The following is a 280012-nucleotide window of genomic DNA, read 5'->3' on the forward strand; positions in this document are numbered from 1 at the left end:
ATACCCCTCCACTGTACATACCCAAAAGATCTTTATTATGCATTGTTTCTTTCCTTCTACTAATTGTGGGTTTAGTTTCTTATTATTTCCTGAGTTGCAGGTTGCTTATTTGAGATCTTTCTACTTTTTTGATGTGAACATAGATTGTTATAACCTTCTTTGTCAGTGCTGCTTTGCACTATCCTAATGTTTTTATATGTTGTGTCACTACTTGCATTTGTTTAAAAGAAATTTTAAATTTCCTCTTTGATTTCTTCCTTCACTCATTGGTTGTTCAAAAGTAAGTTTAATTTCCATGCATTTGTACAGTTCCCAAAGTTTTTCTTGTTATTTACTTCTAGCTTTGCTGAGATTGGAAAAGATACTCAATATAAATTCAACTTTTTTTTTCTGGCACTGGGATTTGAACTCGGCTTTGCACTTGCTAAGGAGGCACTTTACCGCTTAAACCACATCTCCAGTCCTTTTTGCTCTGGTTGTTTTGGAGATAGGGGCTCACTCTTTGCTCTGGCTGGCCTAGAACCACAATTCTCCTAATATCAGTCTCTCATAGCTGGTATGACAGGAACACACCATTGCACCCTGCTATTGTATGAGATGGGGGTCTCATGAACTTTTTGCCTGGTGTTCACCTCAAACTGTGATCCTCCCGATCTTTTCCTCTCAAGTAGTTAGGATGACTGGCATGAGCCACTGGTGCAAAGTCTAATTTTTATTTTAAAAAATTCGTTGAAAGCTGGGACTGTAGCTCAGTGGTAGAGTACTTACTTAGCATGTGCAAGGCCTTAGGTTCAATCCCCCAAACCAGAAAAAAATATTGCTGCTGTTGTTACTTCTTTTGTGGTCTATCATATTATCTGCCCTGGTGAATGTTCCATGCACCACTAAGGAAAATTTATATTTGGCATCTGTTGTACAGAATTTTCTGTAGATGTCTGTAAGATCCATTTGGTCTGGCACACCATTTAACTCTGTTGCTTCTTTGTTGATTTTCTATCTGGGTGATAGGTTCATTTCCTGAGAGTAGAGTGTTGAAATTTCCTTCTACATTGCTTTGGAGTCTATCTCTTCCTCTAAGTCAATTAATACATGCTTCATCTATTTGAGTGTTCCAATGTTAGGTGGATATATTGAGAATTATTATTTCCTCTTGCTGAATTAATCCCTTTATTATTAAAAAATAGCATTTTGTCTCTTACTGCTTTTGATTTGAAGTCTATTTTATCTGTAATATAGCTATTCCTTCTTTTGGATTCCATTCACATGTAATATCTTATCTTATCCCTTCCCTTTCTCTCTTTGTGTACATAGCGGTGAAGTGGGTTTCTTGTAAGACACATACAGTTGGATCTTGCTTTGTAATCTATTCAGTCCCTCTGTCCTTTAATTACAAGTTTTCATTCATTTATACTAGAGGTAATTATTGATAGATCTTACAAAAGGTTAGAAGGAGGAAGGAAAAGATAGACCACACAAACACTTGAAAAGAAAGTGGGTGACTATATTCATAATAGGTTAATTAATATTGGAAAATAAAGAAAAAAGAAGGGCATAGTACAATAACAAAGAGGTAATTCACCAAGAAGACATTACCATCCTCAATGTTAGTGCACCTAATAACAGAGTCTCAGAGGTCCACCACTATGTCTTGTTTGGGTCCCTAGACCAGGCCCTAAAATAAGGGTTGAGTGAAGCCATTTTTGAAGGTGATTTCAGGAAGCCCTGGGAAAGAAGAGAGACAAGGAGGGGGACCAGTGAGTGCAAGTGTGCTGTAGCAGGTTTCCAGTGGAAGAATGAAGTCAGTCCCACTGGGGACCAACAGGAGGTGGCATAAAAGAAAGGTCAGAGTGCTTCTAGGAAAGACAGGAAAGTGGAGCAGCTCTAAGCCTACTTCATGGACCTAGAGAAAGCACCAAACCCCTTGCAAGCAGGCTGAGAATTCCATGGCCTCTGGAGTTGCAGAAGGCTCATTTCTACACTGATATTTGGAAAAAGTAACAACTAGGAAATGGCATTGAACACATTAAAAATGCTATCATATTAAATGATATAATAGACATCACTTATATACTGCTTGAAGTCCCAGCATCCTCAAATATAGTTCTAATTTTGGCAGGTATCTTTTTGGTGGTACACATTTTCAAGTCACCTGAATGTAGGATCCTCTGCCTTCCCTTCTTTTGTCCATACGCAATCAGATGTTTTGTGGAGTGATAGTTGATATATAAATGGCGTCCAGTTTTCTTTTCTTGTTGTTGTTGTTGATATTTAATTGAGGCTTCCCTATCAGTTGTTTGAGCAGAAGAATCACTTGGAGGGATTTTCCAACATTCTAATGGCCAGGCACTTACAAGTCCATGTGGAGTAGAATCTACTTGATTATGACCTGTACATTTATTTTTTCTGTTTTTAGGCATTTTCATACACACCTTTGATTAAGAACCACTAACTTTACTTCAATCAAAATATTATTTATTTAATTTTATGAATAGAATGAACTATTTTGTCAACAGGATGAACTCTATCTAAAGGAAAGAAGAGAAGTTAGTATGAGGAGTTAGTGAAAGGAAATACAGTGAATTACTACCTATATCTTTCAGGAATCTGGGCCTGTTAACCTAGTGATTAGGATTCTCTGGCATTGCTGAGGTTATTGATTTATTTTCCAGGGAGCTGATAAAGCAAAACAACTTGCTGGTGCATGTTTTATAACTTAGACTCAGCTACAGCATCCTTTTATAACATTCAGACTTCTGTGAATTTTTTTTGTTTTGTTTTATTTTTCTTACTGCATATTTTTCTTGTACATTCTTAGTACATATTTTTACTCCAAAAGAATATCATAATGAAACCCATTATTTTGTATAGTCAACATATACCAACAAATTTTTTTAAAAAAAGAACCACTAATTCTAACCAATGCAATGTGTGTATTTTTCAAATTGCTAGTCATTGAAAAAAAACTACTTTTATAGTTTGGACATTTATGGAAATAATTTGATGAGAAACATTGGGATTAGCTATTTTAATTTTTTCAATGTAAATTATGACATATAATTTTGCAGAAGATGGATTACATCAAGGCCAGGCTTCTAGAAAATTACTATCCTTATGCTCTGCAAATTCACCTTCTTCAACAGCCACATCACTTCCTGCTTATCAGCAGTCAGAGTACATATCATGTGTCAGTTACCTCTGCTTTTACATCATTGTAAAAATTCGAATCACTTTATTATCATAAAATAAAGAATTTACCCCACAGCACTCTTAATCACAACTCATTAAGTCAAACCAAACAGAAGTTTGGGGTCAAACCTCATCACTGTCCACATGTGAATTTCCCAGTTCCCAGCAGATGGCAGCATGAAAACGGAAAAATGTGCTTCTTCCCAGGCAGGCTACAGGATTGCTAGAGATGAAATACTATAAACCTTGGACAGAAGAGAAACCACACAAATAGTTAACTTAGAAAACAATACTATAAAAATTTCACCTCTTTCTCTGTAACATTTGGAAAGAGAAAAAGGCCAATTGCAAAGACTAAGCCCACAGACAGAACACAGGTTTGACCCTGCCGTGTTTTTCTGCTCTAGACTTCCCATTTTCTAGTCAGGTTCCTAAAGAGCCTTGGATAAAAGCCTAAAAGAGCCCTTCCTCCTAGGGCTCCCACTTTCTTCTCTTCCTTTTAGGACCTTTTGGACTCTGAATCTTTTCTCCACTTCTGAATCCAGTTCACCTCTCTATTAGCCTCTGGCCCCAGTTACAAGTCTCCCCTCATCCTTTCCCCTCTAGGCAGAAGTAGGAATTGTGTTCAGGCCTTGCACACTGGAAGCTTCCCTACCTTTTTGCCCAGGGAACCCATCTTCAAATAAACCTTTCTTCCCACAGTCGATATGGAGGTCTTTTGTCATAACTCTTGCGCTTGCTAAAATTTGTGTTAAGTGTGTACTTCATTTATTCCCTGGTAAGGAAAGGGTGGGAAGAGGAAAACCTACCTTGCCACTTGATTGTGTCAAAACACAAGGGGATTCATTGATGAAGTGCTCACTTGGCTTCATTCTGGACTTAAGGGATAGCTGGGAGGGGAACTGGTGGAAAGCATGGCCATGAATGTTCAGAGTGGTGAGGATGCAGCACAGGTGGCAGTATGGTCTATTTTAGTAAGGTGGCTGCTACTGCACCATGACCTGCAGGAAATTTTTTTTAATAAACAGGGAGATCACATTAGTCCATTTTTTATTTTTTGCTACAAAAATAGGTTTACTTTATAAAGAAAAGAGTTTTGGCCAGGTATGGTGGCTCAAGGCTGTGATCCTACTTACTTGAGAGGTGGAGATTAGGCAGATCATGGTTCAAGGCCAGCACAGACAAAAAGTTCATGAGACTCCCATCTCAACCAATAGCTGGATGTGGTGACACATGCCTGATCTCAGCTATATGGGGGAAGAACAAGTAAGAGGATCATGGTCCAAGCCTGCCTGGGTATAAAGTGAGACCTTATCTCAAAAAAGGGCTGGCAGGGTGAGTCAGCTACTACAGTGCCTGCCTAGCAAGCGTGAGGCCTGACTTCAAACCCCAGTACCACCACCCCCACCACGTGCCCCACAAAAGAAAAATGTTTGGCATCTGCTTGGCTCTGGTGAGTGTTTCATGGAAAATGGCATTGCAGTGGTGACAGCATGTTCAGAAGAGATCACTGGGTGGGAGAGGATCCACTTTAAAAAAAATTTAACAGCCTACTCTTAATGAGAACTAGCCTGATCTTGTGAGAATTTCATTAATCTTTTCTGAGGATTATATCCTTTATGCCCTAATATCCCCTCTTACTAGATCCACCTCTTAAAACAACAAAGTTCCACTGGGACCAAGATGCTAGCACATGAACCTCTGGGGAACACACTCAAGACCTATGCAAGTGAAACCCTAGTAAGGAAAATGTGATAAAAGGTGAGTTTATCTATCCCTCTGTCTGTCTGACTATCATTTCTCAATATAGGTCCATTTATATAATTGCACCTGAAGCTCTCTTTACCTCTTGGAATTGTCATGTATGAAAAACAATTCATTCAATAAATGCTTTTATGTAAAGTAAAGTGGGTTTCTGTGAGTCTGTAAAATAGAAATTCAATTAAAATAATCACTACATTTTGTCATGTATATTCTATAATGTAATTATAACTTATAGGGTCCATAGTAATTTTGTGTCAATCTTGTCTCCTATATTAGATAACTAGTTCTTAATGCCTAGTATGAATTTTAAATGTCTAAATTAAATATTATACCTATACTATATATGTATATACATACATATATATTCTTAGTAAATTTTCACAAACAAATCACACTTGTGCAATAGCCTAAAATTCAAGAAACAGAATATGAAGGAAGGGCAAGATGACTGAATAGAGGCAACTCACACTCAAATGTTCTTCCAAGGGTGGAACCCAAACAACAGATGTGTAGCTGCATCTTGAGGTGAGTGACCATGGGAGAGTGCTCGAACTCTACAGCAGAGGGCTGGAGACCTGGTGAAGTCTGGAGACTTGCCATAACAGTAGCTGGAGAAACAGAGCACCCACTGCCTTGCCCCATGGGTGGAGAAGGGTTTCTCGCCTTAGTGGAGGTAAAGGTGAAAGAGAGCGAGTCTTAGCAAGCTGTTTAGGTGTAAAAGCCATCACCATGCAGGCACACAGCCTAAATAGATAAGAGACCTAAAATGTACCCAGCAGTCTGCCTTAGAGAAGTTCTCTGCCTATCCCAGTGAGCTCTCAGTTCACCACAGCCTGGAAGCCATCCTGATAAAGGTCCCACGGTCTGAGTTTTACTGCTCTGGGGGTCAGAAATCTCTGCAAATTATAATCTCTGGAACCCCCATGGACATTACACTGTGCTGCCTCAGTAGGCAGCTGCCTCACAAGACAGTCTCAGCTTGGGATGTGACTGACACAAACCCACGGAGAGTTCTATGTTTTGGGGAACATGGGCTGTGACATGGAGGGGAGAAAAGAGTACTTCCCTGTAGAATCAGAGGATCTTAATTTCTAAGTCCAAGGAATGAAATTAGGGTAGGGCTTTGGGCTGGTGCCAGGACTGATGATGCCAGCATTGTGGGCAACAGATCACACTGTTCCTGTTGCCCCATTCCAGCACAGAACTTTGTGGTTCTATTGCAAACTCCCTTTACTCAGAGGTGCCTGGGGACCTGTTGTGGCTCCAGTCTTTGCCCCATCCTTAAGGTGCATAGCCTAAGAAGCTTCAGAGGGAATCTAACACATTGTTACAAAAGAGTAATGCTAGACGCATCAGAAAACCCAATTTCAAGACATTCTATAGAACCCTAGTCACAAAAACAGCATGGTATTGGCAGAAAGACACATATGCAAGTGGAACAGAATAGAAGACACATAAAATACATGCATCTTCAGCCAAGCAATTCTTGACAAAGGTGGCAAAAACATGCATTGGAGACAGGAAAGCCTCTTCTATAAGTGATTCTGAGAAAATTTGATGTCTACATGTAGAACTTTGTGTCTCTCGCTCTGTATAAAAAATCAACTCAAAATGGATCAAAAACTTAATATAAGATTCAAAATTCCAAAACTACTAGAGGAAAACATGAGGGAAACAGTTCAAGTTATTGGCATAGGTTATGGTCTCCTGGATTGGACTTCAAAAGCCCAGGAAACAAAAGCAAGAAATGACAAACAGGCCCACATCCAATTGAAAAGCTTCTGCACAGCAAAGGAAATAATCAATGGGGTGAAGAGACAGCCCTCAGAATGGAAGAAAATCTTTGCCAGCTATCCATCTGACAGAGGATTAATATCAAGAATATATGAAGAGCTGAAAGAAAAACTTTAAGAACAATGCAAACCCTTGTAAATCGATTAAAAGAGTGAGCAACTGATATGGATAGATACATCTCATAAGAAGAAATACACGTGGTGAATCGCAGATGAAAGAATGCTCAATACCAAAACTACAATAAGATCGCACCCCACCCCAGCTAGAATTGGCTATTATCAAATGAACAAAAAATAGTGAATGGAACTGGAGAATGACAAGTATTGCATGTTATCCTCATATGTGGAAAAAAAAAATACCTGAATGTAGAAGAGGGGTGGTTAGAGATTGGAAAGTTGTCTGAGGGGAGGAGAAAAAAGGGAGTGGCAAAAGAAGGTAGAAGGGAGGGTGGAAATGATCAATGCATGGTATATGCAAGTCTGGAAATGTCACAGTGAACTCCATTGATGTATTCAATTAATATGTGTTAATAATTATAATAAAAAAGAACAAGAAAAGAAACAAGCCGGGTGCTGGTGGCTCACACCTGTAATCCTAGCTACTCAGGAGGCAGAGATCAGGAGGATTGTGGTTCAATGCAGCCACAAGGCAAATAATTTGTGAGACTAGAGATTTCAGGTCAAATCCTGGCTGAATTTATTCTTAGTGAGGATTCTCTTTCTGGTGTGTAGACAGCCTTCTCACTGTGCCCTCAAGTGGTCTTTCATCTGTGCACATGGAGCAAGAGTGATTTGTGTGTGGTTGTGTGTGTGTGTGTGTGTGTGTATCTGCATGAGAGAGAGAGAAATAGAGAGAGACTCATTCAAATTTAGTTACTTCCATAAATATTTTATCTCCAAATATATTTACATTGGATATTGACTTTTCAACATAGGAATAGGGGGTAAATAATTCAGTTCAATCTGTTATAGGTAGTCTTTAATTTGCAGTTTTTACAAATCATCTTATAAAATATTCCAAAACATGTCTTTAATAACCACAGGCATGCAGTTCTCTTGGATATATATCTAATAGTGGGTTTTCTGGGTTATAGGGACCCCATATGTTAGCTGTAGTACATACTGCAAAAAGGTTTCCTGGTAGTTGCATTCCTCCCAGGAGAACAAGGGTCACTCCACATGGCTGTCAATACTTGATATTTCCAACATGACTTGTGTCATTGATTTTTTCTTGTGACTGCATAATACCTTGATTAGTTTACTTTGAGCAAATATTGACATACAGCAATGCATTCCCTAAAATGGGTCACTGAATGGCAAAAACAGGACCAGTGGTAGTTGGTTGATAATGTAAGAGCCAGGACACCCTAATCTATCGCCATGATCACAGGCTGGGAGACCAGGTCTAGACTATTCTCCAGCCTCAGGAAACTTCTTCTGTTTTGATACTCAAGTCTCTGGACAGAAATCACATTGTGTTGACTCCTGCAGTGGACCTCCTGATACTCAGATGTAATTAGTTGGCCAAAACTCCAGGAGCCATTTCACTTCTAGGACTGGAGAAGCAAAGTCTGCAGGAAACTCTGGCCTGGGGATGGATCTTAAAGGGAGGAGCTACACTCTTCACAGCAATGGATGGGAGACACTTGCCCCCAAAGTTTTACCTCTCAACCCAGAGTCTTTTTCTGCCCTCACTTTGCACTTGTATTTTCTTGATGTCCTCCTCCTTCCCACACGTTGACATCCTCCCTCTGCTCTAAAAACAGTTCTCATTGCTCTGTTGATATTCTAGTATCCAAGATGCTGTCCTGTTCTCCTCATCTGTCTATATGGATTTGTACTCATAAAGATATTATTAGTTTACTGTCTTTTTAGAAGGCTTTGGTCAGATAATAAAAGTTGCCTTGACCCCCTTTATTTCACAAAAAGTAAAAATTGCTTTTAAAAAAATGAACACTTTAAAACATTTATACATTTGATAGCTACATTGTATCCCATTGTGTGAATACTCAATACATTTGTAACCATTTATTACTCTTAGTCATTCAGACTCTTTCAGATATTTCAGATATTTTAGTATTGTTAACTTCACTAAGGTGAACATCAGATTCATACATCTTTGGGCTCACGCAGAATCATTCTTAGAGAACAGTGTTTTCAAATAAAGGTTTATTGTTTCTCAAGTATGGCAAAGCTAACAGACCAGATGAGTGACTGCCATTGAAAGGATAGTTTGTTCTTCACAGATTCCAAGTTAAGAGGGTTTCTTCAGTTTATGTGTGGAGGAACACACACAAGAAAGAACTGAAATATTCAGGAGGTAGTGAGAGAGCAAGTGAGCAAGAGTTGTAGTTTCTATAGCAAGAAAGAGAAGCGGAAGGACAATCAGGTATGGAACTGGCTAGTTTGAATGATTTCAGTGGAATATGGGAGGTAGGAACTGTTCCATCTGGTACCTGGCCCTAAAATGATTAGGGCAGGGGGTTAGTGGTCCTGACTGTGAGAGTCTGATAATGGAACTGGTTTGAGTTGTAGGTCCTAGACTGGTGAGTTTGCGTTTGAAAGGAATGCTCCCAGGTGAGTGGTTTTTTATCTCTAGGAATAATGAAACCCATTATTCCATGGTCAGTGAGTATTTAGATGTCAAAGATTCTGAACAGAAAGAACAAAGTCCATGGTTAATATAAGTGACCAGGGCAAAATAGATGCACCTTTTAAGGGTTAGGATAGATTTTACCAAATTGGCCCACCGGAAGCATGTCTTTTCCTACACTCTTGCAAATACTTGTCACTACTATCAAAAGAGCACTGTAAAAATCTTTGTTAATTGAATAGGTGGAATTTGAGTATAAAGTCTGAATTTGCATGCTGTACTGTGCATACTATTGATCTGTAAAAGTGTTGTTTTGACTGGGTCCAGTGGCACACACCTGTCATCGAACTACTTGGGAGGCTGATGGAGGAGTATTACTTGAGCTCAGAAGTTCGAGGCCAGTTTGGGCAATAGAATAAGGCCTTTGCTAAAAAATCAGCACATGAGCTGTAATACATATATACATGGAGTGCTGCAAGGAAACTCCCTGTGTAGCACCTCAAAAAAGCAAAAATGTCCTTTTTTTCTCTTATAAAATCAGAATACAGGAAGGTGGAACAGGTCCTACCTCGGGGTCGGGGTTAGTACCTAGGGGTTTGGTGCCGGTAGGAGGGGGGAGGAAGTGGGGAAAGGGTGTGTGAGGGTGGATATAGTGCAAATAGTGTATAGATATGTATGTAAATGGAAAAATGACATCTGTAGAAACTATTCCAGGAATGGGGGCGGGATAGGGGAGAAAGGAGAATGGTAGAAGGGGTAAACTCAAATATGACATATTTGATATATTGTAAGAACTTTTGTAAATGCCATAATGTACCCCCATCCAGCACAACAATAAAAAATCAGCTCATGAAGCATTCTAGATATTTCATCACCCCATTACCTTCCATTGTGAAAACAGCCAACAAAATAGATGATGGTATCAGGGTGAAACTTTTTGCACTTTAACTTTTTAGAGAAGCATATGTCATTTACTTTTGCTCAGTATTTTTTTTTGAAAATAAAAAAATCAATAATTTATAATATCACTTGGTGGGCAACTCCTTTTTCTTTGAGCTTGTTTGACAAAAATATCTTTGCTAGAGTCTGCACATTTTCTTATGTAAATTCAGAATCACTTGATGAAGTCCTTACTGTCCCTACTCCAGACCATACAAAAGTATGACCACATTTTGATTATGATTACATGTAATTTGTGAATAATTGATATTTTTACAATAGTGGATCTTCTTCCCCATGTCACTGCATTGATTTACCACAAATAAGGCTCTGCATTTTTCATATAAGCTCATAAATTAATTTGTTGTTAGTATAAACGAATTTATTAAGTAACATGTATAATTTTTAAGTCTAACATTAATGGAAACTTTTCCTGTTATGTTTGCTAAATAATTACTTTGATAAACCTGAAAACTTTGCTTTTTTTTTTATGCATCCATTGCTCTTTATTTATTTATTTACTTCGGTGTTACATTGTGTCTTTATTTTTATTTTTTCTTTTATTCATATGTGCATACAATGTTTGGGTCATTTCTTCCCCCTTCCGACCGCCCCCTTCCTCTCCCTCCCTGCCTCTTCGCTGTGCTAGACTGAAAAGCCAAGCTTTCCCACGTAGAGGACTTAATCATGTTTGATGTCTTAACAGTCTCAATGAGTGCTTAGGAGTGTATGTTTCAGAGTAGCCCAGATGGTCCCTCCAAATAGCTTGCCTACTTCTGCCAGATTCTATTTTGGTCTGGAATCATCATGGCTTGGTGATCAAACCCTTGTCCTCTCTTCACCCTTCCATTCCAATGGGCTTCCCCATGAGGGACCCTAGTCTGTCATGTACCGCTTCTCCTATCTTGTCATTTCCACTCCCCTCAATTCTCTTCATCTGTTAATGTCCAGTATGGTCAGCAGATGTCACAGGTAGTTTGGTTCATTAACACAACACACTGGTAATTCACAGAGTGGAAAATCCCAAAAACATCTGTTTATAGAAGGCTACTGTATTCACTCTGGACTTTATAATATAATCTGTAGTTTGAATTTGCTGAGCTCTTTCCAGATTACAATCCAGTCTAAATTTTCTGTGTCTAAATTTTTGCATGTCTTTTTTTGGGTGAGGATCTTAATGGGGTTTAAATTCAAGGTCTTGTCCTTGTTAGGTAGAAGCTCTACCACTTGAGCAATGCTTTCAGTCCTTTTTTTTTTTGCTTTAGTTATTTTCAGATAGGGTCTTGCATTTTGCCTGGGTCTGACCTCATGCCTTGATCCTCTTACTTAGAACCTCCCTCATAGCTGGGACCACAAGTGCATGCTTCCACACCAAGGTTGTTTTGTTGAGATGGGGAGCTCATAAACTTTTTGCATTGGCTCCTAGAACTGTAATCCTCCTGATCTCTATTTCTCAAGTATCTGGAATTACAGATGTTTGCATCTGTGCCCAGAATAAAATTTGTATGTCTTTATGAATCATCCTAATTGACCTTCTGTGGGTTAAGGCCAGGAGTGCATCGGGGATGGGTACAGGAGTAGATGGTGGATGAGTCTACACGTTGTCCCTCTCCATTCCATCATTCTTGCATGTTACCCTCCCTTCTAGCTGATTGAACCAACACCCATGATGACACTAGAAGCCATAAGTTAAAGAAGGCAAAGCCACCATAGTCTAGATCGGGCTCTAGATCTACAATATAAGAGCCAAACCTGGGCTATTGTTGATTCATGAAAATAATATTTTATCAAGACACTTTCAGCTCTTCACTATGGCTGCTTTTACTACAACAGCAGAGTTGAGTAGTTACCCTATAGAGACTGAATGACCTGCAAAAGTTTTGCTCCCACTTTGTTCTATATCCCTGGATTACCATCAGGGTGTTGGTTCAATCAGCTAGAAGGGAGGGTAACATGCAAGAATGATGGAATGGAGAGTCAACCTTGTTGACTTGAATAATACCCTCGTCTTTAATAAATAAAAATAAGTCATCAAAATTCTGGGCCCTTTTGCCCCATAGTTGGCCCTCCTCTCACCAATATGCTCTTATTCAACAGGTCTAATGAGATTGTCTGATGTGGATGAGCTGAGTGCCAGGAGTTTGTGCTCCTCAGAATAACTACTTTTGTCTATGGGGAGTGCAGCTCTAGCTTCTGGAACTCACTCACAGGTCAGAGTATCTCTTAGAGACTGACTTAGTGGGTCTTAGTACCAGTTTAACCTCATGGTGACTGATCTCCTAATTACAACACAGCTTCAAGAATCTGGGAAGTTATAAACATAACACAGTTTCTGTCTGAAGGTCTGAATGTCAGCAGGAGAAGTTCCCTGAAACTCAAGGAAATGACTTTAGTGATGATGGCCCTGAACAAACCCAGTGTCTGTACCCTACCTGACATTTTTGATGGTAGCAAGATCAGCACTGTGATCATCAACTGTTCCCTGTTGAACAGTGTGTTCAACTTGCACACACTGTTGTAAACCAGATGTGTGACTACTGATACCATGATTTCCTTTTCATTTTTGCCATCATATTAGTTTTTGAAAATAGAGGCACACATTTTATATGCTTTCCTGTAATTTATTCAATTAATATACATTTTTAATTTGTGAGAATGATATAAAAGCTCCTTTTTGAATGAATATGCTAAAATAAAGAGTTAATGCATTTAAAGAAAAGCACTAATAATACAGATGGTATGCTGATATGGTGCAAATATTTAAAAGCCTCTTAAATGAATAATGTTTATGTGGAAATAGGCAGGGAGCATTGCAAGGAGAAGCAAGTATGGCTTGATAACCCTGGGTGTATTTGAGGACTGATTAAGGGAGACTTTAAAGGCAAAAAGAGGAGGATTATATAAGCTGTTTTGAAACAGTAATCTGTGGTCATCAAGATTATTAACAGAAGTTCCAAAGGTTGATAGCAAGGGTGGCACCAGTCCAAGATTGAACAGATAGTTGCTAGGCTGGCATCCTCATAGAAGTATTCTTTGCATAAGTTTGTGGTGGCCTTTGTGAGAAGTTGTGGTTTTGCTAGAGTCTTTTGTTATCAGGAAAAAACGCATGATATCCATTCTCTTACAACCTGTCACCTTTATTTATTTTATTTTTGTTAAGGCTTAAATAAGTGACCGTATTTCAATTCTGGAAAGTTTCACAGTGAAAAGTAATGTTACATTAATGAAAAAACAATAAGGTTTCCAGAAGCTTCATTGGAAGATGCCATACAATTCTGGATTCATAAATTATGGAGCTACAGTGAGTGGTATGTGAGAGATCACCTATCCAGAGCCACTTCCCTTTACCCCTGTTCCAGAAAGGATACCCAATGTCACCCAGTGGATTCCCAAACCTCTGTATTTTCAGAGCAGTGTTCTCCACTTGATTTGTCCCCAGTCTAGTAGGCAAAGCTGAGTGAATGGCCAGTAGGACAAGACTCGTTTTTATTCATGGCCTGGTCTAGTGTGTGTACTGCATTTGTCTGTCAAGTAAACTAATGGATGTGGAGAGGTTTGGGTGGGCTAATGTAGAGCTCCAAGAAACACCTTGTCCTCCAAGTCCTATTCAACTTCTTAATACTTAATGACAATTCTTAGGGTCTTATTCTCCAGGTTATAGAGTTACATTCAGGAAACCTTAGGGAGTCTCCAAGTGAAAAGCAAAAATCCCAGTCAACTGACTCTGAAACAGAGAGATGTGTCAGCTACAGCTTACAGTGCCAGCTACAGGGATATTAGATGTGTTAAGGAGCCATGCTATCCAATATAAGGCTTGGAAGACCCCAGCTTAACCCAGAGTCAGATGACTCTGACTTTCTGCAGAGTCATCATGAGCAGGAATGACATTAAAGGCTGCAGCCAGGTGCAGGCAAGTTCTGGGCGTGGCCACTTCTGTTTGCAGAATTGGCTGGTGGCACAGTAGTCCTGTGAATCAACAGTGGATAAGAAAATATTTCATTTCTACCTTTTATGTTTTGCTAAGGAAGCACAGTATAATTTTCACAGGCTGAGTACCAGGGCTGTGTGCCAAGTTTCAAAGGTCAGCTAACTAAGGGAGAGGCAGGATAGTGGTGTGTGAGTGTGTGTGTGTGTGTGTGTGTGTGTGTATTGTTCTAAGTAACCATTAACAGCCTTATTGTCTAATCTGGAGGCCCACCTAGATCATCCCATGTGTTTAAAGATAGGGAGGCTTTTGATTAGAGTGCTCTTTAAGACCCACATTTCCTTCCTGGATAAAAGCAAGGGAAGAGCCCCAGCCCAAGTCTGTCTATAAGAGCAGATCATCTCTGGGATTGATTCTAATTATGTTCCAAAATCCTCATCCTCAGTATAGGGTTTCACAGCTTGTCACAGTGACTGGCATGAGTGCTAATGAGTATCTTTTGGAAACCTGGGATTTCAGAGGTTTCATTTCAGCCTAAACTTGTGATCTTGGGCAGGAACCCATGAGTTTCATTGGGATTGTCATGTGCTTTATGGGTGCTGGTGGCCCAGTCCTTCTTGATATCAATATTGCTCTGATCTGGATAGGGGCAGCTTGCCAAGTGACCTTGGAAAAGAAAACACATCTCCCTGGGTTCCTGCCTTCTGCTCTGATCTTTCCTGACTTTTTACTTTTCCCCTTCTTATTTTGGGCCAATGACCTAATGATGCAATTCTGTAAAAATCAATGCATTTTGCCCTGTGACAAGGCTTCCAGTTAGAACATCATCCTGGTGTAATAAGCAAGTGAAGGGGCTGCCAATCACTGTACAGTAGAGATCCAAAGCCCAAGTTCTGATCCTGACATTGAGATTGAACTGCTTTGTGATGTTTGGTATCCCCTACTCAGGTCTGGGACTGAGTTTTCTCTGGATAAGAAGAAAAGCATTGGGTTGGCTTTCTATATTAGTCTACTTAGGCTACTATAGCAATATATCAGAGAATGGGTGGATTACATGACAGAAATTTATTTTTCTTATGTTTCTGGAGGCTGGAAGTCCAAGATTAAGGTGCCAGCAAGGTTGGTTTTCTTTCAGGGCTTCTTCCTTGGCTTCCCCCTTTTTTTGCCTCTACTCATGATAGGCCATCTAAGGACACAGGTCCTTGGTGTTTCTCTGTATATCCAAATTTCCTCTTATAGGGACACAAATTATATTGGATTGGGGTCTACAATAATCTTATAACCTATTTTAAAAGTCCTACTCTCCAAAAAAAATCACATTATGAAGTATTAGGGGTTAGAATTTAACATATTAATTCTAGTGAATACACAATTCAACCCATAACAAAATATAGAGATTTGACTGAAGAGCTTTTGTCTTACTTTGTCTTATTTTGGGTTTTCCAAAAGCAGACCTGATACAAGGATTTGAGTGCAGGTAGTTATTTTGGGAGAGGCAGAGAAAAGTAGTGGGAATAAAATTGAGAGGTAAAGAAGGGAATGCAGATGGCTATGGTTAATTATGCAGCTACTTATTAGTATGGGCCACCAGAGATTAACATTGGGAGAAGACATAGGGAAAAGAACCCCTGTTTCAAACTTAATCCATCAATTGGTGAGGAAAGTGAGATATTTATACACTGACTCTAGTTTGGTCACTGACTGAGAGCTACTCCAGGAAATGGGAGGATTTTGAATCCATTGAATTATGGCCTGCCATGCAGAGAATGGCTTTTCTCCACTTCAGGAAATCCCTGGCGAGGAGGTGCTTCTGGCAGTTGGGAGTCATCTAAAAGTAAGGAAGGGTAGCATAGGAAAAGTTTGGGACTCTTAGAACATATAAGACTTAATGTTTCAGGTTGAACATTTGTCTCTTTCTCTGAGCCTTCACTGTCAATTGCAAATGTTTGTAGGTTATTCCCACCCTGGCCCAGGGAAAACTAAAACTACCCCCATCTCAGCCCAGGGACCACCAATGCCAAATTGATTATTTGTGGCTGGAAATCACCAGGTTCTTCCCTTCCCATGGGAAAGAGGAAGATGATCCTTCTGCTTCTGCCTCATACCTGACCCTTCATGGCATTTCATATAACTTTTTCCTTTCACCTTTAAGACACTTTTATTATCACCCTCACTATGTCTCCATGTCTTGCCTGGATGTATCCATGTGAAACATAAATTTCTATTATATTTGAGGGAGGACACATTTTTGGGTACTATCCCTGACAAATACAGGTATTGCAAATAACTCAGTCAGCAACATAGAGGCATTGTCAGTTTGATCTCTAGCTCCTTGACTGAGTAGGTGTGAAAACGCTCATGCTGTCTCTTTCACAGAATTCAGAACAAAAACAGTGTCAGTGGCTGCCATTCTCCTGGTGCCATACAAACTTATTACTCTTCCTATCACTGCTGATAAACAGAAAATCCACCAACAACAGGTATTGGGGAGGATGTGGGGAAAAAAGAACCCTTATACACTACTGGTGGGAGTGCAAGTTAGTGAAACCACTCTGGAAAACAATATGGAGGGTTCTTTAAAAACTAAACATAGATCTGCCATATGAGCCAGCAATCCCACACCTAGGGATATACCAAAAGGAATGTGACTCAGGTTACTCCATGGACACCTGCACACCCAAGTTTTTTGAAGCACTATTTACAATAGCCAAGTTATGGAAACAACCAAGATACCCCACTACTGATGAATGGATTATGAAAATGTGGTATTTATACACAATGGAATTTTACTCAGCCATGAAGAAGAATGAAATCTTGTCATTTGCAAGTAAATGGATGGAACTGGAAAATATCATCTTAAGCGAAGTTAGCCAGTCTCAGAAGGCCAAAAACTGCTATTCTCCTTCATATGTGGACTTTAGACCTAAAACAAATGCAATAATATTATTGGACATGGGTCACATGCTAAGGGGAGAACACATACATGAGGAATAGGGAAAGGTAGGAAACCCAAAACCTGAAAGTGTTTGATGTGTCCACTGTAGAGGAGTTAATACAGTAACCTTAAAACAAAAGTGGTCACTATCGGAAGGTGAACAGGAAATAGTGAGGAAGTCTGGTAGAGATGAATCAGTTTGGATTGTAATACACATGTGCATGGAAGCAATGCTAGGAATCTCTCTGTATAGCTATCCTTATGCCAAACTATCAAAAATGCTATGTCTTTCTTACTATTGCTTATGTCTTCTCTTCAACAAAATTGGAGAAGAGGGCAGAACAAGTTCTGCCTGGAAGTGAGAGGGGTGAGAGGGAAAGGGATGGAGCTGGAGGCAGGGGGAGAATTGGCCCATATGAATAAATTTAAAAAATAAAAATGAAAAATAAGAAGTTTTGTCTGCTCCTCATATGTTCCTCTTACGTAATACATGAGCCTTGGCCAGTACATCTGCCACACTGACCCACCAGTATGCATTACAGCTTTATTCTGAACACTGATGTCATGTGCTAAGAACACTGAGCATAGGGTTTAGCACACAGTAAGCCCTTAAGAAATATTTGGCAAATGAATGTATGTGTGGAAATGGTAGATAATGCAAATCAATAAAAATACAATATTAAGGTCAAGACATGGCTGTTGTAATACTAATTAGATATAAACCTTCTAGAATTTTTCCTGTCCAAACGAAGATATAAATACGTATATTATTAAGTTGGATATTATGTATAACTACTTAAAATTCTTATTTTTAAGTTATATTTAATATAATCATACCTTTTTAAGTATAAAATTCTTTGGTTTTACTATATTAAAAAGATATATAGACATGTTTTTTATATACTAAAAACAACATGGCTATCTAATTCCAGAACATTTTTATCACTCCATAGAAAATTTCATTACTCATTTCCCCATATTCTCCTTTCCCTTGACCTTAGTGGCCACTAATCTATTCTTTGTCTCTATGGCATTGCTTATTCTGGAAATTTTATGTAAATATAATCACACAACCTGTGGCCTTTTTGCTTGGCTTCTTTCATTTATCATGTTTTCAAGTATCATCTACAGATGGAATATTGTTCTTATGGTTCATAGTACTCCATAGTGTGGATACACAACCTTTTATTTATTCCTTCATTAGTTGATAGACATTATGTTTCCATTTTTGCTGTTATGAATAATATTGCTATTTTTGGACAAGTGTTTGTATGGCCCATGTTTGCATTTCACCTGTGAATATTCCTAGGCCCAGAATTGCTGGGCTATCTGGAAACTCTATGTTTAGCTTTTACAGAAACTGTCAAACTGTCTCCAAAAGCAGCCATACAGTTTTATAACATGTATGTATTTTCCCTGTTCACCATAGTGGTGTCTGTATTGTCAGTCAATACATTGAAATGCCCATCACTACATTGAATAAATATGCAATACTTGCTTAGGAGATTGTTCCAGAGTGTATTTAAATAATTCCCTACTGTAAGACATTTAATGATCCTATAAAGGAAAATTTTATCATCTTCCTTGTGTCCCCAACAGTTTGTAAATCACACTTTCCCAGGTGCACCCAGTGCACTGTATCTCCCTAATTTGGTGCTTTCACAAGCATTGCAACCTCCCTCCTATCTGAATTGTCTATTGCATGGGGAAATCCTTGAGAAAAGGGGTCACATGTTGAATTCATCTTTGTATCCTTAACACCTGCAAAGGGCCAGACATTTTGGTAAACGTCTGAAAAATGACTGGATAAATAAATAGATGGATGGATAGATAGATGGACAGATGAATGCATGGAGTTCATTTACTATAAGAATGTCTGTCTCCGAATTTTTCCTCTGAAAGATAGAAAGTTCCCCGACAGAAGGCTGGGCCACTTGGCAGGAATACTGCAAAGCTAATGTAGGTATTAGAAAGGAGACAGGGATGAAATTTAAGATTGCTTCCAAATGTGAGAGGCAGAAACTCTAGGAAATTTCAGCAAGGAAAGCTAGGAGATTGTCCTAATCCCCCAGCTGAACAGTTTTGGGGTATGATTTGCTCTAAATTTTCTCAGCTTGTTGTAAGGGCCCCAGATCAAAGTTTTGCCCTGTCTAAAGATGTCTGACGGTTCTGCCTGCCTTTGGTAAACTCACACCATGCAAATGTTAGAGAATTATATAGAGAAACCTATAAGAAGGTGTTAGAACAGTTTGTGGCCATCTGTAATCCAAGTGTAGAGTCCAGGCTACTCAGATAAAAAAGACAAACTCTGGGTGGGTGAATGTTCAGTTAAAACAGGGTAAACTCTGGGTAGGTGTGACCTGGCTATCTCATGGGAAAACCTTTGGAAGAGGGAGAGGTTTTCTTTAATTTTAAATTATGCAATACGGCTGCATGGGTGGATTCATGAGTAGATCTGACACACTGGGGTGGGACCAGTGCATCCTCTTTGCTACAAATCCAGACCAGAGACCACACTGATTCCAAGCCTCTGTCCTTCCATGATGTGGTTCTGTGCTCTCATCCCGGTGTCTCTCACTTCTTGCATAGTGTGGGGTGAGTCCTTCTGAAATACAAATACAAGAGGGCACATTTTGAAATACTTATTCTGGGTAGAAGTGGGTGGAGTTGTGTACAGGGCAAAGCCATGACAGGTCCAGATCTGTTGTGGTGCTAACTCTCTAAACTTGGATTTAAAGTAGCCCAGCCAAGACAGCTCCGGGAGTGGACATGACAAGACTGGGAGGAGAATAACCATCCTAGACCCAGCAGCATATACCAGCCAGGGGAGGACAACGAGCTAACTACAAAGCTCACACGTGAACAATTAAGAGTGCTTTTCTCCTTGATTATTAGTACAGATCTTACCAGATCATAGAAACCAGCCTCTCAGAATATTAACAACAACTCAGGAGCCACAGTGTGGTTCTAAATCCCAGCTCAGCACTTCCAAGCTGTATGTCCTCAGACAAAATACTTCACGTTGCTGTGCCTTGGTTAACTCATCTCTAAAATAGGAATTGCAATCAAACCTACTTCACTGAGCTATAACGAGGATGAAATGGGTTGTTTCTAAAGTGCTGGTTTACAGGAGGTGTGAGAAATGGGTGGGTAAATAAATTGGGTTGATTTAAAATGCATGTTATTAATAGAAAATTCAAGGTATGATCAGGCCAGCAAAATCAGGAGTCCTTGGCTGCTGAAAAGATAATTTGTTATTCATGGTTCTGAGTGACTTGACATTGGGGAGTGGTATGGAAGCACCAGGATCAGTCAGAAGGCTCAGGAGCAGGGGGGGAGGCCCTATGAATGAGGGCCTCAATTTGGGGTTTCTTCTGGAGGATGAGGGGAAACAGTAAGCAGGTGTAGGTTTGGTTCAAATAATTTCAAAGGACTTGTGGGCACAAAGCTGAGGTAGGGGACTGATGACTGCACCTAGGTGATTAAGGCAGATGAATATTGGCCCAAAGTATGGATAAAGGATGTGAATTCTGGATTTGTTGGACTACTGAGAGTGACAGTTACCCCAAGATCTCATATGTCAAAGCATCAGATGCAGAATTTAAGTTCTTGGTTAAACAGGGATATAGCATTAGATCTCAATGTGTATGTGAATGTGTGTGTGTGTGTATCTGTACAAGATATAAATATCTGTGCCATTTTATTACCTGAGAAATTGAGACTGAGAGGGACATGCACTCTATGAAGGTCACCTGGAAAGTTATTCTCTGGTCTATGAAACCTTAATCCAGAGCCAGTGCTCAGCCATCAGTGCATCAATAGGTCAGCTTCCTTCTGGATTTTGTTTTCTCTCAGGAGTGTGACACTGTGAGAGGCCTGGAACTGAGTATGAGGCAAAGTAAGAAAGCATACAAAATTGGAGTGGAGCATTGGTTTACTTTTTGCTACCCCAGCAATGCAACCCAATTTCCATCTTTAGGACTCTATACAGGTTGCTCCAAATCCTATCTGCTCATCTGTTAAGTGGGCATCTTAGCAAGGCTTATTGGAGTAATAACTTAAAGGAATTGGAATTCCTACGTGGCACAGAGCAAGTGCTCACTATGTGCATGTTGCATGAAATGTAAGTGCTAACTACTGCTGGAAGCACTTTTGTTTAGGTCTCCCACTATATCTAACCACCCTTTTTAACCTGAGAAATCTGGCTTCTACCCACTTCATCTAGGTAGAATGTCATCCCTGAGCTAATAAAGGGCACACCTCATGATTGCTTGACACACTTTACCCTTTTACTGTGATGAAGCAGTCAGCCCTATTGCCAGCTCTTCCTCCTGTTCTCTCTGGGCTTCCATGGTGCTGTGTCTTTCTGCCACCACTCTGGCGAGTGTTCTCAGTCTCAGCTGTAGTTGTCCCTGTGTTTTATTCTCAGCTCTTTCTCATCTTTCATACTGGTGCCTGCATTGAAGTCATACTGAACCATGATGTGCACATGAACATTGAGGTGGATGACTCTATTTATGCCCTCACCAACCTCCTTCCAGTTTGGGGCACCTTTGTTCTTTTCTATCTGCTTGCCAAATCATCTTACTGATTTCCAACTGCACCTCGCTAACAGGGAGTCAGCATCACAGGACTGCTCTTCACCTTTCTTCTTTCTGGTCAACACCAGGGCATCCTTCAAGATTCCTCATACCGATCTCCATATTTTTTCTACTAATTATAAAAAGTGGTCTACATCAAGTACCTAAAACTTGAAATTCACAAAGGAAAAAAAAGAAGCAATGTGCAATGTCACCATCCATGGGCACCCTAATGTATAAATTTACAAGGAAATTCATCTCAGTGATTTGGTAAAAATTAGTAACAAGAACAACTAAAAGAAGCCAGCATGGGATTTGTTCATAAAACACGAGACCCAGTGTGGGTTTGTAATCTGGCTTTCTATACAGTTTCCAGTGTTATTAGTGATTCTTTTCTACATAAACATGTTCTTAGAATTATTATGGGTTATGCTCTGGTAATTTAATAATCTCAAAGTGAAAAAATGCTGCTGAGTCAAAACATAATTTGAGCATCATAGGACAATGTCATCTGAAGTTCATCTTTGTGTTATTTGTAATCATTTGCAATGACAACAGCAAAAAATGATCTAACTGTCCACACTTACATACAGTATGTGACAGAGATATTGTATGTAAACTTGTTTCCTTAAAGAGTTTCCAATTTTATTGACTAGTCTTCTATTAGACCAAATCTGGAATTGTTTTATCTTTTCTTGCCATACACTGTGAGAGAGGCATTGACATATTGCCTGCATCCAAAGTGGGGAAATTGGAAGGTTAAGAGGACAGAAATCATGTCTTGTGAAGGATGCTCTGACAAATTGAGGCTACTTAGGCCTGAGAATGGAAGACATCAGATGTTGCCATACCCAAGTGTGAAAATCCATCCACCTCAGGAAGGAGGGTCAGGTTGGCTCATTCTGGTTCACGGCAGGTAGAAACAGGACAGGTGAGGATGCTGCAGATAAATGAGGAACAAGTGTCTGCTCCACAAGAATGTATACAATGTGACAGACAGGAACCTGACATCTAGTCTCTGTCCACTCTTGGTGACCTAGCTCAGAAACAGCAGAAGGACATTCTAGAAACTTACTATATCTGTTACCCAAGAACTGTTCCTGATGTTTATTTGTCTACTAAGTAAAAGCCAATCTCTTAAACTGTAATTTGAGGCCTCCCTGAAATGCCCCTGTTCATTGAGGATTATCTTCTACACTCCAGCTGATGGGATTCATAGGCCACTTACCCTTCGCATTTCAGACCCCATGTTTTGCTGTCTCTGAGCCTCTGAATTTTCTCTTATTCCTGCTTCACCTCCACCCTATCCTGGTTCCTTCTTCCTTTATTCAGCCCTTCCCCCCCACTGCAATTCCCAGTTCCCCCATGTTGGCAGCATTCAGAAGGCCTCAACCCCTCCTCTGACACCTGTAACAACTTGCTGGTACCTCTCACAGGTCACAATCTCTCTCTTTTTATGATGAGGTCAAGTGTTTTTTTGTGATTACTCCCTGTGAAATGAACCTTCCTAAGAATAGGGACCACCTCTTTTTCATCTTCTCATGTAGCATACCGCTCAGTACCAGGATCTTCATGGGTAAGCATTTTTGCAGTGACTCTTGAATGGGTGCTTTTCTATCTCCAATTCAATTTAGTCCTTCCAACAGAGCTCTGAGTTAAGAGTGGTTCTTCTCAGCTTTATTTTACAGGAGAAAAACTGAAAAACTAGAAAGTTGAGGTGACTTATTCAAGGTCACATGCCTAGAAAGTGGCAAAAGCCACCTGGAAGCCAGGCTAAACTTTCTCCTCTGATATGACCTTATTTCCTCTCCATGGCCAGCAGGGCACCTGTCCTTGCCACCTGTGGTAGACACTGTGCATGGCAAAGTCCAGGGAAGTATGTGAGCTTACAAGGATTTGCACAGCCTGTGAATGTTTTCCTGGGAGTCCTTTTTGCCAAGCCCCTCTTGGATCCTTGAGGTTTTCTGTACCACAACCTAAAGAACCATGGAGTTATGTGAAGAACACCACCTCTTATCCTCCTTTGTAAGTCCATGCAGTTTGACTTGACATCTTTCAGATGGGGTGTTCCTCTCAGAGTGGCAGGAAGGAGTCAAGGCAAACTTCTGATTGACTATATGTTGTTCTAGAATTCTCAAGAGTATGCTAGAACCATGAAATCTTCCAGAACGGTCATAGATTTCTACAGCCCTTTATTCAGCACAGATTTATTGGGCACCTGTTGTGGATCGGGCATATTCTAGGTTCTGAGAATCCATTAGTGAGCCAAACTAAGGTTTTTACCTTCATGGAGCTGCTAATCTAGAGAGGGAGAGAGATAATAAAAAAAAACATGCAAACCAATTCATGACTTATAAAGTATGTCAGAATATATTAAGTGCTTTGCAAATTTGCAGCTGCTCATGTGAGGGAAATGAGAGATATGATATTATCTGTTCTAATCTGTCTTGAACCTAGGGATGGCTGAAGAGAGAGGGAGGGGAGGATGTGTGTAGGTGTGAAATATAATTGGCTGTTGTCTTTGCAAGTCTCCCTCCCAAGTGTGTCTAGACTCAGTTTCCTCTCCTACGTCCTGGGGATAATGATGCCTGCCCTTTGGGTCCATCAAGATCTGAGAATGTTGCTTAAAATATACTTGCAAATGGAGGCATTACATAGCATGGGTCTTCCAGGCTTTGTTACCTTGGGCAGGTTCTCTAAACTCTATGCCTTGGTTTTCTTACCCATAAAATGAGGATCGAAATAGAATCCATGCTCAGGACTGATCTGAGGCTTAATTGCATACATACAGAAAATGTAAATCACTTACTGTCATGCTGGGAGTGATTTACAGAAAAGGTAAATCACTTACTGTCATGCAAGTATTACCAATTCTAATCTATCTTGCATCTTTGAGACATCAAGATAGCTAACAGTGATTGCTAGGCTACACAGATCATCGAATCTTAGCAGGACAGAGCTCCAGGGCCAATAGAGAAGGCACTCACCTCAACTGGACCTGACAGATTGGGGTTCAGATCAGGAAAAGAATTCATCCCAGGCCCTTAGCAAATAATAGCTGAGGCTGGAGTAGAATACAGTTCTGAGGTTGCTCACAGAGATGCCATACTGACCTTCAGAGACCAACTTTCTGTCATTGGGAAATGTCCTGGTTGGTAACAGTCTCCTGAGACCTAGAACATGTTTGTCTAGTGGAGATGCACAGTCACACTGAAATCAACTATATATAGGTAGGGAGGGCATGCCTGTGACCTGAGAGCACTGGGAATGGCATCTCCTAGGACAGGTGAGCATCTGAGCGCTTCTTCTCCTTGATCTAGGGCATCTCAAAGGCTCTGAGAAAAGGAGACATACCAAGTCCTTCTCACTCTACATAGTCTGGGAGAATCCAGATACTCTCTAGGGCTTCTACCAGGAACCCCAGAGACACTTGTAACCTCTTACATGTTTTCAAGTCTGGTGATGGTAGCTCCCTTTATAGGATCAAGACTCCCTATTGCCTGTGATGACTCTTCCAGCTTCCATTTGGTGGAATCTTAGGAGTCTTTTCTCCCTTCTCAGGTGCTCCTAAGATACAGTGGCAGGGCAGATAGTCAATGACCTCCTAACCAACGAAAGGAGAAAGTTGCTGTCACATTTTCTGAAGACTGCCTCTACCTAAATATTTATACTCCTGCTGACTTGAGAAATAACAGCAGGCTTCCAGTAGGTCTCCTAATGAAGGATCTCCTAGTGCACACTGAAGGGGATGAAGGCAGATGAGGGCAGAGGCATCAAGAGTCATGACTGATGCAAGGTCACAGAGTTTCCTTTCACCTTAGGAAGTGCAAGTTTTCATTAACTCATTTTCTCCCAGTGAGACTAGGGGTCTGGGTGAGACGGCTATACATCTGGAATATACATTGTCAGTTTTCAAGTTCTTCATAATAATAGGACAAAAATGACTACCCTTAGTTACAAGATTATGTGAATCTGATCCTCAGAGCAGCTAACAAAAAATTTCCAATAAAGTTAGTGCTGGAAGGAAGCTGAGAGAAAATAGAGAAAGCCTTTGCTGATAGAGAAGCTATGCTGAAATGGGGGGAGGGAGGGCACACCAGAAGGTGACAGGACAACTCATTGGGTCCCCAGATTTTCAGACCTGAGCTTGTTAACAAGGACTAGAAAATGAAGTACATGAATTATCATTATATTCATACCACCTGTGAAAACATTCATTGTCAAGTGAAAACATTTACTGTCCCATGACAACGTTTGGAAGGTGAGGTGTGGACAGTTGCACAAGTGTTTACCTTGACCTTTGACAACAACGTGGCATATTATTGTACCTTGTTTCCTTTCCTAATTGTCTTTGGCACTGGGCTGATGACCCAGTAACTCAACATTTTTAATGTAAAAAGGTCAGAAGTAAGGCAGGCTGAATGTTACAGGCTAGAGGGTTGTGGAGGGCTTCTGTAAAAGGATGTGATTCCTGGAGTAGAGGAGGACACAGTGTCAGTATAGGGCCAGTCTTATAAGAACATCCTGGCAGGGAAGCCTGTCATGGGGAGGAGGTGGTGAATTTGGGACTAGCATTTGGTCATACACACATTCTGTAAGAAACAAGTATGTGTGAACAAACAATCACTCACTCACTCTCTCATTTGTTCATTCTCCTGTTGGATATTCAGTGCCCCCTACATATAGTCATACTTGGGGCCGGGGAAAATAGGAGCACAGTCCTCCCTTCGGCACCTTGGCCTCTGGGCCAAGAAACATGGTAACTTCTTTAGCATGTCACTGCCCACTAGTCCTTTGGTTCACTCTTCACTTGGAGATGACCTTGATTCAGACTTTCCTTGGAGGTGGCAGACATTACAGGGGAGGAGAAGCTGGGGCTCTGGGAGTTAGCATGCAGAAGATTTTCCAACTGTGGACGTAGGTTGTAGAACGACAGGGCTAGGTTTAAATCTTGGGTTTCCCACTGACTGCTGAGAGACTTGGGTAATTTCTTGACTTGTCAGCCTCTGCTTCCTGAAATGGGAAAAACCACCTGTGAGTATTAGTGAAGATTGTCAGGGTTTTCCCCAGTCCTGGGTGAGCACACAAAGCCACAGTGATGACACTCTCAACAGCCACACGAGGAACCTCCTGCTCTCACAGCTGCCCACTAGGCTGTGGCTTTGGTTGTGGCTGTAGGGTGGGAAGCTTGGCACATGCTTAACACCTACCTCGTGGATATGTTATCATTTGTGTTTTGCTTAAAACAGTTCTTGTTTGTGCTATGTGGTCTCTTATTTTAGCAATGGTATGCATCATTAATATTTTATCCATTCATGTTTCTTTGTTGAAATGTGAGCTCTTTAAATTCAAGAACTATAAATTATGAATTGCTGTGTTCACTCTGATTCTCAAGTCTAACCATAGTTCCTGGCACATAAGTTCTCAGATAATGTTGCTCTAATGACTGAAGACTTCCTGAAGGTGATGGATGTGAACTGGGTTTTCAGAGTGGGGAAGAAACAATTTAGGTAAGCAGCAGAGACACAGTGGAGGGACATTAGGAAGCAGCACCTGGGGGCATGTGTGCTTCTTAAGATATACACTCACACACTGGGAATTATAATTCACCACTGAAGAGTTCACTGAAACACAAGGGCTATCCATGCTTATGTACAGCTGGTTGAATGGTCCAGGAATGAAGATGGGTTTTGCTCTTCTGATGATGATGTTCTCAGCCTGAAGAACCCCAAGAGGACATGGCACATGAGTATAGGGAGAAAAGCAGGGACTGTTGACTGGATGACTTGCTAGGATCATCTGGAAGAGTTGGGGCAGAGAGAAAGTTTGCAACCTTCTTGGGTACTGATAACCTCATTGAGTTGAGGCCAGAATAAGGAGACCACACTAGAGAACTTCTGAGGTCTTTCTCAATCCAACTTTCTGTAACTTTTTTTTGCTGTGTCCTCCTTGTCAGATGATGGTGTGGATCCATGGAGGTGGACTGGTGGTGGGTGGGGCATCAACCTATGATGGACTGGCCTTTACTGCCCATGAAAACGTGGTGATGGTGACCATCCAGTACTGCCTGGGCATCTGGGGATTCTTCAGGTAAGCTGTTGGGCTCTCCTCTCTTTTAGCTCATTTATCCATCTGTTTTTGACTGATGTAACAGAACACCCAATGCTGGGATAAGGAAACAAACTTATTTAACTCAATCTTTGGGAGGCTGATAGTCCACGACTAGATAATTTCATGAGATTGACATCTGGTGAGGGTTCTTGACTGGAATACAACATGGTGGAGGAACATAAATTGAATCTGGGCATGCTGAACACATCTCATGGTGAGATGATAAGACATAGGGGCAGGAAGGGAGGGAGTTCATCTTGCTTTTTAAATAACAACTTTCTCTTGGGAACTAGCAGGGTCCCATGAGCAATAAGCAGAATCCTTCTGAGGACAGCAATGACCTTTTTCACCCTTATACTTGACCTCACTTTTCATACATTCTATCACTACTTAATACTGCCACACTAAGGACCAAGGTTCCAGTACAAGGACCCTGGGGGTTAAACCACATCCGAGCCTTAGTATCTACCATATCAAAGACTATAGGACCTAAAAATAGTGACAAGTTACCTCATAGGCATCTCTACTAAGTCCCTTCATAATGCATCCCATCTCTTCATCATTGGACTACATCTACCTCCTCATTCTACAGCCATACTTGTCTACTTCCTTGAGTTTTTTTCACTTGCTGTTCCCTCTACCTGGTTTGTCTACCCTACCTCTGAAACTCCTATTCATCCTGCATGGCCCAGTCCTCTTGTTTTGTCTCTGAAACACTTCTTTTTACCCTTGATGCCCACCACACTGGATTTCACTATGCAGCACAGCAGTCGAATGTTGCACATCTCCTCATGGGAATGTAAGGAAAGGCAGTGGTACATGGGGAACTCACCAAGTGTTTACACGGGCAGGTTTTCAGTTAACCATCAGTGACCTCCACAAGCTCTAGCCCAGCCTCCTGTGGTCTCACAGCAGCAGCCCCCCTGGCTTCCTTCTCCCATCCCTGGCCATATCTCCCATCACTGCAGCTCTTTCTCTTCTCTTCCCTGTCTCTTTCCTTCCCTATCCTCATGGCTCTGCATGTTTACCTCTCGCTCTCCACTAATGCCCTGAGTAACTCCAGCAACATATTTGTAGCATCTTGTTTGTAGTCTCACTTGTTCTTTTACCAGCATACCCCCTCCACCAGGTGCCATCTTAAGCTATACCCTTTTGTCTCCATGATTGTCTACAGTGCACTTCTCACTTTACAGGGACAGACTTAGTCCTTGATGCAGGTAATCCACCCTAAGAACACCATCCTCTGTTCCCCGTAAGGCCCCCTGGGCAACTGCTGACAGCTCCATTCTACTAGTTATTCAGGAGAAAGGTCTTGTGGGCAGCTTGGACACCTGTTTTTCTCACAGCCCACATCCCAGAAGGCAATAAATCCTTACTGCTTCACCTTTATTATATGCCCAGGAACCAAGTTCTTCACATTTACTCTTCCCATCCACCTAATAAAAGCTCTGAGTCTCTGGCCTGGATTATAGTTATAACCACTTACTTTTCTAAACCCAATATTTTAATATTGCAGCTGCTCCACAAGTAGCCAGTGTGCTTTCTGAGACACAGACTTGGGCATGTGTGCCTCTCCAGAGGACCCCAAGTTACATATAATGACATAAAAGGTTTTGCTAAGTCCCTCAGAACTACTTTTCCAGTATCCTCATACTAGCTGCACTCACACTTTTTTTCCTATGGTCCTGGGCCTTTATACCTCTGCTTCACCTCACTTGAATTCCCTTCTTAGCATATTTACAAAACCCATGTGCTCATGTTTTTCATGCCTCTGTCCAATGCCACTGCCTCAAAGGCCTTCCCCTGATCTTGAGATCTGAAACACTACCCCATGGCCCACACCTACTCTTTCTTTAGCTGATTGTTGTTCTATATCAGCTGACACTATAGAGCTGTCTGTAGTAAGCACTGTGAGTTGAGTGCAGTAAGAGAGTTTGCCTGTTTTGTTTCTAGATGTGCTCTAACTCTTTTTTGATCAGTGTTGGATGCACAGTGGATCCTCAGTTCATAGTTGCTGGAAGAATGAAAGTAGAGCCCAACATAGGTCAATACTGTAGGAATGGGATCAGAGAGAGACCCCTTTTTCAGGATGATGCAGAGCCCAGCCTAAGTCTGGAAGTCTCACCAATAGCTTCAGCCCACCTGTGGTATTGAAACTCTTGCCAAGACAACTCTGTTTCACCCCCACCCTGTTCTCTTATAGCACAGGGGATGGACACAGCAGGAAAACTGGGGAACTGGGGTCACTTGGACCAGGTGGCTACACTGCATTGGGCACAGGACAACACTTTCAACTTTGGAGGAAACCCAGGCTCTGTGACCATCTTTGGAGAATCAGCAGGAAGCTAAAGTGTCTCTGTTCTTGTAAGTGTTTCTAAGACCAGGCCCCATCTGGTTGTTGATGTGACCTCTTTGAAATCAGCCAATCCAGTTAGATGTGGGCTGTGAGAAAAAAAAAGGAGTCCAGACTGCTCACAGGGCCTTTGTGCTGAATATTAGGGAATATGGAGCTAAGAGTAACTGTGAAGAAGGCTTTAATGGAAAGGAAGAGAGTCTTTGTTGGCTAGTAGGCTTCAAGGACTCTGTTTATTCATGTAAGCAGTTTTTCTTACAAGACCTAGGCTCAGGGTTGACTCTACTCACTGCACAGCATCAGGTGGTAAAAAGCCAAGGCCCAAACTCTCCTTAGCTCCTAGGAAGCACAGAGCTCAGTTTTATGTTCTAGAGCATCAGTGACAGTTCACTCCTCACTTGGATGAGTTTTCATCCCCTTTCCTAATCATTTTACTATTAGACTCAACTTGCATCTCATGGGATTAAGTGTTGGGTATAGAATACAAATAGGAAGAGGCAAAGATATAAGGAGGATAGGTGTAATTATTTAGCTCCAAGGCAGATCCACATGCAGAAGAGACTCCAGTATCTAGAGCAGGGAGGGGACTTTCTCTGAGGTGACCTGAGGCTATCCATAGCAATAGTCTCTGGGAGTGAAGGAGGAGGTGGGCTAGGGAGGTAGGTTATAATGAGGGATGAAAAGTGGAATGGGATTGGATGGTATGGGGGATGTGGACTGCAGACACAGCCTGAAGGTGTGAATCATCTTGCTGGTATAGAAGTGGGGCTGGGTGGATACCAAAGGTAACTATGGAAGGTGCTGGGGCCACAAGTAACCCTCAAGCTACCTCAGTTGAGTAGAGAATCAGCCTTATTAATATATTTTTCAAATATACATCCTTGAATTCTCAGAGGAAAATATTCATAGATTTTTTGAAGTAGAGAAAAAAGAAAAATACATATAAACCCACAGGAAAAATGTCATCCAAAATCCCACTACCCAGATAGAGTCATTGCATATATTTTGACATGTATTTCTCTAGTCTTTGCCCACAATTTTAGCTATTGCTCATCTATATGTCTCATCACCTATCTATCTTTATGTCTCCTTTCACCCTCTCTCTGTCTCTCTGTCATCTATTTCTGTGGGGTTCTTGTTACAAAGAGAAATGTGTAAAATGGCATAAGTATTTCCCTAAACATGAAACATTGTACTATAACATTATCTTTTATAATTACACTGTATTCCATGGTAAAAATGAAAAAAATGTTTATTTGTCCAATCTCCTGCTATTAGAACCTTGGGTTATCTCCAATTTTTATTATTATAAACGGCATGATAACTTTAGTTATCTTTGTGTAATTCCATGAGCATTTATGTTATTCTTATTTTGTGCTGCTAATTATTGAAATCTGGGTTTCAATTGGGGTTGCCTGCAAACACTCTACCTCTAGACAGCAACTCCAAGTGGTTTTTTCATGAAAATTTTTTGTAAGATAAATTGTGAGTAATGGAAATGCTTACACTGAATTTGTAGCTAAGAATTGCCAAGTTGTCTTCTTTTTTGGGAGGAAGGGGTTAAATGATATATAACTTATGTATTCATTTTATATATTATATATTTTAAATATCCATGAACATTTGAATAGTTTCCATTTTTTGACTGTTACAAAAGCAATGCTACGCATCATTACACATGTCTTTTGGTAGATACTGCCAGCTTCAAAGTCCTACCAATTTATAAAACTCTCAGCATGTATGAGAATTCTAGTTATTCCATGTTCTCCTTAATAGTTTTCTCTCCTTCTGTTTTTTTTCCTGTGCTGGGATATGCCTAGCAAGGCAGATGATCTACCACTTGAGTCATGCCATAGTCCTTTTTATGCCAAGCTCTCTTCTAATACTTTTGTTTACCACAATGGGCACTTGCCATTCCCTTCTTGTTCTGTCCCTACTTTTGAGCTATGACGCCATCTTCCTGATATTTTCTTGAGGATGCCTGGACCAGGTGGAGCCTAGGATGTAGACTGGGATGGATGAGAATCTGTCATGTCCACAGATCACCAGAGTCTCATAGAAGAGCAGGTGGAGAGAGTCTTAATGATTGAGAGAGTCACTGACCCCTCCTGTGAGCATCAATTCTCCTCTCCTATCCCCTGCCAGGTGTTATCTCCTCTGGCCAAGAACCTCTTCCACAGGACCATTTCTGAGAATGGTGTAGTCCTGACTCCTAGTCTATTTGGGAAGAATGTCAGACCCTTGGCTGAGGTAAGTCTCATCTGGATGGCTCTGGTATCCTTTCCTATGTTCTCCTGGAATCCTCAGGGGTCTTTCCTCCTGTGGGATTCAGCTGAGATGCTCAAGGAATCCCTGCTATTTAGACATCTTGAGGTTCAGCACAGTTGAGTGTGTGGGAGACATAATAGCCTATGAGCATGTCACATGTATTAAGTCTCCTTCTACAATAAGTGCAATCATCACCCATGATTGTGAGTGGGGAAACGGAGGCTTAATGGTTAGGAGTGTAGGCAGTGGTTTTTAAAGCAGACAGTGGGATTCCACATTCCTTGCTTTTCACCCTCACTCTCCAGGGACTCTCTTTAGACAGTCCACTTTGACAATGTTGTGCTCATTTTCAACATTATAAGAAATAACCATAAGAAGTTATGTAACTAGTTCATATCTAAATTCCAACTCATGATAGAGGCTCAGAGCCTACACTTGCTGGTATAGGGTGTTTTTGGTTTTCTCCAATTCTCTTTAGAAACTAAGCTTATAAGGAAATCCCCCATTCCTTGTCTACACTGAAGGAGAGAACAGGCTGTGTTCCTGACCTCTGCTATTGCCTGTGTCTATGCAGCACATTGCAATCACTGCTGGGTGTAAAACCACCATGTTGGTGGTCATGGTTCACTGCCTGTGCCAGAAGACAGATCAGGAGCTTTTGGAGACCACACTGCAGTTGGTAGGTGTGCTCATTCTTATGGCCCAAACCTTGCCTTGTGTAGTTGACTCCATACTTTATTCATTCAGCTGTCCTCTGGCCCCAGACCAACTACCTGTGGTAGTTTCTCACCTCTCAGGAACAGTGTCAGTCTCCTGTTTCCAGTTTGGAGTTCTAATTTTCCTTTTTTATTGTCAAATATCTCAAATATTAAAAATTTCAATGCAACGAAAATTTGAATAATAATCTTTCTGTTTTTCTCAAAATGTAATATTTTATCATTCCTGTTTTCAGATGCATTTTAACCAATTAAATAGTCCCTATGCCCAGAAGTAACTACCATTGTGAATTTTGAGGATGGGGATATTAATACTAAAGTTTCTAAAGAAAGGCATCACGTTACATTGGTTGATTTAGAAACTAAGTTATAACACAGTAGTTTCTGAATTCTTAGATTTTATGAAACTACTTCATTTGGGATTTAAGAATAGCCATGTCACTATCCATTCATAAATCTACAATCCATCCATCCATCCATCTATCCATCATGTGTCTATCTATCCAGCCATTTATCCAATTCATTGAAATCCTTTCATCAATTTTGTATCAATCCATCCATAAAATTTTAGTCCTCTGTTCACAATCTGTTCTGAATCCATGAGTCATCCACACTACATCTATCTTCACCCAGGACTCCAAAAGCAATGATCCATTTACTATCTATCTGCTAGATTGATACTTTTTTCCATGTATTCATCCAACTCAACATAAGTAAATATATTGATCAACTCCATCCTTTCATCTATCCATCACCCATCCATCCATCCATCCATTTGTCTATTCATCCATCCATGCACCCATGAATCCATTCCTCTATCTATGCATGCATCCATCTATGCAAAGTATATGGACGAGAGGTGTCAGGAGATGTGAGATTCTGTCATAAATACAATCTGGAATTTAATTGCCTCTTATAATATATGGGTCTATTAACACATGAGCTTTCTTTAAATTGCTTTTATACAAAAAAATTTTAAGGTTGCTTTCCTTCTGTTTTTTTCCCATACAAATATAAGGTTCTAAGTTAAAAGATTTTATGAGTAACATATATATGTATATATATATGTGTATATATATATGTATATATATATATGTATATATATATGTGTATATATATATGTATATATATATATGTATATATATATGTGTATATATATATGATATTATGGTTTTAAATATAAAAAATAAAAAAATACTTTTAGGTAAAGAAAGGGTGATGACAAGTTCCCCCAGAGGGTACATATTAAGTTGTCACAAAGGTATAGATGCCTATGTAAGTTGATTAAGTTAACTAAAATCTAAGAGTTACATTAGAGTTTTTGTAATGTCAATTACAAAATGTATTGATTTTAAACTAAAACTTAATTTTCTAGGCTCATAACAACAAGGCTGTCTTTAAAATATTGTATTTTCTTGATAATGTTTACAAAAAATTGTCTTAAAATGGTTTTTGTTTTATCAAGATAACTGTCAGGAATTTTGGTACAATAGGTTAACCCATGAATTTGTCAAGACAACAAGAGTTTATTAAAGAAAAACAAGAGGCAGCTGAGCACAGGGAGTACTGCTGCACTAATATGAGGGTTAAAACAGATTTACTTAGGTAAAGCCAAAATACACTCTCCAAATAGGATAAAAACAAACTCAAAAATGACCACTACACTGAAAGTCAAGACCTCCAGTTTTTATTGGAATCAAAAGAGTGGAGGTGTTAGTCCTACTCCTTCTACATGTCGGACAGAGGGAATTTTTGGCCTGAGATGACCAGATTGGGCCTGTTATTTTAGGGGAGCTCCATTAACTACAGGTTGGTGGGATCCTGCTGTATGTCATAAACCATGTGTTAATATCAACAATCTGGGATGTGATCCCTTATCAACATCTGAGCCATAATTCTTGGCCACTGTGTTTCCTAACTCCATACTTAGTCCCCATAAATATTTACCTGTGTTCTCTGGTGATTTTTGTTTGGATTTTAACTACTAAAGTAACTGAGTCATGTTCATTTAAGAGTTGGTTTATGTTGGGGTTAACAATAAGGACAGCCATGTTAGGACTGGAACCCTGCTCCCTTGCAGATGGCTTACCTTTTTCTTTCTGGATAGATGCCAAGGACAGTTGGCCTCTATAAGTTGGTCACTAAGTTGTAGTGACCTAACTACAACTTATCTTTCTTGGTTGCCCAACAACAATATCCCTTAGTGACCTTCCTGGTACCTTTCCACTAGCCTCCTATATCTAGCCTAAGCCTGTGTATGGCAATGGGCTCTAGCTGTCTTGCTGGGGCCTCCCTCCACAGGAATCCTGCCTAAACAATACACCCTGTACTTGTGTTTGAGCCATCTCTATGCCTCTTTCTTGCCTCTTATTTTCTAATAGTTTATATAAAACTTCCTAGATGACCTCATGGTTAAACAACTGTTGTCTTGGGTGATTCTAATATGATTGGTACCTATATGTGTCTGTGACTGGGCTATTTGGATTTATTAAAACTGTTCTTTCCCCCTACAACTGATAAAAATCTAAGGTTTTACTTTAAGAACAACAACTAAACTAATATGTATATATAACCTCTATAGAGCTGTGGTGCTGTTGCTGGATCCTATATATTAAATATATTTATGTTTTTCAAATATATCAAGCCTTCTAATCACAAAATTTAGATAAACTTGGTAACAAAGGGTTAGTGGTACTGATATACTGTTCTGTTAGTTTCTAAATTGTCCATTAGAATTTTAACCGTGAATCTTAAGTTTTTGTTATTACAGTTCTGATCCTTCTGGGGTATTTACAATCAAGCCCATAAAAATGACTCTAATAAGTACTTATGTGTCAACCAAGTGAGCTTTTTAGACATCTGCTTTTGTGAGATTTTGTTTTGTATTGTCCTTGTCTAGAAGCCCACTGCCTAAGAGCCACTCCTTCTAAGCTTCTTTGTTGCTTAAATTTGGCCAAAAGGGTCTATTTGGCACTGAATCCTACCTGATCTGCTCATTATTCCCCCCTCCCACATGGGACCAAGACCAAACAAACAAACAAAATCCAGGACAGAGCAAATCTTGACAATGACCAATCAAGAAAGATCATCAGTCTATGGTCATACCACCCTGAATATGCCCAATCTCATCTGACCTCAGAAGCTAAGCAGGGTCAGGCCTGGTTAGTCCATGGATCGAAGACAGACCTTCAGAAGAGATTGCTTAGAGACAGTTTGGAGACAAAGGGGGAATTCCATCAAAACTCAAATGGAGTCACTCGTATCAGACCTCTCAAAAATAACCAAAGCAGAGAGGATTGAGGAAATGGTTCTTATACATGTGTGGTTATCTGGAATTAAAGCCCTTCCAGACACAAACTCATATTTTTAGACAGGGTCTTCTACTTAAATAGAGACAAAATAACTATTTTTACTGACTCTAAACATGTCCTTTGATACTTAAAGATGGGGGTTTTAACTATTTAAAAAAGTGCATTTTCTTGGACATATATACTGATAATATATTGTTTCCGTGTTAACAATAAAACTCAGTTAAAAACAGCACAAAAGACATTGTCTGGATAAAAAACCCCATTGGAGAGGCTGTTTTTTTGTTATCTTGTCTACTCACACAGCAGTCAAAGTAGCAGAGATTGCTCCTTGGATCCACCACAGTTGAGTCAAGACAGCTTCTCCTGAGTGGGAGTGCATACCTGATCCAGCTTCACCATGCAGGGTCACCCTCCAGAACCTGAGTGCCCTCCCCTGGCAGAATGCCACTTCTCAGGAAACAACAGGGGACCAAGAACAATGGGACAACAGCCCTGCTCTATTCATTCCGGAAGCTGACTAGTTTATGCACTGCAGAAGCTTGAGGAGTCAACTCTCCAAAAGGACAAACAGGTTGATTTTCACACCAGTTATCTCACTGTAATGCATTGTCACCCTTTGTCTGTATCTGTTGTGTAGCTCTCACCCTAGTCTTTGCCATAGGCTTGGCAGAAGCAGCCCCTACTGATTTCATGGTGAAAGGTTTTTATTTGCTCTCTTCTATCTCTTTTGAGCAGGATGCATAATTACTATTTATTGTTACTGATCTGGTTTAACAAAAGATAAAATACACAGCCCTCCTTCACAAGGGGAAAGCTGCCCCTAACTGCACCCATGACACTTGTAACCCTGTAAATTTCACTGTACTTAAGCATCTGATTAAACACAGGGAAAAGTATTTAGTATAAAAATAGATAAAAAGAGTCTTGAACCTGAGAGTCTGATACACCTCAAATTAGTAACTGTTACCCATGAGAGTTCCTCATACCAAGTTTTTCACTCCTTTAATAAGGAGATAAGGAGTAAAATTTCCATCTCTGCCAAAGCTAAAAACTTGTTCCTCTCGCTGGCTGAGTCTATAGCCCAGACACTAAGTGTCATTTCATGCTGTGTTTGTGGGGAAACCAACAGGGAAGACCACTGGGCTTAGAAAAAGATGACAAATGGCCTCCTGAGTAAATCATCCAGTACTATGTTCCTGTCACCTGGGCAAAAGATGCTCCAGGGGCTATTGCACCCCCATATATATGCTGAACTGCATCATTAGGCTACAGAGTATTGTTAAAATTATAACTAATAAAACTTCAAGAGCCCTCAATTGCTGGCAAAACAAAGCACTAAGATGCACAATGCCATTTATCAGAACTGCTTGGCTTTAGACTATTTGCTTGCCTCTGAGGGAAGAGTTTGTGAAAAATTTAACCTAAAAAACTGCTGTTTACAGATTAATGATTTTAAAAAGGGTTATAAAGGAGATCACAAACAAAATAAGAAAGCTTGCCCATGTCCCCATCCAGACTTGGAGAGGATGGGATCCCAATGACCTGTTTGGAGGATTTTCTGCTTTAGGTGGATTGAAAACTCAGATGAAGGCAATGGGCCTAATCCTAGAAACATGCTTAATATTGCCCTGCCTCGTTCCCCTGGTGATGCAGTCTATCAAGACTATTATAAAGGCCATTATAAAAAGGAAAATGGCTGCACATGTAATAATGTTATAAAAATAAGAACCCTGATATCAAGATGATGCTCTTTGACCCTAGGTGGGTCCAAAATCAAAGGGGGGAATAATGTAGCAGGGAGGAGGGTCAGAAGAAAACAGATTAGGACTGAGTCCTGAGAAAGGAGCAGGGAGGTAGGGATGACATAGCAGACAGATCAAACCTGAAAAATCTGAACATGAGGAAGTTCATGTAGCACTGAGGAGGGGAAAAGTCACATAGCATTAGGGTAAAGTAGCCAATAAAATTAAATATAACCATATGGATTAGACCTTGCTTTTTGCCTCTGTAACCTGCTTGCAAGGGTATATATAGTGAGACCCCTTTGTTCTCTGGGCTCAGCCTTTGGACATGAGTCTGCTGAGTCTGTGCTGGCACAATAAAATGTTGCTTCCTGCTTATTGCCTCAGAGTCCCATATCTCAGCTAGCAACCTCCCGCAACAACTTCTGTCATTTTAAGGTTACTATATTAACTCCTCTACAATGGACACATCAAACACTGTCAAGTTTTGGATTTCCTACCTTTCCCTATTCCTCATGTATATGTTCTCCCCTTAGGGTGTGATCCATGTTCAATAATATTATTGCCTTTGTTTTAGGTCTAAAGTCAGCATATAAAGGAGAACAGGATTTTTTGGCCTTCTGAGCCTGGCTAATTTTGCTTAAGATGATGTTCTCCAGTTCTACCCATTTACTTGCAAATGATAAGATTTCATTCTTCTTCATGAGTGAGTAAAATTCCATTGTGTATAAATATCACATCTTCTTAATCCATTTGTCAGTGGTGGGGCATCTTGGTTGTTTCCATAAAGTGGCTAATGTGAATAATGCTACAATAAACATGGGTGTGCAGATGTCTCTAGAGTAACCTGAGTTGCATTCTTTTGGGTATACCCCTAGGAGTGGGATTGCTGGATCATATGGCAGATCTATGTTTAATTTTTTTAAGAAGCCTCCATATTGTTTTCCAGAGTGATTGTACTCGCTTGCATTCCCAACAGCAGTGCAATGATGGTTCCTTTTTCCCCACATACTCGCCAATATTTGTTGTTGTTGTTGTTTTTGATGATAGCTATTCTAACAGGGATGAAGTGGAATCTTAGTGTGGTTTTGATTTGCATTTCCTTCATGGCCAGAGATGGTGAGCATTTTTTCATGTGTTTTTTGGCAATTTGGATTTCTTCTTTTGAGCAAGTTCTGTTTAGTTCAGTTGCCCATTTCTTTATTGGTTCATTGATTTTGGAGGAATTTAGTATCTTAAGTTCCCTGTATAATCTGGTTATCAGTCCTTTGTCTGATGTATAGCTGGCAAATATTTTCTCCCACTCTGTAGGTGGTCTCTTCAGTTTAGAGACCATTTCTTTGGTTGTGCAGAAACTTTTTAATTTCATGTAGTTCCAATTTTCCAACCTTTCTTGTAGTTGCTGAGCTGCTGGGGTTTTATTGAGGAAGTCCTTGTCTATACCTATTAGTTTCAGAGTATTCCCTGCTCTTTTCTGTACTAGCTTCAGAGTTTCGGATCTGATATTAAGGTCCTTGATCATTTTGAGTTGATACTAGTACAGAGTGATAAACATGAATCTAGTTTCTCCTTTTCTACAGTCAGATTACCACTTTCCCCAGCAACATTTGTTGATGAGGCTATCTATTTTCCATCATATGTTTTGGCAACTTTGTCAAAAATATGGTGGGCCTAGCTGTGTGGATTCATATCCGGGTCCTCTATTCTGTTCCACTGGTCTTCATGTCTGTTTTTCTGCCAGTACCATGCTGTTTTTATTGCTATTGCTCTGTAATATAGTGTGAAGTCGGGTATTGTGATACTTCCAGCATTGCTCTTTTTACTGAGTATTGCCTTGGCTACTCGTGGTGTCTTGTATTTCTCTTGTATTTCCAAATGAACTTTAGGGTAGATTTTTCAATCTCTGTGATTAATGTCATTGGAATTTTGATGGGAATTGCATTTAACATGTAGATTGCTTTTGGTAGTATAGCCATTTTTACTATGTTGATTCTACCAATCCATGAGCACAGAAGATCTTTCCACCTTTTGTAGTGTTCCTCTATCTCTTCTTCAAAGGTTTGTAGTTCTTCTTGTAGAGGTCATTCACACCCTTTGTTAAGTTTACTCCTAGGTATTTGATTTTTTTGAGGCTATTGTAAATGGAATTGTTTCCATATATTCTTTCTCAATTTGTTCATTGTTGGTGTATAGAAAAGCTAATGATTTTTGTAAGTTGATTTTGTAATCTGCCACATTGCTGAAGCTGTTTACGTTATCCAGGAGTTTTTGGGTTGTTTTGTGTCTTTGAGGTAATATGATCATATTGTCTGCAAATAGGGATATTTTGACTGTTTCTTTACCTATTTATATTCCTTTTAATTCTTCTTCTTGCCTTATTGCTCTGAGTAGGAATTCCAGGACTATGTTGAATAGGAGTGGAGAGAGTGGATACCCTTGCTTCGCTACTGATTTTAGGGGAAATGGTTTCAGTTTTTCTCCATTAAGCATTATGTTGGCTATAGGTTTGTCATAGACAGCCTTTATAATGTTGAGGTACATTCCTTCTATTCCTAGTTTTCTTAGACCTTTTATCATGAAGTTGTGTTGGATCTTATCAAGGCTTTTTCTGCATCTATTAGGATGATCAAGTGGTTTTTGTTTTTGCTTCTATTAATGTGCTTTATTACATTTATAGATTTGCATATGTTGAACCACCGTGCATCCCTGGGATGAAGCTGACTTGGTTGTAGTAAATTTTCTTTCTGATATGTTGTTGGAATCAGTTTGTCATTATTTTATTGAGGATTTTTGCATCAATGTTCATTAAGGAGATTGGCCTATAGTTCTCCTTCTTGGAGGTGTCTTTGTCTGGTTTTGGGATGAATGTAATACTGGCTTCATAGTATAAGTTTAAGCAGTATCCCTTCCCTTTCTATTTTGTGGAAAAGTTTAAGGAGATTTGGTATTAGTTCTTCTTTAAAGGTCTGATAGAATTCAGCAGAAAATCCATCAGGTCCTGGACTTTTCTCTTTTGGGAGACTATTTCTGCTTCAATTTCATTTCATGGTATAGATCTATTTAGTTGGTTAATAACCTCTTGGTTCAATTTTGGATGGTCATAAGTATCTAGAAATTTGTTCATTTCTTCAATAATTTTCAAATTTTCGGAATATAGATTCTCAAAGTAGTCTCTGATGATTCCCTCAATTTCCAAGGTGTTTGTTGTTACCTCCACTTTTGCATTTCTGATTTTACTGATTTGAGTTTTTTTCTCTCCTCTTTTTAGTCAGATTTGCCAGGGGTCTGTCAATCTTGTTTATTTTTTCAAAGAACCTGTTTTTTGTTTCATTGATTCTTTGTATTTTTTTTTTTGGTCTCTATTTCATTAATTTTGGCCCTTATTTTTACAATTTCTCTCCTTCTGCTTGTTTTGGGTTTTGGTTGTTCTTATTTTTCTAGGAGTTTGAGATGTAACAGTAGGTAATTTACTGGAGATCTTTCCATATTTTTAATATATGTGCTCATGGCTATAAACTTTCCTCTTAGGGCTGCCTTTGCTGTGTCCATATGTTCTGGTAGGTAGTGCTTTCATTTTCATTAACTTTTAGGGACATTTTAATTTCCTCTTTTATTTCATTGATGACCCACTGATTGTTGAGCAATGTGTTGTTCAGCTTCCAATTGTTTGTATATTTTCTGCTGTTGTTTTTGTTGTTGAGTTCTAGTTTTAATGCATTGTGATCAGATAGAATGCAGGGGGTTATTTCTATTTTCTTATATTTGCTGAGGCTTACTTCAGATATGATCTATTTTGAAGAAAGTTCTGTGGGCTGCTGTGAAGAATCTGTATTGTGTGGATGTTGGATGAAATAATCTATAGACCTCAGCTAGGTCCATTTGATCTATAGTGTGATTTAGTTCTAGAATTTCTTTATGGATTTTTTGTTCAGATGACTTATGTATTGGTGATAAGAGGTATTAAGTTCTCCTATTGCCACTGTATTGGAGTCTGTATGTGTTTTTAAGTCCTTTAAAGTATGTTTTACGTAATTGGGTACACTGAGATTGCATGCATATAGGTTGAAAATTGTTATTTCTTTTTGGTGTATTTCTCCTTTTATTAGTATGGAGTGCCCTTCTTTATCTTGTTTGGTCAATGTAAGTTTGAAGCTACTTTGTCTGAGATAATTATTGCTACTCCTGCCTGTTTTGATGGGCCATTGGCTTGGGAAATTTTCTTCTAGCCATTCATTCTAAGCCAGTGTTTGTTTCTGTCAATGTGGTGGGTCTCCTATAAACAACAGATTGTTGGATCTTCCTTTTTAATCCAGTTTGCCAGTGTCTTTTGATGGGGGAATTGAGTCACTGAATTAACGTTCAGTGTTAATATTGATAGGTATGTGGTGATTCCTGTCATTTAGATGTTTTTGTTGTTTAAGGGTTTGATTGTGTACAGCTGAATCAATGTTCCTCTCTGATACCTTGTCTTTTCTTCTCCTGTGGTTTGAGATTACCTGTCCTCTTGTGGTTTTGTTTGCTTTCATTTTCTGAGTTCAGAATTCCTTGAAGAATCTTCTGTGGTGGTGGCTTTGTGGTCATATATTGTTTTAGTTTCTGCTTATCATGAAAGACTTTTATTGCTTCATCTATTTTGAATGATAGTTTTGTTGGGTAGAGTATCGTAGGGTTGAAGTAATTTTCATTCAGTGCCTGGAATACCTCACTCCATGCCCTTCTTGCTTTTAAGGTTTCTGTTGAGAAATCTGCTGTGATTCTGATGGGCTTACCTTTATATGTTAATTGTTTTTTTCTCTCTTACAGCCTTCAAAATTTTTTCTCTGTTCTCTGTGCTTGTTGTTTTAATGATAATATGCCGTAAGAAAGTTTTTCTTTGGTCAAATCTTTTTGGTGTCCTGGAGGCTTCCTGTACCTGAATGGGCATAATGATCTCTAGATTTGGGAAATTTTCTGTTATTTTATTGCATATATTATGAATCCCTTTTGCTTGGACCTCTTCTCCTTCTTCAGTGCCCATGATTCTCAGGTTTGGTCTTTTGATGGAGTCAGTGATTTCTTGCTCCTAGGTCTTGAGTTATTTGACTAACAGTGCTTCAGTTTTTCCTTTAATTTCTATTTTATTTTTGAGTTCTGAGATTCTCTCTTCTGCTTGTTCTAGTCTGCTGGACTGGCCTTCCACTGTGCTTTGTGTTTCTGTTTCATTCTCTTTTCTGAGGTTTTCCATGTCATGGGTCACTTCCTCTTTAATACTGTCTATTGTCATCTTAAAATCATTTATCTCTCTATTTATGGTGCTTTCTGTTTCACTTTGGTGTTTATTTAGGGTTCCTATGATTTCATTTATTTGTTTCTGTGTCTTCTCATACTCTTCATTTTTGGTGTCTTGAAATTTCTTGAGTACATCTTGTATGTTTTGATTAACCATGTCTAGATCATCTTCATGAAATTCTCATGAGAGAGGGATGAAAAGATGACAATAGTAAAGTTGATAGTATAGAAAGAGGAAGAAAAAATGATAATAGGAATAAAAATAAAAGTAGAAAGCCCACAATAACAAAAAATAAAAGAAATCAATGGGTAAAAATGAACAAACAAATAAAACTAAACAACAACAACAAAAAAACAGAAAAAGGAAAAACACCAGGTTCAGGTATAATAAAATTTCAGTCTTAGTTTAAAGACTGGAGTTACTCTACTGGCATCCAGTCCTGGTACTGGCATATAAGCAGAAGCTCTGACATGCTCTCACCAGGTGGTTGGCTTGTGAGAAGTGTTTTGTTCTTCTGTCTACCATTTGAATTGAAATTGTGAGGTGAGATAGCTTTGCCAGATCACGCAGGGTGGTCCAGGATATTGATTTCCTCAGCTGATAGCTGTGTTACTTTTCAGCTGCAGCTGCTTGGTCAGCTCCTCCCCCAGCAAGGTGTGGCAGTTTAAGTTTGAAATCTGCCATCAGGTTCAGGAGATCATCTCTGTAGTCCACTACAGATATCCTGCTTTGGAGGTGTTTTTTTGCTGTGCTTGTTTACTGTGCTTACTTATTTGCCCTGCCCCGTTTCTCTGGGGTAGGGTCAGTGTTCCATTAGCCCCCTGCCCCCTGTTAGTGTGTTATGATGGTTCACTGTTTGTTTTTCAATTTTGCATGGCAGTTTGACTTTGGGTGCTGTTCACTGGTTCAGGAAATGAGCTCTCTGCATTACCTCCCTTGATTCAGGGAGTGGTTTATTGCCCACCCACTCTCAGCCTTCCTGCCTTTCCAATGTTTTTTTACTGATAGTTCACACTGAGATTAGCTCCTCGCCCCACTCCCTTCTCTGCTGTACTTTCAGCATTCCTGCCCCCTCTGCTGTTGTGCTAGAAAACAGTTCACTATTTGTTATTCAGGTCTTTTTTTGGGGGGGGTGTCAGTCTGCCCAGGGGCTGTGCTGGTTTATCCTGGGGATGGCTGGGAAATTTCACATAACATGTTATGCTCACCTGTTTGGTCTGTAGAATGTCTCACAGGCAGGTTTGGAGCCAGCAGTGGTGGCTGCAATGGTGGTGCAGCCCTCAAGATTTCTCAGTGTAACGTGTTGTGGGAAAGCTTTCCACAGGCTAGGGGTTCAGGGTGTTGAAGGTTTGATTGTGGCTGGTGCTTTATTTGTGCCAAGTGTGGCTTCAGTGTCTCAGCAAGGTTTTGGAGTTGGAGCTCAGGCTCTCTGCTTCCGTACCATAATTGCCATCTTGGATCTCTCAAATCTTTTATTTTAATGTCATTTTCTTTCATCTTTCACCTTTTTCCCCAAAAACATACCCAATACATTTGCCAAAAATCTTAATTTTTATTAAATGTTTAAGACTTTAAATAAAATTATTTTTTCCAATTTTATAAAGAAATTTTAATCTTATAATTTAATTAGGACCGGAAGAAAACAATGTCATTTCTTTAGATGACTGTTTATAAAAACACATATTAGTTGACTCAAATATTTTAAGGGTAGGATCTGAATTATAATTTCAGTAGAATGAAATCCATTAAGATCACTTGTACATATATTTAAGCAGTTTTATATAGCTCCCTTTAAAACTAATCTTTATTTTAATCCTAAATACTTAAAAGTTACTTCCTGAATATCTGTATTTGTCAACCTTGGATATCACATTAGCTTTATAACAGCAGTTTAAGAACTATTTAAGGTGTTTACACACACACACACACACAAATAAATAAGTTTTATAAATTAGGCACATAAGATGAGCTGGAATTCCAGAAAGCAAATTAAGTTGTGTCCAATGCTGTTTTAGAACTCATTTTGTTAGAAGCTAATCTTGGTGGCTGGAGCAAAAGTAAATCTCCAACAAAACTGTTGTTTCAACCTTTACAATCTTAGCTTCTATTAAAGTCAATCACAAATGCAAGACTAATAGACATACACACCAATATACATAAAAACAACTAAGTGCACTCATAGAAAAACCTTTTAAACCATAGAATTTTCCTTAATGTGCCAATGAGACAGACGCAGAGCAGCAATGAGATAAGCTCAGGGCCTTTAATTTTTATGCAAATCACAGAATGTCTCTAAAATCTCCTGTTTTAATATGCACCATCCCTTCCCTGCTAAAGACCAAAATAGAATCCAATTTTCCCTGTTAGACAAACTGCAGAAATTCAAAATCAGTTTAAAAGTATACAAGTGGCTCAAAATACCAAAGTTACAATCATATTCTTTAAAGGCCCAATTTTGAGGCATCATTAACTGTACCCAGGTATTCAACCATGATAAACCAGTGTCAGTGTTTTTGATGTGTGTGAAGCATAGGCCGAGATAGCAGGGGATGTGGGGGCCTTGCCTGGGAGAGAGCCTATATGTTAAATGATAAATACCTGTGCCTGGGCCCACGTGGCGGGTCATGTGGTGGTGCAGGTTAGCATTATTGTGCTTACTGGAGTTGTGTCTCATGGGCTTCTTGGCAGACAGTGGAACACTCATCTCTCCTTCACAAGGGAACACCTAAACCTGAGTGTACCCTTGGCAATTGTAATCCTGTAAATTTTACTGTACTTATGCCCTCAGATTGGGAGCAGGGACTTATGGTCAGCATAAAGATAAATGGAAAGGGGTACAATCTCAGGACCCTACTGCACCTCAAGTTAGTGACTATCAACCATGAGAATTCCTCTCACCAAGTCTTTCATTCCTTTTATGAGGAAATGAAAATTAAGTTTCCTATATTTGACAAGACCAAAAACTTGTTCCTCTCACTAGCTGAGTCTATAATCCAGACACTGAATGTTAGTACATGCTATGTTTGTGGAGGAACCAACATGGGAAAATACTGACCACAGGAAGTAAGGAAGCTAGATCCATGGGTACCCCTTAATGAGACCACCTTTCCCAACCACAGAAAGTGTCTTGCTCCTAAAAACTTCTATCATCAGGAATTACTGTATCTCCTGTCCAAAAGGCCAGTTCTCTACCCTGGTAGGGGATTTAACTTGTTTAGGACAGAAGTTTTACAATGACACTGCTCAAGAGACACAATGGTGGGAAGCTCCAAACCAAACAGAACCTAAGGCTCACCCACTGGCCAACTTTTCTAATCTCTGGGAAGCTTGGAAGAATCTTACCACAAACATAGATTGGTGGGCACCCAGGGGACTGTATTGGATCTGTGGGAAGCAAGCTTATATGGTGTACCTAGCAGCTGGTTTGCGTCTTGTGTGCTATGCTCAATCAGGCCATCCTTCTTCTCCCTTCATATATGGGAGTCCCATATATGAAGACAAATTAAGTAGACAAAGCAGGTGCTTTACAATTTGGCAATTGGAAAGGTAATGAATGGCTTCCCAAGTGAATCGTCCGGTACTATGGTCCTGACAGTTGGCAGAAGATGGGTCCTGGGATTATTGCACCCCTGTATATATAGCTTAACTGCATCATCAGGCTGCAGGCTGTTGTTGAAATTATAACTAACGAAACCAGAAGAGCTCTCAATTACCTGGCAAAACAAAGCGCTAAGATGTGCAACATCATCTATCAAAACTGCTTGGCCTTAGACTTTTTTCTTGCATCTGAGGGAGGAGTTTGTGGAAAATGTAATCTAAGCAACTGCTGCTTACAGATTGATGGTGAAGGGAAGGTCATAGAAGAAATCACAGACAGAATGAGAAAGCTTGCTCATGTCCCTGTCTGGACTTGGAGAGGATGGATCCCAATGACCTGTTTGGAGGATGGTTCTCTGCCTTGGGCGGATTCAAAACCCTCCAAGGGGCAATGACCTTGTCCTGGGAGCATGTTTAATATTGCCCTGCCTGGTTCCCCTGGTATTGCAGTCTATCAGGACCATTATGGAGGCCACTATAGAAAGGAAAACAGCCACACATTTAATGATGTGTGAATACAAACCACTAGATCAAGATGATGCTCTTTGACCCTAGGTGAGTCTGAGCATCAAAGAGGGGAATAATGTAGCAGGAAAGAGGACCAGAAGAGAAACAGACAAGGCTCATGTTCTGATAAGGTAGCAGGGAGGGAGGGATGGCACAGCAGAGAGATAAGTCCTAAGGAATCCAAATGTAGAGAAGGTCACATAGCACTGGGAGTGGGGTGAGGAGAAAGTCATGTAGTACTATAGAATTGCATGTAACCATATATGGGTTAGATCTTGCTTTTTGCTTCTGTAACCTGCTTGCAAGTGTATATAAGGTAAGAACCCTTTGTTCTTGGGGCTCTGCCTTTGGACATGAGTTCACTGAGTCTGTGCCAGCACAATAAAATATTACTTCCTGATGAATTGCGTCAGTGTTCCATATCTCAATTCGATTCCCATAACAGTAGAATGAATTAGCTGCTCAAACATTGACGTTAGAGAAGGGGCCCCTTATAAAAAAAAAAAACTCAAATGCCTATTGAATCCATAGCAGAATCCAAGAAGGAGGTTGGTTGTTACCTTTTAGTTAATGCAATAACCTGAAATACTAAGGTCCTAATTTTAAACACATGGGGGCTTTTGTAGGAGATAAAGAAAAACTTAGACAGCAAATTGAAATTTCCTCTCTGGTCCCTCCAGCCTGTGTATACATGAGTCCGAGAGCGTGGATCCATAATGCCAACCATGTGGTGTCTTGACCAGGAAAGCAAATGGGCCAGCCCACTATTACTGGAAAAAATGTTCCTGAAGATTACCTCAGTTCTTGGGTCCAGCAGAAGAATTCATGCAAGACGCAAAGATTCAGTGAAAGTAACAGTAAAGTTTATTAGGAAAGGAATATGTTTTCAACAGACTGAAAGCGGGTTGTCTCTAGAGTGAGAACAATGGGATGGGGAGAGGGGAGAAAAGAGAGAGAAGCATTTCCTGTTCCCCATGCAGAAAATGGGGGCAAAGACTCAAAATGATGGTCCCCTCTCCTAATTTTATACTGGAGAGCTGGGGGAACACATGGTCAAAGATAATGGGTCTGGGTGGCTGAGATGACTGACAAACAGGGAAGGGTCACCCTCCCAAATCACACCCAATCCCACCGACATCCAACCCAAGTCACACCAAGTCAACTGGTGTGCTTTAGAACTTCCCTTTCATTACTTTCTACCTATCCAAGGATCATAGTAGCTTCTTAATAATTACAGGGGTGGCCAGTGCTGCAGGGCACAAGTTTGCCATCTGGTCCAGGCAGAGAGGGTGGTCAGAACTGCCCATGAGGCCTTGGGTTCCAGCTGTGGTAGCTGCTGCCTCTTTCCTGTGGCTGCCATGTGTCTGCACCCTTCCTCCTCCTTCTCCCTTCTCTCTGCTCGGTTTCTAATTCCTGGACCCAGGCCTGTGCCCTGAGTATATGGTCCTTCCTATCAGCACCAGCCTGGGAGCATCAGCTTGGAGGCTAGGAGGCTTGAGGCACCTGCACGGGCCCCATCAGCCACAGCAGCAGGATGGACCGAGGTGTGCCCAAGAACCAGCCCTCCCCCTCAGCACAGCTTCAAGAGCCCTGCCTCTCCAGCCTATAAAGCCTAGCCAGCTAGTGGAGTCTGCCTCTGCTGCTGTAAGCTAAAGGCACCAGGAAGCTACAGGCACTGGCTCTGGCAGCCAATGCTAAGATGTCATTATTTTTTACACTAGAATACGAGTTTTAAATATATACTTGAGATAGGAAGAACTTAATGGGACTAATTAATGCTGTCCATCATAATTATTATCTTAAATGCGATATACAATGAAAATTGTTTTGTCAAATTGCTAAGTATGTTAAAAGCATTCTAACAATAATTGTTCTAAGTGTTTGTCATCTACAGTTTGGATCCTTCTCTAAGACATTTACAATCAAACTCCCAGAAAACATTTATAATAAGTATATATTTCTCAAACAGTTGTCTACTTAAATATTTGGTATAACTGGTTTTGTTTTGTATTTTCCTTAGAAAACTTTAACTGTTCTCTGTTGATATTTTGCAAGATGCAACATAAGCAGCATGTTTTTTAAAAATTCCCCATTACCTACAGAGAAAAAACTAGACTTACTTATTGCCAAGAGGCTAAAAAGAATGGGTCTTTAAGTATGGATATTTTGAATAGGCAATTTAATTAGAGGTTTTATTCTTAGCAATTAAATCTATTCCATCATGATACTTTGATTATTAATTATTTTTATCATTATTTTTGTTTTTCTTATTTGTTTTTTGCAAGGGGAAACATTAACTCTAATGCTGGAGATTAATGAAACTTTATTCTCTATAGCTCAGTATAGTATGTCAGATTCTAAACTTGTTTAAGGTCCTTTCCAAACTGTGGATCGGTAAATGGCTGAGTTCTGTAAGATTTGGGTTCCTGGCTTTCTAGATAACAAAGTCCCTTTATGAGGCATCCCAGGGTCTGATTATAAATACTTGGAATAAACTGGACAACAAAAAGCCCCACAAAGTTTAAAGTTTTACTGGTTTTTGCTCTAGCCCTAGAAATCCTACATTTAGATAAGCCTTTAAAAAAGACAGGACATTATATTCAAAGAGGGAAAAGTTTTGCAGACTGTGACTAATTCTCCAAAACTATCAAATGATGCCACATCCACGAAAACTAACAAAACCTTTTAAATCTGACCTCAGTTTGCTTCAGTTGTTTGGTCTTTTCATTAGACTGACTAGCTCATATGGACACCATTCTCTTAGGGGGAGATGTCTTTTATTCCTATAACAGATTGCTATTTTCAGCCTGTAAATTGCCTGTAACATGTTTTTGTGTTCCATTTGAAAGCCACTTTGGAGAGACCAGGTGGTCACAGAAAATGCAGCCATCATGATGAAGCCATCGTGTGTACAGTACCATCTTGTCACTCCCTAGGGACAGGAAATTCATGGGTGATGCCATCTTGTTAACCTGTAGGAAAATTATAACTCACTTGTGGTTAAAATTCTCTAAGTTAATGTAGTTTTTACACATGTTGTTTTTAATACATTAATCTGTTAAAGATTGGAAAAAATAGGGTATCTGTGTTAAAGATCTGTTAAAAACTACTTAGGAATCTAGCTGACTAATCTACTAAAGATAATAACAAAAATGTATTTGTTTAAGAGTGCACTCTGAATTAATGTGATTGTTTTGTGCATCATTATGTCTTTTCTGTGTATGTATTTCTCTGTCTCCTACATATGTACTTATGGCCACTGAATTTTTGAGCTCAGATGCGTGCTTATATTTTATATTCTTTGGCATTCCTAGGTAAAAATAATATCTCTGTGTGCGTGTTTGTGTGTTTAGATGTCTTTAGGATGGTTTTTAAGCTACTTCAACAAAGTTAATGTACACACTGTCACAAAAGTTATTTAAAGTTCTAATCCCAACTAGGCCTAAATATCCTCTGCTTTAGGACTAAAAGAAAATGTATGGACAATAATCTGTTTCATTGTATCATGAGTATAATTTACATTTAACTCTCTTATAATGAGGTTTATTAAACCATGTGTTCTAATAGATTGCTATTATGAAAAAAAGAGAGACAGTTCAATTTAATTTTCTTCCTAAGTCTTTTAAGGTAGAAGGTTGCCAAGAGTTTTATTAAAAACTGTTATCTAAACGTGGGTCTTTACAAAAGTTGTTTCAAGATACAAATTAAGGTCTTAAAAATTTTAAGTTTGCTTAGAGAGTTTTCTAAAGTCAAAATTTAAGGTACTAATGTGTATTTAAAAATGGGTTTCTATTTTATCAAAATAACTGCCAGGACCTTTTGGTGCTATAGGCCGATAGCAAATATTACCAAAACTAAACAAAAGTTCACCCTCCAGATGGGATAATAAAACCTTAAGTTTTTAGGAGTCTACTAAAAGGTGATCAATCCCACAACACTAAATTATGTGCATCCTTAACTCTCAATGACCATGCCTGTTATTTTTGGGCTCTAAGGGCTATGTGTAGGTAATGACAACCCTGCTGTGTGCCCCAAGCTATTTTGTCAGTTAACATCAGCAGTCTAGGATGTGATTTCTTATGCTTACTCCCTTATCTCTGTTTCTGTATCTAATTATTCGAGACATTAATCTTGTTGGTTTATACTTGTTCTTGCATTCTTCTCAAGTTTGCAAGCTGACTACCACCCCATGGCCTGCTGTGAAAACTGACTATGAGTGATGGGTTTATATCAGCCAAGCTTACCTTGGTGCAAATTGGATTCGGTGGTTAATTCTGTACTGTTTACAGAAGTTCATATTAAGGTGTTTCCCTTTTAACACTCATCAGGTTGTTTTCCTTTATAGGGAAACTTTTCATTTTACATGTTGATTTTGGTATCAGCCTCGTTGTCCAGTATATAATAGTACTGATGTTTTAATAGTTGGGTTGGCATTCAAGATCAGCATCCCATTTAGGAACCCTCATGCAGGGGTAGAAGAGATTAGCTCTTTGGAACAGTAGGAGGTCAGGGACCCTGCGGCTTATTTCACAGAGATGTCTGCCAAGGGCCTTTCAGCTTATTTCACAAAGATGTCTGCCAAGGGCCTTTAAGACAAGCCTGGACTAGAGGACCTGCAATCAAGACTTTGAAGACATAAGAGGGATGCCTTGAGGATCTTGGAATTGATTTCACTCTCTACCAAAGGGCAACATTCCTTCTTCCCTCCCCTCCATCTCTCTCAATGTCTCTGTTTTTCCACCAGCCAGCATAGGAAATTCCATTCAGGAGCCCTCAGGCAGGAGTGGAGAGACTGACTGTTGGAAGAATGGTTCTCTCTTAAAGGGTTAAAATTCCTCTTCCCTCTCTCTCTGCACAGGACCACATGGGGAAAGATACTTTGGTCCTGCTAACCAAAATTTAGATGACAAACTCTCTACATACCCCATTTAAGATTGTTGACTATTCTTTGCATCCTGCCCAAATTAGCCTCTTGCCAGATGCAAAAACCCTAAGGCATTTTTCTAGTAATACTGAGGAAACTAAGTTTAAGTAAAAATTCTTTTAAATGGTCCTAATACTGCTAGTGCCTTATATGTGTATCTAAGTGTTATAAATCATTTATAGAGTTAAAAATGTATACATGTAAACAGCTCTAGTCCTTTTATCTAAGGTAAATTCTATCTAATAAGGTCATTGACATTTCTGCTGTTTATGACAAATGCAAAAATTTCTGCCATTTAGGCTTGACACCTGTTTGTCAGATAAACATTTGTTTACCTGACATTGGCTAGATAAACATTGTTTTATATCTATATCTATCTATATATATAGATAGATATATATATGAGGTTTATACAACTAAACATTAAAACAGGAGCTATTTGAACTTACTGACACTGCCTTCTTCTAACCATTGGAAAATTTAGGGTTTTTAATTGTCAGTACTTTATTGACAGTACTGATGATCACTACACTGTGATGCTGCTACTTAGTCCTTTATATATTAGGTGTCTTTGTGTTTTTCAAGTATATAAGCCTTTTAAAATAGAATTATAAAAAGACACTCTATCATGTTGCTGTCTTAGCTCTTTTTACAAGTTTTTGCATATGTTCCAAATTGTAATAAGAGAGGTTTAGTAGTGCTATACTATTATATTGATTGCTAAACTATTAACCATGGTTACTTTAAATTTTGTCATTACAGTTCTGATCTTTCCGGAGCATTTACAGGTAGGCCCATGAAAAATGATTCTGACAAGTGTTTATCTATTGATCAGAACAGGTATTTTTAAGTACTGGGATTGTCTTATATGTTCCTTGTAAAAACTTTATAACTGTTGTCTGCTGACACTTTACAGCAATTTAAAGATGTTGGTATATCTCCTACAGGACAGTAAATTAGATTTAATTAAGCCTAGCCTAAGATCTATTTTTTTTTTTAGTGAGAATATGTTCATTTTTTTGTTGTTTTTTTTTTTTTTATTGTTTTATTATTCATATGTGCATACAACGCTTAGGTCATTTCTCCCCCATGCCCCCACTCCCTCCCTTACCACCCACTCTGCCCCCTCCCTCTCCCCCCCACCCCCTCGATACCCAGCAGAAACTATTTTGCCCTTATCTCTAATTTTGTTGAAGAGAGAGTATAAGCAATAATAGGAAGGAACAAGGGTTTTTGCTAGTTGAGCTAAGGATAGTTATACAGGGAGTTGACTCACATTAATTTCCTGTGTGTGTGTGTTACCTTCTAGGTTAATTCTTTTTGATCTCACCTTTTCTCTAGTTCCTAGTCCCCTTTTCCTATTGGCCTCAGTTGCTTTTAAGATCTATTTTTAAATAGTCTTTGTTGCTTAATTTGGCCAGAAAGGTCACATTGGCACTGACTTCTGATCTGTCTGATGGGTTACTCCCCCTCTTTTGTGGGACAAAATCTGACTTTTTTGGAAGAAGCTATGACTTTCTGGAGAAGCTACTCCTGCTCCAACAGACAAAACTGCCAAACTGGCAGAATCTTTAGAGACAACTGTTCAGAGAAATAGTTTAAATGTCTGCTACCCTTGAGTGGTCAGAGTCCCCCAACTTCTTAGTGGCATTCAGTCACTTTTTTGTGTAGTTCCATAGGTCTACACAAATGAAGGGACTGCTCCAGATCCTGATGAAGTCAATTATGGCAGTCCTCTAAAAGTAACCAAAGCCAAGAGAATTTTTTTTAAAAGGGCCTCTTATGCATGTGCTCTAATAGTTATAACTTCTAGTCTTCTGGCAGAAGGAAAACTCATGACTTTTGCCAAGGCCTTCTGTTTGAGCAAAGGCATAACTTTCTTTTTTTTTTATTTTTTATTTTTTTTCATTTTTCTTTTATTATTCATATGTGCATACAAGGCTTGGTTCATTTCTCCCCCTTGCCCCCACCCCCTCCCTTACCACCCACTCTGCCCCCTCCCTCTCCCCCCCTCAATACCCAGCAGAAACTATTTTGCCCTTATTTCTAATTTTGTTGTAGAGAGAGTATAAGCAATAATAGGAAGGAACAAGGGTTTTTTCTGGTTGAGATAAGGATAGCTATACAGGGCATTGACTCACATTGATTTCCTGTGTGTGGGTGTTACCTTTCAATGGCATCTACTTCTGCTTAGGGACACTGTGAGTCTTCTTTCTGTACAGAACTGACACATTGATGTTTACCCTCTAATTGGACTGGCACCTGCCCCTTGGTACACATGGATTCTAATGTAGATAAACAATCAGTCCTTAACTGCCCACTAAAGTGGTAGCCCAAACAGAGGGCCATCTAAGAATTATCCTTTATCCTTCCTGCTACACCTGGCAGAGCTCCTTCTGATGCTCCTATGATTGTAAATGTTTAGGTCATGCCTTCTAAATCAGATTTATCTCTACCAGGATAAAAAAGTCTTTAGAACCCAAATCATTAAGCAACAGGGCTATCAATTTTTACAGATGAATGAGATCTCCATGAGCAATCCATATTTCCATGAGGAACCTTGACTGTGTGTGTGTACTGGACAATAATTCAGGCACATTTTTCCAAATGAGCCCTAAGGGAAGGAAATAGGAGAGACAATTTCCCCCTGTATGTAGGGTCTGATGCCCCTTGTCAGCTCAAAGCAGGTACTGAGGATGGCCTGTCCCCTTTGAGCATTCCCAAATAAAGAATTATTGGAATATTGTCTCTCAGGGGGAATTTGAGGTAGGATAAAATTAGAGAAAGTTCAGGACCCATAAAAAAATATTACATGTTAGATGAACCATGCTTTGACACAGGAACCACCCTCTTCTGGCCAGGAACCACCCATGCCCTTCTCTACTCATTGATTATTGGATGGGAATCACTTTGTTCTACACTTACCATAGGTTATCATAGGTTTTAAAAGTACCTGAAGAGCAGAAACATGTTCTCTCAGCTTCTGGCTTCTACCTGGGTCCTATCATTCTTCCCTTTGTATTTCTCTTCCCTAACTTTTAATAAACTCCATTTACACCCACATGTCTTTCCATGGATTCTTCCTGGTGGGATACAGAGAATTTGAAAGTTTTCTGATCACAGACTGCACCAGTACCATTAACATAGCTACCTATCACCATAGTTGCTGCTTACAGTGACCTGGACATGACCTGTTTCCTCTCTGGGTCTTGACATGTCTGTGATGGGACAAGAATCCCATCACTCAAAACCAAGACATAAGAGAGTGAACTATTAGTAAAGTTTAGACAGATTTTGAGACTTAGAATTAGGTAGGAAAAACCAGAAGAGAAGCAGCCTCAAACCTTGGCCACATTTCATTTAGATTCCCAACTAATTTTATGTTTTTAACCCCTGGACTCCATGAGTCATTTGGGAGGCTGAGAAAACTAACAGGACTTCTCTCCCTTTCCCTTGTTCCTCATCCATCTTTGCTTCTGTTGTCCTCACCTGGGTGGCCAGTCTGGAAGAGGAGACAAGAACAGACTATGCAGTAGGAGAGATAAAAGAAACCTTCCCCATGATATAGAAAAAGTGGAAGGGTGCAGAGTGAGACAAAATATTTCCTGCCTTCATACAGGAAATGGGATCAAAAACTCAAAAGGGTGGTACCCAACTCCTAGCTTTAAATTGGAGAGCTTGGGAAATAAACGTGGTAAAAAATAATGGGTCTGGAGACTGAGATGGCTGCTAAAACAGAGAGAAGTCCATCTTGGCCCACCCAAATCACAGACAATAGGTGTGTGTTAGAATTTCCTTTTGCTAGACATGATTATTCTCCAACCATCCAAATATCCTTGCAGCTTATTAACATCTCAAAGAGGAGAGCAGATACACGTAGCTCCTCTGTGTGTCCCAGTTCTTGTAACTCAGTATCTACAAGGAGATGGGAGGGGGCCAGCTGCTCTGGCTCTCTTTGTTCCAGTGTCAGAGTCTGGCCCTATAAATATTATGAACATATAGTTTCCCTGCCTCCTAATATGTCTATCCTGCCTCAACAGGGCTCCAATTTCTAATCACCTTCTCCCTCTCTGAATAGTCTCACCAGAAGCCAGTGTCCATCCATCCTGTGAGCCTGAAGGACCTAAGAGAGGTCAGTAGAAATGCTTAGGTGGGCACTTGGATAGGCCAGAGATGGAGGAAATCCCAAAAAAGAGAGGTTATAGATCTCCTTCAAGTTAATCAAGTGCTTAGCACACCCACAAAGTGGCTTTGTCAAAAACATTTCAATGTTTTTCAATGCTTTATGGTTGCATAGGTTTTGTCTGCTCCTCAGATTTTCTTCTTATATGGTGCATGAGCCTAGGCCAGGGCATCTACCACACTGAACCTGGGGACCTACTACTATGAATTACAGAGTTATTCTAAGCAATGATGTTATGTGCACAAAACACTGTGCACAGAGTTTGCCACAAAGTAAGCTCCTGAGAAACATTTGGCAAATGAATGTATGTGTGGATGTAGGCAGAAAATGCAAATAAATAAAAACACAATGGTATAGTCACGACATGAGTGTTGTAATACTTATTAGATATAAACCTTCTAGAATTTTTCCTGTTCAAATGAAAATATAAATATATTATTAAATTGGATCATATTATGTATAACTACTTAAAATCTTTACTTTATTAAGCTTTATATAATCATAACTTCAGTGTACAATTCTTTAGTTTTTAGTACGTAAAAATATGTATAGAAGTCTTTTTAATGTACTAAAAACATTATGACTGTATAATTCACTCCCTAAAGAAATGTCACTAATCATTTCCCCTTATTTGCTTTTCCCATGGCCATAGCAACCAAAAATCTATATTTTATTTCTATAGATTTGCCAGTTCTGGAAATTTTATATAAATACAATCATACAGCCCATGACTTTTGTGCCTGTCTTCTTCCATTTATCATGTTTTCAAGTTTCATCTACACTGTGGCATGTTGTTCACATGGCTTCATAGTACTCCATAGTGTGGATATACAAACTCATATTTATTCATTCATTAGTTGGAGGACATTCTGTTTCCACTTTTGCTTTTATGAATAACACTGGTATTTGTGTATAAGTATTTGTATGGCCCATGTTTGCATTCTTCTTGGGAATATTCCTAGGACCAGAATTGCTGGGTTATCTGGGAACTCCATGTTTACCTTTTAAAGAAACTATCAAACTGTCTCTAAAAGCAGACATAACAGTTTGATAATGTGTATTTCCCCCCCTTGCAATAGATGGTGTCTGTATTCTCAGTTAATACATAGAGATGCTCATCACTACCTTGAGTGAATATGCAATACTTGCTTAGGCAGTTGTTCCAGAGTGTATTTAAATAATTCCCTACAGTAGGACATTCAATGATCCTATGAAAGAAAATTTTAGCATCTTCCTTTTGTCCCCAGCACTTTCCCAGGTGCGCCCCATTCACTATATTCCCCTAATTTGGTCTTTTTCAAGCATTGCAACCCCCTTTCTATCTGCCTTGTCTTCTGCATGGAGTGTTCCTTGAGAAGAAGCCACATCTTGAGTTCATCTTTGTGTTTGTAATACCTAGCTAGGGCCAGACATTTCTAATGAACATCTGAAAAATGAATGGATAAATAAATGAATGAATGGATAGATGGACAGATGAATGGATGATTAGAGTCAGGATTTTGGAGAGATGGAGTTCATTTACTGCAAGAATGTTCTATCTCCAAATTCTTGCTTTGAAAGGTAGGAAGTTCCCTGGCAGAAGTCTGAGCCAGTTGGCAGGAATACTGCACAGCTAATTTAGGTATTAGAAAGGAGAAAGGGATGAAATTTAAGATTGCTTCCAAATGTGCAAGCCAGAAAGTCTAGGAAATACCAGCTATGAAAGCTAAGAGATGTGTCCTAATCCACCAGCTGAGCAGCTTTGGGGATGTGAGTTGCTCTAAAATTTTCCAACAAGTTGTGAGGACCCCAGATCAAAGTTGTGCCCTATCTAAAGGTGTCTACTTGCTCTGCCTGCCTTTGATAAGCTCATGCTGCAGATGTTGGAGACTTATAGGGGGAAACCTGTAAGAAGTTCTTGGACCAGTTTGCAGCCATCTGCAATCCAAGTGCAGAGTCCAGGATTGTCAGACAAAAAAGGACAAACTTTGCGTAAGTGAGTGTTCAGATAAAACAGGGTAAACTCTGTGTGGGCATGGCTTGGCTATCTCATGGGAAAGCCTTTGGAGGAGGGAGAGGTTTTCTTTCATTTTGGACTATGCAATAAGGCTGGGTAGGTGGATTCATGAGTAGGTCTCATGCACTAGGGTGGGACCAGTGCATCCCTTTTGTTACAAACCCAGACCAGAGACCACATTGGTCCCAAGCCTCTGTCCTTCTATGATGTGGTTCTGTGCTCTCATCCTGGTGTCTCTCACAGTTTGCACAGCTTGGGGTGAGTCCTTCTATCAGGGGGCACATTTTGAAATACTTGTCCTGGGTGGAGTTGTGTACAGGGCAAAACCATGACAGGTTCAGATCTGTTGTGGTGCCAACTCTCTAAACTTGGATTTGGCTTTAAAGGAGCTCAGCCAAGCCAGCCCTGGGAGTGGACATGCCAAGACTAGGGAAGGATAAATACTTTGAGCCCCAGCAGCACATAACAGCCAGGGGAGGGGAAGGAGCTTAACACAGGATTTACACATGAGCAATCAAGGGAGCTTTTCTCCTTATGATTAGTTCATATCTGGCCAGATCATGGAAAGCAGCTTACCAGAATATGGAAAGAACAGTTGAGGACCCCATAGTGTGGTTCTAACTGCCAGATCAGCACTTCCAAATTGTGTGTCCTCAGACAATGTATTTGACTTTGCTGTGCCTTGGTTAACCTATCTCAAAAACAGGAATTACAGTCATACCTACTTCATTAAGTAGTGAGGATGAAATGGGCTGTTTCTAAAGTGCTTAACATGGTGGTTGGCTTAAAGGAGGCGTGAGAAATGGGTGGGTTAATAAATGGTGTTGTTTTAAAATTCAAGCTATTAATAGAAAATTTGAGGTACTGTTGGGCCAAAATATTTGGAGCCCTTGCGTGCTGAAGAGATAGTTTGTTATTCATGGTTCTGATTGAATCAACACTTGGGGCGTGGTATTGAAATATCAGGATCAGTCAGGAGGCACAGGGGCAAAGGGGTAGAGAGACTGTGATAAAGAAGCTCTGTTTGGGGTTTCTTCTGGAGGAAGAGGTGAAACCATAAGCATATGTAAGAATGTTTGGAATAATTTCAAAGGACTTTTGGTACAATGCTGTGGTAGTTGTCTGGTGTCTGCATTGAGGTGATTAATGCAGGAGAATATTGGCCCAAGGTATGGATAAAAGCTGTGAATTCTGGATTTTTTGGACTACTGAAAACGACAGTTGCCCCATGGCCTCACATGTCAAATCATCAGATGCAGAAATTTAGTTCTTTGTTAAACAGGGCTATAGCATTGGGACTCCATGTATAACTGTACCATTTTATCAGTTTAGAAATTGAGATTCAAAAAGACATGTACTCTCCCAAGGTCACCTGGAAAGTCATTCTCTGGTTTATGACACCTTAATCCATAGTCAGTGCCCAGCCATCAGTGCCTTGACAGCTAAGGTCCCTTCTGGCTTTTGTTTTCTCTCAGGCCATGTGACAGTGTGAGAGATCTGGAACTGAATGTAAGGCAGAGTAAGAAAATACGCAAAGTTGGAGTGGAACCTTACTTTAATCTTCTTTACCCCAGTAATGCCATCTTAAGAGTCTATACAGGTTGCTCCAAATCCTGTTTGTTAAATAGGCATATTAATGCTATCTAGCAAGGCTTATTGGAGTAATAATTTAAAGGAATTGGAGTTCACATCTGGCAAGTTCTGTTTTTTGAGAATTCATTAGTGAACCAAACTAAGATTTTCCTGCCTTCTTGAAGCTGCTATTTTAAAAGAAGGAGAGATAATAAGAACACATGCAAACTAATACATGAATTATATAATATGTCAGTATATTTTAAGTGCATATAAGTATGCTCATGTGAGGGAAATGAGAAGTATGATGCTATCTGTTCTCCTGTCTTGAACCTTGGGGTGACTGAGGAGAGAGGTGAGGGAGGATGTGTATAGGAGAGAAGTACAATAGGGTGTTGATTTTCTAAGTTCTTCCCCCACCAAGTGTATCTAGCTACCTAGTTACAAGCTGGTGTGTCCCAGTCTCCATGGCCCTCTAGGTTCAAAAGTCCAAAGTCTCCACAAGGTCTCACGTCCACCTCCAGGGCATTTTAGATACCTACAAATGATAGCTCAAACAGTATTCACCTCCTTAGCAAGGCACTTCTGAGATTTCCAGGATTCTACTTCAAGTTTCCTTAAAAAAATAATATTCATTGTTTTCACTTCATGACTCCAGGTGTAAAACATACATATTACCAAAAAGTTAGGGAGTAGAGAAAAACAAAAATAAGAAAATTAAAATAGTGTACAATGCAAGTGTAGCAAGGAGGAGGGGATGGTATAGTAGAGAGATAAAGCCTAAAGAATCTGAACGTTAGGAAGATTGTAAAACACTGAGGATGAAGGTAGGCAATGAAATTACAGGTAACCATATATGGGTGAAATTTTGCTTCTTGCTTCCGTAACCTGCTTGCAAAGGTAGGTAAGGCAAGACCCCTTTGTTCTCAGGGCTCAGACTTTGGATGTGAATTCACTGAGCCACTGCTGGCATACTAATAAATACTCCTTCCTGAAAAGATTTGGTGTCCATTTCCTTGATTAAATATCTTAGAACATTTTTGGGCACTCGTCCTGGATTTGGAGAAGGTGTTTTCACCTCCTTGTCACAGGGACTCAGCATCCCTAGCTTATTGGGAAAGTACCCCAAAAGCACCCCACCAGGCACCAGTGGACCTGTTGGTCTGATGGAGGAACTTGCTTCTTCCAGTACACTGGAGAGGAAGTCTTGATTACACAAAGGAAACTGGAGAAGGCTCAGGAACCAGTTGGGAGCACTGCCCTTCAGACTGTTAAGAACCTGGGTTCAAATAATAGGCTTGTATTTAGGAGGCAGAAGGGGAGACTGATCACCTCTAAGAGACACCTGCATAGCCCTAGTTGGGGATAAAACCATGTCTTTCAGTTTCAGGGAGTGGGGCAGAAATGTATGTGAATGTGTGTGTGTGAGTCTGACACATGGCCTGGCTACTAAGCAAGTGTGGAGTCCCAATCCATGGGTCCATGGGAACTCCTATGGTATAGGGTGAGCCCTAACAGGGCCTTCAGTCTGGGGTTTATACAGACTCACTATGGCTAAGAGGCACTTAAATCTCCCACAAGGGACACTGCCAGAGATGGACAAAGCAAATTAGGACCTCGTGTAGTTGCAGTTCCTGGCCGGGCAATGGCATCCAGGTCACCAATAAGGTTCGCAGATTACCCCTACCTCTCCGTGTCTGTCTTGACATCAGGTAATGGGAGGAAATGGATAAAAAACATCAGAGTAATGGCACCCACTTGGAGTGTATGCTTAAAAACTTTAGAAAAGGATTTAATGGAGACTACAGAGTCAAGTTAACTCCTAACAAGCTTAAGGGCATCTGTGAATTAGATTGGCTTATTTTGGTGTTGGGTGGCTCCTGGTAGGGTCACTAGACAAGACTATAGTCAATTACATTTATAGGGTAATTGTCGAAAAGCCAGATCAGTTTCCCTACATTGATTGCTGGCAGGATACAGTTCTCAGCTGGCCTGCATTGCTGAGGCCCTGTCTAAAAGGATTATGGTGGCTACAACTTCTAAGAGTAGGGAGAAACCAAAGGAGCCTGTCCATGGCAAGAAACCTGAGGAAACATCCCACCTATGTGCCGCTTTACCCACCTCTGCCACTGGCACCCAGTTCCACACCTTCACCTTCAACATTGGATGGGGAAGCTTGGGAGATGGCCACACCTGTAAAATCTAGCCTGAAAGCCTCCATGGTCTCAACTATCCTGACTTCCCCAAGTCCTGTGGACTTCATGCCCACCCTAAGGGCTGCCTTGTTCCCATGTCCCTTTGTGAGGGCTGTTTGTTTAACCTCTCTGTCAGCTTTCTGTTTTCCTCAAGCAATTATTATATTTTCTTTTTGGTGTCCTTGACAATGTATAATTGTCACCCATTTAGGGGCCTGTACAGTGTCTGGCAGTTAGAGAAATTTTTTTTCCATATTTGATACTTTCTTCTCCCAAGTTAATGATGCCCCTCTCCTTATGTACAGCCCATGAACATGAATGGTTGGTTGTAAAGGCATATTTAGATGTTTACCCTCACTCCTGTAGTGAGGTGGAGTGCCAGGGTAAGGGCAATGAGTTTAGCCTTTTGTGTAGAAATTTCAACCAGCAACAGGTGGGGAAGAAAGGATTTAGATATACAGCAGAGTCAGAGGGTAGGGACATTTGGAAGCAGCACTTAGGGGATGTGTGTGCTTCTTAAGGTAAACACTCAAACACTGAGAATTAAAATTCACCACTGAAGAGTTCACTGAAATATAAGGGATATGTTCAACCAGCTTATATTCAGATGGTTGAATGGTCTAGGAATGAAGATGGTGAGTGTTGAGTAGTACATGACATTCGTGGGTTTTGCTTTTCTGATGATGATATTAGCTTGAAGAACCCCAAGGGCACATGGCACTTGAGTGTGGAGAGAAAAGCAGGGAATGTTGACTGGATGACATGCTGGGACCAGCTGGAAGAGCTAGCGCAGAAAGAAGCTGCTATTTGTAACCATGCTAGGCACTGGTGGCCTCCCTGAGTCAGTGCCGGAATGAGGTCCACACTCGCTAACTTCTGAGGTCCTTCCCAATCCAACTTTCTGTAACATTTTTGTTGTGTCCTCCTTGTCAGGTACTGGTGTGGATCCATGGAAGTGGGTGGGGCATCAACCTACAATCGACTGGCCCTCTCTGCCCATTGAATCATGGCAGTGGTGACCACTCAGTACCACCTGGGCATCTGTGAATTCTTCAGGTAAGCTGTTGGACTCTCCTCTCTTTTAGCCCCTCTAGCCATCTTTTTTTCTGCTGATATAACAAAAGACCAAATGGTGGACAATTATAAGGAAATAAACTTATTTAACTCAGTCTTTGGGAGGCTGAAAGTACAAAAGTATGTATTTTCATGAGATTGGAATCTGGTAATGTTCCTTTACTTGAATACAATGAACATAAATGGAATCTGTGCATACTAAGCACATTACCTGGTAAGACAATAAGTCATATGTGGGGATAAGGAAGGAGTTAGTCTTGCTTTTTATATAACAACTTTCTCTTGGGAACTAGCAGGGTCCCATGAGCAATAAGTCAAGTCCTTCTGAGGACAGCAATGACATAATTACCCTTCTACTTCACCTTACTTTTCATATATTCTATCACTATCCTGCCACATTAGGGAGCAAGGTTACAGTACATGAACACTTGGGGTCAAACCACATCCAAACCTTAGTATCTGCCAAATTAAAGATGCTGGGCTTGGGTCTAGTGACAGATTCCCTCATGGGCACCTCTGCTAAGTTCCTTCATAATGCATCCAATCCCTTCATCATTGAACCCCATCTACCTCCTCACATCACAACTATACTTGTCCACTTCTTCAGCACTTTTGCATGTGCTGTTCCCTCTATCTGGAATGTCTACTCGACCTGTGATATTCCTATTTATCCTGCAAAGTCCAGCCCTCTTGTCTTGTCTCTGAAACCGTTGTCTCCTTTTTACCTGTGCTGCCTAGCACACTGCATTCTACTATAATGGCAGCCACCATGCAGCACATCTCCTCATGGGAAAGGAAGGAAGGGCAGTGCCATGTGGGGAGCTCAGCAAGCACTTTCACAGGCTTGCTTTCAGCTGACCATGCCATCAGGTTGTTCTCATAGAGACCATCAGTAACCTCTACCACCCTAGCCCAACCTCCTGTGACCTCACTGCAACAGCCCCTCTGGTTTCCTTCTCCGATCCCTGGCCATCTCTCCCCTCACTGCTGCTCCTTCTCACCCCTTCCCTATTCCTTCTCCTCCCCATCCTCATGGCTCTGCATGTTTACCTCTCCTTCTCCACTAGTGCCCTGAGTGACTCCAGCAGCATATACATAGCAATTTGTTTGTAGTGTCATCTGTCCTTTGACCACCATGCACCCCCATCAAGTTGCATCTTAAGCTACACCCTTTTGTCTCCGTGGTTGTCTGCAGTGCACCTTTCACTTTACAGGAACAGACTTACCCCTCGGTGCAGGTAATCCACCCTAAGAACACCATCCTCTTTTCCCCATAATGCCCTCTGGGCAACTGCTGGCAGCTCCATTCTACTGGTTATTCAGGGCAAAGGCCTTGTAGCACCTGTTTTTCTCACAGCCCACATCCAGTCAAGGAATAAATCCTTATGGCTTCACCTTTAAAATATGCTCAGGAACCAAGTTCTTCACATCTTCTCTTCCCATCCACCTAATCAAAGCCCTGAGTCTCTTAACTGGATTATAGTTATGACCACTTACTTTTCTAAACTTGCTATTGTAATACTGTAGCTGCTCCACAAAGAAGCCACTGTGCTCTCTGAGACATAGACATGTGTCCTCTCCAGAGGATCCCATGTTAAGTACAATGACATAAAAGTCTTCATTAAGGCTCTTAGCACTGTTCTTCCTGTATCTTCACACTCGCTGCACTCACAGTGTGGGTTCTATGGCTTTTACACCTGCTGCTTCTCCTCACCTGGATTCCCTTCTTAGGATATTTACAAGACATATGTGCTTATGTTTTTTCATGCTTCTGCCCAATGCCCTTGCCTCAAAGGTCTTCCCTGGTCATGAGATCTGAAACAATACTGCATAGTCCTTGCTCTTTCTTCAGCTGATTGGGGTTCTCCCCTAGATGACACTATAGATCTTTCTGTTTATGGTCAGCAATGTGAGCTTAGTGCAGTAAAAGATTTTGCCTGTTTTGTTCTCAGATATGCTCTAACTCTTCTTCAACAAGGGTAGGATACACAGTAGTTCCTTAATACACAGTTCTGGAAGAATGAAAGTAGAGCCCTACATAGAATGAGAGGCAGGGGGAGAGCCCTTTTTCAGGATGCAGTGCCCACCCTTATTCTGGAAGGCTCAGCCAGAGCCCCCAGCCCACCTGTGATCCCGAGAGTCTTGCTATGACAGCTCTGTCCCAATCCCACCCTTATTCTCTTGCAGCACAGGGCATGAACACAGCTGGGAGAACCAGGGTCAATTGGCACAGGTGGCTGTACTGCATTGGGTTCAGGACCACATTGCCAACTTTGGGGGGGAACCCAGGCTCTGTGACCATCTTTACAGAGTCAGCAGTAAGTGAAAGCATCTGTATTATTGTAAGTTTTCTTACACCAGGCCCCACCTGGTTGTTGACGGGACCTCTTTGAAACCAGCCAATCCAATTAGATGTGAGCTGTGAGAAAAAGAGGAGTCCAGGCTGTTCACAGGGCTTTTGTCCTGAGCATCAGGGAGTATGGAGCTAAGAGCAGCTGTTCAGAAGGTTTTCTGCTGGCTAGTGGTCTTCAAGGACTCCTGTCCATATAAACAGTTTTCCTAAAGGGTTTGGATTCAGGGTTGACTCTACTCACTGCACAGCCTCAGATGATGGAGAGCTAATACCCAAACTCTCTTTTGCCCCTAGGATGCTCAGAGCTCAGCTTTATGTCCTGGGGAAGAAGTGACAATCCTCTTCTCCTTACTTGGATGAATTCTCTTCCTCTTTCCTAATCATTTTAATATTAGGACTCAACTTATATCTCATGAGACTGAGTGTTGGGTATAGACTACACAATAGGGAAGACACAAAGATATAAGGGAGAATAGGTGTCATAATTTGGCTCCAAGGGAGATCTACATGTTGAGGAGATGCAAGCACTGAGAGTAGGATGGGCTTCCTCTGAGGTAGCCTATGGCTGTCCATGGCAAAGAGGGAGGGCAGTAGTCTCTGAAACTGAAGGAAGAGGTGGGGTGGGGGGTTGGTGAGAATGGGAAATGAAAACTGGAATGGGGTGGAATGGGACAGGGGAGGTGGGCTACAGACACAGCCTGGAGGCATAAATCATCTTGCTGGTGTGGAGTTGGGACTGGTAGTGGAGAGGAGAAACTGAGGGTTTTTATGAGAGGCTCAAGTGCAATACAGTTGAGCTGAGAATTAGCTCTATTACTGTATTTTTCATTGAAATTTCAGAGGAAAATATTTGTAGTTTGTTTGAAGTACAGAAAATGATAAATATAGGTAAACCCACAGGAAATCCACTATCCAGATATAGTCACTGTGTAGATTTTGGTATGTATTTCTCTAGTCTTTGCCCACAGTTTCAGCCATCACTCATCTGTGAATGTATCTGTCACCTATCTACCTTTATCTCTCCATTCTCATTCTCTCTCTCTCTCTCTCTCTTTCTCTCTCTCTCTCATCTATTTCTGTGGAGTTTTGGTACAAAGAGTACTGTGTAGTATGGCATAAGTATTTCCCTAAACATGAAAGTACTCCATGGTAAGAATGAAAAAAAATTGTCTAATCTCCTGATATTAGAACTTTTGGTTATTTCCAATTTTTATTATTCTAAATAGCCTGGTAATTTTAGGTATCTTTATGTTACTTTTTTTGTGCTGGTGAGTATTGAAATCTGGGTCTTGGGGTTGCCTGCAAACTCTCTACCACTAAGCTATAGCACCAAGTGGTTTCTTTTTTTCATGATAATTTTTCATAACATAAATTGTGAGTAATGGAAATGCTGAAACTGAATTTGTAGCTAGGAATTGCCAAGCTTTCCTCCTTTTGGGGAGGAGGGGGGTAAATGTTCTAAAATGTATTTATTCATTTTATATATTATCCATTTTAGATATGCATGGCATTTGAATAGTTTTCATTTTTCAACTGTTACAAAAATGATGCTATGCATCATTATGCATGTCTTGTGGTAGATATTCTCAGGTTCAAAGTCTTACTAATTTATCAAAATTCTCAGCATGTATGAGAATTCTAGTTGTTCCATGTTCTCCCTAATATTTTTTTCTGTCTTTTTTTTTATGAGGGGGTTTGAACTCATGGCCTTGACCTTGCTAGGCAGATGATCTACCACTTGAGCTACACCTAAGTCCTTTTTTGCCAAGTTCTTCACAGACCCCAGCATGTTCTTCAGCTTGCCCATACCATTCCAAACCAAGATGGCCATGATCCAGCCAAAGACATTGAAAATATCCATACCCCTTCCCCCGGGCCTCCAACTTTCCCTTCCTTTTGGCCTTCTTGGTCATGGATATCCCTCCTGATCTATAGTGACTCACCCCTGACTCTACTGGTTAACAACTAATGCCCAACTAGTGTTGGGCACTTTCCATTCCCTGCTTGTTCTGTCCCTGCTTCTGAGCTATGGCTCCATCTTCCTGACATTTTTTGAGGAGGCCTGGCCCAGGTGGAGCCTGGGATGTAGACAGGGATGGATGAGAATCTGTCATGTCCACAGATCACCAGAATCCCATAGAAGACCAGATGGAGAGACTTAATGATCGAGTGAGTCACTGACCCCTCCTGTGAGCATCATCTCTCCTCCTCTTCTTTGCCCTGCCAGGTGTTATCTCCTCTGGCCAAGAACCTCTTCCACAGGACCATTTCTGAGAGTGGTGTAGCCCTGATCTCTTTTTGAAGTACATCAGACCCTTGGCTGAGGTAGGTCTCACCCTGGATGGATCTGTTACACTTTACTCTGCTCTCCTGGAATCCTCAGGGTCTTTCTTCCTGTGGGATTCAGCTGAGGTGCTCAAGGAATCCCTGAGGTGAGAATGGCTGAGCAGAAAGGGCATTTTCAGAGCTCACATTCAATTCACATTCCACACTTCCTGAACTTTTTTATGCATCATGTTTTTCAGGCTTCTTGAAATTCAGTGCAGGTTAGTCTGTGGGGAGACATGGTAGCCTCCTACGCACATCACATGTATTAATCTCCTATATCCATGTCTGTTGATGAGGAAATAGAGGCTAAATGGCCAGTTGTGGAGGCAGTGGTTTTTAAACCAGATAGTGAGGTTCCACATTCTTTTCTTTTTACTCTCACTCTGCAGGGACTCTCTTGAGACAGTCCACTTTGACAATATTGTGCTCATTTCCAACATTACAAGAAATAACCACAAGAAATTATGTAGCTAGTTCATATTGCAATACCAACTAGTAACAGAGGCTCAGACACTATGCTTGCTAGTCTAGGTTTTTTTTGTTTTTTTGTGGCTTTCCCCTATTCCCTTTAGAAACTAAGCTTGGAAGAGAACCTCCTCTCCCCTATCTACACTGAAGGAGGGAATAGGCACTGCTCCTGACCTTTGCTGTTGCCTGTGTCTCTGTAGCACATCGCAATTACTTCTGGGTATAATGGTTTGGCAGCCATGGTTCACTGCCTGCACCAGAAGACAGATCAAGAGCTCTTGGAGACCACACTGCAGTTGGTAGGTGTGCTCATTCTTATGGACCAAACCTTGCCTTGTGTAGTTGGCTCCATACTTTATTCATTCAGCTGTCCTCTGGCCCCAGGCCAACTATCTGGGATAGTTTCTCATTTCTCAGGGAAGTGTCAGTCTCCCAGTCTCTATTTGAAATTCTATTCTTGCTTTTTTATTGTCAAATAGCTCAATATCAACATTCAACAATATGATTAAAAACTGAATAACAATCCTTCAGCTCTTTCAAAACTTAATATTTTAACATTGTTGTTTTCAAATGTATTTTAAGGAATTAAACAGTCCATAGTCCAAGTATTTGGAGGATGGGGATATTAAGCAAAAAGTTTTAAAGAAAGGTATCACAAGTTACATTAGTTGATTTAAATACTAAGTTAAAACACAGTAGTTTTTGAATTTTCTAGACTTTCTGAGACTGCTTCAGTTGGAATTTATCCATTCATTCATCAACAATCCATCTATCCATCCACCAGTCATCCAATTCATTGAAATACTTTCATCACCCTCGTACCAAACCATCCATAAAATTTCGCTCACCTGTTCACAATCCATTGCACATACTCAAGTCATCCAGACTATATCTATCTTCAATCTTTCGCCCAGTACTCCAAAACAATGATTCATTTACTGTCTGTTTGCTAGATTTATACTTTTATGCATGTATTTATCCAACTCAACAATGGTAAATGTTTTGATCAACTCCATCCTTCCATTCATCCATTCTGTCTTCTCATGCATCTATTCCTATATCTATTTCTGCATCCATCCTTGCTAAGTATATGGAGGAGAGGTGACACAGACATAAATTGAATATTGTCCCTGCTCAAAAAGAACTATCCAAGGAGAAGCATAACCACATACTTAAGCAGTTAAATGTGGAGGGAGTACGGAGCAGAAACATATTCATTACAACCAGCAGGGGTCTGCTTCTCAGGAAAGGTGAACTTGGAGGATTATGGATGGTCATGACAGTCTGCCATCACAAAGAAACTCAGCAGGACAAATAACCAGTGAAAAGAGAATCCAGGGTCACTGGCTTTGAGGAAGCAAGTGTTAATGTAAGCTCATGAGTTGCCTGAGTCCCTGGCATCTCAGTATGGGTTTTGGATACTGGCACATACTCTGGACTCCAAGGGCAGACTCCTAGCACTATATTCTGCCTGTACATCCACAGGTTGATTCAATGTGGCCTTTGGTTTGGGGTTGGTCATCCATCCATTCTCTATGTCAGAGAATTAAGACGTAGATGTTTCCCCACCTCCTTTGGTTTTTTGAACTTTTTAAAATTTGTGATCCTCCTAACTCAGCCATCCTTTGTCCTGGTGATGGATGGGTCAGAGGTGCTTGGCCACTATGGGTTCTTATTCTCTTAAACTTTTAAAAGAATTAAAAGTGAGGTACACTGGCAGAGTTATGAAGTTTTTATTTGCACAAACCAAAAGTAAAGGCTGCTTGGAGAGTCAAGCAGTGGGACCCAGAAGCTGGTAGTCGGCTGAAATGCATTGGGTCTCTCCTTTTATTGCTCTTTCAGTGCTCCCTTTGTTCCCCCTCCCTCCAAAGTTCACTGGTCCCTAGAGTACATATTCAGAGATTCTGCTTCTTGGTTGGTTTTGTCACTTTCATTCTCAGTGTGTTTTGCTGTAGGTAGGGACTTTTGAGAAAACCCACCAGCTCTCTCTTACCGCCAGCTTGTAGGCTGGTGCTCTGTGGTTTCTCCTGCTGCAGCTCTAGCTACACAGAAGTTCAGCTAATCAGGCTGTCAGCAAGGCTGTTAGCTCAACCTTGCAGCAATGTCTTTACAGGGTGGATGGTATTATTGACCCTGGGCCAGGGTCTGCAAAACCAGCAGTACTATTCTCTTTCACTGGGATTACAGGTTTGTGCGCCACCATGCTCAGCTCACAGTAATATTCTAATATCAGAGAAAAGCAAATATTTCAGCCATTTTCCATGTGTTCCACAAGGACCCAGTTTATGTAGGAGTACTTGTGGATTTTGAGAAAACTCATAGAACTTAAGATCACTGGACATCCTTCTGTAATTTTCTGAGATCTTATGAAAGTGCTGTCTTTTTACACACACACACACACACACACACACACACACACACAAATACAGCTGTGGCTGCTGAGTCCACAGCACACAAAGGAGGGATCACTAGTGGTAGCTTCTAGCATTTTCCTTTTAGAAGCACACATTCCTTATTGCTCCTTTTGTACTTATAAAGTGTAATTGAAAGAACTGTGCAGCTGATGTTCTAAAAGAATCTTGGTAACAAGGTTTAGAATGTGAGACAATGTTCCATTCTAAGAAAGAACTCTGGGTAGTAGATTTTGAGAGTACTTTCAAGCATTTTCATTAGAGAAACACATATACCTTACTATTTGTTGTACACCTATCAAGGTCAGACCTATTAGCTATAATGTAGCATTGCAATCACTGCAATCTTGCAGAACTCACTGCAAAGAAAAGTGGGGATTTCAATAGCGTATAAAAGTTAGGTTTTTCTCATGCAAGATGAGAAAACTCATTTCAAGTTTCCTTAAATAGAAAAATGAAAGAGTTGTAACAGAATCTCCAGGAAATTGAAAAGTTCAGGATCAGATGCCTTAGGGTGTGACTAGATCCAGGTGCTCTGATATATTATTGAGAATTTCCCTTTGCCTATCCCTCATATTTCAACTCTTTGTTATTGACTTCCCTCTGAAGCTGGTTGGTCCCTATGGAAGTAAAACAAAACAGTGCTTTTACACTTATATCCTATCTGCTTATACAATGTTTGTCCCAGAACTTTCAGCAATAGTTTTGGGGTAAACTCTGTTGGACTGAACTGGCATGTATCCATCCTTGAACTAATTTCTATGTTCAGGGACATGGAGACCCCATGTTCATATAGATGCTTGAACTCATGAAGTGGGTGTGAAGAAGAGAGGGAGGGGAGGTGCCTTTCTGATGGTGCATCCCACCTGCAGTCCCATCTCCTGAAGTTGCCACAAGAGTCACCTTGTTTTCACCATTCTTCCAGAGGAAAATTGAGGTACTGCTGCCAGGGTTAACAAGTAGGGAGAAAGGATTAATTGGAGGGAGGCACAAAAAGAAGACGTGCTCTCCAGAGGTCCAGTGTCTTGATTCTGGGTCTATGGTCTCTCCCCTTGCTGGTACTTGTCTTTCCTTCATCCCACTCCACCCTATGCTCATTTCCAGTAGACACATGACATGGACAAGCATGTCCATGGACCCAGCCAAAGAGAAATCAAATTGGAGAATCTAATATCTCAGGGGCACAACTAAGGATCTGCTTTTATACCAGGGAATTTTTTTTTACACATGTTTTTGTGTTTGTCTTCACAGGAACTTTTAAAGTTTGATTTGTGTGAAGACTCTGGAAAGGTAAGTACCTTTGCTTTCTGGACTACAGGTATTGAGTCTTAACAGTGTAAAACTTCAATTTACTATGAATGAAGGAATTCTCTTTTGTGGAATCAAAGTCATCCTTTGTGTGTATATTGCTGAGAACCAGAGAGGGGAAGTAACTTTCAAGGTAACACAGTCAAGAAAACCACTTCTAACTCCCAGTCACCAACTTGGCATTCCTTGGAACCAGCTATCCCCTTCTTTCATACATTTCTTCCTCCTTAAATGACTCTGTGGGAGGAGACTGAAATAGAATCTTCCACTCTCATGACACAGAAATAACTGACTAAGGGGCTCAGGAGCCTTCACTGAGGAGGATAGATCTCCCTGGGAGGCCCCAGGATTAGTTATCTGTGCTGACACAGAGCCTTAGTCTCAGTCCTGAGAAATTCATCCTTCCAAGTGCACAGAGGAAACTCCCAATGCACCCACTCAACAGTTCCCAGGGTCTGGTGACACGAGCTGTGCAGCATCTTACAGTCCTGTCCTCTCTGCTCCCTCCCATTGAATTCTAGCACTTCCCTTAAATGTCTCATGAGTTTAAAATGGAACACTTTCAGCCTTTCAGGAAAGTTTAAAGAAGCACTGACCATGTGCGAAGATGTGAATAGGGAGTGAAATAGATGAGATTCCCTGCCCTCCTGGAGACTTCCATTCCCATGGGGTGGGGGGTACGGTAGTGCAGCAGAAAATAAATTAGTGTATCATCATGGTCAGAATTTAGGTAAAAGGGCAAGTGAGAGATAGTGGCAAAGTTGGCCAATAGTGTGAATATAACCCTCAGGGTCAGAGTGTAACCAATCAACTAGGCTGGAATCCCTTCACTCTACTAGGATAGGAATTATGGGTAAAGAGGGAGAAATTTTCCAGTGCTGGCAGTATGAGGCCCTTAAGTGTTTAAGTATTTGACACCTAGGAGCTAGGCTGGCAGACTCTGAATCTAGAACAACAAAACTTGAGAAGACAGGGCCTATTCTTCCAGACCTTAGAAGCCAGTGGCTTATGGCTCTGGGCAATCACTTTGGAGACTTAGTCTCTGATGGCTACACCAGCAATCCTAGCACTTGACAGCTTTTTTGTTGTAATCTTTGGCTTCTACAGAAGCCAGTAGTGGCAGCAGACAATGAAAAACAGCAGTAGGTGGTACCTTCTAGTCTTACAGTTCTCGTGTAGGTCTTGGGTATTGGGACCCTAGTCCTATAGCGAAAAGTGTTACAGGATGGGCCTGTTGGGCTCTGCAGCCCTTGACAGCAGCAACTGCTATACTTCTTAGGCTTAGACAGTCTGAGACCCTTGGTTCTTTAAACTTTGCTGCTTTCAAACTCATGCAGTGACCAGGGCCCATAGTTTCTCCTCTCTGGCTCTTAACAGCCTTTTATCTTTCTTTGGCCTCAGTTCTCTGCCCTCTCTCATCTTTTTTCTACTTCTCCTGTCCCTGATTATCTCTGCTGCTTCTGTTCCCCATTGTTTTTGTACTGACCACTCTTTGAAAGTCTTCAGCTGCCTCTTATTGCTACTTTCACTGTGGCTTCCATTGATGTTCCCATCTCTGCCTCTACCACTGCCTTCACTCTGCTATTGCTTAGCTGCTGCTTCCACTGCCCGCATCTCCCCTCTTAATGTGACCAGCTTAGCCTGATTTACTAATGATGAAGATTAAAAGCAGGCAAGGAAAGACCAGCACAGGATAGTGCTTATTTAAAAGGCAGCCTGCTTATTTAAACAGAAAGGGGGTATGGGAAGGGTGTCTTTACTGATCATGGCGGACCTTCATGAAAATGAAGGACTGTGTTTGCTCCAAACACAGATGTTCCTCAAGCAAATGAAGGACTGTTTTTGCGCCAATCATAAGCCTTCCTTCTGAGTCACCAGAGGGAAGTGCTCTCCCTCTGGCCTGAATGGAAATAACTGCAGAGTCATCTAGAATTTAGTGAGGTGTGTAAAGGCAAAAGGTCCAGTGCAAGCTGTTTGAACAGACATATGGGGGCCAGTACTTTCAAGAGTCCAAGTTATGCTTTAACAGCAAGTAACTGTGGCTGCTGTGTACTTTCCTCAAGGTGTTTGTGGAGTGTTCAACATAGCCAGTGCTGGCATGAGGGCATTCTGACTGGCTCCTGGGCTCATAGTCCTATTTTCAAGGCAGTCAGGCACCAAGTAAAGGCCTAAAAGCTATCAATTATATTCAAATCACTCCATCCCCCAATATCTTGGCTTCATTAAAGGATAAATAAACATTGAAAGTGATACCAGAAAGACCAATTGTGATGTCACACAGGTTAAGTTTGTCAGGTTCTTGTCCAGGGTTGGTTGAAGAATGACAAGCCTGGCCAACAAGTGAGTAGCAAGCAAGAGAAAGTTTATAAAGGTACAGAAAGACAGAGGACCTTCCCAGATATGGTCAGAAAGATTGAGCCATTGCAACTGCGACATCTAGGGATTCTTATCTAGTTCTTTGGGTAAAGTTTACCAGTTCTGGGGAACAGCTTTTTGATAGGTTAGTCCTAGTTTTGTTTCTTACAAGGTCTTGACTCATTTTTCCCTCTCCCTCTGAGGATGTTTGTCAAACATTAACTGCTCTTACTCCCCTCTTGCCTCAGGGCCCATAACCTGGTATTATACTTAGGGGGAGTGCTGTCTGGGACCACATCCTGCTGTCTTTGCTCTCTTTCCCTACTTCTGTTTTCTGTTGACTTCAGCCATTTGCTTCTTTCTAGCCTCCAGCCCTGACTGCCTAAGGTCAAGTTATCTTACAATAGCAAGAGAGGTACTTATAATAAAGGCTTATCATTAATGTTAACAGTATTTAGAAATGCTTTATCATTGTAGCTCGAGAGGTGGAAAACCTGCCTAGCAAATGTGAAACCGTGAGTTTAAGCCCAAGTACCACCAATAAATAAATAAATAAATAAATAAATCCTACCCCAGTGCCTTATGGAAATTCGGGTCTCTGTAATCTGTCAAGGGATGGCTTGATGAGTAGATGTCATCTGAGTTAAGCTTTGGTAGGAGGAAAAATTGGGTTAATGCTGTTCCTGGCTATTTGAAGTGGAGGCAGTGAGGAAGGACCAGGGTTATGGCTGAAGTGGTAGTTCAGGTGGGAGGAGTGTTGATCACTTGAAAAGACTTGAATTGTGATTAAATGGAAGGTTTTGAGGAGAATTTGAACCAAGAAGTGACATGATGAATTTATAATTATCTCTGCAATGAGGAAATAGATTCCAGGGAAGGGTCAGGGAAGGTGCAGAGATAACAGCCTGGAGACCACTGTGTGTCATTAATATGGGCAATGGATCCTGGTGTTGTGGAAATATTGTCAGATAAGAAGCCAGGTGACACTTGGAGAAGTGGAGAACTCAGATTTTATTTTATGCCAGTGGTTCCAGAGGAGTTCATGCTCATAACCTGGGCCTGGAACAAAGAGTTCACAGGATACTTAAGGGGCAGTACAGGGCATCAGGTTATAAGGAATGTGTTGGGTTAATAAGTGAGCTAGTGATAAGCTGGAGACCTAAGGTTGTTTAGATAAGAACAGAAGGGGAGATTGCTTTGGAAAGTTTATTTACAAGAGGAGCCAAAGGAAGGTGGGAATGGGTGATTATCTCTCATGGTGTCCTTTGTCTCGCCACTGAACTTTTTTTAATAGCTTTAATTGGCAATTTCCCATGTCCTGTGGCCTTGGCTGATATAATCTTCTTGTTCATTTCCCCCTCTTCATGCTTTTCCTACTTGTGGATAAGCATCGATACTAAATTTCAGGAATTCCATACAGCTCCTCCTGTCCCAAAGGCCTATATTGCGTTACCAAGAGCTGCAACTTTATTGCCTCCATTCACAAGCTAATGAAGTGAGTTATAGTGTTAAGAATGCAAGGACCATTTATATTTTATTTTTATTATTATTATTTTTTATTTATTTACTTTATTTTTTTAATTTTCAATCCTCTCTCTGTCTCTCTAATGCCTTTTCAGCTTACGGTTGATTAGTACACTGTCTCTCCCTGTTTATATCTTTGAAACTTTTTTTGTTTTTCTTTGTTTTGTTTTTTCCTACTTGTTTATATGTCTTTCCCTTTTCCTTTAACTTCTTTGCTTTCCATCTCCTCTCACTCTTCCATTCTAAATATCACCAGTGCTATTATTACAAGCCAGAAAATACTCAATTGTACACAGTACAGGGACAATAACAACACCAAGGGCAATGATGGGAAAACAGAAAAAACAGGGAAACCAGTTTCCCCAAAGCAAAAAATTAGTACAGGAACCAGAGGGAAATGGAGAAAACAGACATTCAGATCCAGACTCCAACAAAATGAAGATAAACTATGCCAAAGAACCCAATGAAGCCCACAAGAATAATATAAAAGAAGAAATACTACAGGTACTCAATGAGAATTTTATAGAGATGATATTGGATATGGTCAACCAAAATGTACAGGAGACACTCAAGAAATTCCAAGACAACAAAAATAGAGAATTTGAAAAAAAGAAGAAGAAATAAAGGAAACCAAAAAAGCACTGTATAAACACCAAAGTGAAACAAAGAACATGATTAATAATGAGATAAATGAAAAGTGGATCAAGAAATTGTGGTATCTATACACAATGGAATTTTATGCAGCCATAAAGAAGAACGAAATGTTATCATTCGCTGGTAAATGGATGGAATTGGAGAACATCATTCTGAGTGAGGTTAGCCTGGCCCAAAAGACCAAAAATCGTATGTTCTCCCTCATATGTGGACATTAGATCAAGGGCAAACACGACAAGGGGATTGGACTTTGATCACAAGATTAAAGCGAGAGCACACAAGGGAGATATGAGGATAGGTAAGACACCTAAAAAAATAGATAGCATTTGTTGCCTCAATGCAGAGAAACTAAAGCAGATATCTTAAAAGCAAAGGTTAGATCAAGAAGAATTAACCTAGAAGGTAACACACATGCACAGGAAATTGTGAGTCAACTCCCTGTATAGCTATCCTTATCTCAACTAGCAAAAATCCTTGTTCCTTCCTATTATTGCTTATACTCTCTCTACAACAAAATTAGAGATAAGGGCAAAATAACTTCTGCCAGGTATTGAGGGTGTGGAGGGGAGAGGGAGGGGGTGGGGTGGGTGGTAATGGAGGGGTTGGGGGCATGGGGGAGAAATGACCCAAGCGTTGTATGCACATATGAATAATAAAAAAAAAAGAATGCAAGGACCAAATACCAGTGCCAGTAGGAGCATGAAAAGAGGGCTAGACAAGGGGAGTAGCATGAGGTCCAATTCCAGATGCTGCTCCATCAGTTCCAGGAATTCGCTAATTCCTGCCTCCTATGTGTGACTTGGTCTTGCAGTTCTGAGGCATATCTCTGACTATTCCAAAATGATTCACACAAAAACAACATTCTTCATTTAGGAAAAGGCAGAGCCCTCCCTTCTCAGCAGTGAGTAAGTCCAAACCTGTCCAATTCTGGAGGACCACTGATAGTGTCATGCACATTCTGGTTGAGGAGGCTCACTAGGGTCACTATATAATGGAGGGGGCCTAAGGACAGGCAGAGCCAACAATCACCTGCCAATGGTGGGTTCACAAGATTAAGGAGGCGGTGAGTTGCATTGAGTTTGGATTCCAAGTTAAGGTTCCCTGTCCTGGAAGGAAGCCTTAATGGGGGTCATGGTGGTGGCAGATCAATGTCTTTAATAGGCTCATATCCACCTCGGTAATCACCTCTGGATGACCTTTCTAGATCTGTGGCTCTCCCCTTAGTAAACCAATATGGGGATGGGGTGGACAGGTAGGATGCCCAGACATAACAAGGTTTATTTCCTCCTCCTGTCACTTTGTTGTTCCATGCCTTTAAGGGGTCTCCATCTTTCTGCCAGCAAACCATCTGCCCTATAGTGCCTTTGTTCTTGCAGGACCCTGCCAAGCATCCCAGTTTTCTCTTATAGTAAATTGTCTCTCTTTAGGTGCATTCAGAAATTGATATGCTGCATGTGGGTGACAGGTATTGATAACAAGTGAAGGCATATCACAGTTTTCCCTGTTAGGAAAGCAGTTTTTATGCAAGCTGAGCAGTCATCCAAGCCTCTAGATAGAACAACCTTAAAAAGTAGTAGAGTCAGAAGGCAAAAACACATCAGAGACCTCATGCCTGAGACTGGGGTCTGGGCTACATATAGCACCAAACAGCAGTAAGGCCGCCTACTATGAGGAGATAACAGAAGGCCAGCAGTAATTTCTGGCCTACATTCTAATCCTGGGAAGCAGTGACAGCCAGTCCTAGTGCAAACAGTATTGCAACAATGCTATTCAGCAGGATAGGGTATGGGTGGCAGAAAAGGGGATACATTTATGTCCTGGTGGGCAAATACTCAGGCTTCTACCATGCACTCACCAACCAGCTTCTGGGAGGTGGCTGGATCAGGGTTGGAGCTCTCTGGCAATGGCGTGCATGCTGGAATCTTAATGTGAGGGGGTTAGTTGAATCACGGACAGCCTGCCAGTCACTGGACTCTGTGAGGGTGGCTGCCTTTTTTATCCAGGAGTGATGAATCCAGGGAGTGATACCTCAACTTTAACAGCCATGGGAGTTGCTAGTATTACTAGATGGGGACCCATTCAACTGGGATGGAGTGGTTCCTTTTTCCAATCTTTTACCCATACCATATTCCCGGGTTGGTAGCCCAGTTACCCATGGGAATTGGGCTCCTTTCTAAGACTTACTGGGAAATGTGGTGTAGGGTTTTTCCTAAGGCCTGGAGATGTTGGGACATGTCTAGATTCCCAATTTGCCTGAGGTCCCCTCTGAGCCTGTTTATTATGGGAGGGGGTCTGCCATAGAGAATCTCAAAAAGTGACTAGCCAGAGGGTCTAAGGGTACAGCGTGCCCTAAGCAGGGCTAATAGTAGCATGTCTGTCTAGGGAGATTGTGATTCTTGGCAGAGTTTAGCTAAGGCAATTTTGAGGGTTTGATTCGTATGCTCTACTTTCCCCTAACTCTGAGGCTTGTACTCTGTATGGAGCTTCCATTATATTTTTTTAAATTTAACCAAGCCCTGGACTATTTCTGCCATGAAGGCTGGTCCATTATCTGATCTGATAGAAAGGGGAAGCCCATATCTGGGGATAGTTTCTCTTAAATGGGCCTTTACTACCTCTTATGCTTTCTGTGTGTGTGAGGGATAAGCCTCAACCCACCCTGAGTAAGTGCAGACAAGAACCAAGAGGTACCAGTATCCTTGACAGGGCTTGACCTCTGAAGTCCACTCCCAGGTCTTCAAAAGGCATGGTGCTTATTATTTGTATCCCAGGGCTTGGCTTAGGCCTTTGACTGACATTGTTTTGTGCACATGTGATGCATCTAGCACTTACTTGGGCACATAGGGTGGGGACCTTGGGAATGAAATAGTATCTGTTCAATAGTTTTTCCAGGGCCATTTTCCCCAAGTGTGTAAGCTTGTGTTGTTGTTTTACCAGAGGGGCTGCCATAGCACTGGGGACAAAGTGTCTCTGGTCAGGCAACTTCTACCAGCCATGGTTGACCTCTTAGAATTCATATTCCAGACCCACCAACCCACTTGGGATGACTGCTGACAGATCCTCCTGACATTTTTCAACACAGAAGAGCAGCGATGAATTCTGACAGAAGCTTGTCACTGGCTCCAATGGCAGGGCCCATTAGGAACCCCAGATGCAGAAGCCTGGACAAGAGAGGCAGCCCTTGATGTGCAGCCTACCTGGGACTTCAATACAGCAGAAGGACTCAATATCGCACCGCCCTCCTTTGCAGCTCAGATCTGGAGCTAAGAGACCTACCAACATGTCCAAAATTGCAGCAGTTATCCAGAAGCCAAAGGAAACCCTGACTGATCTTTATGAGAGACTCTATGAGGCTTTCCAGGTATACGCTCCCTTCAACCCAGAAGCACCAGAAAACCAGTGAATGGTCAATACAGTGTCTGTGGCCCAGTCATATGCCGACATTCACAGGAAACTTCAGAAACTTGAAGGTTTCATTGGAATGAATGCCACTCAGCTGTTAGAAGTGGCAAATAGTCTTTGTAAATTGGGAGCATGAAGAAAAATGGGAAGCCAGTAAAAGAATGAAAGCCAACTCCTTTTGGCTGAAGCTCAGGGGTACTGGTTAATAATCTCTTTATTTCCTGGAAAGACTTTTCTTGGTCTCATCCCCAGTTTAGAGGGTCCTTTCTGGAGCCTGCTGGGGCTTCATAAAGTGGTTTGGCCAGGCTTGAATATCTAGGTATCCAGATGTGACAGAATCCTGTTGCTCCTAAAAATTCTCAGACCTTCTTTTTGATCTTTGGTTGAAGGATGGAGCGGACAACCTGTTTCCTCTCCAGACCCAGGACGCGTTGTCCCTCTGAGATGATGAATCCAGGGTATTGGACCTCTTGCTGGAAAACTTGGGCCTTTTTCCAGGAAACTTTGTAGCCTGCCTTGGAGAGTTGGGCTAGCAATGCCTTTGTCCCCTCCCAGCATTTCTCCCTGTCATGGCTGCCAGGAGCATATCAGCCACGTATTGGAGCAAAGTGCTGCTTCCTTGTCCAGGAAATTGACAAATTCACTGCTAGGGTTTCCCCAAGCAAGGTGGGTGAGTTTTTGAGTCCCTAAGTCAACCTAGTCCAGGTCATTTGTGTTTTTCTTCCAGTATGGGTGTCTTCCCATTCAAAGGCAAACAGAGGCTGGCTAACTGCAGCCAGATGGAGGCAGAAGAAAGTGTCCTTTAGGTCCAGGCAGGTGAACCAGCTTGCTTGTGGTGGTAGAAGGCTCAGCAGAGTGCAGGGATTAGGGACTACTGGGTGCAGTGTGGTAATGGCATTGTTGACTGCCCGCAGGTCCTGGACAGGCTGGTAATCATCTTCCCCTGCCTTCTTAACAGGCAACAGTGGGGAGTTCCATTGGCAGTTAATTAACATTTCTACATCCTTCAGTCACTGTAGGTGGGTCTGAATTCCTAGGCATGCTTCCCTTGGTACTGGATATTGCCTCTGTCTGACAGGGAGAGCCCCAGGTTTGAGATCTACCATTATGGGCACATGGTTGCCTGGGAGGTCCTTTTTCAGCCAGTTTTTTTCCTAGTTCATCAGGAAACTACACCAACAGGCAGATGGGCTTTTTCAGGTCCCACTTTTCTTGGTGATAAAGTTGCCATTCATTTTCTGTAAGCATGGTTACTGCCATGATGAAGGCATTTGGTCCTCTTACTGTAAGGCTTGTAAGCCCTCCCTTGTTGAAAATGATTTGGGCTCTGAGCTTTCTTAGTAAGTCCCTTTCCAGCAGAGGAATTGGGCGTACTGGTAAATGCAGGAATTTGTGAGTCATCTTGTGCCCTCCTAGTTGGCATGTCCATGTTCAGCAGACCTGCCAGAGAGTTTGGGTGCCGGTGGCTCCAAATATTGTGGCCCTGTATTGAATGAGTAGGGCCATAGGCTTAGTGACGACAGAACGCTCGGCACCTGAGTCCACCATGAAGATCATTGGTTGGCCTCCCACTTTTATTTCGACTATGGGCTCTCAGGGGCCTAGTAGTAAGAAGCCCAGTCTTCCCTAGTCTGACTCAATTCCTGCTAGGCCAATGAGGTCTTGGGCCTCTGGTTTGGGTTGCCATCCTGTCTTCTTTCCTGGAGTAATTTTGTTAGGCTCTGATGCTGTTCCCTTGTGGCAGGAGCATTCATTCTTCCAGAGGCCAGTCTTCTTGCAATAGGCACATTAGTCTCATCAGAGTGGGGTCCTCCCACTGGTCTCCGCTTCCATGGTGGAGCTGACTGCTGGATTGGGTCTGGCTTCCCCAGTGCTGCAGCCAAAAGGACTTGGCTTTCATTCTTTTATTGGCTTCCCATTTTCCTTCATGCTCCCAGTTTACAAAGACTTTATTTGCCACTTCTAACAGCTGAGTGGCATTCATTCCAATGAAACCTTCAAGTTTCTGAAGTTTCCTGTGAATGTCGGCATATGACTGGGCCACAGACACTGTATTGACCATTCACTGGTTTTCTGGTGCTTCTGGGTTGAAGGGAGTGTATACCTGGAAAGCCTCATAGAGTCTCTCATAAAGATCAGTCAGGGTTTCCTTTGGCTTCTGGATAACTGCTGCAATTTTGGACATGTTGGTAGGTCTCTTAGCTCCAGATCTGAGCTGCAAAGGAGGGCGGTGCAATATTGAGTCCTTCTGCTGTATTGAAGTCCCAGGTAGGCTGCACATCAAGGGCTGCCTCTCTTGTCCAGGCTTCTGCATCTGGGGTTCCTAATGGGCCCTGCCATTGGAGCCAGTGACAAGCTTCTGTCAGAATTCATCGCTGCTCTTCTGTGTTGAAAAATGTCAGGAGGATCTGTCAGCAGTCATCCCAAGTGGGTTGGTGGGTCTGGAATATGAATTCTAAGAGGTCAACCATGGCCTGAGGTTTTTCTGAATATGGTGGTGTACGGTTCCTCCAATTTAAAAGGTCAGTTGTACTGAGAGTCTGGTAATAGAGGATAGAGCATCTGGGCTGGACCATGCCATCAGCACCAATCTGCTGGGGGCCTTGCGTCTCATGGAGTGGCATTTGCAGGGCCCTGGCTTGAGGGACTGGTGCCTGGGACAAGAGAAGGCAGTGGTTCAAGGTCTTTGGACTCAGACTCCAAGCCCGTGATGGGTGTGGGACATCACTGGGACTGGGAGGCTACTGATGGGACTGAGGCAGACTCACTGAGGGTAGAGGGCTATCTGGGGAAGGTGGCACTGGATGCTGTCATAGTGGGGGTGCTCTGGGAATGTACAGTGGGAGCACTGGTTTTTCATCTTCTGGATCCCCCTGCAGAACAGGCTTGGTCAGCTCTGGTCTTTAAGCTTCATTGCCTGGGCCACTGCTCTGTTCCTTTTCATTGGCACAAAATCGCACCCACCTGATCTGAGCCACCTGAAGCCAGGAGTCTATATATGGGAACTGGTTGGGGGTACCCATGGATTCCTATTATGAGCTGATAAATGGCCCTGACAGTGGGCAAATCTAGGGTGCTTTCAGGGGCCAGTTGACTACAAAAGTGGTCCATTCTAACTCACATAGTGTGCACAGCCTTCCAGGAGACATTTTGAACCCATAATCTCCTGAGAAATATTTAAGCATACAATCTAGGACCGTGGGTTTTGAGGAACTTACAACCATGGCAATTAGAAGTAACCCCTATTTCTACCCTATGTATTTCCCCTCTGCAAGACAAACAAAGTTAGGTGCCCCTTCAAGAGAAGATACCAATCAGATGTCTGTCTGACCACATCCTGAAAGAACTTCGGTGCCTCTTAGCATCAATAGCAGGGTCAGCCTTGTGACTCTAGATCAGATTTTTCCCAACACTGCCTGAAGCCATATGAGGATCACCACAGAACCGCAGGACAGACCAACTTGGATTCCATAGCTTTTCAACTGTGGAGCCACAAACTCGAGCCTGAAGCAAGGATGAATCAGGCTGCTTATTCACACACACATTCACACCAAAGTTATTACAGTTATCCTTCCCCCATCTTGGGGAAGTCCCTGACCTGTGGAACTACTCTTGGAAGTTCCCAGGAGTATATAAAACTCCCCTTCTGCCCAGTGAGATGGGACCTGACTGAGGGCTGATTTTCCCAGGGTGGGGAGAGAGCTTACTGAGTCCAGATGAAACTACCAGGCTAGTTGATCCACTTCTCTTTGGAGTCAGAGTTGGGTCAAGACTGCTCAGAAGGTTGGAACCGTGGGGCGAAGGAGGACCTGGAATACCATGTGGATGCACATTGCCTTGTTCAGTCCTGAGTCCCTCCCTACTCCAGTGCAGCCCAGCCACTGACCAGTGGTTCAAGGGGCCAGAATAATTAGAATCTCACTGGAGCCTCCAGAAATGTTGTGGAAATACTGTCAGATGAGAACCAAGTGACACTTGGAGAAGTGGAGAACTCAGATTTTATTTTATGCTGGTGGTCCCAGAGGAGTTCATACTCACCATCTGGCTGCTGAGCAAAGGATTCACAGGATACTTAAAGGGCAGTGTAGGGCATCAAGTTACAAGGAATGTGTTGGGGTTAATAAGTGAGCCAGTGGTGGGTTAGAGACCTAAGGTTGTTGAGATAAGAATAGCAGGGGAGCTCTGCTTTGGAAAGTTTATTTACAGGTGGAGACAAAGGAAGGTGGGAATGGGTGTTTATCTCTGCATGGTGCCCTTTATCTTGGCCCTGAACTTCCTTTTATAGCTTTAACTGGCAATTTCTCATGTCCTATGGCCTTGCCTGAGGTAATGTCTTTGTTTACTGGCAGATTATACCAGGGTTGAAGCAGGGGATGGTGAGAAGTGTTTGGAGTTTGGATATTTTTGAAGGAATAGCTGTCAGGACTTGAGGATGGGCATCATGTGAGATATGAAAAAAAGAGAGGGGAGAAGGATACATTTAACTTGTCTGACTCAAGCAAGTGGTGCACGTAGCCCTCATGGTGCATCTTTAGCACCCACTCAGTGGACAGCAGCAGTCACTGTGAATTGTATGGTCGCCCATGTCAGTGTTCCTCTGTGGGTGCTACACCATGTTAACTCTAACTATCTGTTTCTTGAATTTACTAATTTTGCCCCCACTGTACCTTCCCCATTCCAGCATGTGGTACATGGTGTTGTACAAAAATTAGAATACGTTATTTATCCTCTTCTTAAAAGCCTAATGTGGTTTATAAGGCAAATTCCCTATCTTCCTCTGTAAGTCAGTTTTCTGTTACTGAAATAAATACCAGAGTCTAGCAGTGACACATCATTGCAGGAGCTTGTACCAGAGAGGAATGACAGGGAGAGGCAGGGACAGGAGAACCTTCTGCTTTAAAGACATGTCTCTAATGACTTGCACCAGACTTTGTTTCTTATAGGTTCCACAGCCTCTTAATACATCACAGATTGGAGACCAAGTCTCCAACACATGGGCCTTTGGAGACATTTAATATCCAAACTACAGCACTTCCACTGAGTTAGATCTTCAAAACGTACCCAAGAAATTGGAGAGAAAATGTGATCCAACACATGACCATATCTCCTACCTGCCCTGGGGTACCTCTCCATGCCTAGTAACACCTCTTTTTGATGTTCGTAAGATAAAACCATAGTGACATCTGTCACTAGCTCAAGCCCCTTCTGACCACTTGGAAATTTCTACCTCTTTCTATTGAAATACCTTTGTCCCGAGAGAGGGAAAAAGCACTTACTCCATGTGGCTAGATGAACTGCTCCTTTGCCAGATGGTAGGACAGACCTCTTTGCCTGCACAGCCTTTCTATCACACCCAGGTCTTGTTCTCCATTGTCAGCCTGTTGGAGTAACATTGCCTTTGTTTTTTAACCCTCTTAGGTAGGGATTATGTCTCAGTTTAGGCACCCTGGTCATGACTGATGAGTTCAATACCCCTCAAAACTCACTGTGAATCAAAAAGACCTCAAGTTTAACTATTGATAGATACATGAAGCGATTCTAATAAATAATTAATTCTGTATTTGTGAATTCATTTCTGTGCTAAAATATATTTGTGACCCCTAATCAATATTTGTGATATTTTTGTGGTCATGTGTATCTTATGTGCAGAGTGTTAAGAAGCATGAATTCCATAATACACATGATCCTCTCTGAGGTCTGAGAGGAAATACTCTGTCTTGCTGCTTCATTGCTGAAATTCAAAGTGTCACATTTTGTCAGTTATTGATGTTTAAAGTGAGTTCTCTGTTTCAGACAGCTGTTATGCATAGTGAGGAAGAGCTGTACAGGGTTCCCAAACACAGGGGGCTAGTATGTACATTGTGGAGAAAATTCATGGAATAGATGAGTCTCCTTCAGGTTTGAGTTCTGATTCCTCTGGCTGTGAACTCAGTGTTGTATGTACTACACAGCACATATAAAGATGAAGAAAGGGTTTGCCTATTTGTTGATGAAGACATTCTGTAGAGTGGTAATGTTATTCCTACAGTGTGTGAGAAAGCTATGGAAAACATGGAAAGGCAATTGAATTTGTGGATTCATGAATTGTTGAATTTTCAAAAGCATGGTGGGAAGCATGGTTTGAGACAGAAGCCAAAGAAGTGTATAGTCCTGTTACCCAGGCCAAGAAAATATGAAGCTCTTCCCATTAAGCTTTATTATAAATAAATTAAGCTTATTGTAAATAAATTCTACATTGAACTAATTCTTTTTTTTTTTGGCATGGCAGGAACTTTCTTTTCTTTTTTTTTATTTTATTATTCATATGTGCATACAAGGCTTGGTTCATTTCTCCCCCCTGCCCCCACCCCCTCCCTTACCACCCACCCCACCCCCTCCCTCTCCCCTCCACCCCCTCAATACTCAGCAGAAACTATTTTGCCCTTATTTCTAATTTTGTTGTAGAGAGAGTATAAGCAATAATAGGAAGGAACAAGGTTTTTACTGGTTGAGATAAGGATAGCTATAAGGGAGTTGACTCACATTAATTTCCTGTGCGTGTGTGTTACCTTCTAGGTTAATTCTTTTTGATCTAACCTTTTCTCTAGTTCCTGCTCCCCTTTTCCTATTGGCCTCAGTTGCTTTTAAGGTATCTGCTTTAGTTTCTCTGTGTTAAGGGCAACAAATGCTAGCTAGCTTTTTAGGTGTCTTACCTATCCTCACCCCTCCCTTGTGTGTTCTCGCTTTTATCATGTGCTCAAAGTCCAATCCCATTGTTGTGTTTGCCCTTGATCTAATGTCCACATATGAGGGAGAACATACGATTTTTGGTCTTTTGGGCCAGGCTAACCTCACTCAGAATGATGTTCTCCAATTCCATCCATTTACCAGTGAATGATAACATTTCGTTCTTCTTCATGGCTGCATAAAATTCCATTGTGTATAGATACCACATTTTCTTAATCCATTTGTCGGTGGTGGGGCATCTTGGCTGTTTCCATAACTTGGCTATTGTGAATACTGCCGCAATAAACATGGGTGTGCAGGTGCCTCTGGAGTAACCTGTGTCACAGTGTTTTGGGTATATCCCCAAGAGTGGTATTGCTGGATCAAATGGAAGATCAATGTCTAGCTTTTTAAGTTGCCTCCAAATTTTTTTCCAGAGTGGTTGTACTAGTTTACATTCCCACCAACAGTGTAAGAGGGTTTGTTTTTCCCCACATCCTTGCCAACACCTGTTGTTGGTGGTGTTGCTAATGATGGCTATTCTAAGAGGGGTGAGGTGGAATCTTAGTGTGGTTTTAATTTGCATTTCCTTTATTGCTAGAGATGGTGAGCATTTTTTCATGTGTTTTTTGGCCATTTGAATTTCTTCTTTTGAGAAAGTTCTGTTTAGTTCACTTGCCCATTTCTTTATTGGTTTTGGGAGAATTTAGTTGTTTAGGTTCCCTATATATTCTGATTATCAATCCTTTGTCTGATGGATAGCTGGCAAATATTTTCTCACACTCTGTGGGTGTTCTCTTCAGTTTAGAGACCATTTCTTTTGATGAACAGAAGCTTTTTAGCTTTATGAGGTCCCATTTATCTATGCTATCTCTTAGTTGCTGTGCTGCTGGGGTTTCGTTGAGGAAGTCCTTACCTATACCTACTAACTCCAGAGTATTTCCTACTCTTTCCTGTATCAACTTTAGAGTTTGGGGTCTGACATTAATATCGTTGATCCATTTTGAGTTAATATTGGTATAGGGTGATATACACGGATCTAGTTTCAGTTTTTTGCAGACTGCTAACCAGTTTTCCCAGCAGTTTTTGTTAAAGAGGCTGCTATTTCTCCATCATATATTTTTAGCTCCTTTGTCAAAGACGGGTTGGTTATAGTTGTGTGGCTTCATATCTGGGTCCTCTATTCTGTTCCACTGGTCTTCATGTCTGTTTTTGTGTCAGTACCATGCTGTTTTTATTGTTATTGCTTTGTAATATAGTTTGAAGTCAGGTATTGTGATACCTCCTGCATTGTTCTTTTGACTGAGTATTGCCTTGGCTATTCGTGGCCTCTTGTGTTTCCATATAAATTTCACGGTAGATTTTTCAATCTCTTTAATGAATGTCATGGGAATTTTGATGGGAATTGCATTAAACATGTAGATTACTTTGGGGAGTATAGACATTTTTACTATGTTGATTCTACCAATCCATGAGCATGGGAGATCTCTCCACTTCTATAGTCTTCCTCAATCTCTTTCTTCAGAAGTGTATAGTTTTCCTTGTAGAGGTCATTCACATCTTTTGTTAGGTTTACACCTAGGTATTTGATTTTGTTTGAGGCTATTGTAAATGGAATTGTTTTCATACATTCTTTTTCAGTTTGCTCATTGTTAGTGTATAGAAATGCTAATGATTTTTCTATGTTGATTTTATATCCTGCTACCTTGCTATAGCTATTGATGATGTCTAGAAGCTTCTGAGTAGAGTTTTTTGGGTCTTTAAGGTATAGGATCATGTCATCTGCAAATAGGGATATTTTGACAGTGTCTTTACCTATTTGTATTCCTTTTATTCCTTCTTCTTGCCTAATTGCTCTGGCTAGGAATTCCAGTACTATGTTGAATAGGAGTGGAGATAGTGGGCATCCTTGTCTGGTTCCTGATTTTAGAGGGAATGGTTTCAGTTTTTCTCCATTAAGTATAATGCTGGCTGTAGGTTTGTCATATATAGCTTTTATAATGTTGAGGTACTTTCCTTCTATTCCTAGTTTTCTTAGAGCCTTTATCATGAAATGGTGTTGAATCTTATCAAAGGCTTTTTCTGTATCTATTGAGACGATCAAGTGGTTTTTGTCTTTGCTTCTGTTAATGTGGTTTATTACGTTTATTGATTTTCATATGTTGAACCACCCCTGCATCCCTGGGATGAAGACTACTTGGTCGTGATGAATAATCTTTTTGATGTGTTGTTGAATTTGGTTTGCCATTATTTTGTTGAGGATTTTTGTGTCAATGTTCATTAAGGAGTTTGGCCTATAGTTCTCCTTTTTGGAGGTGTCTTTGTCTGGTTTTGGGATAAGTGTAATACTGGCTTCATAAAATGTGTTAGGCAGTTTTCCTTCCCTTTCTATTTCAAGAAACAGTTTAAGGAGAGTTGGTATCAATTCTTCTTTAAAGGTCTGATAGAATTCAGCAGAGAATCCATCCGATCCTGGACTTTTCTTTTTGGGGAGAATCTTGATTACTGCTTCAATTTCATTTTGTGTTATAGGTCTGTTCGGGTGATTAATTTCCTCTTGGTTCAGTTTTGGATGATCATATGTATCTAGAAATCTGTCCATTTCTTTAAGATTTTCAAATTTATTTGAATATAGGTTCTCAAAGTAGTCTCTGATGATTTCCTGGACTTCCATGGTGTTTGTTGTTATCTCCCCTTTTGCATTATTGATTCTACTAATTTGGGTTTTTTCTCTCCTCATTTTAGTCAGGTTTGCCAGGGGTCTATAGATCTTGTTTATTTTTTCAAAGAACCAACTTTTTGTTTCATTAATTCTTTGTATGGATTTTCTGGTTTCTATTTCGTTGATTTCAGCTCTTATTTTTATTATTTCTCTCATTCTATTTGTTTTGGGATTTTGCTTGTTCTTGAGATGTATCATTAGGTCATTGAATTGGGATCTTTCAGTCTTTTTAATATATGCACTCATAGCTATAAACGTTCCTCTCAGGACTGCCTTAGTTGTGTCCCATAGGTTCTGGTAGGTTGTATTTTCATTTTCATTGACTTCCAGGAACTTTTTAATTTCCTCTTTTATTTCATCGATGATCCATTCTTCATTAAGTAATGAGTTATTTAGTTTCCAGCTGTTTGCATGTTTTTTGTCTTTACTTTTGTTGTTGAGTTCTACTTTTACTGCATTGTGATCAGATAGTATGCACGGTATAATTTCTATTTTCTTATATTTGCTGAGACTTGCTTTGTGCCCTAGGATATGATCTATTTTGGAGAAGGTTCCATGGGCTGCTGAGAAGAATGTATATTGTGTAGAGGTTGGATGAAATGTTCTGTAGACATCAACTAGGTCCATTTGATCTATTGCATATTTTAGATCTTGGATTTCTTTATTGATTTTTTGTTTGGATGACCTATCTATTGATGATAATTGGGTGTTAAAGTCTCCCACAACCACTGTGTTGGCAGTAATATATGCTTTTAGGTCTTTCAGGGTATGTTTGATGAAATTGGGTGCGTTGACATTGGGTGCATACAGATTGATGATTATTATTTCCTTTTGGTCTATTTCCCCTTTTATTAGTATGGAATGTCCTTCTTTACCTCATTTGATCAATGTAGGTTTGAAGTCTACTTTGTCAGAGATAAGTATTGCTACTCCTGCCTGTTTTCAGGGGCCATTGGCTTGGTAAATCTTCCAGCCTTTCATCCTAAGCCTATGCTTATTTCTGTTGGTGAGATGGGTGTCCTGTAAGCAACAAATTGTTGGATCTTCCTTTTTAATCCATTTCATCAAGCGGTGCCTTTTGATGGGTGAATTAAGCCTGTTAACATTAAGTATTAGTACTGATAGGTATGTGGTGATTCCTGTCATTTAGTTGTCTTAGTTGTTTAAGGGTTTGATTGTGTGTACCTAAGTTGAGGTTACTCTCTACTTTTTTGCTTTTTCTTTTCCTGTGGTTTGGTGCTGCCTGTCTTTTCATGGTTAGGTTGTGTTTCACTTTCTGTGTGCAGAATCTCTTGCAGAATCTTTTGTAGTGGTGGCTTTGTGGTCACATATTGTTTTAGTTTCTGCTTCTCATGGACGACTTTTATTGCTTCATCTATTTTGAATGATAATTTTTCTGGGTAGAGTATCCTGGGGTTGAAGTTATTTTCATTCAGTGCCCGGAAGATCTCACCCCACGCTCTTCTTGCTTTTACTGTTTCTGTTGAGAAGTCTGCTGTGATTTTGATGGGTTTACCTTTGTATGTTACTTGTTTTTTCTCTCTTACAGCTTTTACTGTTTCTGTTGAGAAGTCTGCTGTGATTTTGATGGGTTTACCTTTGTATGTTACTTGTTTTTTCTCTCTTACAGCCTTCAATATTCTTTCCTTAGTTTCTGAACTTGTTGTTTTAATGACGATATGTCGTGGGGTAGTTCTATTTTGATCTGGTCTGTTTGGTGTCCTGGAGGCCTCTTGCATCTGTATGGGAAAGTCTTTCTCTAGATTTGGGAAATTTTCCATTATTATTTTGTTGAATATATTACACATTGCCTCGCTTGCACCTCTTCTCCTTCTCTGATGCCCATGATTCTCAAGTTTGGTCTTTTGATGGAGTTGGTGAGTTCTTGCATTTCTTTTCACAGGTCTTGAGTTGTTTAATTAATAGTTCTTCAGTTTTTCCTTTAATTACCATTTCATCTTCAAGTTCTGAGATTCTGTCTTCTGTTTGTTCTATTCTGCTGGATTGGCCTTCCATTTTGTTTTGCAGTTCTGTTTTGTTCTTTTTTCGGAGGTTTTCCATTTCCTGGGTGGTTTCCTCTTTAATGTTGTCTCTTTTTGTCCTGAGTTCATTTATCCATTCATTCATCGTGTTCTCTCTTTCACTTTGGTGTTTATACAGTGCTTCTATGGTTTCCTTTATTTCTTCTTTTTTTTTTCAAATTCTCTATTTTTGTTCTCTTGAAATTTCTTGAGTGCATCCTGTACATTTTGGTTGACCCTATCCAGTATCATCTCTATAAAATTCTCATTGAGTACCTATAGTATGTCTTCTTTTAAATTATTCTTGTAGGCTTCATTGGGTCCTTTGGCATAGTTTATCTTCATTTTGTTGGAGTCTGGATGTGAGTATCTGTTGTCTTCATTCCCCTCTGGTTCCTGTACTAATTTTTTGCTGTGGGGAAACTGGTTTCCCTGTTTTTTCTGTCTTCCCATCATTGTCTTTGTTGTTGTTACTGTCCCTGTACTGTGTGCAATTAAGTATTTTCTAGCTTGTAATAATAACAATGGTAATATTTAGAATGAAAGGGTGAGCTGAGATTTCAAAGAGGTTAAAATTCAAAGAGGTTAAAATTTCAAAGAGGTTAAAATTCAAAGAGGTTAAAATTTCAAAGAGGTTAAAAATTGTTTCAAATTTTCTCTCAGGACTTTGAGGAAAAAGTTTTGAGTAGAGAAAGGACTGATATCACAAGCTTTCTAAAGTAACTGCTCTAGGAGAGGGTTCAAGGGCCAGGCGGCCCTCCACCAGGTTTTGGCTGGAGAAAATAGTAATTTACCTGAAAGTACTGAGCTTTCTCAGGCAGGCATTTTAGGGGGTTGGGATTAACCTAGGGCATGACGTTAATCCACTGGAACCATGATGGAGTTGAGTCAGGTCTTTTAGTACAAAGGTTTGGACAGGATTGGTACAAATTGAGAGCTCTGTAACTCTAAATCAGAAGGATTTCAGAGGGAAGAAAAGGAATGCAGTCATGTTGAGACTTTGGCTTCCTTGGTTACTGGGTTACTGGAATCTGTGGGATGTGGCTTGGGCTCTCAGTTTCAACACTGCCCTGGACGAATGTTCTTAAATGTTCTCTTGAGCCTGGAGAACAATTTTGCTCCATACCCTGGCAAATACATGTCTTTAAGCTATCCTCTTGTACTCCTTAGTTTATGTAAGTAAATATATCTCTTTCAGATTTATTCAAATTAATGAAAAGCATACATCCATCACTCCCCCAAAAGAACTTTATTTCTTGTTGGTTTGGCTGGTTTTCCTGTTTGGTTCTTCCTGTTAATTCCTGAAGTTTTATAAATGCTTAACCGTTGTTTAAACAGATGATGGGGTTTCCACCCCCTGATGTAAAATTTTACCAGAAGTTGGCTACATTTCTTCTGCAGAAGTCTGACTTCATTTTCATAAGCATCTAGGAGATCATGGGAATTGATTGAGAAACACAAGGGATGAGGGCTTACCCCAAATCACTAACAAATTCAATGACAGAAAAGAGACTCGGGACCATTTTCTGCCTTTCCCACTTCACCACCTCAGGAGGGATTTGCACAGGACTGAATCAATCACCATCAATGAAACCTTCAACTGGCTGGGGAAATCATATTGCTCTCTTTCTTCATTCATTTCAGAGCTTCTCCAAGAATCTGATTCCAGTGGTCATTGAGAAGTATTTAGAGGGACAGATGATCCCAGCAAAAGTAGAGCCATGTTCCTGGACTTGGATGGAGACATATCATTTGTTATCCCATCTGTGATTGTGTCCCGTGGCCACAGGTAAGTCCCAGGGATTGTACAGGAGAGCGATACTCACCAGCTCCCAGAATAGGCAGGTGTTAAAACTGCTGAGAGTTAGACTTTAAAACTGATTCCATATGGCATATGGAAGAGTGCTTTCCTGTTTATTTTCTGTCAGTTCTGGACCATGTGGCTAGGATCCAAATGCGAGATGTTAATTTAGAAGGTGATTCCAGAAAGCAGCAGTAGGAGATGATGGCGTACCACAGGAAACAGATGGAGGCCAATCAATGGTGAGCTGCCAAGCATGTGTCTACCATGGACAGCCAGACCTGGGGAACTATGGGAAACAAGCAAAAAACACAACTCAGGGTTGTCCTGTCTGAGAGACAGGGGAACCTTGATTTTTATCCTCCAATGCCCACTTGTTCTTGGTTGAAGGCTTTTCCAAGGGATTGTTATGAATTATGAATATGATGTAGAATAATTACATAAAACAGGTTGACATATTCATCTTCTCAAATAATTAACATTTTTGTGGAACACTTGTATTTTTCCCTCAGCAATATTTAAATGAACAATACTTACTAAGCACATTTTCTACACTATGAAAGAGAGCTCAAAAAAAAAAAAAAAAAGAAAGAAAGAGACAAGAAATTTTCCCCCTTTCTGTATGGTATTTTTATCCTTTTACCATCATCCCCCTTTTCTCCTCACCTACAGCCTCTGTAGCTACCTTTTTACTTTAGCTTTGCTGAATTCTATTGTTTTAGATACCGTGTTTAAAGTAATATATGGTATTTTATTTCTACACCTAACTTCTTTCACTTAGCATAATATCCTCCATTTCCATGCAGGTGGTCATAAAAGACAAAATTCTTCTTTTTTAAAAGGATAAGTGGCATTCCATCACATTTTAAATACCACATTTTCTTCATGTACTTTTCTGTTGATGGATACAGGATGATTCCATAACTTGACTTTTTGAATAATGCTACAGTGAACATAGGAGTGCAGACATCTGCTCAGTTTCATATTTTATTTTGTTTATTTTTATCATTTTTACATTTATTCATATGTGTATACATTGTTTGGGCCACCTCTCCCCCTTCCCCCCCACTGTCGCTTCCAGGCAGGACCTGTTCTGACCTCTTGTTCTCCAATTTTGTTGAAGAGAAAACATAAGAGATAATGAGAAAGACAGCATTTTTGCTGGTTAGAGATAAAGATAGCTATAAAGAGATTTCTAGCTTTGCTTTCATGCACATGTGTATTACAAACCACACTGGTTCTTCTCTACCAGACCTCTTCACTACTTCCTGGTCATCTTCCCATAGTGGCCTCTGCCAGTTTAAGATTACTATATTAGCTTGCCTACATGGGTTCATCAGCCACATTCAAGTTTTAGACTTCCTCCCTTTTCCCTATTCCTCTCATGTGTGTGCTCCCCTTAGTGTGTGACCCACATCCAATAATATTACTGCTTTTGTTTTAGGGCTATCATCTGCATATGAGGGATAACATACAACATTTTTGGAATAAATACTCAGCAATGAGATTGTTGGATCACATGGTAATGTTTTTTTAATTTATTGGAATAACGATCATGTTTTATATTCATGGCAACAATATAAAAGGATCCTTTTCTCCTCATTATTGCCAACACTTGTCACTTTTCATCTTTTGTTGCTATTCTTTCATCTGCTCATTTAGTGAATATATTTATTGAGCACCTGTAACGTGTCACTCACAGCACTGTTCTCAGTTTTTCAATGTTTAATAAATATCATTTGAACGGAGAGAGTAATATTTTACTGTGATTTTAATTTGATTTCTCCTAGTCATCAGTGATGTTTAGCATTTTGTTATGTATCTTGTTGATTTGTATGTCTTCTTTGTGAACTGTCTGTCCAGGTCCCTTGCCCATGTTTTGGCATTTTTATTGTTGTTCTGAGAGTACATGGACACATTTTAAAAAGTTCTTACAATATACCACAGTTGAATTCACCCACTCCATAATTATCTTTTATCCTCCCTCTCCCCATTCCTAAAACAATTTCAACAGGTCTTATTTTTCCATTTACATACATGAGTACCTAATATTTCCACCATATTCACCGTCCTACACCCTTTCCTTATATCTTCTCCCCTTCCACTGGTACCCCCACCCCCAACAGGGCCTGTTTTGCCTTCCTGTTTTCTGTTTTTAGAAAAAAGACATTTTTGTTTGTTTAAGATAGCTAGCTATACAGCGTGTTTCATTGTGACATTTCCATGTATACATGTATTATAACCAAAATTGATTCATCCCCTCTATTTTCCTCCTTGTCTACCTTAGTTCTCTTCTTATGGTAATTTCAACACGTTATTTTTCCTTATAGGGGCTTGTTTTTTTCCACAGGCTGGTCTTGGACCACAGTCCTCCTACCTATGTATCTTGAATAGCTGGGGCATACAGGTGTGTGCCAGATGTTAGATAGACCTTTGCAGGTCTAATATTTTTCAGCTTCTATGTAAGTGTGGGTGTTTAGAAGTTTGAGAAAAGACCCAAGACACAGCAGTCCTGTGAGGCAGAGGAAACACTGGGTAGTGGCACTTCTACTCTGAGTGGTGAGACATTGGCAGGAGTGCATGGAAAACAAAGGCGGTCAGCTCATGGATGGGCTGCATACCCATTTGCAAGTTCTGGATCGGCCATTCTCGTGAGGATCTTCTTCAAATACAGATTTTGATTCAGTAGGTGTGGAGAAAGGGCCAAGACTACATTTCTAACAGCTCCCAAGTGATGCTGCTGTTGCTGGATCATGAACCACACTTTGTACCCCAAAGATTTTCTTCTTCCCATGAACTCACATGAACATGTGGGTATTTTCAGCAGAGACATAGACACTATAAGAATGAAGAAGTATGTGAGATCACTGCTCTGGAAGTCAAAGATCCCGCCATTTTCCTAACTCTGTGAACCCATTGCAAATATTTAATCACGGACACGGTATAAGTCAGCCCTGCCTATGTCAAAAGTCTATGAAACAAAAGTACTGAGCGCTTTATCTGGTAGGACACCAGTCTGTGACATGTAAGGAAGCAGAGGTTGCTTTCACTTTAACACCAGCAGCTGGGTGAAGCAAGTGGTCTCATATTGTTAAGCTGGAAGCTAATTAGTGGTATTGGGTGCAGTGCACATGTGACCTGCACCTGTTTGTCCCTTAGGTGCTGACAGTTGTGACCCCATAGCATCTCTCAGAGCCCCCTCCACCAGAAGGCAAAACAGAAGGTTAGAAACTCTGATGCACTGCAGCCACCAGTGACCAGCCTCAGCTCTGCCCTAGGCCTGTGCAATGACAACTCCTGGGGTAGTCACTACCCTCCCCAACTCTCACTGGCTGGCAGGGTCCCTGAGAGGAAATGCTCTGGCTCCACTCACAAGCTGCTCCTGCTGTCCTGTGGGAAGCAACACCAAGAAAGAAAGAAGGAAGGGAGGGAGGGAGGGAAGGAAGGAAGGAAGGAAGGAAGGAAAGAAAGAAAGAAAGAAAGAAAGAAGGAAGGAAGGAAGGAAGGAGGGAGGGAGAGAGGGAGGGAGGGAGGGAAGGAGGGAAGGAGGGAAGGAAGGAAGGAGGGAGGGAGGGAGGAAGGGAGGGAGGGAAGGAGGGAGGGAGGGAGGGAGGGAGGGAAGGAAGGAAGGAGGGAGGGAGGGAAGGAAGGAAAGAAAGAAAGAAGGAAGGAAGGAAGGAAGGAGGGAGGGAGGGAGGGAGGGAGGGAAGGAGGGAAGGAGGGAGGGAGGGAGGGAAGGAGGGAAGGAGGGAGGGAGGGAGGGAGGGAGGGAAGGAGGGAAGGAAGGAAGGAGGGAGGGAGGGAGGGAGGGAGGGAAGGAAGGAAGGAAAGAAAGAAAGAAAGAAGGAAGGAAGGAAGGAGGGAGGGAGGGAGGGAGGGAGGGAAGGAGGGAAGGAGGGAAGGAAGGAAGGAAGGAGGGAGGGAGGGAAGGAAGGAAGGAAGGAAGGAAGGAAGGAGGGAGGGAGGGAGGGAGGGAGGGAAGGAGGGAAGGAAGGAAGGAAGGAAGGAAGGAAAGAAAGAAAGAAAGAAGGAAGGAAGGAGGGAGGGAGGGAGGGAGGGAGGGAAGGAGGGAAGGAAGGAAGGAGGGAGGGAGGGAGGGAGGGAAGGAAGGAAGGAAGGAAGGAAGGAAAGAAAGAAAGAAAGAAAGAAGGAGGGAGGGAGGGAGGGAGGGAAGGAAGGAAGGAAGGAAGGAAAGAAAAAGAAAGAAAGAAAGAAAGAGGAAAAACTTAAGCTTAGCAGTGCTTAGCTTAATGGTCATTGAAAGCAGATGTGCATGACACAGGTTGAGAACATCTATTCCTTTTTGTATTGAAAGCAACACTTTTAATTGAGTTAAAATTTTTTAAAAAAACTTTCCTTCTTTTTTTCTTTTTGTTCTATTACCCTCTTTATGTCTGCTTTTAATTTTAATTTTATTTTTTCCCACTCCCCTTTTTCATTTTATTCTTTGATTGGATAATTTCTCTCTATTTTTATATTTTAACCTTTTAAAATATTTGCCTTAGTATAATAATTATTTTTACCTTTATTAATTATCAGATTATTAGTGTATCCTGTATTATCTTGCCTTTTTATTTTCTATTGCTATATTGTTGACTCTTTTCTTATTGTCTTTAATTGGTTATTACTGCAATTCCATACCTCATTTGTTTTTATGTTGTGGTTGTTTCTCCTGATTGTTTCTTCTTTCTGAGTAGTGTTATGGATACTGCTTGATTCCTTAAACATATTTTGTGGGTTCTTTGATGTTCAATTATGTTTCCAGTCCAGTTAAGAAAAATTGTATCTCAATCCAGCTTTAACTTACATCAAGTTAAACTTTAGCAGATACTTCAACATAAAGAATATGAAAGACAAATCCCCAATTTGGCAATGTGGTTCTACATACATGTGTCTGGGTCAGGGCTAAAGTCCCTTTTCTTTTCTTTCACCCCAATATCAACAGCAGAGAGAAAAAACTGTTCACATAACACATCTTATGAGCGGCTCAGCATAAATCATTCCCATACCCTTTCAGACCACAGGTTGCTGACAATTCAGGAAGAGAAACCATGGAAAGTGAATCCTCTATACTCTGCATTTTGCAGCACACCTGTCAGAACTTTCAGAAGGTCCCCACTCTTATAACATTTATAAAGAAAGTGGGTCATTCAAGTTGCAAAATAGCATGCATAGCACCAAAACCCAGTATCAAAGCCAATTAGGCTATAAGTAGACCTACACTAAAAATTCCATTTGGAATTAAACTCAACATTATACAACAAACTAATCTCTCAGAACACGTCATCAAAAGAAGACTCCTAGCTGGGCACTGATGGCTCATTCCTGTAATCCTAGCTAGTCAGGAGGCAGAGATTAGGAAGATCATGGTTTGAAGTCATCCTGGGCAAATCATTTGCAAGACCCTATCTTGAAAAAAATTCATCACAAAAAAGGGCTGGTGTAGTGGCTCAAGGCATAGCCCCTGAGTTCCAAACCCAGCACTGAAAAAAAGAAAAAAGAAGTCTCCTTCCCAAGTAGGGTCTCATATATATGGGAGAGATTTTTGTCTGAGCAAATGAATACATCTCAACATAGAAACCCAAGAAAATATGAAAAGACAAGGTAAAATGAATCTTCTAAAAGTTAATAACCATAGTAATTGATTTCAAAGTCACTTTGGTAGATGAAATTGTGGACAAAGGATTCAAATTAATTATTTATAAAATTACCGGTGAATTCAAAGAGGATACAAATAAACAGTTAAGTGAATTAAGGAAGACAATGAAGGATGTTAAAAAGCAACTTGCTAACAAGATAGATATTCATAGAAAGAACCAAACAGAAATCATGAAATAAAAGCTAAATAAATAAATAAATAATTCAATTGAAATTGTTAACAATAGACTAAATCAAGTGGAAGAAAGACTATGAGGGGTTAAAGACAAATTTGATGATTTATCACATTCAGACAACAATAAGGAAAAATAAGAATGAAAAGAACTATGTCTATGGGACACCATTAAAAGACCAAACTTATGTATAATTAGCTGTAGGTTGAAGGTATAGAAAAATCTTTTCAGGGAAACAGTAGTAGAAAATTTTCCAAATCTTGGGAAAGAGATGAACATCCAAGTCCAGGATGCCTTTAGAACCCCAAACAGACATGACCAGAAAAGAACCTCTCCATGGCACATAATAGCTAAACTGTCAGAAGTACAAAATAAAGAAAGAATATTAAAAGATGGAAGAGGAGGGTGCCAAGTCACATATAAATGAAAACTCATAAAAATAATAGACTTCTCAGCAGAAACTCTAAGGGCCGTTAGTCATGGAATGAAGAATTTCATGTCAAGCAAGAAAATAACTGCCAACCTAGATTACTATATGCAGAAGGCATTCATTCAAAATTGAAGAAGAAATAAAGACCTTCTAGAATAAGCATAAGCTAAAGGAATTCATAACCAGTTACCTAGCATTACAGGAGATACTCAAGGGATTCCCACATCCATAAGAGGAAGCAATGCAAATACAATCATGAGAACAAAAGAAAGAATAAATCTTACTAGAAGAGTAGGTAAGCAAATGAGAACTGTGAAAGATTTAAACATTATTAAATCAGTGAATCATCAAACTTCTGAGATAAATAAACAACAAACAAACATGTCATTAAAAACAACCATAGTAAAAACAAAAATGTAATGGGAGCTAGTACATAGTTTTCAATAACAACCCTGAATGTTCTTAAGTCTCCAATTAAAAGATGCAGACTGATTGACTGGAAAAAAATCAGACCCAACAATTTTCTGCTTGTAAGAATCTCACCTCGCCCTCAAAGACATCACAGACTGAAAGAATAGAAAATGATATCACATGTATATGTAATCCTAAAACAAGTAAGAGTTAGTTATATTTACATCTGACCCATCAGATTTAACGCCAAAATCGGTCAGAATATACAAAGAAGGTCAGTCAGTAGATATTCATAAAGGGAACAATGAATCAAAAACATATATTGATGGTAACTATATAGAGATTGTATTTATATCCTTATTATATTTATATAGTGATTATAAATATATGCACTGAACAATGGCACACCCGGTTTTATAACAAATTGCTACTGGGTGTAGAGGGAGACATAGGTCCCAATACAAAGAAGTAAGTGACTTCAATACTCTATTCTCACTAACAGATAGATTACACAGAAAAGGTATCAGCAATGTAGTATCAGAGTTAAATTAAACTAATTACCAATGGACTTAATAGAAACCCATAGAATATCCCATTCACCAACTTCAGCATAGTCATTCATTTAATCAGCTCATGAAACTTTTTTTCCAAAATAGATCATATTTTAGATTATAAAACAAGTCTTAGAAAAATCAAGCAATTGAAATAATTTCTTCTACCTTTTCAGGTCATAATGGAAGAAAACTAAAAATCTAGGAGAAACAACAGAAGCTCTACAAAAATGGTGGTTGAACAATTTGCTTTTGGTTGAAGACTGGGTCATTGAAGAAATCAGGGGATACTTAAAAATTCTTAGAATCAAGTAAAACTCAAAGCACAAAAAATAAGAATCTGTGAGGTGTACCAAAATCAGTACTAAGAAGGAACTCTTTAGCTATGAGTGCTTATATTTTTAAAAAATTATAAGTAATAATAATTACTTATAATTACATTATAAGTAATGTGATAGATCTCAAAATCTTTGAAGGAATAATAATAAACCAGACCTCAAATCACAAGAAGAAATAACATAAAATAATCAGAGCAAAAATAAAGAAAATAAGGACTACAATAACAATACAAAAAATCAAGTAAACAAAGAGTTGGCTTCTTGAAAAATTAAACAAAATTGACAAAAATTTACTAACAAAGAAATGAACTAAAAGAAAGAGAAATAAAACACCAGTATATAAAATTAGAGGTGAAAAATGTGACATTTACAGAAATTTGTTCATTTAGGGAAATTTTTGAGAAATTATATTCCAATAAACTGGAAAATCTACAAGAAATGAACAAACTTCTATACATACTGAAATTGAACCAAGAGGTATAAGAAACCTAAACAGATCAATAACAAGCAATATGATCAAAATGATAGTAGAAAGTCTCACAAGAAAACAAAGCCCAGAAACACAGTTATTCACAGCAGAATTTTACCAGACTTTAAAAGAACTAATACCAATGCTCCTCAAACTATCCCACAAAATAAAAATGAAAGGAACATTTCCAAGCTCATTCTATAAGGCTATTATTACTCTACTAACAAAACCAGATATAGACAAAACAACAAAAAATCTGTAGACCAATATTATTGATGAACATACATGCAAAATTCCTGGGAAAAATACTTGCAAATCAAATTCAACAACACATAAAAAATCATTTCAGGTATGTAAGGATGGTTCAACATATGAAGATCTATAAGTGTACATAAATATAATCAAGGATAAAAATCCCATGATTCAACACCTCTTTGTGGCAAAAATCCAGTAGAAATTAGGTTAGAAGGATCATACTTCTGCATAAGAAAGGCTATATACAACATCATATTGAATGGAAAAACTGACAGTATTTCTCTAAAGTCATGAGTGAGATAAACATGTTCACTCTCCCCACTCTTATTCATTATAGTACTCAAAATTTTAGCAAGAGCAATCAGGCAAGAGAAAGAAATGAAAGGGATACAAGTAGGGAAAGAAGAAATTAAATTATACCTGTTTTCAAATTATGTGATTCTATAAATTGAAGACCTTAAAGAATCCACCAAAAGACTTAGAGAACTGATAAATTCAGTAAAGTGGCAGGATATGAAATAAATGCACGAATATTATTAGCTTTTCTACCCACCAATAACAAACTTGCTGAGAATGAAATCAGAAAACAATCTCATTCACAGTAGCATAAAAAGATATTGAGGAATAAACATAACCAAGGAGGTATAAAACACTATAGTGAAAATTTAGAAACACTGAATAAAAAAATTGAGGAAGACACTAAAGGTGCTAAGACCTCTTAATGCTCATGGATTGGGAGAATCAATATTATTTAAATGGCCAATGACATTCTTGACTGAGCTAAAAAAAAGTCTTAAAATTCACATGAAAGCACAAAAAACTCCAAATAGCCAACACAATCCTGAGCGTAAAGAGCAATGCCAAGAGGCATCACAATACTTGATTTCAAAATGTAATGTGAGCCATGTAACAAAATGGTATGGTATTGGCATACAAACAGACACACACACGCCAGTGGAATAGGACAGAAAACCCCATACAGCCACACTTCTGCAGCCACCTGCTTCTTGACAAAGATGTCAAAAGCATACATTGGAGAAAAGACAGCCTCTTCAACAAGTGGTGTGGAGACAATTGAATATCTATATGGAGAATACCAAAACTAGACGCCTACCTCACCCTGTATAAAAATCAATTCAAGTGGATTAAATACCTTAGGGTAGTGTGTGAAATTCTGAAATTACTAGAGAAAAATATAATGGATACTGTTCAAGATACTGGCAAATAGATTTCCTGAATGAAACTGAAACAACTCAGGAATTAAAGGCAAGGATTGTCAAATGGAGCTACCTCAAATTAAAACCTTCTGCACAGCAAAGTTAACAATCAGAAGAATGAAGAGACTATCTACAAATGGGAGAAAGAGTGCCAGCTCTTTGTCTGACAGGAGATTAACATCCAGAATATATGGAGAACTCAAAAAAGTTAACTGCAGAAGAAAGAGTAGCACAGAAAATAGATGGCTAAAGACCTCAAGAGACAATTCCTTGAAGTACAAATGATCAATACACATACATGGAAAATTCTCAACATTATTGGCCATCAGGGAAATGAAAATCAGAACTATGAGACTGTATCATTCCAGTCAGAATGGCTATTATCCAAAACACAAAACTAAATGCCAGCAAGAATGTGGAGGGAAGAATCTGTATCCAAAATTGGTGGAAATGTAAACTAGTACAGACACTTTGGAAATAGTGTGGAGTTTCCTCAAAAACAAAAAGGGTATATACCACATGTTCCACCTATACCCCTCCATGGTACATACCCAATAGATCTTTATTATACATTGTTTCTTTCCTTCTACTAATAGTGGGTTTAATTTGTTATTTTCCTAGTTTCTCCAATTGCAGACTGTTGATTTGAGATCTTTCTACTTTTTGATGTGGACATCAATTGTTATTAACGTTCCTTGTCACTGCTGCTTTTGCACCATCCCACTATTTTTGAAAGAAGTTTCACTAGTTTGAAAGAAGTTTTCAATTTCCTCTTTGATTTCTTCCTTCATTCATTAGTTGTCCAAAAGTAAGTTAATTTCCATGAATTTGTATAGTTCCTAAGGTTTTTCTTGTTAACTACTTCTAGCTTTACTGTGATTGGAAAAGATACTCAACTCTTTTTTTCTGGCTCTGGGGTTTAAACTCAGGGCTTTGTGATTGCTAGGAAGGACTCTACTGCTTGAGCCACATCTTCAGCCCTTTTTCCTCTGGTTATTTTGGAGATAGGGTCTCACTTTTTGCTCTGGCTGGTCTGGAACCACAGTTCTCCTAATCTCAGCCTCTCATAGCTGGGATGATGGGATCGTGCCATCACACCCAGCTATTGGTTGAGATGGGAGTCTCACAAACTTTTTGCCTGGGGTTGGCCTCAAATTGTGATCCTCCTGATTCTTGCCTCTTATGTGATTAGGATGACTGGTGTGAGCCACTGGCACCTAGCCCAATTTTCACTTTAAAAAATTTATTGAAGGCTGGGATTGCAGCTCAGTGGTAGAGTGCTTACTTAGCATGTGCAAGGCCCTGGGTTAAATCCCAGAACCAGAAAAAAAAAGATTGTTGTTGTTGTAACTAATTTTTGGTCTCTCATATTGTCTACCCTGGTGAACGTTCCATGCACTGATAAGAAAAATTTATAATTGGCATTTGTTGAATGGAATGTTCTGTAGATGACTGTAATATCCATTTGGTCTGGCATGCAATGTAACTCTGTTGCTTTTTTGTTGATTTTTTGTTTAGATGATAGGTCCATTTTCTGGTGTCAAAGTTTTCCTACCATTATTGCTTTGGAGTCCATCTCTCCCTCTAAGTCAATTAATAAATGCTTCATCTCTTTGAGGGTTCCAATATTAGGTATACATTTTGAGAAATATTATTTCCTCTTTCTGAATTAATCACTTCATTACTATATTATAACATTTGTCTCTTATTGCTTTTGATATAAAGTCTATTTTATCTGGTGCTAATAAGGCTACTCCTTTTGGATTCCATTCACATGTAATATCTTACCTATCCCTTCAATTTCTCTCTCTGTGTCCTTAGAAGTGAAGTGGGTTTCTTGTAAGATACATGTTGTTGGGTCTTGCTTTTTAACCTTTGCAGTCACTCTATGTCTTTTAATTGGAAGATTCAATTCATTTATAGTGGCAGTAATTATTGATAGATAAGATCTTACAAAAGCTATTATGTAACTTATTTTTCAGTTTTGTTGTAGTGCCTTTCTTTCTCCCTTTCTTATAGTCTTCCTTGGTGGTCAAGTAAATTATTAAGAGTATGTTTTGTTTTCTTACTTATTATTTTTGGTATATCTATTATTGGTTTTTGGTTTTGTGGTTACCATGAGACTTACAAAAATGTCTTCTGATTATAACAAGCTATTTTGAAATGATACCAAATTTATATGACAATAAAGAACATAAACAAGCAAAGAAAAGGAGAAAATATACAGTAAGAAAACTCTCTAGTTTTATTCCATTCCTCTCCACATTTTGAATTTCTGATTTCCCATTTTCATCTTTCTATGTTGGCTATTGATTGCAATATTGACATAGTTACTATTTTTACTTACTTGGTTTTTTTTGTTTTCAAACTAAAACTATGAATGGTTAATACACAATATTTATAATATTAGAGCATTGTTAGTTTCTTGGTATAATTACTCTGAGCCATAGTTTTTTTAATGAATCCCATTGTTTCTTATGACCTATCATGTTCCTTTCTTTCAGTTTGAAGGACTCCCTTTAACCCTTCTTGTAGGGCAGGTCTAATAGAGATTTATTCTCCCAGCTTTTGTGTGTCTGGGAAAATCATTATCACTCATTCACTTCTAATGGAGAAATGAGTACAGTACCATAGTCTTGAGTGACAGATTTTTTCCTTCAGTACTGTGAAAATCTCATACCACTCTCTCCTGGCCTATAAGAATTCTACTGAGAAATCTGGAGTTAGCAGAACTGAGTTCCTCTGTAGATAGTTCCATTTCTCTTGCCTCCCTGAAAGCAATAGCTAATACAGAAAGACATAAATGGAATATCTGAAATTCAAACTGAAGAGAGGAATGAGACAAAACTGGAGCATTTTTTTGCTGGCATATTTTCTTCTTTATCATTCACCTGTGAAATCTTGATTGTAAGATGTCTTTGGATCTACTAGTTTCTGTGGTGACCTTTGATCTTACTGGAACTAGATATTTGTATCCTTCCATAAGTTTTAGAAGTATTCTATTATTTCTTTTAATAAGCTTTGTAAAATTTTGATATTATCCTTGGGCTAAAACTACCTAAGTACTCTCTTTTTTAATACTGTCCCAACATTTCTTTAAACTTTCTTCATCCTTCATTCCTTTTTTGTGGGGTAGAAGGTTTGAACTCAGGGCTTCATACTTGCTAGGCAGGCACTTATGGCTCAAACTTGAGCCATACCTCACTCCTCTTTTTTTTTCTTTTTACTCTTCCAAATTATATATTTCTAAAGAGCTTGTCTTTGAACTCATTTATTCTTTCTTCTTTTGGATTTGTCTTGCTATCAATGACTTTTTTCACATTAAATTTCACCAAGTGTGCTTTTTAGTTGAAGGAATTCTGCTTGATTTTAAAAAATTGCTTCCAACTCTATGTTAAGCTTCTCATTAGAGTAGTGAACCATATTTCTGTATTTTCTTCAGTCTTATTGAGTCTCCTCAAAATATATGTTCTAAATTATCTCTCTGAGAGTTCTCCTATACTTACTGCTTGGTTACTTTCTGTCACCTTATTTTGAATACTAGGTGAGGTCATGGTACCCTGAAAGCTCTTGATGCTTGTTGCTAAGTGATGTTACCTGAGATTTGAAGGAATCAGATATTTTCTCCAGTCTTCCTAACCTGACTTGTTTGTTTCTGACTTTGCAGAAGTTTGAAGCAGGCTGCCTGTTTTTTAATGATACTGCATTTGCTTCAAAGACTTTAGTACTAGATGATGACCTGCTCCAGATTTGCCAGGAATCTACCATTTTTCAGTACTAGAGGTAATCTAAGTTCTGGTTTGTTCCAACGTTGAACAATGTTGGTAAGTTCATAAAGAAATAATATAGTATTTAGAAAGATTAGTCTATCCCCACAGGCCTCATCCGGGGCCAGTATAGGCCTAGATGTGTTGTCCACAGTTATTAACCTGTGGTTAGACATTGCAGGATTCTTCTGGCTCTAAGCAAAGTCACCATTGGTGTGTTTCTGAGGAAAAACCTAAATAAATGCTCTAGCTTCCCCTGCTTTAGTTGACTTAACAGTTACTAATTTTGGAGGTCACATTTCTGGGAAATATATTATTAGACTCTCTCTCACTATGATGTTGATACAACACCTCTGATGTGTGGAATGTGATGATAACATTTGTCTAGGTGCCTTTTCAATGACTTTACAGCTATTCTTGCTGAAAACTCTGTATCTTCACTTGGCCTTGAAGATGTCTAATGGATGACTGGAATTGAATGAAAAGCTTTGTTATTTCTGCTTTCATTTTATATCTGACTCCTTTTCTGCCTTCTATGTTGGGTCAGATTATCTTCAGCTCTGCATGTGATGTGTTAGTCATTTGAGAAAAGCTTTGTTTTGAATACAATATAGAGTCAAGGCTGAAGACAATGATCAACTGCCAGGAGAAGAAATGCCAGACCATGAAAGGAGCAAAAAGAGGTGGCACCCAAATCCCTGGAGATCTCTACCTATTCCCAGAAAAGGCATGAATATTTTCCCCATATACTAGCCTATCTTCCTCATTACTCCTTTCCTATATATGTGACTCCTCAACCCCCTGGAGTTGAAAAATTGATTTATAAGCAAAACTCCATTTCTCCATTCTTTGGCCACCAAATGGAGCCTTCCTTTCCCTATACTATGGCATTGATTTTGGTAGCAGATGAACCATCTCCAGACTACTACTAGCCACCAATGTCAACAAAGTGTGTTGTACCATGAGCCTTGATCCTCCAATACCACAACACTGAGTTATAACCAAGGTCTACTGCTGAGCTGAACTCATGGCCCAAATCTCATGGCCAACCAGCCACAAGTGACACTGTAATAGATGTAACAGATGTTCCATACACTGGATTGTCTATGTCCACAAATATGCCTGGGGAATGGGGCTGTTAGGATCTGCCCAGTGTTAGGTTTTACCAGCCAAGCACTGAGTTTAGGTCCAAATTCTCATGTTTATTACCCTATCCGATCCCCTAGGAAATAGGGTCTCACGTAATACTATGCTGCCTATGGATGATGTAGTGTTGGTAAAGGGAGTCCCTTGGCCACCTAGGCTGATACTGAGCTCCTAAATCTCTCACACAAGGACCTACACAATCTTAGGGGAGCTTTTGAGCCCATGATTCAGTTGGCAGTGATGCAGGTCAAAACACAACTCTGTCCCAGTTGGACAAAGAACTTCTGTATAGTATTAGGGTAGTTCTAGAGCCCTGATATGTAAGCCCTGGTCTGGAAGTGGCTGTTGGGGCATGAGTGGTAGATACCATGCCTCCACTACCAAGGCTGGTCCTAACCTGGGTGGCACCTGAGTCTTATAGCAGAAGGGGTCTGCAGTGTCCAGAAAATGATGGATGTGCCTTGGGCTCACTCCAAGGCTGGAACTGATGGGGCCAAAAAGGAGGTCCATCATAGTGCATAGATGGCTGCCTGATTATAGAGCCATTCCAGAAACTCTGACATCTGTATTATGAGTGAGGCCTTCAATTTCTATTACCAGGTGCGTGGTCTCATGGTGGTAAGCCTGACACTGAGTTCCAAGACAATGTCCTGTGCTAGAATTTGTGTCCTGCTCCTTGCTTTCCACAGTGGTAGGAGGAAAGATCACCACTCTTTGCTGCTTGTTTAGCTCATCTGGTGGTTCAGTGTGAAGGTATTGGCCTGGTGGTGGTAAGGGGTCATGGGGCTTTGTCCAGCACTGAATGTCACTGATGCATGTCTGGGTTTCAAGACCAAAGTCTGTACTTAATTTTCTCTCCTTCACCAAACAGGAAGCTATTTCTGCAAACTGAACTGCTTGGAGTTGTGGGAGACGTGGTACAGGTAACTTTCTTTCCTACCTTCTTCAATGCATCTTTTCATTTTCTTATACTAAAACAGGCACTCTGGTCTCTCTCACCTGATTTCCTTAGCTCTTGGGAGGGTAGTTTGGTATATGAATTGCTGCTCAACTTGATGTATTTGTGGGTAGAGATCGATAGATGATCTTAAATACCATCTTGCTCTGTCATTTTTAATGTAATTAAAAATTAACACCATTTAAAAACTGTCATTTATGACATTAAGATTTCAGAAGAATATGTATTGGATCAAAGGCCAGGACTTGTTCAAAAAATTATTTGCCTTATGTTCTACAAGTTCACTTTCCTTAAGGCCTTGTGTTCCGCAAGTCCACTTTTTTGTTCTGAACAAACTATTTTTTAATACCATATACTATTTACTTTTGAACATAGCCACATCACTACAACCCATCAGTTATGGAAATAACAGACTTTACAGTTACCACTCTTTTTCCATCATTGTATAAGAATAAAATAGGAGATTCCAAGATGGCGGCTAGAGTGAGGAGCAGAAAGTGAGCCTCCTATAGTGAAATCTTGGAGAGACGCTGGAGACACACTATGCAGGCATAATCACTGAGGAGAGGCATAACTTTGACCCCTCCACACCTCCAACCAGCACAGAGAAATCCACTTCACGTTAAACAGAGAAATGAGGAGGGTCCCCGGGTCACCAGTCGCCAGGGCCCAGATGGCTTGGGAAGACGCGGACCAGCTTACTGTCAATTAGTACACAAACGCTCCCTGTTTATACCTTTGAAACTTTCTTCTCTGAAACCTTGTTCTGCTTTCTCCCTCTTGTCTGTGTATTTGTTTTCCCCTTTTCTTTAACTTCTTGCTTTCCATCTCAGCTCACCCTTCCATTCTAAATATTACCATTATTACTATTACAAGCTAGAAAATACTTAATTGCACACAGTACAGGGACAGTAACAACACAAAAGACAATGATGGGGAGACAGAAAAAACAGGGAAACCAGTTTCCCCACAGCAAAAAATTAGTACAGGAACCAGAGGGGAATGAAGAGAACAGAAACTCAGATCCAGACTCCAACAAAATGAAGATAAACTATGCCAAAGGACCCAATGAAGCCCACAAGAATAATTTAAAAGAAGACATACTACAGGTACTCAATGACAATTTTATAGAGATGATACTGGATAGGGTCAACCAAAATGTACAGGAGACACTCAAGAAATTCCAAGACAACAAAAATAGAGAATTTGAAAAAGAAAAAGAAGAAATAAAGGAAACCATAGAATCACTGTATAAACACCAAAGTGAAAGAGAGAACACGATGAATAAACAGATAAATGAACTCAGGACAAAAATAGACAATATTAAAGAAGAAAACAGCCAGGACATGGAAAACCTCAGAAAAAAGAACACAACAGAACTGCAAAACAAAATGGAAGGCCAATCCAGCAGAATAGAAGAAACAGAAGACAGAATCTCAGAACTTGAAGATGAAATGGTAATTAAAGGAAAAACTGAAGAACTATTAATTAAACAACTCAAGACCTGTAAAAAGAAAATGCAAGAACTCACCGACTCCATCAAAAGACCAAACTTGAGAATCATGGGCCTCAAAGAAGGAGAAGAGGTGCAAGTGAAGGGAATGCATAATCTATTCAACAAAATAATAATGGAAAATTTCCCAAATCTAGAGAAAGATATTCCCATACAGATGCAAGAGGCCTCCAGGACACCAAACAGACCAGATCAAAATAGAACTACCCCACGACATATCATCATTAAAACAACAAGTTCAGAAACTAAGGAAAGAATGTTGAAGACTGTAAGAGAGAAAAAACAAGTAACATACAAAGGTAAACCCATCAAAATCACAGCAGACTTCTCAACAGAAACATTAAAAGCAAGAAGAGATCTTCCGGGCACTAAATGAAAATAACTTCAACCCCAGGATACTCTACCCAGCAAAACTATCATTCAAAATAGATGGAGCAATAAAAGTCATCCATGAGAAGCAGAAACTAAAACAATATGTGACCACAAAGCCACCACTACAAAAGATTCTGCAAGGGATTCTGCACATAGAAAGTGAAACTGAACATAACCATGAAAAGACAGGCAGCACCAAACCACAGGAAAAGAAAAAGCAAGACAGTAGAGAGTAACCTCAACTTAGGTATACGCAATCAAACCTTCAAACAACTAAGACAACTAAATAACAGGAATCACCACATACCTATCAGTACTAACACTTAATGTTAATGGACTTAATTCACCCATCAAAAGGCACCGCTTGACGAAATGGATTAAAAAGGAAGATCCAACAATTTGTTGCTTACAGGACACCCATCTCACCAACAGAAATAAGCATAGGCTTAGGATGAAAGGCTGGAAGAAGATTTACCAAGCCAATGGCCCCCGAAAACAGGCAGGAGTAGCAATACTTATCTCTGACAAAGTAGACTTCAAACCTACATTGATCAAATGAGATAAAGAAAGACATTCCATACTAATAAAAGGGGAAATAGACCAAGAGGAAATAATAATCATCAACCTGTATGCACAAAATGTCAACGCACCCAATTTCATCAAACATACCCTGAAAGACCTAAAAGCATATATAAACGCCAACACAGTGGTTGTGGGAGACTTTAACACTCCATTATCATCAATAGATAGGTCATCCAAACAAAAAATCAATAAAGAAATCCAAGATCTAAAATATGCAATAGATCAAATGGACTTAGTAGATGTCTACAGAACATTTCATGCAACCTCTACAAAATATACATTCTTCTCAGCAGCCCATGGAACCTTCTCCAAAATAGATCATATCCTAGGGCACAAAGCAAGTCTCAGCAAATATAAGAAAATAGAAATTATACCGTGCATACTATCTGATCACAATGCAGTAAAAGTAGAACTCAACAACAAAAATAAAGACAAAAAACATGCAAACAGCTGGAAACTAAATAACTCATTACTTAATGAAGAATGGATCATCGATGAAATAAAAGAGGAAATTACAAAGTTCCTGGAAGTCAATGAAAATGAAAATACAACCTACCAGAACCTATGGGACACAGCTAAGGCAGTCCTGAGAGGAACGTTTATAGCTATGAGTGCATATATTAAAAGGACTGAAAGATCCCAATTCAATGACCTAATGATACATCTCAAACTCCTAGAAAAACAAGAACAAGCAAATCCCAAAACAAATAGAAGGAGAGAAATAATAAAAATAAGAGCTGAAATCAACGAAATAGAAACCAAAAAAACCATACAAAGAATTAATGAAACAAAAAGATGGTTCTTTGAAAAAATAAACAAGATTGATAGACACCTGGCAAACCTGACTAACATGAGGAGAGAAAAAAACCCATTTAGTAGAATCAGGAATGCAAAAGGGGAGATAACAACAAACACCATGGAAGTCCAGGAAATCATCAGAGACTACTTTGAGAACCTATATTCAAATAAATTTGAAAATCTAAAAGAAATGGACAGATTTCTAGATACATATGATCATCCAAAACTGAACCAAGAGGAAATTAATCACCCGAATAGACCTATAACACAAAATGAAATTGAAGCAGCAATCAAGATTCTCCCCAAAAAGAAAAGTCCAGGACCTGATGGATTCTCTGCTGAATTCTATCAGACCTTTAAAGAAGAATTGATACCAACTCTCCTTAAACTGTTCCACAAAATAGAAAGGGAAGGAAAACTGCCTGACACATTTTATGAAGCCAGTATTACACTCATCCCAAAACCAGGCAAAGACACCTCCAAAACGGAGAACTATAGGCCAATCTCCTTAATGAACATTCATGCAAAAATCCTCAACAAAATAATGGCAAACTGAATTCAACAACACATCTAAAAGATTATTCATCACGACCAAGTAGGCTTCATCCCAGGGATGCAGGGGTGGTTCAACATATGAAAATCAATAAATGTAATAAACCACATTAATAGAAGCAAAGAAAAAAACCACTTGATCATCTCAATAGATGCAGAAAAAGCCTTTGATAAGATCCAACATCATTTTATGATAAAGGCTCTAAGAAAACTAGGAATAGAAGGAAAGTACCTCAATATTATAAAAGCTATATATGACAAACCTACAGCCAGCATTATACTTAATGGAGAAAAACTGAAACCATTCCCTCTAAAATCAGGAACCAGACAAGGATGCCCACTATCTGCACTCCTATTCAACATAGTACTGGAATTCCTAGCCAGAGCAATTAGGCAAGAAGAAGGAATAAAGGGAATACAAATAGGTAAAGAAACTGTCAAAATATCCCTATTTGCAGATGACATGGTCCTATACCTTAAAGACCCAAAAAACTCTACTCAGAAGCTTATAGACATCATCAATAGCTATAGCAAGGTAGCAGGATATAAAATCAACATAGAAAAATCATTAGCATTTCTATACACTAACAATGAGCAAGCTGAAAAAGAATGTATGAAAACAATTCCATTTACAATAGCCTCAAAAAAAATCAAATACCTAGGTGTAAACCTAACAAAAGATGTGAAAGACCTCCACAAGGAAAACTATACACTTCTGAAGAAAGAGATTGAGGAAGACTATAGAAAGTGGAGAGATCTCCCATGCTCATGGATTGGTAGAATCAACATAGTAAAAATGTTGATACTCCCAAAAGTAATCTACATGTTTAATGCAATTCCCATCAAAATTCCCATGACATTCATTAAAGAGATTGAAAAATCTACCGTGAAATTTATATGGAAACACAAGAGGCCACGAATAGCCAAGGCAATACTCAGTCAAAAGAACAATGCAGGAAGTATCACAATACCTGACTTCAAACTATATTACAAAGCAGCAACAATAAAACAGCATGGTACTGGCATTAAAACAGACATGAAGACCAGTGGAACAGAATAGAGGACCCAGATATCAAGCCACACAACTATAACCAACCCGTCTTTGACAAAGGAGCGAAAAATATACGATGGAGAAATAGCAGCCTCTTCAACAAAAACTGCTGGGAAAACTGATTAGCAGTCTGCAAAAAACTGAAACTAGATCCATGTATATCACCCTATACCAATATTAACTCAAAATGGATCAAGGATATTAATATCAGACCCCAAACTCTAAAGTTGATACAGGAAATAGTAGGAACTACTCTGGAGTTAGTAGGTATAGGTAAGAACTTTCTCAACGAATCCCCAGCAGCACAGCTACTAAGAGATAGCATAGATAAATGGGACCTCATAAAACTAAAAAGCTTCTGTTCATCAAAAGAAATGGTCTCTAAACTGAAAAGAACACCCACAGAGTGGGAGAAAATATTTGCCCACTATACATCAAAGGACTGATAACCAGAATATATAGGGAACTTAAAAAACTAAATTCTCCCAAAATTAATGAACCAATAAAGAAATGAGCAAGTGAACTAAACAGAACTTTCTCAAAAGAAGAAATTCAAATGGCCAAAAAACACATGAAAAAATGCTCACCATCTCTAGCAATAAAGGAAATGCAAATTAAAACCACGCTAAGGTTCCACCTCACCCCTGTTAGAATAGCCATCATCAGCAACACCACCAATAGGTGTTAGCGAGGATGCGGGGAAAAAGGAACCCTGTTACACTGTTGGTAGGAATGTAAACTAGTACAGCCACTCTGGAAAAAAATTTGGAGGCTACTTAAAAAGCTAAACATTGATCTACTATTTGATCCAGCAATACCACTCTTGGGGATATACCCAAAAGACTGTGATACAGCTTACTCCAGAGGCACCTGCACACCCATGTTTATTGCGGTACTATTCACAATAGCTAAGTTATGGAAACAGCCAAGATGCCCCACCACTGACGAATGGATTAAGAAAATGTGGTATCTATACACAATGGAATTTTATGCAGCCATGAAGAAGAACAAAATGTTATCATTCGCTGGTAAATGGATGGAATTGGAGAACATCATTCTGAGTGAGGTTAGCCTGGCCCAAAAGACCAAAAATCGTATGTTCTCCCTCATATGTGGACACTAGATCAAGGGCAAACACAACAATGGGATTAGACTTTGAGCACATGATAAAAGCGAGAGCACACAAGGGAGGGGTAAGGATAGGTAAGACACCTAAAAAATTAGCTAGCATTTGTTGCCCCTAAAGCAGAGAAACTAAAGCAGATACCTTAAAAGCAACTGAGGCCAATAGGAAAACGGAACCAGGAACTAGAGAAAAGGTTAGATCAAAAAGAATTAACCTAGAAGGTAACACACACGCACAGAAAATCAATGTGAGTCAATGCCCTGTATAGCTATCCTTTTCTCAACCAGCAAAAACCCTTGTTCCTTCCTATTATGGCTTATACTCTCTCTACAACAAAATTAGAAATAAGGGCAAAATAGTTTCTGCTGAGTATTGAGTGGGTGGAGGGGAGAGGGAGGGGGCGGAGTGGGTGATAAGGCAGGTGGTGGGGGCAGGGGGGAGAAATGACCCAAGCCTTGTATGCACATATGAATAATAAAAGGAAAAAAAAGAATAAAATATGTAATCACTTCCTCATTGTAAAATAATTAATTTTTTAACAGAAATCTCTTCTATTTATTTATTTAAAACAATCTTGGTCCTGTTCCATTACATCAAACCAGAGTAAAATTTGAGTGATAAATATCAAAAATCACTTGTGAACTTCCCAGTTTTCAGTAGAGGGAAGAACTATAAGGAGGTAAACATGATTCTTTCCTTTAAGGCTCCTTAGTGGGCTCATGAAATACAGTAGAATTTGGACAGGATAGAAATCTAAGCAAGGAGATAAATTAGATACCAATACCAAAAGTACTTCAGTTTTTCTCTGTAACATGTGGAAATAGGCAAGATACAAGTCCTCAGAAGACTAAACTCACAGGTAGATCAGAGGTTGGGGCTGGCAGAGTTTTCTCTTTAGTATTTACCCTCTTTTGTGGAGGAAAAAGTCAACCATTTTGGTAAATAATTGAAGAATTTGATAAATGGAAGGATGGATTAGATCCAGGGGCTGTGGAAAGATGGAGTTGGTTTATGTAAGGGCATTCTGTCCAAATATTCCTGACCTGAAGTTAGTGAGTTCCCTGACCCTGGTCCTGTGCAGCAGGTCAATCATTTGGCAGGAATTTTCAGAGCTAATTTAGGCATCAGAAGGGCCTTGGATAAGTTGTAAGATCAATTCCAAAGGGGTTAACCTAATCTATGAAATAAAGGCTCTGGGAAACAGAGAAGCATCCTAATCTCTAAACTGAGAAGCTTTGGGACTATGAGATGCTCTGAAAACTTCCAGCTTTTTCTGAAAACCCCAGACCAAACATTTATCCTGCCTAAAGTCATCTTCCTTCTGTTGCCTGCCTTTGGGGAATTCACAGTGCACTGAGTTTACAGTCCTTTGGGAAGAAACCCTTATACAAGAAGTTGTTGGACAGGTTTATGGCCATCTGTAATTCAGAGTTGGATACAGACTGTTCTCAAATAGAGTGAACTGTGTGGGAGTCGTTTGGAGATCCCAATAGACACCCAGGGACTTCTTTGGAAGAAGGAGGGCTTTTGAGTCATTTTAGATTGTGTAATTGGGTTGAGTCGGTAGAATTTTGATGAGTTCCACATCTTGGGCAGAACCGGCACATTCTCTTGGAGCACAAGAGACTTCACTGGCCTTGGACTACTGTCCTTCTGCAGTGTGGCTCTGTGCTTGTGTCTGGATCTCTCTCATTGTTTGCCTGGCTTGGGGGTGAGTTTTGGAATTCAAATTTTGGGGTGCACATTTGAAAATCCTTGTCCTGAGCACAGATGGGTGAAGCTGCGTACAGAGCAAGGGCAAACAGTAGTGGTTTGTAGTGGTGTTTACCCTCTGAACTTGGATTTGGACTGAAAGTAGCAAAACCCAACCAGCTCCAGCTTTACAGAGACACAGGGAAGGATGAAAACACTGAGACCACAGCTGCGGGTGTCAGGTGCAAGTGGACGAGTAACCTTACACCTCAACATGAAGAATTAAGGGAACTCAGTTTATTTTCCCTGTGATTTTGAATCCATATCTGGGCAGATCAAAGAGAAAGATATCAGAATATTAAAAACATCAACTTAGAGCCACAGTGAGCATTTGCCTAAGGACTTCTGAATTGTGTGTCCTTAGGCACAGTACTTATTTTGCTGTGCCTAGGTTACCCATCTCCTTTGTTGTGGTTTGTTGTGTGTGTTTCCCCTGGAAGGAAGAGAGGAGACAGGGTAAACTGGCTAGGGTTGGCTTGGTAGAATTACTTTAGTGGACTTTGGGGCACAAAAGCTGTCCCTATTAGTCTGATGTCAGGATCTGGATTGTTAGGGCACAAATATGGGAGCCTAAAGAGTAAGGATCTGATGAAAGAGGTGTTTGGGGTGTGGTATCTGGATTGGTTGGACCCAGGGGGCAATAGCTCCTTCAGGCTCAGCAAGGTCTCTCAGGTAAAAGCATCAAATACAAAAAATAAAATCCATGGTTGTTACAGAGGTGCAGCAGGGGACCTTAACAAACTATGGTGACATTTTTCAGAGGGAGAAACTGAGACTCACAGAGAAGTGTACATGCCTTAGGTCACCTGGAAAACCATACACTCTTTCTCTGGTCCCTGAATGCAGGGCCATTGCTTGACCATCAGTGCCTTGACAGCTTCAGTCTTTTTTGGATTTTATCTTCTTTATGGATGTGTGACACTGTGAGAGGCTGGAACTGAGTGTGAGACAGAGAAAGATAGACCCCAGCTTGGAGTGGAGCATTATTATTCCAGCAATGCCTCCTCATTTCCATCTTTAAGAAGTCATACAGGATGTTTACAAATTCTTAGTTTGCTCATTTGTTTAGTGGACATATTCACATTGTCCTAGCAAGGCTAATGAAGTAAATTCAGAGGAACTGGAATGCAAATTTTGTGTGTGATATGTTCAAGTGTACACATTCCATATGACATAGGGGTGACTGCTGTATTCTTCTTTATGCCTCTCGCTATATCCAACCACTTTTCCACCTGCTTCTACCACTTCTGCCTACTTCATCTGGGTGGAAGGTAACCACCAAGCCAATACAGAACACATCTAGTGATTTCTGCTCAGACTTTACCCTCCTTCATCCCTTTGAAACACTCAACACTTTTCCCAGTCCCTTGTCATCTTGTCCCTAGGTCCACTGTACAGTTCCCTTTTGCCACCACTCTGGTGGGTGTTCTAGTCCCAGTTGTATCTATCCCTGTGTTTTATTCTCAGCTCTTTCTTTTTGCTCACTTTTGCCCCTGCAGTGAAGTCACACACATCCATGTGGTGTATCCTCTCACCTGCAGGTAGCTGGCTTTTTCTGCCTCCCCATGGACCTCATTTAGTTGTGAGTCATCCATATCCTATGGAGTCTTCCTATCTGAATATCTCAATTTTCCTATCTGTGCCTGTATAAGGGAACAAGCATCATGTAGTAATGTATTACACTCTACTTTCTCTTTCACATCTCCCATATTTGGACAGGGACTAACTCATCCTTCTTCATTAAAATTTTCCCTCAATTATAAAAGGGATCTATGTCCATTGCAGAAATCTAAGAATGCACAAAGGAAAAAAGCAACATGCAATGCAATCACCTACATACCCGTCACTGTACATGCTGCTGGGGAAGTGCATTGCCATATCACTAATAATGATTAGCAATGGCAACAAAAGGAAACTGCATGGGATTAGCTCTTATTCACACAAGACGAGAATATGGTTTTGTAACCTGGCTTTCCATAAATACTTTCCAGTGTTATTGGCTATTCTTGATATACAAATGGTCCCCAACTTAGGGTAGGGATCATGGTAAACTCATGATCTTGAAGTAAAAAATGTCATGTCAAAACTACCTAAATTTTTAACATCTTTACAAGTCTCATAGAAAGTTTCTCTTGATATTATTTGTAGTAATTAGTAACAACGACTAAAACAAATATCTAGAGACTAGAACTGGCTATCAAGCATGAGATATAGAATTTGATTCCTGTAAAGACTTTCCAGTTTCATTGTCTGTTTTTCCGTTAGACCAAATAGGAATTTTCTTTACTTTTCTAGAACATACTTTGAGAGAGATGTTGGCATATTGTCTGTATTCAACAGGGGGCAATTAGAAAGACAAGAAGATAGAAATTATGTCCTATGATAAATGCTGTGACAAATTGAGGCTATTGAGGCCAGACAACAGAAGATACTATGCATGGGTGTCCATGCCCAAATATCTGAAAGTCCACCTGCCATTTGATCCCATAGCAGGTAAAACCAGGACAGATGAGGAAGAAACAGGGAGATGGGGAACAATTGTCTGTTCCTCAACAATGCAGCCAGCATGGAATATAGGAACCTGACACCAGTACTCCCACATCTGATGGCCATGCTCAGAACCACCAGAAGACTATTCCAGAAGCTTCTCATGTCCTTCACCCCAGAACTGTTCTTTCTCCTTATTTGTCTATTAAATAAGGCCCAATCATGTAACCTGGTGTTCGTGGACTCCTTGACATTCACCTACTCATCCAGGATTATCTTCCAGTTCCCATGAATTCTACTTGGTGGAATTCATAGGTCACTTGCCCTTCCCACCTAGGCCCTGTGTGTGGCTGTCTCTGACACTATGTACAGTCTCTTTTCTCTTCTCTATCCCCCTTCCAGTTTCATCTTTCCTTATTCAGCTCTCCACTTGCCATAAATCCCAGTTTCTTCATTGTAGCATCTGCTAGGCCTTCCTCCCGCCTCTGACTCTTGTAGCACCCTTCTGATTCCTCTCCAAGGATGAACCTCTTTCTTCCCAGTGTTAGGTCAGGTAAGTCTATGGCACCTTCTTGCTATGAGGTCAGCACTCCTGAGAATAGAAGCCACCACTTGTTTATCCTCTCATCCTGCATGCGGCTTAGCACTAGGATATTAATGGATAAATGTCCCAGAGGCCAGCCAGACACTGGTGACTCACGCCTATCTCAAAAATACCCAACACACAAAAAAAAGATCTGGTGGAATTGGCTCAAGTAGTTGAGCCCTTGCTTAGCAAGAATGAGACCCTGAGTTCAAACGCCACCACACACTCATAAACAAAAATTTCCAGAGGCTTCTCAGAATGAACCAAGTGTCTGCTCATTCCCAGCAGCTCTCCTATTTGCTGTAACTCTTGGGTGGATGCTTTTCTACCTCCAATTCCAATTTAGTCCTTCCATCAACTCTCAGTTAGGAAGGATAGGTTTCTTCATCCTTACTTTACAGGAGAAAAAGACCTAAGGCCTAGAAGGTTTGCGTGATTTATTCAAGGTCACATGCCCAGAAAGTGGGAAAATCTACCAGAAAGCCAGGCCAACTTTTCCCTTCTGATATGACTTCATTTCTTCTCTATGCCCAGCAGAACACCTACCTATAATTGACACTTGCATAGCAATGTCCTGGAGAAGTATGTGAGCTTATAAGGGTTTGTACAGCCTGTGACTGTTTTCCTTAGAGTCCCTTTTGCCAAACTACTTCTTGGATTCCTGAGATTTGCTCTACCACAGCCTGCAGAGCCAGAAAGCTTCTTGTTGTACTAAGCCAGTGGGATTTTTTGACCTCTTTTTCATCAGGATATTTGTCTAAGAGTGATTAAGGAAGGAATCAAGGTAACCCTCTGACTGGCTTATACTCTGTTCTGCAATAATCAATAATATTGCAGAACATGGAAATATTCCAGAACTGTCAGTGTTCTAGAGTCCTTTATTCAGACTGAATTTTTTCTAACACTTGTTGTGTACCAGGAATGTTCTGGGTTCTGAGAATGCAGTAGAGAGCAAAACAGAGATCTGTACCTTCTTCCAGCTTGTACAATAGCAGAAGGAGAGAAATAGTCCACAATGTGCAACATTAATAAAATAATTACAAACTTTATCAGACTAAGCTAAGTACTTTGTAAATACAGAGGTGTTCAGGACAGGGAGATGAAAAGTACGATGCTACCTGCTCTCTTGTTTTGAACTTTGGCATTGCTGGGGAGAGGGTGTGTGAGGACATGTGTGGGTAAGAAGTGTAATGGGGGATTGACCTTGCCAGTTCTCCCTTCCAGGCATGTCTAGCTACCTAGCCACAGGACAATTGTTGGTGTTCCACAGACATCTAACCAATTGAATGAAAATGTCCAAAGGTTCCATATGGCCTCACAGCTATCCACAGAGCATCACAGACACAAGTGTTGGCTCAGACAGTATTCACTGTCTGAGAGGTGCTATAAGGATTACTAGCATCCCACTTCTGGCTGCCTTCTTCCCTTCGCTTTCCTCTAAAACTTTTATTCATTTTCATTTATGGCATAATTAATCAGGTCCTGTGTCTTTCTTTGCTGGGAGAATTTTTCACACTAACTCAATCTCCTTACTTGATATCGATGTGTTCAGATTGTCTATTTCATCTTGATTCGGTCTTTGTAGGTTGTATTGGACTAAGTATGCTCCCTTTCTTTTAATGTCTCCTCTTTCATTTCTAATTTTATTTATTTGATCCTTTCTCTTTTTTCTTGGTTAGTTTAGCTAAAGGCTTGCTAATTTAAAAAACCTCTTGGTTTTGTTTATATTTTTTATTTTATTATAGTCTCAACCTCATTTCTGATGTGATTTTTATGATTTCCTTCCTCCTTCTGTCTTTGAACTTTGCTCTTCTTTTTCTAGATCCTCGAAACATAAACTTAAGTTGGTTATCTGAGATTTTCCTTCTTTTTGATGTAAGCATTTGTCATTAAAAACTTTCTTCTTGGGACTGCTTTTTCTGTATTCTAAAAGGGTTGTTATGCTGTGTTTCCATTTTCATATATCTCAATTTATTCTTAATCTTCTATTTTAATTTCTTCATTGATTCATGGGTTGTTCAGGAGTATGTTGTTTTATTTCTATGAATTTGTGAATTTCCCAAAGTTGAAGATTTCTCATTTCATTCCATCATAGTCAGAATAGTACTGGTACAATTTAAGCCTCCTTAAATTACTAAGGCTTGTTGTGTGCCCTCACATGAGATCTATTCTGGAGAATGTTCTGTGGGTGCTTGAAAAGAATGTATATTCTGTTGGTGTTGAATAGAATATTCTTTGAATTTCTAGTAGGTTCATTTGTTCCAATGTATTGTTCAAGCCCAGTGTTCCTTCTGAATTATGTCTGGATTATCTGTCCCTTGTTGACAGTGGGGTATTGAAGCCACTCCTATTTGAATGTGACCTATCTCTCCTTCCATATCCTGTATTATTTGTTTTATATATATAGTCACTTTTGTGATGGGCTTTTTAAAAAATCTTCTTGCTGAATTGACTCTTTCATCAATATACACTGTCATCATTTGACTCTTCGGTTTTTCACTTAAAGCCCATTGCCTAGCATAACTATATATGCCTGTTCTCACTATTGATTTCCCTTTGTGTGTAATGTTCATTTGTATCCCTATTTTAATGGATAAGACTTTACTTTGTTTACATATAACAACTCTACACTCTTACTCCCCAATCCATGTTACATTTTTGCTAACCCAATTTACACCACTTTATAATAACAATTTGTTAGCTATTGCTGATTCTTTGAATTATCAATTTTAGTAGTGTTTTAGTCTTTTGACCCTGTACTGTGCATAAAATTACTTACACATTATCATTACATTTCTAAAGCACTCTGAATATGGCTGTTATATCATTGAATTGTGCTTTCATGTGTCATGTTACCCATTGGTAGTAAATTTCTGGTTAACAACTCTCTTTAATAATTCCTGTGAGGCAAGTCTTCATGTGATGAATAACACAAACTTTTGTTTGTCTTGGAAAGTTATTACTTCTTCTTCACTTTTGAAAGACAGCATCTGGAACACAGTATTCTATATTGGCAGTTATTTTCCATCAACACATTGAATATATATCATCCTACTCTCTGCTGGACTTCAGGATCTCTTGTGAAAAATTCCTTATGTTGTTTTGACATACTTTGTATGTTATGTGTTTCTTATCCCTTGATGCTCCTAGGGTTTTTTCTTTGTTTTGATCTTTGGTAATTTCATTAATTTGTGTCTTGATTGAAATTGATTGGAGATTTCTGTACTTCCTTTTCCTAGGTTTTGGTATCTATCTCATATTAAGGAAGTTTTCAGCCCCAATTTCTTGAGATATTCTTTCTGGCCCCTTTCCCCTTTTTTCACCCTCTGGAACTCCTGTTATGCACATGTTTAGTCGATGGTGTCACAATGTTTCTGCTTTTCTTATTGTTGTTACTTGTAATTACCCCACTCTATGCCCTGTTCACTTTCAAGATTTGTGATTACATTAATTCGATAAATTTTTGTGATTTGACACAAAAAAGCTTTTTAAAAATTAGGTAGCATGCAACCTGTACATCTGAGTCTGAGTTTTTTCCTAAAATTATCAAGAGGCAGTGGCTAGTTAAACCCTCCTTTCCACAAGCTCTGTTTGATCTTGAAACACCTGCTTAATAAGAAGATCACAAAGTCATACAAAAGTTGTTTCTAAGGGTGCAAGGATGGAGGCAGTGAGAGGCAAATAAATAAGTTGTTCCCCGTCCTCATGTTGGAGTGACATATACTATTAAAACATTTGTGGATGCATATTTAATAAGGTGAAGAACTGATAATAGTTTTTAATAACAATAGTATTCCAATTTTATACACAGAAAGTAGTATGTGTGAAAATATAAAAAAGGAGCTTTTTTCTAAGTGGTGAGATTATGAGCGTGTTTTTTCCCTTTTCCTTTTTTTAATTGTTTTAATCTTCTTAGTATATCCATGGGGAATAGGCAGTTGTAAAATTTGTCTTCCACCCTAATTTGGGTCCTGAGTCTATGTATCTAAGACTGACTTCCCTCTGAACATTATGATCTTTGCAAGTGCTAAGGTCCCCTGGTTTGAGATTCATGAATTAGTTCAAAGGATGAGGAATTGGAGGTTCTGATAATTCAATCAGCAGAAAAAGTGGCATCTTGGGAGTTGGTCATGAGGATTTTGATGATAAGAAGAAGATAGAGGAGAAACATCAGGAAGGAAGGAAGTTAATGCTCCCTTGTTCTTTCTCTTTTTTGGCATGGTCTCATTACTCATAAGGACTTTACCCTCTCTGAGCCAAATGAGAAGTAGGCTATGTGGTTTTTTGAAACCACAAAATTCAGAGAAAACACAATAAAAGTCTCTGCAAATATATGTATTTAAATATATTCATTTTCTGATATGTAGCTTTGGAGCTAGCCTTCTTTTGCTCCTGGTTATTACTGAACCTAACTGGGGCTAACTGGGGATAACTGGAGATTCAGAAAAGACACAGGATAGACAGACAGACAGAAAGTGGGATCAGGTGTGTTGGGCACTCAGGGGGAGACACACAACACTCATTCCCTTTTTATCTCTATTAATCTCCTCTCTTACTCTGCTTCTTGTCTCTATCTATATTGTTTAAGGCCTTACTCCTTTACAATTCTTTAAAACCTTGCTTCTAAAGTCTTCTTTAAAACCTTGCTTAAAATCTCTTTCCTTAGACTTTCTCTGTCTCATGTTTTCTTTTAGCTTTTCTTTAGCATATTCTCTCTTAAAGTCTTTGCCCCCAGGCTTGGCACTGTCTCATGTTCTCTCTTCAGCTTTCTTAAAGCCTTGGTGCTCAGACTTGCAAACAACAACAGTGGCTCCTAAAAACTGCAAAGGCGTAACTCTGAATATCCTGGTCCTTAGTCTTACACTGTCCCATATTTTCTGTAGCTTTTCTTTAGCTTAGCTTTTCTTTTTTAAAAAATTTTATTTATTTTTTATTATTCATATGTGCATACAATGCTTGGGTCATTTCTCCCCCCTGCCCCCACCTCCCCCTTACCACCCCTTCTGCCCCCTCCTTCTCCCCCCACCCCCTCAATAACCGGCAGAAACTATTTTGCCCTTTTCTCTAATTTTGTTGAAGAGAGAGTCTAAGCAATAATAGGAAGGAACAAGGGTTTTTGCTAGTTGAGATAAGGATAGCTATACAGGGAGTTGACTCGCATTGATTTCCTGTGCATGTGTGTTGCCTTCTAGGTTAATTCTTTTTAATCTAACCCTTTCTCTAGTAGCTTAGCTTTTCTAAAGCTTATGTATAAAGTTCTCGGTGCAGACTTCCTATCAACCCCTCTTTAGCAATTCCCTTTAGTGATTTCCCTTTAGCAATTCTTTTCCCTTCAGCAATCTTTTTCCTCCAGCAATTCTTTTCCCTTCCCGAAGCCTCCCACACCAAAAAGCCAAAAGCCCTAAAGCCAAAAGCAAAAACCTCCTATCTTCCTTCAGGGAGTCTTTTATACCCAGTGGTAAGCAGGATGGAGCAGTGATTCTTGGAGAGGGGCGTGACATTGCAACAGGAGAAACCTGCATTCCTGCTTCTCTGAATGTAAACAACTTAGGAGAAGCAGCTGTTCTGCATTTCCCTCTTCCATGGCTGAGGCTGTGCCTACCTCAGCCTGCAGATAAACATCTTAGGAAAAGCAGTTGAGCTGCATCTCACCTTGCTTCTGTCCAGTTCTCATAGGCTTCTCAAAATCTGCTCTCCACATCTCCCCATTTTTATTTTTTTAAATGCTCCCAATGAAACCCATTCTTCACATCCAAGGAGTTGTTTTGAAACCTCTTGTATGCCAGAGCTGTTAAGATCCAGTCTCTCAAGCACAAGGTAAAACCTCTCTGACTATGAGCCACCTGCAAGGCAGCCTGTAGGGGATTCTTTGCAAGAGTGGAAGTCTCTTGGCCCATGGAGGTGACCCCACATGTATGGTGCCCATACTTGATGAGCCTGAGCATCCTCCTGACCCTACTCATCTGACACCGAATCAGAATCTCCAGACTGAACTTTACTTTTTAGGTGGGGCTGATGGCTCAGAACTTCCACTGCCCACAGTATCTTGTTACTGCCTCTCACACTCCTGTATGACTGCTTCAAGGGGTGAGTCACACATCCTGGCTTGGCTGCCAAGTTAGAAAATCTTTTACTTCTTACTTCTACTGCTCTACCTTACATCCTCTACTGCTCTACCATAATTCTTCTGCCACTACTGTAAGTCTTCTACCTTATTCTACTGTATAATTCTACCTTATAATTTTTCTACTGCATTCTACCATATAATCTTTACTGTAAATTTTTCTACCATATAATTCTACTGTATAATTCTTTTACTGCATAATGCTTAATTCTTCTACCTTATAATTCTTCTTCTACCTTGTAATTCTTTTTTTTTTTTTCATTTTTCTTTTATTATTCATATGTGCATACAAGGCTTGGTTCATTTCTCCCCCCTGCCCCCACCCCCTCCCTTACCACCCACTCCACCCCCTCCCACTCCCCCCCTCAATACCCAGCAGAAACTATTTTGCCCTTATCTCTAATTTTGTTGTAGAGAGAGTATAAGCAATAATAGGAAGGAACATCTACCTTGTAATTCTTAACATAGCTTTTGAAAGCCTATATATAGAGTTTCCCAAGTTTTTTACACCTGAGTGTATTCAATTCATTTTCCCTCTCACTTTGCTTATTTTTCTATTCCTGTTTATTTTTCATTTCTCTATTACACACATGCTTCCCCAAGAGTGTACCCTCATCTAAGGCTTTGAGATTCTCCATAGTTAAGTCCCTATAATTAGGTCTCTGTTCAGGTGCCACCTTGCTTTCAGGTCCCTGTTTGAGTGCCACTTCTCTCATCCCACAAAAGCTTGTCCTAGAAACCTAACTGAGGGTGATGGGAGATGCAGAAAAAGACAACAGACAGAAGACCAAATATGCATAAAGCTTGGGCCAGGTAGGCTGGGTGTTTGGATGGAGACACACAACAACCTTCACCTTCAGTGAGTTTATTATACACAGTGGCAAAACGAGGTGGAGGGGCAGTTCTTGAGGAAGGGAATGAATTACATTGCAATTCTTGGGAATAGGAGGAACATGTGACTGCTTCTCTCTGAATGTAAAATGAGGTGGAGAGGCAGTCCTCGGGGGAGGGGGTGTGACATTGGGAACAGGAGGAACCTGTGAGCACTGCTCTTTGAACATAAACATCTTAGGAACAAACAGCTGTACTGCATCTTGCCCACTTCTGCAGCTGATGCTGTGCCAACTCAAGCTTTCAGTTTTTTGGGTATAACTATGCTTGCTCCCTTCTGTGGTATGGGGCTGTGCCAAACTCAAACTTGGAGTTTATTTGATACACCTGTGCTTATGTAGTCCACTGTCTACACAGCTTAAAAGTGTTTCTCTCTTCCTTGAATGGATGAGAAAAGTACTAGAAATGTTTAAACAAGGCTGAATGGAATACATCTATTAGGCTATAGAGATTCTTTGGATAAATGGGGGCTAGCATGTTTTCAATAAAACATTCAGTGCATTTAATGTATTCATTCATTCTTTATTATAAACTTCAGTTTCCAACCCCAATCCCTCTTCCACTAGATATGCAGCCTTAAGCAAGTTATTGAGCTTCACCGAAACTCTGGTTTTTGTTGTTGTTGTTGTTGTTTGTTTGTTTGGTGGGATGAGGGTTTGAACTCAGGGCTTTTCATTTGAAAGCAGGCACCCTACTGCTTGAGCCACACCTCCAGTCCCCAAAACTCCATCACTGCCTGTGCAAGTAACCAGGGTTTTCCTTCAGGGCTGGAAACCTTGATACCATCCAGGTTTGTGTCTGGTAATATGAATTATGCATGGATCCATATCTTCACAGATGCTGGAGCCCCCACCTACATGTATGAGTTTCAGTATCACTCAAGCTTTTTATCAAACAGGAATCCCAAGAAGGTGATAGAGACCATTTGCTCTTCTTAATGTTTAGGGCCACATTTTTACAAGGTAATGCCTCTTTGATGGCTGTGAAGTTGGAATTAGGCATGCTAGGATCCAGGCATGATTTGATATCCTTGAGCAAGTTTCTCCTTCTGATACCTGTCTCCTGATTCCCTATTACAGAACTGAGATACATTGTACAGCCCCAGTCTTTCTCATGTTCTAACATGAATGAGAATATATGATCATATGCCCAGAGTCATAGTCATTCTCAGAATCCTGACCTGTGATATTAGTAACACTGGTGGAGTTGGGTTCATTTCAGGGTTTGTTCCAGGGCAAGAATCCCACTGCTTGATTTCCCAATCACAAGGGCCCATCAACACTTGAACGAGAGGAGGATCGGAATTGCTGCCAATTGAATTTTCCTATTTCTCTATATGTCAACATACCGAAACCCCCATATTTTGCTTATAATAAGTTTAGTAATATGGTATTTAAAGAAAACTTCTCATGAATGAGGAGGGAAAAGACCCACATTAGTAAAATCAGAAAAGGAAAGGTGGGGAGATAACAGCAAACACCAAGGAAATACAAACAATCATCAGAGACTACTTTGAGAACCTATATTTCAATAAATCTTGAAAAAATGGACAAATTTCTAGATACTTATGACTATCCAAAACTGAACCAAGAGGATATTAACCACCTAAACAGATCTATAACACATAATGAAATTGAAGCGGCAATAAAAAGTCTCCCCAAAAAAAGAGCCCAGGACCTGACAGATTCTCAGCTGAATTCTACTAGACCTTCAAAGAAGAACTAATACCAACACTCCTTAAACTTTTCCATGGAATAAGAAAAGAAGGAACACTGCCTAATTCATTCCATGAAACCAGTATTATACTCATCCCAAACCAGACAATGACATATCTAAAAAGGAAAACTATAGGTCAATCTCCTTAATGAACATTGATGCAAAAAGCCTCAATAAAATAATGGCAAACCAAATCCAACAACATGTCAGAAAGATCATTCACCATGACCAAGTTGACTTCATTCCAGGGATGTAGGGATGTTTCAACATATGCAAATCAATAAATGTAATACAGCACATCAGTAGAAACAAAGATAAAAACCACATGATCATCTCAATGGATGCAGAAAAAGACTTTGATAAAATTCAATACCACTTCATGATAAAAGAGCTAAGAAAATTAGGAATAGAAGGAATGTACCTCAATATTATAAAGGCTATATATGACAAACCTATAGCAAACATCATACTTAATGGGAAAAACTAAAACCATTCTCCCTAAACTCAGGAATGAGACAAGAGTGCCCACCCTCCAGTCCTATTTGACATAGTTCTGGAATTCCTAGCCAGATCAAGAAGGCAAGAAACAGAAATAAAAGGAATACAAATATGTAAAGAAATTGTCAAAATATCCCTACTTGCAGATGACACTATCCTATACCACAAAAACACCAAAAACTTCTAGACACCATAACATCTTCAGCAATGTAGCAGGATACAAAATCAACTTACAAAAATCAATAGCTTTTCTATAGACCAGCAATGAAGAAATTGAGAAAGAATATAGGAAAACAATTCCATTTACAATAGCCTCAAAACAATCAAATACCTAGGAGTAAACTTAGTGAAGGATGTAAATGACCTCTACAAGGAGAACTACAAACCACTGAAAAAAGAGATCAAGGAAGACTACTGAAGATAGAAAGATCTCCCATGCTCATGGATTAGAGAATCAACATAGTAAACATGACTATACCACCAAAAGTAATCTACATGTTCAACACAATTCCCATCAAAATTCCAATGACATTCATCAGACATTGAAAAATCTACCCTAAAGTTCATTTGGAAATGCAAAAGACCACATAGCCAAGACAATAGTGAGCAAAAAGAGCAATGCTGGAGGTATTACAATACCAGACTTCAAACTATACTTCAGAGCCATAGCAATAAAAACAGCATGGTACTGTCACAAAAACGGACATGAAGACCAGTGGAACAGAAGAGAGGACCCAAAGATGAATCCACATAGCTATGCCCACCTTATTTTTGACAAAGGCACCAAAAACATATGATGGAGAAAAGACAGCCTCTTCGACAAATGTTGCTGGGAAAAGTGGTTATCTGCCTGTAGAAAACTGAAACTAGATCCACGCTTGCCACCCTGTAACAGTATCAACTCAAAGTGGATTAAAGACCTTAATATCAGACCCGTAATCTTGTAGTTAGTCCACAAAAGTGCAGGGAATACCCTGGAAACAATAGCTATAAGCAAGGACTTCCTCAGTAGAACTCCAGCAGCCCAGCAACTAAAAGAAAGGATGGACAAATGGGACTACATGAAATTAAAAACTTCTGCACAACAAAACAAATGGTCTGTAAATTTAAGAGACTACCCACAGAATGGGAGAAAATATTTGCTAGTTATACATCAGACAAATAACTAATAGCCAGAATATACCAAGTGCTCAAAAACCTAAACTTCCCAAAAATCAGTGAACCAATAAGGAAGTGTGTAACTGAACTAAACAGAGCTTTGTCAAAGGAAGAAATCCAAATGGCCAAAAAACACATGAAAAAATGCTCACTATCCCTGGTCATAAAGGAAATTCAAAATCAAAACCACACTAAAATTATACCTCACCCCTGTTAGAATGGCCATTATCAAGAACACCACCAACAACAAATGTTGGTGAGGATGCGGAGGAAAAAAGGAGCCCTCATACACTGCTGGTGGGAGTGTAAACTAGTACAACCACTTTGGAAAACAATATGGAGCCTTCTTTAAATCTAAACATAGATCTGCCATATTCTCTGGCAATACCACTCCTAGGAATATACCCAAAGGAATGGGACTGAGGTTATTACAAAAACACCTGCACACCTATGTTTATTGCAGCAGTATTTGCAATAGCCAAGCTATGGAAACAGCCAAGATTCCCCACAACCGATGAATGAATCAAAACAATGTGATATTTACAGACAATGGAATTTTACTCAGCCACAAAAAAGAATGAAATTTTGTCATTCACAAGTAAATGGATGGAACTGGAGAACATCACCTTTAGCAAAGCTAGCCAGACTCAGAAGGCCAAAAATTGCATGTTCTTACTCATATGTGAAGTATAGACCCCAAACAAATGCAGTAATATTATGGGACATGGGTCACACACTAACAAAAGAACATGCATGGGAGAAATAGGGAAAGGAAAGGAAACCTAAAACTTGAATGTGGTTGATGTGCTCACTGTACAGAAGCAAAAAAAGTAATCTTAAACTGGCAGAGGTCACTAGGGGAAGGGGATCAGGAAGTAGCAAAGAGCACTGGTAGAAACAAACCAATGTTGGTTGTAATACACAAGTGCATGGAAGCAACCCTAGAAGTCTCTCTGTATAGCTATCTTTATCTCAAACTAGCAAAAATGATATGTCTTTCTTATTATCTCCTATGTTTTCTCTTCAACAAAATTGGAGGGTAGAACAGGTTCTTCCTGGAAGAGGTGGGTGGAGGAGAGGTGGCAAAACAATGTATACACATGTAAGTAAATGTAAAAATGATAAAATAAAAGGAGAAAGAACTCTCCCCCCTAAACAAGAAAAATATACTATTAAATGAAGAGTGGATCATTGAAGATTGGTGGAGTGACTCAAGTGGTAGAGTGCCTGCCTAGTAAGCAATAGGCCCTGAGTTCATGCCCCAGTACAGCAAAAAAAAAAAAAGAATGAAACAAAGACTTGATTCTTTGGAAAGTTAAATAAGATTGATTAAACTTTAGTCAAACTAACCAAAAGAGTGATAACACACAAAGAAATAATATTAGATGTGAAAGAGGGAACAATATAACAGAAGCCCCTGAAATCCTTTGGATCGTTAGGGAAAAATTTGAGACATTATATTCCAATACTAGAAAATCTAAAGGAAATTATAAAATTTCTAGACAGTGTGACCTACCAAAAGTGAATCAAGAAGATGTAAAAAATCTAAACACATCAATAACAAGCAATAAGACTGAAACAATGTAAAGTCTCACAAGAAAACTGAGTCCAGAACCAGAGTGATTCACTGCAGAATTTTGCAACACTTTAAAAGAAGAATTAATTCCAATGCTCCTCAAACTATGCTACAAAAAATGGAACAGAATCCTTCATTTTATGAAACCAATACTACTCTCTTACAAAAACTGAATAAGCTGGGCACTGGTAGCTCACGCCTGTAATCCTAGCTACTTAGGAGGCAGAGATCAGGAGGATCACAGTTTGAAGCCAGCCCAGGGAAATAGCTCTGCGAGACCCTATCTTGAAAAACCTTTCACAAAAATAGAGCTGAGGGAATGGCTCCAGGTAAAGGCCCTGATTTCAAGACCCAGTACTGCAAAAATACTGGTTGAAGAAAAAAAATGACAACTATAGACCAATACCCTTGATGAACATAGATACAAAATTCAACAACACATAAAAAGATCAAACACCATCCAGTTAGTTTCATTTCAGGGATACAAGATGGCTCAATAGATGCTGATCAATAAATAAAAATAAATATAATATGGTGTAAAATCATATGATCATGTCAAAAGGCAAAAAAAAACCTTTGATAAAATTCAACACTCATTCATACTAAAAAAAAATCCTGAGAAAATTAGGTATAGAAATATCATAGTTTTACATAATAAAGGCTATCTACAACAAATCCATAGCCAATAGCTTACTAAATGGAGCAAAGCTAATATAATTTCATCTAAAATGAGGGGAAAGAAGAAGGCTATCTACCCTCCACACCCATATTCAATATAGTCCTTGAAATTTAGCCAGAGGAGAAAACAGACAAGAAAAAGAGAAAAGGAGATACAAATAGGAAAGAAGGAAGTCAAATTACTAAATTACTCTATTTGCAGATTATATTATCTTATCATTTGAAAGCCCATCACCACCAAAATACTCATAGAACTGATAAACAAGTTCAGCAAGGTAGTGGGATACAAAATCAATGTACAAAAACCTGTTGTTTTTCTATACACCAATAACAAACTTGTTGAGAGAGAAATCAGGAAAGCAATCTCATTCGTTGTAGTCTCAAAACACAAGAATAAATCTCACCAAGAATGTGAAAAATGTTGATGATGAAATTATAAAACACTGAAGAAAATAATTGAGTAAGACATTAAAGATGGAAAGACTTCTTGTGCATGGATTTGGAGAATCAATATTGTTAAAACAGTTCTAATACAAAAACTTTATACAGATTAATTAAATCCCCATCAAAATACCAATAACATTCTCAACAGAACTTGAAAAAAATCCTAAAATTTGCATGAACGCACAAAAGACTGTGAGAAGCCAAAGCAATTTTGATTTTAAAGAAGAGCAATGCTGGAGGCATTACAATACTAGATTTCAGAATACATTACAGAGCCATAGTAACATAAACAACATAGTAGTGGCATAAACACACACACACACACACCCTAACGGAATAGAACAGAGGACCCTAACACAGTCTTACACAACTACAGCCATCTGATTCTTGACAAAGGTGCCAAAAACATATATTGGAGAAAAGACAGCCTCTTGAACAAACGGTGCTGAGACAATTGGATTTCCATATTTCGAAGACTTATGCTAGAACCTTATCTCACACTGTACAAAACCTTAAGTTTCATACATACCTTAAGGTGATGTATGAAACTTTGAAACTACTAAACTACTAGGAAAAAAAATAGGGAAAACACTTCAAGACACTTTGACAAAAACAAAGATTTTCTAAATGGTACTGTAACAACTCAGGAAATAGAAGCAAGAATTGATAAATGGGCTTACATAAAATTAAAAACTTCTGTATAACAAAGGAGACAATCAGCAAAGTGAAGAATGGGAGGAAAAGTTTCCAGCTCTTCATCAGACTGAGGATTAATATCCAGAATATATGGAGAACTTAAAAATATTAACAGAAGAACAGATAGTACCGACAACACATGACTAAAGATCTAGACAAATACTTCTCAAAGGAAGAAATATAAGCGACGAATAAAAATGTGAAAAAAATTCTCAACATCCTTCTGCCATCAGGGAAATGCAAGTCAAGATTAGGAGACTGTATCTCATTCCAGGTAGAATGGCTATTGTCAATACATCAAAGCATAATTCTGACAAGGATGTGGGGGGATACAGTGTTTATACACTGTGGTAGTGAAAGCTAGTACAGTCACTTGAAAATATTGAGGTTCCTCATAAAATTACAAAAAGAAATACTGTATGATCCAGGCATAATATTCCTTCTTATATACCCAAAGAAAATGAAGTCAGTATTTGTTATGGAAACCTTTATATCCATGTTTCTTGTGGCATTCTCCACAATATCCAAGTTCAGCCTAGGTGTCCATCAACAGATGAAAGGATAAAGAAAATATAGCACATAGAACCAATGGAGTATTAGTCGCAAAGAAAAATGAAATCATTTCATTTGCAAGAAAATGGATGAAACTGGAGTTCATCGTGTTAAGCAAAATGAGCCAGACTCAGATAGAAAACATCCTGTGTTTTCTCTCATATGTGGAATAAAACAAAGAAGAAAATGGTCACCAGTAAATAGAAGAGGGACTAATACGGAAGAAGAGTACTGGAGGGATGAAGAAGAGAGGGAAGGTCAATAGAGGGGATTGGGTGTATTTAAACAAAGCATGATCATATGCTTCTCTCTTACCTACTGTTTTTTGCATGTGTCTGTGAAGAACTGGTATTAATTCTTCATTAAAAATTGGCAGAATGAATCAGTGATGTCATCTATATCTAGGGTATTTTTTGCATGAAGATTTTTAATTACCTTAATCTCTTAACTTGTTAAAGGTCAAGTAACATACTATACAAATTCATGTCAATTTGTTTACAATTTGTAGTAGTCCATGTTCCTAAATTTGTATTAAATAGTGTGAAAAGTAAAAATAATACAAATGTTTAGAAGTATGTTGATAAGTTAAATGTTAGCTGTTGGCTTATAAATGACCTTTATTATGCTGAGGTATGATCTTTATTTGCCTTATTTGTTAAGCATTCTAATAATGAATGGAAGTTGAATTTTAATAAATGCCTTTCTACATCAATTCAGCTGACCTATGGGTTTTCCCATATTCTGTTAATATGGTGTATCACATTTATTGATTTTATGCATATTGGGTCAGTCTTGCATACTTGGGATGAATCCCACTTGATTACCCTAAATAATCTTTCTTTTTAATGTGCTGTTGGGTTCAGTTTGCTGGTATTTTGTTGAGAATTTTTGTGTCTGTATTCATCAGGGGTATTGGACTCCAGTTTTCTTTTTTGTGCTTTTCTTGTCTGCTTTTGGTACATGTACAATGCTAGATTCATCGTACTTGGAAGAATTCTTTCCTCTCCTTAATTTTAATTATCTTAAGGAGAATTTTTGGCATTAGTTTTTCTTTAAATGTTTGGTAGAATTCAGAATTGGAACATTCTGGTCCTGGACTTTTCTTTGATAGGACACATTTTTATTTCCAATTCAATGTCATTACTTGTTATTTGTCTGGTCAGATATTCTATTTCTTCATAATTCAGTCTTGGTAAGGTATACTTATTCATTCTTCTAGATTAGCAAATTTGTTTGCATTTAGTTGTTCATAATAATCTCTAATGATCTTGTGTATTTCTGGGATGTCAACTGAAATGTCTTCTTTCTATCTCTTAATTATTTGAGTCTTTGCTCTCCTTTTCTTAATTAATCTAGCTAAGGGCTAGTCTATTTTGTTTATCTTTTTGAAGAAACATCTCATTGTTTCATTGATCATTTTTATTTTCTTTTAGCCTCCATCTCATTTATTTCTGCTCTGATCTTCATTATTTCTTCACTTTTGTTGATTTTGGTTGTTCTTACTGTTCTAGATCCTTGAGATGCAGTGATAGGTGGTTGTTTTGAGATCTTTATACTTTGTTGATGGGGGAATTGATGGGAATCAGTTTCCCTCTCAGTACTATTTCTGCTCTATCCCAATGTTTTGGTATTCTGTGTCTTCACTTTCATTTGTTTGAAGAAAGTTTTATGTTTTCTTCCTTGATACATTGGTTTTTCAAAAGTATGTTGTTTAGTTTCCATGAATTTGTATAGTTCCCAAAGTTTTTTGTTGTTGTTGTTATTGACTTAGCTTTATTGAGTGTGATCATAAAAAGATACTCAATATAATTTCAATATTTTAAAATGTGTTGAGACTTGTTTTGTGGCTTTTCATGTTATTTATCCTGGTGAATGTTTTCTGTGCTGATAAGGAGAATGTGTATTTGCACCTGTTGGGTGGAAAGCTATGCATATGTGTATTGGGTACAATTGATCTAGGGTGTAATTAAATGATGGTTTCTTTCTTTCTGCCTAGATAAGAGATCCACTGTTGAAACTGAGGTGTATATTCACATCTGGAATACATTGAGAAACCCATTTGAACATTGACTTTGGAATTAAAAATGAAAGAACTGTAAAATAAGTACAATGTGTGTTGGGGGAGGGTGAATGGAGGAGATGAGGAGCTGAGGGAATATAGTTGACGCGCTTCATATACATGTATGAAATAGAATGATGGAACGTCTTGCAGTTGCTTTAAGTGTGGGTGGGGAGGGGATTGTGGGAGGGAAGATGGTGGGAGCAATCTAACCAATGTACAATGTAAGGCTATTTGGAATTGGTACAATGAATCCTCCCATGTACAATGAATTTATGAATAAATTCATTAAAATATGAATAATAAAAATGAAAAAAAGTTCTGTACTATTACTACACTGGAGTTTATTTTTCCAAGTCTATTAATACTTGTTTTATGTATTTGCATGTTCCACTATTGGGTGGATATATATCAAGGAGAATTTTTAGAATTAATTTTCCTTTAAGTGTTCTGTAGTATTCAGTAATGAAACATTCTGTTTATATATATCCAACTATATATACAGCATTATTACTTCTTTCTCCCATCCAAGTACTAACCAGGCCTGCCCCTGCTTAGCTTCCGAGATCAGATGAGACCGTGTGCGTTCAGGGTGGTAAGGCCATAGACAAGTTCTTCTTTCTGATTTGACCCCATTGTCACTAGATTATAACATTCTTTCTCTCTTTTTACTGCTTTCATTCAAGATCTATTTTATCTGATATTAGAACTGCTTCTCCTTTCTTTGGATTCCACTTATAGGTAGTGTTTTATTTAATCCCTTCTTTTTCTATCTGTGTGTGTCCTTTGAGGTGAAGTGAGTTTCTTGTAAGAAAAATATAGTTGGGTCTTGTTTTTTTTTTATTCATTCAGTCAGTCTATTTTTTGTTTGTCTGCTATAGGATTTTGCTTTTGTTTACCATAAAGTTTACAAAAAATCTTTGAATTATAACAAGATTTTTTGAAATGATAGCAACTTAACCTTTATAGTAAAAATAAGAACATAAACAGACAAATGTACATAAGAAAATATTCTAATAAGAATTCTTTCCAAATTTATTCTATTATTCCCCACAGTTTAAATTTTTGCATAATTACTCTGAACAGTGAGTTTTATGCCTTCCCATGTTTTCTTCTTTCTCATTCACATTTTTTTCAGTTTAAAGAGTTCCCTTTAGCATTTTTGGTAGGACAGTTCTAGTGGAGATACAGTGTCTAATCTCTCAGCTTTTATTTGTAGGGAAAAGTCTTTATCTCTTGTTCATTTCTGAAGGAGAGAATTGCTGAATACAATCCTCTTTATTGACGGAATTTTTTTCCCTTTAATACTGTGAAAATCTCATGCCACTGCTCCAGCCTCTAATATTTCTACTGAGGAGTCTTTTGTCAGGAGAATTCAGATAACTCTACATGTTTATTTTTCTCTTAACACCATAAGAATTTTACCTCTTTCTCTCACAACTGTGAGAGCTTGATTGTAAGATTCTTGGATACAATAGTATGAATTAGGTGACCTTAGACTTTTCTGTACTTTCGTTTATGTTTAGGAAGCTTTCTGTTATTATTTCTTTCCATAAGCTTTCTACCCTTTTGACAATCTCAAGTACTTCTTGGACCCCTACCACCCAAACAGTTGCTCTATTTGTACTGTCCCAGCATTCCTATAAGCTTTCTTTCTTCCTTTTCTCTTCTTTTGGAAGTACAGAGAAATGTTCTATGTTTGAACTCATTTTCTTCTGTTCAATTGATCCTTTGGTGCCTGCTGCAACATTTGAATTTTACCAAGTGTTTTTTGATAATAAGAAATTCAGTTTGTTTTTTAAAAAGGCATGCATCTACTGTTAAATTTCTCATTTTAGAGAATTGTAACATTTACCTGTGGGTTTTTGTCAAGCTTGAATGTTCTTAAAACAGGTGTTTTAAATTTTCTATCTCACAGTTCTTCCATACTTGATTACTGCCTGGATAGTTTCTATCACCTTATTTTGAGTACTAGGTAAAGTTATGGTATCTTGGAAGCTCTTGTTACTTATTGGTATGTGATGTCCCATCTGAGCATTAAAGGATTATATACTTATTTCAGTCTTCCTAATCTTGTTTGTTTGTGCCCAACTGTCCAGAAATTCCAAACAAGTTTCTTATTTTTTCTGACCCTGTCTTTTCTTCTGTGATTTCAGTACTAGATGACAGCGTGGCTCAGATTTGGCAGAAGGCTACTCTTGTGTTGTCAAGTTTTCAGTACCAGATGGCAATCCAATCCTTTGGTTTATCACCAATATACTGTTGGAGTATTATTCAGAAAGAAATGAGAAAGTACCTATAAATATTAGTCTGTCCCCACAAGCCTATTCTTGTGGTCAGGGTAGGCTTGGATGTGTTGTCCACATTGGCCAGATGTTGCAGGATTCTGCCTGTGTCTAGGCAAAGTATCCATGGATATGTCACTGAGTTAAAACCTCTATACATGCTCTAGCTTCACTTGCTTTAATTGACTTAATCACTAGTTTTGGAGGTCACACAGCTGGGCATTATTAGATTTCCTCTAGCTATAATGTGGATATAATACCTCTGAAATGTAGGTTATGATGATAACAGTTGCCTAGGTTCTTTTAAAAGAACTTGAAGACCACTTTTGCTGAAAATGCTGACTCTTCACGTGTGCCTGCAGATAGATATCCAAAGGATGGCAGGTACTGGAAGAGAAAGCTTGGTATCTCTGCCTTACTTTCATTTGATTATTTTGCTGGCTTATACTTTGGGTCAGATTTGGACATGTCAGTCACTTTAGACATGTTTTGTCTGGAACTGTAATAAAGGGTTATTTTGACCTAGACTTGCCTAACTTCTCTCCACCTACTTTAATGTTAAGATATACTACCAGCTGCCATGAGAAGAAACACTAGACCGTGAAAGGAGCAAAAAGATGTGGCACCCACATTTCTGGAAGATCTCTGCTTATTCCCAAAAAAGACATGAATATTCTTCCCTCCTTATTATCCGTACCCTATATCTGTGACTTTATGCCCCTGAGTTTGAGAAGCTTATTTACAAGCAAAGTTCTCATTTCTTCATTCTTTGGCTACTGAATAAAGTCTTTCTTTCCCAACAGTTATCTTTTAGGTATTGGTTTTGATACCACATGGACCATCCCCAGACTCCAATGTTATCTGTGGCCACCAATGCTACCAAATCATCAGTGTTATACATTGATCCCAGAGCTCCCAAGAAAAGTCCAATACTGGGTTAGGACCAAGGCACATGCTGCTCTGGACTTCCTACTGCTAAGGTTGACAAATGGCCCAGGGAGACCTCAACCAGTCACAGGCATTGCTAGCTGTAATAGAAGTTTCATATGGTGGGGGTTTCTCATTGTACTGGAGTTGTTCCAGAGTCTCCACCACAAGCATACCTGGGTATGGAGCTGTCAAGATCTGCCCGGAGTTAGGTTTTATCAGCCCAACACTGAGTTCCAGGATAAACTCTTGTGCTTGCTACCCTGTCTTATGCCCCAGGAAATAGGGTCTCACATAACACTATACTGCCCATGGCTGTCTTATCTTGGCTGATACTAGGCTTGGTCACACCTGAAACTCACAGTCATAAGGGCCTATGTCTCAATTCAGTGATGCAGGTCAAAACACAGTTCTGTGCCCCTGAGGCAGAAAAGTTTGTGTGGAATCAGAGCATTTCTAGAGCTCTGTCTGCAAATGCTGACCTGGCAAAAGCTGTGCTGCACAAATTTGGGGGATAAATGGTGTTTAGTTGAGTGGCATCTGTGTCTGACTGCTAAAGGGGCCTGCAGTATCTAGAGAATGCTGGATGTGCCTTCAGCCCATTCCAAGACTGGACATGATATGACCAAAATGTGGGTCTGTCCCACCAGTACATGGATATCTGTCTGATTCTGGAGCTGGTCTACAGTCTCTGTCTGGGAAATCTGGACTATGAATAGAGCCTTCAATTTTTACTAGTGGTTGGTGGGTCTCACTGCAAGTGGTACTCACTGAGCTCCAAGACAAAAATCCTGTGCTACTTTTGATGCCTGCTCTCTACTCTCTCCAGAGGTAGGAGAAGGAAAGATGGAAGTACTCTCTTTGCTATTGGCTTAACTCAGTCCAGAGGCTTAGTGTGCAGGTATTGGTCCATTGTAGGAGTTATGAAGCTTTGTCCAGCAGTAGATGTCACCATTTTATGCCTGTGTTTCAAGAATGGAATAAAAAGATGGATGGATGATTAGAGTCAGGGACTGCAGAAAGATGGAGTTCATTTACTGTATGAATGCCCTCTCTTCAAATCCCTGCTCTAAAAGGTGGTTAAGCACCTTGACCCTGGTTCTGGACAGCAGCAGGCCAGACTACTTCGAAGGAATTTGAAAAGCTAATATAGGGATCAGAAGGGGACTGGATGAAATGTAAGATCACTTTCAAACTTGAAAGCCTAGGATTTTATGGAATAAAGGTCCAGGGAAGCTGAGAGTGGTGTCTTAATCTTTCAAATAAGCAGCTTTGGAGCTGTGAGATGCAGTATAACTTCCCAGTTTTTGCTGAGAACCCAAGACTAAGGCTTCACCCTGCCTAAAGGAGTCTTCTTGCTGTGCCTGCCTTTCAAGAGCTCACAGTGCCCTTAGGTTAGAGTTATTCACAGATAAACCATGTAGGAAGTTGTGGAACAAGTTTGTGGCCATCTGTAATCTCAGGGCTGGTGTGGACTACTTAGATAAGAGTAAATGGAGTAGGTATGGATTAAAGTTCACAATAGACACCCAGGGAACTCTTGTGAAGAGGAAAGCCTTTTTAAAAAATAATTTTAGATTATATAATTGGTCTGAGTGTTGGGAATTCCATGGCACATCTTCAACTCTGGGGCAGGACCAGTGCATTTCCTTGGAGCAGCACAGCCATGGTCCCCAGAGCTGTTGTCCTCTCACAATATGGTTCTGTGTTCTGCTCCTGGCCTCTGTCACTGCAATTCAAATACTGGTGTGCCATTTGGAAATCTTTGTCCTGGGCCCCGGTGGGTGGAGATGCATACAGAGTCAGGACAAAACAGGACTGGTCCACAGTGGTGTCTACCCTTTGGACATGAATTTGGACTGGGAGCAGTCAAGTCCAGTGAGCCCCAGTTTTGCAGAGACACGGGGGACAATGAGCAGCCTGAGACCCCACCTGCAGGGATCAGGCACAGGAAAGCAATGAGATAACCTCAAGCCTCAACATGAGGAATTAAAAGAGCTGCCTATTCTTCCTATGATTCTTAATCCAGATCTAGGTGTATCATGGACAGGGGCTTAGCAAAATATTAAAAGCATTGACTTAGAAGATAAAGTTGGTGTGTGAATCCTAGCTCCACATTTCTGATCTGCGTGTTCTTGGGCAAGGAACTTTTTTCCCCTATGCCTTGGGTCATCACATCTCTAACATATGGATGAAAATAATACCTAACTAATAAGATTGTAGAGAGAATGAAATAGGAGGTTATTTCTACAGTATTAGAAGAGTACTAGAACTGCCTGTTCTTGAAGAGGCACAGAAAATGGTAGGGGAATGAGTTGATTTGAAGTGGACTTTATTAATAATAAAATGAATGTGGGGTAAAATCTGAAGTAAGCCATTAGTTATTGAAAGGATCATATGCTCCTCATAGTTCCCAAGAGAAGGGGGCACACCAGTGGAATGGAGGCACAAGGGAAAACACCAGGGTCAGTAAGGAGGCAGAGGCAAAGGGTGCAGGAGCCATTATTGTGGTTTCCCGTGGAAAGAAGAGAGGAGGCAGGATAAGTTGACCTAGAATTGGCTATTTGTAATTATTTTAGTGGACTTTGGGGCACAAGTACTGTCCTTCATTGTCTGGTACCTGGTCCTGGATAATTAGGGCAGGAATATGGGGGACCAGGATGTAAGAGTCTGATATAGGAGGTGGTTGGGCTCTGGATTGGTTGAACCCAGGGAGCAATAGTCCTCAGGATCAGCAGTGTCTCTCAAATAAAAGCATCAGATACAGAAAATAGAATCCATGGTTATTACAGAGGTTTAGAAAGGAATGCCATTACACATTGGTGACATTTTGTGAAAGGAGAAACTGAGACACACAGGAAAATGTTCTTGTCCTTGGGTTACCTGGAAAATCATGCTCTGGTTTCTGTCTGCCACTTGAATCCAGATGCAGTGCTTGGCCATCAGCGCTATTATAACCCAGGACCCATCTGGATTTTTTCTTCTCTGTTCATGTGACATTGTAAGAGTTTTGAAATGCAAGGCAGAGTAATAAAGTAAAAAATAGTTTCTGCTGGGTATTGAGGGGGTGGGGGGGAGAGGGAGGGGGCAGAGTGGGTAGTAAGGGAGGGGGTGGGGGCAGGGGGAGAAATGACCCAAGCCTTGTATGCACATATGAATAATAAAAGAAAAAAAAGTTTAAAGTAACTAAAACCAAAAATAAATAAATAAATAAATAAATAAAAATAAAGGAAGTAGATCCATGTGATCAAATGAAAAAAAAAATCCAAAATTTGAGTTGAAGATTGTGTTGCTAATGGTTACCCCTTTCAATGCCACCACATTTCCATTTTTAGGAGTCCATACAGGCTGCTTCCAAAGTTAAGTGGACATATTAACACTTAGCTAGAAGGTCTTTCATGAGGTTAATGTAAAAGATCTGGAATGCACATCTGGCATGTGGTGAGTGCTTAATATGTTCACATTCCTTATAACATGAGTGGTAACTGTGGCATTCTTGTATATGCCTCCTATTGTGTTATTCCACTTTTCCACCTGTGCAATATGAGTTCTACTCACTTTATTGGGTGGAAGGCCATCACTGAGCTAATATAAGACACACCTAGTGACTTCTGCTCAGACTTTACCCTCCTTCACCTCTTTGAAGCACTCAACACTTTTGTCAACCCCTTCTCCCCTTTTCTCTGGGCTTCCATGGTGCTGTGTCTTTCTCCTGCCACTCTGATGGGTGTTCTCAGACTCAACCACAGTTGTTCTTGTATTTTATTATCAGCTCTTCCTCTTACCTTACACTAGCTTCTGCAGTGAAGACACCCATGACATATATCTCACCTTCAGGTGCTTGACTTTACCTGATTCCTCACCAACTTCCTTCCAGTTTTGAGTAACCCATGTCCTGTGTCCTCTTCTTACCAACAAATCTCACTTTCTTTCCAACTTCACATGTTTAACAAAGCCAACATCACACAATGCCTTTCACTCTTCTTTTTTTCCCATGGTCCCCACATCTGGTCAGGAAAAAACTGTCCTTCAAAATTACTCTTGTCTTCATGAAAAACTTCCCCTAATTATAAAAGGGAATCTATGTTCAATGCAAAAATCTAGGAATGCATAAAGGGAAAAATGCAACCCACAATGCTACCACCCATGCACACCTCAATGTACATGCTGCCCAGGAAATGTATCTTGGTGTTTTTGGTAATGATTAGCAGCATCAAAAGGAAGTGGGAAATGGATTTGCCTCTAATTACTAAAGCAAGAATATTGTTCTGGAACCTGGCTTTCCATAAAGAGTTCCCAGTGTTATTGAATGCTTTGAATTTAAGGTCTCTTGCTAGCCATAAAGACATTTTGCCTCTCTATCCATGCCCTCAGCTCTTTTTGCTTTAGTTATTTTTTGAATAAGGTCTTGCTTTTATGTCTGAACTGACCTGAACCACTATCCTACTATTTATGCTTCCTGCTGTAGTTGGAATGACAAGCTCATACCAAAACCATCCAGCTTCTTTTAATGATTGAGATGGGATCTTGTGAACTTTTTTCCTGGGCTGGCCTGGAACCACAATATTCCTGAGGAGCTTGGATAACAGGCATGACAACACCACCTGCTTTGGTTATTCTTTTTTATCTTTTTAAAATTATTGTTGTATATTGGGGGTATGTTGTGGTACTTACCAAAGTTCTTACACTACATCATAGTTGAATTCACCTCATCCAAGATGCTCCCCAAGTTATGATAGGGTTATGCCCTGATAAATTCATGGTCTGTATAAGTCTCCCAGAAAGTTTATCTAGGTGTTAGCTGCAGTAGCTAGAACAACATAAAGCAACTGACATACCCTCAGTATGGAACTGGATATCATTGCTGCAACACATAGAAACTGGATTCCTAACAAGAGTTTCTAGTTTTATTGACTACCTTTCTGTTAAATCAAATCTGGAATTTTCTTTTCTACCCATACACTTGAGAGAGATGTTGACATACTGTCTGCATCCAAAGGAGAGCATTGAAAGGGCAAGAGGATAGAAATCATGTCCTAAGAAGGATTCTCTAACAAACTGAAGTTACTGAGGCCAGAAATAGAAGCTATCATAGGTGGTGACCTGCCTGAGGAAGATGGAGTTTCAGACACTTTGTCAGACTATTGGCTCATGATGGTCCCACAATGGGATAGGTGATGAAGCTGCAGGGAGATGAGGAACAACTGTCTGTTTCTCAAGAATGGAGCCAATAGGGCTCACAAGAACCTGACTCCCAGTCTCTCTCCCTTCTGAATGACTGTACTCAGAACCACCAGAAGAATATCCTAGTAACTTAGTGTGTCCTTTACTTCAGAACTGTTCTAGTTGCATATTGGTCCACTGAGTAAAACTGAATCCCTTAGCCTGGCATTTGAGGCCTCCCTGATATGCACCTGCTCATCCAAGATTATCTTCCGTTCCTCATGAACTCCACTTGGTGGGATTAACAGGCGACTCACTCTTCGAAGCCAACCTCTGTTTTTTGCTGTCTCTGAACCTCTGAACTTTCTCTCATTTCTGCTTTACCTGTATCCACATACCCATCTCATCTTCCCTTATTCACCCCCTGCCCCACCCCACTGCAAGGCCTAGTTCCTCCAATGGTGACACCTGTCAAAAGGCCTCAGCTCGGCAAAAGCACACAAGGGAGGTATGAGGACAGGTAAGACACCTAAGAAACTAGGTGGCATTTGTTGCCCTCAACGCAGAGAAACTAAAGCAGATACTTTAAAGCAACTGAGGCCAATAGGAGAGGGGGACCAGGAACTAGAGAAAAGGTTAGTTCAAGAAGAATTAACTTAGAAGGTAACACACATACACAGGAAATCAATGCTAGTCAACTCCCTGTATAGCTATCCTTATCTCAACTGACAAAAACCCTTGTTCCCATTATTGCTTATACTCTCTCTTCAACAAAATTAGAGATAAGGGCAAAATAGTTTCTGCTGGGTGGTGAGGGGGTAGGGGGGAAGAAGGAGGGGGCAGGGAGGTAATGGAGGGGGTGGGAGAAGGGGGAGAAATGACCCAACATTGCATGCACATATGAATAAAATAAAAATTTTAAAAAAAGAAGGCCTCAGCTCCTACTCCAAATCCTGTAGCACCTTCCAGGTCCCTCTCTTGGGACACAACCACCTTCTTCCCAGAATTAGATCAGGTAGGTCTGGGAGTCCTTTTTCCTATGAGGTCAGCCCTCCTGAGAATAATGACCACTTCTTGTTCATTCTCTCCTCCAGCATACGACTCAGCACCAAGATCTTCATGGATGAATGTTCCAAAAACTTCTCACAGGGAAACTGAGTGTCTGTTGGTGCACCAGAAGCTCTTCTTTACGCAGACACTCTTGGATGGATGGTTTTCTTTCTCCAATTCCAATTTAGTCCTTCCATCAGGTCTCCAAGTTCAGGAGGATGGTTCTTTTCATCCTAATTTTATGTAAGAAACATGGAGGCCTAGAGAGCTGAGGTGACTTATTAAAGTTCACATGCTTGAAAGTGGGAAAACCCACCTGGAAGCCAGGCTAACTTTCCCCTCTGATGTGACCTCATTTCCTCTCTGTGTCCATCAGGACACCCACCCTTACCACCTGTAGTGGACACCATACATGGCAAAGTCCTAGGGAAGTATGTCAGCTTACAAGGATCTGCAAAGCCTGTGGCTATTTTCCTGGGAGTCCCTTTTGCTAAGCCCCCTCTTGGATCCCTGAGGTTTGCTCCACCACAGCCTGCAGAGCTTCGTGAAGAACACCACCTCTTATCCTCCTATGTAAGTCTATGCCATTCACCTTGGCCGCTGTCAGTGGGGACATTTATTTTACAGTGAAAGCAATTCTCTGATAAGCTTTGTTCTGGAATCCTCAAGAATATTGTAGAATTTTGAAATATTCCAGAACTCACACAGCCGTTAGTGTCCTTTTTGCAGCATGTTTTATTGAATGCCCATTGTATGCCAGAAATGTTCTAAGTTCTGAGTACCCAGAACTTATGACTTTCTGGAAGAAAATCATACTTTTATGTAGCTTATATTAGAGCAGATGGAGAAAGTAAGCTACTGAACAAGATGCTAACTAAAGACTATGTTAGAATATATTAAGTGTGCTGTAAATACACAGCTGCTTAGGTCAGGGAAGTGAAAATAAAATGCTATCTGTTCTCTGGTCTTGAACTTTGACATGGTCAGGGAGTGAGGCGGGTGAGGATGTGTGGGGTGAGAAGTATAGTGGGGGATTGAATTTCACTGCTTTTACCTCCTGTAAATACATACAATTTATAGAAAGGTTGGGAAATATAGAAAAACAAAGGTAAGAAAATTAAAATCATATGTAATTCAATCTTCCCAGAAAAAGTTGCTACTAACATTTGATACCACATTTTCTAATCTTTTATCTGCTGTATGCATCCTCTTTTGAAAATAGATCATAAATATAGAAAGCTTGGATGACTGGCCATTTATAAACATCATTCTATGTGCTTAAATATAACAGTCCCATGTTTAATAACTGCATTAAATTTCATAATGAACTGTAATTTATTAACCCAATCTCTTATTTGGGTCAGTAAGTTGTTTTTAATGTTCTTGGCATTATAAAAAACTCTATAATGAACATCTTGTAGATAATCTATTAGACACATTCATGAATAATTTAGGATAAGTCCCGAGAAATAATATGGCTGAGTCAGATAGTCTGTACCTTTGATTAAATTTTCCTACAGGAATATCATAACGCATATTCGTTCCATGGAAACATGAAAACCTTTAATCAGCAGCAACTTGTCAATGTTGGGATTTACTTTAAAGTTTTTTTGTCTATTGGATAAACAACTTGATAATATAATACTCATAATAAGAATAAATGTAATTTTGGCCTTTATTTTGCATTTATATAAATACTAGTGAGGTTGAACTTCTTCCCCCTCTTTTCCTAATAGAATAACTACTTTTATGAATATTATACCCACTGCATTTAAGGATATAGGAAAAACTCCCCAGGATGAAAACCTAGGTGCCATCTTTGCTGGCTCCATTTCTGCCTCTTGACTGCTCTGTCCTCCTCGAACCTGAGACCCTCAGTTTTCTCTTCTTCCTGTTGTGGACAGTGATGCCTATCCATAAATCTCTTTTATGGAATCATAATCACTCCTTGTGCGTATATTGTCAAGACAGAGAGAAGGGAAGTAATTTGCAAGCTAAACCAGTCAAGAGAACCTGAGGCAGAGTTGAAAATTACTCCCTTGACTACCAGTCCATTGTCCCAAGTGGGCAACTCCATGACCCCTGGCTTGGCTATGCATGAACTCATTTAAATTTCCTGTTACTAAAATGGCTTTTTGGGAGGAGGCTACAACAGAACCCTCTACTGTCAGAGACAGAAATAATGGGCTTAGGGGTTCAGGAGCCTTCATTGAGGAGCACAGACCTCCCTGGAGAGCACGGATCTCCCTGGAAGCCACAGGGCTAGTTGTCTAGGCAGGAAGGGAGCCTAGGAGTCTGAGGACACCACCCTCTTCCCAGCACCTGGGCAACTGCTCCCTCCCCCTCCTCTTTTCCCCTCCTACCTCCCAACAGTTTCCAGAACATGGTAACAAGAGCTGTGCAGCATTTTATACTCCTATCCTCTCTTTGTCCTCCCTAGGGATCCTAGAACTTCCTTTAAAGAATGTTGAGGCTGAGAAGGTCATGGAAGGAAGTAGGGGCATTGTTACTGAAAGGACTTGGATTGCTATTCAGCACAAGATGGAAGGGGTTCAGAGGGCTCTAGACAGCAGTGAGATGCCAGAAGATTTTACAGAAGTCTTTGACTGCAATGTGGAAATACACTGTAGGGAAGGGTGAGGGGGCAGGTGCAGATTATCCAGCTGGGAAGTCTCAGGGCTACAGTAATCCAGGCCAGGCATCCAGGTTCTAAGCAGTGGGTGGTAAGAAGTGTTTCAATCTTGACATTTTTGAAGGACTAGCAGTCAGGACTTGCTGATGGACAGGGTATGAGGTAGGAGAAAGTAAAGAGAAAGATGTCCTTGGCTTTTTGACCCATGTACATAATACCTGTGACCTCACAGTGCAGCCTCCAGCATCCCTGAGCCAACCAAGTCCATTACTGTGGTTCCAAAGTTGCTGATGTCAGAGTCCTCCTCAAGGATGCTGCTCCATGTGGACGTTCATTCTCTGTCTTCTGGACTTTTAGGATTTTCTATCTGTACTATCCTCTTTCACTCTCATTTCCCTCTAAACACAAGTTAGAACCTGATACCTGTCTTCTTAAAGTCTAACTTTGCTTAAAGACAAATTCCATTGCCTCGGTGGAGGTAGTTCTTGAAAGTATTCCTGAGTGGCAAGGATGGACCAGACATGAAGAAAATGTTTTCCACTCTGTGACAACTCTCTTCTCTACTACTGTCCTGAGGCACCTTGCTAAGTCCTGGGTTTTTTGATGGCTCTGTGTGGTGACATCTCTGTCCCTTGGCTTATGACTTTTCCTCTCTTTGGAAGTCTTCATCCCTTCCTTTACCTGTCTATAGTGTTCCTACCCAGAGCAAGGACTAAAGCACCTGCTAGTGTGGCCAACCTGGATCTTCATTCAGATGAGCTGTTCCTGCTCTTGACTTCCAAGACAGCCCTCCCATACTGCAAGCCTTTCTAACACATTGAGTTCTGCTCGATCATCAGCCTATTGCAGTAGGATTTGGCCTTTGTCTTCATCTTTTATTCCTCTCAAATACAGAATCATGTTTAGTTTAGGTACCAGGAATGATGCCTCCTTACCTCTCAAAGCTAAACATGTATCAGAAGAGCTCAAATTTAGATAGAGAAATGCAGTCCATACTCATTCATTATTATGTGCAAATTCCAGTGCATATTAATGTGTACTGGAACTCCAAAGTCAATACCTATGTTGGCATTTAGCATCCTATGTGCAGAACAGGGAGATGTTTGTGTCATGTGATGCCCAGGTTCCCATCTGAGGTCAGAGAAGAAATTCTGACCTTTTGTTTTATTGCTCAGACTCATGAGTGCCCTCTTTGTGGTCTAACTAGTGCCACTTCTGTCAGTTATTTGTTGTTTGAAGTGATTTCTCTATTTTGGGAGGCTCTCATGCACAGTGATTAAGAGTTGTCCAGGGCTCTCAAGCATAGGAGGTTGTGATGTGCCTTAGGGAGAAAACTCATAGGATAGATGAGCCTCCTCATCTATCAGGCTTAAGTTCTGATTTCCTTCTCTATGAAGTCAAAGTTGATGAATCAACTACACAGTACATCCAAAAGAGAAGGAGGAGCTTTTCCTACCTGTAGATGCACCACACTAGAGAGTGGTAATGTGGTGGCTGTGGTGTGTGATAAAGCTATGGAAAAGAAGAAATGCAGCTACATTTTTTTCTGGAATCATGAGTTGAACTTTAAAAATCATAGTGATCAGTATGGTTGTGAGCAGAAGCCAAATAAATGTACAATCGTGTTACTTGGGGAGGGGAAATGCTAAGTTCTTCCTAGCTGGTACTTTATTTTAAGAAAATTCCATGTGTCACTAATTACTTTTAAGAAATCTACACTGCACAATGTGTCTTTAAACAGGAACCCACAGATAAAACAAGGGTCATGATGATGTTATGACCAGAGGCTCAGAGGAATGTAACTGTGGACTTCCCCTTGCAGCAATGCCTCAGTATTCACTAATTCATCACTCACTGCACTTTACAGACATAAGAACTATGAGGGACATATTCACATTAAAATATGTATTTTGTATACTACATGTTTTACTTTGGATGAGGATTATCCTCCTCTATCCCCAGCAACCATCACCTTATTGCCACTGACTCCCCAGTCACAGTTCTACCCTTGCTGACTCACACACTTAGCCCCCTGAGGACCCTGAGTTTCTGTAGCCACTGCCACAGGTATCAATGCACTGGGCAAGCCCTCAGACAGAAAGAGAGGCAGGCAGTGATATTATTTGTGGCAGGTTATTCTCAGACGCTATGTTATTTTCTTCCCCAGAAGAAAATATCCTTTCCTGTCCACTGTGATGGATAGAGTGCTGCTGCCAAAGATACCTGAAGAAATTCTGACTGGAAAAAATTTCAACACTGTCCCCTTACATCATGGGAATCAACAAGCAAGAGTTTGGCTGGATGATTCCAATGGTGAGGACATACAGGACTCTTGGACAGATGCATCCCCCACGACACACATGCCAAACCATTTTCCTTCTGACCTCTTCCCCTGTAATCTCTTTTCTGTTCATATCCCTCTGAGTCCAGGGCAGCTGTCCCCATTGTCACAAGTGCACATTTCCACAGAAACTTCCAGTTTCCTGTGTGTTGCATCCCTGGTGACCCTTTCCCCAGCACTCTTTGTTTTTCCTTATGCATCCTGAAATATCTGGTGTGGGAGACCTGTAGAAATACAAATTGTGCAGATGGAAAAACTGAGGGCATCTAGAAAGGAGAAGGAACTGGGGCTTCAGGAGAGTCTGGCTGGGGAAAAAGAGCTTCCACTGTGGACCTAGACTCACAGGTCCTATAAAACTCTACAATTTCTACCTGTGCTTTCAGTTGTTTCATTGCAAAATTTCAGAGAAAGTCATTTCTGCTTGAGTTAAAATTGGCTTGTAAACAGAAGGACTTTTCCTCTTCAAAGATAAAAAAAATAAAACAGACACAAGTTAAAGTAGTAGGACAGGTTTTATTCAATAGTGGGATTGCAATACGAAAAGCTCAAGCACAAGCTGAACTCAAATCCCTGACACCAACAGATAGAGAGGCTTCAGGGTGGGACAAATGTTGGAAAGTGCTGTGGAGTAAGGATCGGGTCCGTGGCACTGATTACTGACTTTGTTAGTCCGTGCTCATCCATAGGAGAAGCAGACTTTTTCTCCATGACTGGAAGTAGAGGCATAAGTTGATTTATGGCCCTCACTGAAGTTAGGCCTTTACCCTACCATGGGGACTGGGAGGGATGGCAAAAGCTTTATGTCCCCAAACGTTTACATTTCAAAGTGGTTTAGGATTTTCCAAGAAAATGTGATGGTTGATCCTCAAAGAAAGAGTTGGGGACAGAAAAATGACCGATAACTTCAAGTTTTCCAAGGTAACTCCTTTAAGAGAGGTCTCAGAGGCCAGTCTGCCTGCCCATCACCAGTTTTTCCCCTGCCAGCATTGAGCTTTCTCGGGAAGGCATGTTAGGGGGCTGGGCTTGACCTAGGATGTGCTCATCAGCTGTTGGAGCCATGCTGGAGTTGGATCAGGTCTCTGAGTCAGAGGTTTGGACAGGGTCTGTCTATACATGCTGAGAGTTCTGCCACTCTTACTTCAGAAGGATTGCAGTGAGTAGGAAAGGAATGATTTTGGCTTGCTAGGTCACTGGATTATGTAGCAGATAGCCTGTGTCTCTGTCCATGGGCCCTCAGCTTCTACATTACCCTGTCCTGAATGTTTCTAAATGTTCCCTTGTGCCTAAAGGACAATTGTGCCCACTCCTTTGATAAATACATATACTTATGGTCTCCTCTTTCTGCTCTTCAATTTCTGTAGGTTAATCCACTTGTTTAATTGATGTTTTTAAGCTCATGGAAGACACATGCCCTTCAAGACTCAACTGAGAAACTTTATTCTGAAGTGTTCTGTTTGGTTGGCCTGTTTGACATTTTTTGGTAATTCCTCCATGATTCACACATGATTAACAATTTTTTTAAACAGATTATGGGGAATCCACTCACTGAAGGCAAACTTGAGCGGAAGAGAGGAGCGTCATTCCTGTGGAAGTTATACCATCTTTTTGTAAGGTTGAGGGAATCATAGAAATTGATTGAGAAAGAAAGAAGGCTGGGACATTGCCCCAAATCACAGTCCAACTGATGGCAGAAAAAGACACTGGGATCTGGGGTTCTGTCCTCATTTTTCTGCCTTTCCTACTTTATCACTGTAGTATGAGGAATTCACAATTGGGGATTGCCACTTTAAAAACCCAACAACTCAAGGACAAGTTGTTGGAAAAAAGGTTTTTAGAAAGCTAGTGACACTGAATTGCTCCTGAGTTCATGTCCTGGCATAGTTGATGACTGAAGACACCAGACCAGGAGTTAAGAATAAAGCATGCACAAAGTTTATTGAAAGGACAGCAAAGCACCCTAGCAGGTGGAACTTAGTATAAGAGCTAAGCCAAAGAAAGGCTGAATTCTAGGAGATGATATAGGGCACTAACTGGCTTAGGTACAACTATTCTACCTTGAAACTACATTTATGATTGGTTCAGCCTCTCGATGAGCTCGGCCACCTGTCCATCCCTCTCCTTACTGAACTGAGCATTCCGAGAAGGTCTGGTCAGCTTGTCCTGGCCTTGGGAGTTTTCACAAGTCATCCTGGTCTTGGGGCCCATTCCCTACGTTGTGCAGCAACATCTTGTTATTTTGGTAAGAGGCTTGTTATTTCTCTGAGAAGCCTGTTGTTTCCCATGCCCTTCTACATGTCTGCTTCAATAGTGCCTCTCTCATCCAAAATGGAGTCACCTCTGTCATTGACCCCTTTACAGTAGCAACCCAAAGAAGGTGGAGGCTCTTGCTAAAAAAGACCATCTTTCCTACGGGTGGCAGGTAGAAGGCTCAGCTAGAGAGCTGTACAAAGGTGTATCTGCTAGGTGGGCACCAGCATAGCTACAAATTTTGTGTGGTCTGCCTTCTGACACACAGGCTTACCATTGCCTGTAGTTTGGGGATTCTGGGCTTTGTAAATCTAAAGAAAATTTGCTGACTAGAAAAATCTTATGACTAGTATCTTTTTAGTTCTTTTTCCTAGGAATAACTAATTCTGCAGTTAATTATTAGTATACAAAAGAGGCTTTTTCAGAGAGAAATGGGGAAGATAGCTAAAAGTTACTTTTATCCTGAGGACCAGGGAAAATAGAAAGAAGCAAATTTCCTTCAGAGGATAGGGGGAGATAAGACTCCCTGGAGAACAGTTTTTAACCCATTAGGTGTTAGAAACTCAGACACCTCATTTGGAAATGTCTTTTTCAGTAAAGCCAGTGGGAACTCAAAAACATATTGCTCATCTGTGACTTCCAAAAGTAAATCACTTTTAAATTTTACTAAAAGCAGGAGGAACAAGTGGGTTTATTTGGGTTTCTCCTTGGTAACACCAGAAGGGATCCATATTGGGCTTAATAAGCTCACAAACAATGAAGATTTATTAACTGTCCGGAAAAGCCACGTTGCTCACCAGGTGCAGTGGTCACTTTCATGATCTGATTCAGAAAATCTCTGAGGAACTGACTCCAGTAGCCACTGAGAAGTATTTGGAAGGGGCAGATGACCCTGTCAAAAAGAAAGACCTGTTCCTGGACTTGATGGCAGATGTAGCAGTTGGTGTTCCATCTGTGATCCTTTCTCGTGGCCACAGAGGTGAGTCCCAGGGTTATAGAGGAGAGAAATAAGACTTCGCCAGGAGGTAAAAATCAAGTTGGTCTGCACAAAAACAGGACATATAAGTGAGGTCCTGTATTAGTTACTTTTCTTGTCACCAAGACAGAGTACCTGACATAGACATCTTAGACGAGAGAGGATTTATTTTAACTAACAATTTCAAGAGGTTTCAATTCATCATGGCAGGGACGGCCTGGCAGAACGCTCACATCACGGCAACCTGAGGTGTCAGGGCAAGCAACAGTCCTCGATAATGTCCCAAGTGACTGACTGCCTTCAACCAAATCCCACCTGCCACAGTTCTACCACTCCCAATAGTCTGTACAAATTATGACTCCATAACAAAGTAAGCCATTCATTAGCTGAGAGCCCTCATGGTCTAATTGTCTCTGGCAACACCTTTACAGACACACTAGACCTGTGTGTTACTAACCTAGTTGTTTCTCAATCCAATCAAGGAGACATTCAAGATTAACTGTCAAGGCACCAGCAGCATCTGCGACAGGGGCTCTTTCCCTGAGGTTATATGCCAAATGGGTGTAGAAGACAAGTATTGGATCTAGTTTTAAACTAGTTTGTTAACTAGAGGGGCTGGGGAAAGAGTAGGAGACACCTATAGAATCCAGAGTGCTCTCCAGTATCAAGAAGGCCAAAAGGTGGGGTATTAAGGACTGGGTAGGGGCGTGGCTGCTTTCAACATCTGTGGCTGGCTTTTGTCTGTCATAGTATATAGCTGAGGGCCAGGTTTGGGTCTATCACAGGACTTCTGATGTTAACCAAATAAATGCTTTGGCAGATGGAGTGTGAAGTTACAGACAGATGAACTCACCTAGACAGGGCTGACACTTTCTGGGTACCATTTGGGAACCTCACAGGACCCTTCTTTTTCTTATTCACCTTCATTCACCAGGTCCAAACCCAGGATGTGGTTCTTGTTCCAGACTTCTCTCTCTGACCTGCTAAGAGTGTTTTAAAGTTCAGGATTTTGCAAGCATGATATGAACTGGCTATAACATCCCTTATCCAGTGATTCACATTAGCAGTTGAATTTGCCTGGGAGCATCTCCAGGAAAGAAAAAAAAAGAGCAGTGAATACCAAGCAATAAAATTTTTTGTTTGCAGTACTGGGGTTTGAACTCAGGGCCTGCACCTTGAGCTACTCCACCAGATCTTTCTTGTGATGGGTTGTTTTCGAGATAGTGTCTTATGAACTATTTCCCTGAGCTGGCTTTGAATCAGCATCCTCCTGATCTCTGCCTCCTTAGTAGCTAGGATTTTATAGGCATGAGCTACTGCTGCCTGGTGCAATAAGATATTTTGAGAGAGAAAATATTCATGTAATTGTTAAAATTGTGAATTGACAAATTATATTTATATAAATTTATGAGGTACAAATGATATTATGTCTTATTAACACAATATAGCATAATTACATTAAGTTAATTAACATCCCCATCTTCTCAAATACTTAATATTTTTTCAGTAAAAGTAATCGTAAAGCTTATTAAGAATGGGGCCTAGTATTACAGGATAAATGTGGACAGAAGGGCAAAAAGGAAGAAATACTTCCTGCTCCCCATGTAGGGAAAGAGAGTAAAGACTCCAAATGGTGGTCCTTAGCTGTACTCTTACACTTTCCTATTTGGGGGTAGGAAAGTATAAGACACGTGGTCATTATGGTAATGACACGTGGTCATTAAGGTAATGGATCTGGGTGGCTAAGATGGGCACTAAAAGGAGAGGGGAGGGGTGTCTAGCTGCTCTGGTTTTTTAGTTATTACTTTCTATTTTCAATGTCTGAGTCTGGACTTTTTAATATTTATTAAAATAGTACAATTTCCTTGTCTCCACACCTATCTATCCTGCCTCATCCATCACTCATGCCTAACTGCTACCTAACATTCCCCACTCCAGAACTAAAGACCCTGAAATCTTTTAGGAAATGGAAAGTACGGCTACTCCCTAGTGGTAAGCGGCATAGGCCTAGGTCGGTAGTCTCTTATCCTTACTTTCCATGAATGGAGACAGCTGTGATCATAGGTCATAGATGATCCAGGGGACCTCTGTAGCAAGGAGCATGTCCTCTGGAAATTATAACCATCAGTAGCTGTGTTTAGGGAGGAGAAGCCATGCTCAGAGTTTAGTGGAGTTAGCCCTTGAGTTACATCATTTGTAGTTTTATATCCTGGAAACAGAGAAAACAGAAACTCTGTTTCTGTCCCATGCAGGTAACCAGTGGTTTCCTGCAGGGTTGCAAACCTTAATAGGTGTGTGTTTGATAACATGAGATGTGCATGAATCCATGTCTTCTCAGATGCTGAAGCCCCCACCTACAAGTATGAGTTTCAGTATCACCCAAGCTTCTCATCACACATGAAGCCCGTGACGGTAATAGGAGACCATGGAGATGAACCCTTTTCAGTGTTTGGAGCCCCATTTTTAAAAGGTAATTGTTCTTTGCTGGCTCTGAGCTGACTGTGAGCTTGGAGTTGGGAAACCAGGGTTCCAGGCATGATTTTGTTGCTTTGAACAAGTGTCTCCTTCTCCTGATATCTGCTTCCTGATTCCCTATTACTCACTCTTTTTGTGCTCTAGCATGCATGAGGAGAATATGCCTTCATGTGTTCATAGTTATAGTCACTCTCCGAATCCTGACCTATGATATTAGTAAGACAGGTGGTAGTGGGTTACCTGCAGGGTCAAGAATCCTACTGCTTGATTTCCTGTTCATAAGCTCCCATCAGTATTTGAGCAAAAGGAAGATTTAAATTCTTGCCAATCTTGAATTGAATGCCATATATATCCATCCATTTGTCTATTTGTATGCCTAAAAATCACATATTTTGACAATATACATTTAGAAATATAATATTTAAAGGAAACCTTTCACAAATGTCTCCAATACTCTAACTCTTGACAACTTCATATGACTTGTGACCCAGTTCATGGCTATTTATGACACACCAATGCCTCTGGGCATCTCCCAGCTGGTTACCACATAGAACCTTTGTAATTCTGATATTTTTCTGTACTAATGCTGGTGTGTTAGGAGGTTGAGAAAAGACCCAGAAAGCAGCAATTCTCCAAAGTAGGGGACACCCTGGCTGTGGTATGTGGACACTAAGGTGGGAGGGTCAGTCATATCGGCATGAAAACAAAGGCAACCAGCTCACGGATGGACTTCATGTCCCATACTGAGTCCCAAACCAGCCATTCTCACCCTGAAAGTGTGCACGAAATAACCAGGATCATCTTACAGTGGAGATTGAGCCTCAAAATTTGTAAGGTAATGACCTGGTCTCTGTCTTTCCAACACTTTCCAAGTGATGCTGCTGCTGCTCCATGAATCATACAATAAGCAGCAAATCATTTCTCCTTTCTTTCCCATAGACGGTGCCTCAGAAGAAGAGATGAGCCTCAGCAAGATGGTGATGAAATTCTGGGTCAACTTTGCTCAGAATGGGTGAGGCTGGTGGCAAAGATGGAGCCAACATGGAGAGTGAGATGTGGCAGACATACTTATTGGGAAGAGGTGGCTTCCAAAGATGGAGCGATCATACTCTAAATCCTATGTGTGCCCAGAGCACTCTGACAATGAGTGCTCTCTACAAATGAACAAGATTCACAGGCGATCTCTCCATGTGTGGAGGTGCATAGGAGTTTGGGAAGAGATAGGCAAAGGCTTCCTGAAAATCTCAGAGAAATGTGTGGAGCTCAGCAGCCTTAGGGAATGTTTATTTAATTCTGTTCACAGGAACCCAATGGGGAGGGACTGCCTCATTGGCCAGAGTATGACCAGAAGGAAGGGTACCTGGAGATTGGCATCAATACCCAGGCAGCCCAGAGGTTGAAAGACAAGGAAATGCCTTTCCAGACTGAGCTCAACACCAAGGAAGCAGCAAAGAGGCCACCCCAGGGAGAACACATAGAGCTCTGAATGAGAGGCCCAGCTGGCCTGGGCCTATTCTATGGAAGATGTTTGTAGGCCAAAAAGGCGTCTTATTGTAGAGGCTGGAGGATTGTGTGCTAGGAATGGTGAGAGGCTAGGGAGAGGGAAGGTTTGTACCTGTGGCCTCAATTTGTTAAATAAATGTTTTTTTGGAGACTAAATAAGTTTCTGTCTTGGGCTGGAGTTGACCCATCCCCTTCAGAGAGAAAAGATTAAGAGAGAGGCACCATCATAGGAAGATGGCTCTGTAGGGGGGTGGCTTAGAGAATGAGCACTTAAAGGAAGAAAAGCACGTTGAAGAGGGTTGGAATGGGGACACTGGCTCCCCTCGCCCCCAGATGTAAGATGTCATCATATGTATGTAGAGAATGATTCTGAAATTTTAGTAAGGCACAGGCCCTGGGATGACTGAGAGTACAAAATTCCTGGAATCCACAGACCCAAGGGAAATTTACACCCATCATGGTCCTTTCTTCATGGATATCACCAAATTATTGTGAGAAAATTTGAGAGCAGTTGTAAGACCACAGAAAATCTCTCTCTAAGGATGTAGGGATGAAGTCCTGCTCAGATTCTTCACCCCTATGAATGGAATCCATCAACCATCTGGGACAATTCAACAAACTTTCCATCACAGACCTAGTGATGATTAACTGAGGCTGGAAAAATGGAAAAATTTAAGTGCATGCTGGTGGCAATTTGATGGGAAACTGTCCTGGGCACAGATTACTAGAGGTTCTCTACTATGGGAAGGGGCAAGGTCACTGAGAAAGCCCATGTCCAATATTCAGGTACACAAGTTTCCTGTGGTTTTCTGATTGACACCAGACCAAGATTACAGAAACTATTCCTGGGTGCCAAATTCTTGTTAGCTTTTAATTTGAAGTCTATTTTATTTGATATGTGCATAGCTATTCCCTTTCTCTTTTGGTTTTCATTCACATGCAATCTTATTTCATTACTTCACTTTAGTGTGTTTAGAGGTGAAGTGAATTTCTCATAAGAAATATGTTGTTGAATGCTATCTGACATACAGCTTCTCAATAGTGATTTATTGAAGGAGTCGGTGAATAATGAGTGCATGTTCTTTGTGATGTATCCAGAAAGTCTGGACACTGAGCCCCAGCACTTTGGGCAGGTAGATAAGATCGTCAAAGCCTGATGAATGAATCTTCTCTGCATCTGTCACTGGGTTTCTATAAATAAAATAGCCACATTCAATGGAAGTGGCTGTGTTTCTTCTATGGATTGATTAACTCATCCTATATAGGTAATTTTCAATAAATACTTAGATTTTCCAAAAAAAGAAATATGTTGTTGAGTCTTTTTTTTTTTTATCATTTAATCAATGTGTGGCTTTTTGGGGGGAAGTGCTGGAATTTTAACTCAGGTCTTGGTACTTACTAGGTACTTTACCACTGATCCATGTCCCCAGCACTACACTACATCTTTTAATCCATCTTTATTCAAGGTAATTATTAATAGGTAAGGTATTACAAAAGCCATTATATAACTTGTTTTCCAGTTTTGTTGTAGTTTCTCTTTTTCTGTATTTCCCTCACTTGTAGTCTTTCTTGGTGGTCAAGTATATTATTCAAGTAGTGTGTTTTGGTTCCTTGCTTATTACTTTTGGTTCATCTATTATAAGTTTTGCTTTTGTGGTTACTATTAGGCCCAAGAAAGTATCTTTTGATTATAAGAAGGTATTCTAAAATGGTAGCAACTTGACATGACAGTAAAGGTAAGAATAAAACAAACGAAAAAACAAGAGATAATATACTAATAAGAAAACTTCAGTTTTGTATCATTCCTCCCATAATGTGAATTTCTTCTCTATCTTTCTATATTGGCGATTGCTTGCAATATTGATGCAATTATTATTTTTACTTACTTTGTTTTTAGTTTTCAAACTAAAAGTGTAAGTGATTAATGCATTGCAACCCTAACCCTAACCCTAACCCTAATATTTAAAATATTAAAGCATAGTTACTCTTACAGTTAATTTTATGCCTTTCTTCTTAGTCATTCACATTTCCTTCTTTCAGTTTTAAGAGCTCACTTTTGTATTTCTTGTAGGACAGTTCTGGTGGAGATGTAGTCTGATTTGTCAGCTTTTTTTTGTCTGGGATGGTCTCTATACCTCACTTATTTCTAAAGGAGAGTACAGTACTCTCTGTTGACAGTTGTTTCTTCAGTATTGTGAAAATATAATGCCACCCTCTCCCGGCCTGTAAGGTTTCTGCTAAGAAATCTGCTGTCAGCAGAATTAGGCACCTCTGTATATAATTAATTTTCTCTTGCCTCAATGAGACTCCTGTCTTTATCTTTTCATCTGTGAAAGCTTGATTAAGAAGACTTGGGATTGATTAATTTGAATTAAATTTGACTGATGATATTTGACCTTCTTGTACTTGGATATTTGTATACTTCCCTAGGTTTGGGAAGTTTCCTTTTATTTCTTTTAATAAGCTTTCTACCCCTGTGACATTCTCAAGTCCTTTTAGCACCCAAGCAACTCAAGCATTTGCTCATTTAATACTGTCCCAAGTTCCTGTTTGGTTTCTTCATTGTCTTCATTCTCTTTTCATTTCATCAATAGTGTATTTCATAATGGTTTATTTTTGAACTTATTGTTTCTTCTGCTGGATCTATCCTGCTATTGAATTTCACTAAGTGTGAAATAATTTCTGCTTGATTTAAAAATAGCTTCTTATATCACCTTCTTAAGTTTCTCTATTAGAGTCCCAAACATTTCTCTGTGTTTTCTTCAAGCTCATTGACTTTCCTTTAAACGTATGTTTTAAATTCTCTATCTGATGGTTCTTCCATGCTGATATTGCTTGGTCAGTTTCTGTCACCTCATTTTGAGGATGGGTAAGGTCACAATATCCTGACAGTTCTTGATGCTTGTTGGCATATGATGTCATCTTAGCATTAAGAGATCATGTATTTATTCCAGTCTTCCTAATCTGCTCTATTCATGCCTGACTTTCCAGAAATTCTAAGCAGTCTGCTTATTTTCTCTGGCCCTGTATCTGCTTTTCCCATTTCAGCACTACAGGAGGCCCTGGTTCAGGTTTGCTAGGAGTCTCCTTTTGGTGTGTTGTCAGTTTTTTCAGTACTACAAGGAAATCCAAGCCCTGGTTTTTCATGAATCCTCAGCTAGTGCATTGTTCAGAAAGCAACAGAAGAGTTGCTCTTCTTCTAAAAAGAATAGTCTGTTTACATAAGCCTCTTCCAGGGCCAGGGTAGGCCTGGATATGTTGTCCACAGTTGCTGGCCTGTGGTCAGACACTGCAGGATTCTGTGTCTGGGCAAAGCCTTCATGCGTATATAATTGAGGAAAAAACTAAATTAATGGTCCAGCATCACTTGATTTGAATTGGCTTAACAATCACAATTTTGGAAGTCACACAATTGGACAATACATTATCAGCCTTCCTTTACCTGTGATGTTGATATAATACATCTGATGTGTGAGTTGTGATGAACTCAAGTTCAAAGACTTGAAGGCCACTCTTGCTGAAAACACTGACTCTTCACCTGGACCTGCAGATGTATTATGTGTAACTGGAACTGGATGAAAAAGGCTTTACATCTCTGCCTTCATATTGTGTCTGACTCCTTTGGTCAGATGTGTACTCAGATCTTCATGTAGACACATCAATCATTTGAAAAATGCTTTGTCTGGAACTATAATACTGATTTACTCTGACCTAGACTTGCCTAACTTCTCTCCTTAAGGCAAAGACACACTTATCAGCTGCCAGACCATGAAAGGAAACAAAAAGAGATGGCACTCAAGTTTCTGGATGAGCCGTGCCTATTCCCAGAAGAGACACGACTAGTCCTTCCTTTCAGTAGCTGGTTTATCTCCCTCATTATTCCTGCCTTATGCCTGTGACTGCTCAACCCCTTAGGGTTGAGAACTTGTTTTACAAGCAAAGCTCCTATTTCTCTACTCTTTTGCCCCTGAATGAGCCTTTCTTTCCCAGCATTCATCTTTTAGGCATTGGTTTTTTGGTGGGATGAGATTCCTAACCTGAGTTTGGTAACAGATTTGAATAAGCCCCATGCTCTGATGTTATACCTGTGGTCACCAATGCCAACAAACTCTGTTCTACCCTGGGTCCACAGCCCCAAGATCAGCACACAGTAGATTGGAACCACGACCATTGCTGTTATGAGCTTCCTATTGAGAAGCTCATGAGGTGGACTCACGGCCCAAGAAGATTTCAACCAACCACAGGTGATGTAAATGATATAGCAGTTCGATAGACTGTGGCTATCTATCTTGCCCTGAAACTGGAGCTGTTCCAGAGGCTCCATCCACAGCATGCCTAGGAGTGGGGCTGTTAGGATCTGCCCACTATTAGATTTACCAACTCAGAGATGAGTTTCAGGGAAAATTCTTGTGCTTACTACAATGTCCTATTCCCCAGGAAATAGGTCTCTCATAACTCTATGCTGCCTAGAGTTGGTGTAGTGTTGGTGAAAGGAGTCCCTTGGCCACCTATGCTGATGCTAAGCTGGGTCATACCTGAGTCTCACAACCAAAAGGACCTGCAGTCTTCAGAGTATATTAGGGCCCATGACTCAGTGATGAAGCAGACCAAACTAAAGTCTGTGCAATAGGGGTGCAGAACTGTGATTTGTGCCTGGACAGTTCCAGAGACCTGTCTGTAAACCCTGGCCTGGCAATAGCTGTGCTGGCTGAGGCTGGGGGATAAGTGGTAGAAAAGTCATTCTACCAGCAAGGCTGGTGCTAAATTGGGTCATGCTTGCATTTCACAGCTGAAGTGGCTTGCAAACACCAGAGCAGGCGAGATGTGCTTCAGTCCCACTCCAATGCTGCAACTCACATGGCCAAAATGATGGTCTGTCCCACAGAGATCTGTGCACAGATCTCTGCCTGGAGCTACAGCTAGTCAAAGGCCTTCTCTATGATTTCTGCCCTGTAAATAGAGGTTTGATTTTTACTATGGGCTTGGTTTCACTGCAGCAGTCCTAGTTTTGAGCTCCAATGCAATGTCCTATGCTAGTATTTTTGTCCTGCTTCCTGCTATGCCCCCAAAGTGGAAGGAGAGAAGGCAGAGGTAGTATCTTTGCTGCTGTCTGTTCTCAGTCCATGGGCTCAGACTGTAGATATTAGCCTATCTGTAGTAGTCATGGGGCTTTGCCCTGCACTTGATTTCAATGTGGTGGGCCTTGAGACTAGATTTCAAGTGTAGAGTCTGCTCCTGATTCTTTCTCCATCCCCAAAGCAGAAGGCTACCTCTCCAAATTGGGCTGCTTGGGGTTGAGGAAGGAGTGACACAGGTAACTTTCCTTCCTGCTTTCTTCAATGTGTCTTTTCAAACAGGCACTCTAATCTCTCACCTGATTTTCTTAGCTCTTGTGAGGATAGTTTGGACAGCTGGTCAACTTGGTTTGTTTGTGGGGAGAGATTCTCAGAGAATCTTAGCTGCCATGTCGCTCTGCCATTTTTATGAGTATTATTTTTTCTGCCATTTAAAAATGTTACTTATGAATTGAGTTTTTCAGAAGAGGATTACTTAGATCAAAGATCAAGCTCTTTTTACATTACTCAGTGCATGCTCAAAGTCCCGCTTTCCTAAAGAAGCACACCAGTCCGGATTCATCATAAGTGGAAATGCCGTACTTCACAGACATGCCAGCTTTCCATCATTGTAAAAATGGAACTATGTAGTCACTTTCTCACTGTAAAACAAGCAATTTATATTTATAAACAAGGTGTCTTGGTATTAGTGACCAATTGTATCCAAATAGGTTTTCAAAGTTCAAGAACATTTAAAACCAGACACTACAGTTGCAAGCACACCTCTCAGTCACTTAAAGCTTCTCACCCAGTGCTACTCCTGGGTAAATATTTATTCCTAACATTATTTGTTTTGCCAAGATCTAAAATGTCACATCTCATATTCCCAATAGTAATCACTCACAGAATTAAAAGCTTAAACAACCAAAAAACATCATTCTTTCTATAAAGTGTTCTTTGAAGAAAGAGAAATTAAAAGATGTGAACATCTTGAACAACTGTTGTTGAAAAACAGAAATTTCATGATATCATGCTTACTATATAAAATGCCTGGCTCACGGAACCAAACATACAAAGCTGCAGCATTTGAGTACCAATCTTGAGAAGGCTGGCCAGGTTAAAATATTGCACGGCTCTGTGTCTCTGCTTAGCTAACACATGCTGAGGATCTGCTTGCTTTTGAGCTGATACATTTTCTCAATGTCTGACAGGGCCTGAGCCCGCAGCTGGGCAGCATGAAGCCTCTTCTTCAGGTCCTTGCACTTGGACTTGGAGGCGTACTGATGCTCCAAAGTCTCACTGCTCACGATGCTCTCTTTACTGTCCCCACTAAAACCAACTTTCTTCTTAACTATTGGAAGACCAAGAAGTTCTGGACCACCTGCCAGAGACAGGAACTTCTTTAGCAAGCTGTAGTTCTTCACCAGGCTTTCTGCTCTGGCCAATTTCACTTCTGCTTGTCTCTCTCGAACACAAAGTTCACGTGCAATTTAAGTTTTTATATAAAGTCCTCTTTTTATTAATTAATCAATATATTTATTTATTTGAAACAATCTTGGTCCTGTTCCATTACATCAAACCTGATGCAAAACTTCAGGGACCGGTAGGTTGTGTTTTCATTTTCATTGACTTCCAGGAACTTTTTAATTTCCTCTTTTATTTCATCGATGATCCATTCTTCATTAAGTAATGAGTTATTTAGTTTCCAGCTGTTTGCATGTTTTTTGTCTTTACTTTTGTTGTTGAGTTCTACTTTTACTGCATTGTGATCAGATAGTATGCACAGTATTATTTCTATTTTCTTATATTTGCTGAGGCTTGCTTTGTGCCTAGAGAAAAGGTTAGATCAAAAAGAATTAACCTAGAAGGTAACACCCACGCACAGGAAATCAATGTGAGTCAACTCCCTGTATAGCTATCCTTATCTCAACCAGCAAAAACCCTTGTTCCTTCCTATTATTGCTTATACTCTCTCTACAACAAAATTAGAAATAAGGGCAAAATAGTTTCTGCTGGGTATTGGGGGAGGGGAGAGGGAGGGGGTGGAGTGGGTGGTAAGGGAGGGGGTGGGGGCAGGGGGGAGAAATGAACCAAGCCTTGTATGCACATATGAATAATAAAAGAAAAAGGAAAAAAAAAAAAACTTCAGGGACAAAACTACGTCTTCATCTGTAAATTTTCTAGTGTCCAGCAGAGGGCAGCACAATGACAGGCAATCCATGCTTTTTTTCAGGGTTCCTGGGCTGCTGGTGATAAGCTATTTCTATTTTGAACAGAATAGAAACCATAGCAAATAGACAAATTAAAAACCAATTCCAAAACTGTTGTAATTTTCTCCCTAACAGGTATAAATGGGGAAAGGGTACAATTCCTAACCTGAGAAGACTAAACTTGGTCCCAACCCAGTCAGTGTTGTGCTGATCTTGGGAGTCTATGGAGTCAGGTATAATAGAGGCTGGGGCTGGCAGGGATTTTTACCCGCAAGTGTTTGTATTTTCCTGTCAAGGAAGATGCCAGGCATTTTGGTAAGTGTTTGAAGAATGAATAGATTAATGGGTGGATAAACAGATGGTGATTAGAACCAGAGGCTGAGGAGAGATGAAATTGGTTTACTGAAAGGGTGTTCTTATCCAAATGTCCCTGTTCTGAAAAGTAGTGAGTCCCCTGATCCAAGTCATGTGTGACTGGAGGCCAGGCCACTTGGAAGGAATACTGCAAAGCTAATTTAGGCATCAGAAGGGGACTGGAAGAAGTGTAAGATTGCTTCCAAACTTGACAACCCAAAGCCCTCAGAAATACCAGCCCAGTGAAGCCAAGAAGTGTCTTAACTTCCACCTGAGCAGTTTTGGGGCTGTGAGATGCTCTAAAATTTTCAGCTTCTTGTGAGGACGGAGGGGCCAAAGCTTTGCCCTGCCTGAAGGCTTCCACCAGCTGTGGTTGTCTTTGGGAAGCTCAAGTGCACTGAGATTAAAGTCCATCAGAGAGAAACACTTACATAAGAAGTTGTGGGACCAGTTTGTGGCCATTTGTAATCAGAGATATGGGTACTGACTGTTCAGACAAAAGAGGGTAAACTTTGTGGGTGTGGGGTGGAGCTCCCAAGAGACACCCAGGGAGCTTGTTGGAAGAGGGAGAGATTTTTTTTTTTTTGTCATTTTAGATTATATAATTGGGCTTGATGGGCGGGATTTCAGGGGCAGGTCTCCAGCTCTGGCAGAATCAGTGCATTCCGTTGGAGAGCAGAACCTCACTGGTCTACAGAGCTGTTGTCTTTCTGCGATGTGGCTCTGTGCTCTGGTGTGGTCCTGTTTTGCTGCTTGCATGACTTGGGGTGAGTTCTGGAATTCAAATATTGGGGTGCACACTTGGAAAGCCTTGTCCTGGGCATAGGGAGGTGGAAATACATACAGAGGAAGGACAAAACAGGACTGGTATTCACCTTCTGGACTTCAGATTTGGACTGGGAAAGTCAAGCCATGCCAGCCTCAGCTTCACAGAGACACAGGGGATGATAAATACCATGAGATACCAGGTGCAGGCATCATGACTCAAACTGAGACAGTAAAAGAGCTCAGTTTGTTTCCTCCTGTGATTCTTAATGCAGACTTTGGCAGATCATGGAGAAAGGCATAGTAGAATATGAAAATCATCAACTCAGGAGCCAGAGTAGGGCTCTGAATCCTAGCTCAACACCTCTGAGCGGTATGACCCTAGGCAAGATACTGGTTTTTCTGTGCCTAGGTCACCTATCTCCAACATAGAGATGTCAATGATACTTTTCTCATTGGGCTGCAGTGAGGATGAATGGGTGGTTGTTTCTATAGCACTAGGATGGTGCCTGGTCTAGAGGGGGTGTTGAAAAGGAATGGATATAGGGGATTGATTTAAAATGGAGTTTATTGAGAGAAAATTTGATGTATGTAAAATCCAAACAGAGCCATGGGTCAGTAAAATATGATTTGTTATTCATAGTTCCCAAAAGGAGTGAGCACACCAGTTGGGGGGGTGCACAAGGGTAAATGCCAGGGCCAGTCAGGAGGCAGAGGCAGATGGGACTCTGGGGAGAAGAGCTTTTGTTGTGGTTTCCCCGGAAAGAAGAGAGGAGACAGGGTAGGCTGGCTTAGGGTTGGCTGGGTGGAATTATTTTAGTGGTCTTTGGATGTCCCTAGTTCTCTAGTGCCTGGCTCTGGGTGATTAGGGCAGATGGATAGTGGTCTAGGGTACAAATGCCTGATAAAAGAGATGGTTGGGGTGTGGGTCCTGGATTGGTTGGACCTGGGGAGCAATAGTTCCTCCGGAATCAGCAAAGTCTCTCAGTTGAAAGCATCAGATAAGGAAAATAGAATCCATGGTTATTATAGGAGTACAGCAAAGGATCTCAATGAACATCGGTGACATTTTATGGGGAAGAAACTGAAACTCACAGGATAATTGCTCAAGATCACCTGGAAAATCATGCACTGGTCTTTTTCTAGCTCCTAAATGTAGAGTCAGTGCTCAGCCATCAGTGACACAACAGCCCAGACCCCATTTGGATTTTGTCTTCTCACTGTAAAAAGCCTGGAACTGAGTGTGAGGCAGAGTAAGAAAGGACCTAAAGTAAGAGTGGAGCATTACTGTTGCTGGTTAACCCAGAAATGCCTCCTCACTTCCCTCTTTTAAAAAGTCCATACAGGTTGCTTGCAAATCTTGAATTTGCTCATCCAATCAGTGAACATATCTATAATTTCCTAGCAAGGCTAGAGAAGTCAATTCAAAGGCACTGGAATGCACACTTGGTATACAATATGGCTCAAGTGTGCACATTTGATATGATGTAAGTGGTGACTGTTGCATTCTTGTTTCTGCCTCTCACTATATCCAGTTACTTTTCTACCTACTTCTACCACTTCTGCCAACTTCATCTGGATGGAGGGCCATCACTGAGCAAATGCAGGATGCACCTAGTGATTTCTGCTCATACTTCACCTGTCTTACCCCTTTGAAGCACTCAGTACTCTTACCAGACCTCCCTTCCTTCTCCCTAGCTCTGTTGTGCTATGCCCTTTTTCTGTCACCACCCTGGTGGGTATTCTAGTCTCAGATATAGCTGTCCTTGTGTTTTATTCTCAAGCTCTTTCTTTTCCTTCTCTCTGATCCCTGCAGTGAAGTCAAACACATCCATGGTGTGTACCTCACCATCAGGAGGGTGACTCTACCTGCCTCCTCCTGGACCTTCATTTGGTCTTGAGTAACCCAGGTCCTGAGGCATCTTCCTGTCCAGATATCTCAGTCTTCCCCAAGGCATCACATACACTCTTCACATTTCTTCCTCTTTTATGCACCGCCCCCCCAATCTGGTCAGGGACCAAGTCATCTTCAAAATTTCTGATATGCATGTCCTTATTTCTTCATAAATTTGTTTCTAATTATAAAAAGTTTCTATGTTCAGTGCAGAAATCTTGGAATGCACAAAGAAAAAAAAAGCAACGTGCAATGCCACCACTCTCGTACACTTCAATGTACATGCTGCCCAGGATGCGCATGTTGGTGTCATTGGTAACTACCGGCAACAGCAACAAAAGGAAACACACATGGCATTTGTTCTTACTCAACATGAGGCAAGAATAGTTTTGTAACCTGGAATTGCATAAAGAGGTTCCAGTATTATTGGCTATTCTTGATACACAGATGGTTTAAGAATTATGATGAGGTCATGAACTTTCTAATAAACTGCTCATGTTGAAGTCAAAAACAGTTATGAGACAAAACATCTTAAATTGGAGACCACCTGTGCATTTCTCCTTTAAAGTTTATCTTGGTATTAGTCGTAGTCTTTGGTAACAACAACAAAAACAATGTAATATTTGCAGTATGGAATTGGCTATCTATACTGTGACATATGGAAACTGGATTCCCATAAATAGTTCCCAGTTTTGTTAACATTTTTTTCTGTGAAAACAAGTCTGGAATTTTATTTATTTTCTCCTACAGTTTGAGAGAAATATTGATATTGATAGAGATATTTCCACCCAAAGGAAGAAAGTGGAAGGGCAAGAGAATAGAAATTGTGTCCTAAAAAGGATTCTCTAACAAACTGAGACTATTGAGTTGAGGCAAGAGAAGACATCAGAGGTAGTCCTAACAAAGTATCTGAAAGCTCATCTGCCTCAGGAAGGAGGATCAGTTTGGTTCGCTCTGGTCCAATAGGTAGAAACTGCACTGGTCAGAAATCTGCAGGGAAATGAGGAATAGTATCTGTTTCACTAGAATAGAGCCAACGTGGCAGACTGGAACCTGACACCCAATCTCTCTCACCTCTGCATGACTCTACTCAGAACTATCAGAAGAATATTATAAAGGCTTATTGTATTCTTTAACCCAGAACTGTCCCTGCTGCTTAGTTGTCCTCTAAATTAAACCCAACCCGTAGCCTGGCATTTGAGGCCTCCTTGACACGGACCTGCTCATCCAGGATGATCTTCCACTCCCCATAGATTCCACTTGGTGGGATTCATTGGCCACTTGCCCTTTCCAGCCAAATCCTGTGTTTTGCTGTCTCTGAACTTCTGAACATCCCCTTTTCTCTGCTTTGTCCTCCTTCCCCTCTCATTCCCTCATTCAGTCCTCGTGCTACTGCAAATCCCAGCTCCTCCATGGTGACACTCCCTCCTCCAACTCCTGTAGCACCTTCCTAGTCTCTCTCCTAGGACACAGCCACCTTCTTCCAAGCGTTAGGTCAGATAGGTCTGGGGCTCCTTCTCCTACAAGGTCAGCTCTCTTGAGATTAGAGGCCACCTCTTGTTCATCCACTCATTCAGCAAGCAGCTCTGCACCAAGATCTTCATGGATAAATGTTCCAGACCCTTCTCCCAGGAAAACCAAGTGTTTGTTCACTCCCAGCATTTCTTGTGATTGTAGTGACTCTTGGATGGACACTTTTCTACTTACAATTCCAATTTAGTCCTTCTGTCAGCTCTGAGTTAAGAAGGACAGGTTTCCTCAATGGTGGTCTAGAAGGTTGAGGTGACTTATTCAAGGTCACATGTCTAGAAAGTGGCAAAATATACCTGAAATCCAGGTCTAACCTTTTCCCTCCGGTGTGACCTCATTTCCTCTCCTTGTTCAGCAGGACACCAAGTCCCACCACCTGTGGTAGACACTGTCCATGGCAAAGTCCTGGGGAAGTACGTAAGCTTACAAGGATTTGCACAGCCTGTGGCTGTTTTCCTGGGAGTCCCTTTTGCCAAGCCCCCTCTTGGATCCCTGAGGTTTTCTCCACCACAACCTGCGGAACCATGGAGTTATGTGAAGAACACCACCTCTTATCCTCCTATGTAAGTCTGTGCAGTTTACCTTAGCAGCTTTCAGTGAGGAGACTTGTCTCAGAGTGAAGTAGGCAATCCTCTGATTGCCTTATATTTTGATCTAGAATCCCCAAGAATATTGTAGAACCTGCAAATATTCTAGAACAATCATAGATTTCTAAAGTCCTTTAATTAGCACATATTTATTTAGCCCCTATTATGGGTGAGGAGTGTTCTAGCTTCTGAGAATACATTAGGCAAGAAAAGAATGACCACACCCTCATGGAGCTTTTATTAAAGCAAGGATAGAGAGATAATGAAGAATATGCAAATTAATAAAACAATTATAAGCTATGTTAGAATATGCTAACTGCTTTGGGATGAAACAGAGTATCAGGTGAGGGAGATGAAAAGTACAATGCTATTTGCTCTCCTGCCTTGAACCCTGGCATGGCTGGGCAATGGAGTGGGTGAGGATGCGTTGGATAAGGAGTATGATGAAAACTGAATTTGCAAGGTCTCCCTCCAGTGTGTCTAGCTTTCTAATCACAAGGAAAGCATTGGTTGGTGTGCCCCCAGTCACCCTGGTCAGTTGTGTGAATTTCAAGAACATAATAAACTTAATGAGCCAAATAAGAGATTTGGTAAACAAATTATAGCTCAATACCTAATTGAATGCAGCTACTGAATGTTGTATTTGCTGGCACTGAGTGATGTTGATATTATATGTATAAATGTCCAGGCAGTCATCCACACTGTATTTATAATCCATTTTCAAGGAGGAAGTATAAGAGAGAAAACTGTAAAACAAGATCTCAAGTGATAACAGCAATTCTCTATGGGTATTCGATACGTAACTATCACACTTACCTTGAGAGAAAAACAGTGAGTGATATTTTTTAAAGGAAAGGAAGAAAAGTAGCTAGAGCAGGATCTTTGAAATCCTTAGAAGTGCCTGTCTGAGCTGACACTTGTGGGTGTCTGAGGTGCTCTGGGGATGGCTGCGAGGCCATCTGGAGACACTGGGCTAACTGGCCAGGGTGAGTAGGCACACCAACCAATGCTTACCTCTTATCTAGAAAGCTAGACACACTGGGAAGGAGATCTTGCAAATTCAGCTCCCATAATAACCCTCACTCAACACATTCTCACCCACCTCACTCTCTAGCCATGCCAAGGTTCAAGGATTTTTATGTTCTTGACATTGTTGTAACTAAATCATTATATACATTTATGAATACTTTAGGATAACATCCACAAAATGACATTTCTGAGTCAGAGAGCATGTACTTAGGGTTAAATTTCCCTCAGAAACATCCCAACAGTGTACACTTCTTCCATAAAACCTCCATTCATCAGTACCTTGCTAGTGCTTGGGTTATTAAAAGAATATGTATTGTCTATTGAACAAGAAATGATACTATAATAATCATAACAATAATAAACATAATTTCAGGCTTCATTTTGTGTTTAAACTCAAGTATAGTTGAACTCTTTTTCCCTCTATGGATATTTAAATTATTACTTTTCTCTGTATACCCCTGGGTCTTGTGATCTAGGAAAAACTCTCAGGATCGAAACCTGGATGTCATATTTGCTGGCTCCATTTCTGCCACTTGACAATTGTGTCTTCCTGCCACCTGAGCACCTCAGTGTTGCTTAAAATTTACTTTGAAGGGCTGGTGGAATGATTCAAGTGATAGAGCACCTACCTAGCAAGTGTGAGGCTCTGAGTTTAAATTCCAGTATAGCCAAAAAATGTACTTGGAGATAGAAGCATTACATAACATGGGTCTTCCTTCTATATGACTTTGGGGATGTTCTTTAACTTCTCTGTGTCTCAGTTTTCTCACTTTTAAAATGGGGATAATCATAGAACCCATGTCAGGGGCTGACATAAATCTTAAATAAATACATAAGGAGAACTTGAATCAGTGTCCAACACTCTGGGAAGTCAGTAAATAGTACCAATTCCAATCTATGTTGGAGCTGTGAGACCTCTTAGGGTGACCACAGTGATTATTGTGAGATGCAGATGATAGAATCTTATCAGGCCAGGGCTACAAGACCCTTAGAGAAAGCATGCATCTTACTGGGACCTGGCAGATTGGGACAGAGAAGGAAAAGAATTTGCCAGGTGTCACTCAGGAGTAGAGTGCAATGCAGAGGCAGGAGTGGAATGCAATCCTGTTGAAAGACAACTGTTTTTGAAAGGAGTTCTCTTAGTTGATGAAGTCTTCCAAAGATTAAAACATTTTCCTGGTGGAGGAGCATGGTCACAAAAAAAACCCAACGGAAGGCAGGGCTCTGTCCCTCAGGTGCAGGGAATGTCAACTCTCAGGGCAGGTTAGCTTTTAAATGTCTCCTTTTCTTGGCCCTGGGCATCCCAAAGGGTATGGTAAGAGAAGAGGTGCCAAGTACCCTTTCTCTGTCTCAGGTGTTCCCAGGATGCAGTGGCCGGGCAAGTGCTCTCAGAGTTCTTTACCAATAGGAAGGAGAACATTCCTCTCACATTTTCTGAAGACTGCCTCTACCTAAATATTTACACACCTGCCGACTTGACCAAGAGTAGCAGACTCCCGGTAAGCATGGGAACCACTTGTCAAAACTTGCCAATTCCATCATCTGGGATCACCAGGTGCAGACTGGGGGAGGGGAATAAAGGCAGTTTGGAGCAGGGGCACCAAGGTCCAGGAGCGATTCAGGGTCCCAGAGCTTCCTTTCACTACAGGAAGTGCAAGTTTTCTTTACCTCAGTTTCCCCCTGTGACACCAGGGGCCTGAGGAGACTCCAATGCCCCTGAATTTTCACTACCCCATAACAAATGTTGGGGGTGGAGACAATCAGGGTCAATCTCAAAAGTGCTTTTCTTGCATGAGGTGAATAATCTGAGTGGTTTTTTTAATAGCTCCTTTCCCTTCCTAATTTTTCTGACATAGGCTGATGACCCTGTGCCTCAGCATTTCCTATATAAATGAAAGGCCAGAGGTGATGCAGGCTGCCAGTTGCGGGCCAGAGGGTGTGTGTGTGTGTGTGTGTGTGTGTGTGTGTGTGTGTGTGTGTGCTGCAATACCTTGGCATGGAGCCCAGAAGTAAGGGCAGAGGTTGTGAACTTGGGACTGGAAGTTGGTCTTATAATTGCTTTGTGAGGCACAAAAGGGTGGGGTTTTACCTAGCCACTCATTCGTCTGTTTGTTGGGTACTCAGGGTCACTTATGCACATTCAGACTTTGGCATGGGCAAAAAAAGAACATGAGCCATTACCATACAACCCTTCCTTCCAGGACTTTGCCTTCTGGACTGCACAGATATTTGGTATCTTCAGCATGTCGCTGCCCACCTGCCCTTGGGCTCAGACCTCACTCAGAGATGACTTTGACTCAATCCCTAACTTGAGGTGGCAGGGTTCACAAGGAAGAAAAAACATGGGCTCTTGGAATTGGGAGGCAGGAGAACCTCCAGCTGTGGACACAGGTTCTAGAACTTCAGGGTTTGCTTTTAAATCTTGGATCTGCCATTGAGAGACTTGGGCAATTTCTTGCTTCACAGTCTCTGTTTCCTGAAATGGGAATAACTGCCTGTGAGTATCAGTAAAGACTATCAAGTTTTACCCCAGTCCTGGCTGTGCACACAAAGCAGCAATGATGACCCTAATGACAGCCACACAAGGACCCTCCTGCAAGGTTGGGCAACTTGGCACATGGGGTCTGGGGCCAGAAGGCCTGAGTCATATCCTGCCTCCATCACTTCATAGCTGTGGCACCTCAGGCAGGTGATGTGCCTCAGTTTCCAATCTGTCACTTGGGACAGAATTAATATCTATGTCATGGATAGGCTATTTCTAGTGCTTAGAACAACTGTTGCATAGTTCACATCATGAGTTGTCTTTTTATTAGAAATATTATCTCATTATTATTTTATCAACTCAGTTATTCCCTCCTATTTGAACTCTTTAAATTCAAGAATCATAAATTTTGAATTGTTGTGTCCATCCTCATCCTCAAGTCTTACCACAGCCCCTTGCAGGTGGTAGGCTCTCAGATAAGGCTATTCGAATGACTGAAGACCTCCTGGAAGAGGTGTATATGAACTGGGCTTTGAGTGGAGCAGGCTTTGGGCATATAAAGGAGGTAGAGGGAAGGGGAGGCAAATTAAGGAAGGGCCAGTGTTGGGTGCGTGTGTGCATCTTATGATAATCATTCACTCACATGGAAGTGTAATTCACCCCTGAAGAGTTAACTGAGATGAACCTGAAATCTAAGGACTGCTCCATGATTATGTTCAGCTGGCAGAATATTCCAGGCATGAGGATGGTGGGGGTATTGGAACAAACATGACATCCTTGGCTTTTTCTGTTCACCTGACAAAGTTCTCAGCTTGAAGTGTCCTGGCACATAGATCTAGGAGGAAGGTAGGGAATATTGAGTGGATGACATCTTGGGCCTAGCTGGGAGAGTTGTGGCAAAGTGAGATTGCATTGTGCAACCTTGCTGAGCACAGTCTGAATGACGACCTCCTTGAGTCACAGCCTAGATGTAGGCACCTAATTGAGACAACCTCTACAAGCTTCCTATTTCTGCTTCTTATAGCCTGTGTGTTATGTCTCCTTGTCAGGTGATGGTGTGGATCCATGGAGGTGGATTGGTGGTGGGTGGGGCATCAACCTATGATGGACTGGTCCTCTCTGCCCATGAAAGCGTGGTGGTTGTGACCATTCAGTACCGCCTGGGCATCTGGGGATTCTTCAGGTAAGCTGTTGGACCCTATTCTCTGTACATTAGTCCCTATATTGTTTGTTTTCTGTTTATATAACAAAATGCTTAAGACTCCACAATTATGAAGGAAACAAATTTATGTAGCTCATAATACTGAAGTCTGAAAGTCCAAGATTGGGTAGCTTCATCACAGGCCCTCTGGTCAGAGGCCCTTGGCTTTCTCAACACTTGGTGAAGAAACAGGGTATCTACACATGAGAACAGATCATATGGGGAGCAAAAAGCTAGGGTGAGAAATACTCTTGATCTTTCTAAAACAACTTACCCTCTTGGGTACTAACCAGCATCCCATGAGAATACCACTATTTTTTAAAGGGTTTATCCTTGAATGACCTAATCACATTGCTCTAGGCCTCACCTTGCAATTCTGCCAATTCTGTGCTCAATTCTGCCAAACTAGAGAACAGGACTCCAGGACTGAACCCTTGAGAAACAAACCACAGTCAGTCCACAGCAGCCATTACTACTCCTGGCTCTACACCTAATAAAATCCTTGTTTGTCTGGCCTGAATTATTGTTATATCCATTTACTTTTCTAAACTTGCTATTTTAAGGCTGTAGCTCTGCACAGTAGCCAATGCGCCCTCTGAGACATGTGGGCCCCTGCAGATTACCCCAGGTCATGCTCAATGACATAGCAGAACTTGCTAAGGCCCACAGCACAGCTCTTCCTACATCTCAAGTAGCTGCACTCATACTGCTATTCCTATGTCCCTTGGCCTTTGCATCTGCTGCTTTTCCTCACCTGAGTTCCCTTTTTGGGATACGTTTTTCAGGTTTCTACTCAATTTCCTGCTTCAAAGCCCTTCCCTGATCATGAGCTCTGAAACACCATCCCCAGCCCATCCCTGCTGTTTCTTTAGCTGACTGTGGCTCTTCACTAGTTGACACTATAGATCTGTTCATGGTCAGTAGTGTGAGGTAAGCGCAGTGGGAGATTTTGCCTATTTGGTCCAAATGTTCCAAGCTCTTCTTAGACCAGGATTGGATACAGTGGATCCTCAGTTCACAGTTATTGAAGCCCTACATAGGTCAAAACTTTAGGAATGCGAAGTGGGGGGAGACCCCTTTATCAGAGTTCAGAGGCCAGCCTTATTCTCAAAGACTCACTGAGAGCTCCCAGTCCACCTGTGGTCTTGAGAGTTCTGCCATGATAACTCTCCCCACACTCTGTTCTCTTGCAGCACAGGGGATGAGCACAGCCAGGGGAACTGGGGTCACTTGGATCAGGTGGCTGCACTGCGTTGGGTCCAGGACAACATTGCCCACTTTGGAGGGAACCCAGGTTCTGTGACCATTTTTGGAGAGTCAGCAGGAGGTGAAAGTGTCTCAGTTCTTGTAAGTGTTTTTGACACCAGGCCTTGATGTGTCTGATGATGGGGCCTCCCAGAGACTAGCCAATCCAGTCATGAGACCACTGCTTTCAAGACCTGGATTCAGGGTTGACTCCACTTACTGTGCAGCATCATATGATTCAGAGTCAAGACCCAAATCCTCTTTGGCCCTCAGGCCTGATGTGGCTGTTGATGGGACCTCCTGGAGGCAACCTATCCAGCTATGGAACCACTGCTTAAAAGACCTAGATTCAGGGTTGACCCCACTCACTGCACAACATCAGATGATGCAGAACCAAGGCCCAAACTCTTCTTGTACCCAGGAAGCCCAATATTCAGTTTTATGTTCTAGGGTCATAAGAATCCCCAACTCAGCCTGTGACCTTCCTCCTCTCCTTACTTGTTTAAGTCCTCTACTTTTGCTAATCAATTAAATATTGTAACCTACTTATCTTGGGAGGGAATGCTGGTTATAGACTACAAATAGCAATATGCAAGGATATGAGTTGGTTAAAGTGTCGTCATTTTGAATCTAAAGCAGATCTACATGTGAGGGGACTCAGGCACTGAAAGCTGGGGGAAGATGGGCTGATTGCTCATTCATGACCAAGAAGGAGAGCAACAGTCTGGGACTGAGTGTCAACATGGGCTAGGGGAGGTGGTGAGAAGAGGTATGAAAACTGGAATGAGGAGGGATGGAACAGGGGATGTTTGTCAAAGACACAACCTGGAAGTATGATGTGTCTTGCTGATGTAGAGATGGGGTTTGGGGAGGGACACTGAGGGTAGCTATAGAAGGTCCTGGGGCCATAAGTAACCCTCCAGCTACTCCAGAGTTGATCACAGGATCATCCAAATTACTGTATTTTTCAAACTTGTATTGGTATCATAGTTGAATTCTCAGAGGAATTGTTCATCTATCATTTTAAAGTAAAGAAAAAGGAAAAATATAGACAAACCTAGAAAAGAAAAATAAATCACCCATACCATTACAAGGAATAGTTTTAGGACCATTTCTGTGGTCTTTTCCTAAAATCTCTCTCTCTCTCTCTCTCTCTCATCTGTCTCATTAATCATTAATCCATCCACTCATCCATCCAAAACCTCTCCCCCTCTCTATTATGTATGTACAAAAATCATTTCATTAATATGCTAATGTAATATAAATAAATACTTCTGTAACCATTAAGCTGTCTTCTGTAACATTATCTTTTGTGATTGCACAGTATTCTGTGGTAAAATGAAGTATTAGTAACTTTTTCATTTTGGTGATGCTAGTGTATGAACTCAGTACCTTGAACTTCTTATAAGTACTCTACTGCTTGAGCCTCACACTGAGTTCTCTTTGCTTTAGTTGCTTTCAGTAAATTTTATTGCCACAATGGCCACTTGCCATACTCCTTGTTCTATCATTAACTCTCATCCCAGGCTCAATCATCCTGACATTTTCTTGGTGAACTCAGACCAGGGGGAACCTGGGATGCAGACGGGGACAAGTGAGGAGCTGTAATGTCCACAGAGCACCAGAGTCTTCAGGTGAACGTTAGGGCAGAGAAGCAGGTGGAGGGAGTCTTGAAGAGCAATGAGTCACTGCCCCTTTTGTGAGCATCAACTCTCCTCTTCTCTTCTCCTCTGCCAGGTGTTATCTCCTTTGGCCAAGAACCTCTTCCACAGGGCCATTTCTGAGAGTGGAGTGGCCCTCACTGCTCCTCTGATTAAGAAGGATGTCAAGCCCATAGCTGAGGTAAGTCTTACCCTGGTTGGCTTTGGTACCCCATTCCACTGCTCTCCTGGAATCTTCAGGGATCTTTCTTCCTGTGATTCAGCTGAGATGCTCAAGGGATCCCTGAGGCAACCATGGCTGAGCAGGAAAGCTCCTTTAGGGGTACATTAAACTCACATTCAAGTTCTTAATTGTCTTCTTGTGAATCATGTTCTTCAGACTTCCTGAAACTGTGTACAGGGTTTAGTGTAGGGGAGACATGGTAGCCTCCTAAGTATATCACATGCATTAAGTCTTCTAAGATAGGTGCAATAATCGCCCTCATCTATGTTTGGGGAAATAACCACAAAGAAGCAAGTAGCTTGCCTGGGGCCAAATATTTAGTAAGTGGAGGAGGTAATCCCATGAGAGTGGATACTAGATTTTAAACCTTTAACCTCAGTTCCAAATGGCCTATTTAGAACCATTCAATGTTGAGAACATTAAGCACTTGTTTTGTGGTGCTGGGCATAGGCAAGGTGCGTATTTTAAAGGACGTAAGCTAACAGACACACAGACATTGTATAATCTGCTAATGTCACAATCCCCATTATTAACAGACAACACTCTGGGGGACAGAGAACTCACACCTGCTGGCCTAGTATATTTTAAGTTGCCCACTTCTGTCTTTAGAAAGTGACACAGTGTATAACTCCTCTTTCTACATTTGATGGAGGGAAGGACATTGCTCTTGACCTCTGCTGTTGCCTGTGATATCTGCAGAAAGTTGCGATTACTGCTGGGTGTAAAACGACCACATCAGCTGTCATGGTTCACTGCCTGCGCCAGAAGACAGAGGATGAGCTCTTGGAGACCACGCTGAAACTGGTAAGTGCCTCTATTCGTAGGGACCTGTCTTGTGTACTTGGCCCCAGACTTCATCCTTTTAGCTATCCTCTGGCCCCAGACAAACTCCTTCTGACCCAAACTGAGATTTTAATTTTTCTTCTATTATTATGTAATACCTGAAATGTAAAAACTCCAATAATAACATGACAAAAAACTGCACAACAGTCCTCCAGCTTTATTAAAAGTTCATATTTTGACATCTGTGTTTTAGTTTTATTTAATAAAAGGAAATACCATATTGTTAACAAGTAACTACCAACCTAAATTTTTGGGATGGATCTATTCAAGGCAAGAGTTTTCAGAAAGATGTCACAATCTATATTGGCTGGTACAGAAACTATTTGTTATAAAATGTGAGTAGCCATTGAGACATTGTCTCAATTAGGGCTCTAGGATAGCCATCTAGCTACCCATCCATTTATCTATCTCCTTCCTATTCATTCTTCCAACCATCCTTTTAATTAATACCCTATTGTTAATTATATGGATCCACCCATAACTTTCATTAATCTATTTTCAATGTGTTCATTATCCATGACTCTTCTATTCAACTTTTATGCATTCTCTTTCACCCAGTCCTCCAAAAGCAATGATCTGTTCTTCACCTACCTGCTAGTTTCATCTGTTTATCAATGTGTACATCCAACTCACTAATAATACTTACATTGTCCAACCCAAACCATCCATACATCCATCCATCCATCCACCATCCATCCACTCATCCATTCATTCATGCTAAATGCATAGATTGGAGAAGAAAAGGGAAGCAATGAAGGAATAAATTAAACATTGTCCCTGCTCAAAGAGAACTTTCTTGGGAAAAACACAGACATATACTCAGTGGGTTAAGTGTGGAAAGAGTAGAGAAGGGACATATTCATTACAACCAGCAGGGGCTGCTTCTCAGGAAAGGTGACATCTGAGAATTGATGGATGGTCACAACGGTCTGTATCATAGTGAAGCTCATCAGTCATCAGGACAAACACCCAAAGAAAAGAAGATCCAGGTCTTTGGGAACTACTGCTTTATAGGGAAGGTGTGAGTGTGAACTCAGGAGCTGCCTGAGCCCCCAGCCCCTCTATCTGGACTGTGAACAGTGGAAGGTAATTCTGGACCCAGGGCAGGCCTCTAACACTGTGTAACATGTGCACATCCATGGGTTTAATCAATGTAGTTCATCAGACTCAAAGGATATGACCAAGGTCTTTAAAGAATTAAGACACAGCTGTTTTCCAGTACATGGAAACATCCTATTTCAAGCATTTCCTATGTGGCACAGGAAGACCCAACATAAACAAGAATAGTTGGTGGCTTTAGAAAAACCCAGAGAACCTAAGAAAAATTCCAGGACATTCTTCTGAGATTTTCTGAGTTCTTGTGGAAATGCTTTCATGATTTTATACTGTCCCCATTACACACTCACACACACTCACTGACACTCAAATACACACACTCACATACACTCACACTCACTCACACACAAGCATACACTCACACACTCTCACATACACACTCACACTCACTCATTCACACACACACGCATCCCACACTTCTGGCCAGTAGGGCTACATTCCATAATGGGAGAAGGGGATCTCTAGATATAATTTCCAAACATAGATACAAAACCTAGCTGAAATGTAGCATTACAGTTACTGTAATCTTGGTGAGCACACTGCAAATAGAAGTAAGGGAAGAAGGAGTTTACATGGGCTTGCAGGAGTACAGATTTTCTAATACAAGATGAAAGAACCCATTTCAAGGTGCCTTGAAAAGAAACAAGAAAGAGTGGTACCAGAATCTTCAGGATCTGAAAGAGGTTAGGGTCTGTGGCTGGACTTGGATACTCTGAAGCTATTATTAAGATTGCATCTGATTCTATACATCACTTTCCCATTCTTCTGTGTGAAGCAGTTTTCCCCTCAGGAGGTTAACAACATCAGCACTCCAGATTTACACCCTATCTGTTTAGAAATGGACCTCCAAAAAATTTCAGCAACATTTTTGGACTGACCCTGCCATGATTTCACCAAGGTCTCCTTGATTGCAGTGTGGAAATAAACTGAAGGCAAGGGGTAAGGCAGGTGCAGAAAGCCCAGCCAGGTGGTCTCTGCCCTGTGTTTATCCAGGCTAAGATTCCTGTTGGACTAGTGAGATGGAGTTGAACTATTCTGTATGTTCAGGGACATGGTGACCTCACATGTAGTTGCTTGAACTCTGAAGTGGAATGAAGAGCAAATGGAGGAGAGGCAGGATGTCCTCTCCTGTGGATCCTTCCCACATTCAGCCTTGTCTCCTCTCAAAGCCTCTGCATCCCCAGCCATAACCTTTATATCATTCCATTTTTCACCAGAGGAAAACTGAGGTAATGTTGCCAGTGAAAACAAGTAGGGGGAAAGGAAAAAGAGAGGCCAGGCACAAACATCAGGCATTCTCTCTAGCACTCAGTGACTGTGACTCTGGGTCCCAGGGCCTGTCCCCTTGCTGGAGCTGCTCTTCTTACATCCCAGTACACCTTGTGTTCCTGCCCAGTCGGACCCATGGAGTGTCCTCATACCATGGGCTTAGACAAGGAGAAACCATGATGTAGAACTTGCTCTGGGGCAGAGCTCAAGGCTCTGCTTTTATCCCAGAGAGCCTTCTCAGGACAACCTCTATCTTTGTCTTCACAGAATCTTTTTAAGCTTGATTTACTTGGAGATCCTAAAGAGGTAAGTACCTTTGCTTTCTTAATTACCAGGTTTTGAGTCTTAACATCTTCAAGCTCCAATTAACTGTGAATGAAAGAAAACTCCATTATGGGATCATAATAATTCCTTGTGTGTATATTACTAGTGATTGTTGAGGAGAACTATCATGACAGTTGACACATTAAGGAGAGCCAGAGACAAGATTGAATCCACTCTTCACTCCCATCCAGTTCTCCCAGTTGGCATCTTGTGTCCTCAGGGATTACCTCTCCTCTGTTACATTTCCTCTTCCCAAAATGGCTCTGTGGGAGGACATTGCAATAGAACTTTCCACTCTCAGGAAGCAGGGAGTAGGGGTTGAGGAGCCTTCATTGAGAAGAACATATCTCCCTGGAGGCTACACATCTGGTTTTCTGTATAGAGAAGGAGCCAAACATCTCAGTCCTGAGAATACCACTCTCTTCCCAGCACCCAGGGAACTCCCATGGCACCCTTCACCCTCTCCTCCCCCTTCTTACTTCCCACCACATGCCAGGGTCTGGCATCTGTGCAACATCTTAGATTCTGTATTCTCCACACCCTCCCTGGGGATCCCAGCACTTTCCTTACAGGACTTGTGAGGAAGAAAAAGGATTCTTCCAGCCATTCAGGAAAGTTTTGAGAAGCACTTACTATGGGTCAGGAACTGATTTAGCAGCTGGGATATGGCAGTAAAATAAACATGAGTACCTAAACTTTTGGAGCCTTTCTTCCCAGTAGGGGTGAGGAGAGTGGAGTAAAACAACCAAATATGTGGTTTGTTTCATGATGATCAGAATTAAGGTAAAAATGACATTGGCCAGTGGTTTGAATGTAAGCAGCAGGGTCCTAGATATCTGATGAGCAGAGCAACTAAGTCAAGCTCTAGAGGATGAAAGGAAGCAGCTATCAGGAGAACTGGAGGAACTGCTCTAGGAAGAGGGAAGAATAGCTCCAATGCCTTGATATAGGAGGCCAGTGTGTTTGGAGTACAGGCAGTGAGGGAGGAGCAGTTGAGGCTGAAGAGTTCACAGAGGGGAGGAGAGGTGTTATTACTGAAAGAAATTAGTTTGTGGTTCAGCACAAGATGGGGGAAATTCAGAGGGCTCTGGACAGAGCAGTGAAGAGCTCTTAGATTTTACAAAAGTCTCTTTGCATTGTGGAAATAGCTGTAGGGAAGGGGGAGGGTGATTGCAGAAGGTTTGGGGGGAGGCCATTTAACTACAGTAGTAATCCAGGACAGGCATTCTTGGGATTATATCAAGACTGAGCAGTGAGGTGGTGAGAAGTGTTTGAATCTCAACATTTTTGAAGGAGTAGCTGAAAGTACTTGATGACAGATAGGCGGTATAAAAAGAGTGGAGGTAAGAATGCCCTTGACTTCTCTTATCAAAAGACACAATGCCTATGTCCTGACAGTGCAGCCACTAGCATTCCTGAGTGGACCATGCCATGACTGTGGTTCCCATAGTTGCTGAGGTCAGAACCTACCTCAAGGATACTCCTCCATGTGAGCACTCACTCTCTGTCTTCTAGACTTTAATATTTTCTGTCTCCACTTTCTTCCTTCACTATTATACCCACTGGTATATAACACAAGTTAGAACCTGTCATCTGTCTTCTTAAAGTATGACAGTGCTTCCTTTGAGTTGGTCCTTGCAAACATCTCTGAGTGACTAAGTCGTGCCTACTATTGTAAACAAAACTGTCCTAAGGCACCTCTCCATGCCCAGGGTTCTTTAACGGTCTTGGGGTCAAGCCTGTAGAGTGACACCTCTGTTTCTTAGCTCATGTACTTCCCATTCTTGGGCAATCCTCACCCTTTTCTTCACCTTCCCATACTGTTCTTCCCAGAGCCCACTGCAAGGTCTATAGCACCTGGTTGTGCAGCCAGCCTGGGTCTTCCTTCAGATGAGCTTCTGTTGCCAACTCCCAGGACAGCCCTCTACACTGATCCTGTTCTCTGTTTTCAGCCTATTGCAGTACAACATGGCCCTTGTCTTCATCTTTTTTTCCTCTCAAGTACAAAATCAAGTCTCAGTTTAGGCACTGTGAGTGATGAGCCCCTTACCTCTCAAAGCAGACTAGGTAGCAAAAAGAGCTCAAGTTTAGCTAGACAAATACAGCTTACCCTCGTTAATTATGCATTCTACAGTTCCAAATTCACTTACATGCTGAAGTGTACTTACAACTCCAAAATCAATACTCATGAAATTCTTACGGTCATTTGTACTATATGCGCAGGGCAGCAAGCCACTTGAGTTCCACGATGTCCATGTTCCCCCCCTCTGAAGTCAGGAGGAAATCTCTGTCTTCTTGCTTCATCACTCATGCTCACAGTGCCCTCTTTTGGCCCACTGAGTGCCACATTCTGCCACTTATTTGCTGTTTGAAGTGATTTCTCTAATTCAGGCAGCTGTCAAGCATGGTGATGAAGAGTTGTCCAAGGTTCTCAAACACAGAGGCTGTGATATGCCTGTGCCTTGTGGAGAAAGTTCATGTGATAGAAGAGCCTCCTTCAGGCTTGAGTTATGATTTCCCTGGCCATCTAGTCAGTGTTGATGAGTCAACCACAGTACATTCAAATGAGAAAGAGGAGGTTTGCCTATCTGCAAGTGAGGCCGTTCTAGAGAGTGGCAATCTCATGGCTATGGTGTGTGATAAAGCTTTGGAAAAGATGGAAAGTAGCTAAATTTGTGAAGTCATGAGTTGTTGAATTTTAAAAGTTTTAGTGGTCAGCACGGTTATGAGCAGAAACCAAAGAAATGTAGTGCTATTATCCTAGGTGGGGAAATGTTAAGTTCTTCCCAGCTGTTGTTTTTAAACAGGAACTCACAATAAAATAAGGACTATGACAATATTATAACCAGATGTTCTCAGGAAACTAACTGTGGACTTCTCCTTGCAGCAATGCCTCAGTATTTAATAATTCAGCATTCACTGAAACTTTGCAGTCCTAACTACTATGAGGAAATGACCATATATATGTATATCTACAGTTGAGAGTTCAAATTGAAATAAATATTTTATATGGTATATAGTTCATTCAGTATTTACTAATTCAGCATTCCATGCAATGTTAGAGACATACCTTCTATGAAGAATTAAGAAACAACTGTGTGAGAATGTGTGTGTATCTCAAATATATATTTCAAATATATGTACTTCAAATTGAAATATGTATTTCGTATGGTATATTTTACATTGGGTAAGAATTTTGAACCTCCTTTCTCAACCATCACCACATACTACCTCCCCAGTCACAGTTTTACCCTTGGTGGACTCACAGACTTACCTCATGAACATGAGTTTCTGTGGCCACAGCCACAGCTGTTTGTGTGCTAGGCAAACCTTCAGACAGGCAGAGAGGGGAGAGTAGGTGTTATCAGAAGCCGTGTATTCTCAGATACTAGGTTTCTTTCTTCCCCAGAGCTATCCTTTCCTGCCCACTGTGATTGATGGAGTGTTTCTGCCAAAGACACCTGAGGAGATTCATGCTGAAAAGAATTTCAACACTGTCCCCTACATTGTGGGAATCAACAAACAAGAGTTTGGATGGCTTATTCCAATGGTGAGCTCACATGCCTCTTGGACAGGTGCACCCCACATGCACCTTCAATCATCTCCCTCTGACTTCTACATCCACTTGTTCTTTCTTCTCCACACCCACTCTGAGTCCAGTCAGCTGTCCCCTTTGTCACGATGGGCATTTTCATGGAAACAATCTCCAGAAAGGGCCAAATATCCCCTGAGTCATGCATCCCTGGTGACTCCTCTTCCCAAACACTCTTTGTTTTTTTCTTAAAGAATGCCAACATGTCTGGACTATGAGGGCCTGTAGAGATTAGAACTGTGCAAGTGGAAAATTTGAGGACATCTAGAAATGGGAAGGAACTGGGGATTCAGGGCAGTCCGATTGGAGCACAACAGTTTCCATCATGGATCTGGATTCATGGGTCCAGTAAATTTCTAAACTCTACATACACCATCACATGACTCATTGCAAACACTCAGAAGAAGTCACTTCTGCTTGGGTTAAAATTGCTTTTAAAAGAGAAGGGCTTTTCCTCTTCAAAGATAAGTAAGGCTAGATACCAGGTAAAGCAATAGCATGGACTTATTCAGCAGTGGGATTTCAATAGGGAAAAGATCAAACTCAAGCTGAATTCAAATCCCTGACCTCAACAGCTGAAGAGGTTTCAAGGCTGGAGTGATCTCTGGAAGGCTTTGTGGAGTGAGGGGCAAGTCCATAGCCTTGGTTACTGACTTGGTTAGTCCACATATACCTATAGGAGAAGCTGACTTCTCTCTCCTCGTGACCAGAGGTAGAAGTGAGGGTTAAAGTAAGACCCTCACCTAAGTTAAGTCTTTATCCTTCCAGAGGGACTGGCAAGAGATCAAGAGTTATCTCCCCAAATGTTTGTATTTCAGAGAGGTTTAAGTGTTTCTGAGAATATTTGCTCTTAGGTCCTTGAGAAACACTTTGGTGCAGAGAAAGATTGATAATTACAAGCTTTCTGAAGAACTGATCTAAGAGGGTTTAGGGGCCAAACTGCCCATCAACAGGTTTTCTCCTGCCAATATTGACCTTTCTCAGGCAGACAGGGTAGGGGTCTTGAGTTATCCTAGGACAGGTCCTTAAGTGGCTGCAGCCATGCTGGAGTTAGGTCAAGTCTCTGAGTGCAAACGTTTAGAAGGTTTGGTATATAATGCTGAATTCTGCAAATCTCCCTTTAGAAGGATTTCATAGGGAAGGAAAGGAATGCAGTCATGTGGTTGATTTTAGTTCCTTCATCACTGGAGTCTGTGTGTTATAGCCTGTGTCTTCCATCCCTGGGCCCTCAGCTTCTACAGTGCCTTTAGCCTGAATGTTCCTAAACGATTCCTTGAACCTGAAGGACAATTGTGCCCCTACTCAGATAAAGAAATATATTTAAGGTGTCCTGTCTCCACTTCTTGAGTTTCTGTACATTAACCCATGTGTTTCACTGATTGTTTTTCAAATTTATGAAAGACATAAATGCTCATCAAGACCCAACAGAGAAACTTCATTCCACATTGTTTTGGTTGGTTGGTTTGTTTGACTCTTCCAGTTAATTTCCCATGATTCACAAATGATTAACCACTTTTTTAAACAGATGATGGGCTATCCACTCTCTGAAGGCAAATTGGACCAGAAGACGGCCACATCACTCTTGAGGAAGTCCTTCCCCATTGTTGTAAGAGTGGAGGGAATCCAGGGAGTTGGTTGTTAAACTAAGAAGAGTGGTGGGTTGCCCCAATCAAAGACCAATTCAACAGCAGGAAAAAAAATGGAATCTAGGATTCTGCTCCCATTTTTGGCCTTTCCCTGTTTATTAACCTAGTATAAAAAACGTACATTTGGTAATAACCACTTAGAAACCCAATGACTCAAAGACAAGTTGTCGGAGAAAAATGCTTATTTGGAAAGCTAGCAAACCAAAGAAGATGGAGGGTATGGAATTCAAAGACCATCTCATCTGGGAGTGTCAGGTGCAAAGATTATATAGGGAATTATAAGGAGGCATATCCACTAGGTGGGCACCAGGGTAGTCATAAATTTTGTGTGGTCTGTCTTCTAACCTTCAGGGTCCTCTCATCTATAGTCATTGATTGTCTGGGTTTTGTAAATCTAAAGAAAAGTTACTGAGTAGAAAAACTTACGATTTGTACCTTTTTAATTCCTTTTCCTATGAATAGCTAATTCTCCAGTTACTTGTTAGGACACAAAAGACATCTTTTCTTTCAAGAACAGGTGAAGATAGCAAAAGGCTACTTTTCTCCTAGGACCAGGAGAGATTGAAAGAAGCAATTTTCTCCTGAGGAAAGGGGGAGATAACAATTCCTAGATATTATGCTAGGTGGCTTCAGTCAGAGGTATCTTTTCCAGCAAAACCAGAGGGAAACCAACAACATATTGCTCAGTTGTGTAATCTCCAAAATTAATAATTTTTAAAATATTCTTGTTAACATGTAAGGGTCTCATTGTGACATTTCCATATGTTTATAATGTACCTTAGTTAGATTTACCCCCTCTATTATTCTCCATTATCTCCATCACATCTTCTTAAAGCAATTTCCACAAGTTTCATTGTTGTATTTTTATAGAAGAATATAAAGTATAGCAACCATAATCTCCCTCTTTTGCCCGCTCCATTCACGTCCCTCTCACAAGTACCCACCTCTAAACAGAACCTGTTTGCCTTCCTGTACTTCATTTTTAAAAGTGCATATTCATTGTTCAAAGGAATTTCACAATGGTATTTCACACATGAACATATTGTACCTTAAGCAGATTGACCCCTTCTATTACTCTCTTTCCCTACCCCCTACTATTCAACAGCTTTCAGTATGCTTTGTTTTGCCATCGTCATAAATAGATGCAATGTATTTTGATATTTGCTTTCTATCATTATTTTTAATATAAACTAGAAGCAAGTGGAGTGAAATGGTTTGTTTAGGTCTTTGCCAAGTAACACCAGGATAGATTGACACAGAGCTCAAGAAGCTCACAGTCAACAAAGACCTTTTAAGTGTCTGGACAAGCCACCTTGCTCCAGATGGTGTGGTCACTTTCTTGATTCGTTTCAGAACATCTCTGAGGAAAAGATTCCAGTAGCCATTGAGAAATATTTAGGAGGGACAGACGACCTTTTCAAAAAGAAAGACCTGTTCCTGGACTTGATTGCAGATGTGATGTTTGGTGTTCCATCTGTGATTGTGTCCTGTGTCCACAGAGGTGAGTTCCAGGGTTGTACAGGAGAAGAACTCTGACTTACCAGCTCAGTTCAGACCTACCCACCTCCCGGCATAGGCCAATGTGGAAACTGCTAAGGGTCATGCCTCAAGGGCTAACGCCACATGAACTTGGGAAGAGTGCCATCCTGTTTGGTTTCTGCCAATGGGAATCTCTAAGGTAAAGATCCAAATGCAAGTTGTTAATTTAGTCAATGACCTCATAAAATATCTTTAGAGAAAGAGGTAGTAGTAACACAGGAATTAGTGGAGGCCAATCAATGGCACACTGCCATTGATCCACTGTGGACAACTGGGGCTAGGGAATTCTGGGAAATAAGCAGAGGACATGACTCAGTGTTATCTTCCTGAGAGGCAAGGGAACTGGGTATTTATCCTCCAACCAATCCCCACTTGCTATTAGTTGACTTGTTCCAAGGAGTTGTTAATTTTGTGGTTCTTATACTGCTGCAAACATGGATAGAGTCATTTCTAGTGACCAGAACAAATCTTGGGCAAAGCTATCAGTGGAGGTAGAAGTCAAGTTGGCCTACCCAGAAACAGGTGATATGAGTGAGGCACAGTATTGGTTACTTTTCTTGTCATGAGAAAGTATACCTGACATAAAAAAACTTAAGGGAGGAAGGATTTATTTTAACTCACAGTTCTATCCATCACGGCATGGAGATCAGCTCACATCATGGCAGCCAGGAATTAGAGGATGTATAGAGGAGCAGCAAGGAAGAGACCAGGATAAGATATAGCAACAAAGATACACCCATAATGACCTACTTCCTCCAACCATACCCTACCTTACACACTTCCACCGCCTCCAAATAGTCTCTATCTGGCTTTGAACCACCATCCTCCAGACCTGCAACTCCCAAGTAGTGAATTATTGGGATTATAGAAGTATGTCATCACCCCCACCCCCTGTACTTGACTTATTTTAGTGTCAGAATAATGTTTCTTTCATAAAAGGAATTTAAAATGATTCCCTCTTCTTATTATTTTTGATGAAATTTGGGAAGAATTTGAGAAGGATAAATATTAGCTCATCTTTTTAATTTATGATAAAATTCATCAGTGAAGCCGTCAGAATCTGGAATTTTCTTCGATTAGAGATATTTTTAATCAGTGATTCAGTCTTCTTACTCAATATTGATCTGTTCCGATTATCTATTTTTTCTTGAATTAGTCTTCTTAGGTTGTTTTGGATTAGGAATTCATCCATTTCTTCTAGGCTATCTAATTTGTATACATACGATTGTTTGTTGTAGTTTCTGATGGTCATTTGTACCTCAGTGTTATCAATCGTAATGGCTCCTCTTTCATTTCTGATTTTATTTCTTTGAATCTTCTCTTGATATTCTCTTGGCTTTTCAATTTTGTTTGCATTTTCACAAAACAAACTCTTGGTTTTGTTCATCATTTTTTTATAATCTTCCATTTTTATTTCCTCGTTGACTCATAATTTGTTCAGGAGTATGTTATTTAATTTCCACGAATCTGTGAATTTTCCAAAATTCCTCCTGTTGTTGAAGATTAGAAACTTGCTATAATTTCAGTCATTTAAAATTAGCTGAGACTTGTTTTATATTCTATATATCATCAATTCTGGAGATGGTTCTGTAGAGGATTGAGAAGAATGTATATTCTGTTGGTGTTGGACAGAATATTTGGTACATTTCTGTTAGGTTCTACTGGTCCAAAGTGTTGTTTGAGTCCAACGGTTCATTCTGAATTTTGTCTCTACCCATAGGTGCAAGTGGGGTACTGAAGTCCACTTCTATTATTATATTGCAATCTATCTCTCACTTTAATATTTGTTTTATATATTTAGCTGCTCCAATACTGGTCATGTATAGATCTACAGTTGTTATATCCTCTTGCTAATTAAGACACGTAATGTCTTAATTTCTCTCTTTTTACAGTTTTGACTGATATAACTATAGCTCCCTCTTCTCACCATTGTTTTCTTTTGTGTATAATATCTCCATTTCCATCTCTTCACTATCAGTTTATGCATGTCTTTAGGTGAAGTGAGACTCTTATAGACAACTCTTGTTCTTTTAAATCAGTTCAGTCATTCTATGTCTTTATATTGGAGAATTCATATTGAATGCAACTATTGATAGGTAAAGATGTACTAATTCCATTTTATTAGCTGTTTTTCTGGTTGTCTTGTTAATATTTTGTTTCTTCCTTTTTTGGTGCCTTCCTTTCTGATTTGGTGGTTTTCTGTAGTAGTATGCTTTGAATCCTTTCTATTATTATTTTGTGCTTCTACTAAAGATTTTTGCTTTGTGGCTACCATGAAACACATAGAACATCTCATACTTAGCCTATTTTAAGATGATAACAACTTAAATTCGGTGGTATATAACAATTCTACACTTTTACCTCCCTCACACATACACTTCATGTATTTAGTGTATGAATCCACATCATTGTATAATGGCAATTCATTTTAGCTAAATAGTTGTTGATTTGTTTTAAGCATCATTATTACCAGTATTTAGGTCTTTTAACCCTTATACTAGTGATAAAATTACCTACACATTAAGACTACAGTTTAAACAATTATGAATATGGCTGTTGTATTTACATGATTAACTTTTCTGCTTTCATGTGTTTCATGTTATCCATTGGTATCATTTGGTTCAGCTGAACCATCTTTTTAACACTTTCTGTAGGACAGAGCTAGATGTGGTGAATTACACAAGCTTTTGTTTGTCTGGGAAAATTGTTATTTCTCCCTCAATCCTGAATACAGTATGCTGTGTGGGTAATTATTTTCTTTCATGTCAAATACATCATCCTACTCTCTCCTGGCTTGCAGAATTTCTTGTAATAAATTTGCTGATGTTATTTTAGCACAAATTTGCACATGATGTGTTTCTTATTTCTTGATGCTCCTGGCATTTTTCTTTGTTTTGGTTTTCAGTAGTTTGAATATTTTGTGCCTTGGTTGAAATTGATTGGAGATCTCTGCACTTCCTGTACCAAAGTTTTAGTATCTATCCAAGATTAGGGAATTTTCATCCCTAATTTCTTAATATATTCTTTCTGACCCCTTTCTTCTTTTGCAACTCCTGTTATGCAAATGTTTCATCTGTTGATGGTGTCCTAAGTCTCTGCTGTTCTTGTTGCTACTTGTAATGACCCAAATTTGTGTCCTACTTTCCTTTCAAGACTTTTATTGTGTACTAAGATGCTATAAATCTCAGTAGTTTTAGGAAAAAAGTTTTAAAACATCTTGGGTATCATGCTGCCTAAAAGAAGTTATCTCATTAACAGAAGTTCTTTGTGCTACAGCTGGGGTCTGAATTCCTTTCTATAATTATTGAGTTGCAGAGGCTAGGTTAAAACTTCCTTTCCACAAGTTTTGCTGGACTCTGAAGTACCTACTTAATATGAGAATTACAGAACCACACAAGATTGCTTCTAAGGGTGCAGTCTTGGGGTCTCCAGGAGATAATTCAGTAAATTATTTCTTATCCTCATGCTGGATGACAATTACTGTTAAAACTTTTGTGGATGGACATCTAATGGTCTGAACTAATGATAATAGTGTATTAAAAACAACATACAATATTATCTCAATTTTATAAATAAAAGGTGTATTGCTAAAATATAGAAGAAGCTTTCTCTGAATGGTGAGTTTATGAGTGTGGTATATATATTTTTCCTGTTTCTTAATGTTTCAGTTTTCTTACTATATTGATGGGAAGGCTTGTAAAAGTTCTATATGGGTATGTCCTGGCCTCAGCTCTCTTAGAGACACTCTAAGAGTGTCCTCTCTGGACAATATGATCTTTGAAAGTACTGAGGTCCCAAGGCTACGATGCCCATGGTTCAGTTCATAAGGAGGAGGGATTGGTGGCTCTGATAATCCAATCAGTTGGAAAAGTGTCATCTTGGGACTTGGGCAGGTAGCCTTGGTGGTGACAGGAAGTCAGAACAGAGGAGGACAGAGGTCAAAAAGGAGGCAAATTTACTCATCTCCCCCTCTCTTTTCTGCTACCATCTTATCACCTTAAGTTGTTAACACTCCCTGAACCACGCAGGAGGCAGGATATGTGAGGTGACAAAAATGTGAACCTTGAATTTTGTGGTTTCCTGAAACACAAGAGACAGATTGTGCCATCTCTTCATATATAGGCATTTGAATATCCTCATTTTAAGCAGCTTAGAATTGCTTCTCTGAAGTACTAGCAATGCTCAAAACCAGACTAAATGGAGAACCATAACTATATATAGTTACATATATAGTTATAGATATATGAATATCTATAACTATCAGGTTATAGATATTCTTGAAATAAATGAGAACATGTAAGTTATAAATGAAACATTCACTACATTTATGGTATTCATTCATTCTTCGTTAAATAAACTTCAATTTCAAACCCAATTACAATTTAATTAGCTACACAGTTGTAAACAAATCACTGGGCATTCCTGAAACTCTGTTTTTGTCCTGTGTGGGTAACCAAGGGTGTCTTGCAGGACTAGAAACCTTGATACTATCCAGGTGTGTGTCTGGTAACATGAACTGTGCATGAAACCATGTCTTCTTAGATGCTGGAGCCCCCACCTACATGTATGAGTTTCAGTATCGCCCAAGCTTCTCATCAGACCTGAGACCCAAGACAGTGATAGCAGACCATGGGGATGAGCTCTTCTCAGTGTTTGGTGCACCATTTTTGAAAGGTAATATCTCTTTGCTGGTTGTGAGTTAGAGTTAGGAGTCCTGGAATCCAGTCTTGGTTTGATGGCCTTGTTCAATTTTCTCCTTCTCCTGATCTCTGTTTTCTGATTCCCTATAACAGGGCTGAGCTACAATGGGCAGTCCCCACCCCATCTCCAGCTCTAACATGCATGAAGAAGGATATGTATTCCTGTGCACTGAGCCATTGTCACTCCCAGAAACCTGACCTATGAAATCACTAGATAGGTGCTGGGTCACCTGCAGGGTTTGCTCCAAGACAATAATGCTTGATTTCCCACTCCTAAGATCCCACCAGGATGTGAATGAGGGGAAAGTTAGAATTTTGATAACCTTGTATTTGAGTATCATATGAATCCTTCCTTGTATCTGACTACATATCTAAAACTCATATTTTAAACTGTAATTAACTCAATAATATGATAAGTTTTTTAGTTCTCAGGAGTTGAATGTGACTTTCAACCCTGCTTCTGTCTGTTTGTGACACATCAGTCCCTCTGGTGGCATCCCAGTTGGATGACTCCATAGAACATTTGAAATTCTGATAATTTTCAGACTCTAATGGCACTGGTGTGTTTTTGAGATTGAAAAAAAGACCCAGAAACAATAAATCCTCCAAAACATGGGATACTCTAGGGTGTGGCATGTAGACCATGAGTAGCAAGGGTTGGGTATATGATCGTGGAAACAAAGGCAGGCAACTCATGGATGGACTGAGTGCCTACTGCTGATTCCAGGATCAACCATTCTCAACTTCAAAATGTGCACCAGCAAACAAGTATCATCTTATAATACAGTACTCCCAGTAGGTGTGGAATCTCACCATTTCTAAAAAGCTCCAAAATGATACTGATGCTGCTGGTCTGTGAACCTCACCATGAGCAGCAAATCATTTCTCCTTCTGTCCCATAGATGGTGCCTCAGAAGAGGAGATGAACCTCAGCAAGATGGTGATGAAATTCTGGGCCAACTTTGCTCGGACTGGGTAAGGCTGCTGGCAAAGATGGAGCTGGGATGGTGGATGGGGTGTAGTGGCATACCCATTGAGAAGGGGTAGCTTCTAGAGTTGGAGCAATCAAACTGATCTTGAGTGTGACCATAGTGCTATGACATTGCAAGCTCTCTAAAAATGAGTATTCTGTCTCAGAAGACAGAGATCTCCTTATTTGTTGCTATGCATAGCACTCTGGGCAGAAATAAGCCAAGAATCCCTCAAATTGAAAAGAAATGTGGGAGCCACACTACAGCTTTGGGGGATATCTTTTTTATTCTGTTGCTAGGAATCCCAATGGGAAGGGGCTGCCCCATTGGCCACAATACGACCAGAAGGAAGGATACCTAGAGATTGGTACCACTACTCAGGCAGCTGAGAAGCTGAAAGACAAGGAAGTGGCTTTTTGGACTGAGCTTCTGACCAAGAAGTCACCAGAGATTGAGCACACGGAGCTGTGAATGGGAGGCCTGACCACTTTGGGAGACCAGAGGATTCAAGAAAAGCATATTCTACAGAAGTTATCTGTAGGCCAAAGAGGCATCTTATTGTGGAGGCTGGAGAATTGTGTGGTGGGGATGGGCAGAGGCAAGGGAGGGAAAATGTTTGAACTGTGGCCTCAATTTGTTAAATAAAGGTTCCTTTGGAGAACAAAATCAGTGTCTGTGGCTCACGCTGGAGTTGAATCCACCCTCCTCAGAGAGAGAAGTATGAGGCACCATCATAGGAGGATGACTGTAGGTGGTATCTTTGTGAATGAGAAACTGAAACCTAAAGGAAGACAAGACCTTTGCAAGACAGGTGGGATGTGAGCACTGGCTCCACTCCCCTCCAGGTAGAAGACATCATCATATGTGTGAGGACAATGATTCTGAAAATGTGCTAAAGTTCTAAATGCCCTGGGATGGTCAGTCTGAGAGCATAAAATCCCTGAAATCCTCAAACACAAGGCACATTTACACCCATCACAGTCTCTTCCCCATGGATGTAAGCCTGTTGCTCATGAGAAAATTTTATGGGCAGGTAGTAAGAACATAGAAAGACTATCTCTAGCAGTGTAGGCATGAATCCCTGCTTGGAATATTTACCAAAATGAATAAAATTTTTCAACCATTAGGGCCATGACAGCAATATTTCTTTCCCTCAAACCCAGGTGAAAACCTACTGAGGCTGAAAAAACAGAAAAATTTTAAGATCTGTGCTTCTGAGTGTTAACGTGAAACTGTCCTGGGCAGAGATCACTAGCAGTCTTTTACTGTGGAGAGGAACAAGGTCAGAGAGAAAGCCCATGTCCAATATTCAGGAACACAAGATTTCTTGTTTTTTGTTTGAGGATGAACCAGGATTATAGAAGTCACTTGTAGATGCGATCATTGATTCAGCAGGTACCAGTTGGAGGAGAGCCTCTATGAGGGGCAGGTGCATAGGGAAGGCCCAAAAATGAAGGTGGAAAAAGACATTAAGAAAACCCTTCAGAAATCAGACCCCACACAAACATGCTAGACAAGCACATGCTGAAGGTAACACTAGGTGAATTTGAAGGAGGGGCACACTTAAGACATCCAAGCAACAGCAAAGCATAACCTATTGACTCAAATCCCCAACACACACACACACAAAGAGAGAGAGAGAGAGAGAGAGAGAGAGAGCAATACATGCACACTCTATCAGAATAACAGAATGAAATGTATGCCATAGCTACTCTTAAGCACTATTTACTTCAGTTTCTAATCTGCTACATATAATATCAAGTGTTAGACAAAATATTGCAAACACAAAGAAGGAATAAAACTAACAAGAGACAAAGCACTCATCAGAGCTAGATTCAGAAATAACCCTGGTGATAGAACAAACTGGGAATATAAAATAACTGTAGAGAAAACTCACATGAATGTGTGGCTATTTTCATCAGAGACAGAAACTATAACAAAGAAGCAGAGTCTAAGATCACTGCTCTGGGAGTCAAAGATCCCTGTTTTCCTGGTCTATGAATCTGCAGCCACTATTTATTCACTGACTCAGGAAGAGTTCGCCTTGCCTATGAGGAAATCCTCTGAAACAGAACTGCTGAGAGCTGTACCTGGTAGGAAACCAGTCTATAATGAGTAAGAAAGGTTGCTTTCACTTTAAGACCAGCAGCTGGAGCAAAGCAAGGGGTCTCATGTGATTAAGCTGGAAGGTAAGTAGTGTCAGGAGGTGGAGGGCATGTGAAGCCTGCGCCTGTCTGTCCCTTCAATGCTAATAGTTGTGATCCCAGAGCGTCTCCTATTTTTCCCCACCACCCATCATCAGCAGGCAAAACAAAAAGGAGCCAGAAACTCTGATGCACTGCTGCCACCAGTGATTAGCCTCAGCTGTGCCCTAGAACTGCATAGTGAAAATCAATCCTGGGGTAAATCTCTGCCTGCCCCAGTCCCAGCTGTCACTGAAGGTTCCCTGAAAGGTGGCACATTGGCTCCACTCACAAACTACACCTACTGGCCTGTGGGGAGCAAGACTGAGGAAGGAAGAAAAGAGTGAAAAACCTCAGCCTGTGCTCTATAATGAGCAATGAGATTAAAGCATAATAAGACATTTCCTAACAAAGAAAGCCCAGGACTAGATGGATTCACTACTCAATTCTACCAGACCTTTAAGGAAGAACTAACACCAAGGTAAGGTGATTCGATCCTCTGTGCCAATCCTGGACGTAAACCCAACAGAATCTAAGTCAGCATACATTAGGAGTGCCTTCACATCTATGTTTATTGTAGCACAATAACAAAGATACAGAATCAGCCCATGTGCCCACAAACAGATAAATAAAATAAAGTGTGTATACATATATGTAAATATAGTGTGTGTGTGTGTGTGTGTGTGTGTGTGTGTGTGTGTGTGTGTAATGGAGAATAATTCAGCCATAAAGAAGAATGAAATCATGTCATTTGCAGGAAAATGAATAGAAATGGAACTGGAGATGACCATGTTAAGGAAAATAAAGCAGACACTGAAAGAAAAGAATCACCTTTTATATGTGGAAATTTAAAAAAAAAGAACAACAGCATACATGTCTAGAAATATAATGAGAAAATACTGAAGATAACCATAGGGAAAAAAGACATTGCATACAGAGCAAGAAGAAAATATAATTTTTACCACCTTTTTTAGATTTTATTTTATGGTATTCTACATTATTTTTAATCTTTATTGAAGGATAATATACAAAATACCTGCACATTAGTATATTAAATTTGATGAGTTTGGGCATAATTTGTGATATATCATCACAATGAAAATAATAAATATATCCATGTCAATTGTACTTACCACAACACGCGTGCACACAGGGACTTGAGGAAATGTTGGGAAGTACTGTATGGATAGGGATGAATCTATGAAAGGTAGTTTTAACCTGTTAAAGTACATACTGGGGACACAATCCCACTTAGTCATGCTATCCCACTTAGCACACTCCTTTTCATATGTTGTTGGATTCAGCTTCTAGTGTTATATTAAAGATTTCACTGTCCACAGTCAAGAGGGACACTGTTACGTAGCTTTCTTTTCCTGCCATGCTGCTGAGTGGTTATTGTGATGCTTCTGTGTGACCTGTGGCATGAATTGGGAAGTGTTCTCTTCTATTATTTACTGCTGTTTTGCATGTGTCTGTAAGGATTGTATTAATTTTTCAGCAAAAATCTGCAGAATGTATCAGTGATTCATTCATTTTTTGCATGAAGATTTTTAATTATCTTAGTCTGTTTACTTGTTACAAGTTAATTAACATATTCTATTTCTTCATGAATTTTTTTAAAAAATTTTATCTTTATATGGATTTGTTTATAATGTATTCATGTTTCTAAATTGGTATTAAATATGGTGAAAAGGAAAATAACACTGATGAATTGTAGATTTAGAGGATGAGTAAGAGCAAAATATGTAATGAATATGACAAAAGTAATTTGAAAGATAGAAATTTAAAGTACACCATTGTAAGTTTCTTGTAATTGATACTACATTGTTTGAGGATATAATGGGATTATTTAAATATGGATATTGAATACCCAGAACAACCACTACAGACTTTTCAAAAAATCTGAATAATAACCCAATAGCGATGGTTATTAATTATTTAGGAGGTTGCTGTTGATGTTTTGGGGTTCTTTATATATTATTGATATCGACCTCTTGTCAGATGTTTAGGTTGCAAATATTTTCTTCCACTCTCTAGGTTGCCTCTGCACTCTGTTGACTGTTTCCTTTTATGCTTGGTGTAATCCCATTTATCCATTCTTTGGATAAATGGTGCATGTGGATAAAGCACAGAAGTGCTTTTGTTTCCTGCACTTTTAGCATTCTGACCATGACAGTGTCCTGAAGCATTTCCCTATGTTTTCTTCCAGCAGTTTCACAGTCGTACAGTCTTACAGTCAAGGTTTTCATTCATTTTGAGTTGAGCTTTGTGGCTGAGGGAAAATAGGGGTCTACTTTGTTCTTCTGCAAGTGTATATCCAATTTTTTCAACATCGTTTTTTGAAATGCCTGCCCTTTCCCTGATGCATGCTATTAGAACCTTTGTTGAAACTCAGTTGTCCGTAGATACAAGTTTATTTTTAAAGTTTCCAATCTAAGTCCTTTTTATGTCAGTACCATGCTGCTTGGTTGCCGAAGCTGCAGTGTCTTGTTAAGTCTGATAGTGCAATGTCTTCTGCTTTGTTCTGTTTTGCTCAAAATGCTTTTAACATGCAGGGTTCTTTGTGGTTTCATATAAATCTTAGAATACTTTTCTACTCCTGTGAAAAACATCATTGATTTTTAATAGGTGTTTGAATCTGTAAATTGCTGTTACTTATTTAGTCTCTGTTTGTATGAGAGTCCCCTTGTTAGTATTATTACTCTCAAGTCTATTCCTCATTTAAGTCTATCAATGCTTGCTTTATATATTTGGGTGTTCTGATATTGGGAGTATATATGGAAATTGTTATTTCCTCTTGCTGAATTTATCCTTTTGTCATTGTAAAATAACCTTCTTTGTCTCTTTTTACTTCTCATTTAAAAATTATTTTATATGATATTAGAACTGATACTCCTTTTTTTCAATTCCATTCATACATATTATTTCATTTCTTCACTTCCTGTCTGTGTATGTCCTTAGATGTGAAGTTGCTTCTTATAAGAAACACATAGTTGTGTCTTGAAAACTCTCCAACTTTGTTCCATTCCTCCCCACAGTTTCAATTTTTGTATCACATTTCACATTTCTTTATTGGCTGTTGCTTACTATCAATGTAGTTATTGTTAATTTAACTATGTTATTTTTTAGTTTTCATACTAAAACTATGAATGACTTACACACCACATTTACAATATTAGAGCACCTTGAGTTTGTATAATTACTCTTACTAGTGAGTTTTATGCTTTTCCATTTTTTTCTTCTTCTTCATTCACATTTCTTTCTTTCAATTTGAAGAACTCACTTTTATATTTCTTCTAGGACAGGTCTGTGGAGATATAATTTCTCAGCTGTTGTTTGCCTGGGAAGGTTACTATCCCTCACTTATTTCTAAAGGAAAGTTTTGCCAAGTACAGTACTCTCAGTTGACAGGTTTTTTAACTCAGTACTATGAAAATATATACCACTCTCCCCTGGCCTGTAAAGTTTTGCAAAGAAGTCTGCTTCTTTGCAGGAGAATTTGGATACCTCTGCATGTTCTTTCTTCTCTCTTGCCTCCATAAGAAACTTCTTTCTCTTTCTCTGCGAAAGCTTAATTTTAAATGTCTTGGAGCAGTGGTTTGAATTAAATTTGGTGACCTTGGAGTTTCCTGTACATGGATATTTGTACCTTTCTCTATGTTTGGGAAGTTTTTTGCTATTATTTTTTAAAGACACTTTCTACCCTTTCAGCAATTTCAAGTCCTTCTTGGACTCCAATAACCCACGTATTTCCTTTTTAATGCTGTCCCAAAAGTTCCTATACGCTTTCTTCTTTCTTCTTCATTTTTCTTTTTATACCTCCAATAGTGTATTTACAAATGATTTATTAACTCATTAATTCCTTCTTCTATTTAGATCTATCCTGCTACCGCATTTGAATTTCACTAAGAGTAAATTTTCGGGTCAAGAAATTCAACTTGATTTTTAAAAATTCCTTCCATTTCCTTATTAAGTTTCTCTGCTAAAGTACCGAGACATTTCTATGTGTTTTCTTCAAATTCATTGCGTTTCTTTAAAACCGATGTTTCAAATTCTCATCTGAGAGTTCCTCCATACTGATTACTGCCTGGTAAGTTTCTGTCAATTTATTTTGAATACTAGGTGGGGTCATGGTATCCTGAAAGCTCTTGATACTTGCTGGCATCTGAGCATTGAGGGACCAGATATTTATTCCAGTCTTCTTAATCTGGTTTGTTTGTGCTTGACATTCCAGAAGCTCTAAGCAGGCTGCTTATTTTCTTTGGCCCTGTATTTGTTTTTGCAATTTCAGCACTAGATAGTGTCCTGGTTCATGTTTGCCAGGTGTCTCCTACTGGTGTGTTGTTATTTTTTTCAGTACTGGAAGGAAATCCAAGCCTTGGTTTGTCCCAAATATTCTGTTGGATTATTTTTCAGGAAGGAACGGGAGAGTAAATACATACAGTAGCCTATCTCCTCAAGCCCCTTCCTGGGGCCAGGGTAGGCCTAGATGTGTTGTCTACAAATGCTGGCTTGTGGTCAGACATTGCAGAATTCTGCCTGGCTCCGGACAAAGTCTCCCTTGATGAGTTGCAGAAGAAAAACCAACGTAAGTGTTGTAGCTTTACCTGCTTTCATTGACTTAACAATCACTTATTGTGGAAGCCACGTGGTTGGGCAATACATTATTAGTCTCCCTCTCACTGTAATGTAGATATAACACCTCTGATGTGTGAATTGTGACGATAACAGTTACCTAGATTCTTTTTCTATAACTTGAAGGCCACAATTGCTAAAATACTCTAACTCTCCACTTGGACTTGCAGGTGGTGAATGTAACTAGATGAAAAGGTTTGATATCTCGTCCTCATTTTGTGCCTAACTCCTTTTCTGTCTTAAACTTTGGGACAAATTTCTCTTCTGCTCTACATGTGGAATTTTGATTATTTGAGAGCTGCTTTGTCTGGAACACGGTTACCTCGACTTATCCTTGGGAGGTTATCCTTGACTAACCTCCCTCTTCCACCTTCAATTCTAAAAAACACATTTACCAGCTGTTATGAGAAGAGACACTGAACTATAAAAGAAGCAAAAAGAAGTGGCACCCAATTTCCTGGTAGATCTCAGCAATTTCCAGAAAAGTCATGAACATTCTTCCATAAGCCTATCTCTCTCCCTCATTATTCTCAACCACCTTGGATTGAAAAGTTAATTTATAAGCAAAGCTCCCATTTCTCTAATCTTTGGCCACTGAATAAACCCTTTCTTTCCCAACACTCATCTTTCAAACATTGGTTTGTCTGTGGGATCAATTTCCAAACCTGAGTTTGGTAACAGTTGGACAAAGACCAGTCTCCTATGTCATAACATTGGCCACCATTGCCAACAAGCTCTGTTATACCCTGAGTCTACAGTTCCCTAAGACCAGCACAACAATGGTTTATGCTACTCTGGGCTGCTTAATGTTGAGGTGGACTCATGACCCAATATGACCTCAACCATCTATATAGGTCATGCTAGTTGAAATAGAAATTTGACACTCTGTGGCTGTGTGTCTTTCTCAGGCACTGGAGCTATTCCAGGGGCTCTATCCACAGGCAGACCTGATGATGGTAGCTGTTAAGATCTGCCCAGTGTTAGGTTTCACCAATCAAGAACTTAAATTTCAGGGGAAAATCTTTTGTTTACTACAATGTCTTATCCTCAGCAAATAGGGAGGGGCTCACATAACACTATGCTGCCTATAGTTGGTGTAATGTTGGTGAAGGGAGTTTCTTGGCCAACTAGGCTGATTCTAAACTGGGGTACACTGGAGTCTCACAAGACACAAAGAACTATACAGTCTTAAGTTTGCATTAGGGCCCATGACTCAGTTGGCAGTGATACAGGCCAAAAATGACTCCATCTGACTAAAGCATAGAAGTTGGCCTGGTATTGGGACAGTTCTAGAAGCCTGCCTCCATGTTCTGACCTGGAAATAGCAATGCCGACCAAGGTTGGGAGATGAGCAGTGGAAACAGTCCCTTGGTCATGTAGGCTGGGTCATTCCTGAATCTCACAGATGAAGCGAACTGCATTCTCCTCAGGAGGACAAATGTGCCTCAGGCGCACTCCAAGGCTGGAGCTGGTACTGCCAAAATGTGGGGGCACCCCAGCAATGTACAGGTTTCTGCCTAATGCTGGAGCCATTCTAGAGACTATGTCTGTGATCTCTGCCTTAGTAATGAGACCTTCAATTTCTACTAGGTGCTTAGTCTCACTGTGGTAGACCTGGAACTGAGCTCTAATACACAGCTCTTTGCTATGTTTGTGTCCTCCTGAAGTAGGAGTGGGGAAGTTGGAGTTACTCTCTTTGCTGCTGGCTCAGTGCAGTCCAGGGACTTGGTCTGCAGATATTGAACTGGTCATAGGGGTCATGGGGTTTTGTCAAGCACTGTATTTCACTATGTGGGCCTGAGACTAGATTGCAAGCATAAGGCCTGTACTTAACTCTCTCCCTCCCCTCAAGCAGGAGGCTGTCTAAGATGGGCTGCTTGGGGATGGGGGATGGTAACACAGGTAACTTTCCTTTCTGCCTTTTTCAATGTATCTTTTTTCATTTTCTTATACTAAAGTAGGTACTCTGGTCTTTCTCTCCTAATTTCCTTAGCTCTTGTTAGAGTGGATTGTGCATGAATGCAAGTTGATGCTCAACTTGGTGTTTCTGTGGTAGAACTTGATGAAAAATCTTAGCCACCATCTTTCTCTGACATTTTTTAAAGAGTATTTTTATGTCATGTTTTAAATGTTACAAATGACATTGAGATTTTCAGAAGAGTTTGGACCACGTCAAAGCTCAAGCCCTTCTTAAATTACTTTCCTTATGTTCTACAAGTTCCCTGAGAGCCACATCACTTCAGACTCATGGAAGTGTCATATTTCACAGTTATCTCTGCTTTTCCATCTTTTAAAAACACAGAATTGTTATGAGTGGATGTAATGTTCATTGGTTCTTTGGGTGTGATGTCTAAATTTAATTCTCTGTCCCAGGCACAGCAAAAGAACCACAAAGGCTAGAACGTTATCAAGATACGATTCATCAGTAAAGTGAAAGTATACCTTGAAACATGAGGCAGGCAGTATGGATTTTTTTTAAAAAAGCTGTGTTAAAATGGTTGGGATTTTATTATTAAAAAATAAGACAGGCTTACAACATGGTGCAAAATTAAAGCCTTCTTCTTGTGGCTCCTCCCCAAATGATTTGAGAGTTGCACAGGAACTGCAGAAAGTCATTCATCTGAGCTTTGAGAAGTTGAGGGAGGCACCTCACATTTGATCATCTTTGCTCTTCCCTGTCTAGTGTACCAGTGGAAGATCAAGCAGAGGTCATTATAGCCCTGAAGCCAGAGGCACAGCTGAGAGTGTGTTGGACAAAGAAGATATAGGGATATTGGGGGATGGGGCCATCTGGGTGTTATGATTCCACTTCTGTGAAAGAGAATGAGAACCTGTAGCCAGGGACATTTCCTCATTCCTTCTCATGTTTATCTGAGTGCCTATGCTAGTTAACAAAATCTGTAATCATTTTCTCCTTGTAAAGTAAGCAATTAAATTTGTTGCACAAAGTCCTCTTTTATCTATTCATTTATTTTTTCACTCTTGTTCCAAACCTTGAGGGAACAAACATCAGCCTTCATCTGTGAATTTCCAAATGGCCAGCAGAGGACAGCACTATAACAAGGAAATCCTGCTTCTCGAGGCTCCTGAGCTGCTGGTGATGAGATATTGTAGAACCATAGAAACCACAGCTAGCAGATTAATTAGAAACCAATATCAAAATTATGTTGTTTTCTCTGTAACACATGGAAAGGGGGAAAGGTACAATCCATTACTTGAGAAGACTAAACTCACAGGCAGGTCAGAGGTTGGGGTTGACAGTTTTCCCCCCAATTTTTGTACTATAGAGGAATATACCAGGCATTTTGGTAAATGAAGAATGGATGGATAAATGGATGGATGCATAGATGATTAGAGCCAGGGACTATGGAGAGATGAATTTGGTTTATTGTAAGAACATTCTCTGCCCTCAAATACCTGCACTGAAAAGTAGTGAGTTTCCTGACCCTGGCTGTGTGAAGCAACAGGCAGGCCACTTGGCAGGAGTATTGCAAAGCTAAGTTAGGCATCTGAAGGGGACTGGATGAACTATACGATCATTTCTAAACTTAAGAGCCTAGGACCTATGGAATACAAACCCAGGGAAGCTGAGATTGGTGCCTTAATCTTCCAAATGAGCAGCTTTGGAGCTGTGAGATGCACTACAACGTCCCAGATTTTGCCAATGACCCAGACCAAAGCTTCTCCCTGCCTAACTACATCCCCTACTGTGTCTGCTTTTTAGGAGCTCATGGTGCCCTGAGGTTACAGTCCTTAAAGGAACTGTGTGAACAGTTGCTGGTCATCTGTAATCTCAGAGTTCTATATGGACTGTTTAGCTAAAGGAAAGTAAATGATGTGGGAGTGGCTTGGAGCTCCCAGGGTATACCCAGGAAGCTCTTGGGAAGAGGGAGGGATTTTGTTTTCCATTTTAGATTATGTAATAGATTCAGTGGGTGGGAAGTACAGGGTAGGTCACCAGCTCTGGAACAAGATCGGTGCATTCTCTTGGAGCAGCAGAGACCTCACTGGTCCGCAGAGCCACTGTCCCTCCACAATGTGGGTCTGCACTCTGGTCCTGGCATCTCTGACTATTTGCACAGCTTGGGGTGAGTTCTTCTGGAGTTCAAATATCGGGGCGCACACTTAGAAATCCTGTGCTGGGCACACGTGGATAGACATGCATACAGGACAAGGCAGAACAGGACTCGTCCACAGTAGGGTTTAACCTATGGTCTTGTATTTGGCTTGGGAGCAGCAAAGCTCAACCAGTGCCAGCTTCACAGAGTCACAGGGGATAATGAATACCTGGAGACCCCGGCTGTAGGCATCAGACACAGGAGGGCAACAAGATAACCTCATGTCTCAACATGAGGAATTAAGAGAACTCAGTTTATTCTCCCTGTGATTCTTAGGGCTGGCGGAGTGGTTTAAGTGGTAGAGTGCCTGACTAATAAGCGTAAGGCCCTGAGTTCAAACCCCTGAACCACCAAAAAAAAACAGAACTTAATTTATTCTCCTTATAATTCTTAATCCAGATCTGGGCATATGTTGGAGAAAGGAGTAGCAAAGTATGAAATGCATTGACCTAGGAGACAGAGTTGGTGTCTGAATCCCAGCTCAGAACTTCTAAGCTAGCACGGAACTTGTTTTTCTTGGGTCATCTCATATCTAGCATAGGGATGGCAATAATACCTTCTTCATAGGGCTGCAGGGAGGGTGAGAAAGGGCTTTCCTTCTATAGTACTTAGGATGTTGCCAGGTCTAAAGCAAGTATGAAAGTGGATGGATAAATAAAAAAGTCATTTGATTAAAATGGAGTGTATTAATCAAAATCTGAGGTATAATCAGGCCAAAAAATCAGGAGCCTTGGTCACTGAAAAGGTAATTTGTTACTTAAAGCTTCTAAGACAAGCGGCCACACCAATGCTATTGGGGGGGGCACAAAGAGAAGTACCAGGGTCAGTCATGAGGTAGAGGATTAATTGGTTAGAGCCTTTGGTGTGGTTTCCCCTGGGAAGGAGAGAGGAGGTAGGGTAAAATGGCATAGGATTGCCTAATTGGAGTTATTTTAGTGGACTTTGATGCCCAGGGCTGCCCTAGTTCTCTAGTGCTTGGTTTGGGCTGATTAAGGCAGGTGGGTGGTGATCTGAAGTGTAAGAACCTGATGAAGGAATTGGTAGGGTGTAGACTATGGATTGGTTGGGCCCACAGTGCAACAGTCCTCCAGGATCAACAAGGTTTCTCAGGTAAAAGCATCAGATGCAGAAAATAGAATCTGTGTCTATTACAGAGGCACAGCAAGGTACCTCAATATACATCAGTGACATTTTATGGAGGAAGAAACTGAGATTCATAGGGAATGTACCCTTAAATTCAGATCCCTTTATGGATGTCCTCTTTGTCTTGAGTCATACATCTTCTTACCTGGATATCTAACTGTCTTCCCAAGTGCACCTGGATAACATGATCCAGTGTCACACTAAGCAAGGACTCTCTTCACTTTCTTCCTTTCTCTTTCAAGGCTCCCACATGTGGTCAGGGAATAAGTCATCCTTCAACATTCCTCAAATATCTCCATGTTTCATCATAAAAATTTTCTGCTAATTATATGAAGGGATCTATGTTCAATGCATAAATCTAGGAATGCACCCAGATAAAAAGCAACATGCAATGCCACCACAGTGTCATACCTGTCACTATACATGCTGTCGAGGATGTGCATTGTAGTGCCATTGGTAATGATTAGCAAAAGGAAACACACATAGAATTTGGTCTTAATCACATAAGACAAGAGTATGATTTTGAAACTGGCTTTCCATAAAGAGTTTCCAGTGTTATTTTCTATTCTTGATATACAGATGGTCCCTGAATTATGATAAGATCATGCCATGATAAATTCATAATCTTGAAGAAAAAAATCATAAAGCAGAAAACATCCTAAATTGGAGACCACTTTTCCTTGTGTCCCAGGAAGTTGATTTTGGTTTGGGGTAGAGTCATTGGGAACAACAGAAACAACTTAATGCTCACAGTAAGAACTATCCATCAATACCATAGACATAGAAACTAGGGTCCCATAAATAGTTTACAATTTTATTAATGACATTTCTGTGAGAACAAATCTGGATGTTTCTTTTTGTTTCTATCCACACACTTTGAGAGAGAGATTGACACATTCTCTATACCCAAAGGGGATCATTGGAAGGGCAAGAGGATAGAAATCATGTCCTAGAGGGATTCTCTAGTGAACTGAGGCTACTGATTCCAGACAAGATGTCAGAGGTGGCCATGACTCAGCGTCTGAAAGCCCACCTGCCTCAGGAAGGAGGATCAGGATGGCTCACTCTGGTCCTACAGCAGGTGGAACCAAGACTGCTAAGGAAGCTGCAGGGAGATGAGGAACAATAATCTGCTCCACAGAATGGAGCCAATGTGGGAGGCAGGAACCTGACGCCAGTTCTCCTACCTCTGAATGACCTTGCTTAAAGATACTAGAAAAATATTCTAGAAACTTATCATGTCTTTTACCCAAAATGGCCCCTTCTGCTTATTGATTCACTAAATAATACCCAATCTTTTAGCTTGGCATTTGAGGCCTCTCTGACATGCACCTGCTCATTCAGGATGATCTTCCATTCCCCATGGACACTACCTGTGGCACTCATAGGCCACTGTTTTTCACAGCAAAGCCCCATGTTTTGCTGCCTCTGAGACTTTCTCCCTACATGGTCATCCCTCCTGAGAGTAGCAGCCATGTCTTGCCTATCTTCTTATTTAGCATGCAGTTCAGCACCTGGATCTTCATGGGTAAATGTTCCAGAGGTTTCTCTCAGGGAAACAAAGTGTCTGCTCTTTCTCAGCAGCTCTCATATTTGCAGTAACCCTTGGATGCATGCTTTTCTACCTCCAATTCCAATTTAGTCTTTCCATCAGCTCTCTGAGTTAAGAAGAATGGTACCCCTTATCCTTAAAAAGAAAAATAGACATCCTTATTTTACAGGAGAAGAAACTGAGGCCTAGAGGGTTGGGGTGACATATTCATGGTCACATGGCTAGAAACAAGCAAAATCCACCAGGAAGCCAGGTGTAAATTTTCCCTCTGATGTGACCTCATTTCTTCTCCACATCTAGCAGGGCACCCATCCTCGCCACCCGTGGTAAACACAGTATATGGCAAAGTCCTGGGGAAGTTCGTCAGCTTACAAGGATTTGCACAGCCTGTGGCTGTTTTCCTGGGAGTCCCTTTTGCCAAGCCCCCTCTTGGATCCCTGAGGTTTTCTCCACCACAACCTGCAGAACCATGGAGTTATGTGAAGAACACCACCTCTTATCCTCCTATGTAAGTCAACTTCACACCTTCCAATGAGGATGTTTGTCTCAGAGAAATATAGGAAGGAATGAAGGCACTCCTCTGATTGGCTTATATTCTGTGAAAGAATCCTCAATAGTATTGTAGAATCTTGAAGTGTTCCAGAACTGTCACAGCTTTCTAGAGTCCCCAAGTCAGCACTTATTTTATTTTGTATCTGTTGTATGCCAAGAATGTTCTAGGTTCTGAGAATTCTTTAAAAACAAAACAAAGATACTAACCTTCATCTAGCATGTATTGTAGCTAGGAGAGAGATAATGAACAACATGCAAATTAATAAGGCAATTACAAACTATGTTAAAATATGCTAAATGTGATTGAAAAATGCAGGGCATCAGGAGAGAATAGTGAAAAGTACAGTGTTATGCATTCTGCCTTGAACTTGGCCTGGCTGGGGAGTGGGATGGGTGAGGATGTGTTAGTGACTGGTGTAATGGGGACTGAATTTGCAAATTCGCATTCCTAAGTGTGTCTAGTTTTCTAATCACAAGGTAAGCAGGGGTTGGTTTGCTCCAGTCACCCTGGCCAGCTGGGTGAAAATGTCCAGTGGCTCCAGATGTCCTCACAGTCACTCCCAGAGCACCTCAGACACCTACAAGTGTCAGCTTAGATAGTGTTATCTCCTCAGCCAGGTGCTTCTGAGGATTTGCTTTCTTTCCTTTCTTTTCTTCTAAAAATACCAGTCACTGTTTGTCTCTGTTGTAAGTATAATACATACACATCACAGAGAAGTTAGGAAACACAGAGAAGCAAATGTAAGAAAATTAAACAGCATTTACCCAGAGAGAATTCCTGTAAACATTTGAGATGGTGTTTTCTAGTCTTTTCTTTATTGCATATTTCCTTCTTTGAAAATGGATCATAAATGCAGATAGTTGCATGGCAGCCTGGGTTGTTTATAAATAAAACATCAACGTCATTCTATGCCCTTAACTATAACAGCTCAACGTGTAATAGCTATATTAAATCATTATTTAACTATAAGTGTATTTACTCAATCTCTGATTGGGTCATTAAGTTGTGTTGGATAGTCTTGAAATGTAAATAGCACTTTGATTAACATATTGTAGCTGAACTATTATGGCATTTCAGAGACAGAAAGTATGTACTTTTGTTAAATTTCCCTCAGAAATGTCAACAGTGTACACTCCTTCTATGGAAATGTGAAAACATCCATTCAGTGGGACCTGCCATGCTTGAGTTACTAAAAGAATTTGTTTTAGCTTTTTGATAAACAAAATGGTGTTATAATAATCATATAAATAATAAACATGATTTCAGTCTTTATTTTGTATTTAAATCCAAGTGAATTTGAACTTCTTTTTCCCTCTGAAGATTTCTGAATTACTACTTTTATGAATATTATGTCCCTTGCTCTTAGAGATCTAGGGAATACCCCTTATTCCCCAGGATGGGGGAAGTCACCTTTGCTGGCTCCACTTCTGCCATTTAACAGCTCTGTTTTCCTGGCACTTGAGAGCCTGAATTTCCTCTTCTACCTTCTGGGGGCAGCGATGCTGGCCCTCTGGGTCCATCAAGATCTGAGAATGATGCTTATAATGTACTTGGAAATGGAAGCGTTACGTAGCATGAGTCTCCTGGCTTCGTAACCTTGGGCAGGTTCTATAAACTCTCAATGCCTCACTTTCCTTGTTTATAAAATGAGGATAAAAATAGAACCCTCTTCAAGGGCTTATATAAAGCTTAAGTGGAGTACATAGGATGAGATTGACTCAGTGCCCAACACCCTGGGAGTACTCAGTAAACATCACTAATTCTCATCTATATTGGACTTGTGAGACTCTTCTCAGGACAGTCAACAGTGATTACTGGAAGATGCAGTTGATAGAATCTTGGTAGGCGAGAGCTGCAAGGCCTTTAGAGAAAGCATGAGCCTTACCTGCAACTGGCAGATTGGGACCCAGGGAAGGAATTCACTGAAAGCCATCCAGCACATTAGCGAGTGGCCAAGGCAGGAATAGAATACATTTCTCCTAAGGTTACCTACATGTTGCCATCCCTGACATGCAGAAGGCTGTCTATGTCATTGGAGCAAGTTCTCCTGGTTGATAGAAGTCTTCCAAGGACTGAATCATATTTACCTGGTGGAAGAGCTGCAGCCCACTGTACAAAGCCCAGCAAAGGGCAGGGCTCAGCCTAGGATGACAGTGAAAATCACTTCCCTGGACAGGTCAGCATTTGAGTGCCTCTTCTCCTTGACTCAGGGCATTCCAAAGGTTTATTGAGTGAGTGAGATGCTAATTCTTTCTAACTCTGAATGGGCTAGGACACTATAGGGTTCCCAGAGAGATCTCCAGAGAGGCTTCTGTGTCTCAAGTCCAGTGATGGCAGCTCCCTTTACAGGCTTAAGACTCCCAGTGCAAGGTCTGGCCACTGCTGACACTTTTCAATTCCCATATAGTGACATCTCAAGTGTCCTTTTTCCCTCTCAGGTGTTCCCAGGATGCAATGGCAGGACAAACACTCTCAGAGTTCTTTAACAACACAAAGGAGAACATTCCTTTCACATTTTCTGAAGACTGCCTGTACCTAAATATTTACACTCCTGCTGACTTGATGAAGAACAGCAGGCTTCCGGTAAGCATGGGACCACTGGTCAAGACTTGATAGTTCCAGCATTCAAGATCTCCTTGTGTGGTCTGAAGGGGATGAAGGCAGCTGGGGACAGGGAAACCAAATGATTCACCAGCACAGAGCTTCCTTTCACCACAGAAAGCACAAGTTTTTCTTACCTTACTTTTCCTCAGTGACATCATGTTTCTGGGGGAGATCTCTGTACACCTGCAAAAATGCATGTTGTAATTTTTCCAAGTTCTTTCACACTAATTAATGGGCAAGAATGATTACTTAGTTATAAGGTTAAGAATCTGATCCCAGAGCAGCTCAGATGTAATTTCTACTATAGTTAGAGCTGGAAAGAATCTTAGAAAAAAATAAAACAACCCAAACCAAAAGAATCTGAGGTTACAAAGGGGAAAGGAGTATTGTACAACAGCTCAGATCTTCTGATCTTCAAACCTGTGCCCTTTGACATGCATTTGCACTCAGAAAAGCAGACTGTGTAGAGCAAATGACCTCTGATAACTTTCACTGTTCTATGAAAACTTTCACTAACCTGTCAAAATCTCACTGTCCCATGACAAAGGTGTGGGGTGGAAAGGAATCTGGGACAATCTCAAAAATACTTTCCTTGCCTTTGACCAATAATCTGGGATATTTTTTGGGGAGAGGCTCCCTAATGGTTTTGGCACAGGCTAATGGCTCAGTGACTCAGCATTTCCCATATAAAGGAAGGGTAAAAAATGGGGCTGACTGCCAGTTGCAGGCCAAAGGGCGGGGGAGGGTGTGGTGCAAAGGAAAGGATCCCTGGGGTGGAAGAAGTCCAGGTGTCAACACCCAGCCAGTATCCAAGGAACATCTTAGCATGGAGCCCAGGAGTTGGAGAGGAGATTGTGAATTTAAGACTGGAAATTGGTCCTACACTTGCTTTGTATGGTATAAGGCAGAGCAGGGACTGTTTTCTTACTCATTCAGCCATTCATTCATTCATGCTTCTATTGTATACTCAGTGCCAGCTACATACTATTACCGGTGTATTGGAATGTTCTAGATATTCCTCAGTTCTTGGGGATGCTGCGCCAGATGTGGCAGAAGAACCACTCAGCAAAAGAACCATGAAGAACAGAACAAAAAGAAAGGGTGATTTATTAGCAAAGCATGAGTAGACCTGAAGGCCTGAGATGGGCAGTGAATAAAAGCCAACTGCCTAAATGGGGACAGAACACTCCAAGGGCTGAGGTGTGCAGTTGGCTAAGGGCCAAACAAATGGAATCTGTTGAGACTTGGAGATTTACCCAATAGAATGGAGTAATTACATGGCGCAAAACTGAGGCCCTCCCCAAATTGTTTGGAGAAGGCATGATGGCTGCCAGGGTGTGGGAATTCATGAGCCTGTACATTTGTTCCTCTCTGCCCTTCCTATCTGATCCTCTTATCCTTGCCAGTTTATCCTTGGCACTGGGAGTGGACTCCATAAGGAGGATATAGGGCCATTTTCTTAGTTGACACAGAACATGGGCCGTTATGTTACTCATTGATTCTTCCTCTTCCAAGAGAAATAGCCCTGCATTTACTCATTCTCACCCAATGTCTACTCACATGCCTATGTTAACAAGAGTCGGGGGTGAGAGAAAGCTATCACCATGCAGCCCTTCCAGGACCTTGCCCTCTGAGCTGCACAGACACACGGTGACTTTATCAGCTGTCACTGCCCCGCCTCCCCAGCCCTTGGGCTCAGACTTCACTCAGAGATGATCTTGACTCAGTCCCTCCTTGGAAGGAACAGGGATCACAGAGGGAAAAGACACAGGGCCTCTGGGAGTTGGGATGCAAAAGCATCTCCACTATGGACACAGGTTCTAGAACTATCACGTCTGGGATCAAATGCTGGGTCTACCATTGGTGCCTGAGAGACTTAGGTAACTTCTTCACTTCTCAGCCTCTGCTCCCTGAAATGAGAATAACCACCTGTGAGTATTGGTGACAACCATCAGACTTTACCACAGTTCTGGCTCAGCACACAAAGCAGCAGTGATGACACACTAGTGACAATTGCAGGAGGAACCTCCTGTCTTCACAGCTGCTCACTGCTCTTGGCTGTGGCTTCAGGGATTGGACAGCTCCTCAATTGGGTTCTGGGGCCAGAAATCCTGGGTCATGTCTTGTCTCTCTCACTTAGCAGCTGCAGGATCTCAGGCAGGCAAAGTGCCTCAGTTTCCTACCTGTCATGTGGAATAATATTAACACCCACATCATGGATAGGCTATTTCTAGTGCTCAGAACAGTTCTTGCCATATTGGTCACATTGTGATTTTTAGCAACATTACTGCAATGTTATTTTATCAGCTCTCAATTCTTCCCTCCTATGTGAGTTCTTCAAATCAAGCATCATGAATTATGAATTGTGTGTCTACTCTCATCCTCCAATCTTATTACAGTCCCTGGCACATATGCATTCAGATAATGTTAGTCAAATGATGGAAGGCTTCCTGAAGGAGGAGAAGATGAGCTAACTTAGGAGAGTGGAGAGGGTTGGGGCATGAAAAGGAGGCAGAGGGGAGGCACATTGAAAAGGACCCCCATTGGGTACCTGTGTGCTTCTTGTGATAGTCACTCACATAGAAGTGCAATTCATCCCTGAAGAGTTATCTGAGATGAAGCTGAAATACAAGGACTGCCCCATGCTTACGTTCAGAGGGTTGAATGGTCCAGGCAAGAGGATGGAGCCAGTGTTGGGAAGAACGTGAGCTCTCCCCATGGGTCTGGGGAGAAAGGCAGGAGATGCTGGGGGAGTTGGGGTGGAGGAATGATTCCTTGTGAAACCTCATCAGGTACTGGTGTTGTCGGGGTGATGCCCTGTTTGAGTCACAGCCTAGATGTAGGTACCTATTTCAGACAAAATCTGTGTTCTTCCCAATTTTGCTTCCTATAACCCGTGTGCTTATGTCTCCTTGTCAGGTGATGGTGTGGATCCATGGAGGTGGGCTGGTGGTGGGTGGGGCATCAACCTATGATGGACTGGCCCTCTCTGCCCATGAAAACGTGGTGGTGGTGACCATCCAGTACCGCCTGGGCATCTGGGGATTCTTTAGGTAAGGTGTTGGACTCTCCTCTCTGCACATTAGTTCCTGCATTGGTCTATTTTCTCTTGATATAACAAAAATCCTGAGGCTGGATAATTATAAAGAAAGCAGATTGGGCTGGGTGTGGTGTTACATGCCTGTAATCTCAGTTATTGGGGAAGAGAAGGATCATGGACTAAGAATAATCCAAGGGAAATGCACAAGATCCCATCCGAAAAACAAACTAAAACAAAAAGGACTGGAGTATGATACAAGAAATAGAGCATCAGCCTAGCAAGCTTATATTACTTAAAAGGAAAAAAACCAAAAGAACAAAAGAAAAAGAAAAGAAATTTATCTAGCTCTTAGTTTTGTGGTTTTATCACAGGGCCCTCTGGGGAGAGGCCCTTTGTTTTTTTCACAACATGGTGAGAAACAGAAGGAGAATCTGCACATGGGAATCTGCACATGGTGAGGCACAAAGCCAGAGTGGGGGACAGTCTTGCTCTCTCTTTTTTCTTTTTTTTAATAACAACTCACTCTCTTTGGAACTCACTGGGGTCCCATGACTGTAATAATCTTTTATGAGGGCTAGGCCCCTGATGACCCAATGACCTTCATTAGTTTTCACCTTTCAAAAGTTTCATCACTGATTAATTCTGCCACATTAGCAACAAGTGTTGCGGGACGTTGCTAGCTGAGATATGGGACTCTGAGGCAATTAGCAGGAAGCAAGGTTTTATTGTGCCAGCACAGACTCAGCAGACTTATGTCCAAAGGCTGAGCCCTAAGAACAGAAGTGTCTCACCTTATATACCCTTGCAAGCAGGTTACAGAAGCAAAAAGCAAGGTGTAATCCATATATGGTTATATTTAATTTTATTGGCTACTTTACCCTAATGCTATGTGACTTTCCCCTCCTTGGTGCTATGTGACCTTCCTCATGTTCAGATTTCTCAGGTTTTATCTCTCTGCTATGTCATCGTTTCCTCCTTGTTACTTTCTCAGGACTCATGCCTAGCCTGTCTTCTTCTGATCCTCCGCCGCACTGAACTCTTGGGCAATAAACATGTCCAGTCCCTAGCAACCACTGCTACTCCTAGCTATACCTCTAATCAAATCCCTGAGCCTCTGACCTGGATTATAGTTACAATCACTTACTTTCCTACACCTGCTGTTTTAATATTGCAGCTGCTCCACACAGTAGCCAGTGTGTTCTCTGAGACATAGACTGGGGCTCTGTGCCTCTGCAGAGGATCCCACAGTAAGTATAAGGACACAGAAGTCCTTGTCCAGGCCCACAGCACAGCTCTTCCTGCATCTCACACTAGCTGCACTCACACTGCTGTTCCTATGGCCCGGGGTCTTTTCACCTACTGCTTCTCCTCACCTGAATTCCCTCTCAGGATATTTACAAGAATCATGTTCACATGTTATTATGTTTCTGTCCAATACCACTGCCTCAAAGGTCTTCCTGGGCCACAAGAACTGAAACACCACCACCCCTGCACTGGCCCACTCCTGCTCTTTCTTTAGCTGACTATAATTCTCCATTTGCTGATCTGTCTGTTTATAGTCAGCACTGTGAGATGAGTGCAACAGAGATTTTGCCTGTTTTGTTCTCAGATGTACTCTAAATCTTCTTCAACCAGGGTTGGATACATGGTGGATCCTCAGTTCACAGTTTCTGGAAGAACTAAAATAGAGCCCTACACAGGTCAATGCTATTGGAAGACCCTACATAGATAAGGAAGACCCTTGTGCCTGGGATGCAGAACCCAGCCTTATTCTGGAAGGCCCACTGAGAGCCCCCAGCACACCTGTGATTCTGAGAGTTCTGCCGTGGCAACTCTGTCTCACCCCATCCCTGTTCTCTTGCAGCACAGGGGATGAACATTGCCGGGGGAACTGGGGTCACTTGGACCAGGTGGCTGCACTGCGTTGGGTCCAGGACAATATTGCCAACTTTGGAGGGAACCCAGGCTCTGTTACCATCTTTGGAGAGTCAGCAGGAGGTGAAAGTGTCTCTGTTCTTGTAAGTGTTCCTGATAACGGGCCGCAGCTCCAGGCTTGATGTGACTGTTGATGGGACCTCTGGAGACCAGCCAATCCAGCCATGGGACCACTGCTTACAAAACCTGGATTCAGGGTTGACTTTACTCACTGCATAGCATCAGATGATGCAGAGCCAAGACTCAAACTCCCCTTGACCCTCAGGGAGCGCAGAGCTGAGTTTTGTGTTTTGCAGATAGGAAAATCTCCAGCTCACTCTGCAACAGTGACATTCTGTTTCTCTTTACTTTGCTAATCTTTCCCTTTGCTAAGCATTTAACATTAGACCTCACCTTACTTTTGTTAGGAAGGAGGATTGGGTATAAACTACAAATAGGAATAGATGAGGACATGAGTTGGATAAGGGGTCATTGTTTGACTCCAAGGCAGAGATACAAGTTAAGGGAACTCAGGAAGGACTTCCACTGAGGCAGACTGATGGCTTGTTCATGTCCAAGAGGGAGGGCTGCAGTCTCTGTACCTGAGTGACCAGGTGGCCTGGAGGAGGAGGTGAGAAGAAGGAGAGACTAAAACTGAAATGGGGAGGGTTTGGACAGGGAGTATGGGTCACAGACATGACCTGTACATTTGAAATGTCTTGGTCAAGTGGGGATGGAGCTGGAGGGGACACTGAGAGTAGCTATAGAAGGTGCTAGGGCAATAAGAAACCCAACAGCTAACTCAGAGTTGAGTGGATAAGCCCTATTACTATATTTTTCAAACATGTATTGGTTTCATAGTAAAATTCTCATAGTAAGCTTTCACATACATGGTTTTTAAAGAAGAGAAATAGGAAAAATACAGATAAACCCAAAAGAAAAAATCACAGTCTTACTACCTAGGGGTTGCCACTGAGGACATTTTGACACATAGACTTTTCCTAAAATTCCATCTATCTATCTATCTATCTATCTATCCACCTATTTATGATCTAGCCACCCATTCATCCAAAATCTCTTTCCATCATGTATCTATGTTGGGTTATATTTTATAAAAAATCCTTTCCTTAATATAGTAGTGTTACATAAATAAAAATTTCCCTAACCATTGGACACAATCTGTAATATTAATATCTTATATAATTGCCTAGTATGAATGAAATGAAGCATTACTATTTACTCAATATTGGAACTTTGGGTTATTTCAATTTTGTATTATTATAAACAGTTTAGGAAATCTTAGAAACATTATGGGTCTCCATGATAATTTTTCTTAGGATAAATTGTAAGTCATGGAAATGTTGAAACTGAATTTATGGCTATAATTTGCCAAGCTGTCTTTCCAAACATTTGATTGCAGTGATGGGCACTTTCTGTTTTGTCCTTAGCTCTGTGCTCTTGCTCTACCCTCCAGAGGTTCTCAGGGGGAGTATGGGATGCAGAATGGGACAAGTGAGGAGCTGTCATGTCCACAGAGCACCATAATCCCCAGGTGAATGTCCAGAACAGTAGAGCAGGTGCAGGGAAGCTTAAAAGCCAACAAGTCACTGACCCTCCTCCAATCATCAACTCTCCTCCTTTTTCTCCCTTGCCAGGTGCTATCTCCTTTGGCTAAGAACCTCTTCCACAGGGCGATTTCTGAGAGTGGCGTGGTCCTCACTACTGGTCTGTTTGAGAAGAAAATTGGGCCCATAGCTGAGGTAAGTCTTACCCTGGATGACTCTGGTACCCTTTCCCCTGCTTTCTTTGTATCCTTGGGCATCTTTCTTCCTGTGGGATTCAGGTGAGATGCTCAAGGGATTCATGAGGTGAGGAAGGTTAAGCAGGAAGGACTCTCTTAGGGCTCACACTTAGCTCACATGCTACTGCACTTCCTGAAGTGTCTTCATGTAAATCGTGTAATGTGGAAGAGACATGGTAGCCTCCTAAGCATGTCACATATATTAAGTCTCCTAAGATAGGTGTAATTATCACCATCAACTATGAGAGTCAGTGACTTGCCTGAGGCCAAATATTTAATAAATGCAGGAAGTAGGACTTAAATCCAGAGAGTGGAATTCTGGATTTGAGATCTTTAACTTCCATTCTAAATGGCCTTTTGGAGGCATTCAACCATGAGAACATATTATTGTTGTGCAGTGTAGAGACATTGTGCTCATTTTAACCAGATAAGATAACAGAGACACAGATACTGTGTAATCTGCTCAGGTCACAACCTGCATTAATAACAGAGGCAACACTCTGTGGGATCCAGAACCCACACAGGCTGGCCTAAAATATTTTTGGTCACCCCCTCTTGTCTTTAGAAAGTGGGTACAGGATAGAACTCTTCTGTCCACATTTGTGAAGGGAACGACATTGTTCTTGACCTCATCTAGTACCTATAATCTCTGCAGCACGTTGCAATTACTGCTGGGTGTAAAACCACCACATCAGCAGTCATGGTTCACTGTCTGCGCCAGAAGACAGAGGATGAGCTCTTGGAGATCACACTGAAACTGGTAAGTGCCTCCATTTTAGGGCACCCTGCCCTGTGTACTTGGCCCCAGGCTTCATTCAACTGTCCTCTGGCCCAAGAAAAATGACCTTGACTAGTGTCCAAAAATACCTCTCAGGAACAATGTCAACCTTCTTATCAAAACTGAGATTTTCAGTGTTCTTTTTTTTTTTTGTAAAATACCTCAAAAATCAAAAGTCCAAAAATATCACGATGAAAATTGCATAACAATTCTCCCTCTTTATGAAAACTTAATATTTGACATTCTTCTTTTCAGATATATTTTAAGAAACAAGACACTCCACTTAGGTACAGTAAGTTACTTGCATTTGGAACATGAGAATTTCAAGGCAGAGTTTTTCAAGAAGATATCACAATTTACATTGGCCAATACAGAAATTATTGATGTTGTAAAACAGTAGTGTCCCAGTTTTACAAAATTTCTTTTTCTTTTTTGGTTAGGAAATTCATTAAAGGAAGCAGAAGAAAAGAAACAAAGCTCTCCTTAGGCAAGAAGTGCCCTGATAGATGATTGCCAGTTTTGTAGAATTTATGAGATTGCCTCATTTAGAGTTCTTCGATCTATCTGCCCATTCATTCATCTATCTTCTACCCATTCATCCTTCCAGCCATCCTATTTATTAATATCCTTTTATCAGTCTAGTATATATCTATCCATACCTTTCATTCATCTATTTTTCAATGTGTCCACCATCCATGAGTCACCTAGCCAATATTTATCTATATTCCTTCACCAAGTCCTCCAAAAGCAATGATCCATCCTTCACCTACCTGCGTGTTTTCATCTGTTTATCAATGTGTCCATCCAACTGTCCTATAGTTTTGTATTGACAACCCCATCCATCCATCCATCCATCCATGCTAAGTGTATGGAATGGAGGTGCAAGGTAGGGTCAGCATGAACTAAAGTGTAGCATTGCCATAACTCAATGTTGGTGAAAACACAACAAAGAAAAGCCAGGGTTGGAAGGAGATTCCATGAATTTGTAGCAGTCAGGGTTTCCTAATACAAGATGAAGCAACACAACCTTGAACAGAAATGGGAAACAATTGCACCCAAATCTTCAGGATCTGAAAAACTCAGGATCCATGGCTGGATTTGGACTCTGAAGCTATTATTGAGATTGTAACTGATTCTATACCTCACTATCCCATTCTTCTCTGTTGGTTTCTCTCTGAAGCAGTTTTCCCTTCAGGAAGCTAACAACCTCAGCATTCTAGACTTATACCCTATCTGCTCAGAAATCAACTCCACAAATTTCAGCATTGGGGTAAAGTCCATTGCACTGACCCTGCCATGTTTTCACCAAGGTCTCTTTGACCGCAGTATGGAAATGGACTGAAGGGAAGAAACAGGGCAGGTGCAGAAAGACAAACCAGGCAGACCCTGCCCTGCATTTATCCAGGTTATACCAGTGGCCTGCTCACTGGGTGGTAAGATGAGGTTGAACTGTTTTGTGTGTTCAAGGATAATAGCAACCCTATGTCACATGGGGTTGCTTGATCTCATGAAGTGGGATGGGAAGCTGGAAATGGGGGTGGAGTAGAGTCAGGGGAATGCCCTCTCCTGCCCTTCCCTCATATCGCTAGCCCTGTCTGCCTTCAAGGACTACATATCTCTGGGCGTGACCCTCACCTCATTGCACTTTTCCTACAGAGGAAACAAGTAATGTGGCCAGGAGGGGAACAAGTAGGAAAAAAGGATGAAGAGAAGGACAGGCACAAACAGCAGATGTCCTCTTCAGGACTCTTCAGAACCAGACTTTGGATCCCAGGACTTTTTCTCTTACTCCCTTGTTCCACTCCACCCAGAGTTCATGCCCAAATAACATTAGTGTCCTCATATTATACGAGTCTAGCCAAGAAGGAACCAGGATGGAGAACTTGCCCTGGGGCAGAGCTCAAGGTTCTGCTTTTATCCCAGGAAGCCTTCTCAGGACAACCTCTATCTTTATCTTCACAGAATCTTTTAAAGTTTGATTTACTTGGAGACCCCAGAAAGGTAAGTACCTTTCTTCTTGATTATGGATTTTGAGTCTTAACTCCACTAAGCTCTAATTAACTATGAATGAAACAATTCACTTTTGTGAAACTGTAATCACTCCTTGTGTGTATATTGATAAGGACCAGAGAAGGAAAGTATCATGACAGCTAACACAGAAAGAAAACCAGAGACAAGATTTGAACCCATTCCTCTGACTCCCAGTCTAGTGCTCCTAGCCAGGAACTCTGTGTCCCCAGGGTTTGGCTACATCAGTCTCATTTATATCTCTGGTTCCTAAAATGATTTTGTGGGAGGAGGTTGCAATAGAACCTTCTACTCTCAGGAGGTAGAGTTGTCTGGCTAGGAAGTTGAGGATCCATAACTAAGGAGAACAAATCTCCCTGAAGACCAACAGTCTGGTTATCTGTGGAAGGAGAGAGCCTAGGGTCTTTAGTTCTGAGACTACTACACCTCTCCCAGCCCCCAGCAAACTCACACTACACCTTCCGCCTTCTCCTTTCTCTTTCCCACCTTCCAACAGTTGTCAAAGTCTGGTGACATGAGCTGTGCAAAATCTTACAGTATTGTCCTCTCTGTTCTTTTCCTGGGGAATCACAGCACTTCCCTCAAAGTGAGGAGGAAAAGAGATTCTTTCAGCCATTCAGGAAAGTTTTGAGAAGCACTTATTTTGTGGCCATCTGTGCTTTAGTAGCTGGAATGTGGCAGTGAAACAGACAAAAGTACCTGGACTTTTGAGACTTCCATCCCTGTGGGGATGGGAGGAGTGGAATATAATAACTAATCAAATATGTATTTCATATGTGTTTCACAGTGGTCAGAATTAAGGTAAAAACAATGTGAGAGGTGAGGATGGAGTTGGCCATTGGTTTGATGTAAGCAGCAGGGTTCTAGGATGGCTAGATGAGCAGGGGGAAACTGAGTCAAGTTCTGGAGAAGGGAAGGAAGAGGCTGGAAGGAGAACTGGAGAAAGTCTTCCTGGCAGAGGGAAGAGCAGCTGTAAAGACCCTGAGGCAGGAGGCCAGAGCAGAAGCAGTAAGGGAGGAGCTGTTGAGGCTGAGGAGTTCATGGAAGAAAGGACTTGGATTTTGGTTCAGCACAAGATAGGGGAGTTCAGAGGGCTCTAGACAGAGTAGTGATTTTGCAGATCTTAGATTTTGCCCAAGTCTCTTGGACTGCATTGTAAAAATAGACTATAGGGAAGGAGCAGGGCAGGTGCAGATTATCCAGCTGGGAGGCCACTGAGCTGCAATAATCTAGGCCAGGCATCCTCAAAATTATACCAGGGACCAGAGAGTGGGGGTAAGGGAATGAGATGCCTTTGGATCTGAGTATTTTTAAAGAATATCTGGTAAGACTTGCTAATAGACAGGCAGTGGGGTGTGTGAGTAAGAGTGGAGAGAAGATTCCCCTCGACTCCTCTGACCAAGCAGGCAATGCTTGTGGTCTCACAGCGCAGTCCCTGAGTGAACCACAGTCATTATTGTGACTCCCATGCTTGCTGACATCAGAGTCTTCCTCAAATGTGATGCTCCACGTGGGCAGTCACTCTCTGTCTTCTGGCCTTGTATGTTTTCTACCTTCACTATCTCTCCTCACTCCCATGTCCCATGGTGTCACCAGACTTCCTTTATAAAAACATGTTAGAACCTGATTTTTTTAAAGCCTGGCCTTGCTTATAATGCAAAATCCCTTGAATCCATGAGTTAGTTCTTCAAGCTTTCCTGAGATTGGGCTTCAGTGGCTCATGGGAACCTGGACAAATAGTCCATGAGACCCCATCTCCAGAATAACCAAAGCAAAATTGACTGGAAGTGTGCTCAAAGCCCTGAGTTCAAATCCCAGTCTCACACACACAAAAAAAACTTTTCTGAGTAGCAAGGCTGTGCCTAATATTTTATGAGAAATGTATTCCACCCTTTGACCCTCTCTCTACAACTGTCTTGAGGCACCTCTCTAAGACCAGGGCTCTTTGATAGTCCTGAGGTCAGGCCTGCACAGTGACACCTCTGTCCCTTAGTTCATGCCCTTCCAAGTCTTTGGAAATCCTCATCCTTTTCTTCACCTGTCCATCATATTCTTGCCAGAGCCCACTGCAAGGACTAAAGCACCTGCTTGTGCAGCCAGCCTGGGTCTTTCTTCAGATGAGCAGTTCCTACTGCTGACTCCCAGGACAGCCATCCACACTGCACAGCCTTTGTATCACACCCAGATCCTGTTCTCCATTGTCAGCCTATTGCAGTAGGACTTGGCCCTTGTCTTCATCTTTTCTTCCTCTAAAATACAAAATCAAGTCTCAGTTTAGGCACTGAGACTGATGAGCTCCTTATCTCTCAAAGCAGACCAGGTAGCAAAAACAGCTCAAGTAGATAGAGAAATTTAGACCACCCTCATTAATCATGGTTACTACACTTTCAAATTCACTTACATATTGCAGTGTACTTATAACACCCAAATAAATACCACTGACACTGTTGTGGTTATTTGCACCCTATGTAGAGAGCAATGAGAAGTTTGAGTCATGTAGTGCCCAGGTTCCACTCTGAGGCCCGAGAGGAAATACTCTGACTTCTATATTCCTCTCTCATACTGACACGTTTCTTCTTTGTGATCTACTTAGTGCTACATTTTGGTTATTATTTTCAGCTAGAAGTGGTTTCTCTATTTAATGCAGCTCTCATGCACAGTGGTGAAGAGCTGCCCAGGGTTCCTAAGCACAAGAGGCTGTGATATGCCTATGACAATTGGAGAAAATTCATGAAATAGAAGAGCTTCCTTCAGGCTTGAGTTATGATTTCCCTGGTTGTGAAGTCAGTGTTGATGAGCCAACCACACAGCACATCCAAAGACGAAAAGGAGGTTTGCCTATCTGTAGATGATGTTATTCAGGAGAATGGTAATGTGATGCCTATAGTGTGTAATATTCTATGGAAAAGATGAAAAGCAGCTAAATTGTAGATTTATGAGATGTTGATTTTTTAATAAATCCTAGTGGACAGCATGTGAGGCAGAAGTCAAAGAAATGTACAGTCCTGTTACCCAGAGTCAGGAAAATGTCAAGACCTTCTCTATATGCTTCAAATTCAAATATGTATTTTGTATGTTATATATTTTGCACTGATTGAGAATTCCCCTCTCTCTTTCAGACCACCATCACCCTATCATCATTGACTTCCCAATTACAGCTCTGCCCTTTGTGACTCACAGACTTAGCCCTCTTAGGACCCTGAGTTTCTGTAGCCACAGCCACAGATATCTATGCACTGGCAAAGCCCTCGAACAGGCAGAGTGGGGTGTGTAGGTATTAGCTGGGTCAGAGTATTCATTTATACTGCATTTCCTTCTTCCTCAGAGCTATCCTTTCATGCCCACTGTGATGGATGGAGTGCTGCTGCCTAAGACACCTGAGGAAATTCTGACCGAAAAGAATGTCAACACTGTTCCTTACATGGTGGGAATCAACAAGCAAGAGTTTGGCTGGATTATTCCAACGGTGAGGACATACAGGGCTACAGATGTACCCCAGGCATACACCTTAAACCATCTTCCTTTTGACGTCTCCTCCCATATGTATTTCTAACTCCAAACCCCTTCTGAGTCCAAGGCAGCTGTTCTTATTGGCACAAGTGGACACTTCCATGGAAATATTCTCCAGGATGGACAACTATCCCTTGGGAACCGCTCCCCCAAATCACTGTTTTCTTGTCCTTAATGAATTCCAACATATCCAGGGTAGAAGAGCCTGCAGAGAAAAAACTTGTGCAGATAGAAAAACCAAGGACATCGAGAAATGGGAAAGAGCTACCAGGTTAGGATGTAACAGCTTCCACAATGGAAGATATGTCTCAGGCTACATAGATGCTCAAACACCCTTTCTCTCCTCAATGGGGAGATTCAGAGAAGGCCTCTCTGTGTGAGTTAGGATTAGCTTCAGAAGGAAAAGGAAACTTTTCCTCTGTCAAAGTTTTTTTAAAGCCCAACACTAGTTAAAGCAGTAGGATAGGTTTTCTTCAGTACTAGTATTGCTCAATCTGAACTCAAATCCCTAACACCAAGAGCTGGAATGCTTTCAAGCCTTGGATTGAGCCCTGGAGACACTGTGTGGTAAGGGATGAGTCCAGGGCACTGCACAGAATTGTTATGTAAAAGAGAAGCAGACATCTCTCTCTTCATGACTGGGAGTTGTAAGTTAAATATGACCCTCACTAAAGTCTGATTTTTATCCTTCTTACGGGGACTAAGGTATAGATCAAGAATTATCTCCCCAGATCTTTATGTAAATATTTCCAAGAAAACTCAGCTCCTTGAGGAAACACTTTGGAGTAAGACGTTTGCATTCAAAGGGCAGAGAAAAGATGGATAATTGCAAGCTTTCCAAAGTAACTGCTCTAAGAGAGGGTTCAGTGTTCAGGCTACCCATTACCAGGTTTGGGCTGTAGAAAAATAATAATTTCACTTGAGAGCATTGAGTGTTCTCAGGCAAGCATTTTAGGAGTCTGAGGTCCTCCTAGGACATGTTCTTTTCTGTTGCGGGTTTGAATTCAGGGCTTCACACTTGCTAGGCAGGCACTCTACTACTTGAGCCATTCTAAGACATGCTCTTATGCTGCTGGAACCATGCTGGAGTTGCATCAGTTTTCTGAGTCAGAGGTTTGGACAGGATTGGGTACATGCTGAGAGTTCTGCAGCTCTCATTTCAGAAGAATTTCAGAAGGTAGCAAAGGAATACATTCATGTGATTGCATTGACTTTTGACTTCTTTGGTTACCTGAGTGTGTGACATATGGGTTATGCCCTCTATTCTTGGGCCCTCAGCTTCTAAACACTACCCTGAACTGAAAGTCTAAATGTTTCCTTAATCTTGGAGAACTATCATCCCCTACCATAATAAATACATGTATTTAGAAGTGTCCTGATCCCATCCCTTGAGTTTTGTATGTAAATCCATTTCTTCCATTGATTTCTTTCCAATCTCATGAAAGACTTATCCCAGCAAGGCCCCAAAAGAACCTTCATTCCTCTTTGGTTAGGTTAATTAGCTTGTTTGCCACTTCTTGTTATTCCCCATGATTCACAAATGATTATGTGATTTTTTTAACAGTTAATGGGATATCCACTCTCTGAAGAGATATTGGACCAGAAGATGGCCGCATCACTCCTGTGGAAGAGCTATCCCTTTATTGTAAGTGTTGAGGAAATCACTGAAATTGATTGAGAAACAAAGAAGGGTAGGGGGATTTCCCCAAATCAAAGACCAATTCAATGATATAAAAATACTGGGACCTGGGGTTCTGCTGCCCATTTCCACTTTACCATCCCAATGTCAAGAGCCCACAGTTGGTGCTTACCACTTGAAAAACCCAATGACTTACAGACAAGTTACTGGGAAAATAGCCAGAAAGCCAAGTAAGGTGAAGGCTTTTTGTCATCTAAGACCATCATGCCTGTCGTGGCAGGCACAAGACTAACATAGGAGTTGTGGGGGGGGCATACCAGCTAGGTGGGTACCAGATAGTCACTAATTTTGGTTGGTCTTCTGACACTCAGGCTGCCATCATATGGAGTCACTGGACGTCTGAATTCTATTACTCTAAGGAGAAGTTAGTCACTATAACACCTCACAACTTGTATCTTTTCAATTCCTTTTCCTAAAAATGGTGAATTCTGTACTTACTTATTAGGATACAAAAGGAATCTTTTTCCTAGAGAACAGGGAAAGATAGGAGAACAGTTTTAGCCCATTAGGTGGCTTCAGTCAGAGGTGTCTTTTCTACCAAAGTCAGAGGGAAACCAACAACATATTGCTGAGATGTGCAACCTCCAAAATTAATAACTTTTAACATCATCTAAAAGGAAGTAGAGGAAGAGCATTTAGTTAAGTCTTCACCCACTAATACCAGGATGGATTGGCACAGGGATCATTGGGTTCACAATCAATGAAGCTTTTCCCAGCTGGCTAGAGAACAATAATGTTTACCAGGTGAAGTGGTCACTTTCTTGATCCATTTCAGAACATCTCAAAAGAACTGACTCCAGTAGCCACTGAGAGGTATTTAGGAGGGGAAGATGACCTTGTCAAAAAGAAATACCTGCTTCTGGACTTGATTGCAGATGTGATGTTTGGTATTCCATCTGTGTTGGTGTCCCGTAGCCACAGAGGTGAGTCCCATGGGTTATTCAGGATGGGAACGCTGACTTACCAACTCAGCTCTGACTTACCAACGTCTAAGCATAAGCCAATGTGAAAAACTGCTGAGGTCCAGGTCACAACGCTGATTCCATATGGCCTGGGGAAGAGCACTGCCTTATTATGTTTCTGTCAATTGGAATCTTTGAGGAAAGTTTCCAAATGCAAGTTGTAAATTTGGGTGGTAACCCTATAGACACCTCTACAGATGAGAGGAGGAGGTGACACAGGAATGACATGGAGTCCAATTAATGGTGTACTGCCAAGCAGGTGTCCACTGTGGGCAGCTGGAGCTGGGGAGCTCTGGGAAACAAGCTAAGGACACAACTAAGGGTTGTCCTGTGTGAGAGGCAGGGGAGTCAGGTATTCATCCTCTAAGGCCCACTTGTCATTGGCTGAAAGCTCTTACAAGGAATTGCTAATTCCTTGGTGCTTCAACCTGAAGTACTCATGGGCAATGTGGTCTGTAGTGAGCAGAGGAAGTCTTCAGGCAAAGAGAGCTGTTGAAGCTAGTGATAGACATCAGGCTGTCGTGCCCAGAAACAGGAGCTATGAGCAGGGAACTCTATCAGTAACTTCTGTTACAGAGAAAGTATACCTAACATGAATAACTTAAGAGTGGAAGGACTTATTTTAGTTCACAGTATCAAGAGGTTTAAGTCCATCATGATGGAAGGTATGGCAGAGCAACTAACATCGTAATGGCCAAGTAGAGTGGAACAATTATAGGCCAGGACCAGGGCAAGATACAATTCCTAAGGACATGTCTCTACATGACGTACTTCCTCCAATCAAGCCCCACATTCTGCAATTCTACCACCTCTCAAAAGTCTATTCAAATCTTGAATCCACTGATGGATTAAACCATTCACTAGGTCAAAGTCCTTATTATTTAATTGTGTCCAGAAACACCCTCACAGACACACCTATAGTGGGCATTGCTAATCTCCTAGGTGTTTCTCAATCCAATCAAGATGACAGTAAAGATTAACCATTATAAGCACCAACAGCTTCTGCTTCAGTTTCCTTCTCTGACATCATGGTGATAAGGGGTACTAGGAGACAAGTATTAGCACTCATTTTAAACTAAGTTGCTAAGTAGAGGAGCTGGGGGAAGAGTAGGAGCGATGTATAGAATCAAGAGTGCTGTCGGAAGCCAGGCACTTGTGGCTCACACATCATCCTAGCTATGTGGCAAACTTTGATTTTTGTTGAAGGCCAGTCCAGACAAAAAGTTCATGAGATCCCATCTCAACAGTGAAAAAAAGCTGAATGTAGTGACACATCCCAGTTACTTTGAGAAGTATAAATGAGAGGATTGCAGTCCAGGAAGGCCTAGGCAAACAGTGAGACCCTATCTCAAAAATAACCAGAGCATAAACGGCTGGAGGCCTGGCTAAGCAGAAGAGTGCCTGCCTCGCAAGCAGGAAGCTCTGAGTTCAAACCCTAGCGCTGCCAAAAAAAAAAATGCTGACCATAACCAAGGGGGGCTAAAAGTAGTAATAGGATATTGGGGGAGAGACTTGTAGCTGCTTTCAAAAACTACAGTTGGCTTTGTCCATTGTGGTGCATGGCTTTGTGAATAAACTGAGTGCCAGACTGCAGTCTACCACAGGACCTTCTGATGTTGACTGAATGCTGAGCAAATGGAGTGTGATGGTACAGATAGGTGAGCTCACCTAGACAGAAGGAGACCCTAGTTCATTGTCAACACATAGAAATACTACTGAATTTTGTGTTCATTTTGTATTCTGCAACATTACTGAATTCATGTATTAGTTCTGGTAAAATCTGTAGGGTTTGCTATATATTATATATAAACTATATTATACCATCAGTAAACAGGTTTACATCTGCATTTCCTATGAGGATGCCTTTTATTTCTTTCTCTTGTCTAATTGCTTTGACAAGTTCTTCCAAAACTATGTTAAATAGAGATGGTAAATGTAAGCATCTCCATCTTCATCAAGATTTTATAGGAAATGCTTTTTAATTTTTCACCATAGAGTTAATGTCAGCTGTGGGTTTCTCAAATAGCCTTTATTGTGTGGAGGTACCTTTTATCACTAATTCAGTGAAAAAAACTTTTGAAATAAGGTCAAGGTCTCACTATGATGCACAGACTAGTTTTGAATTCCTGGGCTTCTGCAATCCTCCCTCCTCAGCATCACAAGTATGGAATTAGGTATGTGCCACTCTACCCAATTTTCTATCATAAAAGAATGTTTGTTTTTTGTATGGTTTTTCTGCATCTATTGATATGGTCAGATGCTTCAAATGTCTTAAGTTTATAATAGAATGCATTGTATTCACTGATATTTGTCCTTTGAACCATTTTTACATGCTAGGGATAAATCTTACTTGATGATGGTGGAGTACTCCTTTAATGTGCTGTCAAATTTATTTTGGTAGCATTTTATTGAGGATTTTTGCATTTTTGTTCATGAAAGATATCGACCAGTGGTTTTCTTTTCATTTAATGTCCTTGCCTTCTTTTAGTGTCAGGATAACGCTGCCTTCATAAAAAGAATTGAGAATTATTCCCTCTTCTCTGAATTGAGAAGAATTTCAGAAGTATTTTAGCTCTTCTTTTTTAACTTTTGGTATAATTAATCAGTGAAGCCATCAGAACCTGGACTTTTCCTTGATGGAAAACATTTTATCAATGATTCAACCTTCTTACTCAAAATTCATCCATTCAGATTACCTATTTTTTCTTGATTCAGACTTTGTAGGTTGTATAGGACTGGGAATTTATCTGTTTCTTCTAGGTTATCTAATTCCTGTCCATGTAATTGTAGTCTGATGACCTTTTATATGTCTATGGTTGTCAGTTGCAAGTATCTCCTCTTTCATGTCTAATTTCATTTCTTTGAGTCTTCTCTCTTTCTTGCTTAGTCTAGCTAAAGGTTTGTTGATCTTTTTTTAAAAAAAAATAACTCTTGGTTTTGTTTATGTTTTTATTTTTTTATATCCCCGACCTCATTTCTGATGTTATCTTTATGGTTTCCCTCCTTCTTCTTCTTTTTTTAATTTTTATTGTTTTATTATTCATATGTGTATACAAGGCTTGGGTCATTTCTACCCCCTGCCCCCACCCCCTCCCTTACCACCCACTCCACCCCCTCCCTCTCCACCCCACCCCCTCAATACCCAGCAGAAACTATTTTGCCCTTATCTCTAATTTTGTTGAAGAGAAAATATAAGCAATAATAGGAAGGAACAAGTATTTTTGCTGGTTGAGATAAGGATAGCCAAACAGGGAGTTGACTCACATTAATTTCCTGTGCGTGTGTGTTACCTTCTAGGTTAATTCTTTTTGATCTAACCTTTTCTCTAGTTGCTGGTCCCCTTTTCCTATTGGCCTCAGTTGTTTTTAAGGTATCTGCTTTAGTTTCTCTGTGTTAAGGGCAACAAATGCTAGCTAATTTTTTAGGTGTCTTACCTATCCTCACCCCTCCCTTGTGTGGTCTCGATTTTATCATGTGCTCAAAGTCCAATCCCATTCTTGTGTTTGCCCTTGATCTAATGTCCACATATGTCCCTCCTTCTTCTAACTTTGGACTTTGCTCTTCTTTTTTCTAATTCCTTGAAACATAACCTGAGATCTTCCTTCTTTTCAATGTAGGTACTTACTGTTATAAAGTTTAACTTAGAACGACTTTTGCTGTACTCACTAAGGGTTGTATGCTGTGTTTCCACTTCATTTATCTCCATTCTTAATCATCCATTTTAATTTCTTCACTGACTAATAGTTTGTTTGGGAGTGTGTTGTTTAATTTCTGTGATTTTTGTGAATTTTCTGAAATTATTGTTGCTATTGATTTCTAGTTTCATTCCATTGTAGTCAGAATAGATACTGGCTAAAATTTCAGTTTCATTAAATCAACTGAGGCTTGTTTTGTGCCTGCAGATGAGATCTATTCTGGACAGTGTTCTGTGGATGCTTGAAAAGAAGATATATCCTGTTGGTCTTGGTTAGAATATTCTATATATTTCTGTAGATCCATGTGTATCACCCTATATCAATATTAACTCAAAATGGATCAAGGATCTTAATATCAGACCACAAACTCTAAAGTTGATACAGGAAAGAGTAGGAACTACTCTGGAGTTAGTAGGTATAGGTAAGAACTTTCTCAATGAAACCCCAGCAGCACAGCAACTAAGAGATAGCATAGATAAATGGGACCTCATAAAACTAAAAAGCTTCTGTTCATCAAAAGAAATGGTCTCTAAACTGAAGAGACCATCCACAGAGTGGGAGAAAATATTTGCAAACTATACATTAGACAAAGGACTGACAACCAGAATATATAGGGAACTTAAAAAACTAAATTGTCCCAAAATTAATGAACCAATAAAGAAATGGGCAAGTGAACTAAACAGAACTTTCTCAAAAGAAGAAATTTACATGGCCAAAAAACACATGAAAAAATGCTCACCATCTCTAGCAATAAAGGAAATGCAAATTAAAACCATACTAAGATTCCACCTCACCCCTGTTAGAATAGCCATCATTAGCAACACCACCACCAACAGGTGTTGGCGAGGATGTGGGGAAAAAAGGAACCCTCCTACACTGCTGGTGGGAATGTAAACTAGTACAACCACTCTGGAAAAAAATTTGGAGGCTACTTAAAAAGCTAAACATTGATCTACCATATGATCCAGCAATACCACTCTTGGGGTTATACCCAAAAGACTGTGATACAGGTTACTCCAGAGGCACCTGCACACCCATGTTTATTGCGGCACTATTCACAATAGCCAAGTTATGGAAACAGCCAAGATGCCCCAGCACTGACGAATGGATTAAGAAAATGTGGTATCTATACACAATGGAATTTTATGCAGCCATGAAGAAGAACAAAATGTTATCATTCGCTGGTAAATGGATGGAATTGGAGAACATCATTCTGAGTGAGGTTAGCCTGGCCCAAAAGACCAAAAATCGTATGTTCTTCTTTATATGTGGACATTAGATCAAGGGCAAACACAACAAGGGAATTGGACTTTGAGCACATGATAAAAGCGAGAGCACACAAGGGAGCATTTGTGGTCCTTAACGCAGAAAAACTAAAGCATATACCTTAAAAGTAACTGAGGCCATTAGGAAAAGGGGACCAGCAACTAGAGAAAAGATTAGATCAAAAAGAATTAACCTAGTAGGTAACACACACGCACAGGAAATTAATGTGAGTCAACTCTCTGTTTGGCTATCCTTATCTCAACCAGCAAAAACACTTGTTCCTTCCTATTATTGCTTATATTCTCTCTTCAACAAAATTAGAGATAAGGGCAAAATAGTTTCTGCTGGGTATTGAGGGGGTGGGGTGGAGAGGGAGGGGGTGGAGTGGGTGGTAAGGGAGGGGGGGGCAGGAGGGAGAAATGACCCAAGCCTTGTATGCACATATGAATAATAAAACAATAAAAAAAGTACAATGTTTCCTTCTGAATTTTCTATCTGAATTATTATTGATGTCCATTGTTGAAAGTAGAGTTTTGAAGTCCTACATTATTCTGGTATTGCAAACTGTCTCTCCTTTCAGGTTCTTTGATGTTCATTTGATATATTCCTTGCTCCGTTGGTATATGCATTTACGTTTACAGTTCTTACAGCCTTTTTCTGAATTGAGCTTTTCATCAACCAATAATGTTTTTATTTGTCCCTTTGTGTGGTTTTTCACTTTACGTGTTTTCTCCAATATAACTATAACTGCCTCTTCTCACAATTGCTTTCCCTTAGTGTATACTATATATTTCTATTCCTATTTTAAGTGGAAAACAACTTAATTTTGATCACACATAACAACTCTTATACTTCCTCACACACAGATACTTTGTATTGATGTCACACTTTGCATCATTTTATAATGACAATTTATTTTGGATGTAGTTGATGATTTGTTTTAGCTATAGTTGTTAGTATTGTTTTTGTCTTTTAGTACAGGTACTGGGAATAAGATTACTGACACATTATCATTACAGGGCTGGACAATTCTGAATATAACTGCTTTATTTAATAATTGGCTTTTGTGCTTTCATGTGTTCATTGTTATTCATTAGTGTCATTTTGTTTCAGCTGAACAACTACTTTAATAATTAAGGTGGGTCTATAAGGAATGAATTCCACAAGCTTTTGATTGTGTGGGAATGTTTTTATTTCTTCCTCACTTCTGAAAGACAGCTTTCCTGAGTATAGTGTCTTTATTGGCAGTTGTTTTCCTTTCTTTCTCTGCTGCCCTGTATGAATTCTTGTAAGGAATCTGCTAATGTAGTTCTGGCACACATTTGTACATGAGGTAGTTTTTATTGCTTAGTTCTCCTAGAATGTTTCTTTCTTCTGATTTTTGGTAGTTTGAATATTTTTTGTCTTGATTGAAATTGACTGAAGTCCTCCAAACTTCCTGTACTTATTCCAGATTAGGGATAATTTTAGTCCTAATTTCTTTTTTTTTTTCATTTTTCTTTTATTATTCATATGTGCATACAAGGCTTGGTTCATTTCTCTCCCCTGCCCCCACCCCCTCCCTTACCACCCACTCCTCCCCCTCCCTCTCCCCCCCTCAATACCCAGCAGAAACTATTTTGCCCTTATTTCTAATTTTGTTGTAGAGAGAGTATAAGCAATAATAGGAAGGAACAAGGGTTTTTGCTGGTTGAGATAAGGATAGCTATACAGGGCATTGACTCACATTGATTTCCTGTGCGTGGGTGTCACCTTCTAGGTTAATTCTTTTTGATCTAACCTTTTCTCTAGTACCTGTTCCCCTTTTCCTATTGGCCTCAGTTGCTTTAAGGTATCTGCTTTAGTTTCTCTGCGTTAAGGGCAACAAATGCTAGCTAGTTTTTTAGGTGTCTTACCTATCCTCACCCCTCCCTTGTGTGCTCTCGCTTTTATCATGTGCTCATAGTCCAATCCCCTTGTTGTGTTTGCCTTTGATCTAATGTCCACATATAAGGGAGAACATACGATTTTTGGTCTTTTGGGCCAGGCTAACCTCACTCAGAATGATGTTCTCCAATTCCATCCATTTACCAGCGAATGATAACATTTCGTTCTTCTTCATGGCTGCATAAAATTCCATTGTGTATAGATACCACATTTTTTTAATCCATTCGTCAGTGCTGGGGCATCTTGGCTGTTTCCATAACTTGGCTATTGTGAATAGTGATGCAATAAACATGGATGTGCAGGTGCCTCTGGAGTAACAGTCTTTTGGGTATATCCCCAAGAGTGGTATTGCTGGATCAAATGGTAGATCGATGTCCAGCTTTTTAAGTAGCCTCCAAATTTTTTTCCAGACTGGTTGTACTAGTCTACATTCCCACCAACAGTGTAAGAGGGTTCCTTTTTCCCCGCATCCTCGCCAACACCTGTTGTTGGTGATGTTGCTGATGATGGCTATTCTAACAGGGGTGAGGTGGAATCTTAGCGTGGTTTTAATTTGCATTTCCTTTATTGCTAGAGATGGTGAGCATTTTTTCATGTGTTTTCTGGCCATTTGAATTTTTTCTTTTGAGAAAGTTCTGTGTAGTTCACATGCCCATTTCTTTATTGGTTCTTTAGTTTTGGGAGAATTTAGTTTTTTAAGTTCCCTGTATATTCTGGTTATCAGTCCTTTGTCTGATGTATAATTGGCAAATATTTTCTCCCACTCTGTGGGTGGTCTCTTCAGTTTAGAGACCATTTCTTTTGATGAACAGAAGCTTTTTAGTTTTATGAGGTCCCATTTATCTATGCTGTCTCTTAGTTGCTGTGCTGCTGGGGTTTCATTGAGAAAGTTCTTACCTATACCTACTAACTCCAGAGTATTTCCTACTCTTTCTTGTATCAACTTAAGAGTTTGTGGTCTGATATTAAGATCCTTGATCCATTTTGAGTTAATCTTGGTATAGGGTGATATACATGGATCTAGTTTCAGTTTTTTGCAGACTGCTAACCAGTTTTCCCAGCAGTTTTTGTTGAAGAGGCTGCTTTTTCTCCATCGTATATTTTTAGCTCCTTTGTCAAAGATAAGTTGCTTATAGTTGTGTGGCTTCATATCTGGATCCTCTATTCTGTTCCACTAGTCTTCATGTCTGTTTTTGTGCCAGTACCATGCTGTTTTTATTGTTATTGCTTTGTAATATACTTTGAAGTCAGGTATTGTGATACCTCCTGCATTGTTCTTTTGACTGAGTATTGCCTTGGCTATTCGTGGCCTCTTGTGTTTCCGTATAAATTTAACAGTAGATTTTTCAATCTCTTTAATGAATGTCATTGGAATTTTGATGGGAATTGCATTAAACATGTAGATTACTTTGGGGAGTATCGACATTTTTACTATGTTGATTCTACCAATCCATGAGCATGGGAGATCTCTCCACTTTCTATAGTCTTCCTCAATCTCTTTCTTCAGAAGTGTATAGTTTTCCTTGTAGAGGTCTTTCGCATCTTTTGTTAGGTTTACACCTAGGTATTTGATTTTTTTTGAGGCTATTGTAAATGGAATTGTTTTCATACATTCTTTTTCAGTATGCTCATTGTTAGTGTATAAAAATGCTAATGATTTTTCTATGTTGATTTTATATCCTGCTACCTTGCTATAGCTATTGATGATGTCTAGAAGCTTCTGAGTAGAGTTTTTTGGGTCTTTAAGGTATAGGATCATGTCATCTGCAAATAGGGATATTTTGACAGTTTCCTTACCTATTTGTATTCCTTTTATTCCTTCTTCTTGCCTAATTGCTCTGGCTAGGAATTCCAGTACTATGTTGAATAGGAGTGGAGATAGTGGGCATCCTTGTCTGGTTCCTGATTTTAGAGGGAATGGTTTTAATTTTTCTCCGTTAAGTATAATGTTGGCTGTAGGTTTGTCATATATAGCTTTAATAATGTTGAGGAACTTTCCTTCTATTCCTAGTTTTCTTAGAGCTTTTATCATGAAATGTTGATGGATCTTATCAAAGGCTTTTTCTGCATCTATTGTGATGATCAAGTGGTTTTTGTCTTTGCTTCTGTTAATGTGGTTTATTACGTTTATTGATTTTCGTATGTTGAACCACCCCTGCATCCCTGGGATGAAGCCTACTTGGTCGTGGTGAATAATCTTTTTGATGTGTTGCTGAATTCGGTTTGCCATTATTTTGTTGAGGATTTTTGCATCAATGTTCATTAAGGAGATTGGCCTATAGTTCTTCTTTTTGGAGGTGTCTTTGCCTGGTTTTGGGATAAGTGTAATACTGGCTTCATAAAATGTGTTTGGCAGTTTTCCTTCCCTTTCTATTTCATGGAACAGTTTAAGGAGGGTTGGTATCAGTTCTTCTTTAAAGGTCTGATAGAATTCAGCAGAGAATCCATCAGGTCCTGGACTTTTCTTTTTTGGGAGACTCTTCATTGCTGCTTCAATTTCATTTTGTGTTATAGGTCTATTCAGGTGATTAATTTCCTCTTGGTTCAGTTTTGGATGATCATATGTATCTAGAAATCTGTCCATTTCTTTAAGATTTTCAAATTTATTTGAATATAGGTTCTCAAAGTAGTCTCTGATGATTTCCTGGACTTCCATGATGTTTGTTGTTATCTCCCCTTTTGCATTCCTGATTCTACTAATTTGGGTTTTTTCTCTCCTCATTTTAGTCAGGTTTGCCAGGGGTCTATCAATCTTGTTTATTTTTTCAAAGAACCAACTTTTTGTTTTATTAATTCTTTGTATGGTTTTTTTGGTTTCTATTTCGTTGATTTCAGCTCTTATTTTTATTATTTCTCTCCTTCTATTTGTTTTGGGATTTGCTTGTTCTTGTTTTTCTAGGAGTTTGAGATGTATCATTAGGTCATTGATTTGGGATCTTTCAATCTTTTGCACTCATGGCTATAAACTTTCCTCTCAAGACTGCCTTAGCTGTGTCCCATAGGTTCTGGTAGGTTGTGTTTTCATTTTCATTGACTTCCAGGAGCTTTTTAATTTCCTCTTTTATTGCATTGATGATCCATTCTTCATTAAGTAATGAGTTATTTAGTTTCCAGCTGTTTGCATGTTTTTTGTCTTTATTTTTGTTGTTGAGTTCTACTTTTACTGCATTGTGGTCAGATAGTATGCACGGTATTATTTCTATTTTCTTATATTTGCTGAGACTTGCTTTGTGCCCTAGGATATGATCTATTTTGGAGAAGGTTCCATGGGCTGCTGAGAAGAATGTATATTGTGTAGAGGTTGGATGAAATGTTCTGTAGCCATCTACTAGGTCCACTTGATCTATTGCATATTTTAGATCTTGGATTTCTTTATTGAGTTTTTGTTTGGATGACCTATCTATTGATGATAATGGAGTGTTAAAGTCTCCCAAAACCACTGTGTTGGCATTTATATATGCTTTTAGGTCTTTCAGGGTATGTTTGATGAAATTGGGTGCGTTGACATTGGGTGCATACAGATTGATGATTATTATTTCCTTTTGGTCTATTTCCCCTTTTATTAGTATGGAATGTCCTTCTTTATCTCGTTTGATCAATGTAGGTTTGAAGTCTACTTTGTCAGAGATAAGTATTGCTACTCCTGCTTGTTTTTGGGGGCCATTGGCTTGGTAAATCTTCTTCCAGCCTTTCATCCTAAGCATATGCTTATTTCTGTTGGTGAGATGAGTCTCCTGTAAGCAACAAATTGTTGGATCTTCTTTTTTAATCCATTTTGTCAAACGGTGTCTTTTGATGGGTGAATTAAGTCCATTAACATTAAGCGTTAGTACTGATAGGTATGTGGTGATTCCTGCCATTTAGTTGTCTTAGTTGTTTGAAGGTTTGATTGTGTGTACCTAACTTGATGTTACTCTCTACTGTCTTGCTTTTTCTTATCCTGTGGTTTGGTGCTGCCTGCCTTTTCATGGTTAAGTTGGGTGTCACTTTCTGTGTTTAGGATCCCTTGTAGAATCTTTTGTAATGGTGGCTTTGTGGTCACATATTGTTTTAGTTTCTGCTTATCATGGAAGACTTTTATTGCTCCATCTATTTTGAATGATAGCTTTGCTGGGTAGAGTATCCTGGGGTTGAAGTTATTTTCATTCAGTGCCCGGAAGATCTCACCCCACACTCTTCTTGCTTTTAATGTTTCTGTTGAGAAGTCTGCTGTGATTTTGATGGGTTTACCTTTGTATGTTACTTGTTTTTTCTCTCTTACAGCCTTCAATATTCTTTCCTTAGTTTCTGAACTTGTTGTTTTAATGATGATATGTCGTGGAGTAGTTGTATTTTGATCTGGTCTGTTTGGTGTCCTGGAGGCCTCTTGCATTTGTATGGGAATATCTTTCTCTAGATTTGGGAAATTTTCCGTTATTATTTTGTTGAATATATTACGCATTCCCTTCGCTTGCACCTCTTCTCCTTCTTCGATGCCCATGATTCTCAAGTTTGGTCTTTTGATGGAGTCAGTGAGTTCTTGCATTTTCTTTTCACAGGTCTTGAGTTGTTTAATTAATAGTTCTTCGGTTTTTCCTTTAATTACCATTTCATCTTCAAGTTCTGAGATTCTGTCTTCTGTTTGTTCTATTCTGCTGGATTGGCCTTCTGTTTTGTTTTGCAGTTCTGTTTCGTTCTTTTTTCTGAGGTTTTCCATATCCTGGCAGTTTTCTTCTTTATTGTTGTCTATTTTTGTCCTGAGTTCATTTATCCATTTATTCATTGTGCTCTCTCTTTCACTTTGGTGTTTATACAGTGCTTCTATGGTTTCCTTTATTTCTTCTTTTGCTTTTTCAAATTCTCTATTTTTATTGTCTTGGAATTTCTTGAGTGTCTCCTGTACATTTTGGTTGACCCTATCCAGTATCATCTCTATAAAATTCTCATTGAGTACTTGTAGTGTTTCTTCTTTTAAATTATTCTTGTGGGCTTCATTGGGTCCTTTGGCATAGTTTATCTTCATTTTGTTGGAGTCTGGATCTGAGTTTCTGTTCTCTTCATTCCCCTCTGGTTCCTGTACTAATTTTTTGCTGTGGGGAAACTGGTTTCCCTTTTTTTTCTGTCTTCCCGTCATTGTCCTTGGTGTTGTTACTGTCCCTGTACTGTGTGTAATTAAGTATTTTCTAGCTTGTAATAATAACAATGGTAATATTTAGAATGTAAGAGTGAGCTGAGATGGAAAGCAAGAAGTTAAAGAAAAGGGGAAAACAAATATACAGACAAGAGGGAGAAAGCAGAACAAGGTATCAGACAAGAGAGTTTCAAAGGTATAAACACGGAGTGTTAGTGTACTAATCGACAGTAAGCTGAACAGACATTAGAGAGACAGAGAGAGGATTGAAAAATCAAAGATAAAAAAATAAAAAATAAGTAAATGAAAGTAATATCTATATATAAAAATGAATTAAAATAAAATGGAAAATAGAAAAGTAAAAAAAAAAAACCAGAAAACTTCCAAGTTTATATGCAATGCAGTTTCAGTCTTAATAATTTGGGTGTCCGTCTCAATCTCCAGTCCTGGAGTTGGTGCCTCAGTTGTGTTGTTCTGTAGTTGTGTCATCAAAGGGGATGCATAAAGTAGAACAAAACTACACACTCACACACACACACACACACACACACACACACACACATGGAAAAAAAAAAAAAAGCCCCACCAAGTGTCCCCAGTCAAATGCAATACAGTTTCAGTACGTTTTTTGGCTTGCAGGTGTAATTTGGTTGTTCTCTCATCAAAGGTAGGGAGAAAAAGAAAAAAAAGCGTCTGGAGACAGTTCTGAGAGTGGTATCTGCAACTGTGGCTTGCCTGCCTGCTGCTCTCAGCCTGTAGCTGGCGGCGTTATTTATGCAGATCTCTGGGGTGAGCTAGCGCTCACCTGGTCCCACAGGCTTTGTTTGCTCAGAGTTCTCCTGTGCGGGAGCCTCTGCTACAGGCTTTCCCCTTTCCAAGCACTGGGAAAAGTGACATTGCACCGGCGTTGTCAGGCCTGCGTGTTTATTTACAGTTCATGTGGGAGGTGGGTCTTCCCCCCCTCTCCTCTGAAGTTTTCCTCCCACTGCCACTTTCAGAAGCTTTCCTGCTCCTGCTTACTGGGCGGTGCTGCTGCTCCTGCCAGCCACCATGTTTGTTTACAGTTCACGTGGGAAGTGGGTCTTCCCTCCTCTCACAAGCGTCCCCGCTCCTGGTTGCTGGGTGCGCGCCCCGCTCCCGCCAGAGCCTCTCCGGCCCGCCTGGCTTGTTTATTTACAGTCCCGGGAAGGATTCCCTTCCCCCAATCTTCAGCGCTCAGGGCGCCCCACCCTCTTTCCAGCGTGTCTTAACTGTTCTTATTGCTTATTACTCAGTTTCTCTTTTTGTTTTCCTGGGTGGAGATCAGTCTGTCCAGGGGGCTATGCTGCTCTGGCCCAGGCTTGTCTGTGGGGCTACCACAGTACCATGAAGCTCACCTGGTCCACGTCTTCCCAAGCCGTATGGGCGCCGGCCACTGGCGGCCCCGGGGGCTCTCCTCGTTTCTCCATTTAACGTGAAGTGGAGATTCTCCGCACCGGCTGGAGATGTGGAGGGGTCAAAGTTATGCCTTTTCTCAGTGATTATGCCTGCAAAGTGTGTCTCCAGTGTCTCTCCAAGATTTCACTATAGGAGGGTCGCTTTCTGCTTCCTACCTCTAGCCGCCATCTTGGAATTCCTCAGTCCTAATTTCTTAATACATGCTTTCTTGCCCCTTTCTTCTCTTTCTGCAACTCCTGTATGTAAATGTTTAGTCTGTTGATGGTGTCCCAATGTCTCTACTTTTATTCTTATTGCTACTTTATTACTGAAATCTATGCCCTACTTTCCTTTCAAGGCTTGTATTATTATTACAGGAATCTTATAAATCTTTGTGATTTTAGGTAAAAAAAAATTGTGTAACAAGCTACATAAAATAAATTCTCCCATTCACAGAAGTTCTTTGCTCTACTGCTGGGGTCTGAGCTTCTTTCCAAAATGACTGAGTGGCAGAGGCTTGGTTAAACATTCCTTTCTACAAGTTTTTCTGGACCCTCAAGTATCTGCTTAGTAAGAAGATAGCAGAGTCACACAAGGATTTGCTCCAAAGGGTTCATTTACAGGGGCTGTGAGAGATAATTCAGTAAATTATTCCTCATCTTCATGCTAGGATGACATGTACTGTTAAAACTTTTGTGCATGGATATCTAAGGGTGTGAAATAAAGATAATAATGTATTAAAAATAACATGATATTATCCCAATTTCATAAACATAAGAGGTGTATTGTTAAAATATAGAAGAATCTTTGTCTGAGTGGTGAGGTTATGATTGTTGTTTTTGCTTTTTTCTTTTTTTCTGAGTGTTTCAAGTTTCTAACTTTATCCACATGGGGAATTTCTCCTCCAGGGTGATTTGGGTCCTGACCCCACCTCTCTTAGAGTGACTTCTATTGGATCAATATGCTCTTCAAAAGTGCTGAGATCCCCAAGCTATGAGGTCCTGGGTCAGTCCATAAGGACAGATTAGTGGCTCTGATAATCCAATCTGTTGGAAAAGTAGCATCTAGTGGCTTGGATAGGAGGGCTTTGGTGATGACAGAAAGTCAGAACAGAGGAGGAAAGAGGACAAGAAGGAGACAAGTTCACCCCAACTCTTTTGCTATCACCTTATCACCTTAAGGCCTTAACACTCTCTGGATCAAGCAGAAAACAGGTTATGTGAGATGACTGAATGTGAACACTGAATTCTATAGTTTCCTGAAAAAAAAGAGACAGATTGCCCCATCTCTGTGTACATATGTATTGAAATACAGACATTTTTCAGATAAACAATTTGGAATTGCTTCTCTCTTCTATAAATTGAGAAGCACCACACATGTTCAAAACCAGGCTGAATGGCAGATTACTATTAGGTTATCTAAATGAGAACTTGTGTGTTATAAATGAAACATCCAATGCATATGTTACATCCATTCATTCTTCATTCAACAAACATTGGTTTCAACCCATTCCACTAACTATGCAGCCCTAAGCAAATCACTGGGTTTTCCTGAAACTGTTTCTATACTGTGCAGGTAACTAGGGGTTTTCTGCAGGACTAGAAACCTTGATACTATCCAGGTGTGTGTCTAGTAACATGAACTGTGCATGAATCCATGTCTTCTCAGATGCTGGAGCCCCCACCTACATGTATGAGTTTCAGTATCATCCAAGCTTCTCATCAGACCTGAGACCCAAGATGGTGATAGGAGATCATGGGGATGAGGTCTTCTCTGTGTTTGGGGCTCCATTTTTGAAAGGTAATTTCTCTTTGCTGGCTATAAGCTTAGAGTTAAGAGTCCTGGAATCCAGTCTTGGTTTGATGGCCTTGTTCAATTTTCTCCTTCTCCTGATCTCTGTTTTCTGATTCCCTATAATAGGGCTGATCTACAATAGGCAGTCCCCACCCTATCTCCTGCTCTAACATGCATGAAGAAGGATATGCATTCCTGTGCACCGAGCCATAGTCACTCTCAGAAACCTGACTTATGAAATCAGTAGACCAGTGATGGGTCACCTGCAGGATTTGCTCCAGGGCAATAACGCTTGATTTCCCATTCTTAAGATCCTATCAGAATGTGAATGAGGGGAAAATTAGAATTTTGCTAACCTTGAATTCAGTGTCATATGTATCCCCTGACTACAGACCTTAAGCACACATATTTTTAGCTATAATGTATTTAATAATATGATATTTAAAGAGAAACCTTCATAAATACCTTCAATACTTAGCTCTCAGGAGTTGCGTATGATTTTCAACCTACCTCTTGTCTGTTCATGACACACCAGTCCCTCTGTGGGCCTCCCAGTTGGATGACTCTATAGGAACCTTTGCTACTTTTCAGACTATGATGATGGTGGCGTGTGTATGAGATTGAAAAAAAGAGAAAAATCAGAAACCAGCAATCCTCTAAAGTAGTGGTTACTCTGGGCTATAGCATGTGACCCTGAGTGATAAGGGGAATGCAGGTGGGCATGGAAGAAAAAGGCACCAAGCTCATGGATTGACTGTGCCTACTACTAATTCTGGTATCAGTCATTCTTAGCCTGAAAGTGTGCTACAGAAAACCAGGATCATCTTACTATGCAGATTTTAACCCAGTATTTGTGGAGTCTCTAAGTTTCTAAAAAGCTCCAAAGTGATGCCGATGCTGCTAGTACACAAGCCACACCATGACCAGCTAAGCATTTCTCCTTCCGTCCCATAGATGGTGCCTCCGAAGAGGAGAAGAACCTCAGCAAAATGGTGATGAAATTCTGGGCCAACTTTGCTCGGACTGGGTGAGGCTGGTGGTAAAGATGGAGCTGGGATGATGGGTGGGGGTAATGGCATACCCATTGAGAAGGGGTAGCTTCTAGAGTTGGAGCAATCAAACTCCTGACCCTGAGTGTGACCATAGAACTGTAACAATGAGATCTCTCTACAAATGGACAAGCTGTCCCCAGAAAATCTACATATCCCTGTGGAGGTACATAGGATCCTGGGCAGAGATAAGTCAAGGGATCTCTGAAAATCACAGAGATCGGTGGGAACCACAGGGCAGCTTTGTGAAATATGTATTCAATTCTATTACCAGGAACCCCAATGGGGAGGGTTTGCCCCATTGGCCAGAATATGACCAGAATGAAGGGTACCTGGAGATTGGTGCCAACACCCAGGCAGCCCAGAGGCTGAAAGACAAGGAAGTGGCTTTCTGGATCAAGCTCAAGGCCATGGAGGCAGCAAAGAAGCCACCCCAGGAAGAACATATTGAGCTCTGAACAGAAAGTGCTGCCAGCCTGGGGAGACTGAAGCAGCCAACACAAGTAGATTCTACAGAAGTTATTTGTAATACCAAAAAGGCTTCTCAATGTAGAGGCTAGATAATTGTATGATGGGGATGGTTAGAGCCCAGGGAAGGAAAATATTTGTACCTGTGGCCTCAATTTGTTAAATAAATATACTTTTAGAGACTAATCAGTCTCTGTGTCTTGGGCTGGATGTGAATCCATCCTCCTCAGAAACAAAAAGATGAAAAAGAAGGGAAGCACCATCATAGGAAAATGGCTTTGCAGGGAGTGGCTTGGTGAATAGCACCTAAAAATTAAGGGAAGACAAAGCAAGTTGCAGGAGAGGTGGGACGTGAACACTGGCTCACTTCCCCTCCAAGTGGAAGATGTCATTGTACACAAGATGAGAGTAGCTACGTTTACTAACCTGTTGCACAGACCCAACCATACTAATAATTCTACTACATAGAAATGATTAACTCCATAAACTGAAAGACATTCTCAGATTGGATTTTTGTATTTACTTTGTATTTATTTTTATGGTACTGTAAATCAGATATGAACTGTAAGGTTGTATTTTCAAAAGCAAGACCTAACTAGGTGCTGTATAAGGAGTTTCTTTGACTACTGATAGCTTTAGGCTTCACCCCTTTCCTTTTATCTGGAAAAGCTGGTAAGAAAATTTCCTCCTGTGGTGCCAGTAGAAAATCCTACCTCCTAAAACTTCCCAGGGCCCCACTCCCAACCAAATAACACCTCAAGTCAGTGACTTTTCCTTCCTCTCTCAAGCCAGGTTGAACCTGTTTGAAAGGCCTGTCCTTACCCTACCTCCCTTCACCCTTGCCCCAGACTTCAGTCATAATTGTAGGTGCAAACTTTGCACACTTTCTTGGGGACAGAGTGGCCAGTCTCCTTCCAAAGCAAACTATGGGTAGAAATACACTATAATGAAAAGACACAGATAGAGTAAAAGCAGGAGGGAAAAGACAGACCACACAAAACTCAAAAGCAAAGTAGGTGGCTATATTGATCTTCAATGAATAATATTACAAGAAAAAAGAGTGCCATTATAGAATACCAAAGGGTCAATTCACCAAGAAGACATAACCATCCTCACTGGGTATGAAACTAACAACAGAGTCACAGAGGTCCAGTATCATGTCCCTGAGACAAGGATTTGAATGCACCCATTTTGGGGAGATGAGTGCAGGTGTGCTGTAGCAGGTTTCCAGTGAAGAATGAGGTCAGTCCCACTGGGGACCAATAGAAGGTGGCATAAAAGAAAGGTCAAAGTTCCTGCAGGAAAGAAAGAAAAGCAAGATATGTGCGATATTTACAGCCACTTTTACCTGTAATTGCTCAAGGCTGTTTTTATGGCCCTATGGAGAGCACCAAGCCACCTGAAGAAAGCTGGAAAATCCATGGCCTCTGCAGTTGCAGAAGGCTCATTTCCTAAAGAGTCTATCACTTCATCATGCAAGTACATGTCATACTTCAAAATGACTTCTGCTTTTTCATCATTGTAAAAACATAACAAAGCTAATTACTTCCAAACTATAAAATTTGAAATTTACTCTTATGCAGAAAGGGGTTTTTATTGCCTCAAATAGTATTGGTTTTGTCCAGTTACCTCAAACCAAAGCAAAACATTAAGTGACAAACTTCATTAGCTTTCACATATAAATTTACCAGTGTAAATTTATAGCACTATGACAGAAAAACCAACTGTGCTTTTCTCCTCCAAGGGGGCTGATGATGAGATATTGTAGAACTTGGACAGAATAGAAGGCATAGCAAGTAGATAAATTAGAAAACTAATACCATATATGTTGCCATTTTTCTCTGTAATGTGTGGAAAGGTGAGAGGTACAGAGTTTCCCCCCAGGTTTTATACTTTCCTATGGAGAGAAGTGCTGAGCATTTTGGTAAATATTTGAAGAACTGGATAAATGGATGAATGGATAATTATAGCCAAGGACTGTGAAGAGACAGAGTTGACTTACTATAAGTGTTCTGCTCAAGCATCCCTGCTCTGAAAGGTAGTGAGTTCCTTGACATAGACCAGGCCACTTAGCAATAATATTGCAAAGTTAATGTAGGCATCAGAAGTGGGCTGGATGAAATGTAAGACTGCATTCAAACTTGACAACTTACAAGTCTCAGAAATACCAGCCAGGGAAGCTGAGGGAGTTTTCCTAATTCCAGCTGAGTAACTTTGGGACTGTGAGATGCTCTAAAATTTTCCAGCTTTTCCTGAAGACCCAGGTCACAGCTTTGCTCTGTTGAAGATGTCTGTCTCCTATGCTTACCTTTGGGCAGCTCACATTGCACTGAAGTTAGAGTCCTGCAGAGAGAAATTTTTATGTAAGAAGTTTTAGGGCCAGTTTGTGGCCGTCTGCAATCTGAGTTGAGTCTGGACTATTTGGATATAAGAGCTTGAATTCAGATTGGGCCTGGCTTTCAGTTCCCATCAACTACCCTGGAGCTCTGTGGAAGACAGAGGGCTTTTATTCATCTCATGATTAGACAGTCAGGTTGAGGGTACCAGGGTGTTAGCACTGGCCTCATGCTCAGGGGTAGGACATGCGATGTCCTTCAGGGGAGCACAGAGATCTCCAGGCCTCAGAAGCTGCTGTCTTTCCACAGTGTGGCTCTATGCTGTGACCCTGGCTTCCCTTGGTGTTTTCATGCTTTGTGGTGAGTTCTTTAGAAGTGAACATTTGAACTCTTGGACCTGGGTCAAGGAGGGAGGAGATGCATATGAGACAAGACATGCCAGGTAAAGAAAGCAAGATAGTGGATTAGAAGTGTCTTCCATCTTTACTCTGTGATTAAGAACAGTAAAGTGACAAAGGAGAGACTGTACTCTGAGGAGAGAAAGAGCATTGGGAATTATAAATGAAGTGGCAGGATGGCAGAAAAGCATGGTAAAACAGAGGCAACAAAGAAAAGCAGAAAATAGTTCCAAGTCCCAGCTCCCCAGGAAGGAGAAGGGATGCTGAAGATGCAATCAGGAGGTAGACTAGATGGTCCTGGTGACAGACTTGGAATTCTAGTGCAGGATAAGCTCACATCTCCCACAAGCCTTAAACCCAGTGGGGGGATTTGGTGAGATACTGCCTGCCCCAATATGAAAGGCTAGCCTCAGTGAAGAAAGACAATCTTTCACTCCCCTTGTATCAGAAGGCTATAGCAAGGTGCCATCTTGAGAGGGGGACCTATTGAGATTGAGATATTCTGTGAGCTTATGGCTGATGGAGTAGTTCAAGTGGTTGAGTGCCTGCTTAGAAAGTGTGAGATCCTGAGTTCAAGCCCCAGTGCCAGAAAAAAAAAAAAAGAAGAAATATTCTGGGAGCTTGAAAACAAGAAACAATCATGGTTTAGGGAACATGGTTAGGAGACGGCCATGAGAGGTGTTCATGCGGAAGGAGAGAGTCTGATGTGGACCTACAGAGAAGTTCAAGCAGCAAGGAACTCTGGAAATGAAGGTCACAGTGGTCAGATGCCCCATCCTCCCAAGTGAAGGGTGAGTCCCATCTCCTGAAGGTTGTGGCAGACACCAAACCTGTGGCTGGTCCTGCCTCCTGGCAACAAGGATTAGCTGCCAGGTAGGACTGAGAACCCCAAGCCCAGTCCCTCTGAATCACATGAATCATGAAATCCATATGGAAATCATGATTTCCATAGCCTCTTCTCTGACCCTCCCCATAGGGAGGCAAACTGCTGATCCTAGAAGAACTGTGACTCACCTTCAGGAACTACAACCAGGTGTGTCTGTTGCCAGGTGGGTCTGAGGGCCCCGGGCCCAGGGCTTCCACATTACGTGATTTCTGAAGCCTCCTACCCCTATCAGAGAGGTGAATTTCTGGGTCAGGTATGAAAACACTTTGACTTGCCTCTGGGAACTTCATCCTGGTGTGTGTTTGAAAACCATGAGTGCAGACCTTCCGAATCACATGACTTCCACAGTCTCCTCCTCCCCACAGAGAGATGAAATGCTAGGCAGGGCCTGAGAGCATTGAGACACACCTCTGATATGTGAATCTTGGCATCATGCTCTGGCATGAGTTTGCTAGGACTGAGGGTTCCAAGTCCAACCTCCCTCCAATCACATAATTTCTACTGCTGCCCTCCTTCACAAGGAGTTAAACTGCTAGAGGAGTCTGAAAGCACTGAGACAGCAGGCAGAGGGCCTAAGTCTTTTCTTCATGGAAGAACTCACCATTCTCCATTCAGTGGTCTCCATTCAGTATTCAGTAGGCTTGTATACTTTCTTCTCTTGGAAAACAAAAAAAAGTAGAGGACTTATGGAGCAAGTCAGAACCTATCCAGCCCACAAGTTATAAAGTTCCCAGATGCCAGCAGTGACTCCTATACTCAAAGAAGGGAAGTTCTATAATGAAAGCAGCCCAGAAGTGGACAAAAGACCATTCTACAAGAGACCCCAGCAAGCTTTCCTCAAAAAAAAAAAGTGCTGGAGATCAAGCCTGGTGCCCTGAGAATGTGGGCAAATGCTTGGCTATTGAGCCATATACCCAATCAAGTGGTGAGCAATAGATCCTAAACTTTGCCACTACACTTTCCTGTTTGAACTTTTGGAATATTTCAAATGAAAGTCTGCTAGTGATTGAAACTTTCAACAAATAACTTGGCTTTGGATGTGCAAATCCAAATCCAATATAGAAACACAAGAAATAAGAAAAATAAGTTACATGACTCCTCCAAAACTCAACAACTCCACAGTAACAAACACTAATGATAATGAAGTAGACGAAACCTCAAAAAATTAAAAAGAAAATGATTATAAGACTGACCAATGATACTAAAAAGGACATGAACAAACATTTGAATGAATTCTAAGAAAACTCAAAGAGCTGACTGAAATGAAGACAATTAAGGAAATGAAAGAGGAATTCAATAAAGATATAGAAATTCTAAAAACAATCAAAATGAATATCTGGAAATAAAAAGCTCAATAAGTCAAATTTTTAAAATACAGATGAAAATCTCTAAAGTAGCCTGGAACAAATTGAAAACAAAATATCAGGGCTTGAAGACAGAATACTGGGCACATGTAATAGAACAATCAGATGAAGACTAAAAAACCCATAGAAGTCTGAATGGAACATGCCAAACCTTTGGAAAAACCATTAAAAGACCAAATCTACAAATCATGGGCATAGAAGAAGAGGTATAAGCTAAAGCCATAGAAAACATATTCAACTGAGTAGTAACAGAAAACTTTTCAAGCCTTGAGAATGAGATGGTCATCCAAATAGAGGAGGGTATTAGGACTTCAAACAGACAAGACCAGAAAAAAACCTCTCCAAAACACATTATAGTTAAAACATTAATATAGAGAACAAGGAAAGAATATTGAAAGCTACAAAAGAGAAGCAGCACCAAGTCAACTTTATAAAGGGAAAGCAATCTGAATAACAGCAGATTTTTCAACAAAAACTTTAATAGCAAGGAGGGAATGAAGTGATGTTTTTCTAGCCCTGAAAGAAAATAAAACTACCAACCTAGATTACTGTATCCAGCAAGGCTATCTTTCATAATTGAAGGAGAAATAAACAAAAAACTTTTGTGATAAGCACAAACCAAAGCAATACATTATACTACTAAGTCAGAAGATACTTATGCACAGAAGAGGAAGATAAATAAAATCATGAAAATACAGTAAAGAATAAATCTCACTAGATAAGTGCATAAGCAAATGAGGAATAAGAGAATAAATCACAACAAAACATCAGGAATTATTATACATCTTTCAATAATAACTCTGAATATTAATGATCTCAATTCTCTAACAAATGACAAAAATTGGTGGATTGGATAAAAACAACAAGATCCAATCATTGGTGGCCTGCAAGAAACACACCACACTAGCAAAACAAACACAGAGTTAAAGTGAAAGGATGGGGAAAGATTCCCCAAGCAAATGGATCCCCAAATCAAGTAGGAGTAGCATTACTTATATCTGACAAATCAGACTTCAAACCAAAATTAGTCAAAAAAGACAAAGAAGGTCACTTCATGTTAATAAAGGGAGCAATCTTTTGGGAGAATATAATAATTATAAATATATATTCACTGAATGTCTGTGTACCCAATTACATAAACCAAACATTACTGGACATAAAGACTCAGATAGACCCCAACACAAAAACAGTGGATGACATTAATTCCCCACTCTCACCAATAAAAAGGTCACCCAGACAAAGTATCAACAAAGAAACTTTGGAATACAATGACACTTTAGATAATATGGACTTAACAGACATCTGCAGAATATTCTACTCAACAACCCAGAATACACATTCTTCTCAGCATCACATGGAACTTTCATCAAGATAGGTATTATTTTAGGACATAAAGCAAGTCTTAACAAATACAAGAAAATTGAAATAACCTTCTGTATTTTATCAAACCAAGATGAAATATAACTAGAAATAAATAACAAATTAAAAGTACAGAAAAATATTCAAAAATGTGGAGACTGAGAAATTCACTTTTTAATGATAATAAAGTCATCAAAGAAATAAGGATGGAAGTAAAAATATTCCTAAAATAAAATGAAAATGAAAACACAACTTACTAGAACCTTTGAAACACAGAAAAGGAAAGAGGAAATTTTATAGCTCTAAGAGGAAATTTTATGCCCTTGATGTCTACATTAAAAAATCAGAGATCTCAAATAAACAATGTAATGATGTACCTCAAGCTTTGAGAAGAACAAGAATAAGCCAAAACCAAAAGCAGTAGGTGGAAAGAAATAATAAAGATCAGGGCAGAAATTAATAGAATGGAGACTGAAAAAGCAATATAAAGAATCATTGAAACAAAAATTCGGAGCTTTGAAGCAAAAAACAACTTTGAGAAACAGCCAATTTAACCAAAAGAAAGAGGGAGAAGACCTGAATTAATAAAATTAGAGATGATTGGAATTCCAAGAAGGCAGCTAGAGGGAGGAAGTAGAAAGCATGCCTACTATAGTGAAATCTTGGACAGACTCTGGAGACACACCTTGCAGGCAAAACCACTGAGAAGAGGCAAAACTTTGACCCCCTCCACACCTCCAGCCGGCACAGAGCATCTCCACTCCACGTTAAATGGAGAAACCAGGAGGGCTCCCAGGCCGCCAGTCGCCCACGCCCAGATGGCTTGGGAAGACGCGGACAAGGTTAGCTTAGCGGTACCACGGTACTCCCACAGACAACCCTGGGCCAGAGCAGCAGAGCCCCCTGGACAGACCGACCTCCATCCGGTGAAAAAAGAGAAACTGAGTAATAAGCAATAAGAACAAAAAAGACATGCGGGAAAGAGGGTGGGGCGCACTGAGTGCCAAAGATTGGGGGAAGGGAATCCTTCCCTGAACTGTAAATAAACAAGCCAGGCAGGCCAGAGAGGCTCTGGCGGGAGCGGGGATGTGCGCCCAGCAACCAGGAGTGGGAAAGCTTGTGAGAGTGGCAGAGGTAGGAAAACTCCACAGGAGAGGAGGGAAGACCCACTTCACACGTGAGTTGTAAACAAACATGGCGGCTGCCAGGAGCAGCAGCACCACCCAGTAATCATGAGCGGGAAAGCTTGTAAAAGTGGCAGTGGGAGGAAAACTGCACAGGAGAGGGGGGAAGACGCACTTCCCACATGAGCTGTAAACAAACACGCAGGCCTGAGAAAGCGGGTGCAGTGTCACCTCCCCCAGTGTGCTTGGAAAGGGGAAAGCTTGTAGCAGAGACTCCTGCACAGGAGAACTCTGAGTAAACAAAGTCTGCAGGGCCAGGTGAGTGCTAAGCTCACCCCTGAGATCTGCATAAATAATGCCTCCAGCAACAGCAGGCTGACAGCAGCAGGCAGGCAAGCCATAGCCACAGATAGCCATTCACAGAACTGTCTCCAGACTCTTTTTTTTTTCTCCCTACCTTTGATGAGAAAACAACAAAACTACACCTGCATGCTGAAAAACTTACTGAAAGTGTATTGCATTTGAACTTGGGACACTTTGTTGGGTTTTTTGGGGGTTTTTTTGTGCACTTTTGTTCTACTTTATGTGTCCCCTTTGATGAGACAACTACAGAACAACATCTGAGGCACCATCTCCAGGATTGGAGACTGAGACGGACACAAAAATTATTAAGACTGAAATTTCATTGCATAAGAACTTGGAGGTTTTTTATTTTTATTTTTATTTTTTTTATTTTTATTTTCTATTTTTCATTGTTTTATTTTATTTATATATATATATTACTTTCATTTACTCATTTTTTATTTTTATTCTTATCTTTATTCTTTTTATTTTTTATTATCAATCCTCTCTCTGTCTCTCTAAGGCCTGTCCAGCTTACTGTTGATTAGTACACTAACATTCCCTATTTATACTTTTGAAACTTTCTTGTTTGATTCCTTGTTTTGTTTTTTTCCTACTTGTCTGTTTGTTTTTCCCTTTTCTTTAACATCTCCTCTCACCCTTCCATTCCAAATATTACCATTATTATTATAACAAACTAGAAAATACTTAATTGCAAACAGTACACGGACAGTAATAACACCAAGGACAATAACGGGAAGACAGAAAAAAAAGGGAAACCAGTTTCCCCACAGCAAAAAATTAGTACAGGAACCAGAGAGGAATGAAGAAAACAGATACTCAGATCCAGACTCCAACAAAATGAAGATAAACTATGCCAAGGAACCCAATGAAGCCCACAAGAATAATTTAAAAGAAGACATACTACAGGTATTCAATGAGAATTTTATAGAGATGATACTGGATATGGTCAACCAAAAAGTACAGGAGACACTCAAGACAACAAAAATAGAGAATTTGAAAAAACAAAAGAAGAAATAAAGGAAACAATAGAAGCACTGTATAAACACCAAAGTGAAACAGAGAACACAATGAATAAACAGATAAATGAACTCAGGACAAAAATAGACAACATTAAAGAGGAAACCACCTAGAATATGGAAAACCTCAGAAAAAAGAACGAAACAGAACTGCAAAACAAAATGGAAGGCCAATCCAGCAGAATAGAACAAACAGAAGACAGAATCTCAGAACTTGAAGATGAAATGGTAATTAAAGGAAAAACCGAAGAACTACTAATTAAACAACTCAAGACCTCTGAAAAGAAAATGCAAGAACTCACCAACTCCATCAAAAGACCAAACTTGAGAATCATGGGATCGAAGAATGAGTAGAGGTACAAGCAAAGGGAATGCGCAATATATTCAACAAAATAATAACAGAAAATTTCCCAAATCTAGAGAAAGATATTCCCATACAGATGCAAGAGGCCTCCAGGACACCAAACAGACCAGATCAAAATAGAATTACCCCACGATATATCATCATTAAAACAACAAGTTCAGAAACTAGGGAAAGAATATTGAAGGCTGGAAGAGAGAAAAAACAAGTAACATATAAAGGTAAACCCGTCAAAATCACAGCAGACTTCTCAACAGAAACATTAAAAGCAAGAAGAGCGTGGGGTAAGATCTTCTGGGCACTGAATGAAAATAACTTCAACCCCAGGATACTCTACCCAGCAAAACTATCATTCAAAATAGATGGAGCAATAAAAGTCTTCCATGATAAGCAGAGACTAAAACAATATGTGACCACAAAGCTACCACTACAAAGGATTCTTCAAGGGATTCTGCATGCAAAAAATGAAACCCAACATAACCATGAAAGGACAGGCAGCACCAAACTACAGGAAAAGAAAAAGCAAGACAGTAGAGAATAACCTCAACTTATGTACACACAATCAAACCTTCAAACAACTAAGACAACTAAATGACAGGAATCACCACATACATATCAGTACTAACGCTTAATGTTAACGGACTTAATTCACCCATCAAAAGGCACCACTTCACAAAATGTATTAAAAAGGAAGATCCAACAATTTGTTGCTTACAGGAGACCCATCTCACCGACAGAAATAAGCATAGGCTTAGGATGAAAGGCTGGAAGAAGATTTACCAAGCCAATGGCCCCCAAAAACAGGCAGGAGTAGCAATACTTATCTCTGACAAAGTACACTTCAAACCTACATTGATCAAATGAAATAAAAAAGGACATTCCATACTAATAAAAGGGGAAATAGACCAAAAGGAAATAATAATCATCAACCTGTATGCACCCAATGTCAACACACACAATTTCATCAGCCCTGAAAGACCTAAAAGCATATATTAATGCCAACACAGTGGTTGTGGGAGACTTTAACACCCCATTATCATCAAAAGATAGGTCATCCAAACAAAAACTCAATAAAGAAATCCTAGATCTAAAATATATAATAGATCAAATGGACCTAGTTGATGTCTACAGAACATTTCATCCAACTTCTACACCATATACATTCTTCTCAGCAGCCCATGGAACCTTCTCCAAAATAGATCATATCCTAGGGCACAAAGCAAGTCTCAGCAAATATAAGAAAATAGAAATTATACCGTGCATACTATCTGATCACAATGCAGTAAAAGTAGAACTCAACAACAAAAGTCAAGACAAAAAATATGCAAACAGCTGGAAACTAAATAACTCATTACTTAATGAAGAATGGATCATTGATGAAATAAAAGAGGAAATTACAAAGTTCCTGGAAGTCAATGAAAATGAAAACACAACCTACCAGAACCTATGGGACACAGCAAAGGCAGTCCTGAGAGGAAAGTTTATAGCCATGCCTGCGTATATTAAAAAGACTGAAAGATCCCAAATCAATGACCTAATGATACATCTCAAACTCCTAGAAAAACAAGAACAAGCAAATTCCAAAACAAATAGAAGGAGAGAAATAATAAAAATAAGAGCTGAAATCAACAAAATAGAAACCAAAAAAACCATACAAAGAATTAATGAAACAAAAAGTTGGTTCTTTGAAAAAATAAACAAGATCTATAGACCCCTGGCAAACCTGACTAAAATGAGGAGAGAAAAAAAACCCAAATTAGTAGAATAAGGAATGCAAAAGGGGAGATAACAACAAATATCATGGAAGTCCAGGAAATCATCAGAGACTACTTTGAGAACCTATATTCAAATAAATTTGAAAATCTTAAAGAAATGGACATATTTGTAGATATATATGACCATCCAAAACTGAACCAAAAGGAAATTAATCACCTGAATAGATCTAAAACACAAAATGATATTGAAGCAGCAATGAAGAGTCTCCCAAAAAAGAAAAGTCTAGGACCTGATGGATTCTCTGCTGAATTCTACCAGATCTTTAAAGAAGAACTGATACCAACCCTCCTTAAACTGTTCCACGAAATAGAAAGGGAAGGAAAACTGCCTAACACATTTTATGAAGCCAGTATTACAGTTATCCCCAAACCAGGCAAAGACACCTCCAAAAAGGAGAACTATAAACCAATCTCCTTAATGAACATTGATGCAAAAATCCTCAACAAAATAATGGCAAACTGAATTCAACAACACAATAAAAAGATTATTCACCATGACCAAGTAGGCTTCATCTCAGGAATGCAGGGGTGGTTCAACACATGAAAATCAGTAAGCATAATAAACCACATTAACAGAAGCAAAGACAAAAACCACCTGATCATTTCAATAGATGCAGAAAAAGCCTTTGATAATATCCAACAACATTTCATGATAAAAGCTCTAAGAAAACTAGGAATAGAAGAAAGTTCCTCAACATTATAAAAGCTATATATGACAAACCTACAGCCAGCATTATACTTAATGGAGAAAAACTGAAACCATTCCCTCTAAAATGAGGAACCAGTCAACATACGAAAATCAATAAATGTAATAAACCATATTAACAGAAGCAAAGACACAAACCACTTGATCATCTCAATAGATGCAGAAAAAGCCTTTGATAAGATCCAACATCATTTCATGATAAAAGCTCTAAGAAAACTAGGAATAGAAGGAAAATTCCTATAAAAGCTATATATGACAAACCTACAGCCAGCATTATACTTAATGGAGAAAAACTGAAACCATTCCCTCTAAAATCAGGAACCAGACAAGGATGCCCACTATCTCCACTCCTATTCAACATAGTACTGGACTTCCTAGCCAGAGCAATTAGGCAAGAAGAAGGAATAAAAGGAATACAAATAGGTAAAGAAACTGTCAAAATATCCCTATTTGCAGACGACATGATCCTATACCTTAAAGACCCAAAAAGCTCTACCCAGAGGCTTCTAGACATCATCAATAGCTATAGCAAGGTAGCAGGATATAAAAAAAAACATAGAAAAATCATTAGCATTTCTATACACTAACAATGAGCAAGCTGAAAAAGAATGTATGAAAACAATTCCATTTACAATAGCCTCAAAAAAAATCAAATACCTAGGTGTAAACCTAACAAAAGATATAAATAACCTCTACAAGGAAAACTACAAACTTCTGAAGAAAGAGATTGAGAAAGACTATAGAAAGTGGAGAGATCTCCCATGTTCATGGATTGGTAGAATCAACATAGTAAAAATGTCGATACTCCCAAAAGTAATCTACATGTTTAATACAATTCCCATCAAAATTCCAATGACATTCATTAAAGAGATTGAAAAATCTACTGTTAAATTTATACGGAAACACAAGAGGCCACGAATAGCCAAGGCAATACTCAGTCAAAAGAACAATGCTGAAGGTATCACGATACCTGACTTCAAACTATATTACAAAGCAATAACGATAAAAACAGCATGGTGCTGGCACAAAAACAGACATGAAGACCAGTGGAATAGAATAGAGGATCCAGATATGAAGCCACACAACTATAAGCAACTTATCTTTGACAAAGGAGCTAAAAATATACGATGGAGAAATACCAGCCTCTTCAACAAAAACTGCTGGGAAAACTGGTTAGCAGTCTGCAAAAAACTGAAACTAGATCCATGTATATCACCCTATACCAAGATTAACTCAAAATGGATCAAGGATCTTAATATCAGACCCCAAACTCTTAAGTTGATACAAGAAAGAGTAGGAAATACTCTGGAGTTAGTAGGTATAGGTAAGAACTTTCTCAATGAAACCCCAGCAGCACAGCAACTAAGAGACAGCATAGATAAATGGGACCTCATAAAACTAAAAAGCTTCTGTTCATCAAAAGAAATGGTCTCTAAACTGAAGAGAACACCCACAGAGTGGGAGAAAATATTTGCCAGCTACACATCAGACAAAGGACTGATAACCAGAATATACAGGGAACTTAAAAAACTAAGTTCTCCCAAAACTAATGAACCAATAAAGAAATGGGCAAGTGAACTAAACAGAACTTTCTCAAAAGAAGAAATTCAAATGGCAAAAAAAATCACATGAAAAAATGCTCACCATCTCTAGCAATAAAGGAAATGCAAATTAAAACCACACTAAGATTCCACCTCACCCCTGTTAGAATAGCCATCATTAGCAACACCACCACCAACGGTGTTGGTGAGGATGCGGGGAAAAAGGAACCCTCTTACACTGTTGGTGGGAATGTAGACTAGTACAACCACTCTGGAAAAAAATTTGGAGGCTACTTAAAAAGCTAAGCATTGATCTACCATTTGATCCAGCAATACCACTCTTGGAGATATACCCAAAAGACTGTGACACAGGTTACTCCAGAGGCACCTGCACATCCATGTTTATTGCGGCACTATTCACAATAGCCAAGTTATGGAAACAGCCAAGATGCCCCAGCACTGACGAATGGATTAAGAAAATGTGGTATCTATACACAATGGAATTTTATGCAGCCATGAAGAAGAACAAAATGTTATCATTCGCTGGTAAATGGATGGAATTGGAGAACATCATTCTGAGTGAGGTTAGCCTGGCCCAAAAGACCAAAAATCGTATGTTCTCCCTCATATGTGGACATTAGATCAAGGGCAAACACAACAATGGGATTGGACTTTGAGCACATGATAAAAGCGAGAACACACAAGGAAGGGGTGAGGATAGGTAAGACACCTAAAAAATTAGCTAGCATTTGTTGCCCTTAACACAGAGAAACTAAAGCAGATACCTTAAAAGCAACTGAGGCCAATATGAAAAGGGGACCAGGAACTAGAGAAAAAGTTAGATCAAAAATAATTAACCTAGAAGGTAACACACATGCATAGGAAATTAATGCGAGTCAGCTCCCTGTTTGGCTGTCCTTATCTCAACCAGCAAAAACCCTGTTCCTTCCTATTATTGCTTATACTCTCTCGCCAACAAAATTAGAGATAAGGGCAAAATAGTTTATGCTGGGTATTGAGAGGGTGGGGGGGATAAGGAGGGGGTGGAGTGGGTGGTAAGGGAGGGGATGGAGGCAGGGGCGAGAAATGACCCAAGCCTAGTATGCACATATGAATAATAAAACAATAAAAAAAAATAAAATTAGAGATAAGAAAGGGGATATCACAACAAACACCAATGAAATCAAGATAATCATTGGGAGAATACTTTGAAAACCTATATTCTAATACATACTGTAAAATCTAAAAAAAATAGACAAATTTCTAGATGCATATGACCTTCCAAAATTGAGCCAACAGGACATAAACCAGCTAAACAGATCTATAAAAAACAATAAAATTGAAGCAGTAATAAAGAGTCTCCCAGAAAAGAAAAGCTTAGAACTGCATGGATTCACTGTCAAATTCTACCAGAACTTTAAAGAGGAACCAACAATAATGCTCCTCAAACTGCTCCATAATGTAGAAAAAGAAGGAATGTTACTAACTTATTCTAGGAAGCCAGTATTACTTTGATACCAAAACCAGATAAGGACATGACAAAAAATTATAGATCAATTTCCTTGATGAACATTGATGCAAAAATTCTCATAAAATACTTGCAAACAAATTTAATACCACATCAAGCCATGATCAAGTTGGTTTCATTCCAGGAGTTCATTGGTGATTCAACATATTCAAGTTATTAAATGTAATATAGCACAAAAATAGAATTAAGGACAAAAATCACATGATCATCTCAATAGCCTTTGACAAAATTCATCATCCCTTCATGATAAAAAGCCCTGAAGAAACTAAGAACTAAAAAGAATGTACCTCAACATAATAAAGGCTATCTATGACAAATCTATAGCCAACATTATCCTAAGTGGGGGAAAACTGAAACTCTGTCCTCTAAAGTTGAGGATGAGACAAGGCTATACATTCTCTCCACTCTTACTCAATACAGTGCTTGAATTCTTAGCCAGAGCAACAAATCAACAGAAAGAAATAAAAGGAATACAAAGAGGAAAGAAAGAAGTCAAATTATACCTATTTGCATTTTGTGTGATCCTATACTTAAATGACCTTAAAGACCACTGAAAACCTCTAGAGCTTCAGAAATTAATGTATAATAATACATATAAACAATATATTAATTTAGAGTATACTTTCAGATAAACCCTCAACCATAGATTCAAAATGGTAGCAACAGATGCCCTTTTTTTGCAGGGCCAGACAGAGGTCCCTAAGTGGAACCTTCCCAGACAAGTGAGGACAGGCTTTGATGTACATGCCTGAGACAATTTTGGCCATGGTAGTCATAATTTTAACAAACAAATCACAACAGAGATCACAAACTGTGGAGAGCGGATTATGAAAACTTGACATAAGCACAACTTACCCAATAATCTGCAGGCTGAGTTGGCATGGCCGCAGCTGCAGAAGGGGACGAGGGCAAAATGCCGCACAGCTGCTTTTCCTAAGATGTTTATGTTCAGAGAGTAGCAATTGCAGGTTCCTCCTTTTCCCAATAACTGCAATGTCATGCAGCTCACCCACCTCCCTACCCCCCACCCCACCCCTCAGAAGTGCTGCTCCACCTCATTTGCCACTGTAGATAATAAACTCACTGGAGGTGGGTGGGGCTGTTGTGTGTCTCCATCAGAGCACCCAGCCCACCTGACCCCAGCTTTCTGCATGTTTGTCTTCTGTCTTTTGTTCTTTCTTAATCTCCTGTCTCTTGCAGTTAGGTTTCTAGGACAAGTTCGTGTAGGTCGCGAGAACAAACACCTTGTTTTCTCCCTGAACCGTACATCCTTTCTTTGCTAATTGTCAAAACAACTGTAGAGTCCAAAGTTCCCATCAGACAAGTGGCAAAAGCCCAAATTAGCTTAGATGAACCCCAAATCATTCAGAAGAGCCTCCAGACTGTACAGGTAAGGCTCAAGGTGAAGCAATTGGGAAGAACTTACCAAGGGTCATACTTCAGGGCCTGTAGAGTCCAAATGCTCATTTTCTCTGCTTCACCAAATGATGGTAAAAAGCAGCCAGTGCTGATCAAAATGGAAAGCTGAGGAATAAAAAGTGGAATAAAAGTAATTTTAGCAACAGTGTGGAGTCATTCTATCATTCTAGTCTATCCAGGGCCACCTTGCCATAGCTTTAGCTAATACCCAAAGGGCATATTTTGTCTCTTTTCCCGTGGTTGTCAAATCTGTTACAGGATGTTTTTAGACCCTAGCCGTAAACTCATGGGTTCCATAAGTCAGGTCTGGCCATTTGCCCCAACATGCCACATAGAGAAATGAAAAACGGCAATGGGCATGCCACAGGAAGAGTAAAGGTGTGCATTTCAACTTATCTTCCCTGAATACACATTACTTCAAGTTTAAATAAAGGAAAAAGAACTGGGGAGTGGAGAGAGGCACTCATAATTATTAGATAGTCACAGTCACAGATGTGTTCCAAAGGTCATAGGTGGTCACATGTGGCAGCCACAGGTGGTCAGGCAAGCCATTGTCTCAGGATTGGTCAGGTGGGTCCTGCTGCCTGGCAGAGGTATGTGTCTCCTGTATCTCTTTCCTGGATCCTAAATTGGCTACAAAATTACTGTAAGAGAGAATGGCTCTCAATAGGAATAGGGGACCAGGAACGAGAGAAAAGGTTAGATCAAAAAGAATTAACCTAGAAGGTAACACACACCCACAGGAAATCAATGTGAGTCAACTCCCTGTATAGCTATCCTTATCTCAACCAGCAAAAACCCTTGTTCCTTCCTATTATTGCTTATACTCTCTCTACAACAAAATTAGAGATAAGGGCAAAATAGTTTCTGCTGGGTATTGAGGGGTGGGGGGAGAGGGAGGGGGTGGAGTGGGTGGCAAGGGAGGGGATGGGGGCAGGGGGGAAAAATGACCCAAGCCTTGTATGTACGTATGAATAATAAAACAATAAAAAAAAAGAGAGAGAGAATGGCTCTGAGCAAAGGATGCAGATACAAAATAGAGGCTGGGATACCAGACTTTTCTCCTAGTTTTAGTTAATTCTTGAACCCAAGTAAGAAGTCAGTGCTTTTCAGCAAAAGTAGTTTTTAAGTACTTGTTATAGAATTTGAGTAGAAGAAACAAACCCAGTTCAATTTCTCCTTCTATATGCTCCCAACACACATCAGTTCTGATATCACAGGCTAAGCTTTTTTTCCACACACGTGAAACATTGTCACAGCAAACACTAGCTGACTGTCCTGTAACTCAATTGAGTTCTAACACTACTTACCTCAAGAGAGTGTCAGATCTCACAGGTTGAGGGCTCAGTCTAACAAGACTGCTCCCCTTAGAGTCCACTCATTGCTCTAGCTTGTTCATAAATTGTGCTTATTACTAATTGGCTATAAATCAGGGTTCCACAACCCCCTCCTTTAGTTTGATGAATTTGCTCAAGAGACACTGAATTTAGTGAAGCACATCACAGATTTAATATAAAGGAGATTGCAAAGATTAAAAGTGCACACTAACAATCACACAAGAAAAGGTACACTCATTTCCACTTATAAATACTGTTTACTTCAGTTTTTCTCCTCTATAGGTGATGTAAACCATTGAATCCAAAATTGCAAACACACAAGAAAGCAAGAAAATACCCATTAAGAAGAGACAAATCAGCCAACAGAGCCAGATTCTGAAAGAACTTAACTATTAGAACTAACAGACTGAGGATTTAAAATGACTGTAGGGTTGGGTGTGGTAATATACACCAGCAATCCCAGCACCTGGGAGACTGAGGCAGGGGGAATGAGAATTCAAGGCTAGCATAGGCTACCTAGTAATATCCTGCCTCTAAATAATTAAATAAATGCTATCTGGAAAACTTACATGAACATATGGGTGATTTCGGCAGAGTGATAGAAACTATAAAACAAAAACAAATGGAAATTTTAGAAAAAGTTTTAAGTAACAAGTGAAAACCTCCTCTAATGGTTAAATAAGGCTGAAGAAAGAAAGAATTAACTTGAGGATATAAATCCTCAACTTAAGTAAAAAGAGAAAAACAAGTGAATAAAAAGAGGATAAAGGATCCAAGAGTTGTGAGTTATCTGTAATATCTTGGTGAAAAGTCCAGAAGAAAGAACAGGCAGAAAAAAAATTGAAAGATGATGGCTGAGAATTTTCCAAAACTAATGAAAGAGAATAAAGCATAGATCCAAAAAACTAGTAAGCCCCAGAAACAGCCAGGCACTGGTGACTGACATCTGTAATCTTGAATACTTGGGAGGTTAAGATTGGGAGGATAAAGGTTCAAGAGCAGCCTTTGCAGGAAGTTACCAAGACCCCATCCCAACCAACATTTGGGTGTAATGCTGCACAGTCTGTCATCCCAAGCTACACAGGAGACTGAAATCACGAGGATTGAGGTTCCAAGCCAACCTGAGCAAAAAAGTTTGTGAGACCCCCCCCCATCTCAATAGAAAAAAGCTGGCCATGAGAGTGCACTCCTGTCATCCTAGATATGGTGGGAAGCTTAAAATAGGAGGATGGATTTCCAGGCCAGGCTGGCCAAAAAAATTGACCTTATCTCTAAAATAACCAGTGCAAAAAAGGGCTGGAGGTGTGACTCAAATGATAGAGAACCTGCCTATAAGCACAAAACCCTGAGTTCAAATCACAGCCCTGCAAAAATAATTAAACCAATAATTAAACAAATAAAACAAGAATGATTAAACAACAATAAGATGTAGACACATCTAGATACATAATAAGAAACTGGTGAAGGCAACTCAGAAAATACTATAGTTCTGAAAGAAAAAAACCTTTCAACTGAAAATTCTATACCCAGCAAAAAAACAATAGTTTCCAGCCAGGTGCCGTTGCTCACATCTGTAATAGTTACTCAGGAGGCAGAGATTAGGAGGATCACAGTATGGGGAAATAGTTCTCAAGACCCTATCTCAAAAAATATCCAAAACAAACCAAAAAAAGGAGCTGGCAGAGTGGCTCAAGAGGTAGAGTGCCTGCCTAGAAAGCATGAGGCTTTCAAACCTCAGTACTGCCTATATCTCTATCTCTATATCTATATCTATCTATATATCTATATCATCTATATCTTTATCTACATCTATATACATAAATATAGTTTTCAAAAACAAGTGAGAAACTGTTTATATTGTATTATATTATATTATATTATATTAGCATACCTGTGCTAAAATATATATTAAAGGAAGTTCTTCATGTGGAAGGAGTATATTACAAGATAGAAATTTAGATGTATAACAAAGCCAAAGAAGTGAAGATACACAGAAAAATTTTAAATAAAGATAATGTAATTGTTTCTTATTTTAAATCACCATCTAAAAAAATGCTAGCAAAATGTATAACAAAAAAAACAGCATTAAGGATGGGAGATTGGAACTTGAAGTATACTAGCGTAAGATTCTTATACTTCATGTAATTGCTGTTATAACTGGAGGCAATGGCTTTACACCTTGGTGGGTGTAAGGTCAAAAGCAAGCATGGCCAAGAAGTAAAAGAGTGAAGAGAGATTTAGAGAGAACAGGAGTTAAGCAATGCCATTTGCAAAGGAAGCACGTGGATTTCATTTGGGGAGCCTATCCATATTCATAGAGGAAAACACTTTAGGGGTGAGCACATTTCTAAGAATGCTCAGATTAAGAACAGTTTAAGAAGGAAAGGTGGTGGACACGATTTTATGCATGCCTGGCTCAAGGTCATGGAGTAGATGTTCATAAGGTTAAAGTGGCAGACGGAAACACTTTTGGGCATTCTCAGCTTGCATCACAAAGATGGCAGGCAGGAGTGTGTCTGGACATGCTTAGTTTTTTCCAAAAAGTTTTAGCTGAAACAAATGAAAGGACACTTTGAAATGTGTTAATATAGGAGTTTCCTCCTAAAGGTACTTGTCTCACTTAGCTACTAATAGTAGCTAAGAATAATGTGATTAAGGAAAGATATATATATATATACATATTATACACACAGGACAACCCATAATGATCCCTTTAAAGAGGTACCAATAATAGCCCAATCTTGGAGATAAAATGAATATATATATCCTCAATCTAAAACCAAGCAGTCAAACAGAAAAGAGAAACAAAGAACACAGAAAGAAATTGAAAAGTGAGGCTAAGGTAACATATTTTAATCCAACCACACCAATAATTACATGAAATGAAAATATTTTTAAGCAATAATTAAAAGAGATTGTCAGATTGAATTAAAAAAGCAAGAACCAACTAGGTGCTGAATAAAGAGCAGTCTTTTTGACACTGATAGCTTTAAGCTTTACCCCTCCTTCCTTTCCTGTCACTTATCTGGAGAAGCTGATAAGAAAACTTCCTCCTTTGATGCCAGTGGAAGATTCAAACCTCATAAAGCTCCCTAGCCCCACCTCCAACCACAAAAAACCCCAAGCCAGAGTCTTTTCCTTCCTCTCTCAAGCCATGTTGGACCTGCTTGAGAGGCCTGCCCCTCTCCCCACCTTCTCCTATCTCAGACCTCAGCCATGCCTGTAAGAAAACTTCACAGACTTCTTTGGGAGCAGGTATAGCAACATCAGCTTCCACTGCCAAACCAAGTGAGCAGAAATACACTGCAAATAGATAGGTAAAAAGGAGAAAGTAAAAGGTATACCACACAGACACTCAAAAACAAAGTTCATGACTGTATCAATATTCAATGAATAAATATTGCAGTGGATAAAAAGAGGGGCATTATAGAATAACAATAGGTATGAGCCTAATAACAGAGTCACAGAGGCCCAGCACAATGTCTTGGTTTAGTACCCCTAAGACCAGGCCCTGAGACAAAGATTTGAGTGCAACAATTTTGGGGAAGGTGATTTCAGGAAGACCTGGGAAGGAAGAAGAGAAACAAGGAGAGGGACCAGTGAGTGTTGTGCTGTAGCAAGTTTACAGTGGAATAATGAGGTCAGTCCCATTGGGGACCAATAAGAGGTGGCATGAAACAAAGGTCAGCATTCCTGCAGAGGAACTGAGAAGGTGGATTATTTATGTACCAACTCTTTGTCATTGCTCAAGGGCTGCTCCTTCTCAGCACTGTGACCTGTCCCATGGAGACACCTTAAGCAGGTGCTTGTAGAGGGAATCACCCAGGTGTATGGGAACAGTGAAAATAGAGTTGGGTGACTTTCAAATCTATGTTTTTCCCACTCACGGCACCTGCAAGAGGTTCAAGTCTGAAATTTCCATCACTGGATGGCTCTCTTGAAAAATGATAACCAATTGAATTTTGGGAGACTGGCGATATAAGCTTGGTCCTAATCTAAACCAAGTTGTGACCTAAAATAGAGACAACCAGAAAAAGAAAAGTACTCAGAAAAGGAACAGTGAAGATTTAAAAAGGCAAGAATGACTTAAGAAGAAAAAACCTACAGAACCTGAAAGAAATCATTGGATTAGAGGTTCCCACCCCCCTCAGCTGCTCATGAGTATCACTTGAGCACTTTTTAATATGTGGCATGGCCCATGTCCTATCCTGACTCTGATTCCTGTGGACCAGGGAGGGATCTGGGCATTGGAATTTTTTTAACTCCTTTGTTCTGAACCAAAAGGGACAAAACATGTTGTTTTTTTCACCCCACCAGGCTCAGGGAGCTCTTTCAGGCTGAAGAATGTGATGGTACCTATTTGCTTTTACAGCACCCTATCTGCATTACTGTCATGGGTAACACTTTCATTGGATCTCACAGACCTCTCAGTTCTAGGTGCTAGGAAAGAACTTCTGTGTCTGGGTTCTTCCATCACTGGAAGAAGTGATAAGAGGAATTACACCTGAGATAAGCGCACGGTACACTGGCTATGAACTTGTCTTAGTCCAGTGGGACAAGTGGAAGAAAGGGAACCCTCCATTAGGTCATAACCAATTCACACAACAAAGCACCTTGGTGATAGATGCCACACGTGCATGGTCAACATTTCTTCTTAATTGTCTGACAGCCCAGGGATGTCTTTATTAGGCTTATCCTCAGGGAAGGGATGGCCTATCCAAGGTCACACTACAGGTGCAACAGAGCAGAAACATAGGCACAGGCCTGTTTTCAGGTTCTGGTGACTGTAGTCCTCAGTCCTTGTGGTTATTAGCTCATTCCTGTTCATTTGTTCAGCTGTAAAAGAGGAGGTAAGCTAGTGATGGTCAGAGGTTTTTCCATTAAACTGTGAGCTCCTTGGAGTGGGGACTAAGGTCAGATCCATTTTTAGGTCCCCTAGCAAGTGCTTGGAGATAAGACTAGGTGGTCTGACTGACAAGTTCATGAAGAAGTGGACATCACCCTCTGGTGATCTGTCAGTTATACCTTTGAACTGTATAACAGTGATAATAGCAATAGCTAAGAGTTATTCAATATTTATCATGTACTTTCATTATAAAATAATTTTCATACTAATTCAGATAATCTATGAGGCGAATACTTGCTCTCATCCCCACAAATGTCAACACCAGACCCAAACAATCTGAGCTAGGAAGTGACAGACAGGACCAGTAGAAATTAAAGATGAGGGACCCCTTATTTTAAAAAATTATTAAGAATTTTAAGACAGCTGTGGAGCCGTTCTGAGCTCAGGGCTCTTTAAAGAGGTACCAATAATAGCCCAACTGTGGAGATAAAATGACCACAAAGTTCTCATGACCAGTAAGTGAGCCTTCAAGACAAGTTAGGATACCAGCCTTGGGAGCCTCCATGTGGAGTCTGAGTCCTTAAGAGCAAAGCCATCCAGCCTTTCTACCCAGGAGTGTGTAAAAACCCTTACCTGTGTCTGTCCTGATCTCTGTTTCAGTGACTGATTCTGACCCAGAGCACCTACTTGGCTGACAATGCTCTGCTGCTCTCTAGTGGGAAGTTTTTATATAGTCACACCAGCCTCAAGAACAGAGCCAGGCAAGGACAGAAACAAAAGCCAAAGCTCCCACAAGGAAAGATTTCAAGTTATGGGATTTTTCCTGTGCTGACACATCCAGGAACAACATTAAGACTATTTCTTGCATTGTTGAGCATCTAGAGTCCTAATCATACAGGACATGTGTGTGTGGGCTTCCCAAATATTCCTCCTTCAAACTGATATTAAATACTTTCTGGTCCAGTGGCCTCCCAGCCTCCAAGGTAGAACTGATCCAGTTCCTGTCACCTCAAAAATGCTCAGGAAACTCTGCGAGGGGGGTTTCACTGTGCCTCACCTGGGCTGATCTTGAATAATGAAAAGCCAACTCTTTTTCCTCTCTGTACTCATACTCACTCTCAGTACTCACTCCTGATACCAGATGTGTGGCTTTTCCCCTACACTAGCTCTGCCCTTTGTTTTATACATTAGGGCATCATGACATACTGGGATGAACTGCTGGAGGACATCCTATTCTGAGTGGGGCCTGGGACTCAGCCAAGTTGCTCTGGCCAGCACTCCCTTCCCCACTCTCAAGGTATTGCATTCCAGCACATTGTGCAGTCACGTACAACACTGGAGAACTGCCTGAAACAAAAAAGAGAATGGATTGGTCCAAGGCCACCAAAGAACTATTTTGCAATAACCTGCACTCTGACCACCAGTTATAAACAGTGGTTCCCAGGATCCCCTCCTGGGGTTTGATCATTTGTTGGAGTGACTCACAGAGCTCAGGAGGACAGTTATGATTCCCAGTTTATTATAAAGTCCATCCCAAAGGAAGTAGATGAACAGCTAAATGAAAGAAATGTATGGGGCAGGGCGGTGGGGTGGGACTTCTACAACCTGTGAAGTTCTACCTTCCTGGCACATCCATGTGTTCAGTAACCTGGAAACTCTACACCTTGTCCTTTGGAATTTTAATGGAGGTTTCCTTATGTAGGTATGATTAATGATATCATTGGCAATTGTTGATCAATTCAGCCTCTAGACTCTCAGCCCTTTCCCCTCCCTGGAGGTCTAGGAGTGAGACTGAAAGTTGTAACCCTCTAATCACATCATTGGGCCTCTTGGTAAGAAGTCCCTCCTCTAAAGTTATCCAGAAGCCTGCTCCATCAATCATCTTATTAGCATACAAAAAGATACTTAATCCTTCCCATTCCAAGGGGTTTGAGAGCTGTAAACTAGAAAAGGAATAGTAGGAGGCAGAACCCAAGTATATATATATATCTTGTTATGCCATAGCTAACACTCTGTGTCACTCGGGTCAGAGACCACTTATAGCCAAACAACATGCAACTCAAAAGATACTGGCATATTACTGGAATTCTTTTCAGCCAATAATTAGTCCAACCCATCATCATACCGTATGCTTGTCTCATCTGACCCATCCACTACAGATACACAACAGAGCCTAATCTAGAAGACCTGGAACCTGGTCCAAATCAGCAGAACTTCCTAGGTAGCCCAGAGATTCATGACTCGAATATAAGATTGTTGTTTTAAATTTGGGGTGGTTTGTTATGCAGCATTTGCTCACTAATGCACCATTTCCTTATCTCTCATCTTCTGGATTTTACTTTCTTCTGCAATCGTTTCCTTCAAACCTAACACTTCCTGCAGACTCCTACACTTCCAGAACTTCTTTATGCCTCTGGGTGGCTACATTCCCTATTCTTATAACCTGGGAATATTTCTTAAGACTTCAAGTGCACCTGTTATGGTAAGCCCTCTTGGATCTCCCAGGTGAGGCTCTGTGCATGGTTCTCTGAGATGGCCTTGTCTCATTATCTCTATAAATCCAACTATCCCCTGAGACCCTAAAAGGTATACTGTATAAATGTTTGATGACCCTTGTCCCAAAAGTTGCTGGTCCCTTGGAGGATCATTTCAATAAATTGTGGTACATGCAGTGACAGGAGTAGGTAAGGATCTTTATAAGGGTGTGATATCTTGAGGGACAGATGGAGTAATCCAGTTCCAGAAAGGTGGAGTGAGGCCCATGGGAGTAGTGTGTGTTTGGGAAATGCAGCTAGTATAGGATGAATGGAGCAGGATGGTAGGGTGGGATGAGGAGAGAGATGGAAGCCCTGGATTTACCTTAAAGGCAATGGGAAACACTGGAGGGCTTTAAATGAGCAAGCAATAGGTATTCAAATGTTTCCTTGTCAGTGGGACATCTATCTCTCCATCAAACCAAAGGTCTCTCAGAGACAGGGCATTCGTCCCTTGTATTTTCTGGCTTCTTTCTAGTGCACAGTAGGACTGGGATTCTTACCAATGAGTGAGTGAGCGTATAAATCCATCCAAGATATAACAGTATAAAAGCAAGTGATCTTGTCATCCAGATGAGAACGGCCTTTCCCTCTCCCAGCTCAGGATGGTTCAAGTAACCCTGAGAAGGATCAGAGAATGAAGACTCCTAAGTCCTCTCTGCCTCCTTCAGCCTTTGCTTAGCTCAGGAGTGTGTGCTGGTGCCACCTGGTGGCCACAGTGCCATATTCTATTTCAACCAGTCCCATCCATTGCCTGGTACTCTACCCAGGCCAAGGAAAGGGAGAGGGACCAAAGGTGGGTGGAAACACTCTGCTTAGAGGACACATCCACCCTCCACCTCAAAGGGACCTCTGTGAACACCACCCCAGGAGTGTCTGTCCTTATAACAGGCCTAGAACTCCAGTTTCATCCTCACCCAATGAGATCCGGGCCCTGAGTCCACAACACTTGAGCCCAGAGGAACAACTGGTCCCAAACTATAAGACAAAGAAGCCCTTATCTGTGGCCTCAGTTCAGAATACTTCCCACAGAGTCCCTCTTGCTCTGAGCTGAAGGTAGAGGCCATGCAGAAGAGGAAATGGTCAGCATTTTACCCACACCCTTTGCATCCTCTCCCTAGGAGAACCCTGATTCTGTGAAGAACAGCAAGGTGCCAGATCAGAATTCTTCCCTTTCTAGATTCTCTTACAGCTAGGACTTGCCACACTCCCCCAGGTCTAGCCAATGAGATGAAGACAAACAGCCGGTTCCAGGAGAACTACTCTTTTCTAGGGTTCAAAGAGACAGATGCAACTGGCCTCTGGTTTTTGGTTTGTTTTTTTTCCCCTTTCTCTTTATTTCCTTCTTCCTGCCTGAGAGGTCAGCCAGGCTTCTGCAGGTGTAAGAGCCTTGTTTTCCTTTTTCCAAGAGGTTGAAAACTGCATACTGTGTGTTGGCAATAATGGCGCTGATGGGTTTCCATTCTTACTGCACCCTTAAACTTCTGTTTTCCAGGGTCACAGTCCTGCCTCAAGTCTAGCTTGAATCCTCCTTCTGCCCCAACCTCCAATCAGCATGAACCACAGGATCCTAACCAATCAGATGAGGCCAAATCTCACTGAGAGTATTTAAACCCCTGTCTCTCTCTCTCTCTCTCTCTCTCTCTCTCTCTCTCTCTCTCTCTCTCTCTCTCGGCTCTCTCCCTCTCCCACCCAGCAATAAAGAATCTCTTGGCCAGGTCACTTTGGGGCCTACATTTGCCTCACATTTGGTGCCATGACTCGGGGCAGGTTTCCCCACTAATCCTGGTGGGACCCCGATTCCGACTCACCCCACGACCACCCTGAGGATGTGACTGGCCAGGACTCATCCTCCTGATTGCCCTTACTTGCATCCAACACCAGACATTCTTTGGTGAGTCCACATACACTTCTTGGGCTCCCTTTGTGGTCTCTCCCTTCGGTGTCTCTGGGGTTTGAGCATTTTCCCTGTTTGGCTATCTCTGGGGCTCAGATGGTAGAGGGGTTCCCTTCCCTCTCATCAGGCTTGGGTCTATTTTGTCATGGGTCTCAGAGACCCCCCCATCCAAAAAGCCTGGCTCCAGGTGACCCATAGCCCCAAGGCCCTTTGGCCTTGCACACCACTAGAACTCAGTGATGACTGATTCTCGTGTGCCTTGTGCTGTTCTCGGGTATTTGAGTCACTCAGGGATGCCCCACGATTCATAATATCCTTCCATTATAGCCCTCCTGAACCGGGTCCCACAATGGGGGCCTCTATGTTCTCTTTGTCATCTGACTCCCCACTGAGATGCCTCCTCAATAATTTGGACACATTGGGTTTGAACCCAGATATAAAACCAAAAAATTTAATCTGCTTTTGTACTCAAATCTGGCCCACTTATCCTTTAGACAACCAAAGTCACTGGCCCCTTTTTGAGTCTTTAGATCCCAACCTTTTACGGGACATATAACTACTGTGAGTGATCAGGACGATGGGGAGAGATTCCATTATGTCCAATCCTTTTCATACCTCCGACTAACTCCAGCTCTCTGACTTCAAACCCTCCCTCTGTACTTTCTGTTCCCCTGTGCAGATTCTATCAGCCTGTAAATCAGTTTCTAAATCAGCGAATTCCTCTCCCAAACCTCCTCCTTCCCCATGTAAGCAGACTTCTTGTACTGCTTACCATACCTATCTCCTCCTATCTTCCTGAAAAACTTTCTCTGTCATGGAGTTAAGCAAGCCACTCCTTGCCAATTCTGGCCTCAAGGTGGTTCCAGCTCTGGGAGAGCTCATGCTCCCTTCCTCTGGGCTGAGACCAAGCCTCGGATTTATTTTGTGACCAGAAAGTGGAGGTTTCCTGAAAGCCTGCCAGTACCAGTCAATGGGAGCAACCTAGAGACACAAGTGATGGCTAATCCCTTAAGCATGTGTCATGCCTCCAGGCTCTGCCTTCCCCTCCCTTACCTAAGATGTCAGCACACCTTTTCTGCCTCCTCCACAGTCTCACCACATGTCCTTTGTCTCTGTCTGCCTTCCCCTCCCTGGGCTTACTGGGACCCTGCCTCCCGTGAAGTTATTCCAACTACTTTGCCAGGCCTCTCAGTCTAAAGCACTGAACTGCTTACAAAAATCTGCAGCTGCCATGCTCATGCTGCAACTCTGCCCCCACAAGAGGAGGAGGAAAAGCAAACAGGCGCACCTGTGCACAGGGTGCCGGCTTCTGGACACAGCAAAAATGCCTGCCATAGCTAGGAAAACCTATAGAGAGGACCCCGCACATCCTGGGCCACCAGCCACACGTGGTGATGGCTGCAGCCTGCCGCCACTTCCCCTAGAATAAACGCGAGCAGAGTACACAGGAAGGGGGAGGGGCGACAGGCCACAGGATCAGGCCTAGGCAGTCAGGGTCATTTGCCCCAGGTGTGTGTGGAGGGAGTGGTGCCTTGCACAGTCCTGCTCCTAGCCCCACCTCAGGGCATCAGACCCAGCCCTTGTAAGCCAGTTGTTAGCTCAAGGTTATAGTTCCAGAAATAGCAAAATAGACATTACTGTGGTCTCTAAACTTCTCATTTAGAATTTTCTATACCTTTGGCCTCAACATGAGTTTTTCCCTCCAAATATTAACACTAGTTGTCCCGTATGGTACTGTTATTGGCCCAGGATGTCATCTGAATGCCCTTCTCTAACTTTACACATGATTTATTCCTTCATTAAAAAGTAGGCTTTATTAAAGAGGCTGCCTGCTGTTAGCTATAAGACAGGATCCTAACGTTTTGTTCTTTCTAGATGGGACCTGCACCTTCCAGTCTTCTGGATTGTAGATGTTGGAAGCTTTGTACTGAGGTTGGCCTCAGTATGCCGACCAAGAGAAGTGGCCTTCACAGGGTTCCTTAAATTACAACATCATACTCCAATTAGACCTTTTCTATAAAAGCAAAAGTAAACTGAGGTCCCCTATACAAATTTCTACCTTCTAAGCCACCCCAGTACTCAGAACCTCTTAATGAGTGCTTCCCTCTTCAACAGGCAATGGTAGGAAGAGGGCGAGTCTATGTCCCCTTCCAGTTATCAGATCTAAGGGAAAGCTGTACTGATGCCCAGACAAATACATTCAAGCCTTTATCTCTGTGATCCAAACCTTCCAACTGACATGAAAGGATATTTTGCTTCTACTAGACCAGACTCTTATCTCATTAGAAAAGCAATGGGTTTGGGCCCAGGCCACTCAGGTTGGAAATGATTATATGGCTCAAGCAGTAGAGTGCTGCTTTACAAGCAGAAAGTCCTGAGTTCAAGCCCAGTACAGCCAAAGTAAAAAAAAAAAAATATTTGGAGCTGAGGAAGTAGCTCAATGGGAGAATGTCTGCCCAGCATGTGAAAAGCCCCGGGTTCAATTCCCCAGCATTACTAAAAAAAAAAAAAAATGATAAGATAAGTGGCATTAATGTCACTTCAGCCATCTCATGGTAGAAAAACGTAGTTTAACCTAGACCAGATCCCTCATTCTTCAAGTGAGGAAACTGAGGCCCAGAACAGTTCAGAGACTTGCTCTCCAGAGTGTCAGGTGTCAATGTAAAATAACAACTTTACTTTACAGCAACAACCTATCAGAAAGCATACCACGGTGGACTCAGAGTCACAGGTGAGAGAGGTTCTCCTCAAAGATAAATTTCTAACAGCCCCAGATATTCATAAAAACTCAGACTGTGGCTGAAGGGAAAAGTCACTGAACCAAGTAATACAGCTAGCCATGTCTGTATTTATAGCCATGTCTGTATGTCTGGGACCTTACTAACAGGCCTCACTGCTGCTCTCAGAGAGGGCCCCACCCTACTGGGGACTGTATCCGGAACTTGCTACCATGGAGGACAGGAGGGGCACTTTTGCAGAGAATGCCTAAGGGGGGACAGCCCAGGAAACAGCCCCACCCCCAACCGGGACCCTGCCCTCTGCAAGGGTAACCACTGGAGGTCTAAGTGCCCCCATCACCAGATGGAAGGTGAGGTGTCTCCTCCTATGGATTGATGGGTCCAAGCCTCCTGTCCACACTCCACTTCTTGGCATCAATGTTGAGGAGCCATAATGGCAGAAAAACAAAAGGTCATTTTCCTCCTAGACAATGGAGCCTATTTCTCTGTTTTACCTTTTTCTCCTGGTCCCCGGTCCAATGACAAAAGTTATCATTTGGGGCAAATCTGGCCAGCCCTTAGAGCACTAGTTTACCTGGCCTCTGGCCTGCTCTTGGGGAGACCTCCTCTTCTGTCACTCTTTCCCCATAGTACCTGAAACTCCAGTGTCCCTGCTGGGACAGGATTTAGTATCTCAATTAAAAGCTCAAGTTCTCCTCCCCCCCCCCCCCAGGCAGCTATCTCTGCTGCCCCCTCCTTCAGGAACAAAGAAGATTCCACAGTGTAGACTGATGAGATGAGTGTAGGGTGAGCCAGAACAGCCTCCCTATTCAAATAAAACTCAAAAATCCCTCACAGTTTTCACACCTAAAACAATATCCCCTCAAGCCTGAGGGATGATGAGGTCTTATGACTATTCCTTAAAACAACAAGGGCTACTAATTAATTGCTCCAGCCCCTATAATAAATTTAAAATTCTTGTAAAAGTTAATTTTAAAATACAAGTTACAAAGTAAACAACTGGAAAGGATACAGATAGGTAATAAATGTATTTTTTGAGAAGTTAAAGGAAAAAGGAATGGTTTTTTGGATGAGAAGGGATTTTGTAAAGAAGGATTTGTCCTAAAGATTGTTTCAAATAAGAAGGATAAGGACAAACCATCAAAGGGTTTAGTATGTTGTATGAAGGTCTGAGTAAGTTTGAAAAGTGTATAATAAAGCTTCAGTGTGTGATAAAGTTAAAGTTGAATATAATCTAAGAGTTGCCTAAAAGATTTTTAGGGTCATGTCAAACTAAAATAAAATTCTCTATGTCATGAAATAACAAGGTTATCTTAATATTGTTCTGCTCTGAGTAACAATTACAAAAAACCATTACAGAGAAAGATTTTATCAAAGAAATTATTTGTGTTTTCTGCTGATCTTGTCAAGCTTTAAGTACTACTAAATCAGAGTTCATTTACATATTTGCTTATGTGTCTTAAATGACCACCTTGTAAGAGTGTTATCTGAATATGGTACAAACATTTAAGAAGTTAAAAGTGTCAATTTATATGAAATAATGAGCTAAATCTCTCTTTTATCCAAGAGTGTTACATTTAAATCCTGACAGCCCCTGCCTCCCACCGGTCACCTACATAGGTGTAGTCTTAAAGGGACAGACTCACTCCCTGAGACATAAATGCATCAACCCAATCTTCCGTTTCCCAACCCCCATACCATAAGTCAGCTTATAGCTTTCCTGGCAGTTACGGGATTTTGCAGAATTTAGATCCCTAGGTATGTAGTCCCTGAACAGACACCTTTTTATGCTCCTCCTAATATTCCTATTTGGGTCTTAAATAATGTATGGCCACCCATTTCTCTCTCTGTAGTTGAAGACTCTTGAAATTGTCTAGGGAACATTTCACAGTGGTTCTCCTGGCCAATGCCCATCCTAATGCCTATGTTCTCGCTCTCTTATTCTTAAGCTTCCTCCCTTGTATCATACTACATGTCTGCTATTGCTAATCAAAACTTTAACCAGTTGTACCTCCAGGGATACCAACCTCTCCAAAACGCGAGGACAGTTGGCTGATACCCACCATGTGGAGATCAGAGGATTGGCTTGAGACTCTCTATGACCTATGGCTACAAGGGACCGTCATCAACTTCGAGGAAGAGGAAATCTTCATTTTTGGAGCCTGGGTGTACGCCATCATGAGGTTCACCACCCCAACATTGTTTGCCAACTAACCCTCCCTTCCCCTACGCTGCCCCTTGCCAGCTCAAAGAAGCCAGAGCGAACACAAACAAAAAAGGGAGGAATATTGGCAATGATGGCACCGATGGCTTTCGGTTCTTACTGCACCCTTAAGCTTCTGTATTCCAGGGTCATGGTCCTGCCTCAAGTCTAGCTTGAATTCTCCTCTGCCCCAACCTCCAATCAGCATGAACCATAAGATCCTAACCAATCGGATGATGCTAAATCTCACTGAGAGTATTTAAGCCCCTGCCCTTCCTGCTTCTCTCTCTCTTGGCTCTCTCCCTTTCCCACCCAGCAATAAAGAATCTCTTGGCCAGATCACTCCTCTCCACGTGGTCACTTTGGGGCCTACATTTGCTTTACACTGTGTTTGGTGGCACAGGAAGCTGGAAGGAATCCAAATATGTTTTGATGACTTTCTTAAGCTATTCCAGGCCATCCTGGGCTTCTAGACATATCCAGGCAGGAGACTTTCTAAAGCCCTTCTCTAGGACCAAGCATACTTCTCCCTCTTCTTCCTGCTGTCTATCATCTCCCTGACCACCATCTCCCTGAACTATGGGTTAAGAGCCCATAGTTACATTTATGTTATATGCTAGCCCTTGTCATCCTAATGTGACCTATATGTGTATACTTTTTCCAATTTCTGATAGTGAGCCCAGCAAAACCTGAATCTGGCATAAAGAACCAGTAAGCATGGAGTTGGGGTATGTTTGGAGAAAGCCAGAATAGGTGTTTTCCCTGAGAAACTGAAGACCTTGGTTCAAACTGAACTATCTTACTATGTGACCTGGCAAAAGTTCTTTGTTTCCTAGCACATTGTAGGCACTTAAAATGTATGCATACTTATATGTATATATGTGTATACATATAAATAAACTTATTTACATATGCATGGTATATTTGTGATTGAAGAGGATGTTGGAACTAGATGAGGACCCATGTTTATACCAGCTGGACTATGTTATGCAGACAGCTGGGGACCAGGGAACATGACATATCAGAGTGGTTAAAAACAGACTGGGGGCACATTTCTTGGGTTCAAATCCCAGTTCCAACAACTTATAAGTTATTTGCCCCACTTGTAAGTAGGAATAACAATATCTACTGCCTTGTGGAGTTCTTAGGAGGAGTCAATGAGTGTCAATATCTGTAAAACAGTAGGTCACCTGCCCAGGATAAACCAACCTGTCTGCTAATTGTCAACTCAGCCCATTGACCTTGTCCAAGGTGCTGATGCTCCTGAGGTCCCTGTCCTCCTGGGAATCCACGCCTTGTTTGCCCAGGATAAGACCCCACTCTCTCAATCAACTTTTTAAATGAAGGTAGATATTCCTTGTGCTATGTTTCACTTTCAATTCCAAAACTTCAGGTGGGAGCTCTACAAATGTAATTGCAGATCTCTCGCCTTGTCTCTAATATGTGCCAGAGTTGCAAAATCTTGCAGAATCAGTGAGGACAAGTGCTGATGCTCAAGCATCAGCCCCACACTGTCACTCCTCTTAGTGACAGGGATATTTTTACTATTTGACAGGGATTTTTTACTATTGTATGGTTGGAAGTGTGAGCTGGAGCTCAATGGCAGCTATAAGGGAAGTTAGAGGTTCTGATGCAAGAAGAGAAACTTATTGGGGTCCTGGGAACAGACTCAGTGAAGGTTCCCAGGCTGACTGTGGTCAGGGTGGGACTGATTTATGTCTCTTCTCATCTGGCTCCGAGTCTGCTGTCCTAGACTGATGCTCTGGACTGGAGTCTGAAGCTGAAGGACTGCAAGGAATGCTCTTCATTTAGTAGCTGTTCCCTGCCACAGAGTCAACAGATCTGAGGCTCCTGATAAGTCCAGGTGTGGCCCTTCCTGGGACCTTCTGTGGGGACAGGGGATACTCTCCTGAATTTTCTGCATCCCAGCTCTTACCCTTAGCCCTACTGCTTTGGCACAGCTCAGCTTCTCCCAGCCTGAGACTGACAGAGCTGGTAACTCTGTCTCCAAAACCCAGCTAGTTGCTGATTGTTCTAGGAGTCTCTGGCCACATGCCTCTGTCCTCTGCTTCTTGATCACAGCTGAGGTCAAGGCCAGTACAGGTGAGTATCTCCCTTACCAGCAGTCTACAGCTGGAACAGGTGGGTCCTGCAGTAGGCAAGGCCCAGGAAGCTGGTATTTCCTGAAGCTTGAATCTCCTGCACAGATGGTCAACACACATGGACCCAGGGAAACTTGGATTTAGCTACCCAGACCACAATCAGGGGCACCATTCCAAAAGATAGGGGAATAGACTCTGTTCTGGCCAAATAAAACACAGAAATACCTGGGCTATCTTTGAAATAGAGCTGGGTGTGAGTGAGAGGACATAGACATCTGTCACAGAGCTCTTAAGGGCTAAACATGCAACAAGTGGTTCAGCAGGTCCAATTCTGAATACAACATTAATATTAATCCTTCCTGTGACCCTGTCAGGTCAAAACTCTTGTCATTCCCATTTGTAAAAACAAGAGGAAAAGAGGGGTTAAGCAATTTGCTGTGGAGTGATAGGACCAGGGTTTGGATCCAGGCACTATGGCTCTAGGAAGGTTGCTTGTGGTTTGGATGAGATGTCATGAAGGTTTTAACCCATGAGCTCCACAGCCTGGGGCTGAATGGGCTATTAGAAGACAGGGCCTACTTAGAGGAAGTATGTCTTCTCCCCAAGCCCACTCCCACCCCTGCTTCTTGAATGCCACTAGGTGAGCAGCTTTTCTTCTCCACACCCTTCTGCTGTGATGTTTCTATCTTGCCACAGGCCTAAAAGCAATGGATCCAGCCAACTATGGACTGAAACAGTGAGCCAAAATAATGTTGTCCTCCAGTATTTTCTCGGTGATGGAAAGCTGATTAAGACATTTCTTACAGCTGCACGAGCTTGTCCTAGAAACCTAACTGGGGGCAACAGGAGATGCCAGAAAAGACAAGAGACAGAAGACCAAACATGCACAAAGCTGGGGCCAGGTAGGCTGGGCGCTTGGATGGAGACACACCAGCCCCCTCCACCTCCAGTGAGTTTATTATACACAGTGGCAAAACAAGGTGGAGAGGTGATTCTCAGGGGAGGGGAACAGGACACTGTGATCCTCAGGAACAGGAGAAACCTGTGACAGCTTCTCTCTGAACATAAACATCTTAGGAAAAACAGCTAGTACTGCATCTTGCCCACTTCTGCAGCTGAGGCTGTGCCAATTCAAGCATGCGATCTATTGGGTGTAACTATGCTTGCTCCCTTCTTCAGTTTGAGGCTGAGCCAAACTCAAACACACAGCTTATTCGATACACCTGTCGGCTCCCTACAGACATTGCTCCAAGTGTGCATCACCTGGATTCATCTTCCTACTTTTTTCCCATTGTGATCTCATCCCTATACTCAGAAACAAGAAGGCCTCAGACGTTTGCACAACTTGTCCATGATTCCATAGTAGGAAGGAGTAGAGTGAAGGTTAGGGGTGTAGCTCAGTGGTAGAATGTTTGCCTAGCATGTGCAAGGCCCCTGGGATTGAAACAGGAACAAGGAGAGAGAGAGAGAAGGAAGAGAAGAGAAGGAAGGAGGGAGGGAAAGAAGGAAGGAAGGGGAGAGAGGGAGAAAAGGAGGGAGGGAGAGAGGGAGGAAAAAGAGCAGAGTTGTAATTCATCCAAATCCATGTCCATCCTTAGTATTAATTAGTTCATCTTCTCTGTGGCAGCTCATCCAGAGCATCACATAGATTTAAAACCAGAAAGGACTTCAGAGAATCACCTAGTTCAGATAGAAAAGCCAAGACTTAATGAGGAGTTGTCTGTGACTCAATCATAACATTACATAGCTGGTCTCAAGTAAGCAGTAGGAGTCCAAGCCTTTTTGACCTTCAACCTCACTGATCCACCCAGACCTACTGGACTGTCCTATTCAGGTCTATGTGACAAAGAGGTCTTTCTTTCTTCCTACTCCCCTGCAATAAGCCTCTTCTAAATGAACTTATCCTTGGAGCCCTTCCCTACAGGTCTGGAGCCCCTGTCAGGACTAGTCTGATCACTAACTCCATTTTATTTCCAGAAGGCCCCAAACATAATGTGGAGAGCGTGATCTCCTACCTCACTTTATCCTTGGCCAGTTTTGTGACTTTGGCCAGAACACTTTTCAGCTCTAGTCCTTAATTGCTTCATCTGTCCAGTGGGCAAGTTATTCCTGTTTCTGTCTCTCCCCTAGGACTATTGTTAGGAAAACAAAGGAGGTGTTTGACCTGGGTGGGTTAAAATGAAAAGTTGACATCTGCTTGTATATCTGCACTGCACCACTTCCAGCAATAGTCCATTCTCTGTGGTGCAAGCTGTCTTTTCGGACTTCCTGCCATTGGCCTCATTTCAGCCAATGAAATGAAGGTGCCATAAGGTCCTGCACCCATTGACTGACAGCCTTTGCATACCTGAAGGCACTGATGGAATTGTCATCTGACACCTCCTCTAGATTAATGTCCTGATCTACTTGCTGATTTGCAAGAAATTAAATTAAGAAAAGTTTATGTGAATTCACATCTTCCCCAAACAATGATAGTACTCAGCTCCAAGAGCCTTGGTGTGACTATCTCCCTCTTCCCAGAAAAATTCACACATGCACTAAATTGTGCATCCTACTCAATCCAACAGGAGGTTCTGATTCCCTTGAAAACAGCCCTAGAAATGAGAAACAAAAGAAAACCGGATAGCTCAACCAGCTATTTCTTGGTATCCCCTTTTGATTTGAGTAAAAATATGTGTCAGGCTGGGGTATAGATCAGTCTTAGAGCACCTGGGCCCTAGGTTCCACCACCAGCAGGAGGAGGAAGGGAAGGAAGAGGAGAAGGAAAGAGAGAGAGAGAGAGAAAGAGAGAGAGAGAGAGAAGAAGAAGAAGGAGGAGGATGAGGAAGAGGAGAAGAAGAAGAAGAAGAAGAAGAAGGAAGGAGGGAGGGAGGAGCGAGAGAAGGAGGAAAGAAAGAAAGGAAGGAAAGAAAGAAAGAAGGAAGGAAGA

At 40.6% G+C, this 280012-nt stretch overlaps 2 protein-coding genes, 2 long non-coding RNA genes and 1 pseudogene across 10 annotated transcripts; all 5 read left to right on the forward strand.

Annotated features, from left to right (window-relative positions):
• Window positions 1–19530: 19530 nt before the first annotated feature.
• On the forward strand, window positions 19531–157751 carry LOC109694653 (carboxylesterase 1D-like; annotated as a pseudogene).
• Window positions 52906–72590, forward strand: LOC141410475 (uncharacterized). 2 transcript variants are annotated; one of them, XR_012441969.1, is made up of 5 exons: window positions 52906–53301; window positions 56592–56645; window positions 63393–63515; window positions 68114–68211; window positions 72345–72590. It is a non-coding gene; the product is annotated as an uncharacterized lncRNA (long non-coding RNA). The 2 variants fall into 2 exon arrangements; XR_012441968.1 differs by lacking the exon at window positions 72345–72590 and adding an exon at window positions 68883–68982.
• On the forward strand, window positions 92896–95324 carry LOC141417413 (uncharacterized). Its single transcript, XR_012441967.1, has 3 exons — window positions 92896–93573; window positions 93713–93827; window positions 95030–95324. It is a non-coding gene; the product is annotated as an uncharacterized lncRNA (long non-coding RNA).
• A 1618-nt stretch (window positions 157752–159369) lies between the features above and the next one.
• Window positions 159370–194669, forward strand: LOC109694656 (carboxylesterase 1D-like). 5 transcript variants are annotated; one of them, XM_074055982.1, is made up of 14 exons: window positions 159370–159504; window positions 169931–170138; window positions 172546–172690; window positions 174723–174856; window positions 176068–176221; window positions 177857–177961; window positions 178703–178807; window positions 181499–181537; window positions 184965–185105; window positions 186673–186753; window positions 188147–188294; window positions 192875–193006; window positions 193935–194007; window positions 194303–194669. In XM_074055982.1, coding segments are annotated over exons 2-14 (1431 nt in total). In that variant the 5' UTR covers window positions 159370–159504; window positions 169931–170136; the 3' UTR covers window positions 194475–194669. The 5 variants fall into 5 exon arrangements, with proteins under 5 accessions (XP_073912083.1, XP_020032330.1, XP_073912084.1 ...); XM_020176741.2 differs by lacking the exon at window positions 159370–159504 and adding an exon at window positions 165995–166153 and having other exon boundaries at window positions 169934–170138; XM_020176740.2 differs by lacking the exon at window positions 159370–159504 and adding an exon at window positions 165998–166153.
• A 10080-nt stretch (window positions 194670–204749) lies between these two features.
• On the forward strand, window positions 204750–243433 carry LOC141417414 (carboxylesterase 1D-like). Of its 2 annotated transcripts, none has more exons than XM_074055979.1 (14): window positions 204750–204909; window positions 207935–208142; window positions 210626–210770; window positions 213711–213844; window positions 215696–215849; window positions 217401–217505; window positions 218202–218306; window positions 220287–220325; window positions 223678–223818; window positions 225427–225507; window positions 226337–226484; window positions 241605–241736; window positions 242685–242757; window positions 243054–243433. In XM_074055979.1, exons 1-14 carry the CDS (start codon window positions 204858–204860, stop codon window positions 243235–243237), a joined length of 1701 nt encoding a protein of 566 aa, XP_073912080.1. In that variant the 5' UTR covers window positions 204750–204857; the 3' UTR covers window positions 243238–243433. The 2 variants fall into 2 exon arrangements, with proteins under 2 accessions (XP_073912080.1, XP_073912081.1); XM_074055980.1 differs by having other exon boundaries at window positions 207938–208142.
• The last annotated feature ends 36579 nt before the right edge of the window (window positions 243434–280012 follow it).

Source organism: Castor canadensis, chromosome 15 (assembly GCF_047511655.1).
Source record: "Castor canadensis chromosome 15, mCasCan1.hap1v2, whole genome shotgun sequence".
NCBI lineage: Eukaryota > Metazoa > Chordata > Mammalia > Rodentia > Castoridae > Castor > Castor canadensis.

Bases quoted from the DNA above. Each gene is read 5' to 3' on its own strand.
- LOC109694656 (XM_020176740.2), top strand. From the start codon at position 166,102: ATGTGGCTCTGTGCTCTGGTGTGGTCCTGTTTTGCTGCTTGCATGACT. The intron at 166,154-169,930 runs GTGAGTTCTGGA...CTCCTTGTTCAG, and splicing joins TGCTGCTTGCATGACTTGGG to CAGGACACCAAGTCCCACCA. The intron at 194,008-194,302 runs GTAAGGCTGCTG...TTCTGTTGCTAG, and splicing joins GCCAACTTTGCTCGGACTGG to GAATCCCAATGGGAAGGGGC.
- LOC141417414 (XM_074055979.1), top strand. From the start codon at position 204,858: ATGTGGGTCTGCACTCTGGTCCTGGCATCTCTGACTATTTGCACAGCT. The intron at 218,307-220,286 runs GTAAGTGCCTCC...TTATCTTCACAG, and splicing joins TGGAGATCACACTGAAACTG to AATCTTTTAAAGTTTGATTT. The intron at 223,819-225,426 runs GTGAGGACATAC...TTTTTTTAACAG, and splicing joins TTGGCTGGATTATTCCAACG to TTAATGGGATATCCACTCTC.